Source organism: Dunckerocampus dactyliophorus, chromosome 18, assembly GCF_027744805.1.
Source record: "Dunckerocampus dactyliophorus isolate RoL2022-P2 chromosome 18, RoL_Ddac_1.1, whole genome shotgun sequence".
In the NCBI taxonomy this organism is placed as follows: Eukaryota; Metazoa; Chordata; class Actinopteri; order Syngnathiformes; family Syngnathidae; genus Dunckerocampus; species Dunckerocampus dactyliophorus.
Window position 1 is genome coordinate 14,712,411 of NC_072836.1, and position 279,656 is coordinate 14,992,066.

Genomic DNA, 279,656 nt, shown 5'->3' on the forward strand with positions numbered 1-279,656 from the left:
TTTCTAACCTAATTTTCCAGAAGTTACATTTGTATTCTTTGTTTTGTTTCTCAATATATTATGACATTAAAAAAACATCCATTTTTTTCTTTAATATTTTAACTTTATACTTCTTACATAGATTTGTCTCCCCATAGTATTAAGATTAGTGTAACATTTTGACTTTTTCTTGAAACATTACCACCTTTTTCTGAACATTATAATTTATACTCCTAATATTTTGACAGTTCTCGTAAAATGACTGCATTTTTGTTGTTTTTTTCTCTTTAGTTTTCCTGTTTAATTGTATTTTTAGAATGTGCCTAGGGCCATTAACAAAACAGCTAATCACCGCCGGGCCACACTTTGCTATGGCGGTAAAAACTGTGTAATTGAGCACGTGAAATCACCGGGTGTGTCCAAAGGGCGGCCCGGGGGACATTTGCGGCACACAGCTGTGATTTTATCGGCCCGCAGCACCCAAAAAATGTAATTTAACAAGGAAACTTAAAAAAAACAAAACAACAGCAGCAGCAAAAATGGGAAAATCAATCAACAGTCAAAATATTAAGAGAAGAGTTGCAATCTAGCAAGGAAAAAAAGCCAAAGTTTCACATGAATCAAGTAATAGTATGAGGAAAAATGTCATTTTAGTAGCATGAAGTTTAAATATTAAAGAAAAAGTTGTAATTTTTGTAAACTTAGGTTGGGGGAAAATTAGAAGAAAATATACAAGACAGCTGAAATATTCGGAAAATTATCCCAAAAAAATCAACAGCAGAAATTTTACCAGAGTGAAGTCAAATTATTACGAGAAAATAATAGTTTTCTAATGAGAAAAAGTTGCGATTCTATGAGAATAAACATATAATGTGAGGAAAAATATCATTTTAGTAACAATTTTGAAACAAAGAAAAAATACATAAATTGTTTTAAAAGATAAAGATATTATGGAAATAAAGTTATAAGAGGACAGCTGAAATGAAATAGTTAGAAAATAAAAAAAACAGCAGAAATGGAAAAAACAGCTGTAATTTTACGGGAATAAAGTCAAAATATTAAGAAAAAAAAGTCGCAGTTTTACAAGAATAAACCCATATGTCATTTTTAGTAGCATTTCACCTATATTACAAAGGTGAAATGCATTTTGTCCTTGAGCCACATATAGCTTCTTGGCATATCTCTTTGTTGGTTTAGAAAATGTTAAAGTGGCCCTTGCGTCCTTCCATTTTTCAGTATGTAGCCCTCGCTGGAAAAAGTTTGGACACCCCTGGATTAATCAGTGCTATTTTTAAATGGCCCAGGACTGGGAAGAGCAACAGATGCCATAAATACTCGATAAGAAAGTTTACTTAAGGTCTTGTTACTTTGAACCATGCCAAGATTAAATAATCTACCGCTTAGTCAACAGCAAATTGCATTTAAAAAAATAACATTTTTTTCCACAATGTTTTTGTTTTTTCCTTCCTGAGACTTTGTATGCAAGTAGACACATACTGCAAGTGAAATATGTACTATAGCACATTCCTGTTTCCACCTCCCATGGTGAGTTTTTTTGTTAACCCTAGCCATACTTTGTTATCCATCGACTTTGCACTTTTGTTTTTTGTGATGCTCCAGTTAACTTTTGCTCAATAAACGACTCTATTACTCCAGCCACCCTGTCCTCATATCCTTTGGTAACACTGCATGAAATCGTAGCGATACATGACGCCAACGTGGACTACAGAAAGTTGTGGAGCGTTGTTACATCAGTCCTCTCAGGATACATTCTGCTAAAATTGGATACATTGTATTTAGATCACCACCGGACCAATAAAGACCCTACTAACCTCCATAATGAGGAAATTACACAGACGCCATCTGCAAGAAAGGCCCTTTTGGGGCCACCCTGTGAATTTTTGGCTGTGTTAATGTCCAAAATTTTTCCACAGACGGCTGCACACTGAAGATTTAAAAGGATGCCACTTTTATTGCCACTTTAATTTATGAAAAGCCTAAAAATAACATGTGTATTGTTAAGTGAAGCTTTTGTGTTATTAGTTATGTATGAACAGTTCCGCTTTTTCTCTTTACATTGTACCCTTTTGCTCTGTTTTTTTGTTTCATTTTATTTCTACAACATTCCTTGGTCCAATAAAACACGAAAAACTTTGGACACCCCTGCCGTAGGTAAAACGAGTGGTTCTTCAAAGGGTGATGATGGGTCGATACATTAAGTGGCCTTTAGAGGGCAGTAACAAAACCGCTGCCGACAAGAAAAATGCTTTAGTGTGACGTCACGTGCTTGGCTTCCCTAAACAGGAAGAAAACATCCGGTCGAGATCTCTGACTCGAAACTAGCTTAGTTTTAGCTTCGCTCTATCGTCGACACCAGTAATGACAATAAAAAGTGAACGTGTGCTCAACCATGCTGTGTCCAGACTAGATTTATAACCAAATAATACAAATCTCCTTGACTTTCCTTCGGTCCGAGAGTTGACATCAGGTAAGAAGACGTTAGCCTAGCCAAAACGTTAGCTGGCGTTAGCTAGCGTCAAGGCTGGTGGAGCGGATATCCTTTGAAAAACCGGCTTTAACAGTGTGCTGTTTTTTCCCCCCTTTCATCTAAAGTTGAAATAATACGATTGTGAAAGTATTAATATAATTCGCGGTTGAGTGAAATGCTACAATGTTCTAGGCACACATTTCTGTCAGTTGATCATTGCCGTGGTTTGGAATATGACCTTTATGACAAGAAGTAAACGTTAATGATCTCTGTGTGGATTTTGCTACTTTTATTTTTAAACTCTACATGTTCTTGCAACTGTTGTTGCGGTGTGCTTTCGTCCTGTTGCAGAGCAAGCGTAGTTTATGTCAAACAGAAATGATGCGTTTGTAGGATGCTTGGTACCTAATGGCAGCTATATATTTTTTGTTCATTTGTATGTAATGAACACCTGATGCCACCTATTGGTGAACGCATAATTCTAGGATCTTTTCATTTTATGGGGGCATTTGCACACCTGTCATTTCTCTATAGATATTTGCCATACGTGTAATAGGACCTGCTATTCTGTGGGATTTGTTGTGTATCTGTTGACTGCTTCTTCGACTTGTGAAACTCTGATTTAAGTTGATCACATTCTGCTGCTAAAGTGTCTATCAGGGCTGCACGGTTCTGCCAAAAATGTGAATCCCGATTGTCTTGCTTAGGGATGAACTTTGCTTGCTTTGGTTTGACAGAAATCACACTTTATGATTGTTATTATCTTTATTATCAGTCATTGTCTTGTTCTGCCGCCCTCCAAGACAGGTCCTGGGAGGAGTGTTGACACGAGATTTTTTCAAATAGAATCAATATCGAAAGACTGAAAATAATCCGCAACGCATTTATGCGCGTAATAAAGACGAAAGAAAAGTCGCTTAACGATCCCTTCTCCCGTGAGCTGATGAATGATAGCCAGCAAGCCTCGCCAGCCAGGGCAGTGAAGCCAACTCGCCCTGGCAGGCAAGAGAGAGCGTCGTTGGTAATTCCTTAAGTAAAATAGCAGTGCTTGTGGGAATTTTTCATTCCACCCTATCATCAACCCTATCTTCATGTGGTCCCCACAGGTGTGAATGAGTGACGTGGTGCCTCCCACAGCTCTCAGTGAAGTCCAGCTACGGTTCTTGTGCCACGATGACATAGAGAGTGTGAAACTGCTCTGTGGTGATTGGTTCCCAATTGAGTAAGGATCTTATTATTTACGATGCAGCACGTTTATAAAACCAGACCCCAGCACTACGTTGTTTGCATTTGATCTTTTTTGGGCTTAGTTGATGAATGTCTTGACCTGTGACCCCCAGGTACCCAGACTCATGGTACCAGGACATCACCTCAAACAAGAAGTTTTTCTCTCTCGCCGCCACCTTCAGAGGAGGCATTGTGGGAATGATCGTGGCCGAGATCAAAAGTCGGACCAAAGTGCATAAAGAGGTAAGCAGTACAGTTCATTTTGCAATGTTACAGTAAATCCTCAACAGGCTCATGTTTAAGGGAAATCTGCACTTTTTTTTTTTTTTTTTTAATTTTGCCCATCATTCACAATCCTTATGTGAGACATGAGCACACGTCTTACTCTTCTCTGTGCGTTCTTTTTGCAACATTTGTAACTTAACTATGTGAGTTGGAACTGAACTATGTGTGTGTGTGCGTGTGCATGTGCGTGGAAATTTCCCTACAATGTGTATTTTTTTTGCGTGTGGTTCGCAACGTAACAGCTGCTTTTAGGCAAGATCTTCATCTTCCTGTCATGTGTTTCTCCTTTCTCTCCTTTCTCAGCTCTTATCAAATGCACTTCTGCCATCTAGTGGCCGTTTTTATGGCATGAACGTTGTTGAGATCATGCGTTTGGCTTATAAAGACGTCTAACCATGTTTTTGGTATTGAAGGTATATTAAAATACCTCCAACAAGGGTTTTATGGGTTTATATACATGCTGTAACCATGTAGTAACAGGTGCATGTACGATAACATGTAATACTTGCAGTATTTCACCGTATTTTGGTTCTTCCTTCCTGGGTGCACTGACTAGTAGGCCTGTCACGATAACAAATTTAGCTAGTTGACGATTGTGCTGTAAATTATCGATGATAATTTCAACTTTTTTTATGATGGAGCCTATCCCAGCTGATTTCGGGAGAGAGGCGGGGTACACCCTCGACTGGTTGCCAGCCAATCGCAGGACACATATGCAAATCAACCATTCACATTCATACCTATGGGCAATTTAGAGTCGCCAATTAACCTAACATGTTGCATGTTTTTGGAATGTGGGAGGAAACCGGAGTACCTGGAGAAAACCCACGGGGAGAACATGCAAACTCCACACAACAGGAATTGGAACCCAGATCTTCCCGATCTCCTGACTGTGTGGCTAACATGCTAACCACTAGGCCCCCTTGCGGCCCGTGTCACAGACAGTCTCATTAAAATGTCTTTATGAGCGACGGCAAACAGCTAGCACCTAATTTGTTTGTGGCGAGGCACCACAAATATGAACGTATGGGAAACACTGGAGCGTGTAATTAATCATTAACACATACTTACAGTAAAAATAGTCTTAAGAAAATAAGGGATGTGCTCTGTGTCCCAGTATGGTGCTTTCATTAAATATATTGTATTTATTATGCATTCAGTTTAATAGAGCTGGATGGCAATATGTTTTTTTTTAATGCCAATGTTTAATATCTTTGTTTGTGTGTGTCAGGATGGAGATATTCTTGCCTCCAGTTTTCCTGTGGACACACAGGTAGCCTACATCCTCAGCCTGGGAGTGGTCAAAGAGTTCAGGAAACATGGCATAGGTACTGTTCACTGTCTGAAGCACTCATGGCCACAGAAAACATGAATAATGCGTCCTCTTTCAGGCTCCCTACTGCTGGACAGTCTGAAGGAGCACATCTCGACGACAGCTCAGGACCATTGTAAGGCGATATACCTGCACGTTCTCACCACCAACAACACTGCCATCCACTTCTATGAGAACAGGGACTTTAAGCAACACCACTACCTGCCCTACTACTACTCCATACGGGGCGTTCTCAAAGATGGATTCACATATGTTCTCTACATCAACGGGGGTCATCCACCTTGGACAATATTATATCCTTTTGTCGTTTTGGTGTCAATTTGTGCACGGACGGGACAAGTGATAGCAGTAGTAGGGATTTCATTGAGAGTCATTTATTCAGTTATGTGTTTATGAGCCAAATGTATTTGTGGTGGTCAAAGTGTATTTGTGGCGGGTTGCCACAAATAAATATTTTTAGATTAGTCAATTTCGCAAGCTCAACCAATTTTTTAACAATCAATGGTTTATAAAAGGTTTTTCATAGCAGGTTAGCCCTGCCACAGATTTTTTTCTACTGCCTTTATTACATGTGGGAAGAATATTCTAGTTTTAGTTCTGTTTTTTTCTATCATTTTTAACATCTGCAAAGCAATGAATGTGCATGGATTGTTTGCGTCGGTTATTCGTCGAATGAAGCGCAATCACACGACCTTTTTCCTTGACGCTGTGTCTCACTGACTATATCCAGCACATAGGTTCAACCTTAGCCAGCCTGAGCCCATGCTCGATCCCCCAGAGGCTGTACCGACAGGCCCAGTCTCTGCTGCGATCACTGTTGCCGTGGTCCAACATTGCCTCCAAGACCGGCATACAGTACAGCCGAACAATGTGACACAACAACGGCCAGGTTTGTATCTCCTTACGCATCACCTCACTTGCTATTTGCCTGCGTGTGTTTAGCCGTATAGATTCTCAAACTGGTCTTTACGTCCAATTTTTAACACTTTTAGTAGAAATCCATGTTGACAACTTAGCGACATGTTTAGCAAGAAGGGGTACGGGTTAAAAGTGAAAGTCAGGATGTGTGTCTTGCTTGAAGTATCCACCGTGCAGCACCACAGGTTGTACATAAATACTGCCATGCAATGCCGGTTTCACGCCGGTCTAAAAGCTGCATCAACCCCTCCATAAAGCAGCTTGACAGACCAAAGAAGGCAGAGATTGGACACATTACTCTGTCGCCTGGCAAAGACTCACCTTCCTGGCGAAAACAAGACAGTGTGGCTCGCCGAACACGCATGGGTGTCCAAAGTGTGGCCCGGGGGCCATCTGTGGAACGTGGCTCATTGCAGAAATAAAACAAAAACCCAGCAAAAGTGGGAAAAATAGAGCAAAAGGGCATAATGTAACTAGAAAAAACGAAATTATTCTGAAAAAAATATGGCACAAACGCCAATTCTGCAACTTTACAGAGTGAAATTTGACAAATTAAAGGAAATGTTGCATTATAGTATAATTTTTTATTATTGTGTAATATGCAGTATAAAACAATATATATAATATACATAATAATAATAATATAATAATGAATAAAATATTATTATACGTCAACATCATAACAGTGCTTTATTTGGTCTAAAAAATGTAGATTGTGGGACAATAATAATAATTAAAGTACTTTTCTTAAAATTTATGTTAACATCTCGTCTCGTTCCCGTGAGTTGGGTGTCTCGTGACACCCCTAGTCAACGGTGAAGCTTATCTGTCGTATGCGTTCACTCAGAAGTTGGGTCTGTCCCCTCTGGAGAATTTGAGTTGCTCCGTGGCTTTTGCCTGTGGAGTCGAGGCGTTTCGGTACCAGCCCATTCTGTCTGCACCTCAGGTGAAAGCGGAGGTAGTTCCTGCGTTTCCTACACAGACATTTTGGACAACACACTTCAAATACACTACTGTGGGATCTCTTAAGACTAAATGGCGGTGTCACTGGACCGGCTTCTCATGTTTTCGCTCCCTTTTCTTTCAGGAGTAAGAAGAATACAGTTTCTCATCAGTCTTCCCTTGTGTCCACCAGGATGCACATCCTCAGCACGCTGTGTAGGACACAACCCTTCAACTATCAGCATATTACTCCTGATTCAATGCATGTTTCACACACGCACACACAGATCTGGGTTTGTTGCTCCGTGCATGTTGCTAAACATGGTGGTTGCACTGCATCATGATCCAAAGTGCAATGTTGACAATACAGAGTGATTTGGGAGGAACCATTAGGATTTGTGGTTTGGCATTAGTTATAATGTCTGTCCCGTCAATACTGCACCCTTCCATAATTCCGACATTAGCGTGTTTTTAGCCAGTCATACCAAAGCTGAGGCATTTCAGACTTGCTTCTTAGCTCAGAGAAACAAGAAACGGGCACAGATTTTGGTGTGACGGGATTTAAACACCGAAAGGTCAAACTCTATATCTGCCTATATTTCTGCCTTGCTTCATCCAATTCACCACTGTCCTGTAGACTATGTATGTCTGCTGTTGGTATATTATATATACTAAGGTAAAAGATTTCATATTTAATGTACAGTGTGTCTTATATTGCTGCTGGCCGTTTGGAATAACCTCCACTTTCCCTTCTTGACTGGATAGAATGTGACGTATGGACCCAAGAACAAATAGCATTGGACTGTGAATCTAGCAATGCTTTTAATAAAAATAGACTCGTAGTGTAGAATAGAGTTAGTTATTTATTGGGAACAACGGAACATAATTATTTTAATTTTCAAATGTTGTTCCCTTTTGAAAACTGAAGACGTTGAGTTTTTTTGTGTGCAATATCTAAATGTACTGTATTCGTGACTTTAGCACCGACACGGATGAACACATTTTAGCTTCTTCTTATTACACGCAACACAAAGTTTACAGGGCGTTTCACATGTTATGCAGCTATATTCCATTTTAGTTTCAAACCACCCATGATAGAGTTCATCTTATTTTAAAGGTTTTAAAAAAAAGTGGCTACAGCCGTGTCTGGCGCGCACCTGTCAACCCTTCCATTTTTCCTGGGAAACTCCCGTAATTTGCCCTTTTTTCCCCGGCACCCTCCTGTTTTAATTGTTTCCCGGATTTTAACTTTCATGGAAAAAAAATCTGGTAGAAAGACCAAAATTTCCCTTATTACGCTACACAGTAGCTTAAAGAACACTAAATTAACACGACAACCCAGCGAGTTGTGCTCACCAAGTTCACCAAGCTCCCGATCTCATTCCACATCACTGAATCCATTGAATTCGTCATCCACAGTGTTGCGAGCCTCGAGCGCCATGTTGCTGCTGTTGTTGGGAATGTTCACTCCTTGGTTCGTGACCGTCAGTATGAATTAACATTTAAAAACAAGTTAAATTATTTATTTTGATATATAAGCTGCAGCTGAGAATAAGTGGCAGGACCAGCCAAACTATGGAAAAAAAGTGTGACTTATAGTCTGGAAAATAAGGTACATTTGAGCCCGGGGGGGAGACAAGAACAAGGAAGTCTCTCAAAATAGAAATCCTTGTTACATGACATATGTGTGCAAGGTCCGGGATTAGCACCTATCAAGTGCCAATGTTGGTGTAAATACATTCAGCCAACATGTAGTTGGTCACACTGTAGTTCCTCCATTTGGATTGCATTCTATCGTATATAACAGTGACTGTGTGAAATGTGTTATTCAAAGGTGTGAATTTCAAAAGACCATTTCAGACAGTTTGTATGCAATAAAAGTTCCTTTGATTGTAACAACGCTGTTTGACTCGTCTTTGTCAAGTCATGTCTCCACTGGAAAAGACGCACAATGGGATTTCTAGTGACGTCATTGATAAGCAAGCCTAACAGGACCATCATTCAATAAGCTATGGGATTTGTCCAAAATCTTCCTATGTGAATGGATTTACAGGTCACAGGTCTGATTTATAGGTCACAAGTTCCACATTTCTCTATTGATTTAAACCATTCGGACAAGAAAATATTCAACTTATTCAGAGTTGTGGGTTTTCCCGAAATTCCACATTTTCCAGGCCACAAAAAAAATGGAATGAGTGAATTTTCCCGCACTTCTCAAGCCATTCCAACATCAAAACATTTCACTTTGCAATATGTACTGTTACTTGTATTTTTGTATTCTTTGCTTTTTGTGCTTTTTGTTTCTTTGCCTGTAGAAGGCAGTGTTGCATGCATACAGTACTGGATTTTTTTTTCTCGACATATTTTCTTTGCCAGTAGGGGACAGTGCTGCATGTACACTGTTTCTGTTTTTGTACAGATTTTCTTTGCCAGTAGGGGGCAGTGCTGCATGTATACTGTTGAGTGGGAAGACCTCACAAGAAGTGCGCGAGGCTGTTGTGTTCATAGTCATGCTAGTTCACAACCACTAGTTCAGTTTCAGTTCTGGCACCTAAAATTATTGAACAAAAACATTTACTGTGGGAGTTAAAAATGTTCGAGTGCAGTTGTGTATATATACAGGGCCTATATATATATATATATATATATTAAATTCATATCTAACACGCTTGTAGTACAAAAACATTCCGTCCTCAAAAGGAATGCATCACGGCGGTACATACGGTACGCTGTTGTTTTTGAGTTGAGTGAACGCTGGAGCCGTACTTACGGTATAGCGTCATTGTTGACGTCACTGTCGAACCAGCCCCGCCCATAGAGTAAAAGCGCGAGACAGCCAGCAAGTGTAGAAGTTCCTGGATTGTCAATCTTCTGAAGCCTTTAACGACCCAACATCTAATTAAACCAGCTCGACGGGACTTTATATTACCTTAAATACATGCTTTTATTTGACTCTTGAAGGTTCTTCGGCGAAGAGAGACGGTGAGTGACACAAAACAAGACGACCTTTTACTTCGAAAAGAGCGTATTTCAGTGTTTGCATATCTAAACGAAGTAAAGCACATGCAAAGCAGACGGCGATTTCGTTTGTTTATGGTTATTGCGGTCATGTTTGGCTGTGCGCGCATGAAACGAGGGCTGTCAGTTGCACTCTTCTCAGTTATCAATTGCAAATTCAGTGTTTTTTTCATGCTCTATTGCTTGCTTTTTGTGTTTTTCTTCTCCGTGTGTCTGTCTGTCTGTGTGTGAGCGACGTCCATGCATTCTTTCTCCAAACACACCACTCCCTGTAATGAAGTGCTGGAAGATGTGCATCTATAGCTGGGGTGTCCAAAGTGCGGCCCGGGGCTGTTTTTTTTTTTTTTATATTGGAAATCCAAAATCCAAAATAAATGCACATACTGCAAATGAAAAACGCTGAAATCACATAGGGATTTTAACATAACAAATAAATTAGGAAAGAGAATGCTGTAAATGCCAAAAACAAGCACACCCCACAAAACAACTGCGTGAGAGAAATGTTGCAAAGTGATGGAACATAGTTAGCCAGGCTACGAGGGAAGTCAGACCGGAGAGATGTTTTTCTTTAAAGAAATAACCGACACGCTCAGAAGAAAGTTGACTGACTTTTGAATAGGTGGAACGAAAAGGTACAGCTTCTATATGTCTTAGTTAAACTAATATTTTACAATATTATACGGCAACCAATTTATCATATGGCTCTCATAGCTTGGCAAACGTTCGGTTTGATCCGTGACGTTGTGTTTGGACATTGCTGAGTGTTTGCCTCCAATATCCTCACCACATTCTAAAATTGCAGCAGCAAAAATGGGTTAAAAAAAAGAGCAAAAATGTGAGAAAAAACTGTAAATGTTGATACGAAGCACACTCATGATAATATGCTTTATAACGTATAACGCTGTTTTAGTACAGGACTGGAAACTATTTGTGGTGGTGGTTGCAGGTGTGGGGGGGTCTAGATGATGTCATCACCCATTTGCATAATTGCATAATTTTCCCGAAAGACTAAAAAAAAAAAAGGAATACATATATTTCAAAACAAATCTTTATTATTAGCTATTATACCTTTTTTGTTAAATATTTATTTATTTTTTGATCATTTTAATTCTACAATGTGCAATGGACCCTTTAAAAAAAAAAAAAATTAATAAAAAAAAAGCCTTGGTCCTCCAATGGCCCCGGGCCACATTTTGGACACCCCTGGTTTAGTACGCTGGGAAGGCGAATCTCTGTCTTATATCACAAATCGTAGTCATGACTCCGCTAGTCAAAGGCTAGTCCGTACGCTTGCGGAGGTGTTCTGCACACTCCCACACCTCACCTTTCCCTGCGGTGCTAATGTACACTTTCCGGGCATGTTTGGATGTCCGCTCCCGCGGCTCATACTTTGCCTTCCGTGCCCGCTTGCGTTTGGTTACCGAATAAATGCGTGATGCAAGAAACACTGTTGATGCCTACCGTGTAGCGCCAAACCCGCTTGTGGCAGCGCAGATTTATTAATGGCGGGTTAGGGTTACAAATAAACAAATAAATAAGCACTCGAACGCAAAGTTTTTCGAGTAAACTTGTCCTTCTTTGGTGTAATGGCGGGTTACAACCATGACCTTAAAGCTGCATGCCGCCGCCTGCTGGATCAGAATTCCGTGTGTCTTTTACCGCCTCTGCTATACTTCCTAAAACACCCTCAATATTCAAGATTCAAGATTCAAGATTCAAGATTCAAGATTCCATTCCTTTCCTACCTGACTTTCCATTAACTTTACTCGCTCTGTATTTCCTACAATGTGTTCCACATTCTCTGTAATTTTACACTCCACACATTCATTCGATTGACATTTGACAGGACTCCAGAGCGCGTGTGTGTGTGTGTGTGTGTGTGTGTGTGTGTGTGTCAGGTATATCATGTCTGTGAGTTGTTGGAACTTGCCCCTTACCCTAAAGGGTTTCTGATGTTTTTAGCTTGTTTCCCCCCCCCTTGTGCATTTAAACCACACACAAGTAGTTCTGCGCAACCGTCCAATGAAAACCGCTGTATCAAAAGGCATTAACAATACACTTCCGATCAACATTTTTAAGACCAGTTGAAAAATGACAAGAATTTAGATTTTGCACTGTTGGATCTTCAAAAAGAACTGCTCTGAACTGCAAAAAGACAAAATGGGAGTGACACGCAAACATGTTTTGAGTAAGCAAATTATTGCAAATAGCCATTAAACTGAAATAGGCTGTTCGTCAGCTGATCAAAAGTTTAATAGCGTAACTTAAAAAAACCCTGAAACTCCCCTTATATACCCCCCTCTTATAGAAATAATACGGTATGTTCAAAAAGGACTCAATGATGAGTTTGAGTTTGTTAATCACCTGAAAAATTAGTTTGGGCATGCTTGATGCCGGTGTTTCCAGGAAGCTAGCGGGAATGTTGCTCCAGGTAGTGAAGATGGCTTCACAGAGGACGTCCAATGTCTGGAGGCAGGCTGGCTCAGCAGGCTGGTCCAAAAGAGTGAGGTTATTCCTTTGCAAGAAGTCCTTTGTCAGGTGGGGACAACATATAAATGCCAAAACTATTGGATTTGTAACTGTACATTTTTTTTCCATAAAATAATAGCCCTTATTTCCAAAATTGATATGCATTTACATCAAATTTGATGTAGTTATTTCCACTCAGTTTTTTTTTTTAATTTATCATTGCACCTGAAAGCTTTCCCCGGTCCGGTTTGGCCCCACCCATGGACCGGTAGTGGCCCACGGCCCAGTGGTTGGGGACCCCAGGTGTAAACCGTCCAAAGAATGCGAGTATTTGAATGCTTTTCCAGCTAGCTTGAGTCCAGCAACTCTAAGCACAAAAGCAAGGAGAAATGGAACTGGTTACCCCAACACATATTGGAACGTATCCCGGCATGACACGATCATGCAGGCACGTACAGGCGGTCCTTGTTTTATGGATACAACGCACTCTTATAAATTATGAATACTGTAGAAAAAGAAAAAGACCACTAAGTTACGCCTGCGCGGGTGGAAGAGTACGTTGGCGGAAGAATACGTAGTCGCGCGTCGCTACACTGAGGACACTGTCACTTTTGTTCTTCTCAGTAAACATTTTTCCCTTCATTATGTCCACCAAGCGTGTTTTGATGGCAGGGTGTCAAAGAAAAGGAAAGTGAAGTGAAGTTATTGTAAAGTGTGCATACGGTGTAGAAACGCCTGCTAACATTGGCCGCATGCTCGGTCTCAGCCTCTCGACTGTGGCGTCATCAAGGACAAAGATATCCTTGAACATGTGAGAAGATCTGCTCCTATGAAATGGACAGTGATAACTAAGAGGTGTAGCGGTCTCATTATTGAGACGTCCTCCTCCCAATGAGCCTGTCTCTCCCACCATTGCAACGCCCCTTCCAGTGTACAAGACAACCACAGGGATAAAAGTAAGGAGTTGTTCTCTTTTTTTTTTTCCAAATTTGGTTTCATTAAACTTTTGTACTGCCAAAAATAAAGTAAAAAGACAAACAACAACAGAATCACATGTCAAACGTGTTCTATTGTATGTCCGAGCCTTCAGTCTAGTTAATTTAATAAGAAATAACTAAGTAGCGCAGAGCCCCTCAAGTCATGTCACATTTCTTCAAAAGTGGCAAAAATGTATCCAAGCAAAGATGCTGATCCGAAACGGATATTGCAGCCTTGAATGTCGGCCGATGCTGATATCAATCCGATTATTTTGGAGTGTGGAATGTTAGAAAAGGCTTGATCAAGTGACATAACCCTGAGAACAATAATCAGCAGCAGTAGCTACGAGGAAAACGGACCCATTTGCGTCTTTCAGCACCTGGGGTATGGTTTTATCCACATTGTGGTGGCGGCTCGGCATAACACGGGGAGGTTTAAAACTGACTTTACTCACCACCGACACGGGACGGTCATCATTTCTGTTATATATCGACCTCTTGCCGTCCCGTGGAAGTTTCCCGTGTGATGTCGCTTCAAATGCGCGATGGCTTTAATGGTATTTAATGGTATTAATGGTTCTGTGCCACCACGGGAAGCCTGTGCATGACAAGTTTTGCGCTCAGCTACAATGTCTTTTTTGGACTACTCCTTGCTTAACACATTAGCACACGCTGTTGTTGTGATCACTTCAGCCGCCGGATGGCCGTGCTTGGGCACAATCGAACGCTTGTATCGGAGTGCCTTTATCGGAGATTGTAGGTGCAGACCGATATAATCCGATACTCGTTATTTTGCTGATATCGGCCCGGTATTCAGTATCGATATCGGATCGGGACACCCCTAATGACATGGTTTGTTGGGTTAGAAAAGAAAACAATACTCAAAGTAACTGCAACGTTTCAGTTTTTTGAACACTCCAGGTAGGTAACAAAGGCGCAACTTTTAAAAGTAATCAAGTTACAAACCAAAAAAGGTAAGCATCAGAAAAAAAGCCGACAGCACCCGTCTCTGTTGGTCTGACCGGTCAACATTTGTTGTGCTTCCAGTGTACGTCAGAGCTGCTCTGCATAGCTTACAAATGGCGCGGCTTTTGTCGAGGTTTCCGTCCTTCTTGTAAAATCCAAAGACGTTTTCAAACGTTTAGATTTTCGTTTTGCCGACGTGTTGAAATTCTTCCACTCTGACTAGCTAGCGCTAGCGAGCTGCTACTATTTACACTCATTCTCGTCTTCAGTCATGACAGTGGTTCTTAATTATTTTCTGTCATGTCGCAACCCTGCTATGCATAATGCAAAACGCTGAGGTGCTCACAAATGGCCACTGAAAGATATAAGCAGGCTAATATTTCCATATTGTTTGGTGAGAAGTGGCAAACGCTAGATCAAGTACGAGTACGTGGGCCCCCTCTAAATGCAACTGAAACAGGGCTGTGTCTATGGTGAAATATTAATGAGCAGAGCTGCAGGGAATGCTTGGTTGAAGCCTATTGTTGTTTGAAACATAAAACACCAGCCGATAGGGGGGCAAGGGTGGTGTTTTGTGAGTTGTGGGATTATCGCGGCGCCGTCGGATGTAACTGGCTTCAACAGGTCGAATCGGCCAGATATGCAGGAGGCTGTAAATCAAATGACAACAGGCATGTGAGCGGTTACTTTTTCATTCAGTTTAAGGGACAAACACAACTCAACACTGAAGAAATGTTGCATTTCCAGCAGCTCATTCGTTAGCCTACACACGGCACATCTCCGTCGTTCTCAACTCTATTGTAAATGCTTGTTTTGAAAGCATAGCACCTCTCACTGGAGGTCTTTTGGCTGTGCCAGTTACATTGTATTTGTTTTCAATGTAATATCCTGCGTGCTGCGCCATAATGGTTCCGCATACAAAGGCTGCAGGCCATAAAGCCGTAAAAGACGCTGCTGTGAAATTCATAAATGAAAAAAAAAAAACATCAGTGCTCGGATAGGTCAACCTAAAGAGCCGAGGGCAAAGGTGGAAGGGATGAGAGAGACGACGGGGGTTGTGCAGAACTGATCAGAACTTTACATTAGCGATATCCGATATCGGCATAAAAATGATATATAGGTTGTCAGTTTTTCTGCCGATAATGATATCGGCCCGCAAGTGATGACTTTGGAACCACATAGCAACAAGCTTGCTAGCTTAGTATGTCCACGGTCTGGAATTATTTCCAAGTGTCACCTTTTGGATTGTAAATATTCTATTTGCAATGGAAGTGCTGGTTCTGCGAGTGGGGGAGTAAGGCGTTAATAATTCTAATCTAATGCGTTTCGTTCATGCTGCCGTTTTGTGGCGCGCTGAATGAGCCCATTTTATACAGTAATTTCACTGATTGTATTAGTTCAGAGTTTCATACTTCGCACTTTGAACTCGGTCGTAACACAAAGACCGGCTGAATCGGTATTGGGTGATATCAGTATCGGTAGTGAAGTGCTGGACAATATTGGTGTCAGATATGCAGGATATCGGTAAGAAAGCCAATATCGAGAATCTCTATTTACATACACTCATCAAGGCATGACTGTCGTATTATTTTTGGGCTAAAAATGATTGAACCGTTCTTTTTGTAGGGTGGAATAATTAATTGAAGAATTTGGTGCACAAGTTTTAAGTTATTTTAAATGTTCTCTTAATTATACTAGGTCCAAATTAAGGCTCCGATACAACTCTAGTCCGCTTATACTAATAGAAAAATGATAGTTTTACATACAGAAGTGCGTTGTAATATGTATTAAAAGACGAATAAAGGGGCTAAACGAACATTTAAAGTCACATTTACCTCGATTGAAAGTAACCGTGTCAAGTCAGCAAAGAACCACAGCGTCGACTGGTGATGACGTCACAGACGGAGCTGCGGGGCAACGGCTTGCTGGTTGGCATGCTAACACAATGCTAACAGGGACGTTTTGTGATTTAAAAAATAGATTAAGTTTAAGTAAGTTTGACTCGTATTAACAACGTGACAAGACACGTGCCGTATTGTACGCTAACCGGGAAATGTATGCGAGCCGAGGCCAAATTTTCGCGTCCGCTTTCGACGTAAAACGCGCTAAAGCGCCACAGTTGTGCTGGCTAGTGTAGCAAACGGAAGCGTCTCTGCTGCATCAGCTGATTCACGCTGGGGTTGTGCTTTCATGTCTTTTTGTACACGATCAATAAAGCATTACCGTCAAACGGCTAAAAAAAAAAAAGTATCTCGGTTGCCATGGCAACTGCTTCACGAGTGGTCAATAATTAGGGATGGAGCCGATCCCATCGAGTGTCCGTATCGCGTAATTCCCTTATCAGAAATCGGGGTAGTGTTGGAGAAGTGTACACTCTGTGTGTCTGTCTTGGATTTGAAACACTTCCAGTTGCTTATTTGTTTTCAGGATGAGATTTTGCCTGTTTGCAGGATTTCCTGTTTTTCCGACTTCCTTTTCTGACCTTAAACTTACCTCAAGTTACCTTCTGGGACATACATGCATATTTCCTACGTATCATACTCGCCCGTAGAGAGGATTTTATGATAGCCTCATATAAAGTCAAAAATCATGATGCTAATAATATTATTGTAACTCCACTGCAGGTAATAGTTCCCCCCAGTTGACATGCGATGATGCCCCCATGGAAGAATATATTTCGACAACATATAGTGAAGCAGGTGTGAACTGCAGTTTTCATTCACTCCGAGGATGCGGCGCTGACGCACGTTGAGGATGAATCATCAAGTTGCAGGATCAGGACCCTCTTCTGCCGTTGCGTCAACGCATCACATACGCACGCCCACGCACGCTTTCAAGCCCACAAAGAGTACAATGTAATGGGCTGTCTGTGTTTAACGTCCATGCTTTCTGCCTCTGCCCCCCAGCGCTGGCTGTATAGCGCATGTGAATTAGCGCTGGTCACGTGTCAGCGCGTTCAGGTCCTCCATTACCTGCCTGAACCTCTTAACAGCAATTGTCTCCTTCATGTTATGGATCAAGAGCGATCCACCGGTCCTCCTGGCCTCACCAGCAACGTCTTAGCATATCATTGAGACGGTGGTGGATCCTTAGGGGTGAGAATCACCGTATTCTCCGTACTATAAGGCGCATCAGCCACAAAGAGGAAAAAAACATATACAAGTCGCGCTGGGCTATAAGTTGCATTTAACCTTTTTTATGATCATAAATTATAATGCATTACTCTCAGCAGAGCAGTTCATTGGCCAACGGCTGCCATGGGTGCTCCTGAGCTCATGAGCTCCCTCTGGTGGCAGCCACACATGGGGAAAATGTTAAAATACTTTGTTTTTTATTTTAAACTCGTATTGGTACTTGTCGTGTACATTTCTTAGCTACCTTTTGAGTGTCAAGTTGCTGTGTGATGAGTTTATCCTTCTATCTAAAATGACACCGTGAGTCAGACTGTTATATTGAGTAACGACCTCCTGCGATTTCCTGTGGGTTGATGAGCTCGTTGTGAGGATTCTCATAGCTGGTGATTGGCTCCTGTCAAATAAAGCGCTGCCTGGTCCTCACTGACTTTTGCGCACCACAGTATGTCTTTTAATGACGTGGACTTGTGCGACTTATAGTCCGGTGCGGGTTATATCTGTACAAATCTTTTTTTCTCTCTGCGGCTTAAATACTGGTGCGTCTTATACACAGGAAATTTTGGTAAATGTAAAAATCCTTACATTTATTGATGTTAATACATCATTGGCCAATTTTGCCCAGTATTTCAGAAAGTGATGTAGCTTGGCTAACTTTTCTAATAGGATGTCAGCCTCTGCACACGCAAAATCCTCAACAAACTGTAATGCCCGTGCTTGTGGTTAAGAAAGATTTAGTCGCCAATGTAATTCCAATTGCGTTATTAATGTAAGATACAATTAGCCAGTATTTGGTGAAAAATGCTCTTATTGTGAAGGCCGGAAGTGTGTTGTGTGTGTTGAGAATGTCTGACGGTTAGGGCAAGCTGTGCCTCTTGCCCTTATTTCACTCAGAACTTGCACAATGTCAGCGGGCATCGTAAAACACACTTATCCAGCCTGAACCGCGCACACACAGCCGCGCTAGCGTGCTGTGCAAAACTAAGCTAATCCTGCAAGCTTCCATTCAGGCTCCGTAAGAGAGGAGTTTCAAAGTTTTTTGCCAATATTTTCCAGTGTTTCAGGTCAACGTTTCGACATATTTTTAATTCAGTAGTGGGCTGGCTAGTGTTTGTGATGAGATTCGCCACGATTCAGCTGTCCGCCGGGGACATACTTCCCCACACAAACGTTCCTGCTCCTCAAGATGACAGCATTTCATTCACATTATGTCAGTTTTCGCGAGATTCCGCGTTTTTAACAGTAGATTCCATTTTTTTACTGGCCAATTCCGCGATTACGTTAACGTGGAAATCAAAGGGCTCTACGTGACCTCTGCAAGAGAACCCCGCCACTGCTCCCCAAGTCCCGAATGCACACGTCCAACCCTGTGATCCATGCACGAACCTATAAATGTGATGGTTCACCATTACACACCCTGACGCCCGGAAATGTTTATCATTTTTGCTCTGCAGGGGAAGACTGCTGTGCGATGTATTACTGGGTGCACTGGTGTGATCTCATCTTTGTTTGCATGATGCTTCCTAATGGCTTTAGCAGATTGAAGCAACCTGCTATGCGTTTACTGCCGATTAGCAGTCAATCAGTGTTATTGCCTGCACTGATGATGTTGGTGGCCCAACCACAGAGCGTTGTGGTCTGATAGTAAGGCCCTCGGCAGGATGGGAGGCAACAGGACTTCCTGCCACACAAAAACGATAATAGTCGCATTCAAACAATTCAAGCATCTCACCCTGGATATCCCGTATACCCAAAACATGAATTATTAAGTCCGTTTGCTCAGTTCCGCAAGATGTTTTGAAGAAGAAAGGAAAATCGAGACCAATTTTATCACCATCTATTTTTTATTTATCTGTACAAATCACTGTATGAGTTGCTGGCGCAAAATGCATACCATCACTCGACTGTCAAAGTTAAGTTTATTAAAACTGCTCAACCCGTGTGATTCTCAAACCAGAGTAAAAAGTGCGAATGAATCTAACAGCACTCACAGGCGGCGCCGTCTTGCTCGTGTGAGAAGGGGGGGGAAAAAGCCACAGAAGAAAGTATATTTATATTTGCGCACATTTTCTCATCCACAGCACCCATAAAAATCATCATGGCCAGTTATGCAAATGAAGGTGACGGTGAAAATAGGCTGCAGTCCTGCGGGAAACACTGAGCGCTTCTATAACGATCGTCCGTTTCATCCGTTGATGCCTCATGAGTTAGTGAAAAGCCCGTCAATGTCAGCACAGAAACCCCAAATCACAATGAGAGGAGTAATGCCTGCGGCTTGAGTGAGTTAATACTGTAGAACTGTAGGTTTCAAAAGTGAACAAAAGCAACCACTGGACACCACAAGGTTAGGGTTGATGGTACAGTACAGTCGTTCCTCGCTACATTGCACCCTCACTCTATCGCACGTTTTCATAAAGTAATCGATTAATAAATGATTATTGTTTTCGTGGTTGAGTACGGCCTGTTATTAGTATTAAAAAATTACATATTTAAGCAAATTTGACTTATTCTTGGCCTAAACTAAGCATTTTCAAGCATAAAAAAATGCTAAATGCACTAACGAAATGAATTAAAGTACAAATACAAGGCAGACGCGTTCTAATTGTGAATGACGTGATCGCCAGAAAATGCATCTGCTGCAATTTTACATTATCTCACAACAGGCACTATAATAATAATATAATAATCATACTAATAACACGGGCTACTGTTGGGGCCGTAACCCATGATGAGCTAAAACTCAACCCGTCACTTCCTGTCCTCCACACATCTGTCCGCCTGCCACTAAGGGAACACATTTAGTGTGACACATATGAGCAGGAGTTTTATTGACATCTTCAATGGCTTATTTACTCATTATGTCTCCTATATTGGGTAAAACGAGTATAAAGCCATTTAAAGCCGCCATTACAATACATTGACGAGACAACAGCCACCGCAGGAAGTACGCTGTCCAGAAAAAAACAAGGAAGTACTGATGTGTATGTCTAGTATGTCTTATTTTTTGGATTATATCTACTATATTGGGTAATACAAATGTAAAGCTGACTATATGGGTGATATTTAGAGGGCTCTGATGATGTTAAAAAGCGTATTTAGATGACCGTGAACAGGTTTTCTATGCCATAGCTACGAAAACATTCCATTTATTAGTATTGAACCCTACTTTGCGAATATTCACTTATCACGGCCGAGTCTGGAACCAATTAACCATGATGAACGAGGGACGACTGTATTACCCAAATGTGAGTAGTAATCGGCTACGTTACTGCAGCCAGAAAGCGATAGTTGTTACAATTCGGCCGGTCCAACACCGACACAAACACATACATTGCTGATGTTCCGCTCACACTCGTTTCCTCGCTCACAGTTGATCAAGTATTTCCTGTGAACACAACCTGAGATGGATGTGATCTTGCAAAGGAAAGTGGTGAGATTGAAATCTTAAAATATGTCATCCATCCTGTGCGGAGGCTGAGGGCCTCCAGTAAGTACGACCTCAACTCACGATCACCGTGTCAAAAAGTGTGTGTGTGTGTCGCCCAAAAAGGTGTGTTTGTATGTTCTGTTCACCCCGCTGGGCTGGTATTTGCTGTATCAGCAGGGGCTCTGGATAGCGGGGGTAGCTAGCACCAATGACTTACGATGGAAAATTCCGAGGACACAAGTGTTTAGCAGCGTGTGCTTGTTGGTATAAACTTATGACCTCCGTAGAAACCTTGTTATCATGTCAATGATTATTTGTGTTTGTGTTCATTGTGTTATGATAATATTAAAAGTGCTGTTTTTGTAATAGAGATTTAGTTAGTCTCATATATTTATGTAAAATACATGGCAAAAAAAAGTCTTATTAACTGAAATAATGTATCGTCCTCTAAAAATGTCAGTTTTTATGGTAATTATTGTGGAACTGCTTTTTTCAAACTATACATGAAATAAATTTATATAAATTAAAAGCTTTAACTTCAACATATCTCCATGTCTCAAAGTACGGTATACCCAGTTTAGGTAGATAATTATAGAATTCAAAATGCATCAGTAAAGTAACAAAAAAAAAAACCAAGAAATTATTGCTTTTGTCAGGAATCTCTCCAAAAGTAACTTTTCAGGTTTTGGATTTTCCTGGGAATTAAAGAAACAATCCTGCAAAAAAACAGATGCAAATACAGAACCCGTTTAATCCTGTCTGATTTACCCCAAAGGGTTCATTTCTATTGTAAAAACTGTTCCGTATATGTGGAATTGTGTCAATTTCATTATCAGTGGCTAATTTTGGTTTCGGCTATGCCGACTACCGCTTATGTCAACTTCAGTCAGCCAGTCCGAGGAGTGTCACGATAAGCAAGTTCTGCTGTATTATTATTTGATTAAAGCATTGTTTGATTAAACGTACCTTTTAAAAGAAAGTAAGACAGTAATATAACTCATTCACTGCACATTTTATTGTAAATACTGTTATATCAATAAAATGTGTTTTTATATCAGATGAAAATACCGTCAATTCCAGTGTATAAGCCGCACATGTCCACATCATAAAATGGCATATTGTGGCACGCACGAGTATGTGAGGACCAGTCAGCTCTTTATTTGACAGGTGCCAATCATGAGCTATGAAAACAACTCATGGCGAGCTTGTCAATCCGTTGGAAATTGCAGGAGGTTGTTACTCAATATAAGAGTCTGACTCACGGTTTCACCTTACAAAGAACACTAAGCTCATCACACAGCAGCTTAACACTCAGAAGTAATACCTCAGAAATATAGAAACATGTTCCAACAGAAGTTTAAAATGGAAAAAGCCAACATTTTAAAGTGTTCCCGTAATGCATTTTGTTTGAGAAATCCATTTCATTGGAGGATGATAGAAAGCATAGGAAATGGTGGATGGCTCTGCAGTGCTGCCTCTGTCCGCCAGAGGGAGCCAGAGCATGCGCTGCCCAAAGCCCAGAGGGAGGCTGATGTCATTGCAGCACCCCAAAGAATGTGTTGCTCAGATGCAATGCCTTATGGGAAAACTTTTAAAAAATGTCAACTCATATTGGGACATGGTTGTATATTTGTCATGTACACCTGTCGAGTGTTAATTTGCTGTGTGATGAATTAAGTGTTGTTAGTAAAGTATTCTATGAGAGATGACACCGGGATTCAGACTGTTATGCTGTTATACTGTTAAATATAATGACCTCCTGTGATTTCCAGTGGGTTGACAAGCTCGTTGTGAGTGCACTGATAGCTCGCCATTGGCTCCTGCCAAAGAAAGAGCCGTCGTTTCCTCACTGACTCGCGGGCGGCACAGTGTTTAAACAATTAGTAGTAGTTCTGAAGCAAAGGAGAAGTCACAAGATTAGAATTTAGCCATAAATTAGCCGCACCGCTGCATAAGCCGCAGGGTTTGCGAAAAAAGCAGCAGCTTATACGCTGGAATTTACGGCAGATAGTCATCAACAAACTAGCAAAAATAACAAGGTACAATAAAGGGTGAAATGTGAATTATGTCACATTGTTTGGGCTCCTACAAACCTCCTCCTGGCTGCTGCTACCAAGTACTTTCCCCTCTGATTATTGTCGTGCGTGTGCTATCATTCACAAGCCAACAGCAGAGACTGTGTGGTCTAGCAAAGCTGTAATCTCATTAACTTCAGGTCTATTAAGTTAGAACGCTCACTGGCCTCAGCGCTCGCTCTTCAAACTGTAAGATGCGCTCAGGTTTGAGCTGTAAATTTGAGTACGTGTGACGCTAAGCTAGTTATTTTCTACTATGTAGAGCGATCCGATACAAGAGCTAAAGAATACAATATGAAATATAAAACCCTGCCTTTACAAATATACTGTAATAATTCAGTGTAAGTAAGTCAGTGTCTGAAAGGGTTTCATTCAACAAAGCACATATTCAGGCAAAACCTTCATTATGATTGATGTTGAGTGCGAGTAGTCCACTCCTCTTTCTGTCATCCCCAGATGGTCTCTGCTGGGTCTCCACGAAGCCATCTCTCTTTCCTTTGAAATGTCATCGCTCTCTGTCACTCTTTCATTCATCCATTCATTTTCTACAATACTTTACACAGAGTTGTTGACAAGCATGAGATGGGGTGAGGTATGCTAGACAAAACACAACCTTATTTTGGAATTGTACGCATTGTCTAAGAAGTAAGCGTCGTCGTGTCAATACCAGTGATGGAAATTTCGGCTCTTTTTAGAGAGCCAGCTGTTTTGGCTCGGCTCACCAAAAAGAGCCAGCTCTTCCGGCTCCCGAGTGGCTCCCTCAGATTTATTTTGTATTGTGTAGAATGAATACATGATATGAAAAGTTTATTATTTAAATGGATTTATTTAAACCTCAATGAACAGCTGCAAAAATATATGTATATGTTATATTGTGAATAAAATACGAAAACAGTAGACAAGTTAAGTCGAAATAGGTCAGATCTCTTCATGTGAATTTCTCAGGAACGAATCGGCTCTAAGAGCACCACAGTGTGTGTTTAACCCCGCCCCTCCCCCTGCTCGGTGTGGACACAGAGACGCCGCCGCACAACTTGACCAATGACATTTGCCTTTTAACAGGGGGGGGGGGGGGGGACACAGAAAAAACTAATCGGCTCCCTGTCGTTCATTTCAAAGAACCGGCTCTTAGAGCCGATTCGTTCGCAACCGACACATGACTACAATACACTAAGATTGAGCTATGTAGGTCTGCTCTCCTGTCCTCCCCGCCCCCCCAGGTGTTTTAAACCACTTTGGAGTGCCTTCCCTTGTTTGTCTCCAACCGCCATGGCCTCTCAGACTGAGTCCAGCCCCGGGGTACGATCGACGACCCCCCCGTTGAACTCTGGCAGATCTCCGCCTCCCAAGTCAACAGGTAAAACTTCATGTTTACATTTTGTTGGGGAAGGGGGGGGAGGGGAGGGGGAGCAGCTGCTGACATGCTGTGTATCAAAGGCGTGTCAGGATGTAATGGCTTTTTCGTCCAATCAGAGTCCCTGCATCCTCCAGTGTGCAGACACAGAGACCGCTCACCTTCCCCCGTACGAGGCTTCAATATTCCCAGCCCCATGCCCACGCGCAGGAACAGGACCTGCTCAGCGTGAGCACACACGCACACACACACACACACACACACATTTATGTACGTTATACATGCATGTCAGGGGTGCACGCACTTTTTCAGCACGCAAGTTAGCAGTCAAAATGATCTACCTCTTCCTTTAAAACATGTAACAGATATCAAATCTAACCGGTAAACTTTGGAACACTCTCGTAAATAGTCATGATTAGTATTTCACATTTTCAAAGTTTACAGGTAATCAAAGTAGTTGATATCATAATAGCATTCAGTGTGGTAATAAAGATAATTAAACCTAATTCCACAATAGGTGTACAGTATATTTTAGAAAATTAAAAAATCCTGACTATGTGGCCAACACGCTAACCTCTAGGTCCAAGACTAGGCCACCACGAGGCCAACTTCCTCCGTGATTCAGAAAGTTTCTGCCTGTTTTTATTGGTTCCTCATCCACCGTATCGCACGTCTTTCACATTGCTTCGAAGTTGTTCTTGTTAGCAATGACCAGCAGCAATCATAGCTCATCTAACCACCACCTCACACCGGACCGTATTCAAGCCGAGAGTACCGGCAAGTCATTTTGTGATGGCAGTTAAGATCCGGGGTCTGGAAAGCACTAAAATAGTCCAAAACTAGGACAGCATATGCGGGGGCTCGTGCCGTAAGCATCCATTCGATTCAACAGTCACTGATAGTCTAGTGGTTGACTCACCTACTTTCATGCAAGCGGTGTGGGTTCAGTTCTCACTCAGTGATGCTGTGAATGTGTGAATGGTTGTCTGCCTCTACATGTGTCGCCTGACTGCCCTTACTACCAGCCCAGGGTTTACAGTCGGCCCTCCTTTAGCCTCCTTTAGCCTTTACAACGCTGATGCGCAGCCTACGGGATCACTGCAGGCACGGCCACCGCTCACAGCATATAGCAAGCTACTGAGCTTCAATTTATTTGTTCGAAACTTAAGAAAATGTTTCAAAAGGAGTGCGGAAGAAGAACGATGTAAGAAGCCAAAAACGTACCACTTCCACATGGAATGGGAGAACTTCTTTTTCACTCTATCATGTCGGACATGCCATGGCTGAATCCATGCACTGTTAGGTAATGCAATTTATTTTTCACCAGTGTAACATTACTGACACCTAGTGAACGGAATATTACATAAGACTTGTCTTTCAAGTAATAACACGCCAAAGTCAACCACAAAACCGCAATCATTTATTAATTCATGCATTTTTAGGAAAACCGCAAGGGACAAATGTATTTCGCCGTTCGCCCAAAAGTAGCTGGGACAGGCTTAAGAAAATTGATGCACGGCAGCAGATTCCAACTTTTTGTGGGGTTACGTTGAGTACCGAGTGCTGCCGTAGTCAAACTTTGGCGTCTCAGCGCATGTGATGCATTCAAGGGCTGTCGAACAAATTGCGAAATCGCAACGCTTGATGGAAAAACATTATCAGTGAAGCGTAGAGACACAAACGTGTGAAAATGGTGGGCTTTCTAACAGTGATACTTGTACTGCATGCTGTTTCTAAATGATCACTGACGTACGGTGAATGAAATGTTTTTTTTTGCGGAGGGGGGGGAAATGGTCTGTTTTTGGAGGAAAATTTTTAAAAAATCACCAAAAATCTGCAAATGCTGAACGTGTGGAGATCCACCTTACAAACCCTGAAAATACATTTTTATTTTCACGTGACGTCTCGTGGCTGCAAATGATATGCAGAATAATAACACAGCACACTTTCCAACCAATCCAAATTCCTCATGGCTGTAACAAGTGCATCATTGTCTCGTGCTGACACACACATTTATGGACGTCCTTCATCACTTACCGCTCCCCCTCCCTGTATCCCATCTATACAGGACGGCTCGTGCATCAGAGGGTCCGGTGTTTGCTGGCGTGTGTAAATATTTTTCCCGCTCCAGAGGCCATGGCTTCATCACGCCAGCCGATGGGGGCAGCGACATCTTTGTCCACATCTCAGAGTAAGTGTGTGTGTGCAGGCATCCTGGATAATACACACGGGGAGTAAATACTGTACGCCTGGTGTTAGATATTGTACAGTCGAGGCCAAAAATTTGGAAATTATTTAAACTCGGTGTTTAAATAACTTTTTTTTTTTTAAAGAAGCCCTACAAATGCCTGTTTTTGTCAGTTAAATTCAGTTTTACACATTTAAGAAAGTTGCCAGCATACAAAAATCTGCTGTCACACATCATGTCTTGTCAAAGCATCTTCCTGCTGGGAAATGTTGAGTGAATCGACTTGTGAGACGGCGCCCTCTGCTGGATTGATACCTGCAGTAGCCCTCCACGCCCCCAATAACAAACCTGACTCTGTACTTTGTAGGCTTATTCACATTGAATCTGAATTTTTCCAGCATTGAGGGCGAGTACGTGCCAGTGGAAGGTGACGAGATGAGTTACAAGGTGTGCGCCGTCCCTCCAAAAAATGAGAAGATCCAGGCCGTGGAGGTGACCATCACCCATCTCAAGCCGGGCAGCAAACATGAGACCTGGACAGGAAATGTCGTCAGCAGCTGAATGCTTGGATGGTGGGATGGGGTGAACAAACACATTGAATCATTGGTAACTTCCATTGTAAAGTCTTCTGTTGCCAAATGGATTTCTATGTTAGGGAACAGCAACACAGTTGGTTTGACTGCTGTATGAATAGATTTCTCATACCAGGGGTGAAGATTCTTATCACGAAAAAAAAAACCTCCAAATATTTGGTGTCTAGTTTGAAATCGTGCTTGTTTGGGAACATGTGCAGTACTGTATTTCAGTTTAGCGCGAGGTCACGCCTATAATATTGCGACTGGTGTCAAGTCATGCTGAAATTTCTGGTCCAACGCCACGAGTTGTATCACCAGGGCAACACTGTGCCTACTTCCACCATCAGAACTTAAACTTCTGCTTGTGCCTATGATACGTTACCTGTGTTTGATCATGTGTGTGCGGGTGGGTGGATATTAAAGAATGATCTATATCTATCTTTTTTATAGTGGAAAAGGAACTTCATCCCTACACAAGTGTCATGACAAAGAACATTATTTCAAAAATAATTGTGTTATTAAAGTTCTTATATATTATATTATTTTTATTATACAGTATATATATATATATATGTGTGTGTGTCAATGACAAAGAATAGCATTTAAAAAAATAATTATTTGTAATGTATTTATTTATATGAATGTTTAATTTTAATGCATTTTTAAATACAAATTTCAATAATGTATTTTTAATTATATTATCTTGTGTTATACATTATTATGTATTATTAAATGATCTAGTATTATATATGTATTTAATTCTAATATATTTTATTATTTATTATAGATACAGGCGTCTTCTTAATTTTTACATTTGCACACGTGTTATGTGTTTGTCTTTATGCTTCACTGCTTCACCTGAGATGTCGCACTTTGTTCTGCCGTCCGTGAACGCACCACAGTTGTGTGCCGCGTGAGCTCCAAAGGCTTGTTTTGCTACACAAGCGCTAGCTTCGACAGTCAATCCGGCCTCAAAACTTGCAGCAAGGTAAATTATTCATTAACGGTGGTAACTATACATTATATACTTTTTATAAGTATAATAATAATTTATACATTTAATAAGTGTGTGAGGCATATATACTGTATATGCAAGTAAAAACTGATTAACTTTGTATGAAGCAATTAATAATACAGAATATTGAAAAACAATCACAAAAAACAATGAATTCAGGCATTTGTAAACTCGTCCGTTGTCATGTCACTTTCATAGTAAACGTGGATATGCTGCCATCTGCTGTCCATTTGTAGGCAATGCAGGAAAACAACATCCAACCAGTTGTTTTCTATACTTTTATGTCTCAATGGGACTAGAGGCTATCCCAACTTCATATTTTTTTTGTAGTCTATTGGAGGACGCACACATCTCGCCATTACACCGAATTACTATCGAATTACCATGACAACATCCATAGAAGAAAAGCAAAAACATGCCAACTCCATACAAAAAGGCCCGAGGATGAGGTGACAGTTCTAACCACTGAGCGCTGTGCTACCCTGCAATCGCATATTTTCTCTGTTGTGCAAAGCCCTGCTCAATCTAAGGACATTCAAAAGGGAGCTGCTGTCATGTAACTAACTAATTATCCAAAATATTACAAACATCTCTGAGTATAATGCTCCTTATTGTACTGCATCAACACACACATCTGACAGTTTTACTACTTTTAATTCGATTGCACATTCCCTTTTTAGTTAGCAGTCAATCTGAAATTATTACAAGATGTATTGTGATCCTCAAAATATATTCGTGTGAGCGCTCCTCTCGTGAGCAATTAATGACAGAAAAAAAAAATCAGAACCACTCGAGATAAATCCGGAAATAATCCGCAAAATCAAAGAAATTGCATTAAAGCGTATTGTTTGGAGCACGTGCATCTTCAAAACTGCATTGTCATTAATACATTTGGCCAACAGATGTCGCCAAACATCGCTTTGACCACGTAACCTCTATTGTCGGGACTGATACTGCATATGTTGGTACTGATCCGATATATACATGGCCAGTGTTGGTGATACCGATACTGATACAGATTTTTTTTTTCACTTAAAAATGTCAAGCTCATTGCACGACTTTGTGATCTTGCCTTGAATTGGTTGAAATGTGTAAATAATATTACAAGATACAAAATAACATTTGTGAAAGTAAACATGGGCGACAGCTGAAAAATATCCATCTTATCATGCTAGTATCGAGCCAATTCTAACAGGCTTCTTAGTATAAATGCTGTCGATATTGGGATCGATCCACCCACCCCGAGTAACCACTGTATAGATTTGCTATTTGCTGGAGGCTTATTAAATCGCTTTATTTGGACATTGAATTATACGTTTTTTTGTACATATATATCCATTAATGACACAAAATGTTCAGGAATGACTGCTCTTAGGGTGAAATGTAAGACAGAATAGAAGAAAGAGAGAATGATGTAAAGATAAGATAAGGTCAATAAGAAGGGGATGGAGGGAAGCAGATGATGGGAGGGGGAGGAAGAAGAGGAGGAGGAGGAGGAGGAGGAGGAGGAGGAGCAGAAGAGAGGAAGGCAGTCGGTGTGTTTAGCCAGAAGGAGGGCTCAGTAGCGGCAGACGAAGAGGGACAATGGACTGACCTCCACCACCGAACACAAGCGGATATCAAGGTATGGCTGCCTGAGCGAGTGTCAGACGGTGTGACTGCTGTTCAACAAGGGGCCATATTGCCCGCGAAGAAGAAGAAGGAAGGAAGCGACGCGGCTCAGCAGACACCCAGCGGGGCCTGGCTCTTCTCTTAGCCCGCCTCCTGGTCCTAAACCGGCGCCGGTGACACGTTATTCCTCGGTCAGTGTTTATGACACTGTTCATGATCAGGAACACGCGAAGCTTTTCTTTCTGTGACGCTTCGAGCTCCATTTGTGTCCTGTTTGGAACACATTTGAGGATGCTAAGATATTCATTGACACATACCAAACAATAAATACAGCCGATGGAAGCTCTACGCAAGGGGCAACTCAACCCCAATGTTTATTCGTGCAGTGTTGTTTTTTTAATTAATAGTCGACGCCAGGGTGAGAATACTATGCTTTTCAATGGAAGTTCGCAGTGTGCATCGTCCACGCCAGCAAATGTTCTATCCAGCCAGCAGCAGCAGCAGCAGATGCTCACAGTGTGTTTGCCACAGTCTGTCTCTTAGCACAGGGCCAGCAGGCCTGGGAGTTTTCCTCCACTTATGCGGGGATTGTGAATAGATAGAGAGGCATTGTGTGTTCCATAATGTGTCCTCTGTTAAATGCGGTGCTCTTGTCTGTACAGTCAGCGTATTTAAAGTCACAGCATGCGCACCAGAGGGCGTTTCATATTTGTTGTTGACCCCATACTGCTTGCTTGCAGCAATCTTTAGTGTCTAAGGGTTCGTTCGGGGGTAGGCAAACTCCGGCCCGTGGGCCACATCAGGCCAACACGATGTCAACACGATGCGTCAGCACACACGACGCACATCGTGACCGACCAACCGCACCATGCGAGCATACAAATATTTACACGCAATACCCATGCAAAAAAACCACCCATATTATTCCTGCCGCAAGGCATGCTGGGTAGCCTGCGGTACTCTTTCTTCCAACATTTTGCTGTGTTTTGTTGCATTTTTCCTAGATTGCAAAATATGTTGCGGAGGAAATGTTTTGTTGTTCATAGTTCATATTGTTGTTGCGGCTGGACTACCCAGTATGCCTTGCGGGCATTTGGAAATAACAGTTTTAAGTTACATGTTAGGCTTAGCATTTACTTTATGTTTGATTTACAGTTTGTGATGCGTTATGGATGTGTTGTGTTTTCGTTTCATTGCACCGTGAGCACTTATGTCGTTCTGCTTGATGCCACCTATATATACAGGTAGATGGCCCCCGGCCAAATTTCTTAAGCCAGTGTGGCCCGCGAGTCAAAACGTTTGCCCACCCCTGCTCTAGTTCGTTTCTTCTGCTAGTGCGGCCCCTTTGGTTTTGTGTGAACACAGTCCACCGAACCCTGTATACCCTATATACCCTATATACAGTACACATACAAGAAAGAAGATGGCTGAACAAACAGGGAACGCTGGGAGTAGTCCGTCCACATCTTCATTAATATCACAAGATCCATCGTACCAAAGGTGAACTACAACAAAACGAGCAATACTGTACGATAACCGAGACAGCGGAGGCAAAATTTTGGCGAAAACTGAATCGTAGGAAAACCGGGGCCTTTGAGTGTGGACGCCAACCGAACCGTATTCAAGTACACACCACGTATCTTTACCTGATATAAGCTCACCTTTAACTCCAACCTAATCGTCGCCTACCGTGTGACAGTGACCCTGCAGCTCCTTTTTGGCCCTGAAAAAAGACAAATGAACAAAGACACACATTAAGATTCCAGAACAGTTACTTGGTGCTCTTGTCACAGCGTAGACAAGGCCACTTTTGCCGTATGTACCTGAATGCATCTCCACATGTGTCATTTAGAAAAACACACGCGTCGTCAGGACTGTGTTTATCCGATCGCTCAGATATAAACTGTTGTATCCGTAACCTTCAAATGCGAACGCAGGTTTTGTTTTCCATTGTTTGGTGCACCTTTTTAGAAAGCGCCATAGAGAAGTTGAATGGAGCTACTCTGTGTTTTGACTTTTACATAATTGTGCAACGTCTGCATGAATCATTTGGCTCATTTCTATCCGGAGGAGAGCGACTTCTTTCACTGAATGCAAAATGGAGTACACAGCACATTGTTGATGCAGCTTGCCTGATGTCTCGCTCTCAAACAAATGACAGGAAGTGACCCTAAACCACAAAGGAGTATGGGTAGCAGAGGACATAGCAGAGTTGTTCTTGGACAAACGAGCGATGTGGAAAATGTAGTTTTGGCTGACGCTGGTTAGCTTTTTTCAAGTACTCACAATGGCTCTCTGAAGTTCACATGATCCCTGAATGAGAATCCACTGATTTGTCAAGATACGATCACAAGACATGCAGTGTGGTTGCACTGTGTGTGTGTGTGTGTTTGTATGAATATCTTTAGCATCTTCTTTTCAAGTGTTGTCTCTGACAACTACAGTCTCATGCAGCTGCACTTGGGGCCACGTTGTAGCCGCCAACATTCAATCCTGTCGTAGAACACATTCCCAGTGTTCCCAGTGTAGCTCGTCGTTCCAAGTCCGTACAGAAATTAGGGTTGGGCGATATGGACCTTAGCATGTATCACCATATTTTTGGGATGTCTAACGATATGACGATATAACTCAGTCTTGTATAAAAAACGACAAACCTTAACCCACGCAATTAAAAATAATATAAATAAGACAGGATGACTTCAAAGTCCAGTCGCTGGCTATGTAGTGGACCGTGAGGCTAATATATTGTTGAGTCGCTCAGCTACCCCACATTAGGGGATGCCGATCCGCTGTTCCGTCACGAGATCGAGCCAATTCGGTTGCCGTGTAACGTTCGTAACTCGGGGCCCCACTCCAGCATGCGCATCAAAGCTGGTTGCCACTCGACTCCCGCCACCCTCAAGAAGAGGAAAACGCAACACTACCATGCAGACATGTCCGCGGTGTTCCGTGGTGAAGTTAGTTTCATGTTGGACGTTGGATGTTTGGCTCCGTAGCTACAGCGGTAGTTACCCCTCACTGTGCCTGGTTTGCTGTGTCATGGTGCGGGGAGCACGCACGGGAAGTGACGCTCGAACCGCTGGTTGTTTATACCAGGGACCGCCAATAAATTACTATTGTGTTGAAGAGAGTTTGTTAAAAAATGTCATATATTGTAAATCACACCACAAATTCATCTATAACCATGTCAACTGATTAGTCTTACCCGAAAAGTATTTTGCACACCGATTTTTTCCAATTTTATCTTTTATTGAATGGACTTTTATTGGATCTTTCATTGGATTAGGGACCTGACTCAGAGGTTTGTTACAAAAGCCAAACAATACAGTATTGTTGGTCATGCTGTGTAATAAAAAAGTAAATTCAGCGATACTTTTGCTACGTTATTTTTAATGCTTTGAAGAGCTATTTTCATAAACATATTCAATTCCATTTGTAACAAAAGCTTATTATTAAAAAAAAAATCGTTATCGGATCAGGAAGACTGTGAAAAAAAACCGGATCGGAAGTAAAAATCGGGATCGGGACAACCCTATTCAAAATAAAAGCATGGCAGTATTAACCAGGATTCTATCACAGAAACGTACAACATCCTTTATCATCGTCCATTTTTATGATGTCTCCGGCAAAAGTCACAAGTAAATGTACAAGCAGTGCCTAGTTTCGGCTTCGATTTCAGTTACGTTGACAACCTCTTATTATCGCATTAGTCGGCCAGTCCGAGGGGCGTCAACATAAATGGGTTCCACTGTACTCGCACCATGTATTACCACAGGGGACGTGCATCCAGTACAAAAAAAAAAAGGATCGGATCCGATCGGCAGGAATATAAAAAAAATCAGATCGGATTGGAACCGTAAACATGTAGATCGGGACATCCCTACTCCACATGTACGACAAATATATGCTCGAAACCAAACCACTTCCGTATTACAGAGGTACAATTCCAGCGTCTATGGTCTCCGCTTCTCCTCCGCCTTCAGCCATGCTCATTTTCTCTCATTTGTTGTTTTGTTGTTTGCTATGCTTTCTCCGACACAGCTGGACCATTTTGTGCGGGCGCGCACTCGCAGGAAAAACACGTCATCAACTCTGCTTCTTTCTTTTGAAGTTATCAATTGTACTCATTTTTGTATCGTTGGAATCATTTATACCGGTATATCAAATTTATCGCCCAACCCTAACTGAAATGGCCTTGTAACTCTGCTTTTTAACACACCTCAATCGCACCTGGTCTGCCAGAGAATAAGAAGACGTAGCAGGAGGGATCGGTGTTGCGGTGAATATTCGGACACCTCTAGATTCCCTTTTTAAAAAAAACGACTGGCAGCCAATCTAGCGAACAAACTGCAAACATAAATCCTTCATTATCGCCAATTCGCCTTACGTGTCCGGCCGAAGTCGACAACCGCTGAGTCAGGCAATCCGAGGTTGTCGACTTAACCGGGTTCCGCTGTGCATGCTCGTTTATATTTGCCATATTGACTAGTTGAAAGGAGTGTTCGTAAGCTGTGCAAAATGACTTAGATACTATTGTTGGGTACCCATTATCCAATAATGATATCCAGCTTGGTAGCCTTGATGTTTAGAATGACAAAGTGTGCCCCATTTTGTGTATTAACGGTTGTTTTTCCAGACCGTATGATTGCTCAGATGGATTTTCACCATCTAGGCTTTTGTTGTGGCATTGCTTGTCACTGCTTATTGGAAAACGTCCCTTCATCTTGTTGACATCAATGAAACCACTCATTTCGGATGATAGTTGGGCTCCATACGGTTTTTATGCATCTCAACCGCAGGGGGAACTAAAGTCATCTCCAGAAGTTTTTTACTGTATCTCTGTTTACTGTTTGTCAAGTTCTGACGCACACTAATGTTCTTATGCTTTAATATGACAGCGAAAAGTAGATGGTTGCACTGCTAATGATGGGTTCATCTCGAATAACTTCCCACTAGATTTCAAAGCTTGCCGTTATTTACACCAGGGGTATCCAAAGGGCCATTTGTGGTGATTTTTTTTATTGGCCCAGCTCAGCACTTTTAAAAAATACAATTAAACAAGAAAACAAACAAAAACAACAAGGAAAATGGAAAAAGAGCAGTCATTTTACGAGAATAAAGTAGAAATATTAGAATAAAGTCTATCCATTCATCCATTTCCTATGCCGCTTGTCCTCATTTGGGTCGTGGGTATGCTGGAGCCTATCCCAGCTGACTTTGGAGCGAGAGGTGGGGTATACCCTGGAGTGGTCGCCAGCCGATCGCAGTAGAATAAAGCCATAATATTAATTTAAAAAATACTGTGAGGGGGGAAAAAAAGTAATTTCCACAGTCATTTCTGCAATAATTTTCGCAATATCAGCAACACATTTTTGGAAAATTAGGTTGGGAAAAAGTTGTGTTACTATGAGAAAAAACTCAATTATGGGAGTAAAGTCAGCGTTATGAAACAAAATTAATTAAAGAAGACAGCTGAAATGTTTTTTACATTGAAAAACAACAATAACAGCAGCAGAAATGGGAAAACGAGCAGTGGAGAAAAAGCAATAATACATGTTGCCACCTGGAACACAAAGCTGATATGCAGGCTGTTGTTTCTTTAAATATATATAACTTGTGAGCATATCTACATGGGTTGGTTTACAAAATGTGAAATATCAAAGGGGCCCCCATATTTTGGGATTTTACCGTATGCCAGAGGTGTGGACTCGAGCCACAATTTTGATGACTTCGGACTCGAATTGACAATATCGTCAGAGATTTTCAACTCGACTTGGACGTTTGATGACTTGAAAATACTTGGGATTTTCAGTGAATGTGTCGAGTAAGCTCGAGTAGCTTGCTGCATTGTTAAAATGGATTTGGGAGACACGAAACAGTGCTTATGACTTGCAAGGACTCGAAAATTTCAAGCCTGTGACTTCGGACCTGACTCCAGCTGTCTTATCCTGACTTGAAACCTGACTTGGACTTGCACGTCTTTACTTGAGACTTGAGATGAAAGACTTCAGACTTGCAAAACACCGACTTGCTCCCACCTCTGCCGTATGCCGTACCCCTGGTTTACACCTTACATTGAAATTTGGAACGCATCGTATTATCATCTTTCTTATGATCAAACGTGCCAGAACCTGTTTGAAGTGCATTGGACAAACGTAAAGCTCATACTGATGAACAGGTGTGTAATCATAATATGCGACCAAGTCAGCTGTGGTATGTGCGTATGAGGTGTGTTAAGAAGTTACGGTGCCATCTACTGCACGGAGTTGGAACGACAAGCTACACAGCTAGTCCCATTATCATGTGTTGGTGCGTGACGGCGAACAGGTAGCACCAAAATATCTATCCGTGGCAGGCCTCCACAAATAAATGGATGTATGGGAAACACTGATTTGGATGCTGCTGCATGGCCACCATACTAAAACTAACAAAAAGAGGGAGGCTGTACAACAAGCTCCATTGTTTTTGGTCGGTTAGTGAGAGTGTCAGATAATAAAATGTGACAGTTTTCACAGCTCAGCTTTGAGGTGAGAAAAAACAAACAGTCATTTGGGAGAATGAGCATTCCCTTACATCCAACCATCCATTTTCTATGCCGCTTGTCCTCACTAGGGCCGCGGGGGTATGCTGGAGCCTATCCCAAATGATTTTGGAGGCGGGGTACACCCTGGTCTGGTTGCCAGCCAGTCGCAGGGGAAAAAATATAAACAAACAACCATTCACACTCACATTCATACCTATGGAAACCAGAGTACCCGGAGAAAACCCACACACGCACGGGAAAAATGTGCAATCTCCACACAGAAATGCTAACAAACACGCTAACCACTAGCCCACCGTGCGCGGCCCATTCCCTTACAATGTCCACAAAATAAGTTTTGTATTCAGTACGTTTGTAGTTGTCATATTTTTGATGCTTTAAAAGAGTGAGGGAACTTGGTGAAGTCTGGTCCTAGGGGGGACCCGTTGCGTTTCACAGCAGATCTGAACGAACAGACTTGAACCTTGTTAGATAGAGCGTTTCGTTGGTGGAACATTCAGAAATTGCAGTGGGTGGCATTGCACCAAGACGGAGAAGGTGTTAGCCTGTTTAGCTCGTCCTCACACCCAAATTGTTTTCATAGGAAGTGAGCAATTGTGTGTCTTTCTTTCATATTATGTCATTATCAAAGAAGAAAGACTCCATGGCCTTCAGTTTCAGATTCACCTGCCCCCGGATAACTTTTGGTACTATAAGGAGCACAATCTTAAAGCCGGGGGAAAATTACGAGTAGTCACATTTTGCACTAGTGGATTGTATCACATTGTAAGTAGAGCATTGGATTTTTTTTTTCAAATGCAAATGTTGACAGTTATGCACTGCATAACTGTCAACATTTGCATTTTTAAAAAAAAGTCAATAGGACAACACTGCAACATATCAATTTAAGCCCCCTGTATTAAGGTTCAGAGTGGGAGTACTTAGCAGTGCTAGCTTACTTAAGTAAAATTCAATACCTTGCACTGATAAACTCATTAATATGCTACAACTGGCATATTTTTTGGTGCTGTGTTTGGAATAAAAATTATAGTACAGTCCCTCGTTTATCACGGTTAATTGGTTCCAGAGGCAACCGGGATAAGTGAATTTCCACCCAATGGAATATTTTTGTAGTTAGAGCATAGAAAGCCTGCTTACGACCTTCTAAATACGGCTTTTAACATAATTAGAGACCTCTGGACATGAAATAACACCCTTACCGTACTACCCAATATGGTAGACATAATAATAGAAAATAGGACATAATAGAGACTCACACGTTAGCATTGGAAGAGTTCATTGTTGTTGTTCTGGACTCTAGTACTGTGCAACCTCGGTTAGCATGTTTTTGGGTTAACGTGGACAATTTAAAATGTTCAAAATGTTGCCTCAGTCTGCACGAGTCTAACTGTGTAGTGTATTTTTTTTATTTATCACAAGACCTTAGCATCCTGCGCTGACTAACAAAATGGCAACCGAAATCGAAAGTCAGCTATGTCACCTGTCTATGATGTCATCAGCGGCTGGCTCTCAAAAGTGTTAACACAAAACAACTTTTTACCTCTGCAAAGTGCAAGTGTAGCACGGAGGTTCTGTTTTTGCCAGCATTTATCTGTTTGTTTGTTTGTTTGTGTGAAAATAACTTGAAAGGTTCTGAATGGATTTGAATACAATTTTCAGGAATTGTCGGAAATGGGATATGGAAGAACTGATTCAATTTTGGGGGCGATCCCGATCACCGTCCGGATCCAGGAATTTTTTAAAAGGATTCTTTAACATTGCGAGAGAGGACCATTTTCGGCATTTGTGCATATAATAAGAATGGTCAGAGCACTTGGAAAAAAAATACAGGACAAGTTTTCAACAGGTTCTACAAAATATGATCCAAAAATGTAGGATTATTATTTTGGTGTGAATCACAATATGGGGGGGAACTATAGTGCTTGGCGGAGGTCTGCGCTCTCCGAGTATTTTTGTCGTTACCAAAAAGTGACGCTTAGGTTGACGTCGTCATACGCGGTCGACCGCTTTTGTCGACATTCAGACCCGAAGGGGTCATTTCTATGAAAAACGTTGATATGTGTTGTAGTATTGTTTACATTATCATTGTAACCACAACAGTAACATACAATAATTGTTTAGTTACCCAGCATGAAATAATGCACACACTGACTTCCTACTCAGTGCAAAGTAAGCTTTAAAATAAAAGCATGGCAGTATTCATTATTTGGATTCTACGCCCAATACATTTTTTGTAGATTGTAGACAGTCACCTCGAGGGGTGTCGACATACATCGGGTTCCAATGTATTTTTGAAAAAGTCAAGCGCGCATGCAGAGACAGGAAATGAGATTGTCAAAGACGGCTACATTGGCATTCAGAGCAGTAACATGATGACACATGTTACAAGTGAAATTAAAGCGTGTTTCTGTTGAACGAGTTTCAAATGACAACACCTGGAGCACCATGTGTGCATTGCCAAGTGCGCAGCTGTGATATTTCATATCATTTGTGTGTGTGACCAGGAGCTTTGGCGATTTCCCTGCAATCTGATGATGATACAGGACAAAAAGGGAGCTCCATATTTTTTCTTTTATGCAATCATCTTGCAGATCAAAAAAAAAAAATAACAGTTTTTCCACAGAAAACATATCTCATTCACAATAAGTCGGTAATCATTTATAACTGCGTGATGATACAGGTGAAATGCGCAGAATACGTGTACCGCCGCTAAAAATGCACACATTTTGTTGAATGTTTTTTGTCAAGCGTTGAGATTTCGCATTTTGTTCGGCTGGCCTTCAACACATCATAGTTGCTAAACATGCTAGTCCAGTGGTCGGAAACCCACATGAGGCTCTTCGGCGAATTCCAAAGCGGAGGAAATGTGTGTTTTCGAAAAGAGTTTAAAATATCTGACTCACCACTGGGCCGTGTATGCCTCTACACTGTGTTCAGACTGCTGGAGGGGGAAGGGATCAGTTTGTTCAGTCACTGAGACACGAAAAAGACAGCGTATTTCCAGCGGTGGCTATTGTCTCACTAATGTAACATTAGTGACACCTAGTGACCAGTGCAGAATACTACACATTACGTCTTTGAATGCCTTATAATTGTATTACTGTTCATTTATCCATTTTTATACTTGAAATTGCTTAATTTAGGGCAAGAATATGTAAAAATGTATTAAACAGAGTTTCCGCTACATGTAATTGATTGTGGCGGTGCGCCACTACAAAATAAAAGCCGCCACACCTTAAAAATTTGTTATTTTTTAAAAATTTGAAAACAATTTTAAGTAATATATTTTATGAATGGATATATATGCATATCTAGATGATTATTTACGCACATATTGACCAGAAGTAGTTTGAAAAACGATTTAAAATGTCATAAAAATGTTTCACTGCGCTTTATTTTGATACGCATGCACCAGAATCACCTGTCATGCCTTGGTGGCACTTGCGCATGTGTGATCGGATACGCAACACATCTTGTGTTGACTTTCACTTTGTTTCTTATTATGGGGAGAGCAACCGATAGCCCGTAAAATGTGTAGTCAATTGACGACAGCTTGTCACACGCTAAGCCTATCAATGCCAGCGTGTGTGATCACTCATGTTTCAATCTCATTCCACTTTTTTGTTTACATGCCTGGCTGTCGGCATCAAGCTAGTTCGTTTTTGTCCCACGGGCGAGCTACAATCGTCATCACAACTTACTTTTTTAAAGTGTCACTTAACAATTTTGCTCTCTTGTTATCATTATAATACTTAGGGCTTGTCTTCAAAACACTAGTTGTGTGTCAAAGTTGTGCAATAGAAACACGCTGGAAGTAAGTCATAAAAAAATTGCAGACAGTCCTCGAGGGAACCCTGATTAAATATACATATTTTTGACTAATAATAGGCCATAGTCAATCATAAAACATTGATAATTTATGAATTTATTTAGAAAATTCGCTGTATATGTATATAAAAGCATGGCTACCAAATGTGGAATCTGGGCGGTTAAACATTACAACATCTGCAAGCCCTGCAAGCAAAATGTGTTAAAAGTTTTCCCATTATCAGTAGTTTGTGATTTTTTTGGGCGGTAAAATGCTCAAATTTCACCAGTAACCTTGTTGACTTCCACCCACTGTGAATCGTTTTATACGACATCATCAATCAATTGGTCATCAAAATTCCTGATTTTGTCATAGAGGATAAAAATAAAGTATCTATTTTATGACATCGTCTATGTGTTTGCCACCGAAATGTAATTTAATGTTTGTTATCCGTTCTAAACCTTTTTTCATGTTGTTTATCTTGTTTTTAAGATTATTTATGACATTATAAGTTTAGTGGGTCTATAATTGGAAGAATACCCACATTGCTGGGAACCTAACCCTTTAGTAACGAGCCTACCTTCAAAAACTATACAAATCTAAAATGAATGGCACATAAGTTTGTGGAAAAGTTTATCATCGATTCTGTTTTTTTGTTCCTCTTCTCGTCTCTCACAGCTCATGTTCTCCAGACATGCTGCGACCCTCATCTCCATTAACCTGCTGTTCATCTGGTGGCATTTGAATGATCAAACATGATGAAGACAGAACCCTCGTCGACCACGGGGGACAACGGGTCCTCCAGCGGGAGCAGTGGGGGAAGCGGGAGCTCGAATCTGCGGAGTGCCTCGCCACATCGCAACGCGTACGAGGCAGGGCTGGCGGCGCTGAAGAAAGCCACTGATCACCTCAACGGAGGCTATGACCCCGCCTCCAAGCCAGCACCCCTTCCACGGCCGACCGGGAGGGGCCGCAAATACGGCTCAAACGTTCACCGCATCAAAAACATGTTTATGCAGATGCAGTCTCCAGGTGATGATGAAGAAGGAGACAAAATGCTTGGTAAGTTGCATCTTCATTCATAACTTCTGGAATATATGGCGCTAACAAGCGTCATAGTTAACCATCCTCTCGTTGGCAGAAAAAGATCAGGCGGTAAAACTCTCCCTGCCAAGGGCGTCCAGCCTCAACGAGAATGTTGACCACAGCGCCTTGCTCAAACTCGGAGGCACCGTTTCAGAGAGGGTGAACCGCTTTGACACCAAGGCAGATGGAGAAGGCGGGAGCTCCTCAACAGGACTGTCCAAACTCCAGGAGACCAGGCGGATTTTTGAACAACGAACGCTACAGGTCAGAGATAGCGTCGTTTAAAGGAGCCCGAGCCTACATTTGCAACTTTTCAAACATGTCTAAGTTTAAAATGCTGTAATTTTGTTGTGGAAGTGCCACATCAGGAGGTTGGTGTGCTTTTTCGTTATCCCTGGTTTACTTTTTATGCCACTCCTAAATCTCCTGAACAGTCGCGTACGAGAACTTTATGAGATTTTCACGAGAACTGTTGAATTTCTCACGTCACGACTTTAGGAAGTTCATGTATGGCAACTTGCCGGGTGTACAGCGGTTACTCTGTCCCTTTTTCTTGAAAATAGCAGCCAGCTAGAAAGTGTTTTTTTTTTTAATGTAAAAATGTTGTATCTAAAGCTGAGGAAGGCAGCAATTGGGGCAGCTAAAGACCTACCTCATGGTAACTGTTCCTCTGCTCTCGCAACTTCACGGACAGCTGTTGCGTAAACAAAAGCACAGAATCCACAGAGGATTCTTCAATATTCATCCAATTATATCCAATATCCAATTGTTCTGACCAATGGCGGCAGAGTAGGCGTGGTCGGGGTAGAAGGCTGAATCCAAGCATGTAGGCCAAGACGAGTAAAATGCAGATTTACCCGTATGCAGGTATTTTATTAAAAGAAACATTATTCTATGTAAGTGTGCACTGATTTGAGAGATAATGTACACGTTATTGTACATCTAATAGCTCACTATATTGTTGCGTACATGGGAGTTGCCGCTGGAGTGCCCAGCATGCCTTGCGGGCACTTGGTAAATAACAGTTGTTAGCTCTTAATTGTTGTTATCCACATAGAATGGTAGTTCATTGCTGTTGTGTGTTGACATACCTGTTAAATGTTATTGTTTTTAGTTCGCAGCGTGATGAGCCTATGTCCATCTCTTGCAAATTGAAGAGTACCTTCCTTAAGCAAGCTGAAGCGCCTCCGATTTTGCAGTTAGGATGCCATCTGCTGTACGGAGTCGACAAGCCGCTTAGACAGTCCTATTACAATGTGATGTCGAGCAAGCGAGGGCGAGCAGATACGGTCCCCGGGCCGCATTTTGGACATGGCTGACTTAAAGCAAGTCGGTGAGGATAAGCTTGACTTGTTTATTTATTTTTTCTTCCAGGAGAAGCAAGCTGCCACCAACAGGATTTTGCTGAAGAAGGAGCGAGCGTCTGGATTCCAGGACAGTCGCCTGGATGTAGTTGCACGTTTTAATGGTTCGACAGAGGCTTTGGACCGATTGGATGATCCCCCAATTCCTGCACCTGCTCCCGTTCCCGCCGCTGCAGCTGCTTTTGGGCCTGGTGAGGCCGTCAGCCCCACCGTGAGCCAGCTCAGTGCCGTGTTTGAGAGGCCTGACCTGCAAAACAATCTCTACCTCCCCAACCGTCGGTCAAGACCTGCCCCAGCACCAAAGCCAAAGCTTCCAGCCAAAGCAGGGGCCTCTAGCAGCCAGGTAAGACGATTTGCTTGTGTCTTGTCTTATTGTACTGTATATTATATTGTACTCATGAGATGACATCTGTGCCAAGTGCCTTGCAGTGCTTCAGCTGGTACACTACAATCCACAAAGTGAAATCTAAGTTTATTAAATGTCTAAAGAAGGTGTAGTGTGCTTATATTTCATGGGGTATTTGTGGCACGCCGGCACAAATAAATGCATGTATGGGGGAATACTGGATTTTAATGGCAATGTGCATGTCATTGTACATTTAATATACCACTATATTGGTGAACAGCAAGGTGATCATAGTCGACCATGTCAACATAGCCTTAGTGAATCAACTGGTGGTTTATCAACTTCATGTATTGCTCTTTTTAACAATCTTCACTGTCATTTACTCACAGTTCTTCTTTTTTGTCACTGTTGTGCAATACCGGAACATAACTTGTTCACTAATTATGACTTTTGTGAACCAAAGACGTTATCATCGGTCTTATTCTCTCCCAGATAAAAGCGCCTCCTCCAAGTAAGGAGGTCTCAGAGGAGGTGACAGCAGGATCTGTGACCAGCCAGGCAACAAAGACTGAAGCTCTAGATCCGCTTCCACAGAGGAGCGTAGAAGGAGAGGTGGTCAGCGAGGAGAAGGACAGACACGGACATTCAGGAGATCTGTTCTCCAGCTCGTTGGCTGCCACTTCATCTTCGTCGATTGCCGAAGCTAAACCAGCGTCCGAGTCCCAGTCTGGGTCGACTGAAGACAGGGGCTCAAGTACGGTGGATGTTTCTGGCCATGCTTCGCTCGGCGTGGAGCTTGACTGCTCTAGGGGGGACTCTGACCTCGGAGCCAGGTTGGTGCAAGCTGAGGTTCATGCAACACTTGAAAATGGAGAAAAAGATCCACCAGTGTTTGAAGTGACGCCCGCTGACTCTGAGATAAGGCACGATGAAGAGAATGACGAGGATGGCTCGAGGAAGGAGGATTACTCCGAGGGGGATCTGGTGGATGTCAGCGCGTACAGCGGCCTAGGTGAGGACGACTCTGGGGGCAGCCAGCTGGACGATGACGAGGATGAGGAAGACGATGACGCATATATACCGGAAAGCAGCTGCACAGAAATTGCTGGGCTTCCCGAGGAGGAGGAGCCAGCACCCGCCAATAGAAAGATCCGCTTCAGCACTGAGCCAATCAAGGTGAGTTTTCAGCCTCCAGCATTCATTCATGAACGAGGTATGTGCTCAAAATACATTACTCATTAGTAGGAGATGACCAATCACTGTGGCTTTGTCTCAATTTGCACACTTTCATGCTTACACTACAAGACACGGCCCTGTTTGCGTGTTGGTTGGTTAAAGTGACGGGCATTTGAGCACTTCACTGATAATGTGAATTTTAGGCGTTATTTTTTAAACTCTAAACGCCAGTATGTTCGCTTAAGTCCATTGTTTTTGCCCTGAGATGGGTTGATGATTGGCAGCAACATTGTTTTCATGCATTGTTGTTTTTCTAGTCTCAGATTCTACAGTGTTAAGAAAAACACACACACACACACACACACACTCTTTTTCTTACACACACCACCACAGTGAGTCAATCGTGTGAACTGTTTTGTCTTCATTTTTAGCAGCCTTCTTGACGCAACCCTGGCCAGGAATCGAACCCATGCCCTCTGCCATTAAAGGCGTACACCATTACACCACCCGGCATAATGAATGGATTGTTAATAAACTTGTAAAATGTAGCTGTTAAAGACAAGTTGGTTAAAATGTCTTTTTATATCATTTATTGTAATACAGACACAGAATGGAATGAAGTTATTCTGAATTATGGGATGGATCGAGTGAATGCCCTAAAAGTCTGTGTTTGTCTGGAGTAACGTAGACGTAACGTAGACGTTGACGTGTTTTGTCCTTATCGTCTCATACACACTCACGCACACACGCACACACATGCATGTGTATGCTGCAACTCAGTCAGCTGATTCACCGGGTTGCGAAACATGTCTTAACGTGCCATGGCGCATGCACCGACATCATACTTCCTCATTGAAAGTGACTGAATAGATTTTGGCTGAGAAAAGATGACTAGAATTCAAGAAGAATGAGCATATTGTCTTGATAAATGCTTTAGAACCTTCAGGGTTTTTTTTTTTTTTTTTAGGAAAAGGCAAGGCAAACCTAGTCATTGAGGCCCTCCACATCCATCAATCCATCCATCCATCCTTTTTCAATGCCGCTCATCCTCATTAGGGTCGCGGGGCTGTGCTGTAGCCGATCCCAGCTGACTTTGGGCGAGAGGCGGGGCAATCGCAGGGCACATATAGACAAACAACCACTCACATTCATACCTGCGGACAATTTAGAGTCCTAACATGCATGTTTCTGGAATGTGGGAGGGAACCCGGAGTACCCGGAGAAAACCCACGCACGCACGGGGAGAACACGCAGCCCTCCACAACCTTCTCTTTTTTTGTTTTTTTTTAATCAAATGTGAGTATGTAATTTAGGCCACTTTTTTCCTGCTGTTAGTTATCTGTCAGCTTAAGATGCAAAAACGATTTGAAATATTAATGTTTATCATCTTCTAACAAGTGTGAATGTGAGGAAATTCTGAACTAGATAAAGTCCTTAAAATCCTCTTGGGGGATTATTATTATCTAACAAGTGAATCATCTCTGACTGTAATTGATAAGAACATTAAGCAACATTTTATATAGTTTACAGCTTTAATACTCACATCTTTGTGAGGAAAAGCATCACTCTCAGTTTCATCTACTGCAGGGGTTCCCAAACTGTTTAGAGTTAACCTGAAGCCTTGTACCCCCTACTCCTGCGCACTTAATTAATTTTATAGTAATTCCATGTCAAAAATGTGTTGCATGGTCACATTTTGATCAAGTTTGATATGAGCACGAATAAATAGATAAGTAATCATCCTACATATCTTTAATTCCAGTCTGATGTTGGCATCCTTGCGTATGAATGGGTTGAATTTGAGCATCACTTTTTTGGTCAACTCACGATGGCTATGGTTTAACTCATTCAATCCCAGCCATTTTCCGAAATTCAACTCCTTCAGTAGCAGCCATTTTTAGATGATTTTGACGGATTTTTCAAGGCACACAGAGTGTTGTGTGCTATGGCTATATAAACAATGGGCCTAACAAAAGAAAGATTCGTGTCACCATCTGCATGTTTGCTTGCGTGACAGTTTGTTTATGTTGCCCTTTTTATGCCTTAGTCCCTGTTTTCATATGATTATTTTGTGCTACTTACTGCTTTGCCCTGTTCTGCGTTCTCCTGCTTCCTGTTAGTTACGCTTCTATTTAGTTCGGATGCGCGTCGGAGCGTTGCTTGTTTGCCGAATGTTGTATGTCGTGTGCGGCTCTTTTGTGGATCCCGCCGCTGCATAGCAGCCATAATAATTAAAAAAGACTTTTTACCTGCACCTTGGTCCTCGTTTCTCGCATCCTGGGGTCGTGACACAACTCCGCAAAGCCGCAAACAATTAGACTGCCGTCTTTCATCAAAAAAAAAAGTTTGTTTCTATCTTTTTCTGTTCTTAAGTAATCAGCAGTAGAACTTAGGTAAGTTTCAGGAAAATATCAGTTCCACAAAAGAAAAGGGAGGAAAACATTTTTGTGAAAAGATACATTTCAAGGGTAACTTTCACTTTTACACAAATTTTTTGCTTTTGTGACAGCTCAAATGTCTAAACAACGATATCACAACATAACACAAAAAGGGTTGTTTTATATCAAAACAACAATTTATTTACAAATATAACACCATAAACTATTTACAGTTTTCACATTTGGAACGAAATTGTGTGTGTGTGCACGCGTGCCTGGGCGTGTGCATGTGGATTAAAATGTTCCTACATTGCGTAACCATTTGCACGCTCCATTCTTCCATGCTCTTCCACTTCATCCTTGCTGTCGAGTGTGTTTTTACGGGCAAATGATCCATGCCGAGCGCTTATCAAATGCACTTCTGCCACCTTGTGGCCGTTTTTGTGGCTTAAAACTGCTGTAAAAGTGACATCTTTTAGTGTGCAGTTGCCATCACCTCTTTTTGCCTCTCGCACAAAAAAACCCCTTAAAAGACGTACAAATACGTCTTTGGGATCGGGCATTCAGGTTTAGAAAAACGTATAACTAGTTTTTGAATTTAATACCAAAATGAAGGGGAAAGTTTAACAATCATGATAAAGCAGAGTGACGTACAAAATGACATGCAACCAACGATAAAGCCTCATTTTTGGGGGAATCCCCACTCACAGTAACAGGTTTTCAATGCACCTTGCGAGGATTGGAACACCAAAACAAACAAGATGAAGATTAAACACTCTTATGCACAAAATAATCATCAAAAGTACTTATTTGTTCATATAATGCACACAGAGCAATGAACAACTTCATGCTGTGTCTCCTCTCTGCTCCGTTCTCCTTGTACCGTGAGGTGTTCAGGTGCACTTGTAATTTAGCGTTAGGGAATAAGTGTTTTTCATTTTTATTCCCGTACCTCCTATTAACAATTGGACCCCGCTTTGGGAACCACTTGCCTTCTCCTCCTCTTTGCTCCATTGGGGTAGCTCTGCCCCAATACGTTTCTTTCACTCCCGTCTTCCGGAATCAATGTGCACATGCACAGTAGCATGGAATAGTCCTTTGCATGAGAAATTAATAAATAGCATGTACTTTATATTGAAGAAAAAAAATCAATAATCAGTTTTCATGAGACGTTTGGGAAATCTGTGCCCTGGAAATCTGTGTTTGCTGTTGATGACCATTAAGAACAGTGCGACTCGTTAAGTCATGTCAAAAAGGAATTCTTACCATTTGTTTGACTTTAAAACATTTAAACCAGTGATGTTTTTTTTTTTACTCAAGTTTGAGGCATCTTTTCGGCCTGGGGCAGCTGAAGTTACAGAGCAAAGCGGCTGATGGGCATCCGCCTTTTTTTAATCGGCACCCGCGCCAAAACTTAAGCGACAATATGACCTTTAAGTGTAATGACAGGTTATAAGACGTGTTATTACATATGTGGTTGTTTTCTGACTGTCGCTTTGACTTGACCTTTACAACCACACATGTCCTTGTGATCTTTTTTCTTGCCGTGTTCTCTCACTGTGAATAATGTACAGCAGCCAAAAGGCTTTACTGTAGATAGCTCGTTTGCCATAACCCCTGTCAAAGACGTTCCTATTGCATTTCAGTCATAACGAAAGGAAGAAATGAAACTAAATGTAATGTTGAAGTCATCCGCGGTGACCAGACATTATTTTTCTTTTACCTCCATCAGCATGCATTCTCCCATTTTGCCTGACTCTTGTTAAATCCCACTGGTCCCTAAATGTAGAAGCCCTGTATTGTGATAGTCTGGAATCTCATGCACTGTTCTGGCAGGCATTGGCCAATCCACACTACATGTCAGCGATTACAGGCAGTACCATTGTTACCCAATCTTCTTGCAGACACTGGTTCGTCGACATGGTAATCATTGCACGTTATCACTCGTGATTATCCATGACATCTGGTCAGTAGATTGTTATTTTGGAATTTATTAGGCCAAAATTGTAATGGTTTTGGTTTATTGTGAACATGCGTAACAATTTACATTGCGGTGCATTATGGTTACACTTTTCGACATGAAAAGGAGTAGGAGGAAGCAGAGTTTATTTAATCCTACCCCTTCACCATTTTTCAGCAGTTCATACTGTAGTTGTTCACTTCTTGTCTAACAAGTACCAGTTTGCCTTTTTTTTTATACTGATTGAAAAAGGCAGAGATGTAGATACCTTGTTCAGTAATCTAGATAGACCTCAAAATGAATAGGAGTAAAGTCTTAAAATAAGGGAGTAAAAGTACTAATTTGTGCTTTAATGTTTAATCCATGAGCTAGAAATAAATACCTTAGTTAAATAATGACATAATTGAGAGTAAATGTACAGGACAGTACAGGAGGAATACACATAGAAAGATGAGAAACAGACATCGTAAATGAAGCAAATAAATAATAACAATAAATTCATCAAATAAAATAAAAGAGTACAGTCGTCCAATTGCCACTTTGTGGTTCGAATTTTGCGGCTTCACTCTCACAGTTCTTCAAAAATATATTAATAAATAAATATGCTGTTTTGTGGTTGAATATGGCCTATTATTTGTTTAAAAAAAAGCATATTTAAGCAAATTGTATGTACGTATTTTTTGCCTGAATTAAGCATTTCCAAGCATTAAAAATGGCTAAAGCTTTCCCTTAGCGATAAGGTGAGAAGCACTGTCATCCGAGAGAAGCTCGGAGTCGAACTGCTGCTTCTCCGTATTGAGGGGAGCCAAATGAGGTGGCTCGGGCATCTGGTCAGGATGCCTCCCGGACGCTAATAGACCTCGGGGGAGACCCAGGACCCGTTGCAGAGTAGAGACTAGCTGGACGAAGTAGCTGTGGAGAGGGAAGTCTGGGCTTCCCTGCTTAGGCTGCTGTCCCCGCGACCCGACCTCGGATAAGCGGAAGAAGATGGATGGATGGATGGAAAAATTGCTAAATGAACTAAAATACAAAGACACTGCAAATGTTTAGTAGCAGACTTGATCGCCAGAGCAACATGCTTTTATTGCAGGTTTGAATTAACTCACAACAGGCACAATAATCCCTAATTAAAACACGGGTCATTGTTGCGGGCATAACTCACGCCAAGCTAAAACTCTACTCCGGACCCCCAACATCACTTCCTGTCCCCCCGCCACTCACACACATACGAGGATGTGTAAAGTGTAAGTGTAAAGTTGACTATAGGAGTGTTAGTTTATGTGCAGAGGACTCTAATAATGTTAAAAAAAACATATATAGAAGGTCGTAAACAGGTTTTCAGTGTTCTAACTAACTAACTTTGCGGAAATTCACTCATCACAGGGGTCTGGAACAAATTAACCGCGATAAAGGAGGGATCACTATAATAGTAAATGAATAATAAATGATGTATATAATAGATATTACAGTAGTTAAATAATGAGAGAATGAAGAAAACACACCAAACATACACCAGAGACTGTGAGATAACTACCTAAAGGAGGAATACTTTTCTGCTTGTCCCTTCAACTCTGATACACTTGTGGTTACGTGTGCTGAATGGTGAACAAGGTTACCCCTGTGAGTCTGAGAAAAGCAGTTGGAATGTGGCTGGGTGTGTTTGTTTTTAGTTGAAAGCACACAACCACTCATGCACACACACACACACACACACATACAATAATATGGCGGAAAACAGTTACAATTCTAAAGATGTCATATAATTAAATGCATCTTTTTCTGTAAGAAAAATAAAATCCATGCACTTTTTTGTACAATATGCACTGTAGTTATATTTAGGTGAAAGAGAAAACTGTCCTTGAAAACAGAATAGTCAAAATGAACACTGATAAGCAGTGGAATGAGAGTGAATGAGAATATTCGCAGGCAGATCAGCAGTGGAGAAAATGTGCAACGGTGCTGACACAAAAACAGCTTTGAGCCCCATTGCCTCAAACATATAATTTGAAGTGAAACGGTTTTTGCATTAAAAAAAAACAACAAAAATCTCTGATCATTTGAAACAATACATTGTGACCTGTGGAGCGCTGTCTAGAAACAAGGGTCAAATCCAAAACCCAGGGCAAGTTGAAGTGATATTTGTACAATTGTCACTCGTTTGTCGCGGTCAATCGGTTCCAGACCCAACTGTTCAATATTAATAAATTGAATATTTTCATAGTAATAGAAAACCTGTTTATAAATATGTTTTCTACCATTATTAGAGCCCTCTAGACATGAAATAACACCCCTATAGTCACCATTACACTCCTATTACTCTTTGTTTACACCACATTGCTAATGCGCAGGTTACCGGATCACTGCAGGGACACGAGATGGCCAAGGCTTTAAGCACAGCATGCTAGCGAGCTAACTCGTTAGCCTCCAGTTTATTTATTCTACTGTAAACTTAAGAAAAGGTTTCAAATGGCGTGGGGAAGAAGGACAAAGTAAAAAGCCCAAAACTTACCACTTCCACACGGAATGGGAGGAGAACTTTTCACTCTATCATGCTATGGACATGCTATGGCTGACTCCATGCAGCGTGATGGTAATGTAATGTTGATGCCGAGTGGCCAGAATACCACATATAACTTGCCTTGCAAAATTTTTGGACTAATAATAATGAATACTACTTTATTAATAAATAATTTTTTAAAAACACAATGGAGCGAGGGAGCGAAGTTCAGACCGCGTTGTCGCTAGGGACGACTGTATGTTTGTATTCATATACAAAGTCATTTCTAACCTTTTTTTCTCTTTTTTTGGGGATTTTGTTGTTGATATTCTCTTAAACTATACAAAAAAAATATTTATATTAAATCATATTAATATTATATTAACATAATAATAATGTTACATTCATATTAATATCAAATTGATATTTTGCATTAAAATCATTTTTTATTCTCTTAAAAATAAAGACCATACAATTATGGACAAGTCATGTCTTTATGTAAAATTCAAAATCAGCACGGGGTGAAATGATTATTTCCCCTACTCTATGTACACCCATTTATCCTCATATTTTACAATGTTTAAGGTACACCTTTGGTAGTTTTGTAATTTATATACAACTGACAGTATACAGTTATAAAATTGAGTACACCCCCTTACATTTCAGCAACCAACCGCCTGTATTGGCTTACATTCAAGCATGATGGTGGTAGCATCATGCTCTCGGGGTGCATGAGTGCTGTCAACAGTTGGAAGATGCGGTTAATTGAAGCAAGCGTGACTTCCAACTGTGTCATTCTGAAGCATAGCACAATCCTTACCCTTCGGAAACTGGGCAACATGTTAGTTAGCACGTGTGGGGGGAGTCTCAAGCGGAAGGTGGAGGAGAGCGAGGTGTCGAGCATCCACCAACTATGTGATGTCATCATGTAGGAGTGAGAGGATTCCAGTAATAACCCGTGCAGCTTTGGATTGTCCTTTTGTACACAATGGAAATACAGTGGTGTGAAAAAGTGTTTTCCCCCTTCCTGATTTCTTATTTTTTTGCATGCTTGTCACACTTAAATGTTTCAGATCATCAAACAAATTTAAATATTAGTCAGTGACAACACAACTGAACACAAAATGCAGTTTTTAAATGAAACTTTTTATTATTAAGGCAGAAAAAAATCCAAACCTACATGGCCCTGTGTGAAAAAGCGATTGCCCTCCATGTTAAACCATAACTTCCCAGGAGTGGCCGGCCAACCAAAATTACCCCAACAGCGCAGCGACGACTCATCCAAGAGGTCACAAAAGACCCCACAACAACATCCAAAGAACTGCAGGCCTCACTTGCCTCTGTTAAGGTCAGTGTTCAGGACTCCACCATAAGAAAGACACTGGGCAAAAACAGCCTGCATGGCAGAGTTCCAAGACGAAAACCACTGCTGAACAAAAAGAACATTAAGGCTCATCTAAATTTTGCCAGAAAACATCTTGATGATCCCCAAGACCTTTGGGAAAATACTTCTGATGAGATAAAAATAGAAATTTTGGTGTGTGTCCCATTACATCTGGCGTAACAGTAACACCGCATTTCAGAAAAAGAACATACCAGCAGTAAAATATGGTGGTGGTAGTGTGATGATCTGGGGCTGTTTTACTGCTTCAGGACCTGGAAAATTTGCTGTGATAAATGGAACCATGAATTCTGCTGTCACCCAAAAAGTCCTGAAGGAGAATGTCCGACCATCTGTTGACCTGAAGCTGAAATGAACTTGGGTTCTGCAGCAGGACAATGATCCAAAACACACCAGCAAGTCCACCTCTGAATGCATTAAGAAAAACAAAATGGAGACTTTGGAGTGGCCTAGTCAAAGTCCTGACCTGAATCCTATTGAGATGCTGTGGCATGACCTTAAAAAGGCGCTTCATGCTGGAAAACCCTCCAATGTGGCTGAATTACAACAATTCTGCAAAGATGAGTGGGCCAAAATTCTTCCACAGCGCTGTAAGAGACTCATTGCAAGTTATCGCAAATGCTTGATTGCAGTTGTTGCTTCTAAGGGTGGCCCAACCAGTTATTAGGTTTAGGGGGCAATCACTTTTTCACACAGGACCATGTAGGTTTGGATTTTTTTTCCTTACTCACACTCCTGCCACGCTGTACTTGTTTAGACATGTTGATGTTTCCATTGTTTTCATTTTTGCTTTATTTCTATCAGTCTTTTTTGCGCTCTACTGTAGTTCTGCTCTTATTTAGTGAGTGCAAAGATTTTCTCCAGTAGCGGTTCTACCTGTTTTTTCTTGATAGTTGGGTGTTACTTTGGAAAGTTTGTGCCTTCATGAGTGCATTCACCAGGGAGGGGACACACACGCACACATACACACATACACACATGCATTCACACAGCTATAAAGTTACTCAACAGGAAGGAAACGTAACAACAGGAAGCACTTTAACAATCCTGCTCTCTTAACTCTATTTACAGTATGTCGGTATGTGGTGTGTGTATATCTAAGTGTACTGTATTAAGAGTAATGTAAATAACTGAGTACCTCCCACATGTTATGCCTCTGGCTGTGTCTGTTCCAGCGCTTCTCGCACAAACATATTAGCATATCTACCAGACAGAGAGAGCCATGTGATCATAGAGCTGGTCATCGGGGAGACAGACGCTGCTGGCTTTTTAGCGAGTGCGGAGCCGAATGTTTGAAAATGGGGTAAAGAATCATAAAATGAGTCCACAAAGGAAAAATACGAGCGCATATTAAAGGTACACTAAGGCTTTATTCATCATTCAACCTGATTCCTCCTGTCATGTCTGATCATGTGCAGTATCGCTTTGGTCCTTTTTTTGCCATCTTGTGACAGCTGGCATTTGTGCAAGGATTTTATAGCCCACTTTTGTTTTGTACCTTTTCCCTGCTCCAACCCGCCATGGCAGTGTTAGAGCTCTTATTTGAGACTTTGGCCTTTTGTACGTGGCAGGTCACTCACTGGCTGATGGAGACATTTGTACTCATAATGCACACTGACAGAAAGAACTCCTGTGCATCAGCTTGCACCAAGTGTCACTTCTTCTTTTATCACTGATCTCAGCTAGTTTTTCTGTTATTTTTCAGCTCGATTGTTACTGCTTGTCTAATATGCAAGACAAATTGGTAATATAAATGGGTGTCGATTTAATTGAAAGGGCCCTATCCTATGCTATTTGCAACTTTTCAGACTTGCATATACACTGGAACCTCGGTTGGCGTATTTTGCAGTTTTCCCAGTTAGCATGGCGTGGTGTTGTTGTGTTATTAATACACTGCATGAATCAAACAGTGTCACGTATTTGTAACAGTAAATGTTCCTGCTAGAAGCCTGTTAGCATGCTCTGAACTGGAAACCGGAACCTAAAGTCAATGTCCCCCAGCTCTGTTGTGACTGTGACGTCATCAGCTGTTGACTCTGTAGTTCTTTTACGCCAAGTCTTTGCTTCTTTTTTTTTTATTGATGGAGCCAGAGAAAGTTGCAAGGGCCAGACCTTTGATAAAGAAAGTGAGAAACACGATTGAATTCAAGAAATAACTCGTAGCAAAACACGAAGGTGGTGTCCGTGTGGAGCTCTGCTCATCCCTTGCAGCTGCCTCACATCTGTCATCATCAATAATCAAGTCTCCAGTCAAGGTGAAAGTGATTTTAGATGTTCATTTATCCCTTTTATTTGTCGTTTACGGTTATCGTTAGCGCGATTTATTGGTTCCAGCCCCGACCGCGATAGGCGAATTTCTGCAAAGTAAGTAAAATATTATAAAATTAAATATTTCTGTAGTTACAGCATAGAAAACCTGTTTATGACTTTCTAAAAATGTTTGTTAACATTATTAGAGCCCTGTAGGCATTAAATAACACCCCTATAGTCACTTTTATACTCCTATTACCTAACATAGTAGACATGATAAGCAACCCACAAAGCTCCTTGTTGTCGTGATAACAAACGTAATGTTGGTCGATCGCATGACATTAAAAAAAAAAAAAAAGATTGACAAGATTGACATGAGCCTATCATCCATCCTCACTATGACATTTGTCACCGGATTGTTATACAGGACAGCCAGTCTAACATTAATCAACCGTACATGGATGTACACTACAATAATCAATAATCAATAATCACAATAATCATGCTAGCTTTGTTTACACCGCTTATGCGCAAGCTATGGGATCTCTGACGTGGCACAAGAGACGGCCACCGCTTTAACAAGCGCAAGCTGCCCATTAACTAGTTAGCCTCCAATGTATTCTAAACTTAAGAATAGGTTTGAAATTGAGTGGAGAGGAAGGGCAAAAACATACCACTTGCACACGGAATAGGAGGACCACTTCCATCTACCATCTAGTGTTTTGAATGTGAATTACACCTCTCGTGACAATAATGAATGAAAAAATGTTCTCAAAAATATTTGTCGATACTATCGATTATCAACGATAATTTGTAGCGCAATTATCGACCAGCAAAATTTGTTGTCGTGACAGGCCTAACAATTGCGCACGAGGACGTCATGAAATTTCCGTGAGATCTTGTGAATTTTTCTCATCGCAACTTCAGGAAGTCCATCTATGGCAACTTGCTGGGTGCACACCAGTAACTGCGACTCTGGACCATTGGTTGCTTATTGAAAATGGCAGCCAGAAAGTGTTTTTTTTTTCAGATGTAAGAATGGTGTATCTAAACCAGAGTAAGGCAGGGAGCTAAAGGGAGTTAAAGACCTACTTCACGGTCACTGCTGTTCTGCTCAGGTGTTTTTTGAATAAAGATGTTCGACACTTGACCAATCTCAGCAGAGTAGGCGTGGTCGAGGGAGGAGCCTGATGAATTTGAGCATGCTGGCCAAGAGGAGAAGAATGCAGATTTACTCTGTACACACAGACTGAGTACTTCATTAAACTAAACTTACTATAGTGCCCCACTGTGACCCAGTATCATTTTAGATGCCCCTGAAATAAGCATGATCGGGCCCCTTTAAAGGTTTTACCGACAGAGAATAGCGCCTTGTTTAAATTTGGCCTTTGACCCCGTGTGTAGGTATTCACCACCTACTGTAATGAAGACTATGATCGGCGCAACGACGACGTGGACCCCATGGCCGCGTCGGCTGAGTACGAGCTGGAGAAGAGAGTGGAGAAGCTGGATCTATTTCCTGTTGAGCTGGAGAAAGGTGAACATCCACACACATCTGAGTCACTCAGACAGGCCCCTTATGTAACTACACACACGCACACACACTCACACACACTGACAAGTGGACATGCATCATCTGTTCGCTAAAAACTCCATTATCCTATTATGAGATTAAAGTTAGTGGGGATTAGCCTAATTAGGGTGGTGTAATTCTGGAGGGTGATGGGTACCCACCCTTGATGCCTTCACACTCACAGTAAAACATTTGAAACCAATAAATGCAGCCAATACGTTTTGGTTATTGTTTTGTATGTCAGCACTTGTATTGACATGATACTGTATGTTTCTGTGTCTTTTAGACAGTGATGGTCTAGGAATCAGTATCATTGGCATGGGGGCAGGGGCAGATATGGGTCTGGAGAAACTGGGCATCTTTGTTAAGACGGTCACCGATGGCGGAGCTGCACACCGAGATGGGAGGTAAATGCATCCATTTTCAGCGTTACCGGGCGCTGCACCCTTGCCTCGTCACCAGTCCAGCGCAGTCATGAGTGGGAATTGAACCCACGCGGGCTACCCTTTTATGATGTCACAACATTTCCAAGTGTTATTTCATTTTTATTTCATCTGCTGGCTAATTTACGGTATGGTACATTTAGAAAACTGGAGAAAAGAGCAATTTTCTGCTCAGGAGATGCTTGTTTCTTGCTTGTCATGTAGAATGAAATTTCAGCAGAAGCTAAAAGCTTAATTGTGTTTGGCCTAAAAGGTTTTTCTGGCCTTTTGAGTTGGCAAGTCGTTACATGTCACATAATATTTGCTGAGATACTGCCAACACAAAACCATTAGACTTCAACCTCTTTCATCTGTATGTTGTTGGGAGTAACGGTGTTGCAAGTAAGTCTTTACTGACGTTTTCCAGTAATGGATAAAGTAATTAATTACAATTTCAAATGTTACTGACAGTGAAACGTGGCACGCTATTATGCTACTAATTTCTATCTCAACAACCTGGATGTCGTGTCGGTGGCCATTATTCACTGCTACTACACAGGAAGCTAAACAGCTAGTCAACAAGAGTTGTGTTGCAAGTCATGAGCTCGACCCTCGGCTTTAATCTCATGAAACATCTCTCAATGGTGCACGTCACTACAAAGCTCAATTCTAATTATTTTACATATTTGAAGGTTTTTACGTAAGTAAGGCAATAATAACTCTCCCTGGTAACTAACTACATTTATGAAGGAATAATTCTGTTAACCATTCAGTTACTTTTTGGGGAAAGTAACTAGTAACTATAGTTAATTACTTTTTTAAAGTCATTTGTCGAATATGTTAAAACAGGTTGCTGATTAAGAGGATAACAAGAAAAAGAAGAGAATAATAAATATTTGCCAGTTGTTTTCAAATACTTTTTTTTAACGTATTTGTACATGAAGTACATGCAGCCTTTACTTCTCCAGGAAAAGTTCTGATACATTTGTTGTAAAAGGCTGATCACCTCCTGGTGATCTTGGATATATAAACCTCAAATCTTGGTAGTCAAATTAATCCATTCATTCATTCAGCAGAGCATAAAAATATATTGCATTTGACCTTCTGCTAGCTAGTGCTGCTGCTGTCAAAAAAAACCAAAACAACAACAAACGCTGGCTTTTCATCTATGGAAGGACGGCAGTGACAAGCACCTTCCAGCTCACGCACGCCAGACCCCTTTGGGATGAAGTGGTATTGCAAGTGCCTCTCGTATGACATCTCGTATTTTATTGTCCGATTAGCAAGAATAATCACGTCACATGGACGTTAAAGACATTACACAGGCTGTAGAAAGTCATTGTTTATAATAAATGTTTCTGACAAACAGAAACTGGCAGGCATGATCCAACTCACAGTGCACTCAGACGCTCGCGGCAGCCTCATCTTAGGTTTCTGGCCTGTACCTAATCAGGAAATGCGCAAAAACTGTTAAAAACGATTGGTATCATCCAGAAAATACAATTATAAATAGGTGAAGTAGGACAGAGTATATTCCTAATTTCAAGAACAAAATATGGGCTGCTTTCAAACTGTTAAGTAATTTAACCTGAGGAAAGTTTTCAATCAAAAACAAGTTTTTTTTGTGCTTTTAATGCTTGAAGGATCCAAGTGAACGATCTAATCGTTGAAGTTGATGGGACAAGCCTGGTTGGTGTGACTCAGAGCTTTGCAGCCTCTGTCCTTCGCAACACATCTGGCACTGTCAGGTATGCAACACATTTATCCACTGTCTGGTATGTACATATCTACTTTTTTTTAGTTATGCAGATAACTGACATTTTAATGTGGGTAACTGATGAAATATTTACTGTAGGGATGTTATTTTTATGGTTAAGTTGCGATTAATCAGTATAATAATGCAGAAAATGAAAAGATGCAAGGGCCATTTTGATATTTTGTAAACCAACACATATGCTAAGAAGCTATATGTATCTCAAGAAAAAAATGTTTTTCACCTTTGTATTATAGGTATCACCTGTAATATAGGTGAAATGCTACTACAAACGACGTCTTTTCCATAATATGAGTTTATTCTTGTAAAATTTCGACTTTTGTTGATTTGTTTGATTTTTTTCTTAATATTTTGACTTTATTTCCATTAAATTACAGCTGTTTTTTTCCATTTCTGCTGTTTTTTATTTTTACTTTCCATCTATGTCATTTCAGCTTTCCTCTTGTAAATTTTCTTCTCATAATTGTAACTTTATAATGTATTTTTTTTGTTACTAAAATGATATTTTTCCTAATTTTCCAAGTTTATATCATAAAATTGCAACTGTTCTCTCTATTTTTTTCTCTTAATATTTTGACTTTACTCTGGTAAAAATTCTGCTGTTGTTTTTTTTTTGTATAATTTTGGAAATATTTCTTCTTCTATTCTTTCTTCTCCTAATATTTTGACTTTATTCCTTTGTTATAAATTTGCACCCAAAAATTACAACTTTATTCATATTTTTTTTACTTTAAAAAAATGATTTAATATTTCAACTTCATGCTACTAAAATGGCGTTTTTCCACATACTATTACTTTGATCGTTTTTATGTATTTTATGTATGTAAAAAGACAAAAAAAAAGTTATTTATATTTAAAGACAGAACTTTGTTTGAATATTAGTTAATAGTATCCACATTTCAGCTTCTTTTTAAATTTTGCCTTTTTGCTCCATTTTTCCCATTTTTGCTGGGTTTTTCTTTTGGTTTAATTTTATTTCTACAATGTGCTGCGTGTCCAAAAAAAACAAGTTGCAGGCTGCAAATGGCCCCCGGCCGCACATTGGACACCCCTGTTCCAACACAAAATAATAATAGTACATAATAAATGTCCCCTATATTACATAGATCAGCACAAAACAACAGGATACTTTGAGCGCACTTTTGTTTGTTTAGCGTTCACGCTGGCAGTAAAGAGCAGATGTAATGGATGCCAGCTGGTGCAGCTGTGCGAGTATGTTGGTAAACCTCACTCCCTGACACCTTAAGAGTCGTGCTGGACATCGAGGTGACAGCTCGAGCTTTAGCTTGACGGCTAGTCCTCTCAACTCATTCATTCAGTGGATCCGGGTTCGGCACAAGGGAGGACCAGTCGGGTTACACATGCATAAAGTAAAGATGATTGGGCATCTTTTGTGATTCCAAACAAAATAATGCCGTCTAATTTATTGTCTGCGCACTCATTTATTGATGCCAATGAATCTTCAGGTTTGTGATTGGTCGGGAGAAGCCAGGAGAGCAGAGTGAAGTGGCTCAGCTGATCCAGCAAACTCTGGAACAGGAGAGATGGCAGCGAGAGATGATGGAGCAGCGCTACAAACAGTACATGGACGAGGATGAGGAGGTAAGGTCAACTGATTACACGCTGGGCAGTAAACGAACAAAAGTACTGATTGCGGGATTAATCATTGCAAGTGATGGGAGAAAACGTGGAATTTGTAGCGGTAACGGTTGTCACTCTACTGGGAAGACTCCACTACAAGATTTTGAAACGGGTCGGTGTTTTTTTTTGTTTTTTTTTTGTCAATTCATGTGGAAGAACATTTGTGAGGTCATAGTTCATTGATGTCTGGCTCAATCCCAGAGATGTTTGGAGGGGTTTGAGGTCAAGGCCCCTTGCGCTATGAATGTGTAGTGTGTGTTGCCTGCAGCAGTGCCAAATGTAGTCCAGCTTCTCCACCTGGTGGTCGCAGAGAGAAATGTCCAGTGTAGTTACACAAACTTTCCTGCATTAGTGCATATTTTTATTTAGATTCTTCTGTTTTTCTGCAATATTTTGTCCTCTTATCTCATGGAGTCACGGGGTATGCTGCAGCCTATCCCATTGGTTAACCATCATGCATTTTGTTAGCTGCTGTGGTAGAATCCTTGTTAATACTGCCATGCTTTTATTTTGAAGCTTACTTTACACTGAACAGCAAATCCATGTGTGGGCATTTTAATACTGTATAACTAGACAGACGTGATGTGGCTGTCGTCATTTCACACTGCTTAGCAATAATGATGAAACGCATGGGTCGACATAAACTCGCCCATTTTTCGTAGAAAACGGGGGCAAAAGCGGTCGACTATGGATGTCAACCTCAACATAAGCAGAAAAAAACAACAAGAACTAAAAACTATTTTTGGTGCAGACTTGGATAAAGCTGATGAAGTAAGTGTATTCTTTATTCTGTTGGACGTAGGAAGCCTGTGTTGAGTGTCAGTTAAGGTTTGATGGGGTTTGGTGGGTTAGGGATATATTTCATTGCTAGAGGTATGTCTCATTGCAGAAAAAATACTGAAAAATTAAAGGATGTGGGGGCCGTTTTAGTATTTCACATTTTTCAAACAGGCTAAAACCATGTAGACATGCTTCAAAGTTATATATACAGTATATTCAAAGGAAAAAGAGCCTGCATGTCAGCTTTGTATTATAGGTGACAAAGTGTATTATAATTACTCAATTATTAGTTCTGACATTTTAAACTTGCATTATGCTTTTGCATACTTTTTCTGTTGTTTTTTTTTTGTTTTGTTTAAATGTATGTATAGAATACAATGCGGGTCAATAAAATGTGACGATATAGAATGGTGTAAAGTGTTTACCCCCTTCTTGATTTCTTATTTTTTGCACGTTTGTCACGCTTAAATGTTTCAGATCATCAAACAAATTTAAATATTAGTCAATGACAACACAACTGAACACAAAAATACAAACCTACATGGCCATGTGTAAAAAGGTGCTTGCCCCCCCAGTTAAAACATAACTGAGATTGAGATCTATCAGTCCAGAAAAGGTTATGAAGCCATTTCTTAAGCTTTGGGACTCCAGCAAACCACAGTGAGAGCCATTATCCACAAATGGCCAAAACATGGAACAGTGGTGAACCTTCCCAGGAGTGGCAGGCCAACCAAAATTACCCCAAGAGCGCAGTGACGACTCATCCAAGAGGTCACAAAAGACCCCACAACAACATCCAAAGAACTGCAGGCCTCACTTGCCTCGGTTAAGGTCAGAGTTCAAGACTCCACCATAAGAAAGACACTGGGCAAAAACACCCTGCATGGCAGAGTTCCAAGACGAAAACCACTGCTGAACAAAAAGAACATTAAAGCTCATCAAAATTTTGCCAGAAAACATCTTGATGATCCCCAAGACCTTTGGGAAAATACTCCTGGTGAGACAAAAATTGAACTTTTGGTGTGTGTCCCATTACATCTGGCGTAAAAGTAACACCGCATTTCAGAAAAGGAAAATCATACCAACAGTAAAATATGGTGGTGGTAGTGTGATGGTCTGGGGCTGTTTTGCTGCTTCAGGACCTCAAGCTGAAACCAACTTGGGTTCTGCAGCAGGACAATGATCCAAAACACACCAGCAAGTCCACCTCTGAATGGCTGAAGAAAAACAAAATGAAGACTTTGGAGTGGCCTAGTCAAAGTCCTGACCTGAATCCTATTGAGATGCTGTGGCATGACCTTAAAAAGGCGCTTCATGCTGGAAAACCCTCCAATGTGGCTGAATTACAACAATCCTGCAAAGATGAGTGGGCCAGAATTCCTCCACAGCGCTGTAAGAGACTCATTGCAAGTTATCACAAACGCTTGATTGCAGTTGTTGCTGCTAAGGGTGGCCCAACCAGTTATTAGGTTTAGGGGGCAATCACTTTTTCACACAGGACCATGTAGGGTTGGATTTTTTTCTCCCTTAATAATAAAAAGTTTCATTTAAAAACTGCATTTTGTGTTCAGTTGTGTTGTCATTGACTAATATTTACATTTGTTTGATGATCTGAAACATTTAAGGGTGACAAACATGCAAAAAAAAAAAGAAATCAGGAAGGGGCAAACACTAATTCACACCACTGTATAAAGTCATATATTGTGTGATGTCATGTGATATAAATACCCTTATTGATTTCATACCTGCAGACGGGCGAGTATGCAACAGATGAGGAGGAGGAGATGAGTCCCATGTTTCCAAACTCCATTGAGGTTTTTGACCTGGCAGAGCACCAGGACTCTTTGTCTCCAGTGGAGCTGGACCCTGAGAAGCTGACCCATAAATTTAAGGAGGTACAGTACAGTACATTTGACTTTTTTTCTTTGGATTCGGAGTGCAGTTTATGACATTAATGGAGCTCTATACAGTATAGAAATGTATTGATTTTTGTTTGTTGCGTTTAACTATTAAATCCTTCAAACAACAGAGAACCTGTATGCTAACACATGCTTTCAACCATCTCTATCTGCTGGCAGCTTCAAATCAAACACGCAGTCACACAGGCAGAGGTCCAGCTGCTGAAGAGAAAGGTAAGCCCAAATAACACTTAATCTCAACATACACAATTGTACACTACAGTAGAGCCCTGCTATTCGAGGGGGGTTACATTCCAAGTCCGCCCACGAATGGTGGAAATCTGCACATAATTGAAAATATAGCCACCCGGCTTGCTCCCGGATTATTGTGCCTGCTGTGAGATAATTCAAACCTGCCATAAAACCACAATGTTCTGGTGATCAATTCTGGTGCTTGTGTGTCTCACCGAACATTAAAGTAACATTACTGACACCTAGTGACCAGTGTAGAATACTACATATCATCACAGCGTCATTGAATGCATCTTCTGAATGCCTTCTATAAGTATTTTAGTCCATATAGCCATTTTTATGCTTGACAATGCTTAATTTAGGCAAAATATGTTAAATGTACATAAATATGCATAAGCTTTGACTAATAATAAGCTGTATTAAATCACGAAACAGCATGATTTATTAATTAATATAGTTTTTTAAAAATATGATAGAGTGAAGCTGCGAAATTTGAAGTGTGAAGTGGCGAGGGACATCTGTAATATCACGTATTTATCCATTACTGCTGACTTGGGCTGAATGTTATGTGTTTTCTATGGGAAAAATTGCCTATTTTTAGAGAAAAAATAATTGACAAAAATTTGCGGGGTTGCAAATGCTGAATTCCGAGTACGCAGGGATCCACTGTACAATGAAACCAGCTTATGTCGACCAAAAAGCTTTAATATTAAAAAAAAAAAAAAAAAAGAATCGGTACTGGATCTGATCGGCAAGTCTATAAAAAAAATCAGATCGGAACCCAAAAAATGTGGATCGGGACAACCCTATTCAAAATAAAAGCACGGCAGTATTAGTCAGGATTCTGTCACAGAAACGTACAACATCCTATATCATCGTCCATTTTATGATGTCTCCGGTGAAAGTCACAAGTAAATGTACAAGCCGTGCCTAGTTTCGGTTTCGATTTCACTTACGTTGATAACCTCTTATTATCGCATTAGTCAGCCAGTCTGAGGGGCGTCAACGTAAACGGGTTCCGCTGTACTCTCACCATGTTATACCACAGGGGACGTGCATCCAGTACAGCCTCAATTCACCTCCCCCGCATTACCTTACACAACCCTGCCTTTTCCCCCAGTTGGCTCATGCGGAGCAGGATAAATTGCGTTGGCGAATGGAGCGTGCCCAGCTGGAACAAAGCATCCGAGACAGTAAAGAGAGGATGGAGAAACTGGAGGGTTACTGGATGGAGGCCCAGTCCCTGTGTAAGGTAATTTATTATTATGAAACTAACGCAGGTAAATATCTGACGTGCACCGACTGAGTATGTTCTAAATCTCAGCGGGTTTTGGTTACTGACCGTGTGTGTGTGTTTGCGTGTGTGCGTTTATTTTCAGGCAGTGGATGAACACCTCAAAGAAACCCAGGCTCAGTATCAAACTTTAGAGAGGAAATACAGCAAAGCCAAGAGAATGATTAAAGAATATCAGCAGAAGTAAGGAGAGAAAGATCAAATAAAGGTTATAGAGAAATGTTGTTAACCTGTGTGTGTGTGTGTGTGTGTGTCTGTGTGTGGTCGTTTTTGCGTGCCTTGCAGGGAGATTGAGTACCTGAAGAAGGAGACAGCTCAGCGTCAAGAAGGAGAAGAAAGTGAGGCCTCACACAAAGAAGAGGCGGACAACTTGCATGAAAAGGTGAGCCAATTTCGGACTCAGACTGACATTGTCTTGACATTGAAAAAAAATATTGCTTGTCTTACTATTGGTATTGCACAGAGACACATTGGATTAACTGTTTTTAGAGTGAAGACCCCAAAACGTCTCTGTATAACATACTTATTGGAGCCGGACCGATATGGGATATGGGCCACGTATCCCATATATCGGCTGATAATGGATATATCGGCCATTATATGAAATAAGGGTACACCAGCCAGCCAGATATGATGGGGGTACGTGAATAAAAATGAACAGAAATAAGCGCCTAACGCTCACACTCACAAGTCCACCTGAACGCCTCACGGTGCGAGGAGACGGGACCAGTGTCTCTGCGCAATACATACCCGGAACGCAATCGCTTCAACAGGGTTCTACGCGTGTGCAGAACGCGTCTACATCCAGTCGGACGATTTTTCGGCAGTCACATGTTAGGCATGTGTAATCTACGCCACCTGTCGATCTATTTTAGGGCAGCAAGCAACATACAGTACGTCCCCCCTCCATTCCCAAAAACGTTATTAAGATAGATAGAAATTTGAGAAATAACAACATAATCGTTTTTTCGTATATCATGTCTGTGGTGCAAGTGAACAATTTATAAGCCCTTTTCATTATTTTACGTTTTTTTTTTGCCACTGAAAACAAAAACACAGTAAAGCATTTGCGAAGAAGATATGTTTGGATGGATGGTATTTCCCCGTTTAGAAAAAAACACGCTAGCTGAATCCTCTAGATGAATCCATCATTGCACTCTGCTTATGGTTGTTTACATTGAAATATCACTGCTTTTCATGTGTTTTATTCAACTTATTTATGTATGTCACACGTAACCGGATATGACGTTTATGCCTGCGCCACGTGCATTGCGTACGTTTTTTACGTAGCTCAGTCTTGGTGGATGTCATAAGACGATAGAAACATCTGCATGCTAGCGGAGTATTTTAACAAGAGTCACTTATAAAACAACCTCCCAACATATCACATGTATATGAAGTATGGTGATTGACCATTTATGTTCATACATTTCAAAAACGATTGCCTTCCGGGTACGTAGTGCGTAGTGACAAGCAGAAAGGTGACAGAGCGCGGGGTTGTTCATTGCTCGGTGTGCATCATATCAACAAATAAGTAAGTGTGATGATTATTTTGTGCTTCATCTTGAAGATTTCATTTATATTGGTGTTCCAATGAACCTGTCACTGTGAGCGGGGATTCACCCGAGAATGAGGCTTTATCGTTGGTTGGTAGCGGTTCTTTTAGAGTTGGGACACCGTGGAACGATTCCGGTCAGATAACGGACACTTCATAGTCAACAAGCAGGATCAAAACTAGCAAACTGCTATCAGTGCTGAGCCAGCTTGTTTCTAAGAGGGGTGCATTCAGGCGCATCACGAAACTCCTCGCGCGCAAGCTGCCGCTGCATTCACGGACACTTGGAAATCACAGGGAACACACCCAAACATGCACATGCAGCCCAAATCATGTGATATTTACAAAAACAACCACTTGTTGCTCATAACAGTAAGACAGTGTTCCGAAATGTAGAAAACTCCCGCCCTTCTCCCGCATGCGGCGCCCCCTCCACACGCCCAAGGCCAAAGGTCACATAAGTTCCCTCTTTTCATACTGTAGCTGTCTCAGGCAATGTCTGTAACATAAATGGATGAGTTTTTTTCTCGTAAATGTACAACTTTATTCTCATAATATTACGAGGTTTTTTTCTCGTAATATTACGACTTTATTCTAGTTAATTTACGACTTTATTCTGGTACTATTAAGACTTTATTCTCGTAAATTTACGACTTTATTCTCAGAATATTACGGGGTTATTTTTCCTTAATTTACAACTTTATTCTCATAATATTACAAGTTTTTTTCTCGTTAATTTACGAATTTATTCTCATAATATTACGATTTTTTTTCTCGTAATTTTCCGACTTTATTCTAGTTAATTTACGACTTCATTCTAGTACTATTAAGACTTTATTCTCGTAAATTTACGACTTTATTCTCATAATATTACGAGTTTTTTTCTCGTAAATGCACAACTTTATTGTAGTTAATTTATGACTTTATTCTGGTAATATTTAGACTTTATTCTTGTAAATTTACGACTTCATTCTCAAAATCTGATAAAAAATGTTCTCCATGTGGCCCTAATCCTCCGTCATAAATAACAAACAAGTTGCCGGCTAAAAATGGCCACCGGGCCACACTTTGGACACCCCTTTTGCGACGTATCCGTCCATAAAAAAATGAAATAAATACAAATAAATACATGAATAAGAATTTTGGAAAAGTAAGAAAAAGAAATAAGTCATACAAAATGTTAATTAAAAAGAAAAAATTGTACAACGTAAGAAAAAAATGAACACAAAATATTATAAATAAAATGTAAATATGGAAATAAAATTTCAAAAATAAAACAAGTAGACATTAAACATTTTTATAAATAAATTTCTGCGGATTGTTGTCTTTTGCAGCGGCTTTGTACTCATTGCTGGCAAACACATCGGCTTGCCCTCCTTGGCCGTTCAGCTGGTGTGTGAACAGGTTCCAATATATTCACATTAAAATGATGCTTTTCTCTGCAGATTACTGACCTGGAGACCCAAGTGGATGCCTTGAAACCCCCCCAACCTTCCTAGACGGCTCGCAGCTGAGCTTCGCATCCACACTGGCGGGCTGTAGTTCAGTCAACCACTCACGGCACGGGCAGGAAGGAGGTACTGTAGAAAAACTTGACAATTGCAGCACAGAACACGAAGAAGAAGAAGAAGAAGAGGGTGACATGCAAAGAAGACAGGAGCAAGATATGGAGGGAGTTAACGCACTTTGTGTCACACCTACAATCTCCCTTGCGTGTCTTCCTGGCAACTGGCTTGGCAATCAACACATTCAACGCCCCGATATACAGTATAGATGATTTATTTTGTCCTCCCCGTTGTCTAATGTGTCCTATGGGGAGCATGTCAAAGACAGGCTTGTCACTAAGTGCTTTATAGGGTGACAGGAGACATGGACGCTGTTCAAGTGTGGTCGTGCACTTCAGCTAGACTGAAGTATGCACGGCCAGAGCAAACATGTGACAAGTGCCCGCTGCGGAACTTGAACTAACACACATTCTGCTACATAACATTAAAAAACAAAAGGCAAAAGAAATAGCAAAATGCCCCCAAGCCCACCCGCCCTTCTACAGAACGTACTTTTGAGTCCATTTCTCCATAAGAAGGAATCAGGTAAACATTTTGCATTTCCGGTGTGAAAGCGTGCTCACATGCTGTTTTGTAAATAGAAGTGTTAACTTAAACAAGGACTTATGGTGGATACAAAAATGTAAAAAAATAAATAAATAAATCACACACCCCTGATGAGGTTTTTGGAAGATACCAAGAAAAAGACCTCAGAAATTTACCAGCAAAAAACCATCTAGGTATAGAATACAGTACAGGGGTAAAGTACGTCTCATTTGTATTTTAAGTATTAAAATTGCGCATCTTGATGTTTCAATGTCTGCCCAAAAGTGCTGAAAAGCTCAACCTGGGTCACCTCACAGATTTTAACACGCAGATTTGATTTTCAAGGGGAAAATTGGTCGGTAGATCGGAGTGAATGGCGTAAAATTGATTAATTGATGCACCCATGAAAATGTCTATTTTTTTTACACATGGCTCGCTCCCCCTCCTCTTCCAAGCCCCCTTGCTAGCTTGACAGTAACGTTCTCTTCTGATTTCGGATCAACATTTGCAATAAGATACTTTTGTGGGACAACCACCAAGCTAGCCGGAGGGTATTTTTGAGGGAGTGACAAAAATAGACATTTTTACACAAGTCTCTTTTTTCACTATTTGTGAACGTAAGACCCGCAAATAGCAGGGTTGTGCTGTATTATTATTTTTTACATTTCTAATTAACTTTTCAACTTTTTCTCGTTGCATTATGCCTCTTTGCTAATTTTTTTTCAACTTTTGCTTGTTTGTTTAATTGTATTTTTACAATGTGCCGTGGGCCAACAAAAAGCAAGCTGCAGACCACGTATTTCCTCCGGGCCGCACTTTGGTCACCCGTGATGTACAGCGTTAATTTGAAATGAGTAATACGAAACCCTAACATTTTTTTTATACATGTTTTCACATGAATCTGCCATAAGGAATGTATTACCTGACAACAACGTGTGATTTTATTTATCAGCTGTTTTTTTGTATCCACTTTAGGTCCGGTTGGTTATGAGGAAGGCGAACATGTTGGTGGTCCAGATTTTAGTGTTTCAACTCTTGTTGGTCAATACCCAACAGGCAAACAGGGTGTGAATAGTCTAATTTGTGCTTTTTAGAGATTCTAATTGTGTATATGTGTTGGTGTTTTATTATATGTGTGTTCACATACACATCCGCTGACTAGCCTCTGACTCGGGATAGTCACACCCTCTAAACACCCCACAAATGTGTTTGGATCCTCCATCACACAAGCTGCAGTGTGGACCGGACACACATTGGAGTGCTCGGCCCTTTACTTTGGGGACTACTTCAGTACTGATTTTAAAAAAAAATGGACAGACTGCATCCACAACAGCATTTTTAGGTAGACATTAATATTAGAGACCTGCTGTCAATGTATTTTGTTTAAATATGTAACCTGCAGTTGAATTATTTATAAATGGTGCACAGCGGAACAGGACATTTTGTTGTTGTAAAAATAATATATGTGATCTGGCAGGACGACATTAAAATTTGTATATAACAAAAATAGATTTAACCACCAGTGAGGACCTAATTTTTGAAGTTGAATTCCGATTTAGTGGACAGCATTTAAATGTTTTACACTACAGTACTCGCTTCTTTTTTAATTGGACTCAATTAAATCTGTCAGTATTTTTTTATTTTAATTTAAAAGTTATTTTAATTTGAAAGATATTTCACAATTGAAATGATTAAAATTTTAAATTATTTTCATTTTAAAAATATATATTTTTTTTTACATTGAAAAATGATGCAAATCTTTCAAATTGGAAACTTTCTGTGGGAAAAAAATATGTAAGAATGAATGTGTGAAAATCAACAAAATATGCAGGTAAGAGTCAAAAAATGTACAAATGTATAGAATAAAAAAAAATTCCCATTGATAATTTGGGGGGGGGCAGCATGGTATGTCCTGTGATTGTTTGGCAACCTGTGACAACCTGCCTCTCACCTGGTCAGCTGAGATAGGCTCCAGCTTGTGACCCGAATGAGGACGACTGGAAGAAAATTAAAATTATAAGAAATGATAAGAAAAGTATTTTTTTCTTGAACGTCCCATGGGAAGTTTCCAGAAAATGAACAAAAAAATTGTCTACCCATTTGCAACCGTACTAGACCTTGTTTTTAAAAAAAATGTATAATTGGAATAGTAGAATATTTGAATGCTGTGATTTAAATGGTATTTAATTAACATTAGCCATTGGATAGCATATTTAACTGCATTCAAAAGTGGACATACGTGCTTGTGGTGATCCATATATGCTCATGTAGCTTACTGACATGGAACATTTGGATGCATAATGAAATCTCTGACAATTATTTATATTTATACTAATATTTCAATTTGTTCTTAGGCTCTAGTCTTCAACTTTAGTAGCTTGGCGAGTCAGCATATTGTCACCTTTGGGGATTGAGCCATAGAGTTTTATAGTACTGTATTACCCTTTTTAGAGCCAGTATCATTCATGAAAATTAATATTTGACAATTCATACAGAGATTAGAGCTCTTTTCCCCCATTTCTCATTAAACATGTATTGCGTAGGTTGCTATCATAGACGTATGCTGGACATGTGTTAAATGCGGCTCGGTTGTTTTATTTGCATGTGCATTGCAACAAGCAACGGTGTTTTATCATTTTAACCCATAAGAACCTACTTAACATGCCCTAAAATGTGTCGTATACAGTTTGGTGTTTGAGGTTTAAGTTCTTAAGTGAGGGAGTGGGTGGTGGTGTCAAGACCTGACAGCCTACTGAGGTGCAACTCAGTTATGTAACTGCCGTGCTTTTATTTTGAAGGCTTGCCTTTTTACCGCCGACAGGATGTGTTACGCCCGAGTGTTGCCGAGCGGACCCGAAGCTGTGCTGCTCCAGAAAAACCGGAGATGATTTGTTTCTTTCATGACAGCTAAAACACGGGAAACTATTAAGCCGGGAGAGCGCCGAAAAAGAAGAGCAAAATACGGTATTTCCCCGGCACAAAAAAATGGAAGTTTAGAGGCATGTCACGGGACAGTCATGTGACTATTCCAGGCTATGACTTCCCCAAAATGGCGGTGTGTCAGGTAAGATAGCTAATTTTTGAAAGCGTATTTTTGGCCGTTAAAAGGCAATTTTAAACCAATTTAACAATTCAAATGCTTGAATAGGGTGTCCATTTTTACAAGTCAACCATTCTTACTATATTTCTTAAATGAATTGAATTCATATAAGTCAAGCAAGTAAGATACCACGAAGTAAGCTAGGGAAAACCTGTCAATAGCCAAAATGCCGATAAGTCACAATACGTTTCAATTATTTTGAATTAATACATGTTATTATATTCAATTCAACATTAATTTGTGGTACTATGTATAAAAACTACCATGAATGCCCTATGGTAACATCACACATCTTACACATTAATTTGTAGTATTTTAGGGGTGGGGGGGGGACAATCAGGAGTGTGTTCTATGTGTTCCAGTGTCTGTGGGCTATCTTGTCATTTTTTGGGTTCTTGTGGGTTAATGTTACTGCTTAAGTGTACAAAGTAGTGTTTCCCAACCGTTATTGAGCCAAGGCACATATTTTACATGACAAAAATCCAACGGCACACCACCAAACTCACAAATTCACTTTGTATGAATGGAAACAAGCGGGTAAACAGTTTCATTAGCATTAATTTGCATTAATTGCTCTTCCTGTCACTGTACATTGCTGGCATTAATAGATGAACAAAGATACAATTGTAGTAAACAAATAATTATTGCCCAACCAATTAAGTGAAATTGTGTTTTTCCTGTGCCACAGTGGTTGGGAATCACTGCACTAAGATACAGTATGTAGTAAAAGTCTATTTTAGGGGGGCTGTCAGTAATTGTGTAACTTTACCTAAGTTTACTTAAAGGAAAGAAAGGCTGATATTGTTGTTGGCTATCTCAACATTAATGAAGCTAAGCTGAACGTTAGATAATGACAAAGGAGAACAAGCCAGTCACATTTTCACCCAAAACTGAAATATCATGTTCTACTTTTACAAAACAGTGTTGTACTTTGTAGTATTGTGGCTGAACACTCCAGAAATAGATGACGTTTAACAGCACAGGATAGTCTTGTGTATGGGATTTGTATTATTTAGTCCTCCACTGCACTTGTGCTGAGATGAGCAGCTGGTTGCCAGATGTTTGCTTTTTCAAGTGAAAAAGAGCCATCCGCAAATACATCATGTTTGTGACATTGTGCTAGAAAATTAGCTGCCGCAGATGGCAGATGACGTCTTCTCCCTCGCCGTCTTTTTTTGCTTAGTTGTGTGTTTGCAAAGCATGTTAGCATGCCTATGTTTCATTCATGCACAGATGAAGATTTTTCCTCTGGGAACATCACTGAGAAACTCCTTTTTAATTACCAATTGATGTTTGCTTACCTGGACATTTCTAATATGACCTATGCTGCACCTGAGCTTGTTTCACTTTGGTTATTTCTGCCTTGTTAAGTGTTAGCTCCTTTTGCCTTTAATGTCTTTGCATAGCTTTAACGTGCTTTCACAACGTGCGTTGGATTGTAGCGTCATACACACGTAAATGTCATTAGATTGTAGTCGGACTGATGCCTTCCTCCATGACGTGCAACACCCAAACATGAATGAATTTATGAGTAGATCTGTTGAAGGTGAATGTGTGAAGTGCCTTGCTCAAGGGTAACGACAATGATAGAACAAGCATGTGTCACCAGGGAAATTGCAGTTTTAGGTTGATATTATTTAATACTCAGGGTGGAAATATAACTGGAAACGTTTGTCCTTAGAATCACCACTAAGTAGAGCCGATTGATGCTTAAATCTAGCATAGAGCCGGCGTAAATGCAGCAATGTTTCACAAACTGGAGTAAAACACAAACATGTGGTCGTGTATTATGTTTCATTATGCTTTGTTACCCAAAACTAATGTTTTTTTTTTCATGTCATTAATGCTGAACTCAGCTTCTCGGAACAAAATGATGAATAAGAGGTGTGCCATGTAGTTTGCTCAATGAAAGCTCCTTGAGGAGTTAGTGCCAAACAGTGAGAGAGAGAGAGAGAGAGGGACAATCTTTACCTCGCTGCGTGCTTCTGTTCTTTAGTGGATGACTCCATGTTTGTCTCAACCAACACCTGTTTGTTAGCATTTCAATAAACATCTTCAACTACAACTACACTCAACTCTTGTCCTTTTCTTGCTGTGTGTGTGTGTGTGTGTGTGTGTGAATGGCCAGACAGCTGTTTATATTGTATATGTGAATTGACACACAGCTGTTTACACAGTGTGTGAATGGGCAGTGTTTATGTTTATGTGACTGGACAGATGTATGTGCATGCTAATGCAGAATTGCTTACAGTTGTGGCCGAAAGACTTGGGAGTGACTTCAGTTTTCCTCTCGGCAGCCTCAGTAGTTGTGAAGAAAACATTACATGTCTGTTATATACCGATAAAACAAGCAGTTTTTTGTGTGGATAACTTAGCCCCAACAGTGACGCTATCACGGGTCTTCAACGGGTAGCAGTAGCTCACCAGCTGATGTTGAGTAGTTTACCAAAAGAATATTTGCTTCACCTCTTAGTATTTTTGTAAATGTTCTGTTCAAACATGACACCTGTATTTAATGACAAATGAGCACACTGAGTGCTTTGTAAATAAAGTGCCATTTAAATGTTGGCAGTGCTCTCAGCAACTTTGCCATTAACAGTTTTGCAATGTTCTCTGTTCTTTTTCGGCTAGTTGTTGGAAAAAAGTTAAACAAGTCATAAAGAAAATTGCTATTTGTAGTAAAAAAAAATAATGCAGACGCAGCAGCGGCATGACACAGCCTGGGTGAAACCCTTTTCCTTTTTGCCCTTTTTTCCGATTTTTGTAGTTTTCTTGTATTTCTAAAATGAGCTGTGAGCTGCACTTTGGACACCTTATTTATATGTGTACATGAATAGATGGATGCTTACATTAAATGTATATACAAATGTTGGATATACAGTGCTGTGAAAAAGTGTTTGCCCCCTTCCTGATGTCTTATTTTTTAGCACAATTGTCACACTTAAATGTTTCAGATCATCAAATACATTTGAATTAGTCGATGCCAACACGACTGATCACAAAATGCAGTTTTTAAATGAAACTTTTATTAAGTGTGAAAAAGTGATGGCCCCCCCTTGTGACATCGTGACCTCAAGCTAAAACGAACTTGGGTTCTGCAGCAGGCCAATAATCCAAAACAACAGTAAGTCCACCTCTGTATGGCTGGAAAAAAACAGTCAAGGTCCTGACCTTGAAAACAATTGAAATGCTGTGGGATAACCTTAAAAATGCAGTTCATGCTCAAAAACCCTACAGTGTGGCTAAATTACAAGAATTCTCCAAAGATGAGTGTGGCAAAATTCCTCCTCAGCGCAGTAAGAGACTCATTGCAAGCTATCGCAAATGCTTAATTGCAGTTGTTGCTGCTAAGGGTGGCCCAACCAGTTATTAAGTTTAGGGGGCAATCACTTTTTCCACATAAGGCTTTTTTTCCTCCCTTAATAAAAAGTTTCATTCAAACACTGCAGTTTTGTCTTCAGTTGTGTTGTCATTGACTAATATTTAAATTTGCTTGATGATCTGAAACATTTAGTATGACAAACATGTAAAAAAAAAAAAAAAAAAAAAATGAAATGAGGAAGGGGGCAAACACTTTCACACCACTGTGTAATATTTCATTATTGTGATAAGTTGTATTCTCCTACACTTTAGACTTGTTAAATTCACTGAGAGGCAAGTATGCTGCTTTTGAGCTCAAAGAGAAATGTGGAATCTGTGACAAGTACTGTAATATGATCCATTAAGACGCTGTGTTTGTAGATATGACCAGTGTGTACTGTATGTCTATGATATGACTGACAAACCCCACATAAAAAAACAACGTAGTCTTTATTTTTATGTTTATTCATAGTTAGGGCTGAAAATAAATACAAAACATTTTGGAACTCGTGGCAAAGTGACAAAGACCTGCTTCAGTCAATTTGTTTGGTAGAAAAAAAAAACAGTTTGCTTTCTCGCTGTGCATTTCTTCAATGAAACTCAAGTAGAATGCATTTGGGCAAACTTCATTAGTCTCCAAGTGTTCTGATGATGATTCTCAGGGCACTGAATTGATCGCAACTGGACTGCTCAGGTTGGCTTAGAAGACCTTTTGACTCTCATCCGAGCAGGTTTCTTCAGTTTCCATCAGAGGTCTTACACCCTGAACAGTCCAGTAGGCGATTGATTCATTTCATTGCCCTGAGAATACAATGACAATATTCAAACACGATGATGATAATGCACATTCCAAATGTATTATCAGACTCGCTTTTACAAATATTTACTTGGGTGGATTTTTGAGAGGAATCAACATCTCCCTGGAACTTTGACCACCTTGGTGGCGTTGTAAATAGACACAAGGAGGTAACTGAATAGATAATGGCACACACTCAGGTTATCAAAAGACAACACCACACGATTGTTCCAGTTCAACTTTAGCAAATAAGAGGTTTGACACCAGCTGTAACTATGGTAACACACAAACACTAGCTCCAAGGACTCCTTCTCAGTAGCCTATCAATTTGCCACAAATTCAACAGAAATGTAAAAGCAGCAGGGTCCTTGTCAAATCATAATTAAAAAGTAGTCAAAAACCTGATTTATTTCGAGATCCTTCCTGAATGACTTGGACGAGCCGGTGAAGGCGTGGATGTTGCGAGTGTCCTGTCCAAAGGCACTGGCATGCTTGCAGTACAATCTTCCCTTAGGGACATTCATTGCTAATAACGACCTCGACATAAACCATCAACATTAGCTAGAAAACTGGCAAAGATGGTGAGGTGCAACAAAATGATCACCATTTAGCAGCAAGAAGATTTAGTGCTGACAAAAACGGAGAAAACTAATACAGTATGACCTTTGAACCCAGCTACCTCAAGCACCTCGGAGTGGCTCTCTTTAAAAATAAATAGGATCCCTCAAACACTGAAGATGTGTTGAAAATGTGGCTGCCCACTGATTATTAATGAATAAACGTTAAAATTTGGCTGTAACATAAAACAGAATCCTTCGTATTACACTACAAACACAAAAACATCATGTAGAGGAAGCTAAAGAAGAAATAAGAAACATGAGGACAGACAGGACTGCATCAAGCACATAAATCAGTGTGTATGCAGTCATCTACAAGTATATGAACAACAAAGAAAGTTCTACATCAGTGTGTGTGTGTGTGTGCGCGCGTTCGGTGCACGCTTTGAGGTCTGACAAGGCAAATGGCATGCAACAGTGTGCATGTTTCCGTGTGTGTGTAGCACATTTTCAGTCGTCCACGCCGATGTTGCGGAAAAGATAGGACATGGACTCGCCGTTGTGGATGCGGCGGATGGCCTCCGACAGGATCATGCTGATGTCCACGGTTTTGATCTTTGGACACTGGAGCTTCTGCCGCTCGTGAGGGATCGTGTTGGTCACCACCACCTTTGAAAATTGGAGGACAAGAAGGATGAGAGGAGATGAAGAGAAATTAGGAGCACTGTTGAGGTCAGGCGCCGACCTCGTCGATGGCGGACTCTTCTATGAATCTGGGGGCGTCACAAGAGAGGATGCCGTGTGTTGCCATGATGAAGATCTTGTAGGCTCCTCTTTCCTTCAGCGTCTCAGCAGCTGCCACAAAGCTGTCAACATCATCGATGATGTCATCCTGAAGGACGAGCAGATATGATATGCTAATCTACTATGTAGCAAGGAGTTGCCTGTTTTTGTCCTGGCTACATTAGCTTAAGGATTATTAAGTCCAAGACCATCTCTCACCACGATGATAGCGATCCGGCCTCCTACGTCTCCTACCACAGTGATGGGAGGCTTCTCCTTAGGGATCAACACTGGGAAAGAAAATGAGAGACATTTCAACTTGCCTTCATTTCTTGATCAAGGGTCCCAATTTTTCCCAGAATTGTTTTCCAGGACATTACACTTTTTAACCTACAGTTGCCAGTTTTGTCTCTAGACACCCGTTGAGAACTTCTCAACGGGGTCTGAAAAGTTGCAAAACCTCGCAACAAAGTCAATTGGAAGCACTGGGTTGCAGAACTGCTCTGAGCAGAAATACAGATTTGATTGGCTGGTAGTGTCACGTGGGGCACTGTGCCAGTTAGAGGCAGAGAAGCACTGTGCCTTAATGTTGACAGGAAGATAAGGTGACAACAGCATGCGCTTAACATTAAACCCTTTTACATTCACAAGGCAGGAGGAGGATGAATAATTTTCCAGGATAACGTCACTGTTTTCATGACATTTAAACTTTTTTGTGATTTTCTGTAGGTTTTCCATGACTGGAAAATTGGTCAGTCGTTTTCCAGGTCGTGTGAAAACCTATTTATGTACCTTATGTGCTCAAGTAGCCGCCATGGATGTTTATTTACTCAACGACAGAGAAAACCTGGCACTTATTAGAAGGAAGTGTCTATTTCAAGGGCAGGCAAACTGTGACCCGCAGTAATCCGGCCCACTGTGCGTTTAAACCTTTAACATCAAAGCTGTAGCTGGCACCATGACTTGCAGCACTACTGTGTCACGCTTGACCCACACTGGAACTAGTCAGTCAGATGCAATCTGTAGCTTGCACAAAAAAGCGATTTAAACAACACAATAGGTCAACACACACTACACACTGCAACATGTGGGCATACAAATAAATGTCTACATACAACATCCGTGCCAAAATTACACCCATATATTTTCGCTGCAGGGCACGCTGGGTAGCTTGTGGTACGCCGGTATGCCGCTTGTCCTCACTAGGTTTCGCAGGGGTATGCTGGAGCCTATCCCAGCTCACTTTGGGTAAGAGGCAGGGTACACGCTGGACTGGTCGCCAGCCAATCGCTGGGCATATAGCATTTGGCCTTGATTTACACATTTTGTAGTGTGCGAGTGCTCTGGAAAAGTTACAGTACATCTATGCAATTTTGCACTAGCCGCACGCACGGCTTCAGGACAATGTGTATTTCATATGTTGTGTATTTAATTAGAGATGGTCTCGTGGTTGATTCGCCTGACTTCATCTGCAGGCAGCGTGACAGTCTGAATGCTTGTTTGTCCATATGTGTCCTGTGATTGACTAGTGACCAGTCCAGGGTGCAGTCCTTCATTCGCCTCTAGTCCCCTGGAACAGGCTCCATGAACAGCATAAGCGGTAGAAGATGGATGGATGGGTATATTTAATTAGATGATTTGTTACTTTTCAACCTATTTGTCATGGCTTGTTGTTTTTTTTGTCCCAATAAGCTTTGTGGCTACTTGGAGATTTTAGAGAACGAGAGGAGGAAAAATGTGATGCAGACTATTGGGCAAGAAATCGTAATAGACACTCGCCTATTAGAGCTGAGGCGCTGTTTAAGCAATGGTCTAAGTTAGAAGTCGTACACAAGTTGCAATGAATGTATTAGTGTTCATACGTGGTATCTCCATGCTGGGATGGATGGCTCCAGTGGTCTTGACAGTGGGCGGGGAGTGTCGTCCGTCAACCTGGTCGGACTCCGCATCCTGAGCTTCACCGTGGATCACTGCGATACCAAGACGCAGGCGTTCAGCAAATGACTGGGCCCTGCATGCCAAGTGGACAAATCATTTGTTTAGAACAAATTGAGCTTCTTCAACTGAAGCTTTTGCTTGCTCAGGTAACACCTGACACTGAACATGCAAGGAACACTCATTCTGAAAAAAATTCTGGTGCGATATACTAATACTTGTCAGACAGAGCCAATTGTTTTTAACATGACGTTGCGGTAGAACAGAGTGTTGGGCATTAAACTTCTCAGTGAGAAAAAAAGGTTGTATTTGAGCCTGTATGTACAAGATAATTTTCACTGTGTAAATGAGGGAAAATACAAAATAAATGTAACATTGTTGCACTTAATTATTGTTTTTAAAAATCATTACAGATGTATGTTGTATTTCCATTCTGGAGAAAGAACCAAACAAACCATTGAGGGCAGTGTCATCGTCTAATTTCAGACCCACCAACCTTGAAATTTCACAAGTAACGCATACAGTGTAAACAGTGCATGTGTTCTGGCATGTACAAGAATGTCACAATCAAAACAGCAATGAGATGACATCTGGTACAAAAAGCTTGAGACTAATTTCAAATGTAAGCATTTATAGGGTCCAAAACTCTGTAGTCAAACAGCCTAAATGGGCAACCCTTTTAAAAATCACATTCATTATAAACTTATATAATTCTTATGTACTGTAAATGGTCCCTCATCAGTATACCAATTGTATTGTGTGAGCAGAAAACACAGTAACGACCACGACAACCACAATGACCAAAAACTCCTAAATCTGATTACAGCAGCGAGATGACCAGCTGGATGAGAATAATCTGATGAACAGTATATACTGTAGTTAATATAGTTAAGGAAGTTAATATAGTCTGTGCAGTTCCGAAAATAAGAACTAACCTTTTGGCAGATGCAGGGGATTTGGCCACAATCACAGCATTCCTGTAGTCAGGGATCTGGAGGGTCAGAAGACAAAACAAAAATAGTGTCACGTGTGCAGGCATAAGGAAGGCACTGTGTGAATCTAACAAAGCTCATCAAATGCTTTAGTAGCAGCAAGCATCAGGATATATGACTTTTGATTAAAGTTGGGACTGAGTGAGTCTCATGGACACATCCATTTTAGTGTATTAAAACAAGCCCACCTCTTCCCTCAACCCTGCAGGAAACTGTACTGCGCTTGATTCCACACTGGACTGCTCACTCTAGTCAAACTAACTGAGGTGTCAAGCGTGCCCAAGCCCACTACCAACTAAATACCTTGTGCAAATGTGCCCTCAGTCTACGATGGGTCACACAAGACAATGTCATGATGAAAGCATTTGGCGGATGTGTGCCGTTACCTCTTCTTGGATGTACTGCAGCAAGAATGGCGATGCTCTCAGGTTGTCCACTGGGATGTTGAAAAAGCCTTGAATCTCCTTCTGATGTAGGTCCATAGTGATTAGGTGTGTGAGACCTACACGAGTAATATTGACAACATTAATATTGCACACGGACCACATGGTTGGAATGGAGTTACAGATTATGCATTCGATTTGATGGCCTTCTGTGCAAAGTCTTAGTCTTACAACAACATAGTAAGATCCAACACTCAAATTTAGGAAGTTAGAAGTTTGAACATAAAAAAAGACACATTGAGCTCAAACTACTTCTGTCCACATTCGCTTAAAAGTTTACTTTTGTCTCTCTAGTGCCACAAAGTAACCCTCTCACACTCACCTGCTTTACACATCATGGAGGCAATAAGCTTAGAGACAATGGAGCCCCTCTTTCTCATCTTACACTGCTTGCTGTATGGGAAATACGGGAGGACGCCTGTGATGCTTCTTGCACAAGATGTCCTGCATGCATACACCATAATCAGCATCTCCATGATGGTTGTGTTCACATCTCTGGTGCAGCCCAGAGTTTCAAAGAGAAGACAGTAGGGAGGACATAAAAAGATGGAAGAAAATACATCATTATTGGTAAAATGTATCCAGGGAATAAAGTGCTGAAATTAAGTTGGGAGTTTATTCCTACTTGGACACTGTCTGAATCACAAACACATCCTTCCCTCGCACGGACTCTTGAATCTGCACCCGCGTTTCTATGGAAACAACAGAGGACATGAGAAGATAACAGCAAAGCCTTCGGATCCATGAGTAGGTGGCACCTATCACACAAACACACAACCCCACTGTGTGAAAATGCAGTGTTTCCAAAATATGCCTCCTACTTTGTATAATACAAAGTTTGGGACAAAAACATTCCCTTGCTAAAGCCATGTGTAAGCCAAGGTAGTCAAACTTTGACCATTTAAGCAGAGTTTATATTCATTTTACAACTGGACTCAAGAGCTTGGTCAGCATATTTTGACTATTGAAAACATTTTGATTTCGAAGAACATCCCAAGAAACATCAGGTTTAGCTTTAAATATTCAAGCATTATATGCAAAAAAAAAAACAGGTTTTAGAAATGTGAGAAGTAAACATCTACCACAACACAAGGAGACATTCCTAGTGAGACATTAGCTTACCTCTGTTGGCTTCCTGGTAAACCTGTACTTTGCCAAGCTCCACCCCTAATCGCCTGAGGGACAAAAACATCAACAAGCGTTTGACATTCTAGGACAAACAATAGTAGATGTGTAAACTATTAATAAATACAGTTAGCCCGAGTATTCGGACACAGACCGTTTATAATTTTCCCTCTTTACACCACCACAGTGGCTGCTTTCCCCTTTGCTGCTCTTACATTTGTTGTATTCAGTCAATAAACCTGGCCACTGACGATTATTCAATTTACGATCTTTCAAAAAGTCTTCAGTTGCTATTCGGCTGAATGTGTGCAGAGAGTATAATCATATACACCAAGTTCGGTAGGCTTTGGATAATGAGCTGTTCCTTCTTGCTTTTCTCTTCTCCTCATTCTGATATAAGTTGACCTTGGTTTCGTCTGTCTAAAGAATGTAATTCTGGAACATTTGACATTTTTGTCCATCTTTATTGGTCCAGTCTAATGTGTCTTTCCTGTTTTCCTATTGTTTGCACCATTTAAACCCGCATCTCCTGATTATATTGTAGTTTTTGATACACATTCCTTCTCTAGAGTAAAGTTGTGTACCAACATTTCATGGTTAAGAACGCTCTAACATAAATGAATTAAAAATATAATTTTGGTTTTTAAACACAAGACTCGCTCGAGAACTAGTTACAGCATGTGCCAGTCGACAAATAGACACCAAGTGCTGCACAAGAATACAGAGTGTGCTTGCATACAAACACTGAGGAAGAATAACATCGCTTATTAGTAGGAGTGTCACGAGACACTTAGTTCACAAGACATGATGAGACAATGCAAAAAAAAATTGGGTCTCGAGGTGAGACGAGATTTTAACATGACTTTTGAGAAAAGTACAATGACAAAATATGACATTATCTACTAATTTAATTTCTACAATGTTACACTCTTCTGCACTCACTCCGTTCATGATGTGCCGCGTAAAAAACAGACACGCATGCACATAGTTATATATTCAGGCAGGGAAAATTATCATTTTAATTTCTTTTTTTTTAATGTGTGTGATAAATTGATTCATCATCATCCTATCATCATCCCAGGCCTGGTGCCCACGAGACTGTTTTTTCTGAACGGGAAATCTTGTGACACCACTACTTATTAGTTCACTTTTTGGACTTCATTCTGTCTCCCAAGAGGCAGTGTGCCAAAGAAAAGGAAATCAAAGTGAAAATGAACTTCATAAAAAGCTCAGAGAGAGGAAAAGCGCCCACCAATATTGGCCGCTCTTTTTGGCCTAAATCGACCGCCGCGACCATCATTACAGATAAAGATTAATGAATGCTAATGAATGCTAGAGGGGTGGGTCATAGATTCCGTGAGCCCTGGGGGAAGAAGAGGTTATTCGTACAGACCAGCATGGGACAATATTTTAAGAAGTAGAAAGACACACTACAGGGCTAAAAGTAAGGAGTTGCTGTCTTTTTATTACTGTTTCATGTCATTCTTGAATTTAATCTTTTTATTACTGTACTTTATAATGCACTTCATGTGTTCTGTGTACAGTGTGAGTGACTTGTAGGAGTTCATTTAGGTGTAATTTAGGTACGTATAACTTCCGACTTGCACTGAAACTCGACTTATATCCGAGGACCACCTCTATATGTAAGTTAGCAGAAACTGGCAAATATTTGTTGTTAATCTTTTAACAGTCTTTTGTGTCATTTTCAGACAGAAAATATCCACTTCATGTATTGAAGTTCACTTTAACTCAAAATTTGGACAGGAAAATAATTTTGAGATCAACATGCAGTAATTGTCAAGCTGCTCCTCTTGGGAAACACACGGCAGGGTCAGGCTGCAGCTTGTAAAGTTTGTGTTAACTGTTCACACAAAACAGCATCTGCACCTGAGGCGCCAAGTCAAACACCTGAGTTGTTCTATAAACATTCACAGCAAAGGCAACGTCCTTGACGGTGCTGAACTGTCGACAAAGAAACCCAAATATGCCAAAAATAACCTTTTGTTAGGATGTTAATTTTGGATCTTTACGACTAGCTCTCTGACAGCAACCTGCAGGAAACTTGTTTTTCTGCATCATCACTGTGTTTGTGAAGCTTTGCCACAATTGTGAGTGGTTGTGGTCAGCTGCACTGTAAACACTGCATGTGCTGATCTACACGTAAGCGGTAATTCAGGTGGAAACAACATAATCAAGCATTGTGGCCAGGAAACATCAATGAACGGCTGCCTTCTCTCTAATGAGGTGACAGATCTGCTTTTGCATGACTCAGCTCGACTTGCCTAATTGTGTGCGTGAGAAAATGGTCATGTACTCACTCTGCAATCCTCTTGCCCAATTCGCGACTCGCGGGGTGCGAGTTGGCGGTGAAGATAACCAGGCCACCCTTGGTGTGGTTCATGTCTCTGGAGTCTCGGCCGCTGCTCTCCCCACACTCAGGCAGTGGATCCCTGGGCACCCACGCTGCACTGAGCCCTTCCTGCGGGAGAGAGGGCGGAGCAAAGACTTCGTTGCTGTTAAACAAGTATATAGTAACTCTCAGGCTTGCTATGTCCCTATCATAGTTTAACTAAGCTGTTATGTAACTTTATGTACACAACACATACATGCATGCATGTTTGGCAACAATTTAAAATGTAACCACCTTTATATAGCAACATCTCCACAAGTATCCTTAAGGTCATAATTATGAAGAATGTTACACAACAGTTCATTTTCGCATCATACCTTCGTCATTTAAGACCAGTGTTTCTCCAGACATTTATGTTTTTTTGCGCGGTCCACCACAAACAAAATTTGGCCCGCATAGACAGATTTGACACTGCCTGTTCACTCTCTCACAAACACATCATAATGGGTCTATCTGTGTAGATTGACAATGACAACTCTGTACAGTATATGGCATCACTCTCATTCTTAACACACATTAGTGTGTTTGTGGTTTTGGATCAACTCTGGTGTTTGGAGCATTTGGACATTGCTGCGTAAACACACAGTGCGCAAGGCAGCTTGGGTTTGCATTTTCTTACGAAGAGGAAGATATGTCAATTAAATTGGATGGCTGTGTGGTGCTGGCAGTGGCAATTGTGTATATATGTATGTATATATTAAAAAAAACACTCCTGGGGCTATTTAAATTTAAATCTAAAATGTACATTTTAAGTTGACATTCTAATCATGCCTAGTCACTAACGCGGGACTCAAACATACATTGATATTACTAATTTGTTCATTGAGAGGTTAACATTGCACGAACATTCCAAACTGCTTTTATGTAACTACATATGCGTTTAGGATATTGGCTATTACGTGACACGAAAAGTGTACCTCGTGACTACCCTTAGTGACATATTGTGCTCGTCTCGTGCTAACAAATTACTGATCTTAATTCATTACCACAGGCACCCGATTAGCTTTTTGCTGGTGCTAAGCTAGCTACATAGCAACCGTATTTTACCGTTTACGTTATACGTTTAGTTACATATGTAGCAAGATTCAGGGCGTTCAGGCATGCTTGCACAACTTGTTTGAAATGGGGAAATCCTACAATTTTAAATCAGTTACAGTAACAGCGACAATATGTGCGTTGGCTAACGTTCAACACGCGCTAGAGTCGAATCGAGCCGTGTCGAAGCTCTTGAATGCGTCACAGAGATAGCCCATAGATCGTTAAGCAAGTGACCACGAGACGAACGACTATGAAAATTGTACAAAGCTTATTTAAACTTCTTACCAGTTTGTGTTGGCTTCGGTTACAGTCTCGCAACCAACAGGGTTTGATTGTTCGAGCAGCACTTTCCCCTTTTAGCCTATTCCTTTACTCCATCTGCTCGTGCCGATCAGTTTGGAAGGACGTCCAAGCTCGCCCAATCACAGGCGAGACAATGGAAACAAGCAAGGTCTGGAGATGCATTCAGGCAAACTCGTAAACTATACCTTCCTCGGAGAGTCACGACCTGATCCGCCTCGGGACCTCAAATGCTTTTAGAAAAGTAACCAAACTTTACAGTTTTGGCCTGAACGTCACATTCATAATGGACCCTTACTGATTTATTTGAGCCATTCTTTTACAGGATGGAATGGATATACAACACACATCCTATGCGGGGTGGAAATGATTAAAATAATACAGAAAATCTTGAGAGAATGAGTACATAATACTGTTATACTAATACAATACTAATTTCTACAGGAGTATTGTTTTATATGCTGTAAAAAAAAAGTTGTGTAGTTATTCTTAAAGTATTTTCATGTTAAATAACTGGTAAAATACTGTTTTGTAAAAACAATAAAATGCTTCAATATAATATTGAAACAATCATCAGAATTTACCGTAAGATCAACAATAACAAAATTGTAACACTGTAAATGAAAAAGGTCTACCACTGTTGTTTTTACACTTAGATTTTGGCGAAGGAGCTGCCTGTTTTATCCTATTATGATGCAGCAGTGCCCCGCTAGAACCAGGAGATGGTGCTGGTCTTCCTGTCCTTTCCAGCGTATATCTGATAATTAATACAAATTACTATATTTCACAATTGGAATATATTGTTGCAGGATCAGATAATATTAAGGTTTAGAAGAACTGCACGCAGTACAAATTTTCTGTCAAAATGAAAGAACAAATACATTGTGACACATGCGCCTTGCTGTTGGTCCCTGCAGAGCATAGGAAGTACTGCATAAATGAGCAGTTCTCTAATGAGACTGAATGGTTTCATTATGTGGGTGATGTTTTGTGGGCCAGATGTGGCCCACGGATGCCTATTGAGGAGCGCGTGGTTCAGGATACACAAAGAGTATTTGCTCGGTGAATATATGTACCTTTAAGTCTGTATATATCGTTTTTAACCTCTTTAAATGAGCGGAAATCCTAAATTAATTCAAACTTGTGCATCCATGTCTTGTTTTTCAAATCCATTATGTACATTATAATAAACCATTTAGAGGCCAAAATCAATGTAACATTCATGCCTGTGCTTCTCTATGGCTTCAAATTCCCTCCAAAAGGTGTGTACTGCAAAAGTGACCACTTGGTGGCAGTGTACTTCAATGCATACGCCACCAGGAGTCCCTTCTTCAGTAAAGAGCAATGTCAATAATAAAAAATACATATACTGTACATGGAACATACAATATGGACAGTCGTTAGCCCCATATAACTGAAGATGCAAGTCACGTAGTTGTGTTATTTCATCTTCTGAAATATTGTAATATAGCTGTAACATAACATGCGGCTTTGCACCAAAACATTCGCATAAAAGGTTTCATCGAGGCTTTACATTATTGTTTTTGCTTTAGCCGATCGTAGCAATTCTACTACTGCAGTGCAGGTATAGCTATAGTACAATAAAGTAACTACTTGTTTTAAATAATAGTAAGTAAGAAAGCTGAAATTAAAATTAACTGAGACAAATGTATAGTCCCACTGTATCATTTTCCACTTTTTTGCATTCTTACATAACTTGCTGGATGTGGAGGCGGCAGAGAACAGTATCTAAACCCTGCATACTGCCTACTGCTTGAACACACACACACACACACACACAAAGAAGAGGGCATTGTGGTGGGTGGTTGCACAGAGCAAAGTAACTTGTTTGGATTTTGGCTACATGCAGATTTGTATTTGATCTGTATTTTAGTATTATGGGGTGATGGGGCAGTGCCCCGCTAGATCCAGGAGATGGTGCAGTGCTGTTTTTCCTGCCTTTTCAACATTTATCTGATAATTAATAGAAAGCAGTATTTCAATTGCAAAATGATTGTACTGAATGTAATTAGATTTTTTTCAGGTACATCTTTTACTGTTGAAACAATGTCATGTTGCGTGATTTTACTGTGGCTGGGAAAACTCAACATCGTGCAAAAGTGAACACAAATTACAAAAGCCGCAGCACCAACGCCAAGGCAGAAGCACAACTACAAATGGCCACAACTAAAACACAAACTCCAAAACACAGCTGCAAATCGGCACAACAGAAGAGACCCACAAAGGAAATGCTTAAGGGAAATAGATGGTGCAGTACGACTATAACCAATGTGGATTTACAGCAGACCAGTTGGCTTTATACTTCTCGATGATAGTGCCATGTTGTCTGAGGAGCGCAGATCTTTTTGTGAGGGTTATGTAAAAATGCTTGGTAGCTTCCTGTTGGGGATGTGTCCTACCCAGCATACCTTGCGGGTTATAAATGAGCATGAAATAGTTTTGCATGTGTATAGTATAGTCCGTACGGCACAGTTACATTGTGTGCTCCGCATGTGCTATTTGTTGTTTTTTGGTTGCAGTGTGAGTGAGGTGGGCATAAGCTCCTGTTGGTTTGTGATATGTGAGTAAGGTTGTAAATATCAAGCTGATTAGCTGCATATAAACAACAACACCTCAAGCATGTTGAAGTTTGCCCCTGACTACTTTCCGTGAAACTCAAGTTTGACCAATGTAGGGCAATCGAGATGGGTTTTCTACCAATAAACAGCGTAAATATGGAGATTAAGGTGGGTTTTTACCACAAATAAAATAATGTTTTGATTTTTTTTAAATTGAATTTGTGGGATTGCAAATTCTAAATCGTGAATATACAGGGATCCACTGTATACCGTACATTATGTAAACCACCTAATCCTAAATCTAATTACTTATTATTTATTTTTGTATTGTATTTTCTATGTATGTATTTCTTCTACTTATTTGTTATGACCTTATTTTCTTTTCCTTTTTCCTTCATCACTGAATAAGTTCTACATCTATTGGCGCACATCCTCTATTGCTTCCTCTCGCTATTAGAATATGATGACACCTAACCGCAGGAAGCGAACCCATTTTCAAAAACAAAATGTAAAAAATGTGAATTATTGTAAGCGTCCAAATGTTAAACACATATGACAATAGATTAAGTCATCAGCTAATTTGCATAATTGGCCATGACGCATGTGCATGTCATTTCTATGAAAGCACAAATGAACTTTTTTCTGTCGCTTTGTTTTTCCCTTTTTTTAATGCCACAAACATCACTAGATTTGTTGCAATTAAAAAAAAAAGTCAGAATCTAGATTGTATGAATACTCATCAAATATAGGGACAAAGTTGCTAAGCCGGCAACACCGATCCCTCCTGCTACATCGTCTTATTCTCTGGCAGACCAGGTGCGTGTGAGGTGTGTTAAGAAGCAGAGTTACGATGCCGTCTACTGTACAGAGTTGGAACGGCAAGCTACATTCACAGACAGTCCCATTGTAATACTGTATGTTTATGAGCGACGGTGAACGGGTAGCGCCAAATCTATTTGTGGCAGTGCCAATTTATTTGTGGCAGTCCACCACAAATGAATGAATGCATGGGAAACGCAAGCACCGCTCATGTCACTTACACTCATTATGCAGCCCCTTGGGGGCCATATTTGTATGGTACAGTACATGGGCGTTGTTATGATATGCTGTGATATAGTAACCAATGCAATAGTCGTCTTTTTTCAGTCATTTTGCGTTGGCAGCAGCATCAGTCAACATTGAAAAACAATGATGTTATCAGAAGCCTTATTACAGAATAAAATAGAGCCCTAATACAATCCTCCCTGCGTCACTCATTCATAAGAAGAGATGTGTTTTATTATTACAGCTAATTGGGCGCCTGCATGAAAGATGAGTGTGTGTAGTGAGGAGCAATCCTCATTCTCAGACACAATAAAAGATGGACCGGATTCTGATAATGTTTCTTGTAAAATCATGTTTTGAAATCCAGTCTGGACGCCGTACCACTAAGGACACCAGGTAGCCAATAGTTACTTCTCGTTTTGCCAACTTAGTGACCTTGTTGCTATATGTTACTTCATTTATAATAATTATTATATACATTTATATGGTTATGCTGAGTCACTGCATTGTCCCCTCGGCGCCATCTTGATTTTACAGTTCTTCGTCGGGGTTGAGCGCGTGCTGTGCAATTCTCTTCTGAGATGCTAGGGGTAGTGATTTCCTGGCGTGCATCTTGGTGAGCAACCGTGGTAGTAGGCCTGTCACAATAACACATTTTGCTGGTCGATAATTGTGCTACAAGTTATCATCGATAATCGATTTTATCGACATTTTTTTTGGACCATTGTTTCATTGTCATGAGAGGTTGTTCACGTTTGAACCACTAGATGGTACTCAAATGTCGTGTACAGTGTACTTATGTGAGACATCAGCTTGACACAGAAGTTGCCTGTATGTATGTTTTTGCAACGTAGCCAGCGACACTGTTTGTGAGCGTGCAACATTTTGCACTGTTTTGTTTATTTTACCAACCAAACGCCTCAGTAAGCGTTGACTGTCGGGACGAAGGCTCCACTGCCCGAGCCACCTACAGCGTTAGGTGTTTTTCCCAGTTGTGAAAACTGTCCGTGTTTGTCGTGGGTGTTTATGCGCTCACCGTGTTCATTCTGTTTAAAACCGAAATGTTCCCACAGTGTGACTGTGGCATTCGCCTCAGAAACCATCGCTTCTGCGTCTTCTTCATGTTAGCCTGTATGCTGCCTCATGAAGCTAGCCGCTAAACCCTCTGTACTCCACTCACTAGCAGCCCCGCCTCCACAAAGAGGCTGAATGACATGAGGGCTCACTTTCTCCATTCATCCCACTATAGAACCGATGCGCACAAATGAAGAGTGAACCCTCTTGTCATCCAACCTGTCGAGGGCGTCATCATTAGATGAATCGATTAATCGATTTATCGATTATCGTGACAGGCCCACTTGGTAGTTTCCTTTATCGTGAGTGAGCAATGGCAATTAAAGAGAGACGGAGAGTATTATTGGAGCTGGGACTAATCAGTGTGTTAATTAGAACTTTTATGGCAAATGTTGATCACAGGAAATTATTTTTAAAAAAGTGATGAGTTATAGTTACTTGTTACTTATTTGAAAAATCGTCAAACATGTAAAATAATTACAATTTAGCTTTGTATTGGCGTATTTCATGAGATTAAAGTTGAGCTTGTGACTTGCGATGCTCTACCAAAACGCTAGGGGGCAGTGTTTTTCTGAGTGAGGAACCACAACTCGTTGACTAGCTATTTAGTTTCCTGTGTATTAGAAGTGAACAATGGTGACTGAAGTTCCATCCAGATCGTTGCTATAGATATCAGTGTATAATTTCATACATACATATGTATAATTCACTGTCGGTAACTGTAATTGCGATGTAACGTTTGAAATAGTAATTAGCTTAACCGTCACTTGAAAACAATAATAATGGCTCCCAAACAGTGTTGCCGACTCGGCGATCTTGTGGCTAGATCTGCCGACATCCCAACCCCCCTTGACGACAGATTTTTTCAAAAGCGACTAGCGACGACTCGAGTGACTTTTTCTGACGACGTTAGGGAGTTTTCTGGTATTTGAGGACTTAAAAGTGAAAGCATGTATTGTTCTGCATTTTGTGTTCTCACTGAGCAGCAGCGGGTGCTGTCGACAATCAGCTTCCGCGGAACACTGAGAGCATGATGTGGAGCGCCACGCATCGAAAGTGCAAATCAATCACGCATTCGCAGGTGCCGCAGGGGTGGAGCTCGCCCTGTTTTACACAGCAAGATCTAAAACACGAATGTTTCTTAATCTTCAGTAAGCCTGGATAAAAGAGGAGGGTGTGTTTATTGTGTGTCTATTTTATTGTTAGTCTATTGCTACCGGTACTCTTTATTTGTGAAGTGGACTATTTTACAATTCTTAGGGTAAATGTAAGTAATTGATAAGTCTACTGTATTGCCAATATTTACTGCTGTGCTACTCACAAACCACACTGTCATGTTAATAAACAGAATAAACACAGCATAATCTGCTATTTGCTTTTCAGTTGTGCTAATTCTAAAAAGTTCTCAATAGCCAAGGCCTACATCATTTTCCCCACTGAGAAAGTGGAACGGCGTTGACAGTGTGTCAAAACATGTGATGAGAGAACTTTGAGAGGCGCTGGCAAGTTATTTAATTTTTTTTTTTTTTTTTTTTTTTGGCCAATTTTAAATGTACAAACCTAGAATTAAGTTTAGTTGTAGTTCTAAACGTAATTAAAGTGTTTTTATTCACTTTTTTCTCCTATGAGGTTATGCTTTTTTCCTACAGCATTTTACAACATCATACGTAAATTATATGCAAATTAGACGATGACGTCACCGTAGCGAGTTCTCGGACAGCCAAGCTACTTTTCTTCCTGAAAAGTTGGCAACAGTGCTCCCAATACTGCACTGGTAAAAAAAACAAAAAAACAATTATTGCAACTTTTCAGACAGCCAGTAGCTACTTTCCCCTCTGAGGAGTTGGTAAGACTGACTGGGATAGGCTCCAGCTAAGGATAAGCGGTACAGAAAAGAATTTAGAGATGTTCCGAGCTGTTGCTAACATCTAGAGAGAGAGTTATCTCAGTGGCATCCATGGGGTGTATCGGTGTTGCATAGAGAGAAGAAGAGCCATAGAAACTGACGGGGATGAGAGGTAGGCGGGGAAGCCTTGTCGCAGTTTGAGCTGGCCCAGCTGTACGTGGAACACACACACACACACACACCCTCTCTCTCTCACTACTCCTGCCCCCACGCGGGGGAAATCATTACCGACCCCAGATCGAAAAGGATGGCTGCTGCAGCCTTGGATCCTGTTTACAACGCAGAGCACGACAGCACCGCTTGACACGGACCTAAATGCACGTTCCTTTCACTTTCGAAGCTTTGATACCGTGCAATAGATGACGTTTCGTGCTCGGGCAATCTCGTTTTGGAACGTCAGGGGGAACGCGGTGGTCCGCCTCCTCCTCCTCTTCTATTAGGGCGCGAAGGAGCGGCCCAGTAGACCCCCAGTCTCGGCCGCATCTCGCGGTGCTGCACCGAGCAAGGAGCGGGGTGGGAAGCATCCCTCCCTTCTCAGTGCCTCTCCCCCGTCTTCTCTCATACCATCAGACAACGACAGCTGCAGGAGTCTCGTCTAGCCGGGGACCAAGAAGCAGGAGGGGGAGGACTCTCCGCCTGGGGAGGCCGGGCTGAAGCCCTCAGTCGGAGGATGTTGCGGGAGTAGAGCGGCTCAGCGCGGAAGATGGGGAAGGACCAGGAGCTGCTGCAGGCGGTGAAAACCGAGGACCTGCTCACCGTGCAGAAGCTGCTGCAAAGGCCTCGGCCAGGGAAAGCAAGTAAGTCATTATAATAGTACCTCACATGCATCTGTTGAGAGTATTGCATTATGCATCACATAGTATTACTGCTGGTATGCAGCACAGTACGGTAGGGGGTTGCATGCATCCTCGTGGTGTGCATGGAGACTATCAGGAGTGAGAATGCAATGCAGCAGAAAGGGGGTGGGTGGGTAGGGTGGGTGCATGTGATTTGTTTGACCCTGTCTCACAAATGAGATTCTAGCCTCGATCTGTTGTGTAATTACAAGGCAGTCATTTTCTGCTTCCTGGATGGCTCTGCTTATTATTTACATCAGGCACTAGAGCACTTTAGCATCCGACAATATTCCACATCTACATCCCACTCTAATGTGTGGGCAAAGCAGAGTGGAGCTAGTGAGTAGATATAGTGTATCTGTAGAGGCCTTCTGGATATTATATTGGTGGGTGCACACTACTGTCTTGGGGAACATCATAGGGACTGATTACCAACGCAGTTACCGACAGTGAAATGTGGCACTTTATAATGCACTGATATCTGTATCAATGATCCAGATGTCGCGTCGGTCGACATTGTTCACTACTTCTACACAGGAAACTAGTTGACAAGAGTTGTGCTTGCCCACTTTGCAGAAAAACACAAAGGAAACGCTCTCTAATTTTGTGATTAGAATGACCACAGGACCAATAAAATGAAGGTGCATTTGAAAAATTAGAATAGAGACTTCTTCTCTGCTCTGTATGTGCTGAAACCTCCAAGCAGGTTGCAAAAACTGACCTTCAAAAAAGAAAGTTTGTGATGCCCAAACTCATTATACTGTTATATTGCATTACAGTATGTTGAAAATGGAGACTAACAGTGTACGCTTTAAAATAATGTCTCGATCTATTAACATGCTGCTTTAGAGTTAGCAATAAATGCACTAAAAATAGACTATTTAAAATGGCACTCTTCTCATTATTTGCACATTTAAAGGAAATAACTGTTTCGAAATGATGACCCATTTTGGTTTTGCAATGATTTTTTTTTTTTATTTTTGCTAAACTTCTGTCCATGGATCTTCTCTCCTGCCATGTGCTTCCTGTCATGTGACGGTTGCTGGTGATATGAGTGTAAAAAAAGAAGAAATAAAGTTACATTTTGTAGTGTGTGGCAGAGGACAGAGACACGAGATGTTGTCTTCATGAAATATTTTGACGAAATATATGAACGTGTGCTGGCCGCACTAATTACGTATGTGAGTTTAAAAAAAAACAACAAATATTTCTACTTTCTTCTTGAATATTCTTAGTACGGTAAATTTTATTTACGTAACATATGACTGGGGTGCACCTGTGGTGCACGACACACACAGGAGTCCGCAAGTGCGACGTATAAAAGAAATTTACATTTTGCCCAAACCTGACATCAGCAAAACGTACGAAAGACACACTTTGGCTGTACGGACGACGCACAAAGACAGACGAAGTGCGTACGTTTGTCTTGCAACTTGAAAAAAACGTAAGTGTGCGTAGAGTTTGTTTGACATAACAAAGAACCTCTGTGGCCGGCCAGTCTACGGCTCGAAAATCAGCACATCACACGAATGTCATCCGAGCATTTCTTGTGTTTTTCTAGGCTCTAATTAAAGTAAGGAATTTACTCATTTGTGCAAAAAATACTCTATTATGAGGCGTTGAATGTCCAAAACTTCATACATCATACTAAACCGTATTTGATCAATGGTGTCCAAAGTGTGGCCCAGGGGCCTGCGGCTGCTTTTGTTATTGGCCAGCCGCACATTCTAAAATATAATTTAACAAGAAAACAAAACAAAAAAACAATCAACAGCAGCACATATAGAAAAATCAGCAGTAATTTTATAAGAATAAAGTCAAAACATTAAGAAAAAAAAGTTGTGATCTAACGAGAAAAGGTCCTAATTTTACTATTACTATTTTAATAACGTTGTACGATTATGAGGAAAAATATCATCATTTTAGTAGCATAAAGTTTAAATATTAAAGAAAAACTTTATTTTTTTAAGTCGTAATGTTATGAAAGTTTAAACAACAGCAGAAATGGAAAAAAACAGCTGTAATTGTACAAAATAAAGTAAAAATATTAAGCGAAAAATTTTGTATTCTAACGAGAAAAAAAGTCACAATTTTATGAGAATAAACTCGTAATATTATGAGGAAAAATAATGTCATTTATGTAGTATAGAGTTGAAATACTAAAGAAAAAATGTCAAAAGTTGTAATATTATGAGAAACAAACACAACAAAATAAAGTTGTCATTTTTGGAGAATTACCTTGCAGAAAAAGTTATAATATTATGGGAAGAAAGTGAAAATATTGTGGACTAGTCCTACAACCATCCATCCATTTTCTATTCCGCTAAAATGGGGAAATGGGGAAAAAGAGCAAAGTTGATCCTAATAATGTGCTTTTACACCTACATCACAAAGCTGTTTTTTCTTCAAATATCTGTAACGTCTTCGCATGTATGGATACCTCTGATATAAATCATACTTTTTGCATTTTTCTCTTCGTGTCAGAGTTCTACTCACCCACATACACACCCACAACCTCATGCAGTGCAAAGGGCAGGTTGAGTGACAGCAAACTGATGATGGCTCTGATGATGGTGTGTGTGTGTGTGTGTGTGTGTGTGTGTGTGTGTGTGTAAATGAGAGTGCAGCCAGTATGTCTGGCCTGAGTAGGAGCAAATGAGTTGCAGCAGGACAGCGCCTTTGCCAGACCCTCTGCACACACACCCGCAACAAACCTAATGCTTTACAGTGTTCCTCACATACATACACACCTCTTTGCACACACACTCCAACCACACATCCATTCATTACCGCCACAAGCCACACACACACGTTGCTCTCCTTCCTTCACAAACAACCCCTCAAAACACGAGCACAGCTGTCCTGTGAGCTTGGTGTTTAATGCTTGGTGACAAACAGGTCTGTTTAAAGTCACGCCGGCGTTAAACTTCCCTGCCTGTTTGTCGGAGATTCTCAGCTCCACTTTGTCAATATTACCTTGCTGCTTTAGTTTTACCTTTGTCCTTAAATTAGCCCTTTGGGTCTCAAATTTGACGTTGACATAAGCGGTTGATGTATGTGTTTCCATCGTTGGAGAATGATGTGCGTGACACGAGGTCAGCGTTTGTGGAAGGTCCGTTTTGATGTTTGTGCGTGAAAATGGGTAGCGCAAGCTGTAACAACGGCGCTTTCTTGCCATGAACGTGGAGATGGGTTTACGTGTTCGTCACATGAGAGAAACGATGATGATTCAACCCCTGCTCCTTCTCTTTGTCCTCTTAGAGTGGCGGTGCGCACGGAAACCTCCCGATAGCACGGTTCTCCCCCTTTTTTTCCCTCGCCCGTTTTTGTGTGTTGATATGCGAGGCTGGCAGAGGAGAGGAGCAGAAGATTGCATCCACGCCACTGCACATTCACAAAGGAGCAGGCAGGCAGAGTGCAAGGATTCACATGCTGTCAGCCAGAGTCAGTGCAGTGTTAACTGTGCTGCTGCTGCTAAACGCCTCAGGGAGAGAAATATGACAGAAAGGCAGCTTTGTGGCTGCCATCTACGTCCACATTTTGTCCTTTTGTGGTAGTGCCAATGAAGTATTACAGCTAGAGCTAAACCAAATAGTCGACTAGATGAGGTACATGTATGAGGGAGAGGATACTGCGTGTTGTTATCAGCAAAATGATCACCCAAGTGCATCATCCTACTGCAAGACAGCAGTGTTTTTATATCAGCGACAAAATACAGGACGCACAAATACAGGAAGTCTTCATTCTACATCTGAGTTCCGTTCCTATGAATTACGACGTAAGTCAAGTTTTAGTATAAGTCGGAACTGTATCGAAATTCTGCCTAAATTAACACCTCTGCAACTGGGAGAGAGGCTTGTTGGCAGAGCACTACACTACTTAGTTTTCACTGTCCATTTCATAGGAGCAGATCCTGTCACATGTTCAACGATACCGTCTTTATCCTTGACGACGGGCTGGCCAGTGTTGGTCAAGAGTTTCTCCACTTTGAGCATTTCACAATGTCTAATTTCACTTGAATTTCCTTTTCTTTGACACACTGCCATCAGGAGAGTCTGCCGTTGCCATCAGAAGACGTGCACTTACTGTACGTAGTCTTCCATTCCAACGAGAGTGATGCAAGTCAAGTTTTCGTCTAAGTCGGAACTTATAGCTAAATTAAGACCTACGACACTGGGAGAGGGGCTTATTGGGAGTAGGAAGTCGCAGTAATGACACCACTACAGTGTTATCACTTTCAACAGAGCAGAGCAGATCCTTTCACATGTTCAAAGATACCATCTTTATCCTTGACGACCGGGCAGCCGTTGTTGGTTGAGAGATTGTTGAGAGATTGCAAATGTTTGTCGACAATGAATGTACACAAAAATGCAATCATGATCATGTTCTTAGTCGATTAATCTGAAGCGTGTTGTTTCAATTAACAGAGTAATTGGTTAGGCCGTAGATGGACCAAATGAATGTGAAGCAAACACCTACAGTTAGGTGGTTGTGTCCGTAACATATCAGAAAAGAGGCAAAAATGCCCATCACTGTTTTCCATAGTCAAAGCTGGTTTGTGTGAATATCTTGTTTTGGCTAAAACACAAAGGAAATAGGCCTGCTTTCATGGATAACTAAGGAAATTTAAAAAAATATTTACATTTGAGAGGCTGAAATCAGAGGATAATTATATATTTAATGGAAAAAATAGTTTGGGATTAATTGGGTAATCAATTAACCATCGCTTAATCGATTAATTATTGCAGCTCTATTTCATTGAATAACTCCTTTATACTAAGAAACCCATTTTATCTCAGTATATTGCACTGCAATAAGTTGAGTCTTCCATTGGGTAACTTCTGCAGGGATGAGTCAAAGTCAGCTTTATTGTCAAAACACGACACGTACAAGAAATATAGAAATTCAATTAGTGTCTTTCACAACCGGGTATATGTACACATACAGTATATTTACAGTAATAAGGCATGACCTGCCAACATGTATGCATTCTTTGTACTCTGCACACTTTTTGTACTTTGAATATGCTTGTATGCTTTGTTGCTCCCCAGGTCATAATTAATAATAATTGATTGGATTTATTTAGCGCCTTTCTAGACACCCTAAGCGCTTGACACTGAGATCTCATTATTCATTCGCTCACGCCGTCCTGGGGTAGACTGATGGAAACGTGGCTTCCAAACATTCATTCACATTCATACAGTGTAGTAGTGTCCAAGGACACAACAGCAGTGACTGGGTTGGAGGAAACGGGGTTTAACTGCCAACCCTCCGGTCTCGGACGACCTGCTCTACTTCCCGAGCCACTGTCGCATTTTGTTGTATCTTTGTGGTTTCAGTTTTGAGTTCAGCCTCTGAAACCTGGTTTATCCTGCTGTGTCGAAGCATCAGCTTACACGGCATCCTAGCTGTGTACAGTGTGTACTCATCTGCTGTTCATGCTGTACTTTACTGTGTTTTTAAGGAGCAAAATGGAGATTTTAATTAGTTTATGGGAGTGTGTTTGTAACCACTTTTAGGGCTATATTCCAACATTTTACAGTAACGGTAGGATTGATCAGACTCTTCTATTCACAAAGTCCAGATTGTGTTTCATGTGTTGAATTTTCCCATCATCAATACGACATCTTGGTACCCTTATGACATTGTGTAGCTGTAAATGCATGCTGGCGTCTAAGCCTGTCCTTTTTATTTGGTCAGGCAGTGTGTAAAAAAAACAAATATGCAAATGCTGTATATTGAAAAGTCGAGTGCATCATGTACGGGGAATTCTAATATGGAAAAGATGCGGGCCTGCCTATCTGAGTTCCCTACGTTTCCCTCCAAAACATCATCAGTCACTCCTGCTGCCGCACTGCCTCCATGATTGAATTACAGAGCTGATGGGGAGAAGGGGGGAAGAAGTGGATGGAAAACAAGACATGGCGAGGGCAGCCACATAAGAGAAAGAACCCAAAAAGAAAGAGTGAGACATAGGTTGAATGCAAAATATTTTTTTTTTTTAGAGCAGAGACTGGGAATGTTGGGGGGTTGGTGGTGAAAAGCTGAAATGGGGAATGGAGAGGGAAGATGCTGATGTAACAGATGGAGAGCTCAACATCGTCATTGCCACCTTTTTGTACTTTTAATTGCATGACACCTGTGCAAGCTTCGCAAGCTCATCTGCACAATGCATCGCGACAAAAATAGCATCACAGATTAATGGTTCACGAGCATGTTCAAAGAGAAAAAAAACACTCTAGCGTCAACCTTTTTGAGCCCAAGATCCCTGGTCTCGGTCGTGAACCTGCGCAAGATCTACCACCCCCCGCTTTGTCTTTAAATACAAAGCTTTGTGTTATTAGTCAACATTTCATTGTGCCGTTTTTCTATTTTTGCCATTTTTGTTATTTTCTTTCTGCAGTGATGCAATGACAGATGAGCAACGGGCCGCGAATGGCCCCTGAGCCGCACTTTGGTCACCCCTACTCTGTGGGTCGGACTTGTGGCGTGGGCTCTCTGAGCAAATTACAACTCGGCTTGTTGGCTCATTGTCGTGCGCGAGCGGTGGTGTGGAGAGACTGGTCAATGCGTTACAAAAGTCAGCCCTAACGAGCTGCAGCTCGGAAGATTTTTGTGGAGGTGCACGTCCATGGAGTTATATTCGTGCCTTCATTTTGAGGTAGAAAAGGCAGGTTTTGAGTCACATTAACGTGCAACCACTGCTGTTGTGTGCTCAAGCACATCGCTGCGCTCTGTCACTCCCTCTACCCCTCACGCTTGACCCTTCTGCATGTGTCTCACTCGGCGTGGTGCGGCGGGGGGAGCCGGTGTGCTAGTATCTTTTGGGGACTGGGCTCTTGGCTGGAGCTTGCAGGTTGCTGCCTGGGGGGCGGTGAGGCGTACGGGTGTGTTCAGTGGTCAGAATTTGTGCCTTTTGGTCACTCTTCGGGAGAAGAGGGCACTAATTCTTGCAATCGACCAGCAAAGTCCCAAAGATTGACGAGTAGCTCGAGATCGACAGGTTGGTGACCCCTGCTCTAGCACTGTAGTAGATCCCTGCAAATTTGTAATTTTTTTTTCTCTGAAAATAGGCTATTTTTTTTCTGCAGAAAACACATCTCATTCACCATAAGCCGGTGATAATTTATAAATGCATGATAATACAGGTAAAACGTACAGCCTACATGTACCACTGTTAAAAAAATGTAAAATTTGTACATTTATGTCTTTATGATTTATTGTTAATGTTTTGTCCCGTGGTCTTTGACCGCACCATGTTTGCTGTGAGACGCAACAGTGACACTTGTAATTAAACACTTCAAATAACTTTGTCATTATTGCTAAGCAGCGTGAAACGACAACAGCAACATAACTACTGTCTAGTTGCACAGCAATAAAACATACGCACATTGACTTCCTGTTCAGTGCAAAGTAAGCTTCAAAACAAATGCATGGCAGTATTAACCTGGATTTTACCACAGCTACCTTACAAAACAATTATTAATTATTTTTTTAAGATTATTAGCCACCGGAAGAAAGATTTGTGCTTGCATGTAAACTAATTTAAACATTTCAAATGTTTAAACAACAACATTTAAATTGTTATTAGTGCCCATGCACATTGTGTCTCTGGCCAAAGTCATGAGTAAATGTGCCAGAAATAGCTAGTTTTGATTGTGATTTCGGCTATATTGACAACCGCCTATGTCGATGTCCATCAGCCAGTCCGAGTGGCATCGACATAAACGGGTTCTACTGTGTTAGAGTATTACTTTTTTTATGAACTGCTACAAAACAAAATTGTTACGACACATTATTGGAGAGATTCTACATTTAGTTTGATTGTATTTTATTGTAGTCTGTTGTGTTCTTTTCTATTCTATTCCAGCAATTGTGCAGATTTACAGTGTATGACAAAATGGGCAGGGCATTAAGTGGCTCTGTCTGGATATAGAAGACCACCCACAAAGGCAGAACAGGAGCAGGGTTTGACTTCTTTTGCTCAATCAACACCGATTAGGTGGCATTAACCGCCGACTGTGCCGGCTTATGTTCACATGTACTCACATACAGTATTGTACACAACACACACGCATGCACTGATCTCCTTTCATGGGACTGCCACAGAACTTTTTTTTTTTGGAATAATTCATGTTACCACTTTGGAACTGTTGTACTCAAGCAAGTTGTCACTCACACACACACACACACACACACACACACACATAGACACAGCTTAAAACGCCAAGAAAATCCTCTGTAGACTTGGCAAATGGATCACAGATGGATGCGAGGTGTAAAAATGGAAACAACAGGCAGATGAGCCATATCCTTTTTGACTTTTTATGTAACTCTTACAGTGCGTAGGTGTGTTAGTTTGCCTGTGTCCTCTTCAGCGACAATGTGTAGGAATATTCCGAGCCGATTATGTATTCATAGATGTGTATCATCCCTACTTCAAATTAATGTTTGAGCAACTAATGGAGGCGTAAAATTGAACTTTTTTTCAGTTGTCGCTCCTGAACTTAAACTAACATTGTCACGACATGGAGATACTGTACCATTTCCATGAGAACGTTTTCACTCTGAATACACTGACTACTCTTGTCATGCAAGCGGCCTGTAAAAACATGAATGTGACCCATTTTGAGTGTGGACGCACAGCCTGGGAAAAGGTATTGACGCACCCAAACATCTCCTACCCTTGGGATGTGTGACAATTATTAGAGGCTGAGGGTGACTGCACAGTATATTTTAGTGCTAAGGTAGATATAAAAGGTTTATGACGTGTGTAAATGTGAGGTTTTGTGATGTAACACACTAAAACACTAAGACATTGCATTTCTGATTTATGATACGAACATACGTAATACATATACACTGGGTTTTATGGCTCCAATATTTGTGTTTTTGCTTTAAAAACACAAGATGGGCATAATAATCACTTATTCAAGAATGCGGTTATGTAATTTCTTGTGGTTTAATCGTATCATGAGGCAACTGAGGCAAAATTGAGAGCGCTATTTCACTGCAACCAGCAGAGGTGCTGTTGATTCATTAAGGTGGTGGTCTCAAGAAGAACCACCTGAGATCAGCTACGGGAAGTTGTTCTAAGTACAAGCACTGGATCCATACCTGCAACACTCTTTTTTTCCCCTGCCACTTTAAATTATTGTAAAAAACGAATTAGTGTAATCCCTCGTTTATTACGGTTAATTGGTTCCAAACCTGTGATAAGTGAATTTCCCCAAAGTAGGATTCCTTTTTTATAAATTGAATATTTTCGTAGTTAGAGCATAGAAAACCTGTTTACAACCTTCTAAATACGCCTTTTAGCCTTATTAGATTAAAATAAGACCCCAAAACACCTTTACACTCGTATTAACCAATACAGTGATCATAATAAGACAAAATAAGCCATTTAAGACATAAATAAGACAGTAGCTTGTGTTTTTGTTAGGGATTTTATTTGGGATTATTGTGCCTGTTGTGAGATAATTCAAACCTGCAATAAAAGTCTGTTGTTCCGGCGATTAAGTCTGGTGATTGTGTGTCCCACCGAACGTTACAGTAACGTTGCAGTGTAGAATACTACTCGTCCTCAACGTCTTTTGAATACCTCATATTTGTTAGTTCATTTAGCCATTTTTATGCTTGAAAATGCTTAATTTAGGCAATAAATACATAAAATTTGCTTTACAGTGCATATTTTTTTATTCAACGTGCACATTTTTGGACTAATAAAAGGCCATATTTAACCACGAAACAGCATGATTTATTAATTCATATATTTTTTTAAAAACGTGAGAAAAGCTGCGAGATTCGAACGTCGATGTGGCGCGGGACGTCTGTATTTACCATTTAAAGCAGTGAAAGAAATCCGTGAATAGGCGGGGATGCGAATGCCGACTCATGAATAGGTGGGGATCTACTATACTATAAAGCAGTGGTTCTCAACCGGTTTGGCTGCAGGATCCACCATCACCCCTCAGTGACAATTGGTGACCCAAATTGCGGGAATCTTTCAACTCAGACTTCTCATATATCTTATATTTTAAGGGACTTTAAGGGAGCAGTGCAGAGATGCTGTCTCTTTATGCTCTTCTCTAGCAGGTACTTGCAGCTATGTGACGGACGCCATAAGTCCACTCTATGTCCTGCTTTCCCACTAAATAGTGCAGACAAGAACGTGAGGTGCAAAGACCCACGACCCAGTAAAAACGGCTCCACGACCCACTCTTGGGTCCCAACCCACCAGTTGAGAACCACTGTTACACAGCACATTTATCAATGCTGATATGCATCATGTATTTTGCTATTAACCTGTTATTTGGTGACTTCTCCCGTGCCGTTTTGAAATAGAAATACTATCCCCTCTTTCGTACTTGAGTCATGTAACCAAATCTCATACGTTGCCATTAGAAAATTGTGTTTAATCATATGTTATTTGCGATTACTGCTGCTTAACAATTTCTGTAGTTTTGCAGGAAAACAGTTTATTAGGTACTCCTTACTATTTCTGGACCCAGACCTACTTCAGTGCTGCCATTTACGTCTTAATTGAGTAGCTCCTTCAAAGCATTTGTGTGCATCCTCACATGAAGCAATGGTCAGAGATCAGAAAGGACTGGCCCTCAGGATAGAAGTCAAGTCTGTCCTTCTGTGAGTGTGTCCTCATACATCTGTGATGCACTGCTGGAACAGATGTTGGACTGCAGCCTGCCAAGTATAACATTTGTCGAGATCCAAATCTATCATGTTTGTGTCAACAAAAGCTCGGTTTTTAAATTGGCTTTAATTTCAAAACACACCAATGCACTTTCTTTGTGTTAAAGTGGTCCTATCCTGCTCATTTCAGGGATTTTTTAAAATGATGTTGGGTCCTAGTGGGGCAGTTTTGTACGTTTCTTTTAATAAAATACTCCATAAAGCTCAAGTTGTGTAAAGGGTAAATATGCATTCTTCTCCTCTTGGCCCACATGCTTGGATTTGGAAGCCTCCTCTCCAAACACACCAACAGTAAATTCCGGTTTATAAGCCACTACTTTTTTCCTGAAACTTTGAACACTGCGGCTTACACAGCATTGCAGCTAATTAATGGGTAAATTCTAATCTCATTGAGGTCATTATACTGTATATAATAGTATAAGTCTGACTCACAGTGTCATCTTTCAAAGAACACTTGACTAACAACACTAAATTCATCACACAGCAACGTAACACTCAAAAGGCATACCTGGCAAATATATAAATAGGTACCAATATGAATTTAAAATGAATTTTTTTTTTTTAAGTTTTCGCATAAGACGTTGCATCTGAGCAACACATTCATTGGGGCGCTACAATGACATCAGCCTCTTTCTGGGCTTTGGGCTGTTTTGTAAAGAGGCACCATTTTCTATGCTTCCTATACTCCTCCAATGAAATGTTTTTCTCAAATGCAATGCCTTATGGGAAAAATTTAAAATGTTGCTTTTTTCATTTTAAACTCATATTAGTACATGTTTTTATATTTCTGAGGTATAATGTTTGAGTGTTAAGTTGCTGTGTGATGAGGTTAATGTTGTTTGTAAGGTGAAACCGTGAGTCAGACGGTTACATTGAGTAATGACCTCCTGCAATTTCCAATGTGTTGATCAGTTCGAGTTTTTTTCATAGCCGATGATTTTCTCTTGTCAAATAAAAAGCTGACAGGTCCTCACGGACTCGTGAGCACCACAATGTTGCGATTTGTTAGGGATTGAGGGTAGACTTCTGTGTCCTCTGTGCTTTGCTTATCTGTTGATGATAAATAATTGCAGTATTTAATGCTGCACATAAAACTGGCGATAAATGTCCCCGCCTTCACCTTAGTCATAAATAATTGAACCTAACTCGTCTCTGGCTGTGGGGATGCCTCGCCTGCTGATTTAGAGGATGATATGTGGGTCAGACTCATTTTCCAAGAATCTTCGTCTTAAATTTGAGCTTAGACTGATGTTTTACGATGACCAGTGAACTTGGGACAGAATTTAATCCTCAAAGCAGCTGGGCCAACTTGGCAATATTGCATTGGAAGCCTTTATCCTCCTTAAATAGAGCTATGGATAGAACAAACAAATGCAGTAGATCATGTTATTCTTCAGCAGCGGTGTTGCCCTTGGCATTTGAAGCATCACCATTCTGTCTCCCTAAACTGAAACCCCCGGCATTGGCCTCATGGCAAGGCATGTGACCATTCATAACCAGTAGCCAATTTATATACAAGCTAATGAACACAGAGAATAATCAAAGGTCAGAGGTGTCTGTGTGCAATAGCCATCGCGCCGATAACGCACAAGGCTTGTTTTTGTGTGTCCTTCTGACTTAGGCTGAATCTAATTCTACCTCTTAGCCCTTCCCGTTCATCTTACCCCTTGTCATACCCCTACCCCTTAAAATCTAGGGCCAATGGGAAGAATTCACTCAGAAAAGGGGCACCACTTGATTCTTATTACGTCATCACCCTTTACCGCTTGCTGTAATGTTTCCTACTATAAAGTAAGGTGCATACATGTCTACATTATTTCAATGTTATATAGCCCATCTCGCAACACCTTTTTTTTTTTAAGTAAAAGGCACACATTTGTACAAACTGTGACATTTATTGCAAAACAACAAACAATTGTAATAAACAGCTTGTAACCAGCGCTGTGACATTTATACAAATAGAAAAAGTAGCAAATATACATATGAAATAGAAATAACAATATAACACATGTGTAAACCTTATCAAGTATCATTTAAAGGTGGGTGTTTTAGCTCCGCCTACCTCTTTGTTTCAAGTGTGGTCAGCGTCCACACTTATTTTCAAAGGGTGTGTACCCCTTAGCACTTACCCCTTAACCCTCGGTTTAAGGAGAATTGGGACACCACTTGAATCTCGTGAACGTGCAAAACCTAGCGGTAAGGGGTAAGACGACGGGCAAGGGGTAGACTTGGGATTCAGCCTTGTTGCTCCTTCTTTTCTCTGTAAGAATGGCTCCATTCATTTTTGTATGTTTTTTACCAAGCACTTACGTTGACAACAGTCAATCATAAAACAGCCAGTTTTGTTTTTTTCCTGCAATTGAGTCCATAATTAAAAACTGCTTTACTAGTATTAGGGGGGAAAAAAATCGGAGATTTCGAGAACAAAGTTGAAATATTACGAGAATAAAGTCGTCAAATTATGAGACTAAAGTCGTCATATTACGTGTGTCTTCGTGTCATACGTGTCAGCATAGCTCTTCAGGAAGGAAGGCAATACTCCTGTTGCTTCAGGCAATCTTTTATTCATAACATGACGCAAAACAGAGCAGTTGAGCTTTTAGCATTTAAATTAGCGTGTCTAGCTCTTGTCACTTCCGCCTTCCTTACCCCGCCCCTCCACATGCCCAAGACCAAAGGTCATATAAGTCCCCCTTTTCAGTGCTGTCTCTGGCAATGCCTGTAACATAAAGTTACAAGTTTTTTCTCGTACCTTTATGACTTTCTTCTTATAAATTTCTCGGAAAGTTTTTTAAATTTCTGACAGTAAAATTTGAATTTATGACAATAAAGTCTTTATTCTCAAAATCTCAGATTATTTTAATACTATGTCGTAACAGGGTGGGTGGGTTTTGACTTTGTGTATTATTTTGGACTGTGATTGGCTGGCGACCAGTCCAGGGTGTACCCTGCCTCTCGTCCGAAGATAGCTGGGATAGGCTCCAGCATACCCGTGACCCAAGTGAGGACCAGTGGTACAGATGGATGGATGGATTATTTTGGAGTCCTTGCCTGTCACAACTGCAGAGGAGCGATTGTATTTTGGTCGCTCCATGACGTGGTTACACTGCATGCGTGCATGTTTGTGTCAGTGTTTGTCAGACCCCACCCCCACCTACCCAACTATTATCCTACATCCGCCCACCCCCACAAAAAGCTGTAAACCAAGGGAAACCTTTGGCATGTGTGTTTATGTGCGGTGCCAACAGCCGTGTTGAATTAACTTGTCATCTTTGATCACTGCAAGTACAGTAGGTGTGTGTGTCACTTCAGGCTAGTCATGCTGTTGTTTGAAGCTAATCTGCCAATGGAGCAGAAGCACAGTGTTCCCTGAGCCAATGAGTGTCATTGTTTAGGTCCTGGCTAATATGCTGGTTGTGTACAGCTCTGATTGTTTCTGCGTGCTGTCTGCAGTTGTTATGAGTCGATCGATGCTTTGCTCTCAATTAATCACCCAGGCAACGAGATATTACTATTTGTATATTTATGTTTGTTTAGGCAACCACAGAGAGGGTTGGGTCTCCATTGTAGCAAGATTCTCATCATTATTATTCAGTATTTGCACAAACGCATTTTTATAACAATGATAAATTATTGTCTAATTTGCAGACTTGACCATGACGCATGTGCATGTAATTTTTATAGAGTAAGAAAAAAAACATGAAAAGCAAAACAAATATGTTTAGAAATGCTGTTTTGCGGATTTTTTTGATGCAGTTTCAGTGCTTTTAAAAATTTTTTTACAGCGTATGAAGGCTGTTACAGACCGAGCCTGGCCCTTTAAGAAGAATTGCATTGTGGGAAGTTGAGTGTTGTAGTTCTGTGCTTCAGCAGGAGGCGGCGGGTCTCTCTTTATTCTTTCTCTTCTCTCTGCATTGCCCATTGTCTTCTGCGTCCTGATTGGCTGTAGACCATTGTCAATCAATCTCCTTCGTGCCGTCTCTTGTTATGGTCATGGCTAGCAAATTAGCTAACCGTGTGAGCTGCTTGTCATCCGCCAATACCGTAAACATAGATGAAGCTAACCGCGTGTGACTCTGAACGCTGTATGGTTGAAAGTTTTGTCCCCGACAAAACCCACAATGTCGACAAACGTTCTGCACCGAAAAGGAAAAGGAAGCCGACCATCGCAGATCCCAGAGCAATATCTTTTAACAAGGATACAAAAACGCTACTGTCGAACGGCGCCAGGACGAAGATGCATGGTCAGAGGAGTGAAATATGCGTGAGTCGCTGAATAATTTCTTGTGTCCAACCTAGTAGATTGATCATTAAAAGTCAAACGAAATTTGAAACAAGAGAGATGTGAGAAAATGTTAATACCTGTCTGACAAAAGTGTACAAAGTGTATGGTGAGGGTTTTTACAGCCTTAAAACACATAATAATGTCGGATTTCACTTATTGTAGGCTATTTTGGGAACCTATCCCCGCGATAAACGAGGGAACACTGTATTAATGGAAAAACTGTGATAGAATGTAGCCGCAAAAATTGAAGTGGTGAGGGATTACTCTACGTGCTTCAATGTTAGAGTCTCCACAAGTGTCCAACAAGACCAGAAAAAGTTGCAAAATTTGTCACTAGTCACTGAAAAAAAAAAAAAGTGACAAAGTCGCCAACACTGATCCCCCCTGCTACGTCTTCTTATTCTCTGACGGACCAGGTGCGTATGAGGTGTGTTAAGAAGCATCGTTACGATGCCCTCTACTGTATGATGTGTTTATGTGTGAGGGTGAACAGGTAAACCACCACGAACGAATGAATGAATGTAATGGACACTCTTTTTGGGAAGAGGCCCTTATGTGTTTCAAGTGGATAACGGTCTTGCCAATTAATTGCGACACAGACACTATTTGTGTTACTCCAACTCTCAAACTACACATGTTTGCCTTCAACGGTGAGCGTGTGTTTTGCTGTGGGATTACATGATAATCTGACTATACGGATTAGTACATGAGATCTACTGGTCCACTGGCATTGGTGTCATTGAACATTTCTTCTTGTCCTGATAACATGTCTTCATATTTTCTTCTCCAGTCATCCCCCTTTCTATCTTCTCCCGTTTAATTTTCTATCTTTTCTCATCCCTTCTTATTGTGTAGTTCCTCTCATCCCGTGCCGCCATTCTTGGCCCCCCAACCTTTCTGACTTCCTGCTGTCCTTTTCATCTCTGCATCCATCAGCCATCCTTTTTATTCTCTCCGCCTGATCCCTTTATATGCCTTTCCTTTTTCTTTCTGCTCTCTTTAGCTCACGTCCCTCAGTTTGAACATAAACCTTATATACATACATACAGTACATCCGTTTATTTTCACTCCATAACGGTAAAAGGTAGTAATGGTGTAAATGAATGAATATGATCCTTCACACTGAGAAGCCAGAAAAAAGGCAAAGCTGGGCAACTATCAACAAAAGACAGACAGTAGCTACACACACAGGCACAATCAGGCTATTGTTCTCAATGTAACTCTACCACACACACTCCTTCTCCTTCAGAGTAACAGGCCAAGGCCTCCCATTGGTTAATGCGTGTGACTAGACAACGTACAAAGAGCAAGTGATAGAAACAACTTGGATGCTTGGATTGAAGACCTCAGTGTGTTTCCATTAAATTCTTGATGCGGCACAGCGAAAGCCCGCTTATCTAACTTTATTCCTTCGAGTTAAAATCTGAATAAGCGCATCATATTCCGTATGAGGGACGAACTGCGTCAGATAGAATAGAACAGGAATAGAGATTTTACAAGTGCAATTGATTACTACAGCATCTACTTGCGCATGCATTAAATCATTATATAAGTAACAGCAATTACAATAACAGTTTTTGGCAGTGTCAAATTAGATGAAGCCAATTACAGTCGTACCTTGGCATTTCACTCTCTGACTTTCACAGCTTCACTCTAAAAAGATATTCATTTAAAAAAATCATCACTGTTTTGTGGTTGACTACGGCTTATGACTGGTCAAAAAAGTTGCAAATATTTTGTATTTATGGCGTAAATTAAGCTGTTTCAAGCATAAAAATGAACTAAATACAAATATAAGGCATTCAGAAGACATACTGCACTCACCCATACTGTGTGTGTGTGTGTGTGTGTGTGTGTGTGTGTGTGTGTGTGATTGTAATGTACAAGTACAGATGTATTATTACTATATAAGCTTGTGGTAAGCATATCAAATGAAACAAACTGTAGGCTAGGGGTAGGTATGAGTTGTAATTCTATGTAGTCTTCTACACTGGTCACTAGGTGTCAGTCATGTTACGTTGGTGAGACAATAGCCACCGCTGGAAATAGTCCAATCCTCACATGTGTGAGTCTATGTTATGTGCTATTTCGGTCTGATATGCATTTTCTCTTATTACTTCAACTATATTGGGTAGTGTGAGTGTAAATGTGTACGTAAGGGTGTTATTTTATGTCTAAAGGGATGGGATGTAATAATATTGAAACCCGTATATAGAAGAATACTTTGTGGAAATTCACTATCACAGTCGGGCCTGGAACCAATTAACCGCGATAAACAAGGGATTGTTGTATCGTAGGTTGGTCCATCAACCAATCAGTCAATCAAGAACAGTAGAACCTTAAAGATCGTACACGTTCTGGGGTGCTAGTCAACCTTTGTTCAGATTTACGTCCTGTTTCCCAAAAGAAATAGTAGACCTCAAAAACACTGCTTGTATAGTGTATAGCTGGTCCACAGTCCACAGTTCCAGAGCCAGGCCAAAAAAACACACGACTCCTCCTGAATCTGAGATTGAGCTACCTGGCGGATCCTCCTCTCCCAAACCCCTGAATAGACCTTACCAGGATCCCGCTAACATGAAACCCTATTTAAGGGCCACTTTTCATCTATTTGAATTTCTATTCATCTATTTTCATCTATTTACAATTTGCTAATTAAAAAAAACCAAACCCTAACTCTTACCCTTACCCCACCCCTAACCCTAGCTCCTAACCCAAATCCTAACCCTAACCTTACCTGTCATTCAAGTGTAAAAATAACTAAACCACTGTTAATATTCACAGGTTCAAACAATAACACGCTCTTGAAACACTCGCTAAACTCTAGTGACGATGAGAGGAGCGTAATAAAATGTCATCGTGTAACCCAAGTGTAAAAAGAAATGATCCACTGTGAAACAAAATCAATAAAACTCTCGTTAACTGGTTTAATTATCCAACACACCTATATTGTATGTCACAGCTCATTCGTAGTACCAGGTGGTTAAAAAAATATCCAACTTCATTAATTCCCATCTCGCAAATAATTGATGCCTTTTAAATGTCAGGAGAACACCCATGCAGGTGTGCGGGTTTGCAGCCTCTCCAGACGTCCCCATTTAATTGTTCTGGTTTCTGAGCATTCGGACAGAAATAGCCTTATTTCGTCTAAATACATCAGGAATAGATCCTTAAGACCTCTTCAAACACACACACACACACACACACACACACACACACACACACGCGCGGTTATGACCATTTGACATTTACACCGTTAGATGGGTGCACCATCTTGTGCATCAAAGCCTTCTGAAATTCTGGCTTCCGCTGGCTCTCACTCTCTATTATGCTCTTAATCACTCTCTCACATTTTGATGTGAACACTACACGCCACACGCATTTTTTTTAAATTGAGGAGATGATTTCTTTATCTCGGTACTGTATGTTGTGGGCTATATCTTCTCTAACAAGTTATAGCATGCTTATTCATTTGATACTTTAAGAATCAGGCAAGCAATCGCCCACGCAAACACGTTAAAGAGGTCCTTTATGTAATACATATATTTACTAAATATATATATTTTCTATATTTATAGCAGGAGGTAGATCTTTAGAAGTAGCTCGCAGGCTGAAAAGGTGTGACCACCCCGGATTTAGAAATAAGGAATCGTACTTTGTGCAAATTCACTTATCACGGTCGGGTCTGGGACCAATTAACCGCAATCTGCACAACAGCCAAATGACTTATTTTTGCGTTTTTCTGCGTGCAAAAGCCTGCTCACACACTTTGTGCAGGCAGCCTAATTCATGAGCTATATCTGGAGTCAGATTTGAGACTCCCTCTGCTGAATTCAGTGCTTTGACACTTCAGGGACCACTGATGTCACCATCACGTGTACCTGAATGTGTATTTTTGTGGCACGTGTGTGGAAGTGCTTAATTTTTCCTATTACACTCTCTGCAAAACACCCCCAGAATGAGTGTCCAGTCATATCCTGGCTAGTGAGCGACCTAAATCAAAAACAAAAAGAATTTTAAAGTGTATATTTGTAACATAATCACGGTCAAAATACAGATATGCATGAAAGAAGCTGCTTCCATCAAACCAGTAACACGCCTAACAAGCTTTTCGACCACTATGTCATGTGACATAACTATGATCACAGATACTAAGATAGTCAGCTACAGAGATGAATGCTGTATGAGTACTGGCTGTGTGTGTGTGTGAAAGAGTGAAGAAAGGCATGAAGAGAGTGAAGAGAGTCTCCAAGAGAAGAAAATAAATGTGAGTTTACTGGCCGGCAGGCATGGAATAAGAGAATGATGGAAAAAGCAGTGAAATGTCAGTAAGTATGGGAAAGAGAGGCAAAGTAAAGCAAGAGGGAGATGGAGGATGGAACTACCGGAAGAGTAAAAGATGAGTGGCTTGAAAAGAGAGGAGACTGGGATGAGAGGAACAAAAGATGGAGAGGCAATGAGAGCTTGGAGTAGATGGAGGACCCCGTAGTGGTGGGAGCTTGGTGGTTGTGTGAGCTGGGAATTATCATGATGAGTCATGGGACAGTGTGGGCCGCTGGAGAAAAACATTGCTGACAGTCCCAGGCATCAAAAGGCCTTCTGGAGCTTCTCATGATATGTGTGGTGTCATCAGAGAGACAAAGGCCTTGCAGACAGTTAGAGGTCAATGTAGTAGAACTAGTGCACAGCTCTGCTTGTTGCATGAGTGTGTTTGGTACGCATAAAATCACCATGTCACTGCTACATGCTTCTTTATGAAACGGCAAATGTTTTTTTTTAATGGTATAGTAGAACCCGCTTAAGCAATGACTATTTCATTGCACACAACTGTCAGAGTTTGAGTCCACCATTAAGGAAATCTCATATTAAATATATACAACAAAAGGTGGCGAGAAATATCTCTATATTGAATAAAGCAAAATACGTTCTTGATCAAAAATCACTCCACACTCTGGACTGTTCCTTAGTATTACCATATTTAACGTATTGTGTGGAGATATGGGGTAATAATTACAAAAGTAATCTTCACTCACTCACTGTACTGCAAAAAAATCGGTGAGGATTATTCATAATACCAAGTATAGAGAACATACAAACCCTTTATTTTTAAAATCTCAGATATTAAAATTTGCAGATTTAGTTCATTTTCAAACCGCTAGAATAATGCTTAAAGTTATTAATAACTCATTACCCAAAAACCTAATAAAGTATTTCTCAATCAGAGAGGAGAAATATGATCTTAGAGGAAAACTAAACTTAAAACATTTATATGCGAGAACTACGCTGAAAACCCACAGCATTTCCATGTGTGGAATTAAACTATGGAATGGATTGAGTAAGGAACTCAAACAATGTACAGAGATGAGCAAATTCAAAAAACAATACAAGCAGTTGGTGTTTGCTAAATACAAGGCAGAAGAGTCTTGATCATCACAATGATGTTCTGTCAGGTTTGTTATTTTTTGTTTTGTTTTGTTTAAAGAAGAAAAAAAAATCTTTATTCATATTTATCTATTTATTTATTTATTATCACTTATTATTACTATTATTACTTTTTTTTTTTTTTGGGGGACTTACCGATATGTATTATGTATTATTCTGACTATCACAGAAAACATGATATGGAATGCAGGAAGTGAACTACATGTACTGTACTAGATGTAGAAAAGATGGGGGGTAGGATTAAATAAGCTCTGCTTCTTCCTGCTCCTTTTGGACATGTGGAACTGTGAAAAAATGATTCATGAGATGTATTCCATTGTAACCTTCATGTTCAAATAAACTAAACTTAAACTAAACTAAGTAAATTGATGCCTCAAGCCAAGAGAAAAGGGTCAAAGCATATAATTCAGTATTGCATTTAATGTTTCCTAGTTAGCCAAAAAGTAATCTGATTTTTCCAGCTGCTTCTTGTGGAGGATATCCACTTGACTGTGTGAAGGAACTATTGAGTCCTGCTTACTGCTTCTCAGTTCACCGTCTCATTCACTAAAACCTCTGTGTCAGTAGAACAGCTGAGTAGTGGCTTTCTGACTGGAATTGATGGACTTCCTGCAGTTTTGCAAACGTTTCCAGACCGGTAAATGATGTGTTACCAGGCTATTTGAACTCTGGAAATTAGCCACTCAAATGCGGAAATCCTTTAAAAAAAAAAAAAAAAAGAAGCTTGGGCTAATTTTATTTGTGTAAATATTTTCATTTAGGTTATGCATACCTGCAGACTGCAAATATATGTAATAAATAGGTATATTGGTGTCATAGTAACAAGAGGGTTGCCAAAGTTACAAAACAATGGAAGAGTTCTGTTCAGTCTGGGAAGATTTGATTAAAAATGGATCTTGACCGATCATGCCGAGTTGTGGTCAGCCTTGATTAACCTTTTGAGTTTTGAGCTATAAAAACACTCAATAATCTTCTTGCCTGTGTCCTCTGGCACACTCAACTGATAAACAAAACATGGAAGAACAGAGCAGACCAGTTAACTTCCAAGAAAGATTTTGTGGGATTAGAACTGATGGTATTTCTACCAGTGTAAAAGGGCGTACAAGGACTGATGGACCTTCACAGATGTTTCCCCACGACAGTACATAACCCACGAGTATTAAAATAGGCTAGGTTACAAAATACAGGCACATTTTATGGCTAGGACAAGGGTGGGCAAACTTTCTGACTTGTGGGCCACATTGGGTTAAAAAATTTGGCCAAAGGGTTGTCTATATATCCAGTAGGTGGTCATCAAACAGACATACTTACTCACGGTGCAACAAAATAACACAACGCATCCACAGCTAGTTAACGCATCACGTAAATCAATTACTACTACTACTACTACGTGGGTAATAACCAACAACTAAGCACAGAACATTACATGTAACTTAAGCTATTATTTACAAGTGCCCACAAGGCATGCTGGGTAGTCCAGCGGCAACAACAATATGAACAATGAATGATAAAACATTGGATATCAGTATGTGAACGTCCCTCTTTGTTTACTTCCCTGACGACCTCCTCAACATGTTTTGCAATCAAGCAAAAATGTGACAAAGACAAAGCGACATGTTGGGGGAGAGAGTACCAGAAGCTACCCAGCATGCCTTGCGGCGGGAACACAGAGGTGTAATTTTGGCATGATGTTTATTTGTATGGCCACATGATTCACTATGCAGGTTACATTGTGTGTCACATGTTGTTTGGATTACTTTTGTGCACAAGCTACAGAACGCCCGGTGGGCCGGATTAAGACGTTCGGCGGGCCTGATGTGGCTCACAGGCCGCAGTTTGCCTGCCCCTGGGCTAGGCTTTAGAAAGATTTTATACTAATTGTAACAGTGGTATACTCTGACCGAGGCATAATGTAGGCTAGGCCCAAATAAACCCCAAGGAATATTCTGGACTATCCCAACCTATACTCAGGTGTATTCTGCAAGAAGGTCAATCTGAACGAGAACGAGACGAGACTTTAACATTTAAGAAAAGTACAATGAAAAAATATTAAAACTACAGTCAAACCTGTCTTAGCGGCCACCTTTATAGAACGGCCACCTGCCTATAGCAGCCACTGAAAAATCCCCAGCAGCAAATTTACATGTTATAGACCCTGTGTATAGCAGTCACCTGTCCAAAGCGGCCAGCGGCCGCCCATTTTGTCTCCCTTGGTCAATATCTGCCTGCATATAGCGGCCAAATTACCAATTCAAGTAGAAGCTTCATGCATGAAAAAGTTTTGTTTTTCAATCAATGACGCCATCGTGTGTAGACTTTAATTACTGAGTCCTAGCTCAGTCACAATCATTCACAAGATCCACACAAACTGTCAGTTGTTCCACATAAAAAAGCCGTCTTCGTTTGAGCTTGCTATTTCCTTGTCAAACATGTAACTTTAAGAGCATTTGCACCAAAACATTACCGCAAAGTAGGCTGGGAACAGGATGTGCTCCCAGCGACGAGTTCGGTTGTACTTAACTGAAGTATTTTAGAATGTACTCATGTTATTTTTGATCAGTCCTCATCCACAAATCCATCAAAGTCCTCATCTTCTGTATTCGACACAAACAAAGCCGTCTTCTTTTCCGTTCGCTACTAGTCTGTTAACTTGTCAGTGTTATTCAGCTCCGAAGCAAAGAAGGAAACTTCTCCTGTTGCTTCTGCCAACTTTATTTATTGAACGCGGCCACGAGACAGCAGCTCAGAACACACACACACATCTCTCAGCATCGCCCACAAGGCAAAGGTTAAACAAGCCCCACTACATAGCTGTCCAGGCAATGCCTGTAACAAGTGACACCGTTTATTTCCTGGTGTGAGACAATGTGCACTGGTCAATACTGTAATGCCGCTTGTTGTGGGGAAGGAGAGACTCACGTCGCCGATGCACTTTAATGGCTTTATTAACAGCGGAGAACACTGCAGGACTTTACATCCACGCCAACATAAACACACTTCCCAACTCTCTCGAAACTCACAGCTAGCACTGAGCCTAGCTCTCCTGCTCGGGACGCCCACCGTCACTTCCCGTCACTTCCTGATGAACTAAAGCTGTAATGACACTGCCGTATAAAAAGTAAAATATAAAAAACAAGCGTAAGACATTACTAGCACAGCTTTATTCTGTGGGTCGTGGATATATTCTATCAGTTATTATTAAGCCTCTAGCTTCCTTTTAGTAAGTAAAAACCTTGGCTATGATTGCACTACATTGTCATGTAGACCTACAAAGTACACTTGGAAGAACAAGAGGTGAATAAATGTATTGCAACTGATGTGAAACTGATGAGGGGTAGGATTAAATAAGCTTTGCTTCTTCCTACTCCTTTTTGGACATGCAAAATTGTGAATTGAACTATGTGATGTGCTACTGTTTGACTCATTCATGTTCAGGATTAAAACCATGAACCATGAACCATGAACCATGATAATAACAAGCCTAGTAGTGCTGTACAACTTTTATCCGCAGTCTGCAGTACCCTCTACTGGTCAACATTATTATTATTATTTTGTTCCCTTTTTTTTCTTTTTTTTCCTCTACTGGTCAACATTCAAACTGGACGCCAACCTGTCTATAGAGGTCACCTGTCTATAGCGGCCACTTTTGCAGACTCCCTCTAGTGGTTGCTATAGACAAGTTTGACTGTATATGACAATATATTGTAATCTACTAATTTAATTTATACTACGTTACCTTGGATTGCTCCTAATGAGGCTACACTCTTCTGTACTCTGTGTGTATGCTAGTGGCCCCGCCGCCACCTATCGAGACAAAGAGACTGTATGACTGTTCATGACGGTGTTCTATGCCACTGTACTGAAACCAATGCACAGAGTGAAGCCGCTTCCTGCCTGTTTGGAGGTGGGAGATGAGGAAAACAGACACACATGCACATGGCAATATATTGCCATAAATGATCAAGTTCATCTTCATTTGTTGTGTGATTAATTCATTTATTTATTATCGTCCCAGGCCTAGTGCCTAAATGACAATTTTTTTTCTGAACGAGAAATCTTGTCACATTTTGATCTCGCCACCCCTCGTGGCTAATATTGTAAAAAAAAGGATGCATTTTGTTAGTTGATGCGGTAGATTCCAGGTTAATACTGCCATGTTTTATTTTGAAACTTACTTTGCACTGAACAGGAAGTTACTGTGTGTATGTTTTAATGCTATGTAAGTAGACAGTTATACAGGAGTAATGCTTATCAATAACGAGGAAGTTGAAAACACTATAAAACGTGTTGACATAGACTGCCGTTTTTTCATAGAAATTACAGGTGGGTCTCAAATGTTATGTTGGTCGACCATGCATGATGAAGGCAGTTTAATTTAAGTGGGTAGCTTTTAGAAAGAAGAACATGGTGGACCAGGACTTGATGAATTGGTCGACATTGAAGGGTTGTCGACATAAATGGGACCGTCCACTGTAAGTGGTGTGTTGGCATCACAAAAACAATAAAACCTCTGTGTGTTGTTTGACTTTTGAGGCTGTTTTTCCAAGATTTGTACAAACACCAGCTTTGACTTAGACAGCAGCTGTGATTTAACAAAAAAAAAAAATCTGTTTTGTTTTGGAATTAATGGGTGTGGTTCAGTCTGAGATGCGTCACTCAGGGATGGGAATCAAGATGGTTAGCTCTGCTGGCACCAGGTTCATCCCTCAGAGGGTTTTAAAATATCTCCAGTAGAGCTTACCAAAGATCCAACGAGATCTATGCTCCTCTCTTCCATAGGTGGAGATTTACTACACATTTTGAAGGCCATACAGATCACTGCACACATACACCTTGTTCTACTTTATTAACACCCCAAGTTGTTAGCACCTCTACACACCTTTACACAGAAGGCCATAAACGGTTTCATCTCACTTCATCTGTATCATTGTTTAACATCTCTATATTTCTATTTCACCCCCTTTCCACATCTTACACTCTAAGTGCAGCATTGCATTGTTCCATGATAGTCCAACAAACGAGAAAGGAATGACTGAAGCATGAGAGGTTGTTGTTTGTTGTGGTTTCGCGTCCTTCAGCTCTGTGTGCGTTATCTAATCCAGTGCTGACGTTTCCTTGGCCATGATCACTGACAGCGTTATGATGAATTCATCACCTTTCAAATTTGCTACGAGTTTCCACTCTGCTGATTACAACTTTTCCCCACCCCTCTTGTTCGCTTTTGCCGCCGTTGTTTTGGCATTTTCAAGCGATCCCTCCTACATCTTATCTGCCATCATTAGGAAAGTCTTACTCTTGCGAGCTGTGTTTACTGTCCCGCTTAGAAACAATTATCCATTGATTGGGCGAGTAATATATGGGATAGCCCAAATGCAAAGGCTTAACTTGTGTTTCAAAGGGAAACAGTATCTACAGTAATTCTGGGGGCCCAAAACCTTTTCCGCCGAGGGCCACATACTAATGAAAGGATGCAAGGGCCACTTTGATATTTTGTATCGAAACATGTAGATATTCTAAGACATTACATATATTTCAAGAAAAAACTGCAATTCAGCTTTGTGATACAGGTGAAATAGTGTATTATTAGTATAAACTTGGATCTTTGCTCTTTTTTCCCCATTTTTCCTGCTTTTTCAAATTTATTTTCCAAATATTTCAACTTTCTTCTTATATAATCTTTGTAAATTTTCTTTTTATTATGACGCTATTCCCATAATATTCCCATAATATTGTAACTTGTTCCCCGACATGACTTTGCAGAAATTACAACTTTATTTCTACTATTACGACTTTAAAAAATAACATACATTTTAAAAATATTTCAACTCTATGCTAAAATGACATTATTTTTCCTCATAGTTTATTCTCGTAAAATTGCAACTTTTTTTCTTGTTACAATATGACTTTTTTCTCCATATTTTGACGTAAATCACATAAAATTTGAGCTGTTTCTTCCATTTATTCCATTTTCCCACTATTTCTTCTTGTAAATATTTGTCATTTGACATTTTGACTTTATTCTTGTAGCATTCAATTTTTTTCCGCAACCTAATTTTCCAAAAATGACAACTTTATTTGTTTTGTTTGTGTCTCATAATATTACGACTTAAAAAATATATTTTTCCTCATAACATTACGACGTTAGTCTCGTAAAATTGTTACTTTTTCTTGTTAGATTACGTCTTTTTTCTTTTAATAGTTTGACTTTATTTTTTTCAAATTTTGTCAAATTTTTGCTGCAGATTTTTCCATTTTTGCTGGGTTTTTTTATTTTTAATTTGTTATATATTTCCTGTATATTTTGCGAATATGCAGCAGGCCAATAAAAAGCACTTTGGATACCCCTGATCTAATTGTACAGTTAGGTTTGATGTAGAATTGGTATTAGTGGTTTAGGTACAAATATATGTCATTTGAAATAAGTGATGTGTGTTTTTTGAAGGCCAGCAGCAGCCTGGAACTGAACCAAAGGTTGATTGCCTATGCAGTTCATAGAGTGTTTCCAACAGGATTGCAATCCATTTGTGGGGGTGACGTAATCGTCGCAAAAAGGGAGTAAAAAAATCACGAAAAGCAAAACAAATACGTTTAGAAAAACAAGTTAACTTTCTTCTGTCGCTTCTTTTTGCCGTTTTTCTTTCATGCCAGAAACAAAACTGCCTGTCAGTGCTTTCAGATGGGGGCAGGGCCCACAGCAGCGCCCGCTGCTCGTTGAGAAGAGTGATACGTGGTTTCAAAAGACTCTTCACTAGATTTGTCGCTAGTCGCTTTTTTGAAAAAAGATAATTTGGAGGGGTCTTGTTACTCGGTAATATAGCGACAAAGTTGCTATTCCTCCTGCTCCGTCTTCTTATTCCCTGTCACTGCAATTTATTGTACTCTGATGTCACCAGGGGGGACTAATAAGGATAAAGGAGAGACAAGAAAGCAAAACTAACATCAGGTAATTAAAATATGGTTTTGTTGCTTATCTGTCTGTATGTTTCGCCATGTTGGATTCAAGTTAAAAGGAACTATCCAGAAGTAAATTGCTGAAAGGACATATAAAAAGTCTGTTTTTTCATATTTCCTTTCGAGACCCTTTCCTCTCCCCCTTTATTATCAGTAAAGTTGTGATTAAGAAAAGCCAGAGACAGGAAGTCATAATAACATGCTGCGACTAAAATGCCCTCCAGGTGTTTGTCATATTGTCTTTCAGTTATTTTACGTGTTTGTTGTGTTTGTCCAATGCAAATGACTAAGGAGTCGTATGTCAGTATGGGTACTGGTGTTTGTGCATGTCTCAGCATGTGCTTGGAAAAACACACTAAAACTACGGTCCTTCGGTGTGTCTGCGTGTGGGTTTGTGTATGTGATGAGGTAATTGTTCAGCAGTAATGACAGGGTTCTCCTGACTTCTGTACTCTGAAGTAGCGAAGGTACTACACTGCATTTCTGTCTATTGATGGAGGCCAAGCAAATACAGGATCAGTATTGCTGATACGATACTTTTTACGTGAAATTTTTGAAGAACGTTTGTGATTTGTGTCTTTAATTTGTTAATCATGGTAACACAGGGCAGATTTTAGGCAAAAAAAATCAACAACTTATTAGTGAACAATTTAACAATATAGAAAAACAGTGGCCTGCGAGTCAAAAAGTTTGCCCACCCCTTCTGTAGACGGACCAAATCAAAACGAACCAACACCTCCTGACTTTTCTTTGTTATTTTGCGTCTTTTTGTGTGTTGTGCCGTTCCAAAACAAAGGCTTTATTGATTCCACTAGCCACAATATCACGCTAGTATTAATCTGATGCTGGATTTCATCGATCCTTTGATGATCCTTCGATCCATCGATCCGCTAATCGTTACATTCGGCCTGAATCTACAGTGAAGCCGTGCAAATACTAGAAGAGCAAATGTAGTATGTTATGTTTATCGAGGTTATAACCAGTAAAATACTTAAATAATGTATTAAGAGCCTAGTTAGTCAGGTGGCTTTGTATGCCTTTGCATTCAACCAAACAGAAAACGACCTTGTGTTTATTTTCTCATTTTTAATAACAGGCTTCCTTCCCTTTTCCTTTGTCCGTCTTTATCTCAAATGATGTATTTTTCCAGGACGTTTCAGCACTTTCATCTCACCGCGCTTGGTCCCGTCACTGGCACAGTGTGCACCGCACCACCGCGCTTAATCTGACTATAATGAGATCCTCTCAAGTCAAAACACATCGGCTTAGCTGTACCCAACACCAATGGGTTTTGTTGGGTATGTTTGGATATATTTACTGAACAGTAAAAATAATGGCAGGTCATCTTGCCACCCATGCCAGCACTGTAATTCCTGTTTTTGCATGGTTGCGAAGGTCTGTACTCTATAGCACAGGTTTTACTCTAGTCTACATTAGTCAGATTTAAGCCAATGCAAACTGAATGGCACTGTGGGGGTTGAGGTGAAAGAGGAAACTTTTGGGTTACACATTTATTAGCTAACATTGTACACATTTTGGAATCCAGCCTTTAAAGACTGAACAGGTTTCCAGTAGATCTCCGCTTTTCGAGAAGGTCACGTTCAGAGACCACCTGCAAATGGCAAAAAAGGGGCAAGTAATTGAGACACCCATAAAATGACACTCAAGCCTGTCGAGCCTGGGCTATGCTGCTGTGTCTCCATGCTACTGTCTGCTTAATCTTGACATTCACTTGACATACTCTTACACAACACAAACCAACAGCAGATCATCAACCCAAACACCTACCGTAATTTCTGGACTACAGAGCGCAGCAGTATATTAGCCGCACCCACTAAATGTAAAGATAAAAAAAGATTTGTACATACTGTATATAGGCCGCACCTTTCTATAAGCCGCAGGTGTCCACGTATATTTAGTACACAGAGAGATGTTACATAGAAAATTTTGTAAAACTTTTGATTAAATGATGCTTTTTTTCCAAACGCTGCCGAACAGTGTGTGGCTAGTTAAACAGTAGCCTACCAGAAAAGTCATTCATCGCCGTCCTCCTCCTCCTCCTGGGAGCTAAAACCACTAAAGTCGTCTTCTTCAATGTCACAGTTGAACAGCCTCATAATTCCTTCATCACACATTTTGTCAGTCTCTTTCTTTCATTTTCGCTCTCTGAGTCACTTTTGTCTCGAGACAAATTAGCCATTTAGCCTGAGCTATCCTCTCCATCGAAACTTGGTAGTGATAGTGGACGGTTGGCGGCCTGAGCAGTCCAAACAGAAGCTGTAGTAATTCGAGCCTTTAACACAATAGATGCACTTCAAAATGTGATATTAGCTTCCACTTCACTCATCAACGTCAGTACTTCTTGAAGCTGCACTCTCAGCCTCAGTTTTTAGCAACAAATTAGCTGCAGCACTGTACAAGCCGCGGGGTTCAAAACGTGAGAAAAAAGCAGCGGCTTATACACTGGAAATTACGGTATTTCACTCACGGTGCAACCAAAAATAACATGTGCAAAACAATACTAGCATGTATAACCCGCAAGGCATGCTGGGTAACTTCCTGTTGGGGAAATGTGCGAGTGTGCTTCCCAGCATGCCATTCAGGTTGTATATTTGTAGTATTAGTATTAGTGTTCGTGTATATTAGTGTGTATTTTGAGACCAGCATAGTCCGTGTGGTGCAGTTACATTGTGTGCTCCACATGTCTTCATTTTGGTTGTGCCATGAGTGAAGTACACGTTTGGGTTGACAATCTCAAAGTCCGTCAAGATCCACTGTAGTCTTGACTGGTGTGTGTTTTACTGCAGGATTTGATTATGTTTCTCTTAGGGTAAACCAAGGGGGCCGCGTTGACCCCTTGTTCTTCTTCTTAAGGGCGTGTCACTCGTGGCATTATGGGTGATATTAAACAGCACAGACAGGAAAGATGAGGGAGGGTGTCATGTTATCTCCTTCAGCAATGTCCCATATTCAGATACAGCTGACTTATGGGAATTCCAACAATTTGTGTTTGAAATAGCACGATGATGAAAGGTCAAGAGGCGACCTAAAATACTCCTGACACACAATTGCAGCTAATAGTTTAACCTTTCACGCAACTCTCTAATCCTGGGATGTCAAAACTGCAGCCCGGGGGCCATTTGCGGCCTGTGGCTGTTTTTTTAATGGCCTGCAGCACATTCTAAAAATATAATTTAACATGAAAACTAAAAAAAAAAAAACAGCAAAAATTGAAAAATTGTTTTAAAGTCAAAGTCGATTTAGAAGAATATGGTAAAAAATAATAACAGGAAAAAGTTGTAATATAACAATAATGAATTAATTTAATTAATTTTAAAAGTAATTTTACAACAATAATGTCATGATATTATGAGGAAAATAAAGTAATCTTATTAGCATGTTGAAATATCAAAGAAAATTTTTTTAAACAGTCATGATTAAAAAAAAACAACAAAACAATGAATAAAGAAAATTAGTTTGCAGAAAAAATGAGAATGTTATGAGAATATAGTATACTTAACATATGCGAATGAAGTCATAATTACGAGAAGAAAATTCACAAGACTAATAATAGTTGGAAATGAACAAAAACAACAACAGCAGCAGAAATGGGGGGAAAAAACTGCTGTAATTTTACAAGAATAAAGCCAAAATATGAAGAGAGAAATGTCGTATTCTAATGACGAAAAAAGTGACAATTTTACGAGAATAAACTAAAAAGTTGTAATATGAAAACAAAACTGACACTGTAACAAAAACAATATGGAAACAAAACACAATGAAGTTGGAATTTTTGGAAAATTAGGTTGGTGGAAAAAAAATGACAATATTCAGTGAATAAAGTCAAAATATGGGAATGAAGACATAACATTGCCAGAAGGAAAAAGTTGAAATATTTGGAAAATTGGGGAAAATTGGCGCTTGCATCCTTTCATCTTTCAGTATGTGACCCTTGGTGGAAAAAGTTTGGACGCCCTGCTCTAATACGTTATGTTATTAGTACAATGGAACCCGCTTATCTCGACTCCCCCTCGGACCGGCACAACCGAAACCCACCATTGCTTGCACGTGAACTTGTGACTTCACCAGCGACATAAGGATAGTAAAGGATTTGCAACCTAAGTCAGCTTGTTGACACAGTTTTTCTCCATTTGTGCACATTTTTATTCAGCTTTTGCTTTGCATACACTTTTCTCAACGAAGCATTACTTTTTACATCACTCTGGAAACCTGGACATCTTTCATTCATTGCAAATATTACTCCATTCAAGTAGTTTTATAGTGTGACACAGTTTGGCCTGGTATATATCAGAACTGTGATAACAGGAGTGCTGTCTTAGCAGCAAATGTTTCTTTCACTTCCTTAAGAATGAGTGCCTTCGTAATGCACAATCAGCAATATGTTTGTCACAGCTGAAAACATAAAAGCCAGATTTACTGTCAGTTACTCAACTCATGCAAAGTTATATATCTTAGAACTTCTTACATTGTTAGGGGCTATTTTCCATTGTTCTGCGTGCTTATATGGATGCCACTGATAAGGGGTGTCTAAAGTGCGGCCCAGAGGCCTTTTGCGGCCTGCAGCAGCAAAAACAAAAAACAAAAACCACAACAAAGATGGTAAAAAAAAGAGTATAAAAGCCTAACTCATTCAATCCCAGACATTTGTCAAAAGACAACCCATTTAGTGCCGGGCCATTTTGGATGACTTTGACTGATCTTTGAAGGCACACAGAGTATTGTATTCTATGGGTATATAAACATGGAACCTACCAAAAGAAAGATTAGACTCCCGTCTTTCACCAGAAAAAAATGTTTGTTTCTACCTTTTTCCGTCCTGTAGTAACCAGGAGTAGAACATAGGTACGTTTCAGGAAAATATCAGTTCCTGACTAGAAAATGGAGTCAACCAGCTTTTTGACAGAAATATTTTTCGCTTTTGTGACGGCTCAAATATCTAAACAACCATACCACAACATAAACAACACAAAAAAGGGGTTGTTTTAGATCAAAATACCAATTTATTTACAAATATAACACCATGAACTATTTACAGATTTCACATTTGGAACTGAACTATGTGTGTGCACGCTAGTTTGTGCGTATGTGTGTGCGCACACGCGCGTTAAAATTAAACTATAAAACTTCCCTACAATGCGTACCCTTCTGCACGCTACACTCCCCCGCGCTCTCTCACTTCCTCCTTCCTGTCATGTGTGATTTTTCGGTTCACATGATCCCTGCCGAGCTCTTATCAAATGCACTTCTGCCATCTTGTGGCCGTTTTTATGGTTTAAAATTGCTCTGAAATGAAATCCATTAGTGGAGAGTTGCGTCGTCACCCGTTTTTGCCCACACGCAACGTAGGCTTTTGTTTTATTTAGTAGAGCCGGTTATAATATCAGGGCCTGTTTTGTTGAACAACTTTTGTACAATTGGTGGGATGCCCGGTGGGATACAAGGTGGTTGTCTTCGACCATGCATCTCTCAGCTCCTCTGATGACCTCATACATGTTGTGTCATTGTTATCAAAAGATTCTGTCTTTTGCGACTATATGTAGAAGGGAAAATAACAAAATGCCTATAAACTGAAGATGTTATGGTAGTACTTACAGAAAATGAATAATAAACATACTGGAATGAACACACACACACACACACACACACACACATTTGTACCAATGTGCACTAACAAGCAGCAGATGAGCACATCCTGGTTTTGAACAACGTGCGTAGCATTTAAAGCTATGTGTGTTCATGTATGTGTCGTTGCTTTGACGAATGTTAGCCGGCAGAGAGATAACCTTGACAGCGGGTGAGAAAGCTGTTGCTAGGTAACCATACAGTGCCAGTGCACCCCTGACTCTTGCAATTGTAAACTCTCAGTGTGATGTCTTAATGGCTATGATAATCAATACTTTAAAAACCTATTTCATTTTCTTTTAATTTTTGGCCGCATTGGGGGCTACCGCATTTATATTTTCGTAGTAGCAGCCTCCATTCTACGAGGAGCTCTGTTTTCAAGAGTAGTCCTGGGATTGCAACATATTCAAGATTCAGTGAACACCATCCAGAACCTTCTACTGTTATTATGTATGTTGTTATGTGTGCTATGTTACTGTAACAGAGGTGGTACTGCTCAGGTACAGGAGATAAAATGTACAGCCTACATGAAGCGCTGTTAGAAAGCTGATGTTTATGTCTTTATGCTTCACTGATGATATTTTCTTGTCAAGTGTTGAGAGTTTGCACTTCTGGTCCTTGAACGCACCATGGATGCAAAAGTGAAACCCCATATAACCATCCGGCCTCAAAACTTGCAGCAAGGTGAACACAAGTTAATATATGTTCATAAGTCGTTACTGGAATTACAACAGGCAAGCAGTGTAGATCATGTAGACGCAGCTTGAAGAAACACATGCTAGCCTCGAGCTCCAGCCTTACAACCAGGCTAAAGGCTACACCGTTACTCCGATCTGCTCATTGATCATCAAACATGATCGTTAGCGGCGAGTACCGATACATTTTATACTTGTGTTTAATAAGTGTGTGAGGCATATTTAGGGCTTACACATGGATTGTGGATTGTGTGAACAATGGCAATTGAAGAGGGAAGGAGTTTTTGGAGCTGAATCCATCCATCCATATTGCTCCGATTATGCAAGGCAAGCTTACCTCTCCCTGGCTGCTTTATCCAGATCCTCCTGGCTAATCCTGAGGCGGTCCCAGGCCAGCTGAGAGACATAGTCTCTCCAACGTGTCCCGGGTCTTCCATGAGTCCTCCATGTGTCCTGAACACCTTCCCAGGGTGGCGTCCAGGAGGCATCCTAACCCAATACCCGAACCACCTCATCTGGCTCCTCTCAATGGAGAGACTTAGAGTTTCTCCTGGATGACAGTTATTCTCACCCTTATCACTAAGGGAGAGCCCAGCCACCCTACAGAGGAAACTCATTTTGGTTGCTTGTACCCGTGATCTTGTCCTTTTGGTCACTACCCAAAGCTCAGGACCATTGGTGAGGGCAGGAATGTAGATGGACCGGTAAATTGAGAGCTTTGCCTTTTGGTTCAGCTCCCTCTTCACCACAACGGACCGATGCAGAGTCCACATCACTGCAGACCCCACACCAATACGCCTGTCAATCTCACGTTCCATCCTCCTCTCAAGACCGTGAGGTAGTTAAACTCCTCCAACTGGGGCAGCATCTCATCCCCGATCGACCCGGAGATGCCACTGCACCTTTTTCCAGGCGAGAACCATGAGAGTTGAATCTAATCTAATGATTACCACAGTCACCCTCCATCCATCCATTTTCTATGCCGCTTGTCCTCACTAGGGTCTACTCCACATCCTGCCTCATAAAAATGTCTGTAAAAATTACAGATGGGGACAGAGAAAGACCATTTCTTTCACAGTTAAGTTTGATTGATTGACATATACGTACAGTAGCTAGTTAAATTATGTAGAAATACATTCCCAGATGGTCTGAGCGTTCACTGCTGAAGGGCAAATGACACAAATGGATGAAGATGAAAACATCCATATGTCAAGTGGTCAGAGTGCATTAGCAAATTCATCATATTGTTAAACAACAGTTCTGTTGTCCATTGCAGTTAGCCTGCATTGATCGCTGTGCATGAGTTCTTCCTGTCCCATCTTGCTCTCCCTCTTTGCCTCACAGACGCTCCTGTCTCGGCTCCATAATTTAATCAGCCAACTTCCTGTTTACCTGCTTTTGAAGTCACATTTATGGCAGTGTGTGTTTGTGTGTGTGTGTATTTGTCTGCAGCTGAGCAAATGTGCTTATCCATTATCCAAACTAATCAGTGCTGTCATCCTGTCCCATTTTGCCAATAACACTTAAGCACACATCCAGAGAAATGATGTTTAGTCATATCAAGTACAGAGACATTCTGAGCTGTACATTTTTCACCAAGGCTCTGTGGACCACTACAGTATGTGCGGAATGGAAAAGTTGGATACTTTCAATTTCCAAACCACTTTTGAAAGACAAATGTGCCACAAGAGCTTGCGAGATTAAAATGTGACAAGATTTCTCATTCAGAAAAAAAAATGCTATAGTCGATAAATAAACGAATCACACGATAAATGAAAATGAAATTGATCATTTTGTCTGCCTCCATATATTGCCATGCGCATGCTTGTCCTCGTCTCTCGCCTCCAAACAGGCAGAAAGAGTGTTCACTCTGTGCATTGGTTCAGCACCTACATGCTTCATATAACAACGATGAAGAGAGCGAGGCCTCTTGTCAGTCATACAGTCGCTTTGTCTCTGTGGGGGAGGCGGGGCCGCTAGCATACACACACAGCAAAAGAGTGGAGCCTCGTGAGGAGCAATTCAATGTGACGTAGTAGAAGATAGGAGGGGAAAAAGGTGCTTCCAAAGCCAAATGCCACAGGCCTCGTGTGGGAGTATTAATAGCGCTCTTCCCCTCCATTGAGCCCTATCTGGTGATATAACATATGTGGGGGTTCTTTGCACGGTATGGCCTGAAGGATGGGTTCCTAATCAAGTGACCCGTTTTCAACTTCGGTAAATTATGTCGCCATAGTTACACAGATTGTTACAAACTATGAATGGCACACTTTCCAGTGATGTGACATATGTGGGGGTTCTTCGCACAGTTTGTCCTGCATTAGTTGAGGCAGAATAAGATGAATGTATGAGGAATAACAAGATGGCCTCTGCTCGGCATGCAGGCCCATAATAAGAGAAAGGGAAGTGTTTGTGACTAGCGGATGAATGCAAGATCTAAACTAACTAAAGAGAAACTGGGATACATTTTTAAAATGGTTTGTCTTTTGGCTCCAGGTGTGAGAATGTTGTTGGATGTTTCAGAAGCAGATGTGTCGGGAATACAGAACTGTACTTCTGTGTGGGGAGCATGAAAGAGGTTAGATTGTGTGTATTTATAGCAAATGACTTCATCTTGCTGCACCTCTGACTACCACTGGCACACGGCGAACGATAAGGGCATGTGTTTGAACAGTTTGTGTACGTGGGATCGTTATGTCGTTTTCAACACTGCATTGGTGTGCGCCCATTATTTTTACATGTCGTGTTACACATTAATGATGTGATGCTCTGTTGGGAACCTGTCAGTCAACGCTAAGTAATCTGAGGTTATAGAATAGCCCAAAACAGAGAAGTAGGGGTCGTTTTCCGCAAGCAGTACAGTTTGCCTCAATTTGGTACGGAAATGTTTGTGTTTCCATTGTTTGAAGCCGTAAAGAGTGCTGCATTTTGCCGTGCTGCTCAGTGTGAGCGCACTAGATTGTGCGTAAGTATGGAAGTGCACAAATTGTCACACAGCATAAGAGTTGATTAAAGGCCTTGTTCTTGCTTCAGGTAAACTACTTGTGAAAGAAAATCCTAGCAATTCAGATGGTAAAACTCTGCTGTCTACATCATTTGCATCATCAGGTCGGTTTTGACATTTTTGAAGTGCATGTAAACGCATTGTATCCGATTATTATGTTGTCTGAGTTTTCTGGTTCAACAGGTTGAGCGACTGATTCAAGATGGGTGAGCGGTCATTATACCCAATCCAAATCCAAAATGTTTTATGTATTTCTGAAATATTTTTGGAAATTTTTGACCTTTTCCCACAAAGGCATAAAATGAAAGATTCTAGACAGAAGATAATCATGCAATGTGATTCTTGGAAGGCTATAGCACCTTACAAGTGTTCAATGTGTTATCTTACTATCAGGGGAGCCTTAAAATGTCTAAAAATTTTTTAAAATCTCATCAAATGTCTTAAATACGATTTGGATTTTCTAAAGTACCTGTGTGGCCAGGGCAGAATTTTTCATGTACAGCCGGCAAGTGTGCTGTGTCTTTGCTGCGGGCCTCTGATTTTACTGCGTGTCTTTTGTACTTTTTTGCCAATATGGAAGTGAAAAGGGTCTTAAATTGTATTACATTATTTCATTTGACTTGTTGAAACCTGCAGAGACCCTAATTATAGCAATATATTATAGCAGTATATTATTCAACCATTATTCAATTATTAGTCAACCCCCCATTGTAAATGACAAACACGTTATTCAGTTTGAGCTGTAGTCTGTAGTTTTCTATGTGTTAATGAGCAGCAAACTTTGATGACATGCTACATTTCTATATGAATTGTGCCATTCAGGCAAAATCTTTATTCCAGTATTTAAATACCATATTTCATTCATTTATGGTGTGAATGAATTATCAGTAATAGTCATTAAGAAGGAGTAGAATAAAAAATACTACAAAAAAAAAATACTAACAAAAAAATAAATGAGCATTTCCTGCTGAAATGTGCAAAGGTGATGCTCCTTAATGTAACTTGTTAGGCATGTCTGAAACAAACAAACCAAACCATGCCACGCGCCGTAAAAGACATTTTTACAAGACATGCAAAATGTTCGACAACCAGCTCCCGTTCTATGAGCATCTTATAGATCAAGTACGACCTAAATCAATATATTACTACTTGACAAATGGGATCCGAAAAATGTAGACACTACTCTGCTCCATTAACGATAATTTAATCTGTTTATACATTTATAAGTTTATCAGTGTGATATTCTGAGGATAATCTTTCCCCTAAGCAGTTGACAAAAGCCTAAAAAATAAATCATATTTGTAAGATTGCTAATGCTACTTTCTCCCTGCCGTTTCAGTGGTTTGTGTTTTTGTTTGTGATTATAATTGCACTCCCTTCTGCTTTAACGCTTTGGTGTTCGCTCTGCTTTGCTTTGATCTACACAGAGTCTGTTCAGGCAGTTCCAGTGGACCTGTTTAAAGTACGCAATTAGTGCTTTACCACCAGCATGGGTTGAAATGAGTTAGGCGGAGCTGCTTTGCTGATGTTGGCACAGGAGTCTACTAAATACATGCATTTGCTCACTCTGAGTTTCTCTTGAGGAGGCTTGTTAGGTTTTAGATGGGATGGATGGGGCCGATGTGATGCAGCTTTGGTATCAATTTCTGACACCAACATAATTCATATACAGCACAGGTCAAACGTTTGGACACACCTTATCATTCAATGTGTTTTCTCTATTTTCATGACTATTTATATTGTGGATCCTCCAAACTATGAATGAACGCATGTGGAATTATCCATCCATCCATCCATCCAGCCATCCATCCATCCATCCATCCATCGCGAGATGGATTGGCGGATTGGTTCGTTGTGGTGAAGAGGGAGCTGAGTCAAAAGGCAAAGCTCTCAATTTACTGGTCGATCTACGTTCCTACCCTCACCTGTGATCATGAGCCTAGGTGAGGTACTAGATCACGGGTACTAGCGGCCCGAAATTAGTTTTCTCTATAGGGTGGCTGGGCTCTCCATTAGATATAAGGTGAGAAGCACTGTCATCTGGGAGATGCTCGGAGTCGAACTGCTGCTCCTCAATGAGAGGAGCCAGATCTGGTCAGGATGCCTCCCGGACGCCTCCCTGGGGAGGTGTTCAGGGCACATCCAACCGGTAGGAGGCCTCGGGGAAGACCCAGGACACATTGGAGAGACTATGTCTCTCAACTGGGGGGGGGGTCACTGCATATGCGGAGACAGCGATGTTGGCTGATATTCTTTATCTACATTTGCTGATATTCTTTTGTGTGGTTGAGGCCGACAGTAACCTGTTTTGTCCAATAAAGCAATTGTTGATCGACCACCTCCTCGTCATTCTACCGCTATAATAATAAGAATATTAAAACAAACAGAGCTCTGGTATCAGAATACTATCGGTATTGGAAGAGAAAAAAAAATGGCCATTAGTGCATCCCTAGTTTTAGACACTACCTCGCACTATCATCACTTTTGTTAGTGTGTACGTTGTGTGTGTGTGTGATTGTGAATGTTGTGGTTTGAGTGCAAGCACACTTGCATGTGTAGGATGATAGCGAGGATGCTTGTTGCCTAGCAACCCCATCTATGCTACCCTGTGCTCTGCAGTTGTGTGTGTATTTGTGAGTGTGTGGCGCCCAGAATAGAGCTCAGCTGCAGCATCATGAATCTGTATTTTCCAAGAGTTGTGCTGCGGTAGGTGGAACCATAATGTTTTATGTGTTTAGTCTTTGACTCCGCAGGTGCAAACTTGGCGTTTTGCTTTTGTGCATTGACAGTATCTCACAAAAGTGTGGAGACAGGTCACATTTCAGCAATCTTTGTTATTACAGTATATCTTTTCAAGGGGACAATACTATAGAAATGCGCCTTGGATATACTTTAGAGTAGTCCATGTACAGCTTGTATATTGGTGTAGATTTACTTTCAAATGAAAATGAGCACACAGCCATTATTGTCTAAATAGCTGCAAGGCAGTTCTCCAACATGGTACCTAACGACCCCAAACACCTCTGAGATGTCAAGTACCTCGATGGGGAAGCTGAAGGTAAAGGTGATGGAGTGGCCAATGCACCTGTGGGGCATCCTCAAGTGGAAGATGGAGGAGCACAAGGTGTCCACCCACCAGAAGAGGTCCAGCTCTGGCGATTCCATGCCCAAGAGGATTAAAGGCAGTGCTGGATAACGATGGCGCTCAAAGAAAATGCTGGCTCTACTAAGTTTCATTTCCATAATAATGTCCCTTGAGAAGATACTGTGTAATAACATTTTTTTTTCTCACTTATCTACAATTTAAACACATTTCCTGGATTGGAAATGTAAAATTGCATATAAAATCTCAATTTAAAAAGTTTTAGAAAATGTGATTATTTTCCCAAATTATTCAGCCCTCGTAAAAAAAAAAAAAAGGTTAAATGGTTTTTAAGCTGCTCAGTAAACAATATATAAGTATATATAGTAAAATACTACGAACGTATTATTTAAGTAGACATTATTGCTCCCTCACGTGACCGGATTGGTTCTTTAAACTCACTAATTGGTGATCGGCAGTAATTGGTGATCATGTAAAGTCTAGCTTGGATGAAGCTCGGCTTCCCGTAGCTGTAATTATTTAATCAGCAATTCGGTCCGTCACCTTTATCACTTACAGATTTGAATACTGCAGTCATTTTAAAGAAGCGATGCCAGTCAAGCTTGCCACACTTGATAAAAGTTATTCCTCTTGATAAAAGCCTTGACACATTTCAGTTAATTAAGCAATGATTACTTGGACCAATTTCCCCCAATCTTAATCGTTCATCTCACTGGACGATTCTTTATTTTTAAACTTGAAAAGAAAACCAAAGAATGTGGTTCAGTACTTATCTTTAAAGGGTCCGTGACATGATTAATCAACTTTGCTTAAATGTGTTATCCTGTATATTGTGTGTAATTATGTTCTACATTATTTGATTTTTGAAAGCGAACCGTAAAGTCATAAAAATTACATTTATAGTTGACGAACTAGCTCGCAGCTCAGCGTCATTTCCGGAAGTGACGTCATTGGGGTAATATTGCTCGGGTAAACAAACATGGCGGTGTACGAGACAGAGGATGTTTACAGTGATTTTAGCGAAGATGTGAGCGATGTGTCAATAGTTTTTGAGGGGAAAAGAAGAAAGAAACATTTGGAGGTGAAACAGAGACCTTGCAGAACATGGACTTAAGCCTTAAGACATGGAGATGGAGATTGGTCGCCTTCGAAACACAAAATTGTAAGTGTAAATTACTCTGGATTTGTTTATCCGCCGCCACCCCCCACAGTAAACATATCCTGTCAAAAGATGTTTATGTAACATGTACTAATGCTTTGCAGCCTTGTCGCTATCATGTAATAGTGTTTAGAAAACATTATGCAAACAAGACATGACTTACTCTCTTGTGCCAAATTTAGTGGTCATTCTTCGTTGTCGTGTTTTTTTCCTGTGTACCGGCAGAATAGCATTTTCAAAATACGTTTATACCGTACTTTCAAGCCAAATGCTTCTTGTAAATGTATTCCTTCTAAGCAGTCATCAGTGAAATGATCACTGCAAAGACCTGAACTCGAGGCGGGCGTCCCTCTGTCTCTCGTTCTCTGCACTTGCTTTGCCCATTGTTGTCTTAAAACTTCATCTTTGGGAAAAGAAAGCAAACTTATAATGTCACTCGGATATTGTTAACATCCAGCAGCAACACAACATTTTGGCATGACTACTATTTTGATGAAAAATATACTCAACTAAGTCGACGACCTGCCTCGAGAAGGGTTTGTTTACTCTGCTTTAGCTGAGAGGGGTCACCCTGTTGATGTCACTTTCGGAAATGAGGCTGAGCTGCGAGCTAGTTCATCATGGCTGGTGCCGTGAACTATAAATGTAACTTTTTGCGAATGTACCTTTTGCTTTAAAAAAATCCAACAATGTGAAACATATTTACAAACAATATATAACATAATTAAGCAGAGTTGATGAATCATGTCAGGGACCCTTTAACTGTCTTTTGATACATTACGTTGCCGTAAGACCAACTTTTCTTACACTTAAAAATACACGTACTGTGCTTCTATCTCTGTTTCCTCTAGACAGGAAAAGCAACCTCAAAATGCTGGAGCTTATGGAAAAGTATGGCAACTGTAAACAATATGATAATATCAGCTGCTTCAGCTGCAAAACCATATAGATGCATGGATGGATGGTGTGTGAAGAGCACACTTTGGAACATATAAACATTGATCTATATCAGGAACGAGCAACTTCTGTGATGATGGGGGGGGCGATCAGATGTCACTAACCTTGACCAAGTGCCAGGCAACTGATTGCAAACAGCAAAAAATATAAAAAACTTTAACAGGACTCTGTTTTAATTTACTTTTCTTCTCAGAGCAGCTCAAAACAGGTCAGTTACAACATTTCAGTGCATTAAAGTTTACTGACAATTAATACTATTACTGCTACAGATTTCACTGTGCAACACTTTTGTGGACCCCCAACCCAGGAACAAAAATATAGCAGTGCACCAGGACCCAGAAATTAATACAGTAACTACGCCGGCATATTTTTAAGGGTCATGAATGCGTCTGACGTGCAATAAAACTCATTTTGTCATGTAACTTTATGTTTCCTATATGGAACAAGAATGGCCTCATTTGTAAAGGAAATGACACTCATGGAAATTAAGTAAGAAGTAAAAAAAACAAAACAACCAATCACAGCCTCTACAGCCTTTACATTGTTAGATTTTTTTCTTGGAGGGGGGAGGAGGTGTATGGCGTCAATATAGTGCCAAAATCAGCGTGCATAAAAACCTCAACCAGCCCATATAAAGACCATGCTCCTCGTGCTGGTGGACTCTGAATAACTGCTCTCAGCTCTCGCGCGGTCACTACGGTTGTGTGCCTTCTACGTGCTCATCATTGCTCGGTTTTCGCACTCTGGGAGCGGGCATTGAATGGACAGCCAAGCAAACCCCACAACTTTCTGAGTCACTTTAATCGCCTAGGTCACAGCCAATTCGAGGCGGAGTAAGGCGAGTCATCATGGCGGCAGGATTTGGTTGAAAATTTAGGTTCGAGACATTAGTGGAAAAACAGGCAAGAGACAAACTTGCGATTGTGATGGTTTACTGCCTTACTACGAGGGAGAAAGGAGACCATGATGACCCACCCTCCTCTGCTTTGGATTGGCTCTGGAGACAGTAGGCGTTTTAAATGACCGATCAGAAAGGGGGTTTTTGCGTTGCCATCTATTCAATGCCCGCCCCCAGAATGCCAAAACTCAGCAACGTAGAGCACGTAGAAGGAACAGGGAGTCACTGCCCGCGAACAGGAAGCGTCAGTGAGTGGTTATTCAGAGACTACATGTGCATGAGGAGAGTGGACTTAATGTGCGCTGATTATGGTTTTTAATGCGCATGGATTTTGGCACTTTATTGACGCCATAGAAGTGAGCCTGCATATGGCGCCTGGGACCATTATCCCAGCTTCACACAGCAGTACTGGTTATGAGTCTCCCCTGCTGGTGGACAGTCGTAATTACCATCATTTTACAATTTTATTTTTTTAGATTTTTTTGTTATTGGAAATTGGGGCTGGAATAATCAAAGGTATGGTTCCTTGTGGGTCTGCAGTCTGTCAGTTACCCATGTCTGATTTGTAACAGTACTTGGGATGACATCGACTTTTTCAATCCTGCTAGATTTACATTTATGTAGAAGGTCTCGCTAAACTTTTTTACCTTGGGGGTGTAACTCCCTCACATAGCTGTCTTCCATGCGGTTGGATAAAACGGTCGCCATCCTGCGACCCTCAGTTCAAAGTCAAGTGTTGTAAATATTATTTTGCTGGGTAACTTGACCTGGTTTCACTTGAATCTGGACAGAAACGGCAACAGATGTGAAACCCAAATTATCCCTAGCCCCCACCCTTGTCCATATCGGTCTTGCCACTTGCTGGGACACTGAGTCCCAGTCATGTTGTGCACGTCATATATCAACCCATTTTAAACAGCTCTTCATCACTTCTTCTTCTGCAAGCCTGTTCCAAATCTGTAGTTTGATGGGTTTTTAAATCATAATGGTGAAAAATGATGCTCAGTGTTCATTTTTTTAATATGTATGCTCAGGTAAATGTGTATTTCATTACTCCACCATGACTATGCGCAGGCCGTCCTCGTGTTATAACGTTTACATTACCCACTCACATCAGTTACTAATACTGTACAAAAGGAAAATCTTTGGCGGAAGAATACGAAGTTGTGCGTAGCTGCACTGACGAAGGACAGCGTCACTTTTGTTCTTTTGAGTTCTCTTTTTTCCCTGCATTATGTCTCCCAAGCGTGAGGCGGACACTTGTGATGGCTGTGCATCAAAGAAAGAGAAAGTGAAAAGTCAAGTGAATTTAACATCGTAAAATGCTCAGAAATTGGAGAAGATCGACCACCACCAATCATCACTGACTGCATACCTGGTCCAAGCCGTATCCACTGCTCCGACAGTGATAACTAGGCAGTGTTGTGGCGTTGCTCCTCCCAATAAGCCTGTCTCTGCCCCCTTGCAACGCCCCTTTCAGTGTGCAAGCCAACCACAGGAGTTGTTTCCTTTTAGTTCTTGTACTTCATCTACAATGTGAGTGACTAAGGGGTTAATTGAAGTAAAATGTACGTGTAAGTTCTGAATTACTGTACACTAAAACTCGACTTAAATCACCGTGGTCGGTGCACAACTCTGTACTGTGCATCCAAACCTTTGACTGCAGGTGTGCATAGTGGGAGCTGATGGCTCATGTTTCCGAAAGCGTTCATGAGGCGTCGACTCGAACATGTTAAAAATATCTGTTCATTGTGGGTGTAATTGTTTTTGCCATGGTGTTGAAGTGCGTTGCATCATACCGAGTGGGGTTTCTAAGTTTTTTGCTTACCTTATTTAGCTGCATGAGAGTCAAACAATTAAAAACACCTCTCAGCATGATGCAGTGCAGTTGTACACCACTGAAAACCACAATAACAAACATATTGTTAAATTGACACCCCTGTATGTGTCAATTAATACTATGTGTGTATGTATGAAGCAGTAGTTCATTTCGGTGTGTGTACAGCTGGCAAAGAGAAAGATGTTGGCAAAGTGCTGCCTCTCACCAGCTCTGTCCTTATATGATGTCTTGTACGGAGCCTTTGCCCTTATTTGATGACATGAGGGGGCTTTTCATGTCCTTTTATGTGGACAGATATGGAAGGGGGTAGTGCACAGATTGTCTGCAAAGTAGCTAACATGCAAGGACAGAAACAGGCCTCTGAAATGTATATACTGTATAAGGCCATCACATAAACCATAATTCATTAACATACAATTAGAATTAAAATACAGGCACAGCATGAAAAGGACCTGCAACACAACAAGTAATACAAAAATGACTTGTTAATAATTGAAAATAAACATCTTATAGTAATACAGCAACAAACCTGCAAACTAAGTATTGTGAATACCAAATACAGTAATCCCTCATTTATCGCAATTAATTGGTTCCAGATCCGGTCGTAATAAGTGAATTTCTGTGATGCGGGATTCCTTGTAATATTTTTGTAGATAGAGCATAGAAAACCTGTTTACGACCTCCTAATGTTTTTTTAACATTATTAGGGCCCTCTAGACATGAAATAACTGTCATGTTGCGCAGGACAGGAAGTGCTCACTCTTATTTTGGTGTGCTGCACTTCCTGCTGCGGGGAAGCTGCAGCCGCTTGATCCCAGTGGTATTGTGCACAGCTGGCCGCAATCGCAATTAGTGGGGTTTAAAAGCCCAGCGTCTTCTCAGGTATGGTGCTGGTTCATTGTATCCTTGCTTGTCACCTGTGCTGCTACGTGAACATTCCTGTGCCCTGGTGCGTCTATCTATGACTACCGTGTATATTATTCACAAAGCCTTTTCCACCTCTGTCGCCTTTCGTTGTTATATATCCTTATTAAAGTATTTTTATTTTCCACCACCGACGTCTGTCTCTGCATACTGGGGGTCAAGCACTCGACAGCTCCTTGCCGCATGTCAATAACACCCCTATAGGCACCTTTACACTTGTGTTACCCAACATAGTAGACATAATAAGACTAATCATGCTCGTGTGTGTTGCTATAAATGTGTTCCCTAGGGAAAGAGAGTGGCGGGCGGACAGGAAGTGACAGTGGGGGTTGAGTTTCAGCTTGCCGTGGCTTACTGCAGCAATAGTAGCTCACATTTTTATTAGGGGATTTTTTTATTTGAGATTATTGTGAAATAATACCTACAATAAAAAGCCTGTTGTTCCGGCGATCAAGTCTGGCTTTTGTGTGTCTCACCAAACATTACTGACACCTATTGAGACTACATATCATTCACAGCGTCTTTGAATGCGTCTTCTTAATGCCTTATATTTGTATTTTAGCCACTTAGCCATTTTTTGCTTGTAAATGCTTAATTTATGTTGCGCATTTAATGCAAAAACCGTGTCAAATTTACTTCAATATCCAAATTTTCTGATTGAAAACAGGCCATATTCAACCATGAAACAGCATGATTTGTTCATATATTTTTGAAAAACCGTGTTAGACTGAAGCTGTGAAATTTCAACCGCAAAGTGCCGAGGAACGACTGTAATTATAATAAAATGCAGAGGTTTTGATCGCCTGAATGTCACATACACAAACACCCATGCACACACATAAAAATGTGTACTTATTTTGACATTGAAATTATGTAGAGATGAAAACGTACAACGGCACTAAATAGAGCGTAGTCCTCCACCACTTTGTAAAAAAATATATACTGTATAGATATTGTGAGGCGCAGTATTTCTACTATTTAACATGGCCATTATTAGTTTCACCACTTTGTGAGCACATTACACTGTCTAATTACACTTACACTTTCCTTTTCTTTGATGCACGTCCATCAGAAGAGTCTGTCGCTTGCTTAGTAGACATACTGAAGGGGAAAAAAGCCCCCTTTAGCTAGCACCACAACACAAAAAAGGAATTTAAGTAATGTAAATAAAGTAATTGCAAGGAAACTGTACTCTTTAGTAACAGACTGGGTTATGTCAGCAGTGACAGTTTTGGATCAGTCATGTTATTCATGTAGGTGTTTCTAAATTTGGGGTCAGTGAAGTCAGGCATGACCGGGTGTGACGGTGACACGTGATTGGTGGACCATAAGGTGGTGCACGGCGTGTTGTGTTGCACATTTGCACACGCTGTTGGATTTATGTACCGTGGTTGACACAAAGTGAGTAAAAAGCGCGAAAAGCAAAGCGGATACGTTGAGAAATATGAACTGACACTCTTCTGTTGCTCCTTTTTGTTGTTTTTTGATGTCACGAACAAGATGCAGCCACCTGTGAGCGCTTTTAGACGGGGGAGGGGCTCACAACATCACCCGCTGCTTGTGTCACAGTCAAGACCAGAAGAAGTCTCTGGATTTGGTGCTTTTTTTTTTTTTAAAAGAGTACCTGGAGGAGTCTAAATACTCGCTAAATATAGCGACAAAGTTGCAAAGTTGGCACCACTGATCCCTCCTGCTACGTCTTCTTGTTCCAGGGCAGACCAGGTGCATGTGAGGTGTGTAAGAAGCAGAATTCCGATGCTTACCACCACCTACAAGCTACTGTACAGTCACAGACAGTACCATGTTTATGGGTGAGGGCGAGCGGGTAGTGCCAAATCCATTTGTGGTGGTCCAAATTTATTTGTGGCTGTTGTTTCTGGGATGGGATTCAAAGTGCCTTAACCGGCCAAGGATGGAGGTAACAACATTGAATCTTAAACAAAGCTCCCATTCATCCGCGCTGGTGTGATGGCAACAAAAGCTGAGGCGGAGAGAGAAAAATAAAGGCTATCGCCTTTCAAATTTAAAGTCCTGAGGTGAGGGGAAAAACAAGGAAATATAAACAGAGGTGGCGGAGAGATGAATGAATCGTCAGAGGAGGCGAATGGAGGACAGACCGATCAGGGCCACTGTAAAAGGTCCACTTTCAGCCTTCCAGAGTGCAGCACACTATTTTCCATCCTCACTGCCAGGGAAAGAGAAGTCACGAGCAGAAACTTGGACAGACAGGAAAGAAAGGAAGTACTTTGAAAAGGAGAGAGTGTGTCAACTTATTGAAAAAGGGTGTGTGCCCACCGAATGGAAATGAAAAAAGACGAACAGCAATGTGTAAAAAAAAAAACAAAACTTGATGTCATTTGACCAGAGACAGAATCTGCATGATGGTTTTGTGTGTGCGTCTTAGAAAAAGACTATCATTCTTGTTACTAAACATAATGCATTTAATTTTTAGTATGGCTTATATATTATATATATTGGCTTATATAATCCACTTGTTTTTCTGCTTTTTCCTGCAGCTGCAAGCAGTTTGCCAGTCAGACAGGCACCTCTCCAAATCCCTGCGGGCTTAACATTTTGAATTAACTTTCTACTGTATTTACGAATGTTGCTATTTTTAAAAGACTCCTATCCTCCAGTAGGAAGTTATGCAAGGAAGTTCTCACAGTGTACATTTTCCTGGAAGGCAGAACAGAGTTGTTCTCTTTATTTTAGATAAAAGTTTACACCAATTAATGTCCTACCAGGCTGCTAGTGTTTACAGCGATACATGTCATGATCAGTGTAGTAGCCTACTGTATATTTGCTAGGGGTGGGCGGACAAAGCCAAATATTGACAGTATCGAGATCATTATCAGGGTTGTATCAATATCGTATTGATACAATCATGATGAGATGAATATTTTTCGGTTCTCGCCAATGTTTATTTTCACACATATGTGTGTTTTGTGATGTGCAGTTCACATTGTTACATTTCTGATATTTTTTTCAGTAGATCACCGCTTTGCGTAGAGGTTACGCATCGGGACCACCAGTGAATAGTGAAGTACCATGAGTAATTTAGGCACCCCCATAAAAAAACTGTCTATTTTTAACACATGGCTCGCAGTCCCGCCAGAACCTCATGCTAGCTTGACATTCTACGATTTCTGATCAACATTTGCAATAAAAGTGACTCTCTCTTCAACTGTCATTGTTCACTGGCAACACAATCTAGGTTTAAGCCCTAACTATGCTTCACACACTTTATTAAACACTTTAAAGTATAAAATACACAGGTACTCAACTAATGAGTGATAATGCAAGATGATCGATGAACAGATGGAATTGGAGTCGCGGTATAGCCAGTCTCAGCACAAAACTGTGGTGCGTTCAAGGGCCGCTGAACAAAGTGTGAAATCTCAACGCTCAGCGGAAAAACATTATCAGTGAAGCGTCAAGACAGAAACATGTAAAAATGGTAGTACATGTATACTGTACATTTTAGTTGTATTGTCCTATAAATTATTACCGATTATGATGAATGAGGTGTGTTTTTATACGGGAAAAAAAAAGGAAACAACTGAAAAAAATGTGTGAATGCTGAATGGCGGATGTGCCCTGTACTTATATATTGTGTAGTTGGGCAAAAAGCCAAAGAATTTGAGTGAAAGCCTGTAGTAGATTTTCCTCTTATTATTATGTTATTTTTATTATGTAATGAAAGGGAATCATTTAATTTTATTTTGTTGATATTCATATATTGTTGTACAGTATATTGTGTTTATATGTTGTTAAATTATTCCCAGTATTGTTTTTTGTTTGCCTAAAATCTTTGTTCTGTGTTTATTCCAATAATAATCATGAAAATCACAAAAATGTAAAACATTTGTACGGCATCAGTATTGGTGTCAGCAATATTGCCCTCATATTTACTTTGAATTGGGTGGATACCAGGCAGCACGGTGGACAAGTGGTTAGCATGTTGGCCGCACAGTCAGGAGATCTTGAAGACCTGGGTTCGAATTTCTGTCGAACCCATCTCTGTGTGGAGTTTGTATGTCCTCCCCGTGCGTGTGGGTTTTCTCCGGGTACTCCGGTTTCCTTCTTTACCCATTCAAGTGACTTGCCAGTGAGAACAGGTTTATGCGACACAAATCTAGCTTGAAACGAAGCTATGACATTGCATTACAGGCCACTTGTAGTCTGATATAAACTGTCTCTGCTCACAGTTTTGCTCTCTCTATGTTTGTTGGTGACGTATTGGTAGCACACTTGATCCCACTGGAGTCAACACAGCTATGAATGTATTATAGTTGGATTACAAGCATCGCTGCCAGCTGGGGCTGCCTGTGCAGGACGTACTGATCACGTATTGATGCAAGGACTTAGTCTATTCTACTTAGTCTGTCGACTCATTTAAAAAATATACATATATCAAACAGATGGTTGTCATTGTTCAAGTCAAATTGTATTCCTATAGTACATTTAAAACAACCTGGGGTGACCAAAGTGCTGCATTAAGAGCAGTCCAAGCGATACCAATGAAATTGCTTGTTCATTGTTCCAACTTTCTCTCACATGCATAGACAGAGATCAGGACTTAGGGCCGGTTGCCATGTCACTATGAGATCAAAAGGTCACAGTTGGCGGCTGCTTAACAGATGCCAAGACTATAAAAAGGGAAGTCCATGTGTGTGTGTGTTTCTTTTATTTTTGGCAAAGATACCAATGTTGTGCAGATGTTATCAGTGATGTTATCCCAAAAATGATAACAACCTACAGTACATATTTTTTAGGGGTGTAACAACACGTGTATTCAATACAGTGGTCTCTATAGATAGAATGCTACTGTGACCCAAGTCACAAATGTCACATGATATCTTCAGCTGACATCAAAGTCCCATCTTGATTCACTGTTGTTCCTCCGCGGCAAAGAAATCCACGAAGGCGGAAGCAATCAGCGGCTCCTGTTGTGGCATCTCAAGCGGCATACAAAACTGCATTTTTCGTCTTTATTATCCAAATTCCAGATAAAATAACTCAGCGGTAAGATGCATAGATATACAATAACAGTCCTAATTGCGTATGTAGTTGCTAGTTCCATGCATCCATCCATCCATTTTCTATGCCGCTTCTCCACATTAGTGTCGCGGGGGCATGCTGGAGCCTATGCCAGCTGACTTCGGGCGATAGGTGGGGTACACCCTGGACTGGTCGCCAGCCAATCGCAGGGCATAGTTCCATGCAAAACTTAAAAAAAAAAAAAAAAGGCAAAGTCCAAAGCCCTGAACTCCATTTACGGAAATGTGATTTTCTTACTGTTGCAACTATTTTATAATGAATTGAAAAAAATCTTCTTATGGCTTAAGTTTTTTGTGTATTGCCTTGACTTCGGCTGCATTTTCATTCTTTTTTTTTCTCTTTTTTTAAATTTGCAAAACATTGTGTGTGCATTTACGACAGTGATAGACATATCGAGATATCGAGTGCATGTTTAACATACGTGTGGAGGTTATAAAACATATTACACAAGACATACGACAAAGGTAACCAATGGAAGGGATGTTTTGTGCGATGTCAAGAGATTTGAGAGAATGCGAAGTGGGCTGTATACTAACAAAATACTATTAATAAATATAAAGGGGTGAGGAAAACAAGATAATGATACATAGTAGTCAGGTACATGTACTGTATTGGAGAGAGAAAGAGAGAAAATAAAAAAAATATTCCACTTAAGTGTATAATTATAATAAAAAAGGGTATATTCAAATAAAATAAGATGAATAAAAATACGATTCAATTAAACAAAATTCAACAAAAATACTAATTGAAATACTAATAATAAGTAACCGGTTGACTGAAAGGCAGATATTGTTTGCACTTCAACCCTTGGATCTGAATCTATGAACAGAACTATGAATTATGTGTATGCACAGTAATTATGTGTTATTATCTTTATTGCCATGTTGAATTGAATTGTAAATTATTTATTTGAGTATTATTTTATAAGGCTCTGTTTTTGTTGTGTGGTTGTGTGGTTCTAACTTATAAGTATGCACAGCAGAAAATAAGGCAGGTATACTGCACAGTAGCTGCACCAGACACATTTCATTTAGAAACTGTACTTTTGAGTTCAAAGAAATGGTGGCAATTTCAATAAAATACAAGTTAAAAAAGGCATGAATTTTTTTTTTTGTACCGAAAAAATATTTGAACCGTGACACTAAAGTATCGAATCGAATCGAACTGTGCCTTTGACCTTTTTCAAGCCACCTTAGTATTATTGCTTGACAAATTGAACAATTTAAAATTTAATAGTAGTACATACAAAAGTACATATTGTACAAACACACATAGGATATAGAGTTACTTATTCTGCGTGTGTGTGTTTGTGTGTGTGTGTGTGTGTGTGTTTATGTGAATCTCTGCATTAAGTAGCCATAAATAGCCGGTTAGGAAATCAATGTTCCTCTTCCAGTGGTGCTAGGAGCTGTCTCCTCTACAATAGAAGGACTGTACGACTTCCTGCAGGGTGGATGTGTGTGTGTGTGTGTTTGTGTTGTGGAGGGGTATGGGGTGGGGGTGAGCAGGAAACATGTACAAAATAAAACAAAAAAAATTGCAGAATGCAAAACAGATACGCATATTTAATAATTGTACACCATCTGCACGTTAAGTGTGGTATTATGTAAAAGTCAGGTCAAATTTATGTGACCTAAGCGCATTTAGAAAAAGCAAAAAAAACAGGTCAGTTTCTAGTTCATCACCAGCGGCAGTTTGAGTGCAAAAACGATTTACAGTGGTGTGAAAAAGTGTTTGCCTTCCTGATTTCTTATTTTTTCTGCATGTTTGTCACACTTAAATGTTTCAGATCATCAAACAAAACTAAATATTAGTCAATAACAACACAACTGAACACAAACACTCCAAAGTCTTCATTTTGTTTTTCTTCAGCCATTCAGAGGTGGACTTGCTGGTGTGTTTTGGATCATTGTCCTGCTGCAGAACCCAAGTTGGTTTCAGCTGGAGGTCATGAACGGATGGCCGGACATTCTCCTTCAGGATTTTTTTGTTAGACAGCAGAATTCATGGTTCCATTTATCACAGCAAGTCTTCCAGATCCTGAAGCAGCAAAACAGCCCCAGACCATCACACTACCACCACCATATTTTACTGCTGCTATGATGTTCTTTTTCTGAAATGCAGCGTTACTTTTACGCCAGATGTAATGGGACACACACCTTCCAAAAAGTTTAACTTTACATCCAGAGTATTTTTCCAGAGGTCGTGGGGATCATCAAGATGTTTTCTGGCAAAATTGACACAAGCCTTAAAGTTCTTTTTGTTCAGCAGTGGTTTTGGTGTTGGAACTCTGCCATGCAGGCTGTTTTTTCCCAGTGTCTTTCTTATGGTGGAGTCATGAACACTGACCTTAACTGAGGCAAGTGAGGCCTGCAGTTCTTTGGATGTTGTTGTGGGGTCTTTTGTGACCTCTTGGATGAGTCATCGCTGCGCTCTAGGGGTCATTTTGGTTGGCCGGCCACCCCTGGGAAGGTTCACAACTGTTCCATCTTTTCACCATGTGTGGGTAATAGCTCTCACTGTGGTTTGCCGAAGTCCCAAAGCTTTAGAAATGGCTTTATAACTTTTTGATAGATCTCAATTCATCACAGTTAAGTTGTGTTTCACACAGGGCCATGTAGGTTTGGATTTTTCTCTCCCTTAATAATAAAACCCTTCATTTAAAAACTGCATTTTGTAGTCCGCACGAAACAGCAGACAGTTAAATAATCCTCTTAAACTCCTACACTGACATTATCATACCGGAGGAAATGACTGGTGATTCATAACTAATGAAAGCTTGCCTTGTTATTTGTCTGTGCCCGGGGGAAGTGGAATTGACATCCTGGTTTAGGTCCCTGCTAACAAAGAAAGGTAAAAGTGAAAAAAACAGTGGGTTTGTCTTGACATTTGACTTAATTATGTGGAGTGCAATGATAACATCCACATCATCCACAGTATGACTCCCGCATTGCAACAGCCAATTAATATGCAACATTTGCAGCAAAGAATAATCGACTGTCCCTTTCAATGTGTTTCAGAGTTGCTCGGGTCTGCAAAGAAAGTGAATGTCAACTTCCAAGATACAGATGGGTGAGTTTCATTATAACCGTGCCTTGTCCTCTCATCCTTACTATCCACTCTTGCTTGCAGTCATCTTATCTCTCAGCGTCACCTTCCTCTTCCCCTCCTCCGCATATTTTCCTCTGGCGGTGTTGTCATAGTAGTTTTGCTTCTGTCTGTAGTGGGGGGTGGGGGTGGGGAGTGGGGGGATTCTAGAATTGCATGTTATGTACTGTTATGTGTGAAAGAGAGGATTAATGCTCATGATGCTCAGATATCATGATTGTAGTGCTTGTATGCAGTGCATGCTATTTATGAGGTTGCATGTGAGTAGCTTGTGGCTACGTGCAGATGGAAGCACAGCCGCCGCCCACAGCAGACTCTTTCAGCACCTCCGTGGTCACTGAGCATGTTCGCATTTAATCGCTGTCATCATTGTAACTTTTCAGTATGACAAGAAACCAGGAACAATCCTACGATCAGCCCCCCCCAAAGAGCTCCATCGCACACTCACCCTTTTTTTATGCAACAAAGAAAGAAACAGCATACTGTCTCTCATGTAGTGTTGGATAATCATTATGCTGATTTTTCAGAACATTTCTGAAAGATTGTGATCAAATACAAAATAAGTACATACTTTTTTGACCAACAAAAATATATTTGTCACTACCTGTTCGCCCTCGCTCATAAACACATTACGTATAACGGGGCTGTAGCCTGTCGTTCTAACTCTGTACAGTAGATGGCATCGTGACTCTGCTTCTTAGCACACCTGGTCTGCCGGAGAATAAGAAGACCTGGCATGAGGGATCGGTGTGACCAATTTAGAGACTTTGTCGCTATATCAGCATGTGACCCTTGTTGGACTCTGCATCGGTCCGTTGTGGTGAAGAGGGAGCTGAGCCGAGGCAAAGCTCTCAATTTACCGGTCGATTTACATTCCTACCCTCATTCCTATGGTCATGAACTTTGGGTAGTGACTCAAAGGACAAGATCGCAGGTACAAGCAGCCGAAATGAGTTTTCTCCGTAGGGAGGCTGGGAAGAAACTTGGAGTAGAACCGCTGTTCGTCCGCATTGAGAGGAGTCAGAGGTGACTCTGGCATCTGGTCAGGATGCCTCCCGGACGCCTCCTTGGAGAGACTATGTCTCTCAACTGGCCTGGGAACACCTCGGGATCTGCCGGGAGGAGCTGGATGAAGTAGCAGGGCAGAGGGAAGTTCCTGGTGCCCGGTGCGAGACCCCGCACTTCATTCGGGGCTTCCGAACAAATATCATCATTAAATCGTGCATTCCTTTCACAGGAGAAACTAATATCCTTTGCGGTTTCGAATTAAATCATAAAAACATGAATACTTGCAGACGAAAGTAGACAACGTACAACATACTCAAGACAATTCCCCTCAAAGCTTGTTTACACTTTTACAGCAGCGTCACACTTTTCAGAACAAGCAATACAAAGCTCATTATGGACTGAAAATTTGGTGCAGGTTTTGATGGAGCATAATGAGGACTATTAGTCGTGATAAAGTCTTGGTAATAACGGCTAAAGGTCAAGAAGTGTGAGACACATCTTTTCAGCTGCTTACTGGATCAAACAAATCTCATTCCCACCTGCTGCAGACCAGTGCAGGTACAGGATGGGAGAGAGTGTATGTGAAAAGAAAACGATCGTACCATTTGGGAGACAGGGGTGTTCGACTGTGTTTTTATTTATTTAATTTATCATTATATATTTGTTATTTTCTTTCTATTCCCCCATCAAACGTCCTTCCGGTACCTCCCATGAAGACAATTAGAAGTTTCTTTAAAGCAGAACAAGCCAATAAGGAGTATAATAATGATGATGAGAAGAAAAAAAACTGTGTGATTTATTTAAAAGTTGCGCACACGACCCAGAATTCAGTGTATCTGTTGGTGTGTGTGAAAAGAATAACGCCGTAATAGTGGTACGAGGAAAAATAACATCATTTTATTAGCATAAAGTTGAAATATTCAAGAAGAAGTCGTAATATTGTGGAAAACAAACAAAACGATGAATAAAATGTTAATTTTTGGAAAATTAGCTTGTGGTAAAAGAGAATAAAGTCCAAATATTATGGGAATAAAGCCATAATTACAAGAAGAAAGTTGAAATACTTGGAAATTTAAAAAAAAACAAAAAAAACAGCAGAGCTACTAAAATGACATTATGGTAGCATAGAGTTTAAATATTAAAGAAAACATATTTTATGTTTTAAAGTGGTAACATTATGAAAAACAAATAGAAAAAAAAATAAAGTTTTATGGAAAAATTGGAAATGGTTGGGGAAAAAGTTATAACAAAATGGGAATAAAGTAAAAATATTGTGGGAATAAAGTCATAACCAGAAGAAAATGTATGAAGATTATTTAAGAAGGAAATTGAAATATTTTGGGGGGAAAAAAACAACAGCAAAAAATGGGGAAAAAAAGAGCAAATACCGAGGTTCATAGTAATAAAATGCTAATTCATCTATATCACAAAGCTGAGATGCAGTTTTTTCTTGAAATATGTATAACTTCTTTGCATATTACAAAATATCAACGTGGCTGGTGAATGTAATGTAATGTAAAAATAAGGGCTTTTCCTACTAAAATTAGAGTTTTGGTGCTGCAGCAACCCATACAAGGTGTTATCCTTACCCATGCAAGAAAGTACACCCACACACACGTGTTTGCTTACTTTGTGGCTGTGATGTTACACTATTAAACTCCACAGTCTCTCGGGTTGGATCAGCGTTTTTTTAAGCAGGGATAAAAACCTGGCTGCACATAGACGATTTTAACCTTCATTTTAATAAAAATATGAGTGCAACGCCAGGCAAGTTACCTGTTTGGGTTTAAAAAAATAAACTGTAGCACATAATGCTCACATTTGATGGGGTGAGGTGCCAATAAGTCCATTGCCATAAATGCTGCAATGTTTTTTTGTTACATGGGAGCATTTTGTTGATCCCTCCAGCAGTTTCACATACTTGGAGAATCTGTGCCGAGGAGCATAGCAGCTGCTCAGACGGCTCTGTGGGGCTTTTTTCTCTTTCTTCCCTTCGTTGGCTTTATTTTGGCAGTTACAGTTTCTGTTAATCTGTCGGCCTTTTTTGTGCAGGCAGAAACAACAAAAGAATAAAATATACTGTTGAGTAGTTGCTCTGTTACCCCCCCACCAAAAAAGTAACAGTAAAAGCTAGAGACGCTTGATGTTGACTTTCTTACGATATCCGATATACAGTCTAGCACAGGGGTGTTCAATGTGCGGCCCGGGGTTCATTTGCGGCCCGCGGCTGTGATTTTATTGGCCCGCAGCACAGTCTTAAAATAGCAAAGAAAAAAAGCCGTAATTACACAAGAATAAAATAGTCTGAGGATGTCAAAAAATGTCATTTTAGTAGCATGAAGTTGAAATATTAAAGTTTGTTGTTTTTTTTTAAGTCAAAAACAAGGAATAAAGAAGAAAATATACAAGAAGAAAGTTGAGATATTTGGGGGGAAAAAAATCAACAGCTAAAATGGAAACAAAAAATAATTTAATTCAAAATATCAAGAGAAAAAAGTTTTCTAATGAGAAAAACGTTGCAATTTTTTGAGAATAAACTTGTTAAATGAGAAAAAATATCATTTTAGTAACAATGTTGAAATCAAGAAAAAATACATTATTTTTTAAAAAGATATAAAGTTGTAATTACTAGAAGAAAATGTACAAGAAGGAAGCTGAAATGAAATAGTTGGGGGGAAAAAAACATCAGAAATGCAGAAAAACAGTGGCTAAAAATGGCTAAAAAAAAATACAGGTGTATGGCATTCAAAGACGTTGTAGTTTAATGTAGTATTCCACACTAGTCACTGGGTGTCAGTAATGTTACTGTGATGTTCTGTGAGGCACACAATCACCACACTTGATCGCTGGAACAACAGGCTTTTATTGCAGGTTTGAATTATCTCACAACAGGCACAATAATCCCCAATGAAAACCCGGGGTACTGTTGCTGCAGTAACCCACGGCATGCTGAAACTCAACTCTGAACTCCCTATGTCACTTCCTGTCCGCCACCCACTCTGCTTCCCTCGGAAGCATATTTATATCAACACACACAATCATGAATCTTAAGTTACTTATTTACTCTTATTATGTCAACTATATTGTGTAATATGATTTTAAATGTCACTATAGGGGTGTTATTTCATGTCTGTAGGGCTCTAATAATGTAAAAAAAAAAATATTTTGAAGGTTCTAAACAGGTTTTCTATGTTCTAACTATGAAAATATTCCATTTATAAAGAAGGAACCCTACTTTGCGGAGATTCACTTACCACAGTCGTGTCTGGAACCAATTATGTGCGATAAATGAGGGATTATTATAAAATTTAAGGTTCTGAAGCTATAAATTACCTAAGATGTCACTTTAATACAGTAAAGAGCAGGTGCTGCTTGCAATCAGCAGGAGAATTAAACACAAGTGAAGAGGAATAGTTACGCGCAAATTGGATGTAAGTAAGAATAAAAGTAAGAATAAGAGCCATCAAGTAATGAGAAATGGCGCAAGGAAGTCGTCGAAGGACTGGAATACAGAGGAGAGAGGGCAGGAACAAGACATGAATCTGGAAGGAGATGGATGGAGAAAGGAAGAGGAGTATAAATATTGCAAGACAGGTTTTACTACTTGGCAAAGGCAAGGACTTCCTTCCTCCTCCCCCATACAAACAACCGTTGACACACTAAAAGGCAACACACACACACACACACACACATGCACACTCAGTGTGTTGTTCAGTCTCATGCAGTGTTGTGTAATGTAGCTCTCCTTAACCCCAGAGGGGAAATAGCGTTTTACTCATTGTTCAGCGGGCAGTTGTACCTGCCGTACTCCAGTGGAGGGCAACTAGAAGGTCAAAGGATGCTGATGCTCTGCTTTGGTGTTTCATTCAAATGTCCGCTACAAAATGGACAATGTGCCCACATACACACACTTAACACACATGCAACATTCATAAAAATGCTGCTGATGCCACTGTTGTTATTATTTCCTTGCTACCTCGGTGATCTGTGTTAAGAGCGCAGTGGAACAGTGTTTCATTGTTTTTAAATGTAGTATTATCAGTGGTTAGCTTCTTTTTACACTTTATTATTGACATTACGCAATTTTAATACTAACAGTGGTTAACTTGTGTTCACCTATGACTAATAAAATGTTACTTCTAAATAGCGAAGGCAATTTCTGTCACTGAAGTTGAAGTGAATTGTTGTAGAAATGTAGCTAGATAGATAGACACTTTATTAAACTCCAAGAGGAATTCACGAAGTAGACCATACTGGTCCACCAGCTAAACCAGCACCAAACTAGCATAGACCAGCATCATTTCTGTGCCGCTCTGTGCTGTTTTTTTCAGCAGGGCAGAGTGACACCATGCTAACAGTTAGCATAGTACCACCTACAGTAGCAAGATCGAGCACCAAAAGCACTACAGCAGTTCTGTGGTGTTGTTACATCTTGCCATGTAGGTTTATACTATTTCAAATCACACAAATGGCTAAAATGCTAACATTTGCAACAATTTGCATGCTACCACCGAGCAAGGTAGCAACAAGTATATCAGGGTTTCCCCTATGATTTTTTAAAGCTGTGGTGGTGGGCTGCTGTGTTGTACCGCTGCGGCAGGAATTTTTGCCTCGGCAGTTTTTTTTTTGTGTTCTTACATCATGCCATGTAAATACATGCAATTCCACATGAGTAAAATAGCACAAATACTAACATGTTAAAAAATGGCATGCTATCACCTGCTACACCAAGATAGCACTCAGTATAGAAAATGCTACAGTAGTTCTATAGTGATTTTACATTCTTACTTGTATGCAATTTAATATGTTAACAGCATTTACGTGACGTTCTTACCACAAAAACTCCCCCTTTGCTCTATTTTGTAACTGTTGGAGATGTTTGATCCTAATCCTCTGCTGCTAATGTATTTGTCATGCAAAGCTTTGTCATTATCTCTGACCCGTGTGCGTGTGTGTGTGGCACATGAGAAGGCACATGTGCTTGCTGTATTATCGAGGCCCCAATGTCGAGGAACACACCCGTAAAGGCTGCTGCCTGTAAAAGTAATGTAAAATGATACCGAAAGGTGCGATCGCAAGGTTTAACATTGTTGTGGTTGTGTATGCATTTGTGTGTCCTCTCTAGATTTTCCCCTCTGCATCATGCAGCCCTCAATGGGAATATGGAACTCATCACCCTGCTGCTGGAGTCACAGGCAGCTGTTGACATCAGAGACCAGAAAGGTGAAATGAAAAAAAAAGAAAAGCAAATTAATAGAGAACGTATACATTTTCATTGTGTAACAGACGTGGCTTGCTAAGAGGTAGCGTTTGCATGTGTGCATTTGCATGTATGCATTTGCATGTGTGCATTTCTGTGTGCACAGGCATGCGGCCGCTGCACTACGCAGCCTGGCAGGGGAAGGCGGAGCCTATGAAAATGCTGCTAAAATCTGGTTCCTCTGTGAACGGACAATCAGATGAAGGACAGATTCCTCTCCACCTCTCAGCACAGCACGGCCATTATGATGTGGTGAGTGGCGTCATTGCTTTAAAACACTTATCCAAAGTTCGAAAGCAAAATTAGCGCAGCACCCCTGTTAGGGAAAAAGTGTAAAATATCATATGAAAACAGGAGAATCAAATGCAAAATATGCCCAAATGCGCTATGTTAACGAATCATTTTTCAAAAATCCTTCATTATGGCCCATTCTCCTCATGTCTCAGAAATATACAAACATGTACCAATATGAGTATAAAATGAAAAAAGTAAGTTTAAAGATTTCCCATAAGGCATTTCGTTAGAGCGAAGCATTTCATTGGGGGGCCAGCAGCATAGAAAATGGTAGATGGTGCTGCAGTGCTGCCTCTGTCCACCAGAGGGAGCCAGAGGACCCAAATCCCGGAGGGAGGCTGACGTCATTGCAGCGCCCCAATGAATGCTCAGATGCAATACCTTATGGGAAAACTTTAAAAGAATTTTTTATTTTTTTTTATAACTCACTGAGTTAACCAGGGTGTTATTATGTTGTTGATTTTATCACAGTGACGGTGATGTCGGCAATATGATTATAATTTTTACGATTGTGTAGATTACAGTTATTGTCATTTTGATCAGTATCATAGTTAATCATTTCATTACCACTATTGCTACTAATATGTATGACTGTTTCATTGCGGTATTATCTTTGTGGTTGTTGATATTATTTTGTCCTTCCCGTCATGGTCTTTATAGCCGTCACAGTCATTTGCTGATGCAGTCCTGTTTGTTTCTGTCGTTTTGTTATTGTTGTTGCAATTGTTGTTGCTGTTGTCCTTGTCTCTTTTTTGTCCCCCTTTTATCCCCGCACGCCCCCCTCTGTTTTCTTTTCTCTTCTTCTCTAGCTCCTCCTGCTCTGGTCCGGCCGCTCCAAATTTGCATAACAACAAAACATCAAAGTCAAATAAATTGTGTATAACAGGGGAAGTGTATCTCACACTTTTCCCTGGCAGAGCAAATCTGTTGAGGACGTAAGGTCATTTAGATCAACAATGCTATCTGCCCTAATGGCTGGACAGGACAAAAAAAATGTTGTTTTTTTCCATTTCAAACTCATATTGGTACATGTTTGTATATTTCTCAGGTATATCTTTTGAGTGTTCAGTTGCCGTGTGATGAGTTTAGTGCTGTTAGTAAAGTGTTCTTAGTAAGATGACACCGTGAGTCAGATAACGGTAATAGTAATAGTTCTGAAGTAAAGGAGATGTCACGAGTAGCCGCACCGCTGTATCAGCCGCTGGGTTCAAAGTTTAAGATAAAAGTAGTGGCTCATACATGGGAATTTACAGTAGTTTTGATTTTGCTTATGTCGACAACCGCTTATGTTGACATCAGTCAGCCAGTCTGAGAGGCCTCAACATAAACGGGTTCCACTGTACTGAATTTTGAATAGGTTATGACCTTGTGCGTACAATAAGACTTGATCACAGGAAGTGTGTCGGCCCTTCAAACCAATTCGATCTCGAGTGTGTAATTACATCTGTGGCGCCTGTCACATGATGCACTTTGAAAGAAACATTTATGAATATGTACACTACCGCTCAAAACTTTTAGAACACCTCATTTTTCCAGTTATTTATGGAAATTCAAGTCGTTCAAGTCCAATGAATAGCTTGAAATGGTGCAAAGGTGAGTGGTGAAGTGCCAGAGGTTAAAAAAAAAGTAAGATTACCCAAAACTCAAAATGAATGTGTATTTCAGAATTATACAAAAAGGCCTGTTTTAGGGACCACAAAATGGGTCAACAATTTAAAGCTGTTCTGCAGAAATGGAGGTTGGTCATGCCATGGTGGCTAGTGCAACTATCTGATGAGCAGAAGTGTACTGGAGAAAATAATTTGTTGCAACAAAAATGGCAAGAAAAAAGGGAATTAACAATGGAAGAGAGACAGACTAGTTTAACACTTAAAAATGTAGGGTTTTCCTCCAGAGAAATTGGAAAACCTTTGGCCGGTGGTGGACCGTATTTTATTAAGTTCTATCATCTTCCAAGATGTAATTAATTCTCCATCCGTATTTAAATATTTACATCCGAAAAGCGGTGCCGTTTATAAAAACAACTGGTATTTTCCTAGAGGTAATGAAAGCGCCTCAGAGCTTCATGACTTCCTGTCAGCGCTTTAATAACAGTGTCACACCCTGTACAACTGACTTCCTGCAAGCTGCACTTGGTCAGTCATCACTTCAATTTTCACATAATGCATCCTCTATGCCTTCAGCGGTTTTAATGTAAAACGGTTACGGTATACAGTGTAAAGTACTATACATAGGCGTGCGTACCTTACAATATGACTTCTGTGAGGGCTTTTGTGAAGCCCAGGTGGTTGCACACACAATATGGACAAAAGTAGTGGAATACAGTGCATCCCCGCTTTTCACATGGATGACCCTCTAAGACCACTAGCGAATGGCCAACACGAGTAATTGAGACGCACTTAAAAGTCACTGTGAGACACTCTGATTAAGCCTGGGCTACTTCTATGGTGCTGCTGCACATAGCATCAATTTGCTTGAGGAAGTGCTGTCTATTTGCAATGACATTAACACCCATACTCACACAATACAAACCAATTTGTTTGCACTCGTGGTGCAACCAAAAATAACACATATGGAACACATCATTTAACTGCATCACACAGACTGTACAGGTATCGTAATAAACACTAAAATACATTCAAAACTAAATTATACTAAATTATAATCCGCAAGGCATGTTGGGTAACTTCCTGTTGGAGAAGTGTGCACATGGGCTACCCCGTATAGTCTGTGTTGTACAATTACATGTGTGTGTGTTGAAGTTTGCCTCTGACTACTTAGTGTGTATATCACACTTTACCAATGTGGGGCAAGTGAGATGTGGTTTTTTACCCATAAATGGCCTAGCTATGGAGATTATAAGCACTAAATGGCGGATTTTCCCACAAATAAAAAAATGTTATGATCAAAAAGCTGCAAATTTGCTGGGTCGTGAATGCTGAATCGCGAATATGCAGGAATTCACTGTACTTGGCGCTGTACTACAGAGAAAAAAAAGTTAATTTGCTCTCCGTTCCACACCTAATTCATTCAAATATGTCTTCCTCTCTCCAGTCTGAAATGCTGCTTCAGCACCAGTCCAACCCGTGCATTGTGGATAATGCTGGGAAAACACCTTTGGACCTCGCCTGTGAATTCGGCAGAGTTGGGGTATAGATCTTAGCTTTTCAGTAGATGCTTACAAAATATCAGTAGCTGGAAATGTAAAATAATCAGGAAACATGTCTCCTGTGTGTGTGTGTGTGTATTTGTGTGCGTGTGCAGGTTGTCCAATTATTACTGTCTAGTAACATGTGTGCTGCTCTGCTGGAGCCCAAGAAAGCAGATACCACTGATCCCAACGGGACATCTCCTCTGCACTTGGCTGCCAAGAATGGACACATTGACATAATCAGGTATACACACGCACACACATACACACACACATGAATAAAATGATGAAGTAACCACACTGGGGCTTATACACATCTCTAGAGACAGTATAATATATCTGCTTGACATTTTCCCATTTTATCTGTACGTGTGGTATTATGATATCACACGTTAGATACTGTAGGTTTTAGATGGGTTACATTTTAGGTACACTTGCCCAATTGTATGAGATCCAACAGTTGAACAGACAGCTACAAACGTAACAATGTTTGCATACTACAGTTGTTTGCAGTGGTGTAGAATTGCACTAGGTCTTACAAAAAGGTAACCAAATTGTCATGGTGCTTTATGATTTTGTGTGGCACTAGCCTAGGATGCAAAGACAGAGTGGCAGGTTGGTTCAATAAAGTCTTTAATTAACAGAAGATAAGCTCACAGGGAGTGACACAACAGCGACAAAGACAAAGTACCAATATAACGGAGAAAGCGAGGAGGTATAGCAAAGGCAAACATAAAACTCACCATGGGAGGTGAAAACAGGAACGCACATAAAAGGAGAATAATGCCATGAAACAGGAAAACACCTAACAGAATGCATCCGACACGCAGGTAACCATAGCTCAAGGAAAACAAATTAACTTGCGACTATCCCCAGCTGAACTACAGTAAGTACTGTAATACCCTAATTACAATCAAAGAAGTAACAAAATTAAAGCTCAGAACTGGCAAAAATGGCAGGAACTGAGACAAACTAAAGGAAAAGTCCAAACTGTCATGCGGAACATGACACAAATAAGACCTAGACGGAAAACCTTTGGGAAGATTGACACATTGAATGGCCAGTTCCTGCTCTTATCCTTTTCCAACCCTTTGTATGAGCAACCTTGCCCAGCTATAATCTCCTGGAAGTTATATGCTGACATAATTGCCTTCATATTTAGAATGATGGAAACTAATTCCATAATTTACAGTATTTACATGATACAAGGGCTGCAACTAACAGTTATTAATTGGTTAGGGCCTAGGCCAGAGGTGTCATACTCAATTCCCCAGGGGCCTAAACTCAAAGCCGACTTTAGGTGGCTGGCCGAACAGGTCTGCAACATATCAGAAAGAGGCCAAAATGTGGATCACTGTTTTCCAAAGTCAAAGCTGATGTGTGTGAATATTTTTGCCTAAAACACAAAGATAATAGGTCTGCAAGTAGGGAGTACGAATGATTGTTTGTTTATATGTGCCCTGTGATTGACTGGTGACCAGTCCAGGGTGTGCCCTGCCTCTCGTCCAAAGTCAGCTGGAATGGGCTACAGCATACATCCCTGGTGAGGATAGAAAATGAATGGATGGAATTAAAAACCAATTAATCAAATACCAAAATAATACCAAAATAGTTATGGATTAATTGGATAATTGATTAATCATCGATTTATCAATTACTAAAACTAAGCATATTACTTCTACCAAGCGTGAAATGGGCTATATAGAGTCTAGCCTGCTGACAAACTTTCAGATATGTGATCAGATTGCTGTGTTCGTATTTTGGTTGCGGTATTTCAGAATTTTGAGTTGTGTGCTTTCACTGTAGTCAGTGAACACCCCCAGAGAGAGAAAACAGGTGCTAAGGAATAGTGGATAGTAAGTCTATACTCACATACAAGCTGTACACTGACCACTCTAAGGTATATCCGAGTTTCATTTCTGTAATGTCCCTCGGGAAGATAAACAGTGCTGTAGCACAGCAATTGCCGCTCCTCCAAGTACACTGACGTAACACCGTGTGTGTGCAGAGCTCCGTTTGCCTGGTCGAGACCTACCCAGAGAGGTGAAGGAAAGGCTAGATACACTCAAACATGATAGAAGTGTAAAGAGAGAGCGAGAGACATTTAACCCAAGTCAGGCACAGAGAGTAAAAATCCTATCATAGTTGGCTGCTATAAAGGATGCTCATTAAGGATGCTCAGCACATTCAAACACACGTGCAAACACACTGAACAAGTGGACAATAGCGTACAATTGAGTGAGTATTGTAACATCTTTACTTGCAACATTGACAGTCTACGCCGCTGTCATTTAAATGATAATATAATCTGCTTATCGTTAACAAGGACCCACAATAAAGTGATACATCAAAGGAAGATACAGGAAGACCTCATGCGGGAGGACTGTAAAAAGACCAAGCTTCTATCACAATAACAATTAGTGCAAGATATTGTGCACTACATTGACAGTTATTGTGGTATCATAGTGTGCACCAAATATGCATGTTGCCTTGTTTGTGCCAATACTCATTGTAGGGAGCAGCATCTCTGCACCACCAAAATGCTTCATGATTACTAAATAGCAGCTACCTTGCTAATGGTAACGGTTTAATTTGATTTTGCACATGCATACAGGTTACACTGGAATACATCACGTCACAATTCAGAGTTCCAGTAGGACGAAGCAAAGCTTATTTAATCCTACTGCCTTCCTGTTTCACATCAATTGCTAAAACGTTTGTTTGTGCACTTTCTGTATTCAATGTGTACCATTTACCAATTTTGAAATAGAAACCAAACCAAGTTCTCTGCTTGCACTGTTTCTTGAAGTCGCTCATTTTAGTGCATTGTTTGAGTTCTTTGCCAAGTCCGTTCCATAATTTGACTCCATCTACTGACTGATATGCTGAAGGTTTTAGTGTTGTTTGCGCATATAAATGTTTTAAGTTTCATTATTCCCTGTGGTCATATTTCTCCTCTCGTTGAGAAGAATTGTATAGCATTTTTGGGTAGCAGGTTATTGTTTGCTTTATGCATCATTTTAGTTGTTTGAAGGCTTACCAGATCAGCACATTTTAATAATTGTGATTTTAAAAATAAAGGGTTGGTATGTACTCTATAAGCATTATGGATTATCCTAACTAACCATTTTTTGTAGTACAGAATAAACAAATAAACAAACAGAAGTGCGGTGTGCATGTCTAACGGATGCCAACTATGTTGTGATAGTACGGTGGTTAAACCTCACTTCCGGATTCCTTAAGAAATGTGAAGCACAGTGAATTGATAGCCTGTTTCTTCTAGCTCACTGCTCAACTCTCAGTCAGTGGACATACTGTATGTGGTCTCTGGTTTGAGCCCGGCACAGGGATGACCACTGTTACACATGCAGGTATACTTTGAAATAAACAACTACTTCTCAGAAAATGTCCATCCAGCCATTTTCCTACGGTTATCCGCGTCCGAGTCGTGGGGGCAGCTGTCTCAGTAGGGAAGCCCAAACTTCCTGGTATGTGGCCACCACCTGAGATGTTTCTTTTTTGGGCATGATACATTCATGGTTAGCTTACCACAGGGGGGAAAAAACATCTCTGTCATGTCTCAATTAGGCAGGCAAACACCAGCTGACCCTTCCTTCCTCACGCTCATCCAATCACCAGTCAGGATGCATTCAAGGCATTACAGAAGATCAGGTATTTTTTTCACTCTGCTAAAAAATATTCGAGCACTGCGAACGAAGCCACAACAAGGAGGCTGAAGAGCCACAGTTTGCTGACCCCTGCGCTAGGCCATATTGTAATCTTGATAATATATTGACCTATCTATGTTGCTGTTTATTCCTTAGACGTGGTTGTCATGCTCTTATTTTGTGATATTTCCTGTTCTGTTCCGTGCTTTTCTCATCCGCGTTTACTTTCTTCCCCACACACACCTGGCGCTGATTTGTGTTTGCCTTTATTTACTTCAGCTGGTTGTGGTTGCTATTGTTGGTTCATTGTGCTTGTTAGCCTGTTCTGTTGCTGGATCCCTGTTTCTGCTCTGCAGCGTTCATTAAAAGTATATTTTTAACTGCACTTGGGTATCGTCTGTGCATCCTTGGGTTGTCGCCAGCAGTACCACCATGCCACGCCATGACAGTTATCCCAAACCTTATTTAAGTATTCTATCCCTTCTTGTTATTACTTCTAAAGGAGAGTTGATCTATGAGATTGACATGTTAAGAATTGTAAGTACAGTGTTTGCTTAAATTTTTATCTTTTCACATTTGCAGTTGGCACAGCGGTAATAAACTAAGAGAGGGTACAAGATTATTGTTGACAGATTGCATTCTTGGTTTTGGACTTTCCACGCATGGAGCTTCTGTTCTGTCTATATTTGTGATGCCTTTCTAATCTTCATTTCAACATTTTTGTCCTTGCTCTTCCTCATCATTATATTTGCCGCGTCTCTGCTCTGTGCGCAGATTGTTGATCCAGTCAGGAATCGACATCAACCGACAGACCAAAGCCGGCACTGCCTTGCATGAGGCCGCCCTCTGCGGCAAGACCGAGGCAGTGAGACTCCTGTTGGAAGTAAGTGGAACTTTACTGAACTCTTGTGTTCCGATACTGTGCCAAAACACATTGCGTTGACATATTACTCATAATCACTCCCTTGAAGTCATGGGCCTCCTCCTAAAACATACAAGTAATTAATGTAAAAAGGTTAACTGGTAAAATTAAAGAGCTGTTCAGTAGTTAGTTGACCAACAATAACATAAATATTATAACTGCACTGCGTCATACTGAAAGATGTTTTAATAGTTCTATTACCTTATTTTGTTACGTACATAAAGTATGTTTAAAAAAAAAAATTGTATTTGTATTTATTTTTTAAAATAGGTAATTTTTTTCTGCGTAAAACGCATATCATTCACCATAGTTGGTAATAATTCTTCTTATATAATTTATTTATACATATGTGATAATTGAAACATAATTTCTACATGTTTATGTATTTATGCTTCACTGATCGTGTTTTCTTGTCGAGCGTTGAGATTTCGCACTTTGCTTAGCTGTTTTTGAATGAGTGCTGTGAGACCCAAAAGTTTGTTTGGCTGCAGAATCACTAGCTTCGACAGTCAAACGGCCTCAAAACTTGCAGCTGTGCATCATAAATAGACATTTTTGGCAGGTGATCAATCACCATGCTTGTCTGTCATCACACTTGTGGCCCTCAGGTCACAGGCTGCATTATTAGTCACTTGACTAGCAAATGACGCCTGCAAATACCTTGCATCCAAACTATTCATAACACTTCTGATGCCAAATTGCAAGCTTTGAATCTCATTCTTCATGGTGGATTCAACATCATCCAGTGATGAATATCTTGTCGTCGGCCTCCTCCTCGCTCGACAACAGAAGAGGGAGTATTGGGTGCATTGCAGAGACAGAGATTTAGCGTTCCAGTGAGTCATACAGGAGCAGCTTGTCTACCTCAGCCGTTTACAGATATATTTCAGCATGTGACTTGGACAGTTTAAGTTGCTTTAGGGACACTAACGGTGCATCGGAGGAGGTGAAGGACCAGTGAGAAGTTGTGACGTGACTGTTGGAAGAGGGAGAAGAAGGCCTGCACGAAGCATTCATTGGTTAAATGGAATGGGTCTCATTTCACAAACATTATAGAGTGGATTTCCGCACGTTCGCGATCCATGATTCACAGCCACAACCAAACTTCAGGAGAATGCTATGAGATCTTTTGAATTTCCCACCTCACAACTTTCGGCTGTTTTGTGAACAAATCACGGTTCATAGCTGGATTCTGCAAAATTCTGGAGTCGACCCTCGATCCCTGACTAATCGCAACAGAGCAGGGCGCTGCGGAATCAGAGCATGTCGGCCAAGAGGAGAAGAATGCAAATTTGGGACCTTATAACATTTCAATAGCTACTGAAATGAGCAGATTCGGGACGGTTGAATGTTAATTTGAATCACTGCGATTTTGTTTATTTATATAACGGGCGGAAGTGGCTCAGGAGGTACAACAGGTCGTCCAGAAACCGGAAGGTTGGCGCTTCCCTCCACCCAGTCACTGTCCTATCCGTGGCCACGACACTCCACCCACCTTGCCTCCAGTGCTGCCCTCACTGGTGTATGAATGTGAATGAATGTTTGGTGGTGGTCGGAGAGGGCGTAGGTGCGAATTGGCAACCACATTTCCGTCACTACCACCAGGGCAGCTGTGACTACAGATGTACATTACCACTGTCAGTGTGTGACTGAGGAGTTCAGGAATGGGTTCACTTCATTGCGAAGCGCTTTGGGTGCCTTGAAAAGCGCTATATAAAATCCAATCCATTATTATTATATATGATAATTAGATTTATAATTCTGTTATGTAATTTATGATAAAAAGTTCCCATGTAGCAAAACTACAGTATATATATTTTTACTTTATTTAAGAAAACATTTTTAAAAAATGATTTATTTAATACAAAATTATCTGTTAATGAGGCCCAGTCATCATTTATCGGTCCACCGTGGTTCATTGTCCAAGTGTGTGATGCATATTTCATGTGCATTACCATCCATGAAGGTCTAGCGGTGTTAAAAGGGCACTTTGGGACATATTGCCTGCTCATGAAAGGGTTGGTAAAATCCCGTCATCCCAGCGTGATAAAACTGTGCTCAGCTGCAAAGCAGAAGCCTCACAGAGAGAGCGAGAGAGAGAGAGATTATGCAAATGATGCATTTATTATGGTGATATTAAAATACCACCTAGTTTATGGGAAAATGGAAAAGAGGTGTGTGTTCCAGCATGAAAACTAACATTGCCATTTGCATCCCCTGAGGTGAGATGTTATGATTTTTTGCCCTGTCTTGATGCTGTTGTCTTTTTTTATTCATCTGACCTACAGCTGATTCATCAGATATGACTGTGGTATTGCTCTCCAGCCTTTTAATTGTCTTGTTAAGTCATCATCATTGAAAATCACAGCCCACTGAGTTTAATTATGACGAAGGGCTTTATGGTTTCAAATAACTCGATTTTGTCACACGTAATTAACTGCGAGCAATGTCATAAAACGATGCCGTGTTTCAAATCTGACGATTGTTTTCTCTTCCTGCGCTTTCCCTTTCTTTGTGCAGAGCGGCATCAATGCCACAGTGCGAAACACTTACAGCCAGACCGCGCTGGACATCGTCTACCAATTCACTGCAACCCAAGCAAGCAGAGAGATTAAGCAGTTGCTTCGAGGTAGGATGGATGGATGGATTTGGTATCTGATGGATGATTGGATGGGGGAAGTTTGGTCTGTGGGAAGAGTGGTTGTTTTTTAAGGCCACAGAAACACTGATATTTGCAAAAACGCACATTTTCCTATGTGCTTTGGCCTTTCGTCCATGCAAACAGGCTTTTGTGTACTTTTGGGGGAAAGTAACCAATAACTATAACTGACTTTTTAAAAGTAATTTGCCCAACACTGCCTATAACACATAACTAAAATGTTTTGTTCATATAACGCATATATTGACTTGATTGTGTGTAGCATCTCCAATGCACAAAAAGTATCAACGTGGTCCCCCGCATCTTACAATTTTTGGACACCCCATAAGCTTTAAACACAGCATGTCTAATGTTGTTGCGGTCTTGTGTTTGTGTGCTGATTTCATTTTGTACATTGACAGACGCAAGTGCAACTCTTAACACACAGGCAATTAACAAATTTATTAAATTTGTCTCCTGGGCGCCGTATAGATGAGCACTGATTTTTAATATCTCACAATATTAATGACCGGAGGCACGGGAATGTACGTCCAAGTAAGCTGATGTTGCTTTTTTTGGCTTCTGAACGGCCAATTAATGCTGCAGACCAGTGGGACCTGTGTTTTTACGTTTTAAACCCTTTCGTGTGAGGACGCCCATGTTTTTAAGTGTATTTAACCTTAACTGAAGGATTCCAAGCTATTTCACGGCCAAAGTATCCTTGCGCATGTTTTTGGTCGACCCCAGGATTTCCCGCTGGACCGTAATCTATCTGTGCCGCTGGGTTTGAGGTGATGACGTTGTCGTGTGATTTGCAAAACTCCGGCCAGAGTGGAGATTCAGTGTTAGTGTGTGGATGGATGGTTTGTGTCATAAGAAATGTGGTTTCATTCATTTTCAAGGGTGCCGGTTTCTTTTTGTGCAGCCTTACAACATGCATGGGAAATAAAAAAAAACATACCTGATGTTTCCTTGACTCCATGTAAGTGTGTGTTGATTTTAAAGATAATGTCCAGTTTTAGAACACTCCAATTTCTCTGGAGGAAAAGCCTACATTTTAAGTGTTAAGATGGTCTGTCTCTCTTCCATTGTTAATTCCCTTTTTTCTTGCCATTTTTGTAGCAACAAATTACTTTCTCCAGTGTAATGCTGTTCAACTGATGTTCACGAGGGTATAGTACCACAGTGTGTTCTGAACACTGTTTTTATGCAGACAGAGGAGGTACTGCAGAACGTGGAACACCTTTTAGGAATTAGTTGCACCAACTACCAAGGCTTGATCACCCTCCATTTCTGCAGAACAGCTTTAAATTGTTGCCCCATTTTGTGGTCCCGAAACAGGCCTTTTTGTATAATTCTGAAATTATTCTTTCATTATTCATTATTTTCCAGGTTTACCTTTTTTTAAACCTCTGGCACTTCACCACTTACCTTTGTGCCATTTCAAGCTATTCATTGGACTTGAAGGACTTGAATTTCAATAAAACTTTTCTCAAACTTTTGACCGGTAGTGTCGTTGTTCATCTAATTTATCACTATATTGATGAACAGATGCGTTATAATGCACAACCAAGTCACTTGTGGTATGTGCGTATAGGTGTGGTAGGAAGCAGAGTTATGAAATTTATAGCAGCAAGCCACAATGTCTGAGAAACACGAGACATAAATATATTGGAACAACCCATGCGAGTTTTCATACGTCACGTAACTTCTTGTGCAAATTCTTCTCTTAACACTCTTTAATCAAGCTGGTGCTCCGTTTAGAGAAAGTCTTCCAAAACTTGCTAAGGTGATGATGTTGCTTGTCACACCTGACTTTGCGATTGACAGCAAAAGGTCTCCTGTGAGGATCAGGTTGGCTTTATCACGGTTTAGCACAAAGCAATACTGTGATCTCTCGTCTGTGGAAAAAATATCCAGATATTTTACAGCCATTCATGCTTTTTATTGCACAGAGGCGTCAGCTGCTCTTCAAGTTCGGGCTCTGAAGGATTACAGCAACAACTACGACTTAACAAGCCTTAACATCAAAGCTGGAGACGTCATTACGGTAAAATGCACACACACACACACACACTCTTGCCTTTTTTACCCCCTCAATTATCACAAGCCACATCAAGCCCTCCCACTCACAAACGGCAAAGAATATGATACAGTGGAACCTGTTGAAGTTGACCCCGTTTATGCACGGTTGGTAATTTCTCTGAAAAATAGGTTACTTTATGTCGACGTGTTGTATTATTGTAAACGCCATCATTATCGCTAAGCAGCATGAAATGACAACAGCAACATGACTACTGTCTCGTTAGACAGCATTAAAGTGAGCCGATCGATCGGAGCGTCCCTAATGTACAGTAAACAACTATAAAATACGAGTGAAATGAAGTTATGATTATTAAACGCCACCATCAGAAAGAGACAACACGCGAATATCCCTGATATTGTGTTGTGATGAGTAGTTATTAATACATGTTGCATTGTTACTACGTACATACATTAGTTCACGGGTGTCCAAACTTTTTCCATCGAGGGCCTTTTCGTATATTTTAACATGATTATTTTTTTCTTGTAATGTTATGACTTTATTCCCATAATATTTTGACTTTATTCTTTTAATTTTATAACTTTTCCCCAACCTAATTGTCCAAAACTTGCAACTTCATTCCTTGTTTTGTTTGTCTCATAATATGACGACTGGATGAAATAACATCGTTTTTCTTTAATATTTCAACTTAATGCTTCTAAAAATTACATGGTTTTCCTAATAATGTTTTGATGTCGTAATATTATGACTGTGAAATGTTTTTTTCTTGTAATATTTTCACTTTATCCTTGTAAATGTACTTCTTTTCTTTCCATTTTTGCTGTTTTCTTGTTTAATTGTATTTTTAGAATGTGCCACGGGCCAATAAAGAAAACAGCCCCAGGCCGCACTTTGGACACCCCAGCATTAGTTGTTCAACTTATACAGAATAAGCGCTGTCGGCTGGCACGATATCAATTTCGGAAGTCAGACAAAGTAGTTCACTGAGCATATGCTATAACACAGGTACCACAACAGGTATGTTGTTTGACTGAGAAGATACAAGACGAGTGGGCTGCTGTCCCTGTTTGGCATGAAAACCCATATTCTAAAATTTGTAGAATGTATCTAGTAAAAAAAAAAAATTTACAAAATTCTGATATACTTATTGACACCTCCTGGTCTGGGTCGAGGAAAGATGGTCAGTATAGTCTTTGCTTTACCTGAGGCACAGTATCAAAACAACATAATACCACAGAATCTGAATGGTCGATCTTTTGGAATGTGCATGTGAGCATAATATCAAAAATATTATTATCATAACCACAACAATATGAAATCAATGTATTCCACACGTAGTCCCGAGAGGGGGTGTCCTCCAAGTCACGTCACTTCCTCATCCTTCTCCACTGTCTGACTGATATGTGTTTTTAATGGCAAAAAAGGGATAAATGTCAACATTCGAGCACATATCTAACACAGGAAATATGCCTTTCAAGAATGTAGCAGGGCAAAAATAACAAAATTAACATGTGTTTTGGTGTTGAGTACTTTTAAAAACAGAAGAATCAAAATAAAAATACGTACAAATGTACTATGTCAACAGAATAGGTTAAAAAAAAATCCTTTTTTTATGGCCCATTCTCCTTTTGTCTATAAAAGTGCAAGCAATGGCTCTTTTCGTTTATGTCGACAACCGCTTATGTGGACGTGAGTCAGAGGGATTTTGACTTAAACGGGCTCCGCTGTACAAGTTTCACAGGCTGACGTAAGTAACAGAACACCTACTTTGAGGTTGTCACCTATGAAATATTTAATCCTGGCACCGGGTCTAGGACAAACATGAAGAGGCATGCAAAGATTGGATCTGGCAGACAACAGGCCTTTTCTACCCTTTTGGCAAGGACTTTACTCCATTTTCAAAGGTTGATGAAATGATTTGCTTGAAAGGTTAGTCATTTGAGCCATGAAAAGATGTCATTTGTCGGCTTAAGTGAACGCGGCATGTGCTGCCAAACAGTTTTCATCGGGATTCACACAAACTGTAACATAGAATTTCTTTCTTTGAAGGATGCAGGGTGTTGTTGGTTGTTACGCTGATTCCAAAGAGACAGCCAAAACAAAACATTAGTGCTGTCGAATCCAAAGAGCCATTATTAGGTTTGTTTAGAACGTTGAATAATTTGAAGGGCTGCACAGTTGTAAATAAGATTTCAAACAGTTATTGTTTGTACATTGAAACAAGCAGGATAAAAGTAACTGTAATTAGTAGACAGCCTTTTTCATTTACAAATAGAAATGAAAGTAAAGGAAACTCATTGTTCTTAATGAATAAATAGATTGACAGATACATTTACTTTATTAGTTCATTTGATGAGGTTTTTATTTACTTAGACACTTAAATATCAAGTCAATGATGTCAGAATACAGAAAGCACTCGTATTTCATTGAAAATCATATGTCATGCAGCGATAGCTCCTTCTGTTTCTAGATGAGTAAGTTGCAACTAGTTGATGCTAGAATTGTAATCCCTCACCACTTTGCACTTTGAATTTTGCAGCTTCACTCTTACAAATATATATTCAGAAAATCATTGCTGTTACGTGGTTGAATACGGCCCATTATTAGTCCAAAATATGCATGTATAAGGGCCCGCACGGTGCCGTAGTGATTAGCATGTTGGCCACACAGTCAGGAGATCGGGAAGAGCTGGGTTCGACTCGAGCTGGGCATTTCTGTGTGGAGTTTGCATGCGTGCGTGTGTGGGTTTTCTCCTACCAGTCCGGGGTGTCCCTGACTCTCGCCAGGGGTCAGCTGGATGGGCTCCAGCATGCCCCCACGACCATAGTGAGGATAAGCGTCATAGAAAATGTATTGATGCATATATAAGCAAATTTTATGGGGTTTTTGCCTCAATTAAGCATTTTCAAGCATTAAAATGTCAAAATTAACTCAAATATAAATATAAGGCATTCAGTAGAGGCATTCCAAGACATTCTACACTGGTCACTAGGTGTCAGTAATGTTACATTGATGAGACAATAGTCACCGCGAAGTACAGTACTGTATAGCAGCCGGAAGTAAGAAAAGGAACAACAAGGAACTCTCCCAATGATAACGTGTGAGTTTATATTGCTGGGTTTCACGTGACATCACATTCGGTTCTTGTCGGCCCCCTGTCTGCTCACCGGAAGGGAAGTGACGCATACTACCTCTAGGTCATGTGGTTGAAACCAAGCAATTGCGTCTTATTTATGCCTTATATGTCTGACTTGTTCTTATTATGTCTACTTTTGTGGCTAATGAGAGTGTAAAGGTGACCACGGGGGTGTTGTTTTGTATGTAGAGGGCTCTCATAATGTTAAAACCCCATCTTTAGAAGGTCGTTAACACGTTTTCTGTGCTCTATCGACAAAAACATTCCATTTAGAAATAAGGAATCCTACTTCGCAGAAATTCACTCATCATGGTCTGGTCTGGAACCAATTAACTGCGATAAACGAGGGCTGACTGCATTTTTTTCCTGCCCCTGAGCAAGGCACCAAAACGCAGCACACACACATCTCTGGAGGTATTTGATTTAGTATCTACATGTCCTTATGATGGGCCGCACACTAACCTAGTGGTTAGCATGTTGGGAGATCCTGGGTTCAAATCTCCGTTGGACAACTGTGTGGAGTTTGCATGTTCTCACCGAATTCTCTCCCAGTACTCCGACTTCCTCTCACATTCCAAAAATCTGTATGGTAGGTTAAGTGGAGACTCTGTAGGTGTCCGTAGGTATTCTAGTGAGGACAAGTGGCATAGAAAATGGATGGGTGTCGTTATGATAGTCCCTAGAGGGAGCTAAAGGTACTGTTTTATACACATTTGACACAGCCGATGTTTTCATTTAAGGCTGCTTCGATAAGGTTGTTTTGAATGATCACATCCGTTAACACAGTCCCTTTTATTATGGCCAAAAATGTCCAATAAAAATGTCCATTTTGACACTCTTAACGCAAACCAAACCGTCACGGTGCAATCAAAAATAACAAGTAACACATGTGGAACACACAATGTAGTAACTGCATCACACGGACTATGCGGGTTTTGAAATAAACTCTTCCACACTGATATACATGCAAACCATACTGTTTTATACTAATTCATAACCTTCAAGGCATGCTGCGCAGCCCAGTTTTGTCTTCATGAATACGCAAGAATGAGCTTCAACAGCCAGTCATTTACTACGAAATATATTTAGTTCCTTCATCGTCGTCTGCTCCCTAGACATGAATATTTAAGACCATTTGGGGAAGCCAAGCAGTGCCCGTTCTTCCTCCCTCGGGGTCTGAATTAACACCTTTTTGCTGTCACAGAATCTTAAAAAGCTCACATTACACTGAAAACATTCAAAGGATTTTCGAAGATTTTTAAGCTTTCTCTACAAATAATATAAATGGAATACGCAGCAATAATGTGACGTGTGTGTGAATGATCTCATTTCATGTTAACATGGCTACCTGCTAGGTGCTGGAGCAGCACCCTGATGGACGCTGGAAAGGCTGTATCCATGACAACCGGACAGGAAATGACAGGGTGGGCTACTTCCCTTCGACCATGGTGGAGGTCATCAGCAAGCGAACAGGTGTGTGTGTGTGTGTGTGCGCATGTGCACGCGTGTGTGTGTATGTGCACACATGTATGTTGAGAATTAACTGGTTGAACAAAACTCCAGGAAGAGGATGATGACGAGAAGAGGTTTCATTTCAAGCATGGTTGTCAAGTAAATGTCATGCAAAGACAAACTACGCTGTCTTCTCACACACTTTAAAATGACTCTTTGGGACCTTCACACACACACGCACACACAGCTACACATTCAGCCTGAAGCCCACCCAGTTGGTTCTGATTTACTGAGAGAATGCATCACTTTTAACTGTTTGGTGATGAAAGTACCCACCGTTTATCCACTGACTTATCCTTTATTCACTACTCGTGGCTGACTTTTCACAGCAGGGGTGTCCAAATTCTTTCCGCCGAGTGCCGCATACAGAAAAAATGAATGATTTGGAGATCTACTTTCATACATTTTGTACATGTTACATGTTAAAACCAATCTGATGTAGATCATCATATGCTAAGCCTGCAAGTTTTCGCCACCAAGAGTCTTTGGTAATGTTAAAAGTGAGGTTAAATGTTCATTTGTCCATTTAATTTGTCATTTCTAATTATTTCACATTGTTTTCTGCATTTAAACTCTATAAATGTATTTTTTATTAATAGTTTTGGGTGCCTGGGACAGATTAATTGCATTGACATTATTTCTTATGGGTTAAATTGCTTTATATTTTGTACTTTTCGGTTTTTGGCGGACTTTTAGGAACAGATTAATAATGAAAACCGCTGCATATTATTAATAATGAATTCATTTTATTTTTACAATATGCAACGGAAAACACAAATTATGATCTGGGACGAAAAAGGCCCCCGGGCCATAGTTTGGACACCACTGCTTTACACACTCAGTAATGGTTAACCCAAAGTGGCAACAGCGTGAATAACGACCAATCAAAAGAAATGTTTAAATAAATATTATTGTTATTATTAGCAGTAGTAGTACTAGTATTAATTTCATAACTGGTACAGTTAGTGTGTGATGAGTTGCAAGTCCATGGTGCTAAAATAGTATAAAATGCTATGTTTTTTTTAGCCTTGTTAAAGCTAACTTAAAGCCTCTACCAAACATTTTCCTGCAAGAAAGCTAACTGGCAAAATGTCAGACATTTCCTTTAATGAGCTATAATGGAGTATTAGCTTATCTTGGTGTTTTAATGATTTAACAGGTAAGCACAGAACACATTGTGGTTCAGATCCATCCCATCTCACTGCACAGACACAGGCTGGTGTCAGTTTTTAAATGTGTTGATCTGTCAATCTGGTAGTTCTGTTTGTCGAGTATTATGTCCTCTTGTCTCAGTCCATTTGCGTGTTATTGTCTTGTCTCTGTGTGTGACATCATCACGGCCTCCCCTTTGTCAGCATCATTCTCACCTTTGATACTCGCTAAATCCTGTACTCATCGTTTTGTTCCTATTGATTCTAACATACTGTACACTGTGTAAAACCACTGGGCTGCTCACACTCAGCCTGCACAACTAATCCCGATCAGAACATATGCCAAGTCTGTACTGTTACGGTCCTTTTTGTATCAAGAGGTCTTTCTTGCTCATGTGTTTTTCATCTTTTAATTATTCTTCCTTCCACGTGTCCCCACTCACTCTTTAACACATCACATGGTTCATTTGGAAGGATGTTTCTGTCAACGCGGGGAGACAATTACAACATCGAGACATTCAGCATCTTACAATACTAAATATATTAAGACATTCTGCGACTGCGAGTAATGGATACACCCATTAAAATGCCTAAAATCCCTAAAAACCCTAAAATACAGTGGTGTAAAAAAGTTTTTGCCCCCTTTTTTCTTTTTTTTTCTTATTTTTTGCACGTTTGTCACACTTACTTTTTATTATTAAGGGAGAAAAAAAATCCAAAGCTACTTGGCCCTGTGTGGAAAAAGTGATTGCCCCCTAAACCTAATAACAGGTTGGGCCACCCTTAGCAGCAACAACTGCTATCAAGCGTTTGTGATAACTTGCAGTGAGTCTCTTACAGCGCTGTGGATGAATTTTGGCCCACTCATCTTTGTAAAATTGTTGTAATTCAGCCACATTGGAGGGTTTTCCAGCATGAAGCGCCTTTTTAAGGTCATGCCACAGCACCTTAATAGGATTCAGGTCAGGACTTTGACTAGGCCACTCCAAAGTCTTCATTATAGTTTTCTTTAGCCATTCAGAGGTGGACTTGCTGGTGTGTTTTGGATCATTGTCCTGCTGCAGAACCCAAGTTGGTTTCAGCTTGAGGTCACCAACAGACATTCTCCTTCAGGATTTGGTGGACATCAGAATTCATGGTTCCATTTATCACAGCACGTCTTCCGGGTCCTGAAGCAGCAAAACAGTCCCAGACCATCACACTACCACCGCCATATTTTACTGTTGGTTTGACGTTCTCTTTCTGAAATGCATTACTTTTACACCAGATGTAATGGGACACACACCTTCCAAAGAGTATTTTCCCAAAGGTCTTGGGGATCATCAAGATGTTTTCTGGCAAAATTGGGACTAGCCTTAATGTTCTTTTAGTCTTTTTGGTCTTGGAACTCTGCCATGCAGTCCATTTTTGCCCAGTGTCTTTTTTATGGTGGAGTCATGAACTCTGACCTCAATTGAGGCAAGTGAGGCCTGCAGTTCTTTGGATGTTGTTGTGGGATCTTTTGTGACCTCTTGGTTGAGTCATCACTGCGCTCTTGGGGTCATTTTGGTTGGCGGGCCACTCCTGGGAAGGTTCACCACTGTTCCATGTTTTTGCCATTTGTGGATAATGGCTCTCACTGTGGTTCGCTGGAGTCCCAAAGCTTTAGAAATGGCTTTAAAACCTTTTCCAGACTGATAAATCCCAATTTTTTTTTTCTCCCTTAATGATAAAAAGTTTCATTTAAAACTGAATTTTGTGTTCAGTTGTGTTGTCGTTGACTAATATTTAAATTTACTTGATGATCTGAAACATTTAAGTGTGACAAATATGCAAAAAAGTAAGAAATTAGGAAGGGGGCAAACACTTTTTCACACCACTGTATGACTCTGTTATTAAACACATTTTAAAATCAGTTTTACACGTCAAGAAACAATTACAGGCTTACAGTATTGTACTTACAAAACGTGCAGTTACACGATATCATGTCTTGTGTAAGCAACTTCCTGCTAGAAAATGCTGGATTCATAGTTAGTGCACTCTTTTTCCCTTGCTGATATCACCATCAAACCACTTAAATAAAGTTTCCATAAAAAGCAGAGATAAGAAATCCACATATAGGCTGGGAACGAACCGTGAGCATGTGAGTGTGTGCTCTAAACCGAGGGGAAACACTCCAGTCCAGTGTGAAACCTGGGTCTGTTTGGATGAACAACAAAGCCCATATACTTCACTGGCCCGAACTTTCAGCATCTGCACACATGTCATCCTTACAACTGACAATTCCGTTACGTTTTCCCTCCACCCAGTCACTGTTGTTGTGTCCCTGGGCAAGACACTTCACCCACCTTGCCTCCAGTGCTGCTCAAACTGGTGTATGAATGTGAATGAATGTTTGGTGGTGGTCGGAGGGGCCATAGGCGCGAATTGGCAGCCACGTTTCCGTCAAGACTACCCCAGGGCATGCAGCTGTGGATACAGATGTAGATTATCACCACCAATGTGTGACTGAGGAGTGAATGAATAATGGGTTCACTTCATTGTGAAGCACTTTGGCTGCCTTGAAAAGCGCTATAAAATCGAATCCATTAATAAAAGTGACTGTTGTAATTATTAGATTAGATTCAACCCCAGAACCCTCGCCTTTTCTCTTCAATTGCCAGTGTTCATTCGTAACACAATACAGGTTTAAGCCCTAAATATGCCCCACACACGTATTTAAACTATAAAAGGTATGGGTACTCCCCACTGATGAATGATGATGTAAGATGATCGATGAACAGATGCAATTGGAGTCATGGTTTAGGCCGTCACCGCTCACTACTATAGTTGGACTGATGAAGAAAAGCGCGAAATCTCAAGGCTTGACAAAAAGTGAAGCACAGACATAAGCATATAAAAACTTCGGGCGTTTTTAACAGTGGTACATGTATGCTGTACATTTTACCTGTATTATCACATATATATAAATTATTACCGACTTACGGTGAATGAGATGAGATGAGCCTATTTTCACAGAAAAAAAATGCCAAAATTCCACAAATTTGCGTGGCCGTGAATGCTGAATCGCGAATGTTCGGCGACCCACTGCGTATCTCAATCTTTTCGAATTTTTTTTGTCCAAATCTGCTTCGGAGTCGGTGTTTTTCCTTTTCACATATTTATCCATCGCTGTTTGCTTGTTTTGATCGCTCGCACTCATTACTGATTCTGTGGTCTTAAATGGAATTAAGGTCGTTTTTGCGCTACCGCTAACAGAGAAAAGTATTGTATTGCATTACTCCGCCAGTCACTGAATTGCAGGAACTTCCACTTAACGAGCAATTACATGAATTTGGATGATCTTTCACGGCACGCTATTCAAATTAGAGAAGTAGCAGCATATACTATATATGGATAGATTAAATAGAAAGCCGAAGCTCTGCATATTTTCATAACTTTATGCAAAATAGCATGCCGTAATGGGTCAGCGTTCTCTGTATCGCTTGGTTAGGTCAGATGATTCACAGTCTTACTAAGACGAAGCATAGAAAGGTTGCTCTTGATTATTCAGTGCATCATTCCCAGTTTCATAGTCCGTTTCATCACAGCTGTGCCCACATTTGTTTGTTCCTCCTCATCTCATGTGACTTCATTACATCCCTCCTCTTTGTTTAATTTGTAACTTCAGCCTTCTTTGTTTATAATTTTTCTTTTTTTTCCCCCCCTCTTCCCCTTTTCTTATGTTTCTTATGTCTCTTTTTTGTCGTTTGTTACGTGGCGGTGGTTCACTGTTGGCTGGTTGTGTGTGTGTGTCGTCACGGTGCGTGTATCTAGGTTTGGCCAGCACAGTCATTTGCACTCAACAGTTTCAAAAGATACCGCTGGTTGCCCCGGCGACGGTTGCCCCTGCCAACGTGGTAGTCAACGGCAACGACACCACGTTCCATCAGATCCATATCCTGCCTCCACCGCCTCCTCCTCCACCACATTCCCATCAGCCACTGCTTCCACTTTTCACTTCCTTTGGCTATAACAGGTCGCCCGTGACAACCCCACAGGGAGACACCCCCACTGCCCCAGGTACATGCCCCCTTTTCACTATTATTATGATTATTATTATTATTATTATTAAAACCTCAAGGGATGCTTTCTGCTGTGGTTTTTATTTATATTTAATTGCTGGTCTAAACACTGATTGGCTACGAAAGATTCGAATTGTTATTATGTCTAAGAAGGCATCCTTTAAAGTTTTCTATTATATGTCCTTTTTTATGTAAATCTGTGTTTTTCATACTGACTTGCTTTTGTTTTTCTGTTGATGCTGTTGTCATTTTCCCATTAATGAAACCTGCATTACTTTACCCAATATTATTATAATGCATTATATTAATAATGTTATGAGGGGAAAATATATATTATTTAGAATTATTGAGTTTATTATTGTAATTATTATTATTATTATTATTATTACCTTATGGTGAAAAAGTTGTTGTCTTGCAAACAGTTTTGCAAAACAAGATTTAACTAAAAATATTTATTTTACCTTTTGAATTACACTTTTTAGGGTTGTCTTATATTTGGGTAAATATGCTATTATAATTATTATTACAGCAGTAAACAATAAACACTAAAATGCACCTAAAATATATATTTTTAAGTGGCTAAATTTGTAATTTTGTTATTCTGGTTATTTTAATTTTAAGGATAAATGAAGAAGGATAATTGCAAAAGCCTTATCTCGCCCTTTTATCAAACATCTACAGGAGCTGGTTCGTTGTATTTTCTTTCTTCTTTTTATTTTCTCAACTTTGTTGCCAAGCCACCGCAAAAGCCCTACTGACACACACACTCACGCACGCACGCACCAACTGTGTTTAGAATGTCACTAAACCGTGTTGTCTTTGTCCCGATGTCCCGTTGTCAACATTTTTTCTCCATTCTCTTTATGTGTGTGGTTCAAGGGAGCTGTCGTACCTTTAAAAAAAACACGTGTATTTATATAAAATGTTGTATTCAAATTGTTGGACAGTTTGATGTGGATTACTTTTGATATTTTGTGTGTTTGTAACAGTACTTTAACATGGGCCAAAAATGGTATCTGTTTAGTCACTTTTGATAAAGTTAAGATAGTTTTACATACCCGTAGCTTAATTTATGATAAGAATAGGATGGTTTTGTTGTGCAGATATGGTAGATATGCATCTGCAGTCACACTGTACACTCATTATGGGCATAAATGTAATATTAACCTTGTCGTAGGATTTATTTTAGCTGAATGATTTTACGATGGTCAAGAGGAGGGTTGACTGTACTTACGTGGGTTTTTGCTCTCTTCTAATTGAATGCTGAGAACCGACTTGTAAAAATAAGAATATAAGATATAAGAATGAGCCAAATCGGTTCTCTTTGTTCACTGAAGAGACGTTCAGAACAGTCGACTCATTCGTGAACATCACATCTCCAAGTCACACAAGAGAACTTGGTGCATCAATGGCGAGCCGGAGCGGTCTGCTGAGTTCAAACTGTCGTTTAAAGGAAGGAAAACGGCACTACGTCAAAGTCATGGATGTAAATGGCAAGGACATACATATGAAGTGTAGATTTTGTGCCACGGCAAAGTGTTTTATATTATTACACTTTTAGATTCAGTCTAATAGCTCAGTGCTTTGTCTGTTGGTCTAATACAGGGGTCGGCAACCCGTGGCTCCAGAAGTGCATGTGACTCTTCAGCCTCCTTGGGGTGGCTCCCTTTAATGTGCTCGAATATGCGCATTTTTGAAAAGAGTTTAAAAAAATGAATGCATTTTGACTGATTTCTGACTTTCTGACTGAAATTAAGAAAGATCAAATTTTTAAAAGTTTATAAGCTGTTTTGCGGCTCCAGATTACTTTTCTTTACTTTTGATAGTAAAGGTTGCCGACCCCTGATCTAATAGCTTCACACAGAGGCCCTCATATCGTGCACACGCCACACTCACATAGCACAACTAGAGTCACATTCACAGAGCACAACTAGTGTTGCACAGCACTCACAGATAACCCATTGAAAAACATTCAGTGGAGAAGAGACAGTAGTAAATAGACACACGATCAGCGTAGTTAGAACCAGTTCGAGCCAGTCTCTCACACAAATGTCATTTTCACTCCAGGCATACAAGGTCCAACTGCGATATAGAGTTTGTATACTTTCATTCGTCATCAATCGTCCTTGTTGATGCTCGAGTCCAGTGACGTAAACAAATATATTTTTTGTGGTATCATTGACCACTAAAAAAATGTGGACCCAAGAACCAGGAGTAAAAGCTAAGGGGAATAAACAGCTTTAAGACTAATTACATTTATGAAGGAATAATTCTGTCACTAATTCAATTGGTTTCTTGGGAAAGTAAGTAGTGATTATAGGGACTTTTTTTTTTAAAGTAATTTGCTCAAAACTGAAAATGTGAGGTTAATATGGTTTGGCCTAATCAAATTAAAATACATTCTGGAACCTTCAGTACCATTGATTGCTGTAGGTGAATGTATGTATACATTTGAGCCTGCATATATCATTTGGACCCTGTATATATTGGAGAAAATCCTAAATAAATCCCACCTTATTCGTCCATCAGCGATGATGGCATGACATTTTTGCCCCGTAATGAGTGTGTGTGCGTAAACTTCTAACCGCAACTGTATGTGTATATGTACCGTATGTAAACTACATCAAGCATACTAAATACAAGATTTTCGGTGAAAGTCCTCACTTTTTGGAATTCAAACTGACAGAAAATTGTGACTTCTCATTACAAGAGTAAGCAACGAGATGAACGATAGGAAATAGGAAGAGCGAAACAACATTTTTGCCCATGGCCACTACACACGGTATTATTTGCAAAGGGAAACATTTGGGGAAATGTCAAGCATTATACAAGAGACTGAAGACTCTGGTTCACAAATGTCACCCAAAAGGTTTTGCAGGTAAGGCATTCACTGGCCTTTTAGGTCTTTCTGTTGGATGAGAAGATCATTGCTGTGTCCTCCAGGAGATACACACGTTTTTTGTCAAACCAATGAAACTTGCAACTGCAAATGCACCGTGACAGTAAATAATGTTTCCATGTACTGTATGACTCCAATCATGAACGAGCTCATTTGTGGGAGGTCACATGGAGGGATGCAAAACGGCCACAAGAAGGAGCTGTGCCATTGCATGGAGAAAAGATCTTGTGCAAGCTGTGTGTTTCTCCCTCTTCCCTGGAGCACTGTTGGTCACACATTTAAACCATTTATAAACACTTATTAAGATGGTTATAATGGTTTATGAAACTCTCCAAATGCACTTACAGCAGCCTCATTCTAAAAGGTCTACATATATAATCACAAACCGATGGCTGTATTATATATGTATGTGTATGTACATTATGGCACGTGTATATACACAGGAAATCATGTTATGGATTTTTAATGTACAATCAGCGTATACATGTTTTCATATATCTATATTCTCTACTTTTTTTCTGTGTTTGTGCCTGAGTGTGTATCTCAGAGTGAAAGAGTGCGTGAGTGTGTCTCTTTTTGTAAATATTAAGATGGGAACAGGTGAGCAGAACAACGTAGACCGTTATAGGGTTACAACAATCTGTGGAAATATTCTGATTAATATTGTCAACATCCTATAGAGGTGATTTCCAGTAAGTCCCCCGCAAATGGCAAAAAATGTAGGCCCATATAAATGTGCCGTTCTCCGATTTCAGGTCAACATTTGCATTAAAAGTGACTCAGCTAAGATTCAGCTCCAGACCCCTCCCCGTCTCTCTTCATTTGCCATTGTTCAGTCGCAGTACAATGCAGGATTAAACCCTGAATATGCCTCACACACTTATTAGATGCGTTTAAAATGTAAATTGTATCGGTACTCACCGCTAATGAGTGACAATGTAAGATGCAAGATGACGGATGAGCAGATGGAATGGGAGCCATGGTGTAGCCAGTCCGAGCACACAACTACGGTGCGTTCAAGAAGCGCAGAACAGTGGTACAGTTTTTGCCTGTATTATCACCATAGCTGCCGAATATTGGAGGAAAAAAAATACTTAAAAATACTAAATACTAATACTAAAAAAATGCACACATTTGCAGGGCCATACATGGTAATGCTAATTGTGCGAGGATCCACTGTATTGCGCCTGTAGTTTATTTATTTTTAAAATATTTTTTTTACAAAGTATTGTAGCTATATTTAGCCATTTAATAGTCACAAGTCACCCAGATTTTTTTAGCAAATATTTCAAATTTCTCAAGTCACATATAGCAAGTGAGAGACAGAGCGAGACAGCTGGGCTGCTGTCGCATTTAACCCTTTAAGCGGCAAAGTCGCAAAATTGCAACAAGCAACATTGCTGAATTGAACAAGCCATTTCTGCACATATGGTGCCTCGTGTAGTTGATACTTTACACCAGGAGATGGCGGACATCTGTAACTTCAATCTGAGCAACATTTGTGGCCGTTTCTATACACAGTTTATAAGTCCATAGGCTTTGAAGCCCCTTGTGCGTGCGTGCCATCCGATGCTTTGATAAACCGTGTTCGTGGTTGCAGGAGGGGACATGGTGGGTTGTCAAAACGGCATAAGTGGTAGCATCCTCAGGAGACTCCTCGGCAAAAAATACACTGCTAATACAGCAAATACAGTAGGTATGACCTGAGAATACAGTGACCTGGATGAATGAGAATATTCACAGGCATAATACTGTAGATAGATTGCTAGATACTTTATATCTATCTATGTAATAACAGCAGCAGTAATGGCAGTGCAGGCAGCAGTGGTGTTCAAGATCCCGCTGTAAATGACGATGACAATGTCTGGGTTTCCTTGAGAGATGAAGAGTATCATGAGTGGATCAGACGTTTTGATGAGCCGGTATCGTGGAGACAGGGATCTGGCAAATTTTTATCCTGGTGATGTCATAATATGCAAAATAGATTAGTAAATCACAAACTTTGGGTCATAGTGATGATTTTTCTCATTTAAAGCATGCCTTTACCTCTAACCACTTGCAAGCTACATCCTTTTGAAAAAAAACCTAACTCCGCCGCCTAAAGGGTTAATTTTTAAATTTATTCTAGTCAGACAGTAACTTTAGGGGAAATAAATTGAACATTTTTGGATTCCCCCCTCCCCCCCTTTCACTACAATCCTCCTAATACCCCTTTGTGAAAACAACCAACAAGTTTTTATGGTCTTGGCATTCTCACTAACTTAATTTGCGGCGATTGCCAATAAAAGAGCTTCAGTAAACCTTTAATAAAGTCTTCATCTTTTCTTCTGTAGTCAATGGAGCCCTTAAGAGAGCTGAAAGGTTGACGTATATTTCTTTTGTTCCTCAAAGAGCTGTACAAAATAAATTGGCAAGCGTATAACACTTTCACCAAAACCACTCTCAGCGTTAACAACTTGAAAAGGTTCCTCAACAGATTAAATAATGTTCCTACTTTACTGCAATGCACTAAAATCTCCTTATAGCTGCAGCCAATAGAGAATGCAGTGCTGTCTGGGCCAATTTGGGCCCAGTTAGCAGCTAATGGTGGTGTCCTGTGTTGAAGGTTGTCGTGGCTCAGAGGCAAGTCCTCACAGCTCCCCCACCGCGTCCTGTGGGCCCCATGGAGGCTCCAACGAAGAGATCTGGGTACTGCGCAAGCCTGTGGCAGGTAACTGAGCCGCACTGCGCTGAGCCCTCAAATTCCGACTTCTGAACTCTAACCAGGTATCAAACAGTATCTGGCGTCCATTCAAAAATGGTGATGAAAATTTCCGAAAGCGAAGACTATCCAGTTTTTCTTTTTCGACTGGAAGGCCCTCAGATACTCTTTGACCTGCAAGGAGTCATGTTCCACTCTCCTTCCATCTTAGCTAGAGTAGCTAAACTCAGCAGCCTTATGTGTAGGACTGCAGCCATGTGCATCGGTCTACGGTCTTTGTGAGTGTGTATGGAGGGGTTTTATGTTAGGAAAGAGCAAGAACGATTAGGACAGGAAGAGTGAAGAGTAGTGTGTGTCTCTGCGTGTGTGCGTGTGTGTGTGTTCAATGAGAAGTGTGTCTTGTCATTCCAATTCACTCAACTGTCCGACACGTTCATGCCATCTCATGCTGCCCAGTGCATTTCAAAGGAGAGTCTCACCAACTACCACGTTGTCTCGGATACGAGCTAAACCACTCAATATGTCCGTGCGTTTGTGTGTGTGTGTGTGTGTGTGTGTGTGAATGCACCCATCCGTGTGTTGCATGCATGCATTTGCATGCAATGATATTGTATTGGACGGTTGCATGCATATGAATGCATATCCGTGTGTGTGTGTGTGTGCGCGCGCGTGTGTGTGTGTGTTTTGTAGGTGGAGACCGCAGCAGTTTGGGGAGTTCTGGCAGTGTGACCAGTGTCAGGTCATCAGGCAGTGGTCAGAGTGCTGGAAGTGCTGCACACATACTCCATGCACAAGCTGAGGGGGTTAAGGTATGACACGCACGCACACGCACGCGCACACACACACACACACACACACACACACACACACAGGTAAATCTTGGTAAGCTAACGCATCACATAAATCAACAACTAAGCGGTAAACACACAGCTCAAAACTTATTTCAAAATGCCCGCAAGTCATGCTGGGTAGTCCCACCACAACAGCAATATGAGCTATGAACATATAAAACATTGGCTATCAAGTATGTTTACCCCTTGTTTACGTTCTTTCTTTTTACTTTCTGACGACTCAACATATTTTGCAATCAAGCAAAAATGCGACAAACGCAGCAAAATGTTGGGAGAAAGTTGTCCAGCATGCCTTGCAGCGGGAATATATGGGTGTTTTTTAATGGTATGGCTATTGCACGGAGATATTTGTATGCCCACATGGTGTAGTAGGTAGATAACATGTTGACGTGTTGTTTGAATGGCTTTTTTTGTACAAGCGACAGATTGCATCTGACTATTTTGGTGACTCAAGCGTGCCACGATAGCACCACAAGGGTGTTGCCGGATTAAGATGCTTGGCGGGCTGATGTGGCCCGCAGGCCGCAGTTTACCCACCCTGACCTTTTGCCTGCTTTCAGCAATGCCCAAACATCTCTCCCCCAAAGATTGTCACATTCGATGGGAAGAATGGCCGCTCGTGAGTTGTTTTGCAGGCAAACGACTTCTTGTTATGCAGGACAGTCGTTCACCAGCTGCGCAGGGCAACAACCACAAGGGACACACCCACCAGAGACATACAATAAATAGGGAGAATACACACAAATTGACACTTCACAGTGCTAACTGATTAGGAACTCTATGAAGGCAAAGCAATTAAATATTCTTCCTAGTCAGTCTGATTTCGCTTTCCACGGAGTGAAGACAAAAGTGCACCCAGCAAGACCTGCAAACAAGCAGCAAGGGAAGGTGGTTGCAGTGCACCCTCTCTTACATTTCACAGCACATGACGCTATTGAGCTACAGTCCAGTCTTTATGGTGATTTTTTTTTTGTGCTTTTTTTTAAATACAGCGTATGAACGCTGTTACAGGATGAGACTGGCCCTTTAAGAAGAATCGCTTGTCTTGTCTGCACAGCCCATTGTTTTCGGTGTCCTGATTGGCTGTAGACAATTGTCAATCAGTCTCCTTAGTGCAGCCGTTCGTGTCTCCCATGTCATTGCTAGCTTGCTTGCTAGCTTGTAAATTAATGTTCGGTTCGAAGGACAGTATGTTTTCACAAGGATACAAAAATGCTACAGTGCAGCGGAACGGCGCCAGGACGAAACGGCAAAATCACAGGAGGAAAAAATACACGTGGGTGACTTAATCATTTGTTGTCTCCTACCTGTAGGTTGATCCTTAAGATTCAAAGGTTTGAACTTCTTTGAGAGTGTTTAAACAGGAGAGAAATGTGATTAAATGTAAATGCATGTCTTTGAAAAGTGTATGGTGAGCGGTTTTACTGCCTTAAAACATCGAAAAAATAATTAGACCACCATTGTTTCATCAGTTTGTTGTTCATTTTAGTGCCTGCTACAACTAAAGGTACCTTGAGCTCATAAATAGCTCATAAGAGTTACATTTTTTTGGCAGTACAATGCTATAGCTATTCATGTCAGTGATTTTGGTTATTATCAAGAAAAACATGGAAGTTGCTAAATATCAGCTCTTAAATGAAACTCTCATGAGCTATCTTTGTTATCATCATCATATTTGTCCAAACAAATGTACCTTAGGTGTACCAGGTATTAAAATGGATCAATAACCTGAAGAAACAAGGGTGGTCTAATATTTTTTTTTCCCATGACTGTATATAATCATTGTAAAAAAAAAAAAAAAAAAATGAAGTTGGCTACTTCACGGATTTCACTTGTTGCGGGCTATTTTGGGAACCTATACCCGGCGATAAACGAGGGAACGCTGTATACTCAACAGTACATCTCAACAGTATGGGCAACTAGCACATCATGATACATGACGGGTTTCCAAAGTGCGGCCCGAGGGCCATTTGGATGTTTATTGGCCCGCGGCACCTTCTAAAAATATAATTTAGCTGGAGACAGTCATTTCACAAGAATATAGTATAAACATCTAACGAGAAAAGTTGTAATTTTACGAGAATAACTCTCTCAGACCTCTCCCTTTTTATTTTTAATAATTACCTATTTTTTGGGCCCCCTGGCAGTAGGGAGACCTTGGAATTGTCCTCACTTCCCCCTTATACGGCACTTCTGGCCAATAGCACTCATCATGAATCAATTTAAACTTAAATTTACACTTAATCTATGGTATCGGTATCGGCTGATGTCACTCATGATCGGAGCATCCGTAGTTATAATATTACGATAATAAAGTCAATTATTATGGGAATAAAGTCATAATTACAAGATTTAAAAAAATTACAGGAAAGTTGAAATAGTTGAAAAAAAATAAACAGAAGAAATGGAAAAAAAACTGCTGTAATTTTATGAGAATAAAGTCACAATATTAACAGGAAAAAAGTCACAATTTGACGATAAACTTGTAAATTGTAATAAAGTTGTAATATTAGGAAGAAAAATAATGTCATTTTAGTTGCATAGAGTAAATATTAAAGAAAAATATATATTTTTAAAGTTGTCATTTTTGGAAAACTAGGTTGAGGAAAAAGTTCTAATATTGTGTGAAAAGTCCAAATATTGTCCAAATATTAAGTCGTAATATTACGAGAAGTAAGTTTACAAAGATTGTTTAAGAAGAATGTTGAAATATTTGGGGGAAAAAACAACAGCAAAAATTGGAAAAAACTAACAAAGACTTAAGTTCAGACCAATAATACACTATTTCACCGATATCACAAAGCGGAGATGTACTTTTTTAATTGAACCATACAGTATATGACTTCTTAGCATATCTACTGTACATGTGATTCTTTACAAATATCAGAGTGGCCCTTGCATCCTTTCATTTTTCAGTATGTGGCCCTGCTAGAACAAGTTTGCACACCCCTTCTATACATGTTAATACATGTCTGATTCATTGATAGTAGGTGTGTTGTGTACATATAGCGTATGATTACACCAAGGTTCAATTTGTTCATTGTGTCCACGCCGACCCGTTTCCGTATGTTGTGTGTTTACAGCTTCTTGCCACAGTCTTGTCTCAATCTGCCAAAGCCAAGGAACATCTGCTGGAGCAGTCCAAGTCTGTAGACCAGCCTGCAGGTATGACAGAACCAAACCACCACAGAACACGTTTATGTCAACAACTCATCTTAAGTTGACCAGCTCGTCCTGTCCTGGATTGGTCTTTTTTATGACACACATACATGGTCGACTGCTGTTATCGATGTAAAATTTGAGACCCAAAAGGGTCACTTGTATGAAAAACCGGTCCGGTTACGTCGACGTGTTGCAAAAGCAGATTTGTGGTTATGTGAAAATCAATAAAAACAAAGGAAGATGGGTGGGAGGAGCAACAGAAAAGGAACCGCTGCTTACCCGCAAAGCTTTCTTTCATCCTCCTCCTGCTACTAACAAAATGCCTCCATTTCAAATTTGCACAAATGGAGAAAAACAATGTCAACAAACATCAAAAATCCTATTCACCTTTTGTCTCCGGCCAAAGTCACAAGTGAATGTGCAGTTTTCCATGAAGTCCACAATCACTTATGTCAAGGGATGTTGACTTAAACCAGTTCCACTGTACAATAAAATAATAATAATAAAATATATAATAAAATATATATAATAAATCATGCTGTTTTCTGGTTGAGTATGGTCTATTATTAGTAAAAAAAAAATTTTTTAAATGCATATTTAAGAAAATGTACATATTTTTTGCCCAAATTAAACATTTTCAAGTATATAAATGGATAAATGAATTCAAATACAAATATAAAGCATACAGAACACGCATTCAAAGACGTTGTGATGATATGTAGTATTACTATACAGTTCGGTGAGACACACAAGCACCAGACTTGATTGCTGTAACCCACGCCAAGCTAAAACTCAACTCTGAACCCCCCACGTCATCTCCCTTAGCACCGGAACACATTTACAGCAACACTGACAAGCATGAGTCTTACTTATGTCTTACTTATGTCTTAAATGTCTTATTTCCTCTTATTATGTCTACAATATTGGGAAGTAGGAGTGTAAAGGTGACTATAGGGGTGTTATTTCATGTCTAGGGGGCTCTAATAATGTTTAAAATCGTATTTAGAAGGTCATAACCACATTTTCCATGCTCTAATTATGAAAATATTTGATTTCTAAATAAGGAATTGTACTTTGCGGAAATCACGGTCGCCTCTGGAACCAATGAACCGCGATAAAGAAGGGACGAGGGATTACTGATACCAGTAATGTATTGTACTGAAATACAGATCATATGATTGCATCAGCGTGCATCATTGGCATTCCTGGACTTGTAGCTGGCTGAAGGAGTCGTTTTAATGAACTAAATTTGGAGAAACGATGCTTGCCAGTGTTATGTAACAGGTGAGAACAAAAACAAGAGACCGAAAAGACAAACTTGAGGGAGAGTAGAGTTCCAAAAACAGGAAAATATTCTCCTGCTCTTTTCAGAAGTCACATTGTGTCACCTCTACACACATATGGAAACACAAACATAAATACCCGCATCTTGGCTTGTTTAACAGACAGATGGTCAAGGCAGGGGATGTAGGAGGGAGACAAGGTTGAAATGTGACTGGTTGGTTGTCAAACACTGAATATGATTGGCTGTCAGTGACATGTCATTTAGTGAGACAAGTAAATCATCTGTTGTTTGATGCACGTTGCCAATGATATCTTTCCCAGTTGGCTCTGCCAGCTCCTCTCGGACATCAAGCCTATCAGGCTGCCCCCTCCATGAAGCGCCGCCTTATGATGCCACCGCGAACAGGAAGGGGGAGGCGCCAGGCGAGGGGAAGGTAGGACAGTCCCAAATTTGAAGACTTCTTCTCTCCTGCTTCCATACAAACACATCACAAGTAGCAGCATGGGAGCGATGTAGCTCCTCCATCTTTACACACTGACACACACACACACACACACACACACACACACACACACGAAGATGACCCAGAGGTTTCTCTCACAACTGGCCTCATCCGTGCTGCGGGTGTTCGGATGCGGTCATGACACGGTGAGTGTGTGAGTGACAGCTCTTTGACTTGAGTTTGTGACGTGTGCCCGAATGAGAGAATCCTGTCTGTCCTGCTCTTTACCAGCTCTCCTCTCAACCCATTGTTACACGCTCCTTTTGGTTGCAGCTTCTCTCCTTCTTTTGCAACAATACTCATGTTTTATGGATTCACTGAGCGGGGGAAAGGGTTTTAGCTTAGTTGATTGTGTTTGTGTGTATTTGTGTGTGCTGGCGCATCAGCTTGCCACAAGAGGTGAGAGACGGGAGTTGAGAGAAAGCTGTCATTTACTGTTTGTTCGAGTGTGTGGTCCACCAAGGTCACTTGTTATTGTGTAATTACTTAAAAGTGGTCAGCCAATGAGATCTTGTAGCAGAGACTTTTGGTGGCTGTATATCACTGGTTAGTGTGTGTGTGTGTGTGTGTGTGTGTGTGTGTGTGTGTGTGTGTGTGTCATGTTCTCAGGACCATCTGTTAGCAACAATCTCTCCCAATCTAGTAGCCCACAGCATCCAGTGTTCTTTTCAATGCTTGTGGCGTTAGTGGTGAAGATAGATAAGATAGAGAAATAAGAAGGATGACAATGGCATTCAAATGTAAGTGGAAAATGCAAAAGGATTAAATTGCTTTATAAATATGGTTGGGACATCGTTTGAATTTGAGCGATTCAGGTTCCTAACGATTCTCGATTCCGATTCTTTTCAGAGGTAAAGTCATAAAAGTTTGCATGGTTTAAATGAGGACGCTAACCAAACTTCTTGGATGAAATTTCTGAATATCTCCATGATTTTTTTTTTTTAATCGTATGAACTTTTTAAGAAAAAACTCCAACACATATCGTGTTGTTTGTGTTGGAGAGTGTCTTATGATGCAGAATAGACAAAGTGTAATTTAACCATATCGCTGCGTTCCTACTAACCTGCGTGCAGAAAGTTAATGGCTTGATTTAAAATATATTGCCTTTTTTTAAACAACCCCTCTAAACAACCGCGATAGTCATTTATTGACTGTCAACAACCAGCGATTAGAGTGACACTTCCTGTGCGAGCTCCCCGCACCATTACAGAGCACTGATACCAACGGAGAGAAAATAGCACCGAGCGATTGTGAAGTTTGATTTTTTTCGAGGAGGGATTTTTGTGATGTAAATGCATTACTCTTTTGAACGCATATTGTTTGGAGAGGCCAACATTCTTAGTAAAGTGGCCCCACCGACTAACCGGAACTGCGTTTCTAATCACGGAAATTCGACCAGAACTCGGCTCACAGGAAGAGGGGGGGCGTAAGTCACTGTTGATGCGCCACACTGCTAATGGGGGTGTCATACAACTTCATGTCAAAAAATCCAAACTATCCCTTTAACAAAAGTGAAAACGCACAGAGCGTTGTATTTTTGTCAGTAGGTTTTGTGTGGTTTTTGCATAGTCCTGTTAACAAACAATGCGCATCAGTAAACAAGCGGCGCTCAAAACAATACCGTCAACAATACCTGAGCTCAAGTTAGCACTTTCACTTCCTCTTTGCTTGCTGTAGTCTACTTTTAAAAGTAGGGACAAGCAAGGGTAACAATGAACTTTGGCAGCTTGTAGTAGGATAGGTTATTCTGGCACAGTGTTATAATTAGGGATGGTCATAATAAATAATAACTAATTAACTAATTGGAATGGATGGGTAATTCATTGAAACCTAAAGCAATTGAGGCAAATGGGAGTACCAGCTGCAACCAGTATAATCATCCCTGAGTAGAATTGTCCAGGATTGTCTTTTGGATATGGACAGACGTGGTTTCAGGATAACTCTTTGTGGCCCCTGGTTGCACCAACATGGCCCTGTAGGGGGAAAGTGGCTGACATGGAACCAGTGACAGCATTGCCCTCCTGTCTTCTCTCCCGTAGAGCTCAGAGGCCGTTGTCCAATGGCTGAGCGACTTTCAGCTGCAGGTCTACGCTCCAAACTTCTTGGGCGCTGGGTATGACTTGCCCACCATTAGCCGAATGACCCCGGAGGTAAGGCAACGGTTCCCAGGCACGTCAGACGACCACGATGGAGACAAGTCTGCGCAGATTTGATTCGTGCTGTCGTTGTGGTTTCTAATGTGCATGCAGAAAGGACCATTTTCTCAAACAAGCACAACTGTTCCTCCTGCCAAGCCTGCTCTGGTGTAACCCTTTCACTTGTCACCCCTTGACCCTGGTGTTGACCTGCAACTCTTGCTGACCCTCTGTAGTTTTGTAATGCCACCTAAGCACCAAGCTGTTTAGTGTATTGTTTCTTCCGATGCACATGGCTCTCACCAATCCTGCATGCTAACTTTGAGTAAGATTCATCTCCATGTATGGTATCTGCTTAGAAGAAAGCTTCTGAAAGTAGTCCTAGATCAAGACATTCAGCATTTATAATGTTGGCTATTCAGCTCAGCATCGTGTTTGCCCCCTTCCTGATTGCTAAGTAACGAGACAAGAGGTGTGTTGCATCTGTTCTATAGATGGGTCCTCATATCATATAATGACAACTCGTATTATCATTTGTTTCAACGTGTTTGACTTCAACTGTATTCAACTGCTGGTTTGTGTTAAGTGCGTGCCTGAATTAATTTCTTACAGAAAAAAAATTAGCTATAATTATTAGGAAGCATAGGAACTTTTTAGGGGTCCTCAAGCCACCCTAAAATTGAGCAGGTGTAGTATTAACACCTCAGACAATATTTGTGATACAAGCGGCGTGAAAAAGTGTTTGCCCCCTTCCTGATTTCTTATTTTTTTTCTGCATGTTTGTCACACTTAAATGTTTCAGGTCATCAAACAAATCTACAGTAAATATTAGTCAATGACAACACAACTAACGCAGTTTTTAAATGAGACTTTTTATTATGAAGGGAGGGAAAAAATCCAAACCTACATGGTCCTGTGTGAAAAAGTGAATAACTAAACCTAATAACTGGTTGGGCCACCCTTAGCAGCAACACCTGCCATTAAGTATTTGCGATAACTTGCAATGAGTCTCTTACGGCGCTGTGGAGGAATTTTGGCCTCATGACGCATCTTTTTAAGGTCATGCCACAGCATCTCAATAGGATTCAGGTCAGGACTTGGCCTAGGCCACTCCAAAGTCTTCATTTTGTTTTTCTTCAGCCATTCAGAGGTGGACTTGCTGGTGTGTTTTGGATCTTTGTCCTGCTGCAGAGCCCAAGTTGGTTTCAGCTTGAGGTCACCAACAGATGGCTGGACATTCTCCTTCAGGACTTTTTGGTAGACAGCAGGTGTGTTGTCAGTGAATATTTAAATTTGTTTGATGATCTGAAACATTCAACAAACATGCAAAAAAAAGTAAATCAGGGAGGGGACAAGCACTTTTCCACACCACTGTAAGTTAATCTAATTGAAGGCTTTCCCTACTTGATTGTCACATGGGTATTTGACTCAAGAGTGACAATGTGCCCCATATGTACAGTAAATGTACAGTCACACACACATTACTATTCACCACTAACGGAAGATGATCGATGAACAGATGTCACGGTCTAGCCTTTATCCTGGTCGCCAGGCTAGCGCGAGAGGCCAGCAGGTCAGAGAAAGCGTTTCTCCAAGCCGCTACATAATCCACGCAGTGTGCTTGTCGTAATTGCAGCAACAATTTACAATAATATATTAACTTGTGTCGAAGCCAGTGCTTCCACACAAACAACCTTGCGTCTCATAGCACACAACGATGGTGCGTTGAAGGACTGCCAAACAAAGTGCGAAATCTCAACACAGAATTATCAGTGACGCATAAAGACACAAACATGTAACGATTGTGGGCTTTCTAACATGTATGCTGTCCATTGTACCTATGGTGAATCAGGTGTCTTTTCTGCAGGGGGAAAAATGCTATTTTTGGAGAAAAAAAACATCTTCACCAAAAATTCCCAAATGTGCGGGGACCCACTGTAATGTTAAAAAAGGCTGCAAAGTTTTAATATATCTCCAATGTTAAACAACACACTGATTGAGGCTACGTTCATTGTTTTGCTCACATGTGACATGTGACATTTTTTCATATCAGTGTGAACAGTACCATTCAGATTTTTTCAAATGCGACTCAGGCCTCTTTAGTATGTAGCTATAAATCTGATATGTATCGGACCTGCTACAGAACAACTCATCAAAAGGTGTGGTATGCCGGCAAAAGCTCTTCCAATAGTGTCTTCCAGTGATGTCGAGTACAAATGAGAATCCTGATAACGACGCATTTCAAAAAAGTGCCAGTGAAGCGGCTCACGGCAGTGTCCCATCACTCCTGGCTCGGACATCCACTCACATGCCGCTCCTCGGAACAGACGTCTCAGCAACTTCCGCCATGAACTGCCCTCTTTCTTGTTAACCTTCTACGCCGAATCATTTGGTTAACAAAATAATGAATCCACAAAATCCTTGAATTTGCCACAAACGCGCCAAGGAGAGCACACACTGCAGCAATGTTTACTTTCCTTAACACACAGCAATGCGTGTGGCGTTGTGCGCGTCACTTCCCGGACGCATCGCGTTCACATTGACAAGTCACATTAAAATAGGACCGCATAAAAATAGGATTTAAAAACCAATTTTTATTGAATACCTGAAGTGTGAATGTAGCCTTGGATTATCTTTTTTTTTTTTTTTTTTTGCTTGTTTTCAAAATACAGCATTGTTCTTTAGGTCAGTGGTTCTCAACCGGTTTGGCTGTAATAGCGGTCATTTTTCAACTCATACAAGTATTTCTCAGATATCATACAGTCATGGAAAAAAGGGTTAGACCATATATTTGTTTGGACAAATATATTGATGATGACAAAAATAGCTCATAAGCGTTTGTCAAAAGCTGATATCTAGCCATTTTCATAGTTTTAGCAAAAGGGAACAGTGACCGACTTTCATACTTTTGTGGCGGTAGATGAGATTGGTTTCATAAGTAAGGATCGGCCAATCGCCGAAAAACAGCGCGGATTTCAGGCCCTGTTGCAGAAGTTACACAGCTGCTCAGAAATGTTATATCCCAGCCTATTCTTGCTCCGAGCATGCAGTCTACACAGGAGCCTTTGCTAAGTGTTGGCGGTGTGAAGATGTGTGTGCCGATATCAGGGCATCATTCTCGTATTTTTACATATATAATGCAACATCAGTAAAACATGTACAGCAAGTTAATATCGCTTCTCTGGGACTGGTTTTGTTTATGTGCACACGTGTGTGCCGTGAGTGACAGCCCTGAACACCAGTGATCTTAATTGGGCCGAACAACAATTTCTACTCAATTTCATTTGTAATTGTGATAAATATAGACATTTGTCTTAATAATAAAAATAGGAGGACCATTTCTTCTGTAGATCTGCCTGGGTCAGCACATTGAACTGGCATTAAACGCTTCAGAGTCCTCTCATACTGTACCTGGGAGTCCGATTATGGGCGAAATTCCCCCATGCAACACAGCGGTGAGACGCTTGTCTCTTCGTAGCGCGGTCTTTTCCAGCAGATGTCAAACTATCTAGCTGTGTGTTGGACGGACGGCACGTTAACTTTACACTCGATGTCCCCCCCCCCGCTCAATCTTCGCCAAGTCGCCCATAAACATGGCACGCACCTCGTGGTGGCGGAGCAAGCGAATAGCACAGACGCGGGGTGCGTTCAAGGACATCAGGTCATTACACAATTTTTGGGGGGCAAAGACTGGCGACCCACCGGTTGAGAATCACTGCTTTAGCCCACAAACTAGCTGGTTAACTGGTTGCAGCCAAGTAGTGCACTCCATATTGTCTCTATTGCAACAAGACGCGATTAATCAATACACTTCCACACAAACAACTAAATGATTTCTAATTAAATTGCCTAATCAGATATTATGCGCATTCTTGGTTCCCAGGGGTAAGTTATATTTGTAACGTGAATATATTAATTTTACATCTCCATACGCTCTGCTGCAGACGTTTGATGCCTGCATACAAAGTCATGGCATCTTATTAATCTGGTGCTGATGCAACAGATGCGTGCGTGCGTGTGTGTGAGGGAGGGAGGGAGAGAGAGAGTCGAACTCTTGCTTGTGAGTGTGTTGTGTGCCCAGCATCGGCTGCCTGAAACCCCAAACTAATAGAAAGGGTGCTGTTTATTCATTGATACTTGTAAATGACCGTGTCAAGTCATTTATATGTCATTTTTATCCTGTTATTTGTAATTTAAACGTGACGAAAATCAAATATTTCTGTTTCATTGCATTTTGCAGACATTTGCATTGGCCGTCCTGGCATTTTAGTCATTTTTGAAACATTTATTTCTGTTCCATGCTCTCGCTCTTTCTCTCTCTACCTTTCGCTTTTGCTGCTGTTTTGTGTGTACGTGTGAATGACAGCTTGCACGTGTCTGCGGGATTGTATTACTTCAAATGTGCTACGTGTTTGTAGGATCTAACAGCTATCGGGATAAGTAAACCAGGTCACAGGAAGAAGATGACAACAGAGATTAATAAACTGAGTGTTACGGAGTGGCTGCCTGAGCAGAAGCCTGTGAGTAAAAAGACACATGCATGTAATTGAAAGTGCTGAGGGGAAAAAAAGAAATATAAGTTACTCATTAGCTTGTTTCTGATGTTCCTATAGGCCAGTCTAGGAGAGTGGTTGTGTGCTATTGGCCTAAGTCAGTACCACCAAGTGTTGGTGCAGAATGGTTACGAGAACATTGACTTCATCACAGACATCACTTGGGAGGACCTGCAGGAAATAGGCATCACCAAACTGGGTAAGATTTACAGTATTTTATTAACTTTAATGCATTCATGTATAAGTATTGAGCTCCGTAGACTATACTTTATCATGAATAAATGTAGTCCAAGCCTGGTCTGCTAATAGTTGAATGTGATCATAATTTGTGACATTTTAGTTGTTATTTTTACAATGAAACGTAATGTAAATGTTAAGTATGAAGTGCATTTTAGTAGCAGAAGGTTTATTTATGTCAAAGTTAGCTAGTTAGCTATTAAGGTAACCCCATAGTGCATGTTTGAATTGTGACTATTATAACACGTTTCTTCAAAATCATGTACACAAAGACACAGTTTCAACCTGTCAATGTTTTAGGCCATCAGAAGAAGCTGATGTTGGCGGTGAAGCGACTAGCTGAAATACAGCGAAATTCAGACGGGCGGGGCTCCCTCAGAAAGAAACCACCACCAATCACACAGCAACAGGAAGTGATGTCAATGGACAGCCCGCCCCCAGATGGTGAGTTTACAGGTGATATTTCTACCAACAGATGCAGTATGAGATCTTTTAAGTAGTTAAGTTGTATTTATTTCTTTGCAAATAAAATGTTCATCCTTTCTCTCTCTAGATGTGATGTCTCCAAAGATGAGCACCTTCCAGGACAGTGAGTTGAGTAGCGAGCTCCAGAATGCCATGACCCATTCAAGTCAGGAGGCCAAAGCCCAGCCAACACGTACTCCCAGCAAGGATCCTGACGACGCTGTAATAGGAGGACCGCCTAAGAAGGAGGCGAGGACAATGAGGCAGCAGAGCAGCCAAGGAAGCACCTCCTCCCACAGGGGCAGCGTGTCTTCTCAAGGGAAACACCGTCACTCCCACTCCCATTCCCAGCCTGCTCCTCCTTACACACCTCCTCACACACCAACCAAGACCAGGACCTCGTCATCCTCTTCCACCTCCTCCGTCCACAGCACATCCTCATCTCAGTCCAAACACAAGGTGTCCCCCCAGTTCCTTCAAGGTGAAAGACCTCAGTCACCACGCTCAAACCCACCTCAGTCGCCAAACAGTCGTGGAGCTCCCGTCCAGTCCCCGCAGCAGCATCAAACCCACCCTCAGCACCAGAATATGGTGGATAGCGCACAGCCGCAGGTCCCACTCCTCTGCCTCCCAGCAGAGGCTGAGCTGGCAGATGGCAATGAGGCAGATCCCGCCGCACTCCAGAAGAAACGAGCCCACAGTCTCAACCGATATGCTGCTTCAGATGGCGAGTGTGATGAGAGGCCAGGAGGAGGAGGAGGAGGAAGAAGTGGAGAGGCGGAGGTGGCCTCAAGCCAGGGCCCCAACGTTAGAGGGGAGGGCGGTAAATACGCCACGGTTACCCATCGTGTCAGCCGCAGCCACTCTGTTCGCAACCAGGACAAAACAGTCTCTCGCAACCAACCACAGTCCATCACTCTGCGGCAGAAGAAAAAAGGTCCTCCCCCGCCACCGCCCAAACGCTCCAGCTCGGCTATCTCCAGCTCAAACTCCAACCTCTCGGAAGGGAATGCACCACTGCAAGTGCTGAGCACCACTGGGGGGATGCTGGATGTGCCTTACCACCAGCAGCGGCGGGCCAGTGATTTGGGAGTGTCATTGGAGGCGGGCACTGTGGAAACGAACAGTATGGGCAGTGTGAGGAGCATTGCTGCCATGCTGGAAATGTCTTCCATTGGGGGTGGAGCCAAAGGGATGGCGCTGCAGAAGAACTTTCTGCAGGTATGGTAGGACTTGGCATAAATTCTATGAAAATGTGATCATGGCGTGACACAACACGATGTTATTTCAGGCTGGGAAAACACGAGAAACCATCGGTCTGGACGGTGAAGTAGTGAACCGACGACGGACCATTAGTGGGCCTCTTACTGAGTTGGTGGCGGCTGCCAGGCGCGACCAACCGGTCATGTCCGTCATTTCCCAGCCTGAATCTTCCCCGCCCCCTGTAACTTCGTCCTCCCCCAACCCCAGCCCTGGAGGAAGCTGCAGTTCTTCAGAAAACCTGCCATTCGCAGAGGAGGGAAGCATGACTATTCGCCGACAAGGTCGAGGAGAAGGACAGGTAGCTATCTATAAATGTTTGTCTATTTATCTATGTATTTATCTATGTTGTAATGTTAAAAAACAAGACCTTATTTGTGTACATTCATCAATTTCAATGTTGTGACTGTTGCAAAAATGACCTCTTGCCACGAATGTATGAATTTTCCGTTAGTGTGTATTTTGTGTCTGTCTGCAGGGTGACGGCGAGGGCCCCCCGGCAGACTGCGGATACACACAGGAAGACATCTCCAGGGTGGAAGCCACTGCGACCTTAAAGCGACGACCCCGCAGCTCCAAGACCCACCCGAATGGCTCAGACTTCACCCTCCAAGAGTCGTCCACCGTCAAACGAAGGCCCAAGAGTCGCGACAAGGAGCCAGAGGGCTACACGGAGCTCACCGGGCCCAACGGAGAGCCACCAGGTAGCGGGCCCCCAAACACCACACAGCCAGTACCTTACCAGAACGGCACAGCCACCGTGAAACGCCGCCCAGTGTCTGACGTCGGCGTGACGGAGCAGCCTCAACCTCAACCTCAACCACAATCCCAAGTGACTTCCGTTTCTCGAAGGGACAGTTTGGAGCAAGTAGCTCCGGTGGGCGGTGAAGGAGCGCCAGTGAAAAAACCAAAGCCACCGGTCTCCCCAAAGCCAGTTGTGGCACAAATCAAAAGACAAGGGGGCCCACAAAACTCCCCCCAGACAGCCTCGAACAAGAGAGTTCCTCTGCCAGGACCGGGCACACCTGGCAGTCCAGGTATGAATGTGTGCATGGTGGGTGAGGATGTAGAGGATTTGGAGACGTGATTCCCCATATGTAGATCAATGCTGTAAATATTCATTATCAAACCAAATGAAAGTATTGCACAAACAATACAAACCATATTTGACAACAATGTCAATAAATGGTCACTGAAAGGATATATACCATCGTCACTATTCAAAAGGAGCGATATCCATGTTCCAAGTGTCTACAGTAATGTTGTCATTCTATTTTGTTTTGGCGGCATAGCAACATATCATGCACTATCCTGACTATTCTAGTACTCTAGTGCCAAACTGCGCCTATACACACCTTGAGAGTATAATGATGTCAGAGTATGATGTAAGGGTGGTTCCGTGCTTGGGCCCGCTTAACATCTAAAGCACGGTATGCTTGGCTAGTATGAGCGCACAGAATCCGGCGCAGGCATGGCACACTTTCCCTCTTTTGGCATGACAGGAAGAGGTGGTGTAGGGCCGAAATGTGTTATATGCATACGCACAAAGCAGAGTCAGAATGACTGTGATGGGACAGCTCCGTGCTGGTCATGAATCATAATCGACACAATACGTAATAAAAAAGTAGAAAAGGAACCCAACACTGCAGATAGGTTGCAGTCCTGTGGGAAACACTGGAACGTCGCATTTAATTAGTGCAACCGCCCCTCTTCTAAATACAGCGGCAATCGTGCAAAATAAAGAATCAAAGACAGAGAAAACAGCAGAATAGTAGCCAATCACTAGAAATGTTGTTGTTACAACTCCCTATTTCTAGGACACGTCCCCACACATGGAGCCGTCTGTGTGACATATGAAGCACTTTGGTCGTGTCCTCATTTCATATAAACTAGAACACACTGCACTTTGTCCCCGAAGGCCCCTTGGGACCAAACAGACTTTCAGTGTAACCTCCTGACCTCCTCTCTTTCTCTTCTTCTCTCAAGTGGAAGGAAAGAAGATCCCTCCTCCGGTCTCACCCAAACCTGCTCCCCCTCCTACAGCGCCTAAGCCAGCCAAGCTTATCCACTCCATGACCAGCCCCCCTTCCCCGACGCCGGCCACTCCTCCGGCAAAGTTGCACCCTGCGGTGGCCCGACAGACAAGCTCACCTCCCTCCCTCTCCCAGTCCAACACCCCCTACCCTTCCAACGTAAAGCTACCGAGCCCCACTCCGCAAAGTCCGCACACCCCTCAGACGCCCACCACGCCTCAGACTCCACAGACTCCTGCCACTCCCAGCCCGCCGGTGAAGCCTCCTCGCTCTTCCATCGGGGGCGTGTCCGTGGACAGCGGGATGGCAGCAGTAGGGGTGACGGCGCCGGTGACCCCAACGCCAGACTTTGGTGCAGATTCTTTGGTGCATCAGAAGCTGGAGGAGACGAGTGCATCGCTAGCTGCTGCCTTGCAGGCCGTGGAGGACAAGATACTGCGGCAAGAAGAGTGAGTACACAACACATTACTGTACATTGGCCAAATACATACAAATACTGCATTACGTCATCATGCTAATCAGTGACGCAAATTCCAGTAAATATTGCTTTTTGCTGTAAGATAAAGGCATTACTAATTTTTGTTATTAAAATACCTTGTTTTTTGTTATTAATCCGTTCCAAAGGGTCTGTCTAAAACCTGCTTGTATAAAATTGTACAAATGTTTTCCCATAAGACACAATGTAAATCTAATTCATCCGCTCCAGACACCCAAAGATGTTAACACAAAACACTTGGAATATTAAAAAATAAATAAATAAAAAACACTTAATATACAGTGTTGTTTGTAGCAATTCAATGGTTCCAGACTTGACTATGATAAATTAATTTCCACGATATAGGAATCAATGATAATAAGTTGAATTTTGTAGTTGGAGCATACAAAACCCATTTGACTTTCTAAATACGTTTTTTAACATTATTATTATTATTATTGACTAACTTGTTGCATGCGCTTGTGCCCAGCTCTGTGACAGAGCAGAAGACCACCGTGAGCATCCTCGACGACATCGGTAGCATGTTCGACGACCTGGCCGACCAGCTGGACGCCATGTTGGAGTAACCACGGGACCCTCGTCAGCTTGTCACCATGGCGACGCTGCACCGGAGCGACTGAGGCGGCACGACGGGGCAGTACGGCTCTCTCGTCTCTCTTTCCAGTCATCCTTCGCTCGTCCACTTTGCACTCTTCCTGTCTTTTGGCACCATCTGTCCATCCGTCGCTGCTCCGCAAAACTTCTACTCTTCTACGGACTTGAAGAAGCAGAGCGCACCGACAACGAAGAGGGAAGATCGATGAAGAAGAGAGTGAGGATCAAGTGCAACAAAGAAGTCATCCTCACAAACTCGTGAGCAAAATAAAGGAATTGTGATTGAAAAAGCAACAGTGTGATGAACCATCGTACGTGTACATTGTAAGCATGGAGAGTTTATATCTACTGAAAAAGTCCTGCATTAGCACAGTAATATATAATCAATACAGATTATTAGGAATCTCTCGCTCTTTGGATCAATGTCTTGGTTCTATGTGGAATTCTATGATGTAATCTGTGACCAAAACGACACCATTCAGTTCCTGATGGGTGTGTGTCCACGTGCGTGTGTGTGATGGGTGGGGAAAAGAGAGAGTGATAGGTTTGTGTGTGTGCAGGGCCGCTCCTAACCTAAATGTAGAACACCCACTGCGAGTAGGGCCCCACAATCCAAATTTGGGGGGGGGCAAATGTGCAAACGATATGCTTTGCTGCTGTGAGGCAGGGAGACAAAAAAAAGACATGGGTACTCTGACGCAGCAGCATAAGAGATGGCATCCAGTATATCAGGCCCTGGTGGTGTAATGGTACAGCTGCTGCTTTTTTTAAAAGGAAGAGAGTGCAGGTTTGATCCCCGCCCCAGACGTTTTGTTTTTCTTTTTGCACTAAAAGTAATTTGTTGAACAATTTGTTCCCATGTGTTCATATTACTCCACATGCATTTAAGTACATTCAGGTTCATGCTTCCTGCAGGAGCTACTGTTCATGACACAATCAATTTGTAATGTGGAGCGGGGGATCCAAATGATTGTTTCTGGGCGGCCCTGCGTGTGTGTTTAGGTCGTTTTATTTGGGTTATTGTTTCATCACCTTGACACACACGCACACACATGCAGACATGGAGAAGCACAATGGCCCATGCAGCTAACACACACAAATACATGGGAGCTTGCACAGTATACAGGTGGAAATGAGTCAATAGGGTTTGACTGATGCAAGGTTTTACACAAGATGCATTTCAAAAATTCCAAATAGTGCTTTCAATGCCAGCAAGGTTTGGCGAGGTCAAAAAAACACTTCCTCGTAAAGCAGCAAACACGGTTTCAAAATCATTGCTGCTGTTTTGTAAGCTTGCCGAGCTAAAAGCTCAAAAGTTCAACTATAACAGTATTCCTTCTCTTGGAAGTTTGCATGTTTTGAAGAAGAAAGGAAGCCATGAAGCTCCTTAAAGATGATACTAACTTTTTTTTGCCTTTGCTTTCATTTCCATACAGTTTAAAGGAGGATCAAGGCCACACTGAAGAAAGTCAAATATACAGAATACAAGAATAAAGTCATAGAATTGCGAAAAGAAAGTCCAAATACGACTAGCTGTTTTTTGTCCGAACATATGCAGTTTTTTTCTGTCAAACGGATCATTCACCATAAGTCTGCAATCATTGTATCAATACGGGAAAAATGTACAGCGTACATGTACCACTCTTTGAAAGCCCGTGCATTTTACATGTGGGCAGTCAAATGATTAAAAATTTTAATCAGATTAATCACAGTTTTTAAATTCATTATTCATGATTAAACACCATTAGCCATTATTTATATATATACAGTATATATACAGTATATATATATATAGTGTATATATATATATATATATATATATATATATATATATATATATATATATATATATATATATATATATATATATATATATATATATATATATATATATATATATAGTAGCAGACCATTTGAGTCCTACTTTAAACCTATTGCGTTATTGTTGCGTTCAAAGACATCATGTAATTTCAGGTAAATGTACTTGTTTTCAGTGTATTTTCCAGCATACTTAAATGTAGGAAATTGTACATCCACATTAGTAGTTACAAAGTGAAGTGATAAAAATATCCACTTCATGTTTTTCTTTATCTTCCTGTTTATTTACACACACACACACACACACACACACACACGCGCATCATAAAGCTGTTTTTGTGACGTTCGGAGTGTCCCTGAATGCATCTCCCGTTCTTGTAATGAGAATGAGGACGTGTCGTCCCCGGATGAACGGACTAGAGCCGTGTGTGAGTTGGAGGTACATACAGTGTATGGTGTTGGAATTGTACTGCTGTTGATGTGTTCAGGTCAGAATGAAGTTAGAAAAGAGCACCAGAGGCTGTGTGACTGTGGGGGGCGGGGGGGGGACGCTCAACTGTCCTTCCGTCTGCCGTCATAACAGAGAGACGTGCTTGCTCTGATGCGTGTGTGTTAATTACGCTAAAAAATGTTTTGTAATTAAATAAATTACTTACCGCCGTTGCTCTGCGATGGGCTGGGGACCAGTCCAGGGTGTACCCCGCCTGTCGCCCGAAGTCAGCTGGGATAGGCTCCAGCTGACCCTAAAAAAGAGAAGAAGCGGTATAGAAAATGGATGGATGGACTTAATGCATTATATTAGACAGTATATACATATAATATATACAGGGGCAGCTCAATAAACTAGAATCCATTTGAAAAGTTCATTATTTCAGTAGTGCTATTTACACACATTGGGAAACATTTCTTATAGTTTTAATGATTATCGCTTACAACAAATAAAAACCCCAAATTCAGCACAGTGTCTCAAAATGAGAAAAATTGTCCAAAAGTTTAATATATTGTAAACTACTGGTTTGTTTGTTTTTATTTGTATTTTCAGTGTGGCCCTTAATACTGCTTTTTTCCCAAGCCTGGATGCATTTCCTCTGCATGGGGAAAAAAAAAGCTTCATTAAATGTACTTTCAGTCAGAACTTTGAAACAAAGAAACATGGAAACTTTCAAGAGAGGCTGCGTATTCTCTTTTTTTCCAGACTATTAGACACAACATGACGCTTATGTCACAAGAATTGATGTAAAAAATACTTCACCCCTGTGTTTAATTTATAACCTTTTTTTTTTAACTCAAACGTTCGCATCTTCCTCCCACACTCTTCTGAGCACCCACCCTGTGTTGCCATGACAATCTGCATCATCATCCTCCTCCCCACCATCTCCAATGGCGTTGCCACGGTTACTCCACAACACGTTGCAACAACTGATGGGTTTAGAAAGGTGTGAGGGTGCGAGTGAGAAGAGTTGTGTGAAGATGGTGCTTGTTTAGAGCGACATTAAAGAGGTACTCGCACCGTGCGACTCAATGATTGGAACCCCTGGTGATGTCACGCCGGGGTTGTTTCTGCAGACATATGACTATATTTATACTACATGGCAACGAAATTGCGGCGCAAAACTGTCCGAGTACTCCTTTAAGTTCAACGTGAAACTGCAGCCATGCTCCCTCTTTAAGAATTGAGAGAATAAGTGTGCTATTTCAAGCATATAGAGATTATAAATACATACAGTATATATATATATAAATGGCTATTTGCAAAACAAACACAGAGGTGTATTTATGATGTCCATGTCAACCTGAAGACTATTTTTCAAAGTTCACAGATCTAATCTGAGTGTTGAATCAAGTTGCTTCTCCATGCTTCAGTGGTCCGAGCTGGTGAGTGGTCGTTTGGTTCCTCGTTGGGATGTTGTTCCTGCCTCCATGTGTTCACGTGCTCCTCTGTGGCGATGTGTTTAATACAAGCGGTTCTTCTTCTCGTCCAGCCCCTATTTTGTTGATTTTATTGATTGCAATTGTTTGTTTGTTTTTTTTATTTCTTTTCTTTGAAACATGTGCCTTGCTTTGTGATTTTGCTCTGACTTCCAAGACACGAGATGGGTATGAAGCATAGCTCGCCAGCGTCTTTTACGCAATCGTAAACTGTAAAGTAGGCCTGTCACAATAATCGATTCATCGAAAAAAAACGAGGTCGATAATTTTGACGGCCTCGTTAAATTGACGTGCAAATATGCCTTTTCCTTCTCCTCGTCTCGCTGTACCACACAGGCTGGATGACGGGAGGGTTCACTCTGCATGTGTCTGTTGCGCAGTGGTTCTGTAGTGGAATGAACGGAGAGAGTGAGCCCTCCTGTCAGCGATTGTCCCAGTACGTGGAGGCGGGGCTACTAGTGAGTGGATACGCAGACAGAGTGCTAGCAGTTAGCAAGTTCTCAAGCAATTATGAACAAAAGCCGAATGCCACACAGCTCCAGTGTGGATGTGCAGCAGAGCCTTCGCCCCGACAGCCAGCGCTTACTGAGGAATTGCGGCGTGAATATAAAACGAAACAGCGTAAAATGGTGCGCGCTCACAGACCAGCTCAAATATGACCCCCTATATTAGTTTAACAATACACTACATAAGTGCGTGTGTGTGTGGTTTTTATTGGAGTGTTTCTTTCTTAACAGAGACAAGCAACTTCAGTGTCAAGATAATGTGGCTCACACAGGTGCACTATACCCGAGTGCAATCTAGTGGTTCAAATGTGAATTACACCTCTCATGACAATGAAAAAAATGGTCTCAACAATGTCGATGATATCGATTATCGACGATAATTTGTAGCACAATTATCAACTAGCAAACTGCGTTATCGTGACAGGCCTACTGTTAAGAAGCATCAAGTGAAACACACCTTTTTTCATTTAGCCCATGTGTACATCTTAAGGGTGCGTTCACACTTGCCATGCTGGCTTTGGTTTGGTGTAACCATTTTTCTTAGTGTGTAAAACTGAATTTAAAATGTCTTTAAGAAATGTGTTAAGAGCAGCGATGTCCAAAGTGAAGCTTGGGGGCCATTATTTGTGGCCCGCAGCTCTTTTTTCTTTTTTTTTATTCCAAAACTAAAACAAATGACAGCCCGAATCAGAACATTACAAAGGTTTTATGGCCATACTGAAAAGAATAAAAAAGGTTACCATGAAAAGGTTTGCAGAGCATCACATGCAATTACCAATATCTTATTTTTTTCCCCTAATTGCTTCTTTAAGTTCCTGAAATAGCTGCAATGGTTTTTCACTTATTGTTGGCATCTGTGAATTTGCTAATTATTTTTAATTCACCAAAACAAAACCACAATTATCTACTAAGATGCATTCTTGAACCTGAAAAAAACAAGTTGGCAAACTGTCATCAAAAGAGGCCATACAAAATGTTTATGTAAAAAATTGTACAATTTAAAATGAAATAACCTGCGACTCTAGTGATGACGAGCGGTATAGAAAACGGCTATAAAAGTAAAAAATGATTAAAATGAAATATTGATATATCATAATCTAAATTAAAAATGATAAACATAAATAAAAAAATAATTATTTATATAAAATACAAATATTTCAATATAATTATTATATGTGGGGAAGAAAGCACTATTTAGTTATTTGCAAATAAGTTTTTGAAAGAGTGATAAAATATTGTTCTCGTGTTTATGACAGGTGGTTTAAATGCAAAAAGGTCAAGAATATCAAAGTGGCCTCCGCTTCCTTCGCTTTTACTGCATGCGACCCATGGAAAAAGTCTGAAAATAGGCATTTTTACAGCTTCTTATTGGTGCCTCCATTACTCGCATTTTTACGCCAAACATTCCGCTGTATTTGAGTCATGTGATGTAAAATGTCACAAAAGCTGCCCAATCAAGTCCTTACTTTATGCTTTTTTGGTCCCGTGACAAAAATACCAGTGTGAACACTAAGTCAGGGGTGTCCAAAGTGTGGCCCGGGGGCCATTTGCGGCCCACGGCTGTGATTTTATCGGCCAGCAGCACAGTCTAAAAATGTCATTTAACAAAAAAACACAGCAGCAGCAAAAATTGAAAACTCAAATCAAAAGTCTAAATATTTAAAAAAAAAAAAAAAGAGTTAAAAAACATAATTTCACAAGAATAAAGTAATAGTATGAGGAAAAATGTCATTTTAGTAGCATGAAGTTGAAATATTAAAGAAAAAAGTGTTTTTTTTTAAGTAAAAATGAATAAAGTTGTAATCTTTGCAAACTTAGCTTGGGGGAAAATGTATAACATGGGAATAAAGTGAAAATATTAGGAGAAGAAAAAGAAAAGAAAGAAAGAAAGTTAAAATATTCAGAAAATTAGACAAAAAAAAATCATCAGCAGAAATGGAAAGCAGCACAAATTTTACCAGAGTAAAGTCAAAACATGAAGAGTAAAAAATAGTTTCCTAATGGGGAAAAAAAGTTGCAATTTCACAAGAATAAACTTATGAGGAAATATGAGGAAAAATACCAATTTAGTAAGAATGTTGAAATAAGGAAAAAATACATTTTTTTTTAAAATATAAAAAATATGGGAATGAAGTTATAATTACGAGAACAAAATTTCCAGGAGGAAAGCTGAAATGAAATAGTTGGAAAGTTAAAAAAAAAAAAAAAAAGAGTTGTAATTTCACAGGAATAAAGTCAAAACATTAAGAAAAAAAAGTCACATGAATGAAGAACAAAAGTAGCAATTTTACAAGAATAACCTTGTATTATTGTTGAAAAAACATCATTTTTAGTAGCATTTCACCTATACCTACACGACAAAGGTGAAATGCAGTATTTCTTGAGCCACGTATAGCTTCTTAGCACATCTCCATGTGTTGGTTTACAAAATATCAAAGTAACCCTTGCATCCTTTCATTTTTTAGTATGTGGCCCTCGCTGGAAAAAGTTTGGACACCCCTGCACTAAGTGAACCACACTAAAATGCACACCAAGTATGGTTTTAAAAATGTTTCATCAGACCGGAGTACTGCACGGCAGGTGTGAACGCAGCCTCTGAGAATCCGCACATTGAAAGGATATTTGTACTAAAAGACCACAAAGAAGGGGAGCTGGTGTATAATGTTTGTTTGTCGTGCTATGTTTTCTAAATGCAGGGTAAACAAATGGTACTGTAACCCCACCCCTGATGTGTAGAGGTCAACCGTCACTCCCCGTCACCATGCTAGTGACCTTCCATCGGGAGGCACCCCGTCACACGTTTCTCCTGCTTGGGTGTCGTCGTGCTCATCTGTTGAAGTGTTTTTGGAGCATGGATGTGGTCGGGCTGACGGTTAAAAAGACACGGATGGTTGTATTTTATTTCTCAACTTAAAAAACAAAAACAAAAACAAAAAAAGCCACGCTGTTTTAAAAATAGATTTCCTGCCTGTGCTTATATGAGCAGATACCGGACTTCGCTGCAGTGACTTTGTGTGCAAGTGGCGGACTGAGGCCGAGCGTGTTTGTGCGTGCGTGCGTGCGAGTTTTGTGTTGCTCTGCTTTAGATTGTGTGAAACACATGTGAGTGTATGTTGCAGTGAGTGGACAGTGGTTGGTGTGCTTGCAGTGACTGCATCTTATGGCCATTTGCTCTAAATAAATAAACGTTCTATACAAAGTGCAACACCCTCCTGTTTTTTGCTGTTTTTTCCACAACTGCAGGCACAAAAATGACAGCAAAAAATGTAACAGGTAAATGAACACACACACACACACACACACACCAACTACTACTACTACTACTCTGAGGAATAACAAACAACATATGTTAACACTAAACACATAACGAGCAACGTTTTACAAAACAAGTGCCACAAGGCATGCTGGGTAGCTGGAAGCACTCGAGCTTGGTTTCAACTTGCACACTTTTAATACGTGGGATTCTGAATCTACTGAATGGGCCTCGAGAGACCTCGTGTCCGTTAACTCGTTCGTTCACACTGCAGGGCAATTAGATTTTTTTTCATGTCAGTGTGACGTAGTCGAAAGGCGTGTTTTGCCATGCAAGACTGGGATAAAGGTACTCACCGACGTAGGCAGAAGTTATTCTTGTCATCCGGAAATTGTTTTAAAAAGGTGTCAGTGAAGCGGCTCACGTCAATGTCCCACCACGCCTGGCTCCAACATCCACCCACACGCTCCTCCGAACAGACGTGTAGCAAGTTAACTGCCATAGCCGAAAGTTTTGCCCTCTTTCTTCTTAATGTTATTCATTTGGTTAAGAAAATGTTGGCTGCCGTTGCACAAAATCCTTGAAATTGCCAAAAAAATTCGCCGGGGAAAATCACAAATTACGCCAACGTTTACTTCCGTAAACCCACGTGGAAACGAACAAAGTTCTGCTTTTGCGCATGTGCATCATTTCCCAGACGCTTTGCGGTCAAATTGACATTGGTAAGGTGAATGGTCACATAATACGTGGAAAAAATGATTAGACCGCCCTTGTTTCTTCGGGTTATTGATCCATTTTAATGACTGGTACAATTAAAGGTACATTTGTTTGGACAAATATAATGATAATAGCAAATATAGCTCATAAGAGCTGATATTTAGCAACTTCCATGGTTTTCTTGATAATAACCAAAATCACATAAGTTCTTACATGAATAGCTATAGCATTGAACTGACGAAAAATTAACTCTTATGAGATATTTTTGTTGACATTGTTATATTTGTCCATACAAAGGTACCTTTAGTTGTATCAGGCATTAAAATGAACGAGAAACTGAAGAAACACGAGTGGACTAATATTTTTTTCCATGGCTGTAGCGGAGAGTTTAACAAAAAATCCAAATTAGTAGCCTTATTCACCCTTGCTAGCTAAGTTAAAAAGGGAAACTAGTTATATCGTGTCACTAATTGTGCAAGTGTTCCTCAAACTGCATTTGTAGAAATGTATTAGCACCGTAAAAATGTGTGGTCCTTGCCTCAAATCAGCTTTCCTTTCCCCTTCAAGCCAAGCTGCCTAACAGACTCGACAAAACGAACGATTCACTAGGTGAGCCTGTGAGTTTTACTGAACCGGTGCTCAACAGATGCGAATTTCACTGACTCATGGTGGGTACTCAACGAAGACTTGAGTTTCACTGACTCACGGGTGCTCAAAGAAGATTCGAGTTTCACTGACTCACAGGTACTCGCAGAGACTCAAGTTTCACTGACTCATGGGCAGGGGCGCTGCCAGGAATGTGGGCAAAAATAAAATCTCACTGAGCCACCCCTTTTTATTTATTAACTATTTATTTACTGTTTACCTTGGAATTGTCTTAAATCCCCCCCAACCCCCATATGGCAGCCTTGCTCACAGGTTGACAAAGAGTCGAGGTTCACTGGCACACGAGTACAAGTGACTCCAGTGAATTGAGTACCCAATTCATTCCAGAAGCGTGACTCACAAGAACGTGAGTCAGTGAAAGAAACTAAGTTTCCAATCTGAGTTTCCCAACCTCAATCGTCACCATTTTGACGGACGACCAAAGAAGCCCCATAAAGCAGAGGGTACACGCAAGCAAAAAAAGTAATACATTCATTTTAAATTATTGTAAACTCTAGAAAGTGTCGAAAAAAAAGTGGGAAGATATTTTATTGCATCCAAATGTTGGAGATAATCCTCCATCAAGTGGTTGCAATTCACCATTAAAAAGGACAGAAGATGACTATTTTTTTCATTGCGGGAATACAATTCGTTGTCAAAGTGTACAAGTTTTATTGATCGATGATCAACTCAAGCTTACATGATTACACGTACACAAGAAATCTCTAAGTAGTGGTCATATGTGCACTAACATGAAAGCAAAATACTTCGTGAAAGTCATCTATTATTACATCTTATGTTCTGTGGGTGCAGCCTGCTAATAAATCCGATGTGGGCTGTTGTTGACATGTTGCTATGACTACAGACTGATCTTTAACCCAATATGGGTGCTTGCACATCACATCTGCCCGGTGGCACTTTGTCTGCAATGGCCTGTGGGAGTTTTACGGAGTCCACCATCTCTTCCTGTTGACTGCATGAACACACTCATGATGCGGTAATAACGTGTGTTACACCAAGTTAGACAATCAGAGGAGCTCATCCTCAAGCTCCTTACATATGGCACTCATTAAAACACATATGTTTGCATCTCCTGTTATTCTACACAAGTACTGGACCCAAGTGGCTGACCAGTACAACATACGTTTTATTAAACTTTACGCTGATAAAGGCTGATTTCACAAAGCATAGCAGAAGAGGAGAAATGCTAATGATGAAACATTTTTTCCCCACAGTCTCTCTGAAGTGGAATCTCATTTTACAAAACACTGTAAACAGGAAATTCAGGAGGCTGTGCTGAAGATGAACACTGTAGAAAGCATGTTTGTGAAACCAGCCATGAGAAGTTCTTCTAGCAGTGTGAGTTAGGTATCAACATCAGTTCGGTGAAGTAGCAGGGCCGTCCGCCGGGTGCATTTACAGGCACAGAGCATCCAGCCAGTCGACCGCACGTTGTGTCCGCCATAATGCACGTGTGATGAGGAGGTCGCTACGGACCTTCAGTTGAACCCTCGAGGCTGACGACCTCGATGGTCTTCAAGAAAATACTTATTGGACTGTGGCCGTGAAGTCAAAACAACCGAGGAGGAAATGATGTCTTGATGTCTCTCTGACACACACGAGCATGTCACATCTCTGAGTTGGCCCTTTGTTCAGCATGTCCACACCTGGGGGAGACACACCAAATGACAAATTAAGAAGTAATCAAATAACCAATTACAGCAGACCCATGCATATTTGCGATTCAGCATTCACAACCTTACAAATTTGAGGATTTTTGTTAAAAATATACATTCTATATACATTTTATTTTTAGGAGGTTTTTACCATCACACAAAACACATCTCATTCACCATAAGTCATAATTTATGAAGTCATAATTTATAAATACGTGATAATACAGGTAAAATGTACAGCCTACAGTGTATGTACCAATGTTTAAAAATAATGCAAACAATTTTTACATGTTTATGTCTTAATGCTTCACTGATAATGAGATTTCACACTTTGTTTGGTGGTTCTGGAATGCAAGAAAGTTGCATAGTTTCCAATTGTAGGCCACATGTAAACAACCATTCACACACTTTTGACTACCCAATTAGCCTAACATGCATGATTTTGGGATGTGGGAGGAAGCCGGAGTACCCCAAACAGATTTGAACCTTCGATCTCCTGACTGTGAAGCCAACCAGCTAACCAGTAGGCCAGGGCTGCTCACACTTTTTCAGCCTGCAAGCTTCCTTTTAAAATGACCAAGTCCCAAAGAGCTAGCTACCTCCTACTATAAACACAGAGAATATAAAGTATATTTGTACATGAGTATTATGTCAGTCAATATACTGTAGCTGCGTAGCGTTCATTGTACATTCACCTCATGCATTACATCCAGTTAAATTTGCTATCAAAACATTACAGATATACAAGAAATGAAAATGATTATGCAAAAGACAATGCGGCGGAGGTAAGGCAACATATTACAAAGGTTCAGCAATGGGCACATTTTCCGATTTATCATGAAATTGTAGTTTCACCAAGTAAAGTTTAGAAAACACATTTCCTTAGTGGAGTTCAGAATGCGAAGCCAAGCCATTAAACAACTGACTTTTTTCCCCACATATCTAGCCACTACAAGCGAACAAATAACTTTTATTATAAATACAAGCATGTTACTACTGATTTAGTTTATCCGTAATCGGAATAATTGCATATCCGTGTGTTGCTGGAGACATCTGTTCACCACTTTGTCGCAGAGGCGCAAGAGAGAATCAAAAGGGGAGCTTAATGTCAGTTGATGTCATATGACATCTACAAAGTGACGTTTATGATGCGGGTGACACACACGATCGGCCCATGCTACTTCTGTGATTGACTCGCGATCGACGTAATGGGCACCCCTGGACTTGCGCCATCTCATTCAATTAGGTTGTAATATGCTTTTCTCATTAAAAGGTTAGGCTTCAACCAGATCTTAAATGTCTTCCCGTGCTGGGATGATGAAGCAGGTGACACGGTTGGCTGTGTTCACCTAATGCTCTTGTGGGCACTGCTTTATTTTGACAAAGAGAAGCAACAACATCATAGTCCTTGACTGGATGGAGCAAACAGGGACGTAATGGATGTCAAATGGAAGTTAAATATCGTACGCTACCTTCACCGTGCTGTCCACTGCTCCAGAGAAGAGGCGACCTCGGGACACAGCTAAAGCTGTGACACTGCCCTGGTGTCTGAGTAGGGTCTGGGTGCAGATCATATTGTCCATGCTCCACACCTGAACACACACACACACACACACACACACATGTATTCTCTGCACTGAATTAGCATATAAGCAAAACAACGTTCCTCACCCTGAGTGAACGGTCATAAGAGGCACTGAACACTTTAGTCTGGTCAGGTGTGGAGATGACAGCAAGTGCATAAACAGTCCCCACGTGACCTGTCAGGGTCCGCACCTGCTCTTTGGACTCGATGTCCCACACCTGGACGGGAAGTGTTGGCAGCATTCAAAAATCTTTATGAATTTAGAGGCCCGTCAATGAATGAGTTTGTGTGTGTCTTACATGGATGAGGTTTTCATAGGTGCCACACACTATGTGGTGGTTGGTGACAGCGATGGAGTAGACGCTGCCTCCGCTGGTCTGCAAGACGTGGACACATTCCAGAGAGCGGATGTCCCAAATCTGCCAGGTAAATAGAAGAAGAGGGGTAAACAACAGGAAGAGTGCATTGTGTGTCTTCAATATATCGTGCCAGAGGAGGACCAAGAGCACAAAAATAATATTTTACAGTCTTTTTGCTTTCATATCATGTCGGAAAAAGTTATACTCTTAAGGTTTTTGGCTTTAAGTGTGAAGGATCAAGAGTATAAGACTTTTGTTACAATTGTTTTGTACTGAGCTGCTTAAAACACAACATTTTTAGGGTCATTTTGTGTTTGATCGTGCATTCTAAATTTATTAAAACAAATTAGGCTGTTTTTGAAAAAAAAAAAAAAAAAAAGACTACGGTATTTCTAACAAAAACAAAGCCATTCTTTAAAAAAAAGTGGCGTTACCATGCACACCGCCACAGTCATTATACTTTGTTTATGAGCGAGGGTGAACAGGAAACGCCAAATCCATTCTGTGGCGGGGCAATTTTAATGAATGAACGTATGGGAACTTCTACTTCTTGATCTACGGAATGCAGATGACACCTACACAGAAATTGAGGGGGCCCAGTACATTAAGTGGACAACATACCCAGCAATTAATTAGGGCACAACACCTATTAGAGCAGAGGCCACTATTATAGGAAATACGGTAAGTACTGTGCTTACAGCTGTTGACATTATAGTTCAGCATTTTAACCACCACGTTAATGGCAGAGTGGGTCTTTGGCAATAATTATGCGTGTTTTCTTAACATGGACAAACATTTGAATAATGTGACTGTAATTAAGCACCCTCCCTTTACCTTGATGGTCTGATATGAGCCGCTGTACAAGTGGTTCTGGGAGGCCACCAATGCTCTGACCCAGTGATTTAGCCCAGTCAGCTCTTTCTTCAGCTTCAGCTCTGTGCCCACAATATCCCACACCTACAAAACAAAAACACCACAACATAAGATACACACACTCATAATATAATGGTATCCAATAGTCATGTATATTATTGTGACCGTAATTATCTTGGATTATCTGGATCTCATTAAATAGTACAGGTGTACTCACCAACACACACGCACACACACACACACACGCCAACTGAACGATAGTAGAAACAAGCTGTGAGCCGGGGGTGGAAATGGAGATAATTGCTTGTGTTGCATAAGAAAAGACAAAAATACACACACTCCCCTCTCCTTTGCTTCATTCCTTGTAACCATGGAAACAGATATTGCGACGTCCATCTACTTAAGAGTCGACTTGCCTCCTCCCTGAGACTTCACTCACACTTTCCTGTATTTGCCTTTACTTGAAATTATTCATACATTAGTCTTCACACGCCATGTCTCAGAGGTTAGTCAATCGGGTTGTTTCAAAAATGATGAAGCAGTAGGACATATAGTGGATGAGCCATTGCTGTACCTTAATGGCCTTGAGGGAGCCGCTGAACAACATGTTGTGGGAGGAGACCAGCGTACAAACCGGGTTGTCATGGGCACGGATGGTGTTGACTTTTTGGAGAGTCTGAATGTCCCATACCTACACACAGAGAACAAAGAGACACCTTCTTTAACATCAAATACACAAGCAGCCAGAAAGTTGAATGTGTCCCTTACAATGATGGTGCAGTCTGCAGAACCGCTGTAGAGGCGGTTTCTATGGAAACAAAAACATTGTATGACCAATTTGTGGTTTTGGGGAAGGACTTCCATTCGTGGCCAGCAACTGCACACTGCGTTTGTGTGAATGTTTGTACTAAATTACCCCTGGATGCAGAGCGCCAGCACAATGCCGTCGTGTCCCTCCAGGGTTTTCTGACACTTGTAGGTGGTGCACGTGTCCCATACCTGAAGGGATGTGGATAGAAAGCATGGATTGTGTGTGCCCGTTTAAGCATCACTCGGAAGAGAAACTGAATACATAAATGATTGAACACTCTACTTTTGCAAGCATTTCATAAGATTCAAATGCATGCTGACAACTTTGCACATAAAACAATGTTGTGGGTGGAAAACTCTGACCAAAAGTGAGTGGGTGAAAACCATGTTCAGACCTATAATAGGAGTGGTTATAAAAAGACACTGATTGTGTCTATGTGAGTATTTTGAAAACATTAGTTGGATTAATATACTTGAGTGTGTTAATGCAAATGCAACTAATCACCATCAATGTACAATGAGCGACTTGCTGAGTGCGGGATCCACAAAAGCAAATAACCCTTGGGGTCTCTAATTAGCGCCGGGTGAAAAAAAAAACATTGGTTTAACAGAGCTGTGGCTGCAGGTAACCTCCTGATGTAGTTTCTGTGGTTTAAGAGAGCTGTGGCTGCAGGTAACCTCCTGATGTAGTTTCTGTAACTCCACAAGGTGGCAGTAGCTTCATTTGAAGATGAGTTGTCAGCATCCAGCAGCTAGTGAATATTTACCTTCACATCTGTGGTTCAGGTAAATAAACGCCCTGCCTATATTTTGAGCATTTATGGTAGTTTGAATTTCTTGATCTGTGTTTAAGGTTTTGGGAAAATGGGTGGAGGTTTCAATAAATGTATTTTAGCAATTGAGAAACACTACCATCAATCACACAGCAAAAAACACTGTGGTGAAGTGTTTATGTTACCTTGATAGTCTTGTCTGAGGAACCAGAGAAGAGCAGGTCTCCAGTGGAGTAGACACACAGACACCATACAGGTCCCTGGTGGCCAACAAATGTGCCTTTGCACTTGAAGATCTGCTGAGGGTCATATGCTACAAGACAAAGAATGAATGAGCTTGGAAAGTAGACAACAAGGAGGAACAAACAAAAACAAGCTGATGATGGAAGGGGATAAAAAAAACTAAATGTAAAGTAACAGTGACACAGGGGGAGTAAAGAAACAAGAGATTCTTACATCCCAGGATTCCCATGTTGAGTCTAGCATTGATATGGGACAGCTCATCCTGTAGAAACACACAGATTAACATCAGATGTGACCTTTTGTTTTAAAAAACACACACACCCTATTGCTATTCTGAGGTTTTATGTATCATGACACCATTGACTCAAGTTGTCCTTACCAGATCTTAAAATGAGGTACATCAAACCTCACGCGCACCAAAATAATGACATTTACAAAAGTCCACAGTTGTGGTTTCCCCTCATAATCATCAGCAATGATCTGAGAGAAATCGGTTGCTGCCTAATATGGTAAAATGCTGTCAGGTAATTTCTCTAGTGAGAGGGATTATTCACAAGAGGACAATCAGACTATCCAGTGCTCAGAGAAACAACAATAAACACAAGTTTATGGCACTACAATTATAAGATAAATGTTGCTCTTTTGTAGCACTTGCAAGAATAAAGGAATCCACTTCTGAACAAAAGCTGCCACCTTTACACTCGCACGTATTTTGCTCTGTGTTGACGCGCAATTCACGGTGGCAATGCGTGTCATTTAGAAAGTACGCCTGAGGACCGTGAAGACTAGTTTGAGCACTAGTTGGGCATAAGCTACACACTTGGCAAGCAATTTGTGAACTAAAATGGTACGCACAAAATGCCACCCTCCCGCACAACGTACTTACACCTAAGTCAAGTACTGCTTACGTCTAGTGCAGGACACACTGTAGTACGCGTCACAGGCATTGTTCCCGCATTGGTAAGCATTGTCACCCCCACTTCCCGCATCCGTAAAGCAGTGGTGACATTATCTGGTCCCGCTTTGTCCTACGTGATGCCACACTATAGGAGGCATCACCCCTGGCTTCATTAAATCCTCTCTTTGCGAAGGGACACTACAAGATGTTAAACTCCAGCGAAGCAGCTCTCATTGCACAAAAGAAAAGATATGCCTATATTATCTCACAGCTGCAGAAAGAGCAGGAAGAAGGCATAAACTAGATAAAGGAAGGCACGGACAGTGTGGGTCAGGAAATGGCTGACCAGAAGACATCACTTTGGGCATTATGATCAGTAATTAACAGAACTTCATAAGGACGAGCCAAGAGGCTACAAAAATTACTTCAAAACTCCCCTGACTTGTTCCAAGAGGTGATGAAAAAGGTTAACTCATTCATGAGAATGACACACGCTTTGATATGCACCGCCTGCATTATTAGCACATAGGCTGTGGTTTATTCACGACTGTGTCAAGTGTCAAGATGGCTTTAGTTTTGAAAAGGATCATGACTTCTTTATCAACACATGAATATTTAGTGTATAAGTTTAGCTATAATGCACATAACCACCTTTTGGATAAAAACAAAACACTGTAATCAACACTCACTGGCAAATGTCAAGCATGGTAGTGGAATGTGTCAAGAATGACTACATCTTTTTCATGCATACCAAACATAAGGAAAATGCAACATAAAAGGTTAAAGGGTGACATAAGGTCAAAGACTCCCAAACACTTGAAAGGTGATGTCAAATAGAAACGAGAGCTGAAAATGCTCTCAGGGGTAGTAGAGGATTTTAATAGTCCAACAGGGGATAAGTCGAAGAGCACAAAGCAAGATACATGGAACAAGCACACTTGGCAAACAAGGTATGTGACCACATCTATATGGGATGCATCTGTTCTTGATTTGTGTCTGTAATGTTTATTTTTCGGTCATTTTCATGGAGTCTTAATCATTGTTTAATGGCATCAAAATGTACCGAGGGAAAATCAAAACTGAGTAATGAAACAGGACTGCCAAGAACTGCTAAGCACACTATCAACTGCATAACAGAATGTCTAAGAATAAAAGTCTAGACTTTAACTTGAGTAAAATGTCGCGGCAGAATCTAGTGAGGAGAGGTGAGGTTGATGGCTGGCGAGGTACGGATTCCGTCAGTCAGTTTACATATGAACCCCAAAATGTAGCTTATCACAGTTACTTGTAGGACCGAAAAGGAAAACTGCACTTTTTTGGAATTTTGCCCATCATCCACAATCCTTATGTGAGACGTGAACACGTCTTACTCTTTTCTATGCATTTTAAAGATTTAAAAACAGATGAAAACAGACAGTTCGGTACTGCATGTAATTGGCTCTACTTAGGACGCCTACAAAGCCCGGTAATAAAGCACGTCCAAAAAACATTTAATGGTTTTATTTACATGCTGTGACCATGTAGTAACAGCTACATTCATGATAACATGTAATACTTATGTAATACTTAATGCTTACCGTATTTTAGCCATTCTAAGCATTACCAAAACTCTGCGCATTGATTTCACATAGCAATATAGAAACCAACGCCTACACCTAGCGTTAACTTTTCCAAACTCAGAAATAAAAACACAGCAGCTGTGGTGTGCTCAAATATGTAGCCTTACCTTTTTTGTAGTGGCCTGAGGCATTGTGGGTGCGACGCTGACGCGCTGCGGCCGAGTCGGTGGTGAAGCTAGTCGCTTGCCGGTGTGTTATAGCTAAGTGTCAATGCGGCAGTAACGTAGTTCAATTTGCGTAACGCTGTTAATAATAATAACAATGTTGCTGTAGCTTGGTTATATGCATGTCACATTATATGTAAATGGGGCCTTATTGGCGTTTTGAGTATTTTTCAGAAGGCTTTATAGGCGGAATAAGTGGGTCCCATACGTGCAGTAATGAGCGGTCTGTTTTTATATCTTCATAACGCACAGAAAACAAAGACATACGGTATGTGCTCATTTCTCACATAAGGATTGTGGATGATGGCCAAATTTTTTTAAAAAGTGCAGTTTTCTGCTAACTACCGTAATTTCCAGTGTATAAGCCGCTATGTTTTTGTCAAGCTTTGAACCCTGCAGCTTTTACAGTCATATGGTACATGTATGGCTAAAAACTACATTTCCCACGATGCTTAGAGTGCAGCATCAGGAAGTAGTGACATGGACAAGTGAACTGAAAGCTAATACCACTTTGAAGTCTTATGCAGTGTTCTCTCACACATCTTAAGTATGATCAAGTGTAGAATTACTACAGCTTCTGTTTGGTCTGCTGGGACCGCCAACCGTCCACTATCACCAATGGGTTTCGAAACGCTAGACTACTACGGGATGAAGAGGATAGCTCAAACTAAATGGCTAATTTGTCTCGAGACAAAAGTGACAACAAGAGCAACAACGAAAGAGAGAGAGACTGACAAAGTGTGTGACAAAGGAATTATGAGGCTGTTCAATTGTGATGCTTAAGGAGACAACTTTAGTGGTTTTAGTTCTCAGGTGGAGGAGGAGGACAGCGATTAATTACTTTTTTGGTAGGCTACTGTTTAACTAGCCATATTGCACACACTGTTCAGCACCGCTGAGAAAAAAGGATTAAAAAAAAAATGTTGTTACGACATGGGCATCTGCAGCTTATAGGTGTAGCCTACATATGTTTTTCTTTAATTTAGTGGGTGAGGTTTACATACCGGTGCGCTCTATAGTTCAGAAATTACAGTAGATTGAGCCAAACATTAAAACAAGTCACAACACACGCACATAAACTATCTTGTTTTTGTTTTACTCATGTTAAATTATTACTTACGTTGAGCATCGATGCATCTCGACGAAATTCCATCAGGTCCTCACCCAGTTTACTCTGATTCTCATCAAGCATATCTAAGACACATACAGTTTTTTTTTTATATCACAAAACAACAAGCTCTGCAAAGCCTGTATAGCTATCACACAAAAGGCAAACTGGCCTTACCTAATTTGAGCTCCAGGTTCTTCTCTAGCTGATCTAATTTCTCTGATAGTTTGCCCAACATGGAGCGCAGGAAAGCAATGTCTTGGTCCTTCTGGGCTAAAGTCAACTGCATCTCATGGAACCTAGTAGAGTCATAGGGTCAGATAGGCCACCCAGTAAGGTAGTATGGTATGGTACGGTGTTATTTGTTTCGGACAGACTTAAGTTACATTAAGAAGCATCATGTGATTCAATTTTCACAATTCAATATACAGTACAAGATCAGAAGTAATAAACAGATAAGCAAACTGCATTATTTTTGGTGCAGTATTTGCTCTCAACAAAGGCTCTACTTAAACAACTGTTGATATGCTGAATGGCAGCATGGCAGCCAGTCGCTTCATATATCTGTATAAAGGCTGCTTGCTGGGAATTTTATCAAGTTGTTGTGATAAACTGGAGTGAGCGTGATCACCTGTCATCAGTCTGCTGCAGAAATTCCTTCAGCCCTTCAAATTTACACACCTCTAGGTGTGTTTCATATGTGTCCTGGTTACCAATGAAAGCACACCTGTAGAAATTATGTGGTTACTGAAATGAAAAGTGACTCAAAATAGATGGACTAACGGAGACTGAGCAAGATAGCTGAGCTTTTTGTGTTTTAAGGCTCACCCATATTTTGAATGGGGACACTTGATGTGTTCGCATTCTTTCAGATGGGCCTCCAGGTTCATGGTGAGCAGCGGGGGGCAAGAGGGGTTGTTGGGACACCGGACTGGCCTGTAGTCACAACTGGCCTCATGTTCTCTGCATATTAACAAGACAACAATTGAAAACTCATATTTTCATGGTGGAGCAGGCATAGATCAAAGCCTTTTGTGTTGCCTTACTTGCGTGAGGATAATTTGATAGTGAATGGGCAGCCCAGAGGATCCACTTCATACGCTCCTGGCTTCCCCGCCACGGTGGAATTGGAGGCTGCACCTACACTTGCACCGCTAACCGTGGCCCTACAGCCGTATTTACAGTGAATGAACAGCTCCCCGATTTGCTCGGCAACCGCAATGTTGTTCACCACAACCGTTAACTTGGCTGCATCCACAGGGCACTTGTCTGTGAGGAGTACAAGCGTAAATTCTACATTTTTCTTAAAAAAAAACCCCCATCAAATAAGCAAATAAAAGTACATTCATTTCAACTTACCTGAGGTCAAGGCACATCGTCTGCAGAAGGTGTGCTGAGGAATATAGGGAAATTTTATGAGTTCAAGTATCCACTTGTTTTTTAAAGCCCAACAGGCAATATTCTAAGCCCAAATCCAGGTTGCATACCACAGTGATGAGGGAACCATCACTACTAAGGGGGAGTCAGTCAATAGAGAGAGGAGACTAGATAATGGAGCCATGGCTAAGCTTTTCAATGAATGTGGCTCAATGTAGACTACCCCACGAGCATCTGCCAACACTAACAACTGGGGAGTAGGAGGGAAAAGGAAACTCTTCTTAAAGAGATAGTTGGGATTTTTTGACATGAAGTTGTATGACTTCCCTATCAGCAGTGTAGTCCAGCAACCGCGACTTAGCCCCCACATGGTCTCCTAAGTCCAGTTCTGGTCGAACTTTGGTGATGAAGAACGTACTGTAGTTCCGCTTAGTTGCTGGGGAAATTTAAGTAAAGAGTTTGGCTTCTCAAAACAATATGCATTCGAAAGATACATTTGCATCACAAAAATGCCTCCTCAAAATCTGACCTCACAAAATGCTCGGCTGTAATGCCTCTAATCATCTGCGACAAAGCGCAGCGGGCATCTTGTTTACGTATGTCTTCCACAGCGGAAGAAGATGCGAGTGTGTTCATTACACACACATGAATGCACAGGCGACAGTGTGCAGGGATATGGCGGGAGACAAGTAGTCCCCAGCAACTAAGCCGAACTACATTCTTCATCACCAAAATCTGACCAGAACTGGACTTAGGAGACCAAGTGGGGGAGTAAGTCGCTGTTATTGGACTACAACGCTGATGGGGATGTCATACAACTTTATGTCAAAAAATTAGAACTATTCCATTGTGCCCTAGAGGATGACCAATTACCTAACAATAATGGGTTTATCAACACCAGTTGTCAGAAGGCAAGCGTGCCAAGCTTTCTGAGGTGTTGGAACATATGGGAACATATTCAGATGGAAAAAAGACAAAAAGATGATCTGAACCTTGCCAATGCCCTTAACAACTCATCAGACAGCAAGACAGTCATGCTGGTGGCTGGTCTACAAAGGCGTTTAGTTAGTGTAGGCTTCTCTCAGTGGAGGTATTATGGGGGAATACACCTGCTATCTACAGCACTGGTGGAGATGCAGCATGCAGGAATGCCCACACCACCAACCTGTATATCAAACTGTATTTACATTGTGCCAAACACACAGTAGCTGTTTCAATGAAGTGAACCCAAACGTATTATTTATGCCTTACTTTTGACCTACACAGCAATAAAGGGTTACCTTGTACTGACGGACGGGCTGGATGAGAATGTAATTTTACATTTAAAATTTGTGAAACCAAGACCACAAAAATAAGAGTCTATTATACTACCAGTTGCAAGTCACGTATTGTTTCCTAATAGTGACTTAGAAGTGATAGTTTAACTGTGGGTAGCAAGCTACAATTTGTCTTTCCATACATTTTTAAAGATCACCTAAACGATGGGAGATGACAGCTGGTCGTAAAGGTTGAAAGCCGTAATCTTACCCCACATGTGGTGATGACAGGGTCCTTGAAAACGTTACAGCACAGCTGGCAGCATAGTTTTACTGACGGCTGTTCAGCAAATACCTGGGGCTCCTAAACACAAACGTATTAAAATATGATGCTGCACATGTTTTGTGTGTACAGTAAGTGTGGGACGTTCTAAGACCCACCGTGTCTTCCTCCTCTTCGTGCAGAGAGAAAGTGGAACGCAGGGACATGGTGGACTCTGAATGGAGAGATCGCACTGAGATGGCCGAATCCGACCTCCTCGGAGTACCAATGGGTGGCTAAGGTAATGAAGCGGTTGGTGCATTACGCATTGAGCTTGTGAATGTCATATTAAAAAGGTGCGTAAATGGGTACCATTCCGTCATCGTCATCCCGAGGAGAATATGTTAATGTGCTGGAGGAGGAGGGAGTTCTTCTGTGCTGCTTATAGGAGCTGGATGCTTCTGCTGAAAACATAAGAATAATTTTAAGTGACGGTTTTAAGGGCAGCGACAACCTACAAAAAAAAAAAAAGGGAAATTATAGAAGAAAACTATTAAAAGACATGATATGTGTTTCACCTTTAGCTCCAGCAGCCACGGCTGAGAAGGTTGGACCAAATGAAGTCTCCATCCTGCTCTGCAAACAGGAAGGTTACCCGAGTTGTTTAATTATTTCAAAAGAGGAACTTTTGGACCACACAACATGGAGAATAGTGTATGTAATTCTATACAGTATGGTGGCGCAAATGCAGATTTTATGACTAACTTTTGCATTTTGAGTCAACTGGATTGTGCAGCTGTACAAAATATTAAAGCTACCAGTGTTTCCCATACATTCATTTATTTGTGGTAGCCCCCACAAATAAATTTGGATTTGGTACTACTTGTTAAGAATTCTCAATGTTTATGCACAATTTCCGGAGACTCCTATTTTGAAACTACACAAATTATACAATGACATCATCTAATCTCAACCACAGACAGATTGCAGCTCTGTGGGAAACACTGGACCACAAAACGTGTATTTCTTTGTAACACTAAACCTTCACCTCTAGTTTGTCTTACCCCGCTAGCTGGGTCAGCCGTGGGAGTGGAGGGGCTGCAGGGAATGATAGCTGGGATTTCTGCTGTTCCACCAGAGTATCTGTTGTAACGTCTTGCTCCTGCTCATAACAAGAAACACACACACGTGCAGAGGACACGCGAGCAGCCAGGTAGTCGTCTAGGCCTGGGAAACAACAGATGAGAAAATGTAAAAATTGCACTCAATAGACACTTAAAAAAAAAAAAATCAGACTGAGTACAAGTTGTATGAACATTTCTGCCTTTAGCAAGCTAATGACGGCTACCATTTAAAGTGATTTTTCTAATATGTCAACATAAAATCGACAACTCTTGTTTGAAACTGAAGATTATAATGTTTGTAAAGGAAGATTTTTAGCTCATCTCATTGGATTGTGATGTTGAACCTGTTTGTCATGATGCTTTGACACCATTGTCGTGACATTGTTGTTGAATTAGGTTTAAAAAGATGAAATAATGTTGCACATTTCTTATGACGAGTTGCAGCTACTTCAGTAACATTAAAACAAATCATTGTCATTTAGAAACTCCATAGAGTTTTTTGGTGCAGGAGAGTCCAATTTCCAACTTAGAGTCACAAAATAATTACAAAAACTATAAAAGTCCAAAGCCCCACTAAGAGGCAGACAGAGAGGCTGTAAAGCAGACAAAGGGGAGAGAAGGAAGTGACAGCCAAAAACAAGTGACCCGAACAACGCGACGAGGTATGCAGAGAGTCAGCGAAAACAATAAAGCTCTGCAGAATTTGTCAGCAAATACTAACCATAACCTTTTGATTAATCGCTCCCCCCGCGTAACGGAGTGTTTGCGCAAGCCACGAGATTCCCGTAAATGAGGAACCTCGCACCAGAAAAGGGGGGCGGATACGGACTAGTAAAGTTGAATCCTGACAGCGAGCCAAATCTTCAAAGGCCATAAGACTTTTGATGTGTAAAGTGATCCGGATTCGTCAACCATAAACTGCACGGCATTATCAGCTGTCATCTTGGCCAGTAGCGATTTTTAAACTGCGATAACCAAGTGGCTAACGCTAGCTGCACAGGCTTGTTTGCTAGCTTAAGTTAGCTAATGTTTTCTAGTAGCAATCACAACCAAACGCCGTTTTTTAACACGCTACGCCCGCTGCCAACTGATGGTCGACGCTTTTTCCTAGCGAGCAAGACAGTGTTTCTAAAAGTGGCTGCTTTTAATGTGTGAACATACCATTCTTTTAGCAACCGCGCAGTTCCAAGTTTGCAGACGAAAATTCTTAAATTCCACCTCTCTCTCGCTCTCTCACGCTCTCTCACGCTCTCCCTCTCTCTTCCCCTCTGCCTCTGCCTCTCGCTCCCTCTCGCTCAAGAGCACACAAGCGCTAATGCAGATGGGAAGATGGGACATGAAGTTTAATACAGACTGATTCCCTTCCTTTTCTCCGCAGTTGGACTACATTACCCATTACCTACTTCACAGTGCGGCCATTGGAATCTGTGCTGTCAGTAAATTCCGTACAGCGTGAATTTAGTTATTATACGGACGGTCATTTCTTTATGCCTTTATGCGCATTTACTTAAAAAAAATAGTAACTGTGCAGTAAAAAAAAACAATACTGTACACTGTAAAATACAGGACACCCATGATACTGATACAATATTATGTTACTGTACCCACATCACAAAAAGAAAGCCAATTAGTTTCTGTAAGGTAGACATAAAATATTCTGGAAATGTGTGCATTTTAAATTCACTGCGGTAATAAACTACTGACGTAATAAAATGCCTTGTCAACAAACATCGATTTCTCTATAAACTGTCTTTTTGGCACAAGAAATGCTTCTCCCATAGCACTCAGCAACTGAAGTTACTGCATTTTAACCTCCGATTATTGTTTCACTCTAGTCCGTCTAGTCCTTCACTTCCGTCACTAAAGAGTGGACGGTTAGAGCAGTACACTTGCTCACTTGAACTTTACTCAGAACTTTACAGGAGGTACCATTCGCACATGTAAGTAGTCCCAGACTGTTTTCCGTTTCAGTGTCCCCCACACAAAACATTCCCCCTGCAACTTGTGCTAGATTAAAAAAATTCCCATTACAATCCTATTGTAACAATTAGCACTCATTGTGTGCTACATGCACACTGGTCAGACACGGTAAAGTTTTATTCAAACAGCACTTTCTGTAGTATTGATTTAGCTCCGCATATTTATATTTTCAACATTTTACCACGAGAGGGCGCTACTAATCCACTTTGCAGGTACTGTACAGCTCAATGGAACTATCCGCTCAATAGTGATGCATTTCACTTTAAAAATGGGGCCTCAGAGAAGTGATGTTAGGAATGCTGAATGAATGAATGAATGAATAAAAGAATTATTGCCAAGATGGAGGATTACATATACAAGCTAAAAAAAAATTCTCCAAACTGGATTTTGAGACAAAACAGACTTTTACAACAAAGTAAGAGCTTTTCCTGGAGAAGGATAGGACGCATGTACTTAATTCACAAATAAACGGTAGGACCAGTTCATCAAAAAACTAATAATAATTAATTAATAATTAACTAATTAATAAACAAGATTAGAAGTATTTTTAATAAAAGTTAATTATACTTTTCTTTTTCTTGTTTATTCTCTTAAAGAGCAACCTATAGTAACATAAAAAAGCGACTCGCCAGCCATGAACCTCTCCGCACATCACTGAATCACAACCAGCATTAAAACCCAGACACTTGTATACAGTACAGTAATCCCTCGTTTATCGCAGTTAATTGGTTCCAGACACAACAACGATAAGTGAATTTCACAAAGTAGAATTTCTCATTTCTAAATCAAATACTTTCATCCTTAGACCACATAAAAGCTGTTGATGACCTTCTAAATACTGTTTTACATTATTAGAGCCCTCTAGACATGAACTACCACCCCTACAGTCAGCTTTACACTCGTATTACCCCATGTAGTAGACATATTATAAGTAAATAAGCCATTTAAGACATAAATTCCGAAGGGGAGCTGAGTGGCGTGCGAACAGGAAGTAACATCCGGGGTTCAGAGTTGAGTTTGGCATGGGTTACTGCAACAACAGTAGTCCTGTTTTTTTTAAGGATTTTTATTAGGAATTAAGCCTGTTGTGAGATAATTCAAACATGCAATAAAAGCTTGTTGTTCAGGCGATCGATTCTGGCGTTTGTGTCTCACCGAACATTACAGTAACATTACTGTCACCTATAGTGACCAGTGTAGAATACTACGTACTATCACACTATCATTCACAGCGTCTTTGAATGCGTCTTCTGAATGCCCTACATGGTTATTTTAATTTTTATGCAAAAAAATGCTTAATTATGTAAAAAAAAATATGTAAAATGTGCATCAATGTACATATTTTTGACTAATAAAAAGTCATATTCAACCAGGAAACAGCATGATGTATATTTTTGAAAAACCATCAAGCAGCAAAATTCCAACCACGAAGTGACAAAGGATGACTATATCAGTATCCTTTTTCTGTTTCGTCTGTCAAGTTTATAAGCTAACAAATAACCATAACTGTCTGACTCTTACAGTCAAAATATATGAGAGTAAGTACCAATAAGTAACAATAATGGGTGGTTGTTTGCTACATTATATCAGGTGCATAGTATGCTATTTTTGCCACAGAAACTAAATATTCAATGTTAAGCATCAGACCATGGTGGAGACCCTGTTACACATGAGGGTGTCATGTGTTGTACGGAGGCAGAAACAGCAGTAGTGACTTTTATCAGCACACATGAGAAAAAGAGTAGGTGCGTGTGAGGAGATTTTCACGTGTCCAGACGGAGAGAGAGCAGCCGTAAATAGAAAAGCTGAACAGTAAGGGCTGAATGCTATAATGCATTCATGAATAAGAGATGTACTGAATGCAGCTTTGTTGATGCACACACACACACACACACACACACACACACATGCGCGCGCTTACACACACAGCGTTCCATTAGAGGAAGCTCTGGCCATTAGTAGGTTTATCTTTGTGTGTGACAAGAGACTCCATCCCTCTGCACATCCTCAAAAACACTTAAGCAGCTCCAACACACACACACACAAATCTGGTGAGCCCTTTCTGTCTCCAGTGTTTTCAACCGGTCATTTAATGGAGATCATAAACATAGAGCTGCCCCCTCCCTCCCTACATTAACACGGATTAATAGAGCTTCATTTTCAAAAGGCAGAGACTGCTTTCATGCTGATGAGATGCTCCAATCAACTGTCAGTGTGTGTCAAATATCTCTTAGCCAGGCTCTCTGAATGTGCAAATGTAGAATGATTCACTTTGTCACATCTTCACAAAACACTCGTCTCTGTCTTTGCACAATGTCTGGAAGAAAGGAAAGAAAGGAAACTTGAATCAGAGAACATATGTATCTTTTGGAAGAATAAAGACACAAATGGACTCATAATCATCACTCATAATCGGTCATGCCATTGATTGAATACATCATGCATAATAAGAAAACTCCAAACTGGAGAATCTGTTCTGAATGCAGTGCAATTAACGATTAACTTATTTATTTATTGCGTATTTTTACGCTTGTTGTAAAGAGACAGTTAAGAATGACCCGTTGACATGAACCTCACCGTTTCAACTCATTGCGCTCCACAAATTTTACACAGATTCATTTTGAGTACATTTTCATCAACTGAAATGATTTATGTCTTCAGTTTTCGCACAATGCCATAGTTTTGGGAAATGATTGAGTTGATTGATGACTTTAGTCTGTAGTCTGTCCATTTACCTCATTCCTGCATTGTTTGAAATTGCGATGGCATGAAGGCGTATGAGTACAAGCACTGATGCCAATAATTGTTGAAAAGTTCTAGTTCCATTATCGAGAATTTATCCTCTGACTTGGACACAGAACCTAGCCTATGTTTTCTTTAACAATATACAGTCATGGAAAAATGATTAGGCCACCCTTGTTTCTTGTTCATTTTAATGCCTGCTACAAGTAAAGGTACGTTTGTTTGGACAAATATAACAATGACAACAAAAATAGCAATAACATAACAATAAATATTTGTTATCATTGTATTTGTCCGAACAAATGTACCTTTAGTTGTACCAGGCATTAAAATGGATCAATAAACTGAAGAAACAAGCGTGGTATAATAATTTCCATGACTGTATATACAGTAGATGCCTGCTTTTTATGGGAGTTTCAATCCAGGGCCACCAGCAAATGGCGAAAAACCACAAGTAATTGATACACCCATAAAAATGTATATTTTTGACTGCTGCGAGCGTGCCTGCCTATCGTCACTCTGCACACTGAGTTGGATCATGGTGCCTGCCTCTTTGTGTTTGGCGCCAATAATATAATACTGCAGAAACATTGATTACACACCATGACTTTCTACAGCCCGTGTAATCTCTTTAATGTAAGTGTGACATCATTATTCTTGATAATCACACAATAAAATACATAAAAATGTAATACGGGAGGCACTTGAGCTGGAAGGTGCTTGTCACTGCTGTTCTTCCATAGGGGAAAAGCCACCATTTGTTTTTGACAGCAGCAGCACTAACGAGCAGAAAGTTTGTGGGGATCCATTGTACATTAACAACGTAACTATATGAAAAACACAGATATTTGTGAAAATAAACATACAAAAGAACTGAAAAATATTGATCTCATCATTGTAGTATCGATCCAATACTGATACTACCATTGGTAAAAGTCAAGTGACACCTACATTTGAAAGTTTTTATTATATTTTGAACACACTCATTTCCACTAAGACAAAATGTAAAGTTAATTGTAAAGGTACTTTAACTGTACACAGCGATACCCGAGTGCTTTCAAAAATTGACGGATTAAGGATAGAAAAAGAACTGAAGAATAAACGAGTTTGCACATTTCCACATACTGTATCTGTGTCACCCACAAGCAAACAAAGGCATGAGCGTCATGCAGCCAAACATACACACTGATGTGCACACACTTGACCTGGATAAGGACAAGAGGGTGGCAGATCTCCCCATAACTGGGTCCATTAGGGGCCAAAGTGTAGCTTAGCCACAAGGACACACACAGGATTAGAGGCACACAATAGAGGAACAATGGTCGTGGGGCCTGGTGGGGATAAAATAGAGGAAATATGACAGTAACAACATCAAGGGATGACAGTCAACACAGTGGAATTTGATGTTTTTATTATTTTCTTATAGATTTTTTATGAACAGCTGGTGTGTGTGTCATGTACTTGAATTGATTGCTCTACTTTCACATGCAGGATCCATTGGTACGGTACACAATGACATCAACTCTGCCTGACTTTTGTTTTTTATTAAGTTTGTAACTCGAGTAATTTATGGCAGCGGTTTCTGATGTGGACATCCATTAAGCTGTACATCATGAATTAATGATCAGTGCTGAGTAAGACCAAGTCTCAGCACTGATGGCGCTCACATCACCGCTGCTGCCCCATCTGTGTGCGTGTGTCCCCATTTTTGGATATGCTCCACATCTGTACACGCAAGAAGAGATGGCTGAGCCTTCAAATTATTTATTGCTTCTTTTGCTTAAATTACGATATATTTGGAACTACAACTCAGACGCAGTGGGAAAAAGATACAAATACAAGTGTTTTAAAAATGGAAATTACTCTTTGTAATTCTGGCTTTAGAAAAAAATGAGACGATTATTCTTGGCCAGGGGTGTCCAAAGTGTGGCCTGTGGGCCTCAAATGGGGTCCTGAGCTGCTGAGAACAGGGACCACTAGGGGGCATGAAAACACCAGGTCAGCCCCCTCCTCCCACCATAACGGCAGGATGACCCCAGCAAGGCAGACAAAGGGGCAGGCGAGGGGGAAAGCCAGCAAATGAACAAGTTGGTAGTTGAACGAACGAGCAGCAAGGCAACCCACCCCACCGCGCCAACCGACACCCGCCGGGCAGCAAACCCCGGGGAGATAGCGCCACACCCGCAAGCCGCTTGGAGGCCAAGCATCCATCCCTGGCAGAGCACCAAAGCTGAGAAGGTGAGACCAGACCAGCAGTCCCACCAGCCACCGGGAGATCTCACCTCCCCCCGCAGGTAGAGGAAAGGCAAAGACGCGGAAAACAGCCCAGCGAAGCACGAAGACAGCCGCCATCAATCTTTTAATCAAACTGAAAGACTTTGACAAATGGAGCCTCACTATCAACAATTGGAGTGATGCCTCTGATCCGCATACACAGATCATAGCATACAATCTGTATAGAGATAGCATAGTGATTTTCACACAGTTCTAATCTAATCTAATGCTGACCCCGTTTCTTGTGACTGTTCTGGAAATATGTCACACGATAAAGGGCAGATTAATGCAAATGTGTAAAAACAACTTGGATGAGTACAGAAAACAGACAGTCAGAAGGGTATACAGTACTGTAGCTCCAAGATGTTTCTGGAACGCCGGTGGGCAGCATTACTAAATAATGTCTCACCAGATCTTGCGAGATTAAAACGTGACAAGATTTTTTGTTCAGAAAAAAAAAGGTTTTGATAATAAATGAATTAATTAATCACACAATTAACTCGGTCATTTTGCCAGTCTCAAAATATTGCCATGTGCATACGTGTCTGCTGTCCTCGTCTCTCCCCTCCAAACAAGCAGGTCCTAATTATTAGAATTCAATATCCTGAGCTGGACAAATATATTTTCCCTATTTTTTAATAAACTCTTAAATTATTGCAAAGTCAAACATTTTCTTTGATAGTTACAAATGGCACTGTAGCAGTGACCAGCAGAGGAAAATAGGCATAGCCCAGTGTTCTCAAATATTTTGCAAATGTTTTCTTGCCCCCCCCCCCCCCCCCATCCCCCCACCCCCCACCCCCCACCCCCCACTATTTATTTATTTATCCGTCTGGCACAGACTGAACTCGAAATTGAAACCAGGTAAATGCAATAAAATGGAGAGCTGTGAAGCATACAAGCGTATTCAAGAGTCAATGTTGCATGTTGAGTACAATAAATTTGTACATGTTGGCAAGTCTGCACTAACACAGAAAGTACCCTGCCCCTCACGCCCCCCCCGACAGTTCACCGCACCCTCCCGGGCTGCCCAGGCCAACATAAATATGCTCGATAAACGGTACAGTATATCTTCCTTTAGGTGGAATGTCGTACCAGAGCTAAACAAAATTAGCAAATAGTCGTCCTCTAGCTTATTGCATGCAATATCAGGATGGATGTACAAACAACACAGCCTTTATTGGGATTAGCAAACAATGCTAGGCACGTCCTCTCGAATTGCCTCATCTGGTCGACCTGTCCTACACCTCCAGTCAGGAACTCTACTTTCATCAGCCGCTCGCCGGACGACGCCAATTCCCATGTTCGATCTCTGAGGCCAAATCTTCTACTTACTCTGATTGACTCTGGAGTTGATGACAGTTTTATGGACGCACTTTCTTGCCTTGTCACCACATTCCTAAGCATCAATCATCAAATGGTTTGCGTCTGAGATGGCCGCCTTTTGTCTGTTATCACAAACCCAACTGATTTTGTTGCCTTCCTGTTGTCATAACGATTTATTCTGAGTAACTAGACAAGAGGTGTATTGCATCTGTTGTATAGATGGGTCCTAATATCAAATAATGACAACTCGTATTATTATTTGTTTCAACATGTTTGACTTCAACTGTATTATCGCTGGTTTGTGTTAAGTGAGTGCCAGAATTAATTTCTTACATTTCTATAATTGCGAGGAGGCTTAGGAACTTTTTAGGGGTCCTCGAGCCACCCTAAAATTGAGCAGGTATAATTAACACCTCAGACAATATTTGCGATACAAATGGCGTGAAAATTTTTTTTTTTTTTTGCATGTTTGTCACACTTAAATGTTTCAGATCATGAAACAAATTGAAGTATTAGTCAATGACAACACAACTGAACACAAAATGCAGTTTTTAAATCAGACTTTTTATTATCTACCTGGAGTATCAATACTCCAGGTAGGAGTATTGATACTTGAATCAATCCGTCCACCCCCTAGTGGCCATAAGTATACGTGGCTTTGGAGATGAAGTTTTGAGTGGTAATATCAGGGGCGGAATTTACACGCACACACACACACACACACACTGAGCACTGATGAAGGGAGTGACTATCTCTCTTTACCTTGCTCTACCTCTGTGTCACACAAGCACACACACACACGTACACACGCATAAAGCATCCAGCAGAGTGGAGCGTCCACCACACCAGCTGGTTAAGTTGTCCTCTTCCTGTCTTTCTCCTTCATTCCCCAGCAGCTTCAAGCAGGACTACAGACGTCCCAGAGACTCTTCCGCTCCTCAGACAACCCCCCACGGCTCGTCACCGTCTGCTTTCTCCGGTGACTGCGGATTTTTCTTCGAGCCTTTCGGGGATTACACAGTTATCTGCCATTCAAGCAGGAATACAACATTTTGTCCGCCCTGTGGTTGAAGTGCACCGGTCCGAGTTGGAAGAGCAACAGCCTCCACCGGAGCATCAGTGAGGTAGCTATGCGTCTGATTCCCTTGTCTTTTCTTGCTTGTACACTGGACTATTTTGCTCTAAATCCACTAACATGCGATATTTGTCGTAAATTCTGCAGGTAGAAGTCTGTTATTTATACCTTGTCACCCTCAACATGTTTTTCTACAGTCAAGTAGGGGTGAATCAAGGACAACTGGACTTATACTGTATATTGTGTGTGTGTGTGCGCGCACATCCTACAAATATTGCATGAATCTCTCTGCACTTCCTTCCCTTCCAGCTCCTATGTCCTTAGCCAACCTTGTTTGATGAATAGATGATGTCTGTGTTATCTAAAGTAAGGGTGGGCGCTACTGCAGATTATGGTATTGATCCCATACCAATTTCCAATTATTTACTGGAAAATTTCAAATCAAATTAAATAAAAAATCGGAATAAAATACTTAAATGGTCATGGTTTAGTTTATTCCCACATGTGTTCAAAGTTAAGGACATCTCATGTTTACAGTTACACAATTCAACGTGTCCGAAAAGGTGTAGGAAGAAGCAGCGCTTCCTACCCCTTCTCTGTTGTTCACTTCCTGTGTTGTATATATACATTTTTTTAATGAATACAAGGCACTTATATAGATGTGAAATTAGAATTAATGTTTGTAATTAGCTTTTCTAGTAATATAAATGAATAAACAAAGGAGTAAGATTTGACAGAACCATCGTTCTGTAATAAATGTGTACAGAATAATAATACCATAATTAATGAACAAAAACAGATGACTAAGTACAGGAGTTAAATTAACTTCAACCTTGTATAATGAATATACTTGGTGTAAACTTGTATAATAAATAAATATGTATTTTAGGCAAAGAAATATGTTAACACACTTATTTGTGAACAATTTTACAATATAATACAATGTAACACTATCAAAAAAATAATACATTTGCCAACGTATTCCCTTTTTATTAACCATTAAACCATTGAACCATTATATTAGATACAATTGTTTTGTCTTGAGGCTTTTTCCCATTGTAGGGAAAAAGGTATTCAAAAGACGCATTTAAAGACGTTGCACAAAGACCACGAGTCACTAGGTGTCAGTAATGTTACTGTTTTGTGAGACACACAAGTAGCAGACTTGGTCGCTGGAACAACAGGATTTTATTGCAGGTTTGAATTATTTTACAACAGGCACAATAATCCCTAATAAAAACCCCAAATAAAAAGACGGCTACTGTTGCGGCTGTAACGCACAACAATATGAAACTCAACTCTGAACCCCCAATGTCATTTCCTGTCCGTCACTCATTGTGGTCCTTCAGGAAACACATTTATAGCAACACACATGAGCACTAGTTTTATTTATGTCTTAAATGGCTTATTTTCTCTGACTATATATACAGTAATATATTGAGTAATATGAATTTAAGGGTGTTATTAGGTATACAGTAGGTGTTATTTCAAAAAAACTTATTTAGAAGTTTGTAAACAGGTTTTCTTTGCTCTAACTATAAAAATATTCCATTTACATATCAGGAATCATAATTTTGTGGAAATTCACTTGTCCAATTAACAGCAATAATGAAAGAAAACTATAATATACCAGTATGGCATTATTATAAATAGGAGGACTGACTTAAAAGGAGTTAAGAAATTAACTAATAACTATCTTACTAAGACTTTTTGGACAATGACGGTGACCTTATCCACCCCATCATACACCCTTGGGATGAACTACAGAACCAGACTCATCCATCATGACTGCTCAAAGGTGTGTCTGAATTAAAAAAAAAATCCCTGACACCTTACAACCTTGACAAACATTACATTAGCTTTAAATGGGGAACCAACTCCATATATTTTATTTTATGTCTTGTTTGTGTAAAGACCTGGTGTCCCAATACTTTTATCTTTAAAGTCAGGCTGCTGGCTGTGACTCACACATCCTCTATAGTTCACTAATTTGTTCACATTCCATCAAGCTTATTGATCAGTCCTGATCGACTGGTAATGTGTGCGGTCACATCAGCTGGACTGGTCCTAGCTGTGTCACGCAGCAGACTGTGTTGTTGCATAAGGTGAATATTGTGCACCGGTATCGCTATCATTTTGTCAGTTTAACAGCAAGGAGCCTCTTCGTTCTTCCCGTCTCCACTCTCAGCTGGTCAGAGGAGCTCTGCCTGTTCCTTTCTATTTTTAGTCTCTATTTACAATGCAGTAGCTATAGAGGCAAGACGAGTCTTTTCAGTTTCTCTCCCTTCAGTCACTTTATTTGCCTCTATTAGCTTCATTTCGTCACTTTTCTCTTTCGTTTTACTCTGAAGCCCCCGTCCTTTCTCCTGCCATAATTAATGTCAAATTTGACATATTAAACAATGGTAGAAGCTCACTTCACCCTGCCACCTGCTACACAGCTGTGCACACACGTGCATATACACATTTATAATAGCGTGTTGTGGTTGGGAAGACAGCAGAATAGAAAGGGGATAGAGGTTAATCTCTGGATGCTTTTAAAACCAAATCACCATGTGACCTACAAACAACCACCCCACATTCCTGCTGCACCCACATAGCAGTGTCTTTGCAAACCAAAAAACAAAATGTCACTGTGGTAAAATGCCACATTTGGAGTCCAAAGATGAAAAGCTAGGGGGGTAATTCTAGCTAGCTAGGCAGAGCGTGTACAGCAGGGGTTACCAACCCAGCGATCACGAGCCACAAGTCGATCTTTGGGACTCTTGCCGGTCGATCGAGAGAATAGTAGAAAAAATTGTGTTATTACATCAGTGCCCTCCCCTCCCGGAGAGTGAGCAACAGGCAGGCATTTTGACCACTGAACATGCCCGTACGCCTTGCAGCTCTCCAGGCACGCAACCCGCAAGCTCCTGCCAGGAGCCCAGTCCCCAAAACCCGACCGGAGGTACCATGAGCGCATGTACACCGGCTCGCCTCGCCCTGCAGCGTTCAAAGGTTGAATGACAGGGAGAGAGAGAGTGACAGAGCGCAGCGATGTGCCTGCTCACACAACAGTAATTATTGCACTTTAATGTGGCTCAAAATCTGCCTTTGCTACCTCAAAATTGAGGCACAAATATAACTCCATAGATGTGCACCTCCAAAAAACGCTGCTCGTTAAGACTGACAGCCCCTCTCTCCTCAACCACCATTGCTCGCCCACGACACTGAGCAAACAAACCAAAAAAAGTTGTAGTTCACTCATAGAGCCGACGCCACAAGCCCGACCCCGACAAAGATCCACAAAAGTAGGGGTCTCCAAAGTGCGCCCGAGGCGCCATCTGCGGACCATGGCTCATTTGTCATTGCATCACTGCAGAAACAAAATAAAATGTAAAAATCAGCAAAATTTGTAAAAATAGAGCAAAAGGCACTATGGGAAAAAGCTGAAATGTTGACGCCAACAACCAATAATAACACCAAGCTTTGTATTTAAAGACAAACATGAACCAATATTAGACAGAATTGGCAAATGTGGAAAGCAGCATGAGGCAGAGGGATATAATGGCATAAGATATGATAAAGCAATACAAGTGTAGGAAAGTGAGACTGCTGGTACTGCAAGCAATTGTCTTAATCACAATAAGCACTACGGTGCAACAAGACTCCTGGCATTCATAATACTGGTACTTCACTGGTTTACCTGTCACAGCATGTAAGTGTGCTCACATATTAATCAGCCTGACGCGGAGAACCAGATTTTTATTTTCATCGCCAGCTCATAGGCCAAATAATCACACACAGCAACAGACCTGAGTGAAGTTCGCTTCCGACCCCACGCAAAACTCTGGTCAAATAGTCCCATTCGTTTATGCTGCGTTTGTGCTGTTTTGTGCAATTCAAATGAACATTTGTGCTGCTTTCATTTTGGAGTTATTACAGATTGTTTTATAGGCCAATCAAAGTTCACCCAGCTCCCCTTTTGCTTCAAATTAAACCAAAATAGTCCCAATCATTTGTGTTCCATTTGTGCTGTTTTGTGCAATTAAATAACAAAAAAAACATGAGCAGCTCAAACGTTTTTATTTTGTTTGCACAAAACAGCACAAACAAATGGGACTATTTTGGTTTAATCTGGAGCAAATGTGGGGCTGGGTGAACTAAGTAAGAATTTGTAATAATTTTAAAAACTGAAACACTGACACAGCACAATCAATCATTTTTATTGCACAAAACAGCACAAAGACGGGATTGGTTTCATTCCGAGCCCAAAACTTAGATCTTTAATAGCTGAAGAATTATGACAGCACAAACGATCGTTTTAATTGCACACACCAGCACAAACAAATGGTACTATTTTGGTTTAATTTGGGTGAATGCTAGGCTGGGTGAACTTTGATTGACCTATAAAACAATCTGTAATAGCTCAAAAATGAAAGCAGCACAAACGGTCATTTTAATTACACAAAACAGCACAAACGCAGTACAAACCAATGGGACTATTTTAGCAGAGTTTTGCATTGGATTTGGGGTGAGGGTGGGGGGGCAAATATTGGCATGTCACACACAGCAGACAATCCATTTCCTTTGCAATAAAGTATAAACCCTAACCTACAAAAGGGTGAGTGCCGTCATGCAGAATACCGAGAAGCTCGGTCGCAGAGATTGATGAACAAACCTTGCTAAAACACCCATTAAGATGAGCTTTTGTTTCCTTAACATCCATCCATGCATTCGCACCTGACTTTGTGCAAACTCCAGGGTTTAGTTCACCGTGCCACCCCGCCACATTTCTCTTTCATCCAAAATTTGCATTCTTCCTTGAAAAATACAAGCGGTCACTACAGAAACAGAGAATGAGAGAACACTTGAAAATGACAGGCAGTGAATTAGAAGACTGGCATGGAATACATTCACTGCTCACACACGGGATGTGAGGAAGAGTGATACATGCAGAAGGATGTGGCAGACAAGCAGAAGTCAAAGTGTAAGAGATGAAGGGAGGGAACAAGGGGATGAAAGAGATGGTGAGTTATACAGATAGAAAGAGGAAAACATCCTCCTCTCACTGGAGGACTCTGGAGGCTGAAACTGGATCTCAGGCAGGGACTGGCCATCGCCCCCTCACTCTGTCTCTCTTTTTTTACTGGTTAGTGACATGTTGTATAATAATGTACCTCAGAGTCAAACTATTGCAGTCTATTCTTGGCTATCCGATTGAGTCACCTCTTCCATGTAACACTGTGCATATGGAGCCAAGATGTGAAAAAAAAACCATCCATAAAGTTCAATTCTCTTATTTTCATCCGAGGGTTTTGATATATAGTGAATCCTCGGTGTTCGTACACCCTACTTTTTGTACGACTCAGTTTTCGATGCCAATTTTCAATGAAATATTGTACCAGTTGTTGGTACACCATCTTGGTTTTCGTACAGCCAAACTACTCAGTTTGCCCGCATATTTCACGCAAACAAAGAATCTCACTTCCATAAGTAAGGTGAGAAACACTAATAAATAAGAACTCGTAGCATAGTACAAAAGTGGCATACGCGCGGCCGATGTTTCCAGGATGTACGGGAAGACCCCATCAACGAAAAGTCATATTTAATTCTCATTGTTTTCTCTATGTAAAACTATAATTCCATTGTTAATATTTTTGAGTGTCTGGGATAGGCTCCAGCATACCCCCACGACCCTAATGAGAAGTGACATAGAAAATGGATGAGTGGATGAATGGAACGAATTAATTGGATGTACCATGCATTGGCGACTCAGTCTATGTGCGGCTGCTAAATAACCCACCACGGGGACAAAGAAAGTTGTCAGTGCCAGCACTTCCATAAATAAGGTGAGAAACAATAATGAATTCACGAAAGAATTCGTACGACAGTGGCATACGCGTGGCTGATCTCGCCAGGATGTACAGGAAGACCCCATCAAGGAAAAGTCATATTTATTTCTCATTGTTTTCTCTATATAAAACTATCATTATATTGTTAATATTTTTGGGTGTGTGGAACGGATTAATTGGATTTACATTATTTCTTATGGGGAAAATTGCTTCAGTTTTTGTACATTTTGGTTTGTGTCTGACTTTTTGGAACAGATTAATAATGAAAACAGAGGTTTCGCTGTACCGTATAGCCATTTGCATTGGGCAGTCCTCCAAATCTGTCTGACCCCTTGTTAGGAAGAAAGATAATTACCTGCAATTATCAGTCAATGTTAGCGATCTTGTAGCAGTTTATTGACATTGAGTCCCAAAGGTAGGAGAAGTAACATACAGTAACTTATTTGATGTGATACCACTCAGGCTTTTTTTTTGACCATGGTGTCTATTTCACATGAGGGACACGTGAGACTTGTTTGACACTTGGGAAAATATTCAATACTATCCCCATTTCTGCACAGATCAATATAAGACATAACATGTGATATACTGTCGCTATAGCTGACATTAGTGGTGCTGGTGGCACTACAGAAAATAAAAGTACCCATCTGTCTTCAGATAAACACGGTTACCGCATAGTATCAAGCATTATTCATGTTTCCTAAAAATAACCCATGTTGACCAAAACATAATGAACTAGGAATTTATTATTAAGGAGGGAGCGTGGTAGGCGCTGAGTGTGGGCGGTGGTGTGAGAAAGACTAAGATGCTATGGAAGCTTTTATCACTGGTGTTGCTTTTCTGTCCCTTCACAAACAATTCCAATTGAACCCATGAATTATTAATAGTCCAGCATCCTTCAAAAATAACTGCCTCTGTGCTTCGGTATGAGCTCATTTCATTATAGTTGTAAATCATGGGTGGAGCTTAGCAGTGTAGTCAAGACTGCGACAGGCCGCAATACGGGAATTTGGATACTGATGGTGGCGCTTGGGAATGTGAATGCTGCTGTATCGTATACGTACATTGAATTTATCCTGATTATGTTGATTGTTCTCATAAGTGCATTACGAATCATGAATCTGCATTGTGTGCATGATGCAGCAAACAGATTTGACTAACCAGAGTAAAACTTCATGGCCAAAGTTTACACGTCTAAATATGTAATGTGATTTATAACATAGATTTATAGTTCAGTGACTGCCTTTCTCCATACTTTAGTTGTCAATTGCCAGATATATCCATCCATCCATCCATTTTCTATGCCTCTTATCCTAATTAGGGTTGCGGGGGTATGCTGGAGCCTATCCCAGCTGACTTTGTGCGAGAGGCGGGGTACACCCTGGACTGGTCGCCAGCCAATCTCAGGGCACAAACAATCCTTCACGCTCACATTCACATTCATACCTATGGACAATTTAGAGTCGCCAATTAACATAACATGCATGTTTTTGGAATGGGAGGAGGAAACCAGAGTACCCGGAGAAAACCCACGCACGCACGGGGGGAACATGCGAATAAAATAATAAATAAAAAATAATTGTTAATATAATAGGGCACCTTTTGCGTTTTTTTTCAATTATAGTGAGTCACTTCCATGCTTGATTTGGCTTAGTTTCTGTTCATGGACATCTCCAGTGGTTGGGTGTCGTGCCGTCTGCGCGGCATGCAGCAGTGTGTGACATTACACCTTTAGGGCTGATAGGACACATTTTTCAGGGTTAATATAGTTTTCCTGGCAATTTCACAACAACATTAAAAATGAGACTAGCACTCAGTCGCCAACGTTGAACTGTTAAATGTAAAAGACAGGTGTACTGCTAACAGACTTCAACAAACACCTGATCTAACATAAAATTTAACATTTAAACACAACATAAACAAAAAGCCAACTCAGTAAAACAAAGCGTAACATGTAGAATGACGTACGATGATGGCACCATACCATTTTTGATTCTGGGCTATGAGGAATGCTTCCGCCGTGAGTTAAACGGTAAGAAAAATCCTTTGGATTTGTTTATATATTGTCTGTCCATATGTTAGCAGACATTAGGCGTACAGAATGTGGACAGGAAATAGAGCAGGCGTTTCCAGGGGGCATTAAGGGCCTTGGCTGTTGTTTTATTGGCCCCTTGGCACATCATAAATAATATAATTTAACAAGAAAATTCTTTTAAAAAAACAGCAACAGCACAAATAGAGTAATGCAGTAATTTTATAGGAATAAAGTCAAACTATTAAGAGAAAAAAGTTGCAATCTGACAAGAAATGTAATTGTGGTATTATGAGGAAAAATGTCATTTTAGTAGCATAGAGTTGAAATATTAAAGAAAAAAAACATTGTTTTAAAAGTCGCAATATTATGAGAAACAATAACAAAATTAAGCTGTAATATTTGGAAAATTAGACTGGGGAAAAGTTAGAATATTATGGGAATAAAGTCATAGTATTATGAAAAGAACATTTACAAAGATTATTTCGGAAGAAAGTTGAAATATTTGGGCAAAAAAAGATCAAAGTTCATACTAATAGTTCGCTTTCTACCTATAAACGTACACTATATCGTAAAGCTTCTTAACATATCTACTGTATATGTGTGTGTTGGTTTACAAAATATCAAAGTAGCTCTTGCATCCTTTCATTTTTCAGTACGTGGCCCTCGGCGGACGAAGTTTGGACACCGCAGATATAGGTCCTGTATTCTGGGACGACTCCAGGGGACTCAAACAGCAGAAAGACAAAACACATTTAACAAAATGCCTTTTTAGGCTGATTTGCAACAAGATTTATAAGTTTAATAGAACTTCTCGCCTTTGTTTTTTTGTGCTTGGGGAAGGTAAAAATCTGCTGATACTTCATTTAATTTAATGACTTCGTTCTTATCTCATGTTCATCCCCTAAAGCAGTCATGAAAACAGACAAATAACATCATATCGGAAATAAAACGTGAGAGTGGTCCTAGCCTACACTTGCAGCTTTTCAGACGTAGGTATGTTTAAAACGTTCTACTCTTCTACATGTTGTAGAAGTGCCATATCATGACGCTGGTGTGTGTGTGTCTGTGTAAATTATCCCCGGTTACATTTTAAGACACTCCTAAATCTTCTGAACAAGATTTCCTTGAGATTTTTTGAATTTTTCATGTCACAACTTTAGGAAGCCCATGTATGGCAACTTGCTGCTCAGTGCCGTTGGTTGCTTTTTCTTGCAAATGACAACCAGAAGGGTCTGGAGCTGACGCTCAACCTCTGACCCATCGCAACACAGGGAAAGGAGGCTGCAGAATCCGAGAGGAGAAGAATGCAGATTTACCCAGTACACAATTTCAGATTGATGGAGTATTTTATTGAAATAAACTTACCGATATAATGTTAAAAGCCCCTGAATATCACGATAGGGCCCCTTTAAGAAAGCAATAACCAAACCCTAACATTTTGTGTGTTTTAGACCATATTTCTCTTGTGAAATATTAGTGAAAAAACTGTATTCAGTTCCTCCATATCTCCAACATCTGTACTTTTCCAAAGCCGTCCATGTAAGGTCGAGGGCAAAGAGAAAAATAGGACATGTACAGTACATCCTGTTCTTTTTGCACTGTACTGTACTGTATGTCTCTCTCCACATATTTTGTCCCCCTCTTCCCTTAAAGACATTGAAAATCATACCGTAATTGCATTAATCTACCACAGCAAATGAGGAACCACATTTGCAAACATTTGCAAGCGCAGCTATATTATGCCAACATAATGAACTTAAAAAAAGCTCAATGTCTTTTGTTTGACTCTCCAAATTGCGTTTGTGATTTATCAAATCACACACAAGACAGCTGCTGATCGTATACATGAGTGTTAAGTGGGTGATTCGGTTTTGGCTGCGCTTGTTTGTGCGCAATAAATTTAACAGCCTCCATTTTCTTCCTTCCTTTTGGTAGAATCGCTCAACAAAGACACAAGGCGCACATCAAGATGTACTCCTTGGTGTATACTCTGCATTTCAATCAGTTGCGTGTGGCTATATTTATACCCTCGTCTTCACTGTGTGCAGGTAACAAAGTTCTACATCACACTGCAGTCATGGATGAGATGGACCTGCCCCAGATGAAGAAGGAAGTGGAGAGCCTCAAGTATCAGTTGGCCTTCAAAAGAGAGAAATCCTCCAAAACAGTGACAGAGTGAGTTTCTACGTTCTATGTTTCTATGTTCTACCAGCTTTTACGGATTTTAAAATAAAATACAGTAGACGCCCCTACAATGTAAATAACCTTTATGTTATAGGGTTTTAATGTTATACGAAGCATAAAATACATGTAAATAGCCTAATCCGTTCCAAGATCTTCCCAAACTCACGCCTTTGTCACTTCAAAATATTCAAAGTCCACCAAATATGGTGGGAAAATATAAGAAAACATTAGCATAAACACAGTACAGTAACATTCCAATATAAAATAAGGTAACAAATAAGATTACTGTAAATGAATAAAACTGAAAAACAAAAACAATCCTACCGTTCACGAGATGTCTTGATCAGGAGCGCAAATGGTGGCAGGAAGGAGGAGGAGGACCAGCCTGAGTCGAAACGCGACTCAAAGAGTCTAAGAGTCAGCTGGTCTCACAGACAAACGCACACACGCACTACACGATAATGTTGTGTGCAAAATTTTAATTTGTAACTTAACTTAATTGTTTAAGTTAGTTTCAGGGCGACTACTTGTATGAAGAGGAAGGAGTTTGAAGGGACAAGCCTGTCTCTCACACAAACTCCCGTACGTGCTGTATAACTCAGCCAATGAGATGAGAGCTAAAATCAGCCAATGAGAGCGTGATGCATCAGAAGGCGTCGCCAAGTGTTAGTCTGAACTTGCACCGACTTGAGGCATTAATAAAGTTGATTAAAAAAAAAAAGACTTGCACTGACTTGACGCTTTACAAAAACTTTACATAAATTCTTTATGTTCAGTGGAATTTACGTAAAAGGAGGTTTACGTTATGCGAGGTACTACTGTACAAAAATAACACTGATAATTGCTCGTAAAACTGACAGCAATTGAAAGCTGCGCTGGTTGCATTTCACAGTTTGTAAGTATTTTAAAGCTTACTTTGCACTGAACAGGAAGCCCCACATTTTCATTTTGTGTAACTAAATAGTAGTTATGTTAGCAATAATGTTGAATAGTGTCAATACATGACAACGTAAACGGATCAATTTGTCATAGAAATGACCCCTCAAGTTTTATGTCGTCAAAAGTGGCCAACCATGTATGTCGATGTCAACTTAAGCGGGCTTAAGTTGGTCTGCATAGATGGGTTGTTGATATAAGCGGGACCAACTTAAAGGAAAACTGTACTTGTACACAATGCTTATGTGAGACTTGAACATATTCTCTTCTGTGTGTTCTAAAGATAGAAAAACAGATAAAAAGAGACAGCTCATCACTGCACGTAACAGGATCCACCTATGCCAACTACAAAGACTGCTTTAAAACACCTCCAAAAACCTCCAACAAGGTTTTATGGTTTCATATACATACTGTGAGCATGTAGTAACAGCTACATTCATGATAACATGTAACACTTACAGTATTTTGCCTATTTTGGCCATTCTAAGCATTGCCGGAACTCCCTTAGTTGTCGCATTGATTTCACATAGCGATATAGCAACGAACGCCCACACCTGGCGTAAACTTTTCCAAATTCAGAAATAAAAAACACAGCAGCTGTGGTGTCAGCTCAGATACGTAGCCTTACCTTTTTTGTCGTGGTCTGAGGCGTCGTGAGTGCGATGCTGATGCACTGCGGCCGAGTGTGTGGTGAAGCTAGTCGCTGGCTAGTAGCTAGCCGGTGTGTTATGGCTAAGTGTCAGTACGCCAGTAACATAGTTCAATCGGCGTAAAAAATGTTAATAATAATAATAACAATGTTGCTGTAGCTTGGTTAATATGCACGACACATTATATGTAAATGGAAGAGTCTCACATAAGGATTGTGGATGATCAGCAAAATTCCCCCCAAAAGCGAAATCCACTGTAATACTACTACTACTATTACTACTACTACGACTTATATAGTGATATATAGTGATAAAGTCGTGATCCCATTATTTATTCACTCCACAGTCACACACTGGTGGTGCTTAGCTGCTTGGGGGCAGAATGATAATAACCAACGGTCTCTCGGACCACCATCAGACATTGATTCACATTTGTACGCCAGTGTGAGTGACTGTGGAAACAAGGTGGACCACGGACACAACGTTGACTGGAATGGATAGAGGGACTGGGTTTCGAACCACTAACTGTCCGCTTAATGGGCGACCTGCTCTGCCTCCTAAGTTGACTACTTTTGCCAGAAAGTCAATGTGTGCACTCGATTTTTCTAATGTAAAATATGTGCCTTGACTCAGTAAAGGTTAGGAAACACTTCTTTAATGAACAAGGAAATTGTATTCCTCCTATTGTCTTGTTGAAGGTATTAACACTTTTCTAAAATATCGACTAGTTTCTGATGAGTGTGCAATTTTTTACATAAAAGCAGCTGCTGTAAAACATCAAACATGCTCAAACAGAGACAAAATTAAGATTTGCCCACTGAAAAATGGCAAAAAACAGCAGTTACTTCAACTCCTTGCTTCCTTACCTTATATGGAAAAGATGGAAAGCACAGGATTGATTGTGGCAATAAAGTCGCTGTGGAATTTCAGAAATGTTTCTGTCTCTCTAAAGTTTGGTGAAGTGGATAGAGGATGGCGTCCCAGAGGATCCCTTCTTGAACCCCGAGCTAATGAAGAACAACCCATGGGTGGAGAAGGGAAAGTGCATCCTTCTGTAGGAGAAAGCATCCAGCCTGTCATTCCCCGTCGGCTTAAACCGCACCTACAGAGGACCCCTTACCCCAGGACGCTGCCTCCCAACCTCTCACCATGAATGTACAACAATCCCCACAACACACACCCCGTCAAGGCCACACCAAACACACTGACACACTTTTGCCTGACTGCCACAAGTTCACTGCAAGTTCATTCTTGCATTCTTACTGTATAACGATCAATACTCCACTTTAGTCTCTATATACGACAACCTACTTATGCAGCCGCAAGGCACAATGTTTCACTCTGTTTTTAACATTAACACCTACGCTGTTTTGTTGAATTCATGGTTGATGAGCTAATCCTCCTAACATCCGCACTGTCAGACACACTGAAGACCCGCTGGCTTACTTTGATTCCGCTTTTATTTCACTTGTTACCAACGCAAACTAACTTTTTATATTTCCAAAATAAACTGATTGTTTAATTAGGAGGACGACATAATGATGCCTTAAAGTCGCTCACGGTCATTATTTGCATTCGTGCTGACATTTTTCAGCAGTTTTAAGAAGCAATCCAAACACACCAGGTCGCTTCAAATAATACTACATTTAAAGACATTGCGACTGTATTATTATTTTTTTTTCACTTATTAATAACTACTTGTACACTAGGGATGTCCAAACTTTTTCCACCAAAGGCCCGACAGTGAAAAAAAATCAAAGGATGTAAAAAAGGCTAAAAAAAATATATATATATATAAGCTTTGTGTTATAGGTGACAAAGCATATTATTATGCAGCAATTCAATATTTTGTCATTGCGTTAATCCAGTGTGTCCAAAGTATTTTAATTGGCCCCGCGGCACATTCTAAAATAAAAAAAAAAAACAGCAAAAATGGGAAAAAAAGAGCAGTCATTTTACAAGAATAAAGATGAAATATTAGGAGAGTAAAGCCATAATATTAAGAGAAAAAATAGCATAAATTGGAAATATTATAGGGAATAAAAGTCTTAATATGAGAAACAAACAAAATAATAAGGTTGCAATTTTTGGAAAATTCGGTTGGGAAAAATGTATATTACGATAATAAAGTCCAAATATTATGAGAATGAAGTCATAGTATCAGAAGAACGTTTAAGTATTTGCAACAATTTTTGAAAATAGCAAAAAGTGTGACGCAAGGTGAAAATGTTTACTAATAATACGCTTTGTCACTGACACAAAGCTTAGATGCAGGCTGTTTGTTTTTTTTTTTTATCTAAAAAACATCTAAGCATATCTACATGGGTCGGTTTAAAAAATGTAAAATTGCATCCTTTGATTCTTCAGCATCTGAGAGTCGAGCGCGCTAGCCAGTCAGCTAAAAACCCAGGCTTTCAACCCACTGGCCAGCGCAGCTCTTAAGGTGTCAGGGAGTGACGTAGTATTACACAGCTAGATCACAGACCAATAAAAAACAAGCTGCAGGCCATTAATAGCCCCCGGGCCGCACTTCGGACCCCCCTATTATACATTATTTATTTCCGACATTTTCATAGTTTATTCTAAGCCTTTTCTGCAAACATGAGTTTGAAAAAGTGTGCATACGCTCCGTAATTGAAGTCATATATTTTAGCATTGCACATCTGACAATAGAGAAAATATCCCACCAGACTAAATTCACTGCCTGGAATATTTGACCAAACAACAAAAGCCTTTCCCCGTACTAAAAGTAGGCACGTTTACAGCTTTGCTTTGTAAGCATGTTTTTACAATACACCATATTAACGCATGTCGTTGTTCCTTTCTGTCATTAGATCGGAGTGTGTGTGTGAGCGTGTGTGTGTGTGTTTGTTTGTTGTTGTTCTGGGTCTCTCGAGGGGTTTTTAGTTCTCCGTCCCCTCCTTACCGACCGTCCCTACGGACGACACCAACAGTCAGCGTACAAACACTCTCTTGACCCCTTTAACTTATGAATCAATACTTTCGCTCTATTTATTTTTATTTATTTATTTATGAGAACCTTTTCCTGTGATGAGTGCTGACATGTTCCTGTTTGGTTTCGTCTCCATCTCCCTCATATTCCCAACAACAGAAATCCTAGAATGCAACGACTTGTCAGATCAACTGCCTTGGACACAGTTTCCTTAAAAGAAGAATGTAAATAGTTGGCATGAGGTTTCCACACTACCGCTGACCACTGTCTGTGTTTAACTGTGTCACGTTGCTTGGGGGGAAAGGTGATGAAGTAGGACGACACGGGAACCTCACGTCATCTCAGTACTGTAATGACTCTCATTATGTTGGCTTTTTCCAGATCCCCAAAGGCCTGTTCTGTAATTGAGTGACTTTTGTACAATGGATTAATTGCATATATTTAATTGAACGTACATGGTTTCATGATGTGCTAATTAATTCATATTTGCATGCATAAAATAGCACTTCCGTCCGTGTCAAACATATATGAGAGGAACATCTTGCCAAGCAGGTGCTGGTTATATTTAGTCAATTGTGAAACTAAAATAAAGGCAAATTAAAAAAAAAAAAACCCAACATGTTACTTGAAAAGTACCCCCTGTAATAACACATTTCATTTTTAATTTTTTTCCAAGTTTAGCTGCTTGTGTCCATGTGTAGCCAAGCTAATTAGTGAAATTTTGCTGGTCACTGCATGACAAGGGACTGGTAAAGTGTATTCCACCGTGCAAAGAGATGAACTTCTGAGCTTCGTGTTTGGAGTTTTTCCAGGAACCCAAGTGCTCTCAGTTCTGGTCTTGAAATTCTATGTTTGGTGTCTTCTCCAACATTTGAACTGTATTTTGGGCATTGAATCGATCACAACGGGACCTTTCAGGGTGTTTTAGAAGATGTTTTGCACCTCATTCAGCGGGCTTCATCAGTTCATGCTCGGATGAGAGGCGAAACGTCTTCAAAGACAATCTAAACCAGGGGTGTCCAAACTTTTTCCACGGAGGGCCACATACTAAAACATGAAAGGATGGAAGGGCCACTTTGGTATTTACGAAAGCAACACATGCAGATATGCTAAGAAGTTACATGTATTCAAAGAAACTGCATGTCAGCTCCGTGACAACGGTGAAAAAGCGGATTATTAGTATGAATTTTTCCCATTTTTGCTGTTTTTTTAATTTAATTTTCCAAATATTTCCACTTTTTTCTTAAATAATCTTTCATTTTGAGTGAGAGAAGGTTGGAGTGTGAGGTCGACAGCGTCTGCAGCAATGCGGTCGCAGTACCGGACCGTTGTGGGGAAGAGAGAGCTGAGACAGAAGGCAAAGCGCTCAATTTATGTTCCCACCCTCACCTTTGGTCATGAGCTTTGGGTTGTGACCGAAAGAACGAGATCACAGATACAAGCGGCCCAGCCGGGAGAAGGTCCCGGGTCAGACCTAAGACACACTGGGGGGATTATGTCTCACAGCGGGCCTGGGAATGCCTTGGTGACCTCCCGGTGGAACTGTCGGAGTCTGGACTTCCCAACTGAGACCGGATAAGCAGAAGAAAATGGAATGGAATCTTTGTCAATTTTCTTCTCGTAGGATTATGACTTTATTGCCATATTTTGGCTTTATTCACATTACATATTTTTCCCCAACCAAATTTTTCAAAATGTAGATCTTTATTTTGTTTTGTTTGTCATAACATTATGACGTTTAAAACACAACATATTTTTTCTCTAATATTTCAAGTTTTTTCGCATAATACTAAGAATTTATTCTCATAAAATTGTAACTTTTTTCTCTTAAAATTCCAGCTGTTTTTGCCATTTGTGCTGTTGTTTTTTTTGTTTTTTTGTTTTCAACTTTCTTCCCATAAATTTATTATGGGACTTTCTTCCCATAATATAATATTTTAACCAATCAAATTTTCCAAAAATTACAATTTTATTTGTTGGTTTGTTTGTTTGTCATAATATTATGACTTTTTAAAAATAACATATTTCAACTCCATGCTATTAAAATGACATTATTTTTCCTCCTAATATTGCGAGTTTATTCTCATAAAATTGTAACTTTTTCTCGTTAAGATTACAACTTTTTTGTCTTAATACCTTGACTTCATTCTTGTAAAATTACTGCTGACTTTCCATTTTTGTTGTTGTTTTGTTGTTGTTGTGTTCTTGTTTAATTATATTTATAAAATGTGGCACGGGCCAATTAAAACCTGCTTCAAATGGCCCCCCCGGAAGGCACTTTGGACACCTCTGATCAAAACAGTCCAGTTGTGATTGATTCAATATCCTGACATTACCATGACCTGGATGAATGACACATTTGAACTGAACAATCTCCCACTGGAAAAGCAGCAAATGCTGTTTGCTGGAGACGCACAGCACTTTTCCTGCCCCTGGTTTGTGTTTATTCCGTATGACATCTGTAAATCTTTAGTTGTGTTATGTATAACTTGAATGTATGTGTGTGGTATCTTTTATTTTAATGTCAGCATAACCTTGTGTCTAACTAGCTAGCAGCATATCCTCCGTGTCAGAGTGCTTTGGAGTTCCTATTATGCATCAGACTAAGCCCAAGTGTAAAGATGACAAGCAATAAATTCAACATCATTTTTTATTGGATTTTTTGCAAGAACATTTATCTTAATAAAGTAGAAGATTTTGAGAAAGCTTTGTCCTGTCATTTGTCTGCACAAGGGGTAGCATGTTCATGAATAATAAAACTGTGAATAATGAGGACATAAAATAAATACCCCCTTTGTAGCGTGTTTTTCGAGTAAAACTGAAAATTTGCGCTAAAATGCTGCCTTGGTTTGCGTACATTTTGCGGTCAGTGTACAATATAAAATGTTAATACACTGCGAGAGTCCAGCTGTGTTCTTAATGTATTTTTAGCACAAAACATCCTTGTTAGCAGCCTTATTAGCTTAACGCATCGTCGCCCATGTATGATGTCATCAGCGGTTGACTTTGCTAGGTCTTTGCTAGCTAACACAGTTAAACCTCAAGTCTCAAAACTGTTAACGAGAAACACGTTTTTATAGTTTTACAAGCAGAAAACAATTCTAAATGCGTATAAATGGCGAATGAAAGGGTCAAATGAACATTCAAGGTTACTTTTGAAAAATACTAATCAGTCACTTCGTAACTCTTAATTCGGATGTACAATTTGCTACATTTAAGTATGCTGGAAAACACACTGAAAACAAGTACATTTACCTTAAATTACGTGATGTCTTTGAACGCAACCCCTCAATGCTCATAATACCACGGTTTAAAGTGTGATTCAAATGTTCTGCTACTATTAAAGAGACTACATTAAAGAGACATGTGTTAGACAAATAATTTTTTAGACTTTAGCTTGATTGACATATTCAGTTCATGTGCAGCTGTTAATACATACAAATATATATAATCCTGTCCTGTCTTTTATCTTTCTGTTCATTAAATACAGTAAAGTAGTCGCTGATGGTGATTAATTATGATTAATTGATTTAAAAACTGTGATTAATCTGATTAAAATTTGTAATCATTTGACAACCTTAGTATCTATATACTGCTAAATTGTTTAAAAAGAAATTTGTTGAAGAAAATATTTTTTATTGTTTTGCTATTTTTATTTTATATAAACACAGGACAAATATTTTAGGTAAAAATAATAATAAATATAAATATGTATTTTAAAAACATAATGAATTAATTAAAAACACAAAGAACAAAGGGAAAAAATATATTTAAAAAAAATGAAATATAAAACAAATTTAAAATATTTCCAAATAAATAGACACATTTTAAAAAATAAATATCCTATGGTTATTTGGCTTTTTTTTTTTTTTTTTTACTTTTTTTGTCGAAAATCTCTCCTGTGTTTGCAAAAATAAAGAAATATTTATTTAGTTATTTTATTTTATTTAAAAAATGTTTTAAATCATGTAAGGATCTTGAAAAAAATCAAGTGAAATAACAACTGTACTGTATCAGTACATGTTTTAGTTGGTGTGGTATTAAGACCAAAATGTGCAGTTTCTCTCACCCTAGTGCAAAGAGCACCTGTGGATGAATAAGAGTGCCATCTCATCTTCATGTGTAACATCGATGGCCACAACGCTGTTACATGCGTTCACCGTGTCAAAGATTGTGTTCGAGTTAGGATGATGTGCAGCTGATCCTTGCTCACAGTACGCTTGTCTGCTTTTTATGGGTCAGCTCCCCTCAATCCCCTTGCCTTTTTGACACCGTAAACTCACTAATACGCTCAATCCCCCTTCAACCTCAAAGCTAGATCCACACCCCCATTTTCCCCTTTCCTCACTGAAATCCTCCTACCTTCTGCACACACGCCACCTGTCTCCTCACTGTGCTGCTTAATGGTCCTGTAACCCCACCCCATTTTACTCTCAGATTACACCCTTGTGCTCATAAAGACATATACCCAAGCATCTCTTCATGCGTGTTCACGTTGCGAAACACATTAGTCCGCCTGGAGTGTGCACTTACACACACTGCACTGAAAACAGCCACTAATGGCCTCAAGCGTGGGCATTTCTACGTGGATTAAGATTAGCAATCATATACAAATTGGCGCACACTCAGATTGGCACACATTAGAACCAATCGCTAATGCACATTATGGTGGTGAGAATCACACACACACACACACACACACGCACGCACATATGCATACACACGCTTTTTAATCAACTCCTGGAGATTACTCTCTTTAATGAAATTACCTCTGTTCATGGAAATGTGTAAGAATTGACATTAAAGCTACACCATTACCATTAGGTAATCTTACATCAAACTACTGTACACAGTCATGATTCAGCATTTACGGCAGATTATTGGCGGAAAAAAAAGTCATTCACTATACATCTGTACTAATCTATAAATACGTGCTAATACAGATCAAATGTACGGCATACATGTACCACTGTTTTTACACACTTATGTCTTTATGCTTCACTGATAATGTCTTTTCGTCAAGCGTTGAGATTTCCCAATTTGTTCGGCAGTCCTTGAAAGCACCGTCGTTAAGTTTGGTTGACTACGGTAGCACTAGCGTCGACAGTCAATCCTTTCTCAAAACCTACAGCGAAGTGAACACAAGTTAATATATGATCCCAAATTGTTACTGGAATTAAAACAAGCACGCAGTGCAGATTATGTCGACTTGGAGAAGCGCCTTCTCTAGCCTGCTAGCCTCTAGCGCTAGCCTGACATCCAGGCTAAACGCTGGTGACTCCGTGACTCCGATTCCATGTGTTCATCGACCATCTTACATTATCATTCATTAGTGATGAGTACCTATACATAGTCTCTGAAGTAGCCAGTGCCTGTGGATCAAGTGCCAGGGACTTTGCTGGGCTCAAAGCAGAGGGGGCACACCTGGGACGCCAGGTGTTGCCGATGAACTCTCTGGAGGTGTCATGGGCCTATCATGCCCACCTGATGACCCCCATGGTTGAAACCCACTCCTCTTCCTGCCTTTACCCAAGGACAGAGTGTGGGAGGAAGGGGGGAGGCTGAGCGACGACCCGGTCTGGCGAGGCAGTGTTTGGTCCCAGGTTGGGATCTCACTGCCTAGCTCACTGCCCCCTACCCATCCCCCCACCTTCCAGGCACTACTCTACTTATGATTGACCACTCTGTAGTTGGCCGCCATTGATGAGGGTGTCTAGTGTTGAAGGCCCGAAACACCCACCAATTCAAAAGTACACTACTGATGATGTGCCCCAAAATGTACACCCCTCCCACGCCACTCTCAACATACACAGGCATATTTTGAGCTTAAACCTGGATTGTGTCATGATTGCACAATGGCAAATGAAGAGAGAAGGCCTAATAAGTACAACAGTCACTTTTATTGCAGTAACATTTTATTGCAAATGTTGATCTGAAATCGGAGGAGTACGTTAATGTCAAGCCAGCGGTTTTTCGTCATTCTCTGGAGGTCCTGGAGAGTAACCCCTGCAAAAAGCATGGATGTACAATGAGTTGTTAAATGTCATTTGAATTTCCAACTCCATTCACTTAAAATGTGTTTTCGTCCCTCGCAGCTTTTTTTCTAACACTGTGACCATACAGTTTGCATCAAAGTGCGCTTGGAGATGTCGACGTTGATCCACACACAAGAGCTCTCTTCAGGTACAGTAAGAGTTCATCCTCCAGAGCGACTGCTCCATCATGACGCTGCCGTGCCCAGATGGAGATGTCAGGAAACTCAAATGTTTTTCCAAGTCTGTGCCAGCTCCGGACGGCCTTCAGAGCTTTCTGTGGCGCAGCAAATTTGCACTCAACTTTGAGTTACTGCGCGACACTTTCTTTTTTCCTTTTCGTCCTTGAAAAGCATTAAGCTTTTGCTCTCATCTCAGTTGTCATGAAGTGCCAATGTCATAAAAGACAACAATTCAATGTTTAAACTACGGTAGTCTCACCCAAAGGCAATTTCAAAAGTGGTGTTAGAATAGCAGGTCAATTTAATAAAGGTCAATAAAACATGAAATTATTAAAATTGTGCTTTCAAAAATAAATAATAATAATAATAATAAAGAACAATAATAATAAAGCTCAGTTTTGATTGACACTAGCAAAGAGGTACTAATCTAACAATGTTCATGATTGTGGTTGTAGTTTTCATTGGTATAGACCAGCACTGTATGATACTGACTTATTTATGTATTCAATCATATATTTAGTGCTTCCCATACATTCATTATTGTGTGGTGTCCACCACGAATAAATTAGGACAGCCACAAATAGATTTGGCGCTACCTGTTCTCCCTCATAAATACATTATAACGGGACCGTCTGCACATGTAGCTTGCTGTTCCGTCTCTGTACGGTACATGGCATCGTAACTCTGCTTCTTAACACACCTCATACACACCTGGTCTGCCGGAGAATAAGAAGATGTAGCAGGAGAGATCAGTGTTGCCAACATTCTAAAAATATAGTTAAACAGGGGGAAAAAAAACAGCAGAATAAAATGGAAAAATCTGTAATTTTACAAGGATAAAGTCGAAATATTAACACGAAACGTTGTAATCTAACAAGAAAAAGTCGTCATTTTACGAGAATAACGCCGTGACATTATGAGGAATATTTAGTAGCATAACGTTTTTTTAAGACATTATTTTATGAGAAACAAGCAAAACAACAAATGAAGTTGTAATTCTTGTAAAATCAGGTGGCAGAAAATGTTATAATTACGAGAATAAAAATTCCGTATGACAGAGGAAGCATATCTCACACTTTTCCCCGGCAGAGTAAATCTGTTGAGCATGTGACGGCATTTATTTATCTGCCTTAAAGGCTGGACAGGACAGGAAAAAAATAAATTATAATAATAATTACAAGAATAAAGTGAAAAACATTATGGGAATAAAGTCATGATTACCAGAAGAACATTTTCAAGAAGAAAGTTGAAATTGTTGAAAAATTAAAAAGAAAACCAACAGCAGAAAATGATTTTTACTACAATTTACTACAGTTGTAATTTTACTAGAATAAAGTCAAAATATGAACAGAAAAAGTCGCATTTTAATGGGAAAAAAAGTTATACGTGATTAAACTCGTAATACAAGGTGTCCTAAAAAAATGTCATTTCATCATTTCGCAGGCTAATCATTTTGGCAGTTTTTGTTGAAATAACCTCAAATTTTCACAGAATGTATAGAAACAGTTCAAGATTTTATATTCATGTTTTATGTTTGTTCTGTTTTCAGGTTGAGCCATGCCGTTCACTCCCAAAGAGAAGTCGTTTTGCGTCTTGGAAAATGCTCGCTCACAGTCAGTCACCCAAGACTGTGCAGCCGTGTCACAGGAGGTGCACATATTGAACACGTCTGAAATCGGTCCCATGATAAACTGATGATGTTCAAACTGTTCAATTTCACTGAGGTAGACTGAGATAGACTCCCTTCGCCGAGCGTGGTGATTTATTTTTGAACACCGAAGTAGGCCTAATGTGCATTTTCGAAATGAATGTAAAATATTCGACTCGCCGCAAGTCCGTGAATGCATCTTGACCGCGTTCTGACTGATGATTGGATCAGTGCATGCAGTGAGTCTCACTGCGCGGAGTTTTGAGCTGAGCCTGAAGCAAGTTACTGCGCAGCGAAATAAAACAATGTACTGTAATTAACAGGAGTCTAGCATTATGTTTTATAACGAGAAGCACGCTGTAGCTACAGTATGTGCTCGGAGCCCTTGCCGAGGTGGTGACTCCAGGAGAGGCAGACAGTGTGCCGCGGCAGCTGACTGCGCAGTAAATGAAACTGCTTGTTCAGTGAGTTTTAGAGGTAAAGGACTGCTAGATTTCAAACTGTGCTAAATTTGTGGCCTTACTGTTTTGTTTTCTGAAATTTTTCATGACATATGCTGCTCTCGGACTGCTTGCTTTTTTTTGACATTTTGTGGTTTAAATTGTCTTCTGTTTTTACCTCCGCCAAGGTTTATTTATGCTTCCTAGTTCCCACTGTCCTACCTCCTACCACTATGTATGTACACTAAGTCCCCGACTTACGAACACCCGAGTAGCGAACATTCGGAGATACGAACACAAGCCGACTGGTCAATATTTTCATGTGTTTTGCCTTATAAGTCCATATTTATTTATATTTAAGTCCATATTTCACATGCTTGACCAGTAGAGGGCACTGTGACACTGCTAATGGGACCAACAGGCGATGAAGACCAGGGGGAGGAGACATGAAGAAAAGCTAAGTTGTAGCTGTACTATGCAACCAGGCACAGCTTGTGATTAAAGTTTATGAAGAGTTAATAGGCCTGCTTAATTCTACACCACCCACAGAACACTACCTCTTTTAGAAGAGTCTAATGACGACGACCATTTGTCCTTTTTTTCAATATCTCCTCCTCCTCCACCACCAACGACGTATGCTCGACCACTCCTCTTCAAAGGTAAATAACATTTATCATTACGTATTATTATATCATTTTTATTATTGTTTTTTTCATTAATTATCCTCATTTAATATTACTACTGCATCCAAACTCATATTTACATACATACACATATACTGTATATGTATACACGTACATGTAGTACCTATATCATTGGTAATATTACCTTTTCCCCTACTTAAGAACAATTCGACTTAAGAACGGTCGTCTGGAAACAATTGTGTTCGTTAGTTGGGGACTTAGTGCATTGCCTCATAAAAAACGTCATTTCGTATTCACTGCTATATTTTCATACAAAAACATTCTGATGATCTTATAAATTAGTTTTTTGGTAAATCCATCTATACATTTCCGACATGTGGCATACAAACACAGCCAGATCAAATAACCCCACCTTAACCCCACATTTAGATCTTGCTTGGTAATTGTTCAAATCATTCGAAACTACACATCACCACTGGTCCCAGCTTTACTTGAAGGTCAGCCATAGCAAGATCAATAAGCTTCAATCAATTCACATTACCTAATCAGATCATCTATGAGGCAACAGTTAGTACACAACATTTACTGATTACTTAAGAGCTCTGATATATGCAGTATATATACTGTATGTGTGTGTGTGTGGGTGTGTGTGTGTGTATGGGCTGCACGGTGGCCTAGTGGTTAGTATGTTGGCCACACAGTCAGGAGATTGGGAAGATCTGGGTTCGAATCTCCGTTGGACATCTCTGTGTGGAGTTTGCATGTTCTCCCCATGCGTGCGGGTACTCCGGTTTCCTCCCACATTCCAAAAACATGCATGCTAGGTTAATTGGCGACTCTAAGTTGTCCATAGGTATGAATGTGAGTGTGAATGGTTGTTTGTCTATATGTGCCCAGTCCAGGGTGTACCCCACCTCTCGCCCGAAGTCAGCTGGGATAGGCTCCAGCATACCCTTGACCCTAGTGAGGATAAGCGGCATAGAAGATGGATGGATGGATTTGGAAATATAATCGTTGAAGTTGTTCTGGTTATTTTAGCTGTGTGAGAAATGTCAATCCAACTTATGAGGTCAATGGGGTTCGATCACTTTGTCAAACAATAGCGGCACAGGCAACACAGTAGGTGTGAGTTTTTTGCCTAATTTTTACCTTTTTCTGTAAAGAGGAGTACAGCACAGCACATTCACTGATATTTCATTTCAAGTTCCAAAGCCAACTATGTGCAGAAATAGATAGTCAAACGATGTGTGATGCAGCTTTTTCCGAAACCTTAAAAGGTTTGATATGTCATGGAATGGAAAACGGTCACAAAAGTTCTACTGATGCAGTTGATCCAGGTAAAACGTAGCTGCTGATCCAAGATGAATGGGATTACTGTTGACACACAGTTCTCATCTGTCTTTTACCAAATATGATCATACTGGATGTGCAGCTATGACAAGCTGAGATGAATCTGATGTAACATTTAGAGGTTTGGGTTTGGGGTTCTACAAAGCGGCTGTGCAAAAGCGCTCGAACAGGGGTGCCCCCAGGGGTCATTTTTGTACATTTGATTCGAACATTTAGCCTAAATATTTAAATATTTTAAACATGTACATTTTTTTTTTAACATTTTTGGATTTATTTGATCATTTTAACCTTTTACACTTTTAAACATCCCTACTAATAACAATTGGATTTGTCAGACATAAAGGTTGTTGTACACTTTAAATATACAGTGGATCCCCTTTCATTTGTCATTCAGAATTCACGGCACTGCAAATTTGTGGATTTATTTTTATTTAAATGTATTTTTCTCCAAAAATAGGCACATTTAATTCACCATAACTTGGAAATACTTTATAAATATGTGACACACAGCATACATGTTAAAAGAACACAATTTTGACATGTTTACGTCTGTATACTTCACTGATAATGTTTTTTGTCAAATGTTGAGATTTCGCACTTTGTTCGGCGGTCCTTGAACGCACCATTTAGATGTGCCAAGACGCAAGTGTTTGTTTAGCTATCGAACATCTTGCATGATCATTCATTAGTAGTGAATAGCTATACATTTTATGCTTTAAGTTAAATAGGTGTGTGAGACATATTTAGGGATTAAACCTGGATTGCGTTGTGAGTGAACAATGGCAATTGAAGAGAAAAAGGTATATGGAGCAGATTTTAAGATAATCATTTAATGTAATAATTACTTTTTTTTGCAAATGTTCATCTGAAATCGAAGAAGAACATTAAGGTGAAACTAGCAGGACCGTTTGGGGGGTGGCGGGAGTGAGTCGTGTGTCAAACATACGTAGACATTATGGGCGTATCAAGTACGTCTCATCAGACCACAGGATGGTCTGGTTTCTGGTTGCCATTTTAAATAAAAAGCAACCAAACTGTACAGAGCAGTGATCGTCGATTGCCGCTGGACACCCAGCAAGTTGACGTACGTGCGTACGTGGAAAAATTCAAAAGATCTTGTTGATCCTGTTGAGATGCTGTGGCATGACCTCAAAGGCGGTTCAAAAGATCCTGTTCACAAGAGAAGTCTCCATGAGACCTTGGAAGCAACATACAAATGAAAGCATCCATCCATCAATTTTCTATGCCGCTTATCCTACAAATGAAAGCATGGATGTCTTAAAAACGCACCAACCTCATGTACCGTGTGGCACTTCCACATCATGTAGAACAAGAGTACAACATTTTAAACACAGCCCACACATAAGTCTAAAAAGTTAGACATGTAGTAGATAGGGCCTCTTTAAATGAATGTCCAAGCTGTCATGAACAATGTCAACAAAGTCAAAGAAAAATGACTGTACATTACGTTGGCTATTAATCGTTAACAGCCAGAAAAGTACTTTTCCTAAAATAGTTTTTATATGGCTGCAGGAGTACCACAAAGAAGAAGTTGTGTATACAGCCCATTGCTGTATATGGAGCGGGGATTAAAGGATGTGGTTCATTGAGACTTATGCTCTGAGCCGGGTAGCCGTGACCTCTGCCTTAGAGGGTTGAATGTGGCCTCATCATTTTTGCCTTACAAGGGAATGTACAACTCAGACACTTATTTCTTAATTTATCAATTTATTCTGCTGGTTTAATACCTAACTTTACATCCTTGTCGTCCTCTGCCGAGTGGATATCTGCTATTCTGTTTGTCTAAATGTAAAGAAATGCATCCTTAAGTGACTCCTTTTCTGATCCCTTCTCCTGCCCTCTTGACTTCCCATGTTGGGAGATTGGGGTCACTTGGGGCCAATGTTAATCTCCATAAATGAGGGCAGAATAAAAAATCCTGACGTGCTATTTAGTGGACGACACGTTCCGCCTAGCTCACCTTGACATGCACGCATGCAGAGCGTGGGACTTGTTTGTGGAGCTAATTAGCATGGACTCTCTCATGTGCATATACGTGCATGACCGTATGCATGGTTCCATGGTGTGTGGCCCAGTTATGACTGAATAAGGGAGAACAGTGCAGGCCTGATGAAGAGGCAGGGGTTAGAGAGGACAGATATAGATAGAAGTGAGAAAAGCAGAGGGAGCAAGGGAGAGTCGGCGACGCTCGGGTTGTTAACCACTAAAGCACCCCGGTCCCATGTGAGTTTTGTCATTGTGATCATCAGTGTGTGCATGTGTGTGTGTGTGTTCCGTCGTTTGAATCCGTGTTTTTTCACCGCCGCGTCATTACCGTCTGTCATCCTCTCGGGGGAGTCCATGTTTATCCAGCACGGCCTTTGAGCTGTCACTGCAGGAGTCATGCGTTTGGCATCACCATGGCAACCAACAGACGCAATGACTCTTCCTCAATGTCTCTTCACACTCGATCTGTTCAGCAAATTAGTCAGATGAGTCAAACCGCAAATTTGTATTTGTAAAACCTTCTGTGGCCGACATTATTGGTTGACCGACATTGGGAAAATCTGTGAGGATCGAGCCAAGTACAGGTGTGAAAAAGTGTTTGCCCCCTTCCTGATTTCTTATATTTTGCATGTTTGTCACACTTGAATGTTTCAGATCATCAAAAAAATGACACAATACACAACTGAACACAAAATATAGTTTTAAAATTAAACTTTTTATTAAAGGAGGAAAAAAATTCAAACCTACATCGTCCTGTGTGAAAAAGTGATTGCCCCCTAAACTTAATAACTGGTTGGGCCACCCTTAGAAGCAACACCTGCAATCAAGCGTTTGTGATAATTTGCAATGAAGGTTTTCCAGCAAGAAGCGCCTTTTTAAGGTCATGCCACAGCATCTCAATAGGATTCAGGTCAGGACTTTGACTAGGCCACTCCAAAGTCTTCATTTTGTTTTTCTTCAGCCATTCAGAGGTGGACTTGCTGGTGTGTTTTGGATCATTGTTCTACTGCAGAACCCAAGTTGGTTTCAGCTTGAGGTCAACAACAGATGGCCGTAGATTCTCCTTCAGGATTTTTTGGCTGACAGCAGAATTCATGGTTCCATTTATCACAGCAAGTCTTCCAGGTCCTGAAGCAACAAAACAACCCCAGACCATCACACTACCACCACCATATTTTATTGTTGGTGTGATGTTTTTTCTGAAATGCGGCGTTACTTTTACACCAGATGTAATGGGACACACACCTTCCAAAAAGTTCAACTTTTGTCTTGTAAGACTACAGAGTATTTTCCCAAAGGTCTTGGGGATCATCAAGATGTTTTCTGGCAAAATTGAGATGAGTCTTAATGTTCTTTTTGTTCAGCAGTGGTTTTGGTCTTGGAACTCTGCCATGCAGGCCGTTTTTGCCCAGTGTCTTTCTTATGGCAGCGTCACGAACACTGACCTTAACTGAGGCAAGTGAGGCCTGCAGTTCTTTGGATGTTGTTGTGGGGTCTTTTGTGACCTCTTGGATGAGTCGTTGCTGCGCTCTAGGGGTCATTTTGGTTGGCCGGCCATTCCTGGGAAGCTTCAACTCTGTTCCATGTTTTCGCCATTTTTGGATAATGGCTCTCACTGTGATTCGCTGGAGCATCTGTGATTAAGGATGCAGACAAGTCCGAACAGCTATGTGGTTTGATCTGACAAATCTTAAGTAAAATTGATCAAGTGTAGAATTACTACAGCTTCTGCTTGGACATCAACAAGTAACATGCTGCAGTTCAACTCAGATGGAAAAAACAGCCACATGTCACTCGCTGACGCTGATGGTGTCAACACCACAGTAGGCTTGATTGCAAGGTCTGCCTAAAGCACATAATGTGCTCTTCCATCAATGCTTTGCACACTGCCACTTCCATATTACTGTATTATCATTCATACTATCAATGGCATAGTTCTGTGACGAGATCTCGCGACACCCCTAGCAAATAATAATAAACATACATGTTGCTCAAAACAGAGCATTATTATCTTCATAAAGAAAGTGTATTGAGTATTGAGTCTCATTAGAACATGCAGAGTAATCAGAACCATCCAGATACTCTTTTTCAAAAAAAACGACAAGCAACAAATCTAGTAAAGAGAATCTTGGAGACTAAAAACCAGAGAGACTCTCAAAATGGTGAGATGGGATTTAAACAGTATAGATGTGTGTTCTAGTTACGTAACACCGCAGCATCAGAGAAAGTTATGTGTAGGTTTAACTGCAGGCCACCACCACCTTAAACAGATTGCAGTCCTGTGGGAAGCACTGGAGCACAGGTACACAAACTCCCACTTGCACTCACATTCACACCCATGTGCAGTTTAGAATGTCCAATTAACAATTAACCTAACATGCATGTTTCTGGACTGAACCCGCAGAAAACCAACGCAAGCTTGTAGAGAACCCGTAAACTCCACACAGACAGAGCCGCGTTGATTTATAGTAGTTGGTCCTATGAATATAATAATAATTGCTTTACTTTGTGCAGCCCAATAATTTTCCATCACGACTATAAAGTTTGTTGTTGGGGAAATGAGATGCTGTTCAGTGCATCAACGTATTGCCAGCTGGAGAAACATTAATCACTGCATTAATTATCCACTGGACCCATTTGCTTGATTAAATCTAGGTGGGGACTTTTTTGGCCATGCAGTGTGTAAAGATCAACAACAACAAGTGTATTTTTGACTTCATAACTGATTGGCATGTTATAGTATACAGACCTGATCAAAATCTTGAGACCAGTTGAAAAATTGCTAGAATTTGCATTTTGCTCATTTGGATCTTAATGAGGTTTTAAGTAGAGCTACAATATGCAGAAGCAAGAAATGGGAGCGAGACAGAAAGCATTTTCAAAAAGTAATTTATTGAAAACGACAATTAAACTGAAACTGGATGTTTATCAGCTGATGAAAACTTTAAGCATTGCTCCAAAAATAACAAAAAACTCTCCAAACCAGAACAAAAAAATGTTCCCAGTAGGACTCAGTCATGAGTAGCTTCACCGTTCTTGTTAATCACTTCAAAAATCAGTTTGGGCATGCTTGATGCGAGTGTTTCCAGGAGGCTCGTGGGAACATTGCTCCAAGTGGTGAAGATGACTTCACGAAGGACATCAACTGTCTGGAACTGATGGCCATTTTTATAAACTTCCCTTGCCATTCATCCCCAAATGTTCTCTATGGGATTTAAATGAGGGGAACATGCAGGATGGTCCAAAAGAGTGATGTTATTCTCCCTGAAGAAGTCCTTGGTCAAGCGAGCATTGTGAACTGCAGCGTTGTCCTGTTGAAAAACCCAGCTGTTCCCACCCTTGAGGGATGCCCGCTGCAACATCTGCACATAAGCAGCCACCGTTTGACGACCCTGCACCACCTGAAGCTCCAGTGTTCCACTGAATGAAAAAGCACCCCAGATCATGATGGACTCCCCTGCACTGTGCCGGGTAGAAAACATCTCAGGTGGGATCTCCTTGTCATGCCAGTAACGTTGGAAGCCATCTAGACCATCAAGGTTACATTTTTTCTCATCAGAGAATAAAACTTTTTTCCACCTTTCAATGTCCCATGTTTGAAGCTCTCTGGCAAAGGCTAAACGGGCAGTTTTGTGGCGTTGAAGGAGACAAGGTCTTTGAATTCGTTTTTTTTTTAAACCCTTTTTCCGCAGATGCTGTTTGATGATTATTGGGCTGCAGTCGGCACCAGTAAGGGCCTTAATGTGGGTCAAAGACCGCCCTGTGTCTTGATGGACAGCCAATCGGATCTTCCGGCTCAGCGCAGGTGGGATTTTTTGGGTCTACTACTTGACTTTTTTGTTCCATGATGCTCGGGATCTTTCAAAAAATTTAGAATGACTGTCTTACTACACCCAACCTCAGCAGCAATGGCACGCTGTGAGAGGCCTTGCTTATGCAGCTCCACAATCCGACCACGTTGAAAAAGAGAAAGCTTCTTAGCTTTAGCCATCTGGAGGGCATGACAATGTGAAGGCCTGACAGAAAATGAACATTTTGAGCAGATTTTGGCTTTTATAGCCTGTGGTCTTAAACTTTTGATCAGGTGATAAACAACCTATTTCAGTTTTTTTTTTTTGTTTAAATTAGTTCCCAATGTTTTTTGTCTCACTCCCCCTTCATGCTTTTGCATATTGTAGCTCTACTTAAAACCTCATTAAGATCCAAATGTGCAAATTCTAGCAATTTTTCAACTGGTCTTAAAATTCTGATCAGGTCTGTATGTTGCTCAACACTGTCTAAATAACATCATGACCTTCACCTTGAGGTCACAGAACAGTTGCCTAATGGATGGGACTCATTTATGTAAATTTATGTAATAGCCTAAACTGCTTTGTCAGTTCATTTGGTTTGTAGCTCTACCCATAGACTGTAAAAACAAAGAGAATGTGCAGTGCAAATTTTGTGTGCCAGATGAAACGGCTCCTCCGACTTTGAGGTGTGCAGCTGTGCACCAGCTGTCTTGTCTGGGAAGTTTTCTGATGACATATTTGGCAGATAGCTGGATCGCATATACCAAGAGTAGTTATCCCTGTCTATTTGTCATAAAGCCCTTCTGGTGCGGAGACAGTTTATGGGTATTGGAAGCAAAAACTAGTGTGTCACACAGCCAACACTATTTATAAGGCGTGCCACCCTTCTGGCTCAGAGGCCAGAATTTGATGATTGTAGCCTGAACACATGATCACTGCTTTTCATTTTATATTCGATTCAAACGCTTTTTTTCCAGATGCAATTAATTAGTTGTGGGATATCTTGTGCATGTATTTTTTTGCTCCTCGCCTGGACTATCACTCTAGCGCTGGTTAGTAGTTTTTTTGCACTTTGGTCGTAATTTTTGTTGCTATTTTCCTGTTTGCTGCTCTGCCCTCCTCTTTTCTTTTCCCCTTTAGTTATTTTCTAGCCTTCTTTAGTTTCCTTCTTGGCGGACATTTATGCTTGTCACTACTATGCTAGGCCTTCTGTTTTTGTCGCCATTTTGACTTTCTTCGTACTCCTCAGTATTTTATGTTTTGTTATATACCTTTTGCTTATTGGGACAAGGGCCGCACGGTGGCCTAGTGGTCTCTGTGTGGAGTTTGCATGTTCTGCCCGTGCGTGCGGGTACTCCAGTTTCCAAAAACATGCATGTTAGGTTAATTGGAGACTAAATTGTCCATTGTTTGTCTATATGTGCCTTGCGAATGACTGGCGACCAGTCCAGGGTGTACCCCGAAGTCAGCTGGGATAGGCTCCAGCATACCGGTGACCCTAGTAAGGATAAGTGGCATAGAAGATGGATGGATGGATTGTTATTATTTGGTTATTTGGATTTGGTTATTTGGGTTCAAATTCTATTGAATAAGTAACCCAAATCCTAACACTGGATGCAGTGTCCACAAAGTCAAATCAGTGGAGGGACACACAGTCCCAGGCACTAATGCCTCCACTTCTGTCATAGACCTCATCGCAGGACCCAACACCCAATCCATACAGGTATTGAACAATATGGGAACGAGAACCCGATACCTAAAGGTATAAAATGGCAGCGACACTGCCACCACACCACGTGTCTCATTTATAAAGTTGAAAAAGCACAACCTCGATACAAACTCTGGAGCTGTCGTGCACACATGACTCACTATAGGTCCAGAATTGGCCAGCAGCGCTACGGTTCATGTAATGTGTCAGTGGTTTTCTGTCCTCGAGTGTCAGCATTGTGATTTATTGTTTAGAAGTCCAGGGTATACCGAGTCTCCTTCCCCAAGTAACCTGTGTATTATAGAAAATTAATGAACGGCTAGACCTTGGAGAACAAGCAGGGTGATGTCAGGAATACTGTGCAGGAGCTGCCGGTGTGTGTCCCACCCACACAGAACAAAAATCTATTTTGCCCTTAGAAACATCACCACTAGACTTACTACTGCATCACCAGTCAAGCTATTCCAGTGGAGAATAGACAAGATATAATTAAAGGTTATTAAGGAGGAATGAAACAAAGTGTTAGAAGGGTACATTTCTGGGATTATTTTAACATGAAACAGTTTTTAGACAAGAAATTTAAATCCCTGCAGGGAACATAAACAGTATGCAGAAACGGGAGATATTTCAGACTCAAGGGGCAAGTCAGACGTGACTGAAGGCCAAAGTGTCAGACAGATTCACAATTTTCAAATTTGGCCATTGCCAGCCAATCAATACAAACAACTTACAGCTATATAGGTGTGTACTGTTCCGTATAAATGTTGCATAAGAAGACAGTACTTTGAAAATCACCAAGCAGCAAGAGAGCTCTGTTGCAGAGCACTGAAACAATTCCCACTCGACAAAATAAGACAGTCCTCTCCACTCAATACGCCTAAAAATAGCCATGAAAACTAAAAATCAACACTAGAGGCCTTGGTAATAACATGCATGCATGCCACTTGGTAAAGCAGCAGAGTGATCTTGTGTACATGAAATTAAGTTGGAAAACTGATGTCACTGTGATGTCATTGGTTGCGACCAAGAAATTGTTCCCGTCTGTTTGCAGTAATCTAGACCCAATATGAGTGTGGACAAAAATGATGAATAAGTAACATTTGGCTAGTCATAAGTTTGTCATCACAGCGGCGTGCTCCCAGGGTTCACACGCATGGATGTTGACCACAGTGACACATAATAGTGATCACATATTAATGTGGTATGGTATATAGTATGGTATCATATGGTATAGTATGGCTTATTTGTTTCAGACATGCTCAACAAGTTACATTAAGGAACATCATGTGGTTGCACTTTCATGTCCGACAATGAGTAGAAAGAAGCAGAACTTTTAATTCCACCCCTTCTTCATATCTACTAATAATAATTCATTCACACCATATACACTAACGGTCAAAAGTTTTAGAACATTCCAATTTCTCTGGAGGAAAACCCTGCATTTTAAGTGTTAAGATAGTCTACAGTGTCTCTCTTCCGTTGTTAATTCCCTTTTTTCTTGCCATTTTTGTAGCAACAAATTACTTTCTCTAGTATAATGCTGTTCAACTGATGAACACGAGGGTAGAGTACCACAGTGTGTTTCGAACACTGTTTTAATACAGAGGTGGAAAGTACTCCAGAACTTGGAACACCTGTAGGAATTAGTTGCACCAACTGCCAAGGTTTGATCAACCTCCAATTCTCCAGAAGAGCTTTAAATTGTTGACTAGTTTTGTGGTCCTTGAAACAGGCCTGTTTGTATAATTCTGAAATACACATTATTTTTCAATTTTGGGTAACCTTACTTTTTTTTTTAAACCTCTGGAACGACACCACTTACCTTTGTGCCATTTAAAGCTATTCATTGGACTTGAAAAATTGTTCTAAAACTTTTGACTGGTAGCGTATTTTTACAAGCTGACACAATATTTCATTTACTTACATTTTTTCATTTAAAGATTGTTCACTTTCTGTGTTTATGTTTTCACCATTTTCTAAGTTAAAAAGAACGTAATAGCAGTGCTTCCCATAGATTCTTTTATTTGTGGCAGCCCGCCACAAGTACATTTTGACTGCCACAAATATATTTGAAACTACCTGTTCGCCTTCGGCAGACAGCAGAATTCATGGTTCCATTTATCACAGCAGGCCTTCCAGGTCCTGTAGCAGCAAAACAGCCCCAGACCATCACACTACCACCACCATATTTTACTGTTGGTATGTTTTTTTTTCTTCTTGAAATTACTTTTTTCTTGTTATACGCATTACTTTTACGCCAGATGTAATGGGACACACACCTTTAAAAAGTTCCACTTTTGTCTTGTCAGAGCACAGAGTATTTTCCCAAAGCTATCAAGATGTTTTCTGGCAAAATTGAGACGGGCCTTAATGTTGTTTTTCTTCAGCAGTGGTTTTGGTCTTGGAACTCTGTCATGCAGGCCGTTTTTGCCCAGTGTCGTTCTTATGGTGGTGTCATGAAAACTGACCTTAACCGAGGCCTGCAGTTCTTTGGATGTTCTTGTGGGGTCTTTTGTGACCTCTTGGATGAGTCGTTGCTGCACTCTTGGAGTAATTGTGGTTGGCCGGCCACTCCTGAAAAGGTTCACCACTGTTTCATGTTTTCGCCATTTGTGGATAATGATTCTCACTCCCAAAGTTTTACAAATGGCTTTATAACCTTTTCCAGACTGATAGAGCTCAATTACGTTCTTTCTGGGGGGGTGGGACGGTGGGGCAATCACTTTTTCACACAGGGCCTTGTAGGTTTGGATAAAATAAAATAGATACCAGCAATTGATAGATAAATAACATTAAAAAAAGATGAAATAAAATGGATAGACTAATAAGGATAAAAAAATGAATCGATAAATAAGATAAAAGGTATGAAAATAAAATGGATAGATAAATACAATGAAAAAGAATAAAAATAAAACAATCATTGGAAATAGGGAAAAAAATAAGTTAGAATATACAAAATGCCCACATAGTATTCACTTTTAATAACACGCAAACGGACAATGACGGCAGGGATAACGTGAGATCTGACAGTGAAGGAGTCTCACGTTCAACTCAGCGTCCACAGATAGATCCTCCTATTGGCTGCAACATGGCTGTAGTGAAATGAAAGCAGCGCCTACAGCTACAACATGCTTTTCAGAGAAGACCACAGTGTGCGGTCAAAAGCCTGCAGGAAGCAGGACACACATGCACACATTCAAGCATTGAAGTAGGCCTGTTTGGAGCCATATGCCCGTGAAGTCAGCGTGTCTCAATAAAACATGATGTTTGGTTGTTAATCTTTAATAGTTCTGTCCTTCAGTTTTAACCCAGATGAACACACATTTAGGGCACTAGGAAGAACGTCTTTGTCTTCTCTCCCTTTAATATTATGTTTTTGTTTCTTTTCTTGTTTTATCTATTATTAATAAATGACCTTCCTCTGCTATTTTGACTATTTGCTTCAATCAACATGTGCAATGCAGTGACACAGTGGTTAGCGTGTTTGCCTCACATGTTTACTTCCTCCCACATCCCCAAAACATGCATGGTAGAATAATTGGAGGCTTTAAATCAGGGTTCACTAACGTGGTGCCCGCAGGCACCAGGTAGCCCCCCACGACCACATGAGGTGCCCGCAAGCCTGCTTTTCATTCAGGTTTTCAGTTAATAATGAAAGAACAGTAGGAAGAAATGCATTCTGAAATACAAAATGTGAGTTGTGGACACCAGCATTTTGTTCATGTTCTGGTAAAACAAGTATATTCTCTTTGTTTGGGTTTAAAATAAGCTCTGAAAATAAATGTTACAAAAATGAGTAGCTCTTGGCCATTTTCATTTTGTAAAAGTAGCTCTCACAAGGAAAAACGTCGGTGACCCCTGCTCTAAATCATCCTTGGGTGTGAATTTGAGTGTAAATGGCTGCTTGCAAATACTGTATGTGCACTGTGATTACATGGAGACCAGTACTGGGTGTACCCCTCGCCCAAAGTCAGCTGGGATAAGCTCCGGCTCATCTGTGACCCTGATGAGGACAATTGGTATAGAAAGGGGACGCTGTTACACCGACAGTGTGTGTGTGCAGGACAGTACAAAACAGCACTGTTCGGCAATACATACACAACTGCGTGCTAGAACATAACTGAAAATAAAAGCATACAGTATTATGGCTATATCTGTGTTGCCAACTTAATGACTGAAACCATCACTGGAGGTATTATTTTCTGAACATGAATTAATCAATTTAATGCTGGTTTAAATCTTTTTGCTTGCCATCTATTTATCAGGCCAAGATAAAATGATACAAGTTAGTATTTTTTCTACCTTGTTTTGTTCACGTCTCCTTGCGTGCTGCTATCCGCCAGTAGTTAAGCGCTGCCATCTGCTGGTCACCTTAATAAACTACATAGAGGATTTAAAAAAAAAATTAAATGTGGCTTCTTTAAATAATCCGAGGCTACAAGTATAAGAAAAAGCATTACATAACCTACATTACCGTATGATTAAACATGCTACTGTTTTGCTGGGAAATTAAATAAGTAAAGAAAATCAACACGATATTAATGGAAGATAATGCTGATTTTTACGACGTCGGAATGATTAATGGTTATATTCGGGGGGTGATATTGGCTGTATCTGATTTTTGCGGGGGTCATGACCCCTGTATCCCCGTGCAAATTACGCGCTTGGTTAAAATTACGCGCTTGGTTAGTGTCCATCGCTGCAGTCACACATTTGTCTTTGTACTTTATTTATCCCACAGCGGGGAAATTCACTTGTTACAGCAGCAAGCAAGATACGCAAGTAAAGAATACAGTGTAATATATATATATATATATATATACATATACACTCTTTACTCTGTATACTATTTATTATTATTATTATTATTATTATTATTATTATTATTATTATATTATTTACTATATTTAAAAGACAAACTCGTATTTACATGATTTTTTTACAGAATGTGATGACGTAACGAGGATATTCACGAGGTAATCCATACTCAATATCGAATAAAACAATTATACCACCAAAACTAGACGCAGAAAGACCTTGTCGCGCAAATCTCGCAGCACTGAACGAAATATCGCACTCTCTCGCGGTGCTTTTCTCGCCGCACACCAGTTTGTCACCAAAGATGGCGATTTGCTGAGTGCTCATGGATACACACATTTCGCGACTAGCTGTTATCCCGCCCGCAACGTCAACTTTAAAAACTAATTAACTGCTCGCCGAGCCAACACTTCGTCTTTGGAAAGAACACCCAAAAACTACGTCGGCCAACGCCACCATGCAGATCACACTAAAAACACTGCAACAGCAGACCATTCAAATTGAGATAGACCCCGAACAAACGGTGAGTAGCCCTAGCAAGCTAACTTGCTAACTTTAGCGACACTGCTGGCTGTGGCAATAACGATGTGACCGTGTGTAAACAGCTTACCTTGTCTTTGTATTTTCACTTCAGTCGCACATTTGGAAAGTTTCATGGATGTCTCCGCACTTCGTATATTTAGAGTTTGGTAAACCCGCGTGCGACGGGGTTGGAAACAAGGCGAAACCTTACTTGTTAGCTATAGCCACCTAGCTCGCTGATAAGCCAATAAAAAGTCTCTCCAACGTGTACTTGACGTGTAGACCACGTTCTGTTAGTGTGTAATGTCTGATGTGCTACACGTGTGTCTGGCGTGTTAAATACTATGGTTTGCGGAATAGCATACATTTTACATTGATGCTAACGCTAATGACATTGCTAATTGCTATTGGCCATATTGGTGTAGCAACATTAGAAAGTAGCAGGCTAAATCTGTTAGCATGGTCACAGCCCCGATATGCAGCCTAGACAGGCCACTCATATGTGAACACGAGGCTGTATAAAGTTACTTGCACTACTTCCCATACAAGTTACATTTATTATCTAAAGTGAAATCTTGCTAATCACTTTTCTTCCCAATGCTCGATAAAGTTGAAATGAAGACTACAGACTGCATCAAGCGCTTAGGCTGGTTGATAATGTTGACGACAGTCTTGTAGGTGTATAACAGACTAAGACTGGTGTGAGACATAACCAGGGGTCATATTTTGCACATAGCTGTGCTGTGCATTCCCAAGGATTAGAAATGTCTACGTTCCTGCATGTCATCGGTTATGGAGCTGTGTGTTTGTGTCTTTTGTCAGGTGAAAGCCTTAAAAGAGAAGATCGAAGCGGAGAGGGGGAAAGACAACTTTCCCGTATCTGGACAGAAACTGATATATGCTGGAAAGATTCTTCAAGATGACACGCCAATTAAGGACTATAAAATTGATGAAAAGAATTTTGTTGTAGTGATGGTGTCCAAGGTGAGCTCATTTATCATATACACTCGGGGGACTTCATTTGGAAAAACCTGCACAATGAGATTTCATCCATTTGTTTGTGAAATTTGAAAAACTATATATTTAAAGCTTGTGAATTTAACAGACATCCATAGTGGATTACACTCCAATCCTGCAAAGTCTAGAGATAAATCTAAAGTCATGAAAATAATATCAAGATTAAAAGTGAAATAAAGCTCCATTTTTTTTTTTTCAACCAACCGAAACAAAATATTTAATATAATGTGTATTTATATATTTACACACAGAAATATTTATTCATTTTATCAGTGACAAAGCGTATTATTATTATTATTATTATTATTATTATTATTATTATTATGAACTGTTTCGTCTTTACATTACTTTTTGGCTTTTTTAAATTTTTCAATTTTTACAAATATTTCAATGTTGTTCTTGTACATTTTTTTCTCATACTTGTATGACTTATTCTCATACTATTTTGACTTTATTATCGTAACATTATCGCATTCACCCAACCTAAAATTTCAACTTAATTCTTTGTTTGGTTTGTTTCTTAGATTACAACTTTTTTCTTATTACCTATATTTTTTTATGTTAATATAGTGACTTTATTCCCTTAATGTTTTGTCTTTATTCTTGTAAAATTACTGCTTTTTTTCCCATTTTTGCTGTTGTTTTTAAAAAAAAATTATTGTTGAATCGTATTTTTTGAATGTGCCCAGGGCCAATAAAAAAGCAGTCAGGCTGTAAATGGCCCCTGGGCCACACTTTGGACACCCCTGGTCTACACATACAGTTCCATTTATAATATGTTTCTGAGCAAGGGTGCCAATTCTGGAATAGAAAGTATTTGTGGTGGGCTACCTTAAACAAATGTGTGTGCTGATTTTAAAGATAGTGTCATGTACATCTAGGATATTACTATAGTGATGTACAGATGCATTGTAATACAAGACCAAGTTAGTTATGGTGTGTTAAGCAGTCTACAAGTAGAATCTACTATCCAGAGTTATGACAAGCTACACAGTATTTCATAATATGCTTGTAAGCAAGGGCAAACAGGTCGTGCCAAATCTTTAAACAACTACCAAATTTATCTGTAGCGGTTCAGATTTATTTGTGGCGGGTCACCACAGATACCGTAAATGAATGTATGGGAAACTGTACATTGTCTCACTTTCTGACAGCGTAACCGCTTCCTTTTCCGGGTCTGTGGTTATTGTCACATTTTTCCTCTTTGCCATACTCCTGTGGTGGCATGACAAAAAAAATGTAAACCACTGAAGAAAAAACAAATGCTTCTTAATCTTGTGAACCTGAAGTGTTTCTTATCCCGAAACCCAGCAAAAGAGCTGAAACATGAGGATTGCCTGTTGCACACAGAACCCCACAAAGGTGGGATATTGCAGTAACTGTGTGCAGTTTTACACAGTGGCATAGCATCATGCTATCAGATGATCCGAATATGTGACTCAACAGGGTGGGAACGTGTGTTAAGGGGCAAATTTCATATTCCCTGTTACACGGACACCACCCCGCCTCTGTCATGGTTCTATTCCTAACTGTAAATACGGAATATTAGTGGAACAACTTTTGTGTCTGTGCTGTGTATACAGAATAGCAAACCTGGGGGAAAAAAAGGCACAAATGTCCCGATTTAAAAGGAATTTAGGACTTGCTTGAATGTGGTCCAACCTCTCAACCAGCAGCAACAAAATGATAAATTAACAGTGTCTACCCATACTGACCATTGTTAACTTTGTAGTCACATACAGCTCTTTTGTTGGATCTTGTGTGCAGGTGAACCTAATGTTGTGGCCAGTGAGTGTATGAAGCCATTATGCACATGAGAACAGAACATATTAAATATTAAGTTGCTAATCTCACAGTTTACTACTTCTTATTTTATTTTTTATTTTTAAACCTAAGGCAAAGCCTGCAGCTGGTGCCGCGGCGCCGCCTGCTTCAGAAGCACCAAAACCCCCTGCCCAGGATGCTGGTTCAACGTCAACATCTGCCCCAGCCTCATCCCCAGCATCAGCTCCAGCCTCGACTCCTGCAGCTGTCCTCACGCCCCCCGAGGAGGCCAAGGAGGAGCCAAGTGCTACAGCAACAGAAACCCAACAACCAGCCAGGTAGATGCCATTACAATAGTAAACAACATTTTGGGTCTATTACAAGTAGAATCAGTCTGAAATTTAGCAAACATTTAAGCTGAGTTTTAAAGATGTTCCGGTGCATTTTTAGGTCACGCCAATTATAGTGATTTTTCACACTATGTATTGCACTGCTGTGATTGCATTGTTTGTTTTTTTTTATTGAGTGTGTGTGTGGTTATTGTGCCTAGACATGGGCCGGTGTGAGATTCTGACGGTATAATAACCTTGGGCAAACAGCTCTAAAATGTTATTTTGAAATCTGTTTATTGAAAAGAAGGAAAAAAAATCTGTTGAACAGTCATTTTGAAGCAATATAATAGAACATGATGGAAGTGGAATATATGTATTTAAAATAAATAAAAAATAACAGAATTATTTCTAAATAATAAATAAAATGCAGTTCTTCATGCAGTCTACGGTGGCTAATCCGGTGACTGTCACAAGACCGTAAATATTTTCTTACTAAAAAAAACAAAACAAAAACAAAGCATAATGCAAATAAATGCAATCACTGGCTCAATCAGTGACTCAAAAGGTCACAACATAAATAATAATAATAAAAAAAACTCTTAATGTTACGTTGTTTCATTGTGTGGTGAATATGCAGGTCATAACTTACTGTTTTGGAATTTTTGGGTTGTGTATTTGCTAAGTTTTTATTAACTTGCTCTTTTCACTAAGTTGTACTTCTTTTTCTGAGTCATGTGATTGTCATTAGAAACTCTTACTAAGTAGTTGCTGCTCCTAGTTCAGTGGAGAGTAAACGGTTTATCTCACTTGTCCCCGGCTTCCATCTCGTTCTGAATCACATCTCCATATTTGGTGACCCTTGACGTCAGTAATATGTTGACCGACAACGATAACAGCTCGGCCCTACCGGTGGCCTTCGTGTGTGCCTTCACTGACTTTTGCCATCTAGACCTATTATGGAGGAAACCTGTTGTAAGTGGAGTAAATGTGTATCCATTTGGAGGAATGTTTCATGTGAGTGCAGTGTTTTCACTGAAAAAAATGCTATATTAGTGTAGTTTGTCATTTGCTATACATTTTAAGCTGCAACGTGTAGTGTCCATAGCATGCCCAATTGTGCCTATTCAGTGTCTCCTGCAATGTATTCGTGGTGGTTGGGTCTAGAGCAGTGGTTCCCAAACTTTTCAGTCGTGTACCTCTTACTCCCGCATACTTAAAAATAACAACATAAACCACACAATTAAACATCTTTGATATATTATTTGATTTATTTATGACATATTTATAAAATAATGTCTTATTTTTCAACTGCACATGTAGGTCTACTAATTTAAAATGGAGAGTTATACAGTAGAGGGGTAAGATAAGGTCCTGGCAGTTTTTTTATGTGTATTGAGTATTTGCGTGGTTATAAGGTCTGGTAAGATCTGGTGAACTGTGATCTTTATCCCATTTTGCTGTGCTTTGTCTGCAACAACGGGGAAATAATCAGTACAATGCAACTACAGTAATGTTCCACATAAACGTAATAATTATAAATTATGAAAACAAAGACACTGTACAGAAATCAATTAGGAAATTAATTCAATGAGGCTTATTACAGAGCCAAATGGACATATGAACACATATAGAATGAGATTATGCACCAAGCGAAAATGCAGAGCTAACATTAAACCTACCGTAACCTCTGTGCATCTACACACAGGATTGAAATTTGTGAACAAGGACGAGGTGAAGACTAGAAAATACACGTCTGTCTGTGCAACGTCTGACAAAGTCAAACACACTAAGTCTCAGTCTGCGTCACACATGGCGTGTTCAAGGCCCGCCAAATAAAGTGGATGCAACGCCCGAAGTAGGCGCATTATTTGTGAAACATAAATTTACTTAGGTGTGCAAAATTGGGGTCTTTCTAACATAGTGCATCCAGTAAATAAACAAATGACTCAGAAAATGCACTAATTAGTCACAGCACCACATAAGAAGAACAGCTCTCATTTAGCAGTTGAAAAATCTTCAAGATTAAACACTTAATGCACAACGTCTTCAAACTAACACACAGAACAATCAACAACATGCTGTCGCCTCTCTTCTGCACTGTACTAGCGGGTGTGGCTGTTGTAGTCAAGCAGTTTAATTTGTATTTACGTACCTCCTACAACAATCTACCCCACTTTGGGAACCTAGGGTCTAGAGATGAAGTCAAATTTGCATAATTAGCCGTGATGCATGTGCATGTAATTTTTTTTACGCTGTGGGAGACAAAAAGTTAGCAAAAAGCAGGCAAACCAAATCTAATTAGAAATACAAATGAACTTGGTGATGCGTGCTAATCTCCAAAAATGTCCGAGAAAAAGGCGCTACATTTGTTGCTAGTCCCAAAACAGAATCCGGAGGGGTCTGAATACTCGCCAAATATAGCAACAAAGTCACTAAGTTGGCAACACTCCTGCTACATCGTCTTATTTTTTGGCAGACCAGGTGCAAATGAGGTTAGTTAAACTGATTTACGATGATTTACGATCAACTGTACGGAGTTGTAACGACACGCTACATTCGCAGACAGGGCGAACAAGTAGCGCCAAATCCATTTGTGGTGGTCCAAATGTATTTGTGGCAGGTTGCCACAAATACTGCCACAAATACATTTGGACCACCATTTGGAGCATCCCTTGTCTTAGGCGAGTAATCAGTAGTCATTCATCTCAGTACATTGTATTCTTTTTTCTGTCTAAATAGGAGCATACACTACTGTAAATTACACATTTTATCTTCATAAGTCGTACATCACGTTTACCTTTTTGTCTGTGCTTATTTTATTGTGGAATTGTTACGCTCTATTAAAGTTTTTCCTTTCTACCTTTTCTGTTGTGTAGTTCCAGTGGAGGGGGCCAGGGTTTGGATGCCTCTTCTGCACTGGGTATGTCATCACTCAATCACTGCCACATATACAAACATCACAACAGAGAAATCGCACATCAGCAGTGCCCAGTATCAGTTCACTATAAGTAACAACTTTATTTTTCCAAGTGCAGTACTATTAATTAGTACTGCACTACTAGTACTATTAATTAGTTAATATAAACGTTTGACGTCCATTTGCAAGTTTAGGATTGCCATCTTATTTCAATGTTTCTAGGTCCTTAAAGACATTGTAATACTTCTAGTGTATCACCGCAATTATGCTGTGCATCCTTCCACACAAGTGTAGTAACAGAATCAGTTACTATTTCTGCACATGAGGATTGGATGCTTGACCATCTCAACTAGCATTTATTTTGTGTCCTTGTTTAGCTGCAATAGTGCCTTTGGGGATGTCTGATTGGTCAGCTTGAAACTCTAAAGGCATTTCCTCAATATTCCACCAGCTCAATACATTATTTGCTGGCTTTTGCCTTTGTTCCGTTCTGTCGCTGTAGCTTGATGTTGGCACTGGACCCAAAAAATGGTGGGCTAAGAAAGCAAATGGGCATAAATTGATTTGGATTTAATTGACCGATTGAATTCGGGATGTGAAGGTGACAGTGTTTTAGATAAAAACAAATAGAAAGGAAAAGTATCACAACCATCTATCAAATGTGGCTTATGTATTTAATGTCCGATACTGCTGCTGCTTTAGAGGCCACAGAGCAATCAATCATACCTATATTTAAACTGTAACAAAAGCCGCCTCTATTGTGCGGTCCTTAGGAAGAGGAGTTCTTCGCAGGCCAACACGTAGATTATTCGCATGCCTTTATGTCATACTGCTATTTAAAGCCGCTGTGTATATTTGACTGTGATATTCACCAAGGAATATGAATATACCATAAGAGACTTGAAGCCCTCTATCTGCTTCTCTTAATAGTCACTTTTTAAATGAAATAGCTAGTGAAAGTGACATATAATCACCCCCGGTAGGGTACAACTAAAATATCCTGGTGTAGCATACTTAAGATTTGCTAATATTGAAAATGTATGTTTTGTTTTCAGTGACTGGAGCGGAGTATGAAGCAATGTTGACAGAGATCATGTCTATGGGTTACGAGCGAGAGAGAGTGGTTGCAGCACTACGTGCCAGCTTCAACAACCCTCACAGAGCCGTGGAGTACCTTCTCACTGTGAGTCTCTTTCTTGCTGTCTGACTCACACACAGTACAACTGTCTGTGCGTCTCAACTTGTATTACTTCCACTAAGGCCCTGTCCACACGGGAACACTCCTGAGATTTTATTTTTTTTTTGGCGGGTTGAAAATTGAAAATTCACGTCCACACTGTGCCGGATTAGAAACTAGTTGCATCCAGACTGGAACGGATCACTGAGTGAACTCACTGGTTTTAAGACGAGACTTAAAGCATTCAGCTGTGGGGGCCGTTTTTACGTGAAGGAGGAGAGTGTTCCAGAGTGAATTACCATGGTATCGGAACCCGTTATCAATACTGGATCTGATCAGCTCTGCTCCTAATTAACAGTACAGGTCATGTTTAGGTTAAATTTGATCATACAGCGTTTTTCCTAGGTTTATAATTTTGGGGTGGTGGATAGGGCACACAAGCACACACATGCATGCGTACGACTGTATGTAATGTGATCGCTCCTCTCCAGTTACTGTACATTTAAGGTCCATGTACTGGAACATTGGTAACCTACCCTGAACCAACTCAGAAACAGCCATATTGGCAAAGGGTTAACACGCTTCAGCTGCTAACGGCTATAGTGTCTGTTTATCTCTTCTGATCTGATCTCTTCAAACCAAACCAGCATTTATTGCTTTTCAGTCTTTTAGTGTCCCAGAATTGAATGCTTCTTTATAAAAGTAAATGCTATGTGTTGGATTGACAGTCAGATTGTGTTTGTATTTCCAGGGTCTCCCAAGCAGTCCGATCCAGGAGACAAATCCCCCGGCACACACTCCAGCATCTGGACCCACAGAAGCCCCGTCTCTAGCAGAAGGTGACGCATTACTGCAGATTTGTATTTGCCTGTCACGTTCCAGCCTTCCCTCACTCGTGATCAAGAGCCCAAGATACTTAGATAATAATTCCTCCACCTGCGGCAAGACATCATTCCCATCTTGGAGGGTGGAAGGCACCCTTTTCCAGCCGAGAATAATGGCCTCAGCTTTGGAGGTGCAGAGTCTCATCCCAGAAGCTTCACACTCAGCTGTGAACCTCTGAACCTCCCTGATAAATGTGGAAGGTCAGACCTTGATGATGCCATCAGAGCCACATAATCTGCAAATAGCAGAGATGAGATCTGAAGGTCTCCAAACTGGATGCCTTGGCTGCACCTAGAAATGTCTACAAAATGATGAACAGAACCCTTGGCAAAGGCCAACGTTCATTGTGAACATGCTTGACTTACTGCCGGCGATGCGAACCACAGACCGAATGGAGCTTCATAACTTGCATAACTTGAATCCCATGCAAGAGGGATACAGTTGAATGCCATTTCCAAGGCGACAAAGCATTGGACTGGGAGAGCAAACTCCCTTGCAAGAGTGCAGCTTACAAGGGTGTAGAGCTGGTCTTAGTATTCCAAGACCAGGAAGAAACCCATTTGTGCTAACTGTGGTTAACACAAATGTTCAATAACCTAACACCACACAAGTTGAGATCCAGGAAGCCATTGCTCCCGATCATGCGCTTTCAGTCCACGCTGTCATCTGCAACATGGGCATTGAAATTTCCCAGCAGAAAGACGTAGCTCTCCCGCAGCGCCCTGAGGAGGACTGCAAGATGGCTGTATATTCTGAGCTGATGTCTGGCGCATACAAACAAACTGTCAGGACCCTTTTCCATCAGGGATCAATCCAAAATGTAGGCATGTATTAATGAGCCTACACCCGTTTCCTTTCCAACAGCAACTCTAGAGTGGGGGGAATTTTAGCGCCTCTTAAGGAGTTTTGTATCTAGAGCCCAAACTGTGGATTGAGGTGATTTGTCTTTTGCTTTGTGGATTCATGTATGATGTAATAACAATTGTCAAATTTGCATAATTGACCATAATGCACTTGCAAAAAGTTGTTAAAAAAAGCATAAAAAGCAAAACAAATATGTTTAGAGCTACAGAGGAGCTTTCATTTGTTGATTATAACATTTTATTTTTTTTAAGGTCCCAAACAAGACGTGCTTTTAGATGAGGGAGGGGCTCGCAGCAGCACTTGCTGCTTGTCGAAAAGAGCGATATGTGCTTTCATGCCATTCGCCAAAAGCAAAAGTCTCTTCACTAGATTTATCACCAGCTACTCACTGAGAAACACTGGGATTGAACTGTGAAGCTGGGTCTCCTTTTTTGGCAATATAATTTTTATAATCATTTTGATCAAGGGAATTACATGGAAAATGAGGAACACCTGCCAATATACTCATGGCTCTGCAGTGATATTTTTTTGTGTCTTCACTGCCAATAGTTGAGTCATTTTTGTGCCTTACCAGGAGAGAACCCACTTGCTTTCCTGCGGACTCAGTCCCAGTTTCTTCACATGAGACAGGCCATCCAGCAGAACCCAGCTCTGCTTCCCACCCTCCTGCAGCAGCTCGGCAGGGAGAACCCTCAACTCTTGCAGGTAACTTAGTCTCTCTCTGTCTCACTCTCTCTCGCACACATGCACTTCATGGAAACTCATTTGTTTCTGTTCTCAGCCACCTTCATGTATTTTATGTATCCGAGGTTACAACTTGTAACGCTTCTTTACTGTTTATGCCCTTTTCCCCCCGCTCCCTGCAGCAAATCAGTCAGCACCAGGAGCTGTTCATCCAGATGTTGAACGAGCCAGTGGGTGAAGGCGGCGAGGCACCAGAGGTCGGAGAGATTGGAGCTGCGGGCGAGGAGGGCGCTCCTGTCAACTACATCCAAGTTACACCTCAGGAGAAGGAAGCCATCGAAAGGGTGCGTGTGATAGGGTTGTTCTACATTGTTAAATGTGTATTTCACATATTAAATCCATCTCTCTCTCTCTCTCTCAGCTAAAAGCGCTTGGCTTCCCCGAGGCGTTGGTCATCCAGGCTTACTTTGCCTGTGAGAAGAACGAGAACCTGGCCGCCAACTTTCTCCTCAACCAGGGCCTGGAAGACGACTGAAGAGCCGAAGACCACCGCCTTCCTGCTCCTCCCCTCCCACCCTCCCCCCTTCAAAGACTGCACCCCCAATTTACTGTACAGCCACCAACCTCAGCTCCACCCAACAAGGAGGGGGAGAGCCAGAAGGGAGAGGGGTGGGATGGGATGGGGTCATTTTTATGACGATAACAAAACATGGAGGTTATGTGCAGGAAGGTTCGATAAGTTAGCTCATGGAAGGTCGCAGTGAAAATGTGTGGACAAATTTTAAAATCCACGTGAATTCCAATGGAATGTGTGGGCTTTGTTTAGGGGACATCCACAATTTGATTTTAGATGCGCTTTGTGAACACTAAAGGGGGGCTGAAGTTGCTGCGCTAAGTGTGCGTGTGTGCGCTTGTGTGCGCGCGTACACGTCTGCGTGCCTGTGCAGATGTGATACTGTTACGCTGAAGAAGAAAAAAAAAGTAATCAGTTTGCATTGTCTAAGTTTGTTAATGCTGTAGCTCAGCGCATACGTCTCGTGTGCAACATGATGTGTGTGTGCGGCATGTGTGTCCAACATTATGACACAAACTGGTCATGCTGTTTGGGTTTGACGGGATGAACTGACGAGATTTGGTCTTCCCTTGTATGTCACCTTTGTTTGTCCACGCTGGCCAGAAATGTACGAGCCAATAAGAATCCTTTTTCTGTATCTCTACAGTCACTTAAACGAACTTGTTAGCTCTGCTCATTAGTTTGTGATGCTAATACATCATGGCCCAGAAAACCTCTTGTGCAAATTACAAAATTACATTTGTTCAAAAGTTTAGCGTTTTCTGCTTATAAGATTTCCAAAATAAAACAGTAAAGATATTCTGGTCAAACACTTTCACGTAGTTTCATTGTGTGAAGACATTTTCAAATCGGGTTCGTAGGGACTTAAAATATTAACACCAGTGTTTGCCATACTTCCATTTATTTGTGGTGGCCTGCTACAAATACATTTGGACCGCCACAAATATATTTGGCACTTACCTACCTGCCTTCACTCATAAACACATTATAATGGGACTTTCTGTCAATGTAGCTAGTCGTTCCAGCTGTGTACAGTACATGGTATCGTAACTCTGCTTCTCAACACATCTCGTACACACATGGTCTGCCAGAGAATAAGACGATGTAGGAGGAATCTGTTGCCAAGCGAGTATTCACACCCTTCTAGATTGTTTTTCCAAAAAGCGACTAGCGACAAATCTAGCAACCTTCTG

General features: G+C 40.6%; 8 protein-coding genes and 1 long non-coding RNA gene across 18 annotated transcripts; 6 read left to right on the forward strand and 3 right to left on the reverse strand.

Moving 5' to 3' along the window:
- Positions 1 to 2,271: 2,271 nt before the first annotated feature.
- On the forward strand, positions 2,272 to 9,071 carry nat15 (N-acetyltransferase 15 (GCN5-related, putative)). Of its 2 annotated transcripts, none has more exons than XM_054759441.1 (7): positions 2,272 to 2,467; positions 3,574 to 3,689; positions 3,808 to 3,937; positions 5,211 to 5,307; positions 5,371 to 5,605; positions 6,030 to 6,201; positions 7,318 to 9,071. In XM_054759441.1, exons 2-6 carry the CDS (start codon positions 3,580 to 3,582, stop codon positions 6,184 to 6,186), a joined length of 729 nt encoding a protein of 242 aa, XP_054615416.1. In that variant the 5' UTR covers positions 2,272 to 2,467; positions 3,574 to 3,579; the 3' UTR covers positions 6,187 to 6,201; positions 7,318 to 9,071. The 2 variants fall into 2 exon arrangements, with proteins under 2 accessions (XP_054615416.1, XP_054615417.1); XM_054759442.1 differs by lacking the exon at positions 2,272 to 2,467 and adding an exon at positions 2,501 to 3,488.
- A 920-nt stretch (positions 9,072 to 9,991) lies between these two features.
- On the forward strand, positions 9,992 to 27,900 carry carhsp1 (calcium regulated heat stable protein 1). The gene is made up of 5 exons (XM_054760301.1): positions 9,992 to 10,154; positions 24,456 to 24,592; positions 24,709 to 24,817; positions 26,658 to 26,780; positions 27,176 to 27,900. Exons 2-5 carry the CDS (start codon positions 24,505 to 24,507, stop codon positions 27,336 to 27,338), a joined length of 483 nt encoding a protein of 160 aa, XP_054616276.1. The 5' UTR covers positions 9,992 to 10,154; positions 24,456 to 24,504; the 3' UTR covers positions 27,339 to 27,900.
- Positions 27,901 to 29,868: 1,968 nt separating this feature from the next.
- LOC129170790 (neurabin-2-like) lies at positions 29,869 to 73,230 on the forward strand. Of its 2 annotated transcripts, XM_054758787.1 has the most exons (15): positions 29,869 to 29,991; positions 41,006 to 41,389; positions 41,469 to 41,677; positions 42,788 to 43,120; positions 43,616 to 44,299; positions 56,191 to 56,323; positions 56,646 to 56,766; positions 58,425 to 58,529; positions 60,022 to 60,157; positions 62,728 to 62,871; positions 63,055 to 63,108; positions 64,247 to 64,378; positions 64,506 to 64,603; positions 64,706 to 64,802; positions 67,421 to 73,230. In XM_054758787.1, exons 2-15 carry the CDS (start codon positions 41,083 to 41,085, stop codon positions 67,472 to 67,474), a joined length of 2,607 nt encoding a protein of 868 aa, XP_054614762.1. In that variant the 5' UTR covers positions 29,869 to 29,991; positions 41,006 to 41,082; the 3' UTR covers positions 67,475 to 73,230. The 2 variants fall into 2 exon arrangements, 1 of the variants encoding a protein (XP_054614762.1); XR_008566681.1 differs by lacking the exon at positions 67,421 to 73,230 and having other exon boundaries at positions 64,247 to 64,373; positions 64,706 to 64,765.
- A 1,729-nt stretch (positions 73,231 to 74,959) lies between these two features.
- LOC129170792 (phosphoribosyl pyrophosphate synthase-associated protein 2) lies at positions 74,960 to 85,057 on the reverse strand. Its single transcript, XM_054758788.1, has 11 exons — positions 84,890 to 85,057; positions 83,475 to 83,635; positions 81,154 to 81,206; positions 80,657 to 80,723; positions 80,354 to 80,526; positions 79,975 to 80,090; positions 79,532 to 79,587; positions 78,524 to 78,672; positions 76,881 to 76,951; positions 76,624 to 76,770; positions 74,960 to 76,547 (listed from the first exon to the last, which is right to left on the reverse strand). Exons 2-11 carry the CDS (start codon positions 83,555 to 83,557, stop codon positions 76,389 to 76,391), a joined length of 1,074 nt encoding a protein of 357 aa, XP_054614763.1. The 5' UTR covers positions 83,558 to 83,635; positions 84,890 to 85,057; the 3' UTR covers positions 74,960 to 76,388.
- Positions 85,058 to 91,625: 6,568 nt separating this feature from the next.
- On the forward strand, positions 91,626 to 199,932 carry caskin1 (CASK interacting protein 1). Of its 7 annotated transcripts, none has more exons than XM_054760042.1 (24): positions 91,626 to 92,304; positions 146,036 to 146,087; positions 152,257 to 152,354; positions 152,498 to 152,643; positions 155,740 to 155,835; positions 155,950 to 156,080; positions 160,279 to 160,387; positions 162,947 to 163,055; positions 165,020 to 165,114; positions 169,600 to 169,717; positions 174,703 to 174,948; positions 180,455 to 180,559; positions 181,241 to 181,359; positions 184,485 to 184,566; positions 186,169 to 186,281; positions 188,390 to 188,500; positions 192,904 to 193,005; positions 193,099 to 193,237; positions 193,576 to 193,731; positions 193,829 to 194,961; positions 195,032 to 195,301; positions 195,455 to 196,037; positions 196,987 to 197,482; positions 197,999 to 199,932. In XM_054760042.1, exons 1-24 carry the CDS (start codon positions 92,211 to 92,213, stop codon positions 198,093 to 198,095), a joined length of 4,800 nt encoding a protein of 1,599 aa, XP_054616017.1. In that variant the 5' UTR covers positions 91,626 to 92,210; the 3' UTR covers positions 198,096 to 199,932. The 7 variants fall into 7 exon arrangements, with proteins under 7 accessions (XP_054616017.1, XP_054616021.1, XP_054616023.1 ...); XM_054760045.1 differs by having other exon boundaries at positions 91,629 to 92,304; positions 195,479 to 196,037; positions 197,999 to 199,931; XM_054760043.1 differs by having other exon boundaries at positions 91,629 to 92,304; positions 193,576 to 193,719; positions 197,999 to 199,931.
- On the reverse strand, positions 191,591 to 206,306 carry LOC129171417 (uncharacterized). Its single transcript, XR_008566788.1, has 4 exons — positions 205,986 to 206,306; positions 200,598 to 200,684; positions 197,976 to 198,286; positions 191,591 to 197,468 (listed from the first exon to the last, which is right to left on the reverse strand). It is a non-coding gene; the product is annotated as an uncharacterized LOC129171417 (long non-coding RNA).
- A 1,333-nt stretch (positions 206,307 to 207,639) lies between these two features.
- Positions 207,640 to 222,443, reverse strand: traf7 (TNF receptor-associated factor 7). 2 transcript variants are annotated; one of them, XM_054760051.1, is made up of 22 exons: positions 222,280 to 222,443; positions 221,059 to 221,221; positions 220,573 to 220,630; positions 220,367 to 220,455; positions 220,174 to 220,290; positions 220,004 to 220,096; positions 218,459 to 218,492; positions 218,146 to 218,368; positions 217,928 to 218,062; positions 217,731 to 217,826; positions 217,277 to 217,398; positions 217,112 to 217,185; positions 213,524 to 213,572; positions 213,253 to 213,380; positions 212,401 to 212,483; positions 212,253 to 212,292; positions 212,059 to 212,175; positions 211,446 to 211,568; positions 210,552 to 210,671; positions 210,339 to 210,470; positions 210,140 to 210,259; positions 207,640 to 208,658 (listed from the first exon to the last, which is right to left on the reverse strand). In XM_054760051.1, exons 3-22 carry the CDS (start codon positions 220,622 to 220,624, stop codon positions 208,644 to 208,646), a joined length of 1,962 nt encoding a protein of 653 aa, XP_054616026.1. In that variant the 5' UTR covers positions 220,625 to 220,630; positions 221,059 to 221,221; positions 222,280 to 222,443; the 3' UTR covers positions 207,640 to 208,643. The 2 variants fall into 2 exon arrangements, with proteins under 2 accessions (XP_054616026.1, XP_054616025.1); XM_054760050.1 differs by having other exon boundaries at positions 220,367 to 220,458.
- A 7,784-nt stretch (positions 222,444 to 230,227) lies between these two features.
- gng13b (guanine nucleotide binding protein (G protein), gamma 13b) lies at positions 230,228 to 247,803 on the forward strand. Its single transcript, XM_054760578.1, has 3 exons — positions 230,228 to 230,564; positions 240,433 to 240,559; positions 243,107 to 247,803. The coding sequence occupies exons 2-3, from the start codon at positions 240,462 to 240,464 to the stop codon at positions 243,210 to 243,212; spliced, it is 204 nt and encodes a 67-aa protein (XP_054616553.1). The 5' UTR covers positions 230,228 to 230,564; positions 240,433 to 240,461; the 3' UTR covers positions 243,213 to 247,803.
- A 20,213-nt stretch (positions 247,804 to 268,016) lies between these two features.
- On the forward strand, positions 268,017 to 279,277 carry rad23aa (RAD23 homolog A, nucleotide excision repair protein a). Its single transcript, XM_054760580.1, has 9 exons — positions 268,017 to 268,250; positions 269,072 to 269,233; positions 271,163 to 271,368; positions 274,239 to 274,282; positions 275,335 to 275,462; positions 276,208 to 276,295; positions 277,780 to 277,910; positions 278,072 to 278,233; positions 278,311 to 279,277. Exons 1-9 carry the CDS (start codon positions 268,185 to 268,187, stop codon positions 278,422 to 278,424), a joined length of 1,101 nt encoding a protein of 366 aa, XP_054616555.1. The 5' UTR covers positions 268,017 to 268,184; the 3' UTR covers positions 278,425 to 279,277.
- Positions 279,278 to 279,656: the final 379 nt, after the last annotated feature.

What these genes read in the sequence shown, in the direction of transcription:
- nat15 (XM_054759441.1), top strand. Translation starts at nt 3,580, where the DNA reads ATGAGTGACGTGGTGCCTCCCACAGCTCTCAGTGAAGTCCAGCTACGG. An exon ending in GGTGATTGGTTCCCAATTGA is followed by an intron (nt 3,690 to 3,807) that starts GTAAGGATCTTA and finishes TGTGACCCCCAG; the next exon opens with GTACCCAGACTCATGGTACC. An exon ending in GTTCAGGAAACATGGCATAG is followed by an intron (nt 5,308 to 5,370) that starts GTACTGTTCACT and finishes GTCCTCTTTCAG; the next exon opens with GCTCCCTACTGCTGGACAGT.
- carhsp1 (XM_054760301.1), top strand. Translation starts at nt 24,505, where the DNA reads ATGGCCTCTCAGACTGAGTCCAGCCCCGGGGTACGATCGACGACCCCC. An exon ending in AGGAACAGGACCTGCTCAGC is followed by an intron (nt 24,818 to 26,657) that starts GTGAGCACACAC and finishes CCATCTATACAG; the next exon opens with GACGGCTCGTGCATCAGAGG. An exon ending in ATCTTTGTCCACATCTCAGA is followed by an intron (nt 26,781 to 27,175) that starts GTAAGTGTGTGT and finishes GAATTTTTCCAG; the next exon opens with CATTGAGGGCGAGTACGTGC.
- LOC129170790 (XM_054758787.1), top strand. Translation starts at nt 41,083, where the DNA reads ATGATGAAGACAGAACCCTCGTCGACCACGGGGGACAACGGGTCCTCC. An exon ending in TTGAACAACGAACGCTACAG is followed by an intron (nt 41,678 to 42,787) that starts GTCAGAGATAGC and finishes TTTTTCTTCCAG; the next exon opens with GAGAAGCAAGCTGCCACCAA. An exon ending in AGGCCCAGTCCCTGTGTAAG is followed by an intron (nt 64,379 to 64,505) that starts GTAATTTATTAT and finishes GTTTATTTTCAG; the next exon opens with GCAGTGGATGAACACCTCAA.
- LOC129170792 (XM_054758788.1), bottom strand. Translation starts at nt 83,557, where the DNA reads ATGAACCACACCAAGGGTGGCCTGGTTATCTTCACCGCCAACTCGCAC. An exon ending in TTACCAGGAAGCCAACAGAG is followed by an intron (nt 80,724 to 81,153) that starts GTAAGCTAATGT and finishes TTGTTTCCATAG; the next exon opens with AAACGCGGGTGCAGATTCAA. An exon ending in GTGATTCAGACAGTGTCCAA is followed by an intron (nt 80,527 to 80,656) that starts GTAGGAATAAAC and finishes GGGCTGCACCAG; the next exon opens with AGATGTGAACACAACCATCA.
- caskin1 (XM_054760042.1), top strand. Translation starts at nt 92,211, where the DNA reads ATGGGGAAGGACCAGGAGCTGCTGCAGGCGGTGAAAACCGAGGACCTG. An exon ending in CACAAGCTGAGGGGGTTAAG is followed by an intron (nt 181,360 to 184,484) that starts GTATGACACGCA and finishes GTGTGTTTACAG; the next exon opens with CTTCTTGCCACAGTCTTGTC. An exon ending in TGCAGAAGAACTTTCTGCAG is followed by an intron (nt 194,962 to 195,031) that starts GTATGGTAGGAC and finishes ATGTTATTTCAG; the next exon opens with GCTGGGAAAACACGAGAAAC.
- traf7 (XM_054760050.1), bottom strand. Translation starts at nt 220,624, where the DNA reads ATGGAGACTTCATTTGGTCCAACCTTCTCAGCCGTGGCTGCTGGAGCT. An exon ending in CGTGGCTGCTGGAGCTAAAG is followed by an intron (nt 220,459 to 220,572) that starts GTGAAACACATA and finishes TTATGTTTTCAG; the next exon opens with CAGAAGCATCCAGCTCCTAT. An exon ending in GCTCATATCAGACCATCAAG is followed by an intron (nt 210,672 to 211,445) that starts GTAAAGGGAGGG and finishes TTTACCTGGCAG; the next exon opens with ATTTGGGACATCCGCTCTCT.
- gng13b (XM_054760578.1), top strand. Translation starts at nt 240,462, where the DNA reads ATGGATGAGATGGACCTGCCCCAGATGAAGAAGGAAGTGGAGAGCCTC. An exon ending in TCCTCCAAAACAGTGACAGA is followed by an intron (nt 240,560 to 243,106) that starts GTGAGTTTCTAC and finishes GTCTCTCTAAAG; the next exon opens with TTTGGTGAAGTGGATAGAGG.
- rad23aa (XM_054760580.1), top strand. Translation starts at nt 268,185, where the DNA reads ATGCAGATCACACTAAAAACACTGCAACAGCAGACCATTCAAATTGAG. An exon ending in GGATGCCTCTTCTGCACTGG is followed by an intron (nt 274,283 to 275,334) that starts GTATGTCATCAC and finishes TTTTGTTTTCAG; the next exon opens with TGACTGGAGCGGAGTATGAA. An exon ending in AGCCCCGTCTCTAGCAGAAG is followed by an intron (nt 276,296 to 277,779) that starts GTGACGCATTAC and finishes GTGCCTTACCAG; the next exon opens with GAGAGAACCCACTTGCTTTC.